The 288,358-nt window shown below is 39.4% G+C and overlaps 1 protein-coding gene across 1 annotated transcript; it reads left to right on the forward strand.

Moving 5' to 3' along the window:
* Positions 1-20,700: 20,700 nt before the first annotated feature.
* Positions 20,701-220,411, forward strand: Brinp1 (BMP/retinoic acid inducible neural specific 1). The gene is made up of 8 exons (XM_045142268.1): positions 20,701-21,102; positions 69,051-69,318; positions 134,842-135,032; positions 142,394-142,563; positions 147,777-147,882; positions 171,291-171,527; positions 177,232-177,454; positions 218,707-220,411. The coding sequence occupies exons 2-8, from the start codon at positions 69,101-69,103 to the stop codon at positions 219,842-219,844; spliced, it is 2,283 nt and encodes a 760-aa protein (XP_044998203.1). The 5' UTR covers positions 20,701-21,102; positions 69,051-69,100; the 3' UTR covers positions 219,845-220,411.
* Positions 220,412-288,358: the final 67,947 nt, after the last annotated feature.

Genomic DNA, 288,358 nt, shown 5'->3' on the forward strand with positions numbered 1-288,358 from the left:
TTTTACATAGTATATTGCATCTATTATTTACTGATTGACTATTTATATTTTATTTAATTATTGCTGAGGATATGTTTATATTTATTTTATGCCACTTATTTTCTACCTGCACTGCCAACAATCTTTGCTTCCTTTTTGGTGACTTTTCTGGCAGCTTTGCATTCATTAGGCTTCTCTTTTCTTTAATTTTTTAAATTAATTTATTTTTATTGACAACTTCCATAATTGGAAACAATATCCCATAGTAATTCCGTCCCTCCCCCAACTTTCCCCTTTGAAACTCCACTCTCCATCATATCCCCTCCCCCTCTCAATCAGTCTCTCTTTTACTTTGATGTCATCAACTTTTCTTCCTATTATGATGGTTTTGTGTAGGTAGTGTCAGGCACTATGAGGTCATGGATGCCCATTTTTTGTCTGGAGGAGCACATTGTAAGGAGTCCTGCCCTTCTTTTGGATCTTACATTCTGTTCCGCAATGGACCCCGAGTCTTTGAAGGTATGATAGAGATATTGCAGAGCTAAGCACTCTTCTGTCACTTTTCTCAGCGCCATGGTGTCTTTTGAGTCATGCCAAGGTCACTGCCATCTGAAAAGAGAAGCTTCTCTAACTAAAAGTGAGAGTAGCATTAATATATGGGTATGGACATTAAGGGAAGTGCTTACTGGACAGTCTGGTGAGCATAGTATATACATTTAGTGAGACAGCAGCAGACGTTATGCTCCTAGGGCTCATGACTACCCGTTTCAGGTTTTCAGTATCAGGGATGTATTCCCTCCCATGGAGCAGGCCTCCAGTCAAATTAGAGGGTTGTTTGTCTCCCCCATAACAGATGTCACAGTTGTAGCAGTTGGCTCATTTGGCCTGACTGGCCAATTCTAAGGCTTGCAATGTTCATTGTTTTTTAGTATCTTCAGTGGTGATTTCTCTATCTTCCATTGAACTGCATGTAACATAGCTTTTCCCAGCTTTCTTTCAGCTGGTCTAAATGGAGGAGGTTTTCAACTCAGTTCCAGCAGGATTTCTCAGTGACCTTCTATAGCCCAAGTATGTGGAGTCTTCAGCAATAAGTTCTTAACATCTATTTCTGGTGGAAAACCAAGGGCTTTGGCAATAGCATGTAATGCTTTGTGGGCATCCGGGACGTCCTGAGCCAACAACTCACTGGAAGGTATCCCATCCCTGTCACTGAAAATTTTCTAGTAACACTCTATGGCTCTTGAGTGTACGTACAAAAAAAAAAAAAGTAGGTTTCCACATGATTTATTTATATCCTCTTAGATTTTGATTAGCCCTCCCTCCATCTTTCCTTTACTCAATCTCTTACCCTGACCACACTTAATTAGGCTTTTCTAAAATTCCATTTTATATATTTCTCAGTTAATCCTCTTTCCATTAAAGTGATTGATTAATTGAAGGCTTACAATATGCATCTTTATCTTACTGCATTCTACCTACAAGTCATGGATCATATCACATATTGCTGGTGTCTACACAATAATTTTCATGCATTTCTACATCTGATTATACTATAAACCCCACACAGAAGCATCTAGGTGCTTTTGTAAGCATAAAATAATGTTTTAATAAGACTTCTAGGTGAGGGTACCAAAAATTAGGAAAAATATGCTGTGTACTTAGTTTCTAAGTAGTATTCATTCCTTCTTATGGCTCTTTTATTGTGCTCTTTGCATTCAAATAACTTCATGAAGCATTACTTATCGAATAGGTAAATAGATTTTCTCAGATCTCCTTGACTTGAAGAAGGCTTTTTGTTAACTCCTTAATATATGTTATTTAAATAAAGACTTTTTGGATTCAAAGGGGTTTGCTTTCAGCACAGTAAATATGTGGATCTATGGTCTTCTAACTTTTTCTGACCCGCTGTTTGTTGTAATCCTTACTTATTTTCTCTGGAAATATCTTTTGTCTGACTACTTTGAATCATTTGATTTATTATCAGTTTTCAGGAATTGGATTATGATACTCAGTGGGATTTCATAAGTTTCTTCTACTTTGGATTTATGAAAATATATGTGGGTGTATGTGTATAGAATTGCCTACAAATTTGTGAAAAAAAGAATGAATATGCTTTTGCATTTTTGTCTCATTACCCTGTTTCATGTATCCCAATTATACACCATAAGTAGGCTTACCGGTACTGCAGAATCCAATGAAACTTACTTAACAGTTTCTTCCTTCTTATTAATTTGTCTTTCCTCTATCCTTATGACAGTAGCTAATACCGTTTAAGTTTTAAAATATTTTCATGCATATAAATTTCATTTTAATCTTTTTAAATTTTTATTTTTTCTGCTACTAGCTTTATATTTTTATACTGTGCACATAGAGTACATTTATAATAATTGCTTTAACATCCTTTCATTCAATACATCAATCTTGCACTTAATACATCTCATTTTATTAATTTATTTTTACTTTTATTACCATAGCTTCCATATGCTTTCATGACTATTTATTTATTTATGAGAGAGAGAGAGAGAGAGAGAGAGAGAGAGAGAGAGGAAGAGGGAGAATGGGTATGCCAGGGCCTCTAGCAACTGCAAATGATCTCTAGACATGTGCACTACCTGGTGCATCTGCCTTATGTGGGTTGGGGAATCAAGCCTGCGTTCTTTGGCTTTGTAGTCAAGTACCCTAACTACTAAGCCATTTCTCTAGCTCATAACTGCTAGTTATTGATTAAGTTCTACCCAATGATTATTTTTATTTTTAATGTTTGAAGAAGGGTCCATTTTGTCCAGGTTGGCTTCCAACTCACTGATATCGATGAAGCTACTCCTAAAGTCGTGATCTTCCTGCCTTTACCTCACAGTGCTGGGATTACAAACATGCCCCAGATGTTTTGAATTTTTATCATTGGATATTGAGTATCCTGTATCACGTATGTTAGTTTTATATTGTAACTATCTTTGCTTATGCAAACATTTACATACTTGAAAATCAAAACAAAACTATTATGACTGACCTCATTTCCTTAGAAGTACGTGCTCAACCATGTTTATTGCTGCTCAGTTTATAATAGCTGGGAAATGGAACCAGCCTAGATGTCCCTCAACTGATGAGTGGATAATGAAGATATGGCACATTTACACAATGGAGTTCTACTCAGAGGTAAAGAAAAATGAAGTTATGAAATTTGCAGAAAAATGGATGGATCTGGAAAGGATTATACTAAGTGAGGTAACCCAGGCCCAGAGATCCAAGTGCCACATGTTATCCCTCATATGTGGATCCTAGCTACAGATAATTGGGTTTCTGAGTGAGAAGGAAAAAAACTCACTAGCAGAGGCCAGTAAGTTAAAAAGGAGATATAAAGGGAAGAGAAAGGAAGGGAGGAGGGTACTTAATAGGTTGGTATTGTATATATGTAAGTACAATGATTGAGATGGGGAGGGGATATGATGAAGAATGGAATTTCAAAAGGGAATGTTGGGGGGAGGGTATTACCATGGAATATTTTTTATAATCATAGAAAATTTTAATAAAAATAGAGAAAAAAGAATAAACAAAAAATTTAAAAAGACTATTATGACTGAATGAGAAAATATTCATGTGGAGATTATCCCACTCTGTACCCAACACCATTCTCAGAATTAAATCTACTGCCTTACAGATTAGCAATTTTGTATCAGTAGCTGAAAATAGGCATTGATCCTTTTCCTGTATGGGCACTAGATAAAAAAACAGCCTGCTGCTCACCACAGGTCTTTCTTTGGTCCTAGATAATATTGTCTCAACATAGGCAGGCCATATTCAGCTAAATACATGAAATAAATTCTTTAAAGACTTCTAGATATTGCTATAAGTGTGTCTCCTTTCTTTCTGGCACTTTGCTATGAGAATTCTTAATAGTTTTGCCTTCCTGGACCACATTCTCCATCTCTTCCAGTTGGTGGGAGTTGTAGTACCCAACCCTGTTTTCCTCCTTGTCTAGCATCTTATAAATTGCTTCTAGTAGAAGTCATGGACAGTTATAGTGCTGACCTCACAATTCTACATGGTTTGTTGCTAAAAATCTTCTCTGAAATTTGTCTCTTATTTTTGCCCAAAATTGTAGTCATGGCAGCTAATTTCATAGCTGTAAATCCTTCTTGAATGGATGTACAATTCTTGCTTGCTGCCATGTATATTTTATTTTTTCCATGGATTGTAAGTTTTTTCCTGTAATGTTAAATATTCAACTTTAACTGCTTTACAGCAGCACACGATTTTATCTAATACATACTTTGGAGTTACACATATAGGTAATTTCATTTACTCCAAAGAGTATTACTGCTATTTGTACATTTTAAAAGTAAAAAAAAAAAAAGAAAGAAAGAAACCTAAATTATTACTGCCTTTAGTTAGGGAACAAGGCTAACAAAAATGAATCATGGCATCTTTTCCAGATGCATTATTTCCCTGGGACTAGATTATTTAATAAGCTTAGCCAAGAGAACTAGAACAAGAACTGACACTCAGTGGCCATTGATGTTAGAATCTGTGTACTAGGTCTCTTTGTTCAGAGTCCTGAACAGATTGTATGCTTGTACTTTTTATATTGTGCAAACAAGGAAGAAATATGTGAAAACCATGTGATTAATTAGTATTTGACTTTATGTTTTCAGATTACTTATGCATGTAAATTTCACTGTCTTCATCATCTTCAACTGCTATAACTTAGAACTTTCTTGAAATAGTAGTCTTGCTTGTTGGTATGTATGCAAAGATTTCCCAAGTAATAAAAACAGCCCAAACATATTTTCTGCATAGGCAATGTATTTATTCACAAGTGGATTATTTTAACTATTTATGTTCTTACTATGTATGTATGCTCTTACTAATTACACATAGGAGAGAAATGAACTCTGAAGAATGAGAAAATATGTACAAGTAGAATTGCAAAAAAAAAAAAAAAAAAAAAACAAAACACTCATAATGGATAATCTTTAAATTTCTTTTTTACCTTACTACTTTCTTTACTTCTTCTTCCAATATCTGCATTTTCAAAGCAGGGCCTCTCTCTTGTCCAGGCTGACCTGCCAGTCACACTGTAGCCAAGTTTGGTCTCCAGCTATCCTTTCTACTTCAGCTTCCTAACTGCTGGAGTTTTAGAAGTGAGACACCACAGCTCATTCCACATTTTATAATATGTATGTTTACCTGAATATAAACTCACATATAATGATGGACACACAAAGTGATGACATATAACAACATGATAAGGTTTAAGGTTATTATTCATATTTTATAAATAAAAAAACTGAAGCTTAGAAAGAGCCCCCTACAATTCTTATAATATAATGGATGACTCTTCTAATTATGAAAACAATTGGCTTTCCTTTGCACCACTGTGTTCCAGTCTTTCAAAATTGTACCCATGTTTAATATATACGGACAACATTTTCAAGTAGCCTGTCACCACACACACAGAAACATTCATGGTATAATCAAGACCTAATTTCCTGAACAAACTTCATAAGGTATGGCATTAAATTAGCGCTATCTAAAGATGATAAAAAAGTATATTAGAATGATGTTTAATCCATATTTTATATAGTTTATCATCCATTCTTTCTCTCATTTTGGGTATGGGAGGAAGTGAAGGTAGTAGGAATGAATGTCTCGCATTTCCAAACAATAAGGAGTCCTTTTATTTATTTATCTCTTTTGAGAAAGGTAGACCTAAAAGAATGATGTGAAAATTGGGAAGGAAAGTGAGAGGTGGACCACTTGGAAAATACAGGAATCTTTAGGGGGAAATTCCAATTCCCACTGCTATCTGAGTAATCATACTGGACAGACAGTGAAAGACTGTACTAGATTCAGTCACTGACCTGGTGATGAAATTCTCCATTTTCCATTATCAACTAGGCCAGAACTCTACTCCCCCTGGAGCCATACTTAACCAAGTTGCTATCTCCATCCCCCCTGCCTGGCTCATAAACACAGATATACACATGGAGATGCACAGGCCTGGCACTTGCTTCCCAAAGGGCAAACTATTTTTGTGCTCCATCAAGCAGAGTGCAGGACCAGAAATGGTTGTAGTAAATAAAATAACAATATTAAATCCTGTTTGCAGCCCTGAGAGTGATGGATAAAGGGAGATAAGAAGAGATGAAGAATCAAAACAGCAGATCCTGGCTATAGTAAAGTGAATACATTTTAAAGAAGTGCACTTTGGTGTAGGAGGAAGAACATATATTTGACAGAGGAAAGACCTATGTCTATGCTCCTCAGTGTAGTATTTCTGGTGGCTGGGTTTGTTTTGTGGCACACCACCTCAATTTACTGACCTCGCTTAGAAGAGAGTTCAAATGGGAATGTGACTATTGAGGCCACTGCAGCATTGTTGTTAGTACTAAGGTGAGAGCAAGCATGAACATGCTGAGTTAGCATATATCACTTGCCTCATACTTCAGGGTCATGACTAATTCAATCATCGCTCTCTATTGCCTCCTAAAGTGGTTATTTTCCAAAATACTGTATGATAAAGTTGATGAAAATAATTATAACTGAATTTTATTAAACTCCATCTATCAAAATTATCATTTTAATATGTAACCAATATAAAATTATGATAGACATTTCCCACTACTTTCCTTCTTCATTACTTACTGTTTTCAATATGTGGCATAAATTTCATATATATAGCACATCTTTGTTCAGACATGCCATATTTTAGTTGCACAATGGCCAGTACTGGCTAGCTGTTGCCTCTTCTACAGATAGCCCAAGAGGAGATAGTTGTCTTTCTTTCTCTGGACTGGAGTTTTTCCTGTTATCCTTAGTGGCAGTGACCACTAAGAGACCCAAGGAACATTATAATGTGTAACAGTTTCAGAGTGTTAATCAGTTTAGTCATCTTTCCTGGTATTTGAGATTCAATCAGTAGACTGAGAATGAAATTGAATAGAATGTAGGACTTGACCTTCAAAGATCATTTTATCCCTGGTTCAGTGCATCATGGATACCTTTAAAATCATACCCTATTGTTCAGTTAAGCAAACATACAATCTTGGAGAAGAGTGGACCAGAACAGGCAAGAACCCCTATGCCCTTCACTTGTCATCCCTCAATGTTCACAAGTTAGAATGTAGTTGCAGTCCAAGGTATTGTGATTTTGCAGTGTAATTGCAGATGTCCCCAAGAGTAAAAGACCCCTGCTCAGTCTACCATAGCCTGAACTTGGCAGGCTCACTAGGGCATGGAGGAATATGCAGTTTAAATTGGATGAGAGTGGTGGTGATGATTGTTAAAAATAACAGCACCAACAACAAAGATTGAAACAAAAATAAAATACAAACTCTTCTCTCCACTTCTGAAATATCGTTCTATCCCAAGTCTCCTAGCTAAAACAAAGATCTCGTAGAACCACACAGGCTTGAATGGATCTGATAAACCTGAGACTTTTATAGCTATTATTCCATGGAAAGGTGCCCTTGAATTTCTAAAAGCAGGGGAACTCTGGGAAGGGTCTGGATTCCTCTGTTTCTTCAGAAGCCTTTGGGAGGGGTGCAGATCTATGATCATTTAGTAGGCAGACAGTGGAGGACCACTGATCTTATTTAACGTAGATGACATTTTCTCAGGAGACAGATGTTTGTGCAATGAATTCTGGGCACAGTTAAATAGGATCATCACTTAGAGGGGTATTTGTTTGCAGGGAAGAAATGCAGTTCACATTTCACCAGGGACCAAAAGAGCAGCAGAATACCAACACAGCTCTCCAGGAATACATTCAACAGGGTTTGTGCTTATGATGAACAACATAAGTATTCCAGCTTGAAAAGAATGGATGCTGCAAGCACTTGAAAATGGGCTGGAGAAAACATCTCCCTGCCTCTTCCCTATACACAGGCTGCATTTTGTAAGAACAGGCTGGGGAGCAAAGAACTGGGTCTGATTCCATCTCATCGATCAAGGGGCTTTGCAGAAAGTCCTGTCTGTAGAATTTCAATGGGAACTGTAGAGTTGCTTGTTCTAGGAACCCCTTGAATGTCTTCAAAGAGGCTTTGAAAATAGGCAGGACATATGTTGGCCCCTTTAGGAAGTTTCTTAGGGACTTGACAAACCAGCCAGAGCTAGTGAGTTATGCCTTTTCCCAGCTCTGGGTACATTTCAGCTTATAGGTTACTTTTTAAAAAACAGAGTGACTAGACATTTTTAAAAAATACCTCCTCCATCTCGTGTCACTGACCTTGCTCATTCAGAAAAAAATGCTGATGCCATCATAAAGGAATATGGCTCATAGTGGGACTAGCTTTCATAGTTCAGGCTAATGGAGCAAGAAGGAAATTCTGGTTGCTGTTTGTATGGTAAAACTTTCTTGTGCCTTTCATGCAGAAAGAATGAGATAAAAGACCATTAGATTAGGTGTTAGTGGACCTGGATGAATTGATTAATTTATTTACTCGCTCAACAGACATATGCTAAATACATGCTGTGTGCCAGAGGATGCTCTAGGTTCTGGGTTTTAATCTTAAATCACTTTGATGACCAAGCAGTAACATTTTAAATTTTTACTCAGTCCTCTAAGTTAAATATTTTGGGCCAATTTTATTTGTGAACAAAGTGAGACTTATTCACATGGAGAAATCTGAACCAGTTGAACTAATGGCAGAAGTGGGATTTCAACTGTAGTTCATTTCACTGCAAATATATACATATATATGTTTAGTCACTATGGTAATATCATTACATCTATGTATGCAGAGCTTCTACCCTATAATATTTTATTTTATTTTTATTTGAGAAAGAGAGGGAGGGAGAAGAGAGAAATAGAGGGAGGGAGAGAATGGTCACACTAGGGCCTCCAGCCATTGCAAATGAACTTCAGACACATACACCACCTTTTGCATCTTGCTTATGTGGGACCTAGGGAAATGAACCTGGGGCTTTGCAGGCAAGTGTCTTAATCACTAAGCCATCACTCTAGCCCTATCCTATAATATTTTAGTGTAATGTCATTAATTTCATGTATTAACCTAAAATATCCCAAGGGAAGATTAGGAGCTTTAAGTCTATTCTTACCAGCAAATATTTTGGAAAAGTTGCAATGGCCTGCTAGGATAGAAAGCAGATCACTCAGTCTTAGCCTGTGTGGATCTGAGCAAGGTTTTAGCCAGGATTCTGTTGCCATGGAACTGAGACTGGGCAGCTGATAGCTGAGTTTGTGCTGCACCTGGCCCTGGACCTGTGGCTTTTGGATGGATGTGACACGGCAGGTAGCTATGCTACAGTCAGGTCCTGAGTACATGCCAGACCTCAAGGACTCACCAGCTGTCCAAGAAGTAATGTGTTTTTAGAATTCTTCTGAGCTGGAAATAGTGGCACCTGGCTTTAATCTTAGCACTTGGGAGACATAGGTAGGAGGATCACTGTTGAGATCGAGGCCATCCTAAGGCTACAGAGTAAATTTCAAGTCAATCTAGGCTAGTGTGAGATCCTACCTCAAAAAACAAACAAACATACAAAATAACCAACAAACTGAGCCACAAAGTGTTAAATAAAAGTCTTAGGGTCTGTATCAGAATTACCCAGAAATAGAAACATAGATAGAAAGAAAAACTAGTAGGTGAATAGATATCTAGATGATAGACAGATGATAGATGATAGATAGATAGATAGATAGATAGATAGATAGATAGATAGATAGATAGATAGATATTTGAGTTATATAATTATGCTGGCAAGTCCTAAGATTCTCAAGACCATGTAGCTGGATCTTCAAGCACAGAGAGCTATTAGCATAGTGCCAATGAGTCCAGAGGCTGAGAATAAAGCTGGCAATTGTTTTTAAGTCCAAATGTCAGAAATGGCTAACTTTGCAAGCAGAAGACAAGCAGGCAGGAAGAATTCCTTCTAATTGTGAGGAAGTGAAGGCAAGGAAAGTCAGCCTTTTTCTCTACATAGATCTACAAATGGTTGTGAAGTCAACCTACACCAGAGAGGACAATATGCTTTATCAACTTAATGATATAAAAGTTAACCTCACTCCAAAATGTTACTGTTGCTGTGATGAGTGTTTCACTAAGTGTGTGGGAGCATCACTCACGTATCCATGCACAGTCAAATCCTGTTCTATGAATGGAAGAGCCTCAAGGTAAACATGGGCCTTGGGAATCAATTCTGGATCTTTTTTCTTTCATGCACTAATTTCACAGATCTGTCAACATATTGATTAGAAATATCCATCAATGTGCATTATATAAGCAACTATATTAAAATTACTAATAGAAGTTAAAGAATTGGAAAATAACATGCATGGGTTATTGCTAAGTGTTTTATTGGCATTTGCAATATAGATACCTGAATTAGGCTCAATAGTTTACTTGAACAAGGAAAAAGAAGGAATTAAAAATACCATTTTAAAGTTTCGCTTCCTAATCACATTCACATTTTTCTGTTCTTCTAATGCTTGTAAGTTTGGTCATGTAAAGTTAAAAAAAATAGAATCAATGTTTTTTACTCTCTATGGTTCTATCTAATAACATTATTAAAATATTCATGATCAGCTATGACCATTGAATTCTAAAAGTTGTAAAGTTTAGCAGTAACTAAGAATCTTTCTGAAAAAAATTCTGGGATTCTGAAACAACCCTAAGAAAGCTATAAGGAAAAATATTATCTCTATACTGAAGATAAAGACACTATTTCAAAGAGATTGCTAAAAACCATTCATCTCAGCAGAAAGTTGACTGTTTCAAGGTTTGCCTACTACTTTTTTAAGTGAAAGTTTAAAGAGCATATTTAAAGTTCAAAATTGTTGGTGTTTACTTAGATAAAATCCACTAAAAATTTAATTAGATTCAAAGGAGCTGGTGATGCAAATGTTTGTTGCTTTTATATCTATTATCAGCATATTTCTGTACAGAGCATCTCACATTTTCTCAGGAGAGCCACCTTTCTCCATGAATCCATGTGATTGTCATGAGGTTGGCATGGCTCTCTAGGTTTGGGGCACCTGAGGACATAATGGGGATTCAGTGGTCAGAATGCAGCTCTATCACAGACAGTTGCACATGGTCTTAGGATCTTAGTTTGGACCAATAAGACTGTATTAGTCAGGGTTCTCTAGTGCAACAGAACCAATAGAATGAACTGTGTTAATGGGGGATAGATTGAATTAGCTTATGGCAGTCCAACAATAACTATCTATAGGCTTGAGTGTCAAGACACCTGGTAGCTGCTCAGTCCTCCAGGCTGGAGGCCTCAGCAGACCAGTCTAGCACTGAAGACCTGAAGTCCTACTGGAGAGATGCTGGTCTTCAGTCCACATTGGTTTTTAAGTCCATGAGGGAACTTGGTTCCAATACCAATGAAAGATAGCTGAACAGGAGAGATGCATATGCAAGTGAAGCACTCACCAGCAAGCAGAACCAGTGGCCAGGTAGGTGGAAGGAATTGCTTTCCTCTTAGAGCTTCTTAGATAAAGTCCCCCTCTGGAAGGGCCCCCCACTCTGGGGGAAGGACTCACCTTGGAAGAAGGCCTTCCTCCTTCAGTTAATCCTTCATGGAAGCAACCTCAGAGACCCAACCAAGAAGAATGTCTGTGGATTCATAATCTGATAAAGCTGACAATGGAACTTTACCAGTGCAGGCACTAATTAATTGGCATTTGGGCTCTGTGTAGAGAAAGTGTGCTTGAGAACCAAGCCAACCCAGACAGAAAGGAAGCTGAGAGAGGCACAATGGATCCGGGTGACATGGAGTTGATCATTGAAGCATGGACAAACATTTCGTTTTTATTTTATTTTTTTAAAATTTATTATTTATTTGAGAGCGACAGACACAAAGAGAAAGACAGATAGAGGGAGAGAGAGAGAATGGGCACGCCAGGGCTTCCAGCCTCTGCAAACGAACTCCAGACGCGTGCGCCCCCTTGTGCATCTGGCTAACGTGGGACCTGGGGAACCGAGCCTCGAACCGGGGTCCTTAGGCTTCACAGGCAAGCGCTTAACCACTAAGCCATCTCTCCAGCCCAAACATTTTGTTTTTAGATAGATACATGAAGGATACCTAAATTCTTCTTCCCTCTCATTCCTCTTCTTCTCTTTCCATTCTGTTCCCCCTCCTTCTCCAGTTTCTCTTCCTTCTCTCCTTCTTCTTTCCCATCTCCTCTGGTCTCATCTCTTCTTTCATCCTTATCTTTTCTCTTTTGCTTGGATTGTTTTCACAAGAGTTTCCTGACATTTAAAAGCCAGTGACTGGCTGGACATAGTGGCACACACTTTTAATATCAGCACTTGGGAAGCAGAGGTAGGAAGTTCATCTTGAGTTTGAGGTCATCCTGAGACTACAGAGTGAATGCCAGGTCAGTCTGGGTTGGGTGAGAGCCTACTTCAAACAAACAAAAAAATAATAATAATAATTAAATAAATAAGCAAACAAATGAATAAAAATAAATAAATAAAATCCAATGAGTGCCAATGGATACAAGAAGTTTGATTAATCATTCCTTCTCAGAGATTGATGTTTTTAATCCCCCTTGCAGTGTGCAAGATGGTTAGTCTAGAGGAGTGGATAGTTTGGTTATGTTACTATCTGATTATTTAATAGTGTTATTATCAGCAAGATCTCATATGGACAAGTATTCTAACATAGAAGAATGACTAAACTCATTAACCATGTCTTTATTACCCTATCATTGTTAATCAGAATTTAATTTGTTGGTAGGGACAAATTAATGAAAAATGGTTTGATAACTATGGCTACATAGGTCTATGGGGAGTAGAGACTACACAATCACTGGGGTTTGTTAAAAAGACAGCAATAAAATAAGTTAGATATTTCATCTGAAGGAAACATGCAGATAAGTGATGGAGGGGAGACAATTGGCAATCATCTCTGGCCTCTGTGTGTGGAAAGAGGGCCTACACATCTGTACACATCCATGCATACACTACACATACCACACCATACATATTACACACACACATGGAACCACAATACTGCCATCTTATTTCATTCACAGATTCCAGGCACATGGAATTGGAGAGGATTATAAAGTATGTGTGTCATTAGAAGCTATTGTATAATTCTGCCTACAACATGATTTGAAGACACATATACTAGAAGTACAGATACATTTGATTTACCCACACACAAGATTTTTAGGGTAGGCTGAATTAATAGTTCTTCATTTTGGACTGGATCAGAGTTCATGCCTCTGCTAATTTACTACTGGTAGTTATATTTTTAATCTAAGTCAAATATTTCAAAGATTTTCTAGACCTTGATTACCTGATTTATAATGCTCAATTAGGTCATGCTCAGTATAAAGTGTTTAAAAACATCTAAAGCAAATGCAAAGCAAAGTCATTTTCTTAGAAGGTCAAGTCTCTGTCTATGACTTTGGATACCTCAAGATCTGCTTCATAGTTATGTCTTCCTTCTTCCTCCTTGTTAAGTCCCTTCATTGTCATGACAAGGATAATTGCCAGAAGTTCATGCCTATGTCCTACCAACTAAGCACATCCATTATAAGTATTTCATAGTAAAGGACAATTTAATAAAGTTTTTGAAAAGATTTTGGGCTGACGCTGAATCAGATCAATTTGTATCAATATCCATTTCTAAAGCAATCATAGATGACCTGCCCAGCTACTCTGATAACACTCCATATTCAAGGTTAGATTCAATACCTCTAACACTAAATGTAGTGAAGAACTTCTAAGGCCAGGGGGCGGGGGGGGGGGGGGGAGGGGGGTAGGAAGAGGGGAGGGAGTCTTCCCAAGGGAAAATAAAGGTGCTGTTAGCAAAGGAGGAAGTTATGAGGCAGGCAAAAGCTAAAAATAACCTATGTAGGGCTCCCCCTGGTGGAACATAGCAGAGATCCAGAGCTTGCTTGTATTAAAATGAGGGAGGACTTTGAAGGAGTAGTCTACTATGTTAAATCACCAGACATGTAAATAAAGAGAGAACCAGTACACCAGCGCCAATGAATTTGAATATCTGGTTCAATCACTGGTCCCTCATTGCAAAATGTTATCCTTATGTGAGCTGTTTCCTGTTCTATATGGTAGGTTACCTGCAATGCTCATCTCATCTTTAAGTTACTGTAAAAATGTAAGATTGCAATAAATAGGCACAAAAAAGTGATTGACTGTGTGATATTTCAAAAAACCTTATACACTTTGAATTATTCAAGTAGGATTTCAAAACAGTTTGTAATAGGGATGTCCTCTGAGCATCAGTCAAGGACTGATATTTTAGGACTTATCTTTTTGATGTTGTGATAGTTTGGATGGATGGCCCAATGGGATCAGGAGTTTATTAAAACATTAGAACTCTAGTCTCCTGGCTGGAGGAGAAGTCACTGTGGGAAGATCCTAGGATTCAATCCTAAGGTGAGTAAGGGGCTGAAACTGAAATTCTAGCCTAGACATATGCAGAGTGCATGAGCTCTGCCTGAGTTTCCTAGGGTGTGCTTGCTTATGGTGCTGCTGGTGGTATTTCTCTCAGGCATAGATCTGTGAAAGGGGGCCAGATTCTCCTACCATTATGGAAATTCCCCTGGATCTGTAAGCTTCAATAAATTCAATTCCATATGTTTGGTCTGAAGGTTCATCCCAGCAATGTGAAGTTTACTATGAAAGACATCCTTTCAGAGCTATGTTTCTAGGGTGAAGGTCTTTAGGTTGTGGTAATTGGAACTTTAGCAACATGGAAGCCAAAAGGATAAGGGAAAGAGAAAGCTAGACATTCCTGGTAAAACCAATTTACACACACTCATGCTCAAACCCATCCATCCTCATGGCTGAAAAACATGATGGGACAACAGTACAGGCGTAATTCCTAGGCACTGATTCATCATGTGTCAAGAAGCATGGCTCCCTTTTAGTCTGCTTGCTGAAAGTCAATAGCCAGTACCTGGGATACTGAGAATAAAATTGGCATGTGGAAAATAACCATCACTAAAGTAAAAAGTGAAGAACCTCACACAATCAGAAGATATCTTATATATTTAGGGATTAAAGGGATTAGAACTAACTTCTTTTTGTTGAATGAATATGTACTAGGTTCCTCCCATGGGAAAGCATAAGTAATAATTTGACCACAAGTTTACTTTCTGCATTAGGTTGCACCAAGTTTGAGTTCTGGTTCTTGTTTATAATACTGGGCAATTTAATTAACTCATTTGCCTTGGTTTCCCTCTTTTAAACATGAGGTGATAGATATAGTAATGGCTACATGTGGAGGTGTGTACAGGGAACAACTACTAAAACATAAGTACTAATTAATATGTGTTCATTGTGTCTTTGTCCAGCCAGCTCTGATCATGAGTCCATCTTTTATGATATTGAGTTTGAGTTCAGGAGACCTATATGAGAAAAATACTGTTACTGATAATTATTAAATTGCAATGATGATACACACTATGAAGAAGACACTTAGAATTGTGAGAGCTGATAACCTTGGTTTGGGGAACAGGGATGTGACATTTACAGTGATATTTTACAGGCAAAGACTCAGCCAGAGTGGAAAGTTAGCAAAAATGCATAGAAACTGGAACTAGATACACTGTAGCAAGTAGAAGAGAACCGTGTGATTGGACTGGAGAGGCTGGGGCCAGATCATAGAGTGAACAACATTGGAACAACAGAAGTGATGGCCTACAAAGAAGCAGCTGAGAGGAAGTCACATGACATTATACAGTTATGAAAGATTGCTAGGGAGAAAAAGATGGCTGTAGATGAATGAGCATGCTAAAGTCATGAGTGGAAACAGGGACATGGAGCTAACAATAAGTTAGTTTTGCTGACAGAGGGGAAACACAGAAATATCTAGGTTTATTGGTATGGAGGTTTGAATGTCAAATGTATCTGATAGACCCATGTGTTTGAATACTTAATCCCCAGTGGTGCTTTTGGGAAAGGTTGTGAAATGTTTAGAAGGTGAAGCTTTGCTAAAGGAAGTGTGTCACCATGGCCAGGCATTGAGGGGTTACAGTCCCTCATGATGTGATGATGTGATGCTGGCTTCTTGCCCTAGCCATGGTTTCCCTCTGGATGGAGGACATTGTCTTTCTGGACATAACAGTTCTTACTTTAGTATGTAGTTAAAAGTCCCACTAGGTTTTGGATATATGCAATTAGAGATGAAAGTTTTATTTTAAGCACACTGACCTATCAGAGTTTGGATGGCATAAGAATGGGGAGGGAGAGAGAGGAAGACAGAAAAGGAAGATATTACTTAGCTCCAAAATGCTTCATTGGAGCCAGGTGTGATGGTACATGCCTTTAATCTCAGCACTCGGGAGGCAGAGGTAGGATGATTTCTGTGAGTTTGAGGCCATCCTGATACTACATAGTGAATTCTAGGTCAGCCTAGGTTAGAAAGAGACCCTACCTTAAAAAATCAAGGAGATGCTTACTCATCTCATCAGCCTTGATGAGAGGTGTGAATGTTTGGATACATTTGACCTGTAGTGATTCTGCAATAAACATCAGTTCCCTTAACTACTCTTAAGATTTAATTAAAAAAAAAATGCTTGATAGATGCAATATGCCATGCCTGATATGGCAGCAAACTTATATAGCTTTTCCAGGATTTCCTAAATGTTCTGAAAATACCAGCTCTATTCTCTGATGCACTGTGATTACTTAGGATAAGTATGGCTCTGCAGTGGCTTCACAGTACTAAAATACAGAAGCCAGGTGAGTCACTCATCTGTAAGCCTTTCACATGACCTCATATTTAGCAGGCACTTAAAAGTGCAGGGTTCTTTCTGCAGCTGTTCAGCCTGTTCTGAACCCAAAGCACCTCAGATTAAGGGATTTTGACTCCTTTGAGATTTGACAGTAGTAGTAAACTTAAGCTTTTGAGGCAGCAGCAGGTGCCTTGGAGTCCTACACAAACAGGACAAAATCTTGCTTTTATTTAAGGAGGGGGAAGCAGAGCCTGCCTTTTATCACTGAAAATTTATCTATGTATATTATTCATTTCCAGAATAAAAAGCTGTTTACTTGCTTTTTATAATTTCCATGCCAGCTTCCCTTATCAAATTTCTCCAGCTCAAATTTCTGTGAAGCAACCTTTAACATCTAAGGTCAGGTAAGAGGCCAAAAGGTTCACCTATTCAAACTGGGAAGAGAAAGATATTTGTGAATGATATTGGTAAAGAGAAATCCTGAAAAATCTTATGTAAAAGTTTGTGGTAGTTTTGTAAATATACCTTTATATTTTTCTATAACACATAGGCTTCATCACACAAGGGGCATTAAAAATGTGCCAGCATTTTAAATTATTGCTCAGTGTTAACTCATCCATTACAATATGAATGGTATGGTAAAATATTCCATTTTCTGAGTAAATGCCTTTGATAAAGGCTTTATTGAAGACTCACCTCCTGATCCACAGATAGATAGGAAGTTCCCTCCTAAGCCTACCCTAATATGTTGGCAAGTCCTATCCATGCAAGCCCTTGGTAAATTCAGTGGAAACAGCAAGCAGCTGCTCACCAACACCCACCCCAAAGAAAGAACAAGACATTTCTCACATATCTCAAGCTGCTTTAAATGTTCTTTCTTTGGCAAAGACGAAAAAAAAAAGAAATATATTTTTGGCCTCTAAACCTTTTCCTACCCATGTGTATTTCTGGGGAAATGTTATCCATATGGTTTGAATTGCCTTCTCCATAAGTCATTATGAATGCTTTGCACTAGGAACTTTTCTGATGACCAAGGAGCCTTCGGAGACATTTCTAAATGGCCCTCTTAGACATTTTTTTTTTCATGGAAACACAGAGGCTAAACACATCCAAATGCAAATGAACGAAGATATGAAAAGGTTGGAATTTTATTCAAAACTCAGAAGCCATAAGGTTCCCAGTGAACCTTAAATCTATCAGATGCAAAACCTTCCTATCCTGCAAAGGCAATGGCTAGCAAATCTTCTATTGGCCTGCAATAAACAATGATTTACATTTAGGGTTGAGTACAGTGATTCCACTAAATTCCTAGGTTTTACAATCTCCACAGGTTTTCTCCATTATTTTCTGAGGACACAATAGAGATTTTTGTCTGGAACATGAATGTAGACTTCCTTGATCCATCACATACTGAATAAGCTGCATTTTGGTATGCTATTCAAGTTTTCTAAGACCCAGTGCTAGGATATCATGGAAAAGTGGAGTTGCATTATTTGCTTAATCTCACACATAGTGCACTTTGAAGACAAAGATTTATTCTAGGCTTTCCCTGAGTTTACTCTGCATCTGAGAATGACCTTGCCTTTTTGATCCTCCTGCCTCTATCTTCCAAGTACTGGGATTACTGATTGTACCACCATGCTTGGTTTTTGATGTTATCATAACCCGAGGGAGGAAACTCTAGGCTTTGTGCATGGCAGGCAAGCATATTGCCATATGATCTACATATATTTCCCCTCACACAGCATTTAGAGACATATGAACAATAATACATAAAACATTATTAGTGAGGCTTGATGTCTGGTAAAAGTTCAACAATTTATTTTATTTTCTTGTTCTCTTTCTGCCTAATGGTATTTGGAACTAGGAAGAGTTCTATGCTTCCTGAGCAAAATGTAGATTGTTTTGAGTTAGAAGAAGAATAATTGAACATTTTTCCATGTTATGAAGTACCATCCTTCTTAGACATCTTGAACAGAGCTCACCTTGGGAAACTAACTGTAAAGAAAAAGGTAGGAAGAAGAATTTATTTTTGTCTTGGTTCTTATCTGGATAGGGTGTCTCAGACTGATTTTAGCTCTGAGATGGAGGTGGTTGGGAAACAGAGTGAAACAGGATGGAGAAATAAAGGATGAAATGTGTAACATACAGGGAGAAAGAGAGGAAAAGATGATGAAAGGGAGGAAGGGAGAGGACATCATAGCAACTGTGGCTGAATACCCACAGATGTATTTCTTCAAAGTTGGAACCAGTCAGGATTGCTTCAGGAACACCTAACAAGGATCTGAGCCCAGGCCAGAAATTACTGAAAGGGGGAAAAATGTTCCCCAAGTAAAGTGGGAGGTTTCCATCTGTCAGAAAGAGAACCACTAGGTCAATGGCCAGAGAGCTGTCCGTGGTGCTGACACCCCCTCTCTTCGATTTCAGAGGAAAGCAGAGATAGAAATGGCTTCTGCTGCTCCCTCTCCTCTCTCTCTCCCTCTCTCCCTGCGTCCCCCCATCCCTCCCCCTACCCTTTCTCTGTCTCTCCCTCTCTCTCTCTCCAGACTGATTCCGTATAACTATGTCTCTTCTATCTCTATTTCCCTTTCCTTCTTTGTCAAGTGTATATACAATTTCTTCAAGCTCCTAGTCCACCACACAAACATTTCTCTTTCATTTTGTTTCAAGATTCCCTTCCCACGTTTCTACATTGGTTCCTAGATCCTTTCAGGCCTTCCTAGTGGTCACATCTTTTTCCTATCATCTCTATGTTATATATATATATATATATATATATATATATATATGTATATGTATATATGTGTATATATATATATATATATATATATATATATATATATATATATATATATATGTAAGGAATCATAATAACAGATAAGATGCCTTGTGTATTTGTGTATTGACTGCATAGGAAGGACCGTCCTAAGTGCTTTTACCTACACCAAATAAGTCAAAATACCACGCCAAACCTATTAGAAAATCAATTATTTTAGAGGTGAGAATGTGAAGACCAAGGGCTCATTTGGGCTGAGATCGCGTAGAGACAGGGTCCTGCGCACGCCAGAGCCTGCACTTTTTACTGGATCTGGGTTTCTTTACCTTTCCTAACATTTCTTTATAGCTTCCTGCCCTTCCTCGGGTGTCTTCTTGATGCTGCGTACACTTATGGAATCTTCAGGTGACCAGGGATCCGTACTTTGATGTTGTTTAAGCCTTAAGGGAAGCAAAATAGCAAAGGCACAGAACACATAGAGTATGGGGATTAGATCATGCAAGGTCTTCTTTTTCCCTTCAGGGAGAGGCCCAGCGTCAGCAACTCTTCGCCAGCCCCTCGGGCTGTGTGCGAGTATACCGCGGTCTATATTCTAGTGTTGGTTCTGTAGCCTGGCCTCTTCCCTGCCTCTGGTGGTCTCCAGAGAAGTTTGCATTCCCTTCCCTCCAGCCTCCCACCCACTCCTCCATCCTGCCCACACAGAGCTGCTTCATTCTGGGAGGTTCCCAGGGCTCTCGCCTGCACAACCCAAACACTCCAATTCTCACAGACACACTAGCGGATACACCGGCATCCCCTGACAAATCCAACACCCGACTCACTCTCTCTCTCTCTATATATGTATGTATAGTCACCCAACACCCGTACACTCAGAATCACCCAGACACTCGCGACGATGGCAGTTACAGACCCTGTCAAGACCACCGGGATTTGCGGTGTGCGCGGACACAGTCCCCTTTGGATGCACACAGACACACGCGTGCGCGCGCCACTCTGTCCCCAGAACCATGCGACTCCCCAAGTGGCTCAGCCTCTGCCCACCCAGGCTGCCCCTCCCTCCAGGCTGTCTCGCTCCTCTCCTCCTTCTCCCATCTCTTCTTCCTCTGCCTAAAGATGTACAAAACACTCCTCGGGATAAACCCGGGCGCTCGGCTCCTCCCTGCCAGCCCCCGGCAGCAGCTCCCCCATTCATTTTCGCCCGTCGCCGGCCAAGTCCCTCCCCCTGCCTTAGCCCGGCCTCCGCTGCTCCCCGCCCGGAGACCGCGGGACTTGGACTTCCCTCTCCATTCGCCAGCCGCCTCGCTCCCGGTCCCCGCCGCTGCGAACTGATCTGGAGCGGGGGGGGGGGGGGAGGAGGTGGAGGAGGAGGAGGAGGAAGAGGAGGAGGAGAGCGCAGGCGAACCCAAGAACCGCGGGGAGAGAGCCCGAGGCACGGGGAGTAGCGACCGCCTTCCGGAGCTGGGATTCATGCCTGTCCTCGGGACTAGCGAAGGGGACTTTACGGCTGAGTATGAGCCAGGCTGCTAGGAGCCAGGTACCCCCACGCCTGCAGTCCTCGCGCCGTCCCCGGTATGCGAGCTGGACGCAGGGCTCTCCCAAGTTCCCACCGAACCGAATAAAAAGCGTCAGCCCGCAGCTCTTCGCCAAAGACGGACATTGACTCCAGGTAAGCGAGGCGACGCCGGGCGCAGCGCCCCTGCAGCCCCGCTGCCCTTGGAGCCGGCTGGACCGCAGCCCGGAGAGCCCAGCCGGGGAGCCCCTGCTCGGGCTTCCCCTCCCCCTCCAAGCACCCTCGGCCCGGCTTCGGAGGACCCGAGTCTCTGGAACTTGGGCTCCTAGGGTTAAATGCGGGTTTAGTAAGTGGCGTGTGTGCCCTCGCACGCTCTTGACGAGTGCACGGTGCTGGGAACTTGAGGTGGTGGTAGAGTGTCTATGTGTGTGCGTTCTCGCTGGCTTTGATGTGTGTGTGTGTGTGTGTGTGTGTGTGTGTGTGTAGGGGAAGAGGTGAAGAGAGGTCCTATAACCTACTTTCATCTCACGATGTATGTATGTGTGTGTGTGCGCGCATATGTGCGTACGTGTGTGTTTGTATGTGTGTCTTTTTAACTAGATCTCTTCAACATGCTCAGAATGAAATGAGATCCTTACTAGAGGATCACGTAGCCATTGGAAAACCTGCTGTGGACTTCCTCTTCGGTCTCTGGGCTTGGGTTTGGGGGGAAGATGTTGGGAATAGGGATTGTATCTTATCGAGTCCAATGTTGGTACCTTTGAAGAAACATTTCTCCAAATGAAGAATTCGTGCAGCACACTTGGTCCCCGCCGTTTAAAATGAAAGAGATATGTCCAAACCCCAGAGCAAAGGAGACCCTCCTGCCCCTTTAAATTTCACACTGGGCAAATTCCAGGATTCTGATGGGAATTTGGAGACACTGGGCACGGGGTGAGTGAGAGAGGGAGGAGGAAGTCAGCGATCTCCTTCTCTCCTCTGGATCTTGGCAGTTCTGGGTAGAGAAACAGCAGCCTCACAGCACCTCCTGCTTCTGGGCTTTGGGTGAGGGTCTGAGCAAGTTAGCATGGACACGCTCGGGGCAGGATAAAGCATCCTGGGACTGCTCCTCCCTCACAGCTGCACAGGATACCAGAGAAAATGCCATTTAGGAGAAGCTTTGTAGATGTGGACACAGCCTTCCTTTCCCATCATAGGCAGACTTGGGAAGCCCCCAGAGAATCACTTCCAAAACTGTCCTCCTCCATGGCTCCACGAAGTTAGGAGGATACTGGGAAAAAACCGTGAGGTGGTGATGGTGGTGTGTCCTAAGAGAGGCGTACAGTTTTCAAAGGTCTGCGAGTAGGGAACCCATACCAGAATGTGTTGAGAGGTGATTTAAACTACTGTCTGGTTTGCATTTCACATTTCATGCTTAGCTCTAAATTATTACCCAGGGCAAGGGTGCTTGGAAGGATCTCAATTAAGGACACAGTTTGTATTAAGACTCTCCTTTCTAATTCCTCCACCTTTTAGGAGTTTCCATAGCGTAGTGCCTTGGCCACCCTAAGCAGGTACTGTTGGGCTCTGGCTCTGGGGCCAGCCATTGATTTGATTCCCAGCTGCCTTTTAAAGGCTTGCATGCCCTGCTCAGCAAAAAATGCTGAGTTTTACTGCTGTTAGCATGGCTTCCAGACTCGGCAGCTGTTACTTTCTCAAGGTAAGCAGCAGCTGTTTGGCTTGTAAGCAGCGAAGCTAGAAGACACTGCTGGGATGGTGGGTTGCAGTGTCTTGAAAGGACTGCTGAAAAGGCCTCTTGGGAAAGAAAAATTTAAGAATATATGTGCTTTAAAATTATATATATGTATGTCTTCTGAGGAGAGATGAAAGCAAATGACTGTTTGCAGGAACCTGCCCTGGCGGGTGGGTGACTGTTCTGCCTGCAGGCACATGCAGACATACCATTCTCTCTGGCTATAGACTGCTCTTTCAGGTTGAAACCTTCACAGGACCATAGGCAGAAAGTCGGCTTCAAAAATCTAAGGTTAGATCACAGCTTCCTAGTTAATTTGGGGGCGGTGGGTTGAAGGCAGAGGAGGAGCTCCAATGTTGGGAACTGATTTCATTTCCCCTCTTTTGCAATATAGCAGATTGAAGCTGGAAGGAATATTAAAGAGCAAACAAAACAATCAGCACTCTCTGGCCCAGAGAGGGGATGAAAATTTCCAAACATTTTGTAGCAAATATGTGGCATGCCCAGGACTAGAACTCAAGTTGCCTGTCAGCCATACCCATAATCCATCACCCTACTCAGGGAACTCAGGGACTATGTACTATCTACTCCTGTCTCCCCGTTATGCACCCCCCCACCCCAAGACAATTGCTTGTCTTTCCTCATCAAACGTCACATTTAAGACCTCCATAGGGAAACAACCTTTAAGAAAAAGGGCCTCAGTCACTCTTGCGGTTATACCCATGCGCTTGTGTGGGCGTGCATGCACACACACACACACACACAGAAGGAATTGGGAAAGGGAGAGATAGAATATAGATTCTTTTTCAGGTAATTATACATGCACAGGGACTTAAGACTTACGTGATAGACCTCAGCAGAGCATTTGAACTGTCTTGGACTCCTTAAGTGGAAAACTTTGCTTTCTACAGAGCAAAGTGCATATTTTACAACCTGCAAATACTTCAGGCAAATTAGTTTCTTTTTATGTTAATTAAAATCTCATCTCTATACATGAATGTTTACAGGGACATGAGCATATGTAAACATGTGTAAGCATACATGCACAAATGCATGTGTACACATATGTGCACAAATGGGACCACATTCCTTAAAAAGAGTAATTGTAACCTCTGTATCAAATTCTGTTTCCTCATATGAAATCATGGTTTTTAATAGAATTGGGGTTCATTACTCCAGGGAAAGGGAAATATAAAGCTCTTTGAAACACAGACTCTTTAAAAAGTGGAATCAGACTTGTTCAAAAGAGTGCTCCCATTCTCTTTAAGTGCTCTTTCTGGGGTACAGGCAAGTACTGAGACATCTGAAGGTTTTAGGCCCATCAGCAATCAAATATGCCTTTTTCCAAATGCAGGCTTTTTTGGGCCTGGATAGGATTTTAGCTCCCAGAAGGGGGAGCTGTGACTCCATTTCAATTGAGGAGAAATAACTGAGCTTCCAAATCTGCTGTAGGACCCCCATGGAGTTCAGAAGGTCCAGCTCAGGCTGCAAAGAATGTATTTGGAACCTCACAGGTGGGGATGGCAAAAATGCTTCCCGTTCAATTCAAGTAGAACATCTCTTTCTCGTGCTTTCCAGAGAGTTTGTGTTACTGGCTCAAAAGTCCTCTGTTTCTGTGAACAGGTCTCTGCTCAAAAGGCCATTCAGTTGTGTGACAGTATATTTTCTGATTTGCCTCTGCTTTTCCCCTCCCTATTCCTTAAATGACAGACATTATCAGTACATGTCATCTAACCAGGCTCCTAAGGTTAGACCTATCCCTTTCCTGTCCCTACTTCCCCTTTACAAAATTCCACCACTTAATAAATTACTGAGTGAACTATTACTTAGCATATAAGTAATAATGTGCAGGTCAGGTGAAGAGATGAATCATCCAGTATAATTTTTCAAACAGTTATACCCATTGTTTTGCATTTTAGTTCTTAATTATGAAGGACAATAGATACCTTTATCATGCTTTCTCTATTTCCCACCCACTTTTATTTTGTAAGATCCTACTCGTATTTTAAGATCCAGCTCTAATAACCCTTCCAAGACACCTTCTCAAGACCTTGTTCTGGAAATAACCTGTATCGATATAATATCTTTCGAATCAATTTACCTTCTGTGCCTACTTGCCCTGTTGTGTAGCTCCATGGGGATAGGTCTCTTATTTCATTATGTTCTTCAGGAACATTTTTTGAAATCCCTGGCAACTGACACATAGTCATCTCTCTATCATTGTTTGCATTTGTCTGTCATGTACAGTTTCAACAGCACCTGTCATTTCTTCTGCTTCTTTTGTCTCTTACACTTTCTCTCAGATATTTGTTTCATTTTCACTCAAAGCAATGGAATTATGTCTTCAATATAATTCCACTGGTACAGTGTAGGGATCCCAAGCATGATGCAAACAGTTAGACTGATATTCTACTTGGAAGTGGACATTGAACCGGCAGTTCCTCAGGATCTTTAGTTTTATTCTATTTTAATCTCCCTTGCTGCTTAGTGAGACAGATTCTCCTTCTGAGCAGAAGAGGAAAGTGAAGCCCATGCCATTTAGCTTGTCCAAGGTCACATAGGCAGGAGAGCAAGAACTTGAACCTAAGTTCTCCCTGTTTGAGCCTCTTTGCTCTTCCACTGCACAATGAGATCTACTTGTTCCATGGATGCCAAACATAGCTGAGGCATATTATATTTTTTATTTTTTGCTATTTTATTTTATTTTTTAAATTTTTTAAAATTTTTATTAACATTTTCCATGATTATAAAAATATATCCCATGGTAATTCCCCCCTCCCCCCCCCCACACTTTCCCCTTTGAAATTCCATTCTCCATCATATTACCTCCCCATCTTAATCATTGTACTTACATATATACAATATCAACCTATTAAGTATCCTCTTCCCTTCCTTTCTCTCCCCTTTATATCTCCTTTTTAACTTACTGGCCTCTGCTACTAAGTATTTTCCTTCTCACGCAGAAGCCCAATCATCTGTAGCTAGCTAGGATCCACATATGAGAGAGAACATGTGGCACTTGGCTTTCTGGGCCTGGGTTATGAGGCATATTATTAATGCTGAAATTGATGGTACAAAGGTGTCGTGGAATTATTGAATTAATAAAACCACACTATTTTCTTAGAGAAATTTCCCTGAAGAAACCTCTCAAGATTTTTTTAATGACTAACCCTTTTTCTGTGGTCAGAAATCAGAAATGATTTAGGTACTGTACATGACACATACAGTTTGTTTTAGTACTATTAGTGATTTCAGTACCACACAAGCCAGAATGTTTTATTTGAAGACATTTGTAAGATATTTTCTTATTTTTAGCCTAAATCTGCCTTCTAGCTATGTCTCTGGAATCACACAAAAAATTCTCTCCTAGTTATCAAGCCTTTACATATTATGCAAGTATAATCTCATCACTGTAATTATTCTCTTCTTGAGTACAAGGGCCCACCTCCACAACTCTGATTCCTTTGGCATTCATTTTGAGGATCTATATCATAGAGGATAAATGTCTATGAACATTCGGCAGGTCATCCCACTTGGATGGCTTAGAAGCAACAAAGGCTGAGGTGAGGGGACCTGAAATTAGATGAAGATTTTTTTAAAAAGCATTTATTCATTCAGTTTGTCAGTAAATATTTATTGAATATCCATCATTTGGCAGGCATTCCTCTAGGATAATACTATTAAATAGAACTTTTTGAGACAGTTCACTGTGCTAATATGATAGCTACTAACTACGTGTGAGGACTGAAAGTTAAATATACTTAGCACTCCTGGTGATCCGAGTTTTTGATTTAGTATATGTGTGTTGATTACTTACTTCAGTAAGTAATATCTATACATGAATTAGTGAATGGTCCAAACCTAGACATGAGGAATGTAGCATAAACTTTTTTCACTACAGCTTGTGCTTACTGGGCAGAGGTTGGGGGAGCACAGATGCCCAAAAAATAAGTAATCAAATAGACAGAAAGCAATTTGATTTATATTAAATTTAACACAAATAATTAGGGAACCTATGCTAGAAAGAAATTTGAATATACAGTGTAACTTTAGATAGTATTAAAAAAAGCCATTACTAAGGAAGGAACATTGAGGTGGAGATTTAAATAGAAAGAAATACGCCCTGTGCTCATGTGGGATGAAGGATATTAGAGATAGAAAGAAAAAGAAAGGTAGAGTCATGACACACAGAAGGTTAAAATGTTTAAGGATAAAATAAAATTCAGTGTAGCTGAAGTTTTTGAATGAGCATAAAGATGTGAGATGAGGAAGAAAGACAGATAGAGGCCAGACTTCAAGTGCCTTGTTGAATGGAGTTAAAGGTCTTGATATGTCTCCTTTGACATCTCCCTAGCTTTAGTTTGGAGGCCCTTATCATGTACTCTTGAGATTTTAACATGTCAATTTTTTTCTCATCTGGAGTTTACTACAATATTCTAGAAATCTATAAATCTAAAAGGAGAAGCAAACAACAACAGGTAATTGAAGTGAAATCTAGTGGAAATTGGTAAGAAAAAAATGGCACCAGTTTCAATCTTCAATTATTTGTCCTGTATCCTTTCATGAAAGACCTTGAACAAAGTGATTTGGGATACACTGCTGAACCCTGATAAGTGCTGGAAATCTAATAGATGATATCTTAAAATCCACAAGTATCATTCATAATGAAATTATAATTATCACTTTAGAGTTTCATAGAGTTTTGAGGAAAAGGAGGACTGCAGGGAGAAACATGAATGGAGACAGCAATAAGGATAATGGCAGGTACTGCAAGGTCTTGGTGACCATTTTACATGCTTTTTATTTACAAATTTCATATTGTAAGAGCACCTGGCCGTAAGGCTTCTGACTCAGGCCCTACCAGTGGGTAACAAGACTTGTGACGTGCCTACCTACCTTTTTCACTCCTTTGCTTTGCCTTTTGTATATTTATAAGGGCCACACTGTGGCTTGTCTCATGGAAGAGGTACTGGTAGGCTCTGTAGAAATGCTGTGTGACAGAATTTTTGTGAAAGCAGAGTGAAACCCATACTTGGTATGCATGCTTCATCAGCAGATGTAGCCATCCTCTCAAAGATGCACAATTCTTGAAAGAAGTTGTACCTCACTGTACACTTTGTGAGTCAAGACAGGGTGACTGAATGGGATAGATGGTGATCCTGCCTCACTGGTATGACTCTTAATATCAAAGCCATTAAGTGTTAACATAAAACCCACTATCCTCCTGGAACACAGCGACCCAAAAAGACTGTCTACAAATCCATAGACAGTCCTTGATACTGAGGGGCAAAGAAGACAATTAAGAAAATAATGAGGCCAAGGAAAAGTGAAATTAATTTTTTTTCCATGAGAGTGAAGGGGATATTTGTTTCCCTGGGGAACCATCTTTTGGAGATTGCAGGTGGCCTTGAGGAGAACAGACTGAATAAGGCTGGGTGTGTGGATGTGAAGAGTGGGAAGTTAGCAGACTTGCCTGCTACCTACACATAGGAATGGGTCTGATGAAGGCATGTAATCTATCATTCCGTTCCTATGGAATGCAGGGCTGATTGCAACTATGTTGGCACCAACTGGGGAATAGCTAAGCAACTGTATTCCCTTAAGGGTGGAAGGTGGATTCATAAGGCAGTAATAAAAGCAAGTTGCAGTCATTTTATCTGGTAAACTGTAAAGGTTGGGACAGCAGGACTTCAAGTAAATGACCCACCTTAAAGCTAGAATCATTTGTATGGGTTAACCTAATACAGGCCCCAAAGAGTTTCTGACATTCATAGCCTCTGCCAATGAACCAGTGAGAACCTCTATGAAAAAGAATAAATTCTGGGGATAATATGGAATAGCCAGCATGAAGAATATTAACTGATTTAGAGGGAAGAAGGGCACATGTCCAGGAGATGACTACATTCTAGAGTACCCACCCTTCTAAGAGGTGAGGGTACAAGTCTCCATTCAACGAATTAGAAATCTTTAAAACTAGAGGAAATACTAATGAGTTTTGGTTTATGTCTCAACATAAGCCAAGAGGAACATTTTGAGAACTGTGATGGGACAGCATTAAACAAGTACCTTGCTGTACCATACTGGGTGAACTAAATTTCTCACGGCATTTGATGAGATCTGAGTTTACAGGCACATTATATGGAAAGGACTTACAAGGAGCCTTGCTGGTACTATATAAATATCTGCACAGGCACAACTGCCATTATAAAAAGGAAAATCAGCACTTTGGTATGGTGAGGAGTATAGGAAAATGATTGAAAAATAGATTGCCTGGCATGGGTTGGTAATAACGGTTTTGCTACTGGCACACATTTGGAGACCTGACTCTTTCAGATGAAGTGGTCCTCGTCAAATGCCATTTTCAGAGACAGGCAAGGCTGGGAAAGGCTGAGAGGGGTCATAAAGAATTTTATTCTGAGTGCATATCAACGGGACAGCAGCATTCAAAGTCCAGTGAAGCCTTACAAATGATTTCTGAAAATATTAGCAGGTCAGTCACAGTTTTGCTTGTCTTTTCCTTTCTTTCTTGACTGTAGGAAACATACATTTCTACAGGGCATGGGATCTGTACCTGCAATCTGCAGCATTAGTTGAAATGCCACTATTTTAAAACCATTCCTGAAATTGGGCCAATGTATATGAAGCATGTCACATATTCTTATGCTATGATAATACTTGGTACTTGATAGATTACTTGTTGGGTATTCTCTCTCTCTCTCCATATATATATATATATATATATATATATATATATATATATGCGTGTGTGTGTGTGTGTGTGTGTGTGTGTGTGTGTGTGTGTGTAATCCCTCTATCTACAGATAAGAAAACTAGGGCACAGAGCAGTCATGCTACCTGTCTAAAGCCACATAACTGGAGTCAGTGGTGTGCTATGAAGGATTTGGATTCATTTCTGACTGGAAAGCATAGTGACTGAAAACTGAGTATTACTCTGATTACCTGTACTTCTCCTTAAGAACTGTCTGACCTTGGCCAGATAACCTGTCCCCATGTTGCTTTCTTTATCTGTCAAATGAGAATAACAGTAGCTACTCCGTGTGTGGAAGTGAAATGGGAATTTAATGAGCTTATACAGTGAGTGTTTCAGATCACTGGCATATCATTGCAGCTATGTAGCATTAATTGTCATTGCTCTTATTATGGCTGCACCCTGTTGTATCAGATTGAGTGTAGTCTATCCTCGAACTGGAATTATCATACATGAAAGAGATCACTTTTAGGTTTGAGGCATGACCTTGCAAAGGACCTTTCACAATCATTGTGACCAACCATCCCCATCTTCCCACCGCACAGCATAGCACCGTGACAGCAGTCATTGTAGGAGAGACTGAGCAAGTAGAGAAAGACACAGAATGTGCAGAATTACTAAGCCAGGCTTTTAAGATCTCTGCATTTCCATGGTTCAGAAAGCAGATGTCGACAGAAGGTTATCTACCATCAAAGTTGAAAGTCATTTTCCACATAGTCAGGTTTAATTTTGTCTCATTTTTGCTGTTTCTTACTTTACATGTAGAACCTTTGCCCCTTAAGATCAAACAGTACCTGAGTTGGCCCAAGACCCCAATACCCTTCATTGCCTCTTTTGGTACCTCTTCACTTGATTTTCTAACCTATTAGGCCACTGTATCCACCAGATTCACATCAGAGACTGAGTGATTAGCAGCTGGTTGGATGATATAAGGACTCTGCATTTTTTAAATAGTTTTATTTATGCGAGAAAGAGCTGCGGGGGGGTGGGTGAGAGAATGGGCACTCCGGAGCCTTTTATTTCTGTAAGCATATTCAAAGTGCATGTGTCACTTAGGGCATCTGGTTTCATGTGGGTGCTGGGGAATCAAAGTCAGGCTGGCAGGCTTTGCAAACAAGTGCCTTTAACTGCTGAGCCACCATCTCCCCTGCCTGTTCTGTGGACTCTGTATTTTCATCCTCATGATTCACTTTTGTATCATCATTGACAATTTTTTTTATCAAATGCTTGCATGTATTGACATATTTTATCCCAATTAATCTTTATCATACTACTCAATTTGCAATTATTTTTTATTTTTTAAATTTTTGTTTTTTATTATTTTTACTTATTTATTTGAGAGTGACAGACAGAGATAGAGGCAGATAGAGAGAGAGAGAGAATGGGCATGCCAGGGCCTCCAGCCACTGCAGACAAACTCCAGATGCATGCGCCCCCTTGTGCATCTGGGTAATGTGGGTCCTGGGGAATTGAGTGCTTAACCGCTAAGCCATCTCTCCAGCCCTCAATTTGCAATTATTTTAACCAATTTCCCCATGGGGACATTGTATCTCAGAGGTTAAAAGATCCACTGTTTTTTAATAAAGGCGGCAGCATCAGATCTTAAGTCCATGTTTGTCATGAACATGATATGTAATGCTCTTTTACTAAATTGCTGTCCATCCTTCTACTAGCTTAAGGGAGTGTTTAGTCCTCTCAGCAGCGTGGTGGCTTCTGAAGGTAAAGTTTGATGATTAAACTGGATAGCTGTTGTCCTGGGAGTGGGTCAGTCTTTCAATTCTTCAGCTGTTGTATCACACAGGCTTTGCCCTTAGTTCTGACCTTCCTTATTCTTGAATGAGGAAAGGCATCTCTTTTATATATTTCAGGATATGATATAAAGGGTACCGCTGGAAGGAGGCGTCTTCAACTTCCTTAGCAATCTGCATTTTAGTTCTCTCCTTTTTCTGTTAGTATCATGAATATCTTCCACTCTTCCTGTGCATTTTGGCTGACAACTTCATAGCCTCTTAAAATAGTAATTTGGCTTCACAATGCATCTGCAGAAAGCCTTAGCTTAGCCTGTTTATTTGTACCTTTAAGTTGTAGAAGTTCAAATTCTGCTGAGACCAGGGCCAACAGTTATAGAAAAAGTTGCTTCCTAACTGTAAGCCAGAGCCAAATGGCAAGATCCTAATTTTAATGGGAATAGTAACTCAAAACCTACCTCTGAGAGCAGCATCACTTTTAAAAGCAGCTCAGGAAATAGGGTGCAAATTGCAAGCATTTGGACAGGCAGATGTTGTAAGAAAATGTATATATTTTGAGTGTCTTTCTGCCTGTTTATATCTCTTCACTGAGGCACACACACACACTCATATGTATAAAGAAGGAAGGTATTGAATATAGTTGAGAATAGGGAAGATACTGTTCTTTTTATGAAGCTTCGTGAGTCCTATATTTTCATTTTAAAGTCTAAGAAAGAATACCAATTTTGCTTATTATGCACTTATTCTGCACCAGACATTGTTCTAGGAGCTTTGAAAATGAGAGTGAGCAAAAGTGACCATGACTCTAACCCTGTCTTGGAATTAAGGGAGAAGATATTGTATAAATAAGTAAAAATGTATATGTGTGTGTGTGGGGGGTGATAAGAGTCATGGAGAAAATAAAAGAAGGTTAGAGAAGAAGGCAAGTCGGATAGATGGTATGGTGGGAAATATGGTTTGCGAAGATGGGAAAAGGAAACCTTCACAGAGATGTCGACTTGGGAGCAGAGTTTGGTGAGAGAGCAGGAAGAGAGCCAGGGACAAAAACAGGGAAAGAACACTCTAGGGAGAGAAAGCTAAAAACAGTTAACTAGGTGGTGTACACGTGCTCAGGCAGTGTAAGGAGACCAGAGACCAGTGTGACCACTAAAGTGAGCCATGGACCATGAGGGGAGATATTATCAGGACAGCAGGAATTCTTTCTCTCTCCTGTTCCATATCTCTTCTGTCTCCCCTTTGTCTTTCTCTAGTGGAAGTTATTTGTCTCTCCCTATCTTAAAAACAAAAAATTAGTCCATGAGCAAGCATAAGGACCTACTTCAAAAATTAAAAACAAATAATCAAAAATTGTAACTGTCTGGATAGAAATTGGCCTCAATATTCAAGACCTCGAAGTGCCTAGCAATACTTACACATGACCCTTATGATAGGAGAAAAAGATGATGACATCAAATTAAAAGAGAGACTAATGGAGAGAGGGAGGGGATATGACAGAGAGCAGAGTTATGAAAGGGAGAGTGGAGTAAGGGAGGGAAATACCATGTTTTGTTGTCTGTAAATATAGAAGTTGTCAATGAAAATATAGATATATATAAAAGAAATAGAAAAAAGAAAAGAAAAAAATGTGTAAATGCTTCTAATTTTTATTTTATTTTATTTTTTTCAAGGTAGGGTCTCACTCTAGCTCAGGCTGGCCTGTAATTCACTATGTAGTCTCAGGCTGGTCTCAAGCTCATACTGATCTTCTTGCCCCTGCCTGCTGAGTGCCTGGCCTAAATGCTTCTATTTTTAAGACACAGCCCAATTTAAGAAGTCTTTGTGGGGGAGAATGAAAAGTAGAATAAAAGCAAGTCCATGTGATGGACAACCCTAGGGATCTCAATGATGATATTTGAGGATCACCTTTATATGTTCGAAGGCACAGTGATGATAGAAAGTATTGTCTTTGTATCATTAAATGGGCTAATAGCAGGATCTTCCCTTACAGCACTAAACAAAATGTCTCGTATATATTCAGTACTCCGTAAATGGCACTTAAGGCATTTTCCCAATCTTAGTGTGCTGTTAAAGAAATATGAAAATACTAAACCTCAGAGACAGCATGGTTGCTTAATAGGATGCACACATTTCAGAGCAGCTATCTTTGGTAATGGATTATGAATGAATTTATTTTTTCCTTGATACTTACATGTATTTCCTAATATTCTATAATGAATGCACATTACATGGGCAATCAACACGTTAATTAGTAGGATGAGTGGGGTCAGTGAGCAACTCATGGTGAGAAGAACTTATAAAGAGAAGCATAAGTATGGTTTTCTTCACTTTTTGCATACACATGTATGTTGTGTGTGCATATAAATATGGATGATTTTATGAGTACAAATATGTGTGTGTGTGAAATACTGAGGTGGAAATTGGCTGCCTTCCTCAGTCACTCTCCATCTTATTTTTGAGATAGAATCCCTTACTGAACCTGCAGACTTCTCACTTGGCTATAGCAGATAGGTAATAAGCCCCATGGTTCTCTTGTGTCTGTTTCCCCAGCACAGGGATTATAGGCATACACTGTAACATTTGGACTTTATGTGAGTAGAGGGCATCCAGACTCTTGTCCTCTTGCTTGCACAACATGCACTTTCCCCAGTGAGACACCTTCTCAGCCCATTTATTATACTTTTGTGGGATTTGAATAAGATATTCCAAACCATTAAAGCATCTCTTTAAATCAACTTTAATTATTTTATTTTCTGCCATGGGTTTCTGAAGTTTCACTTCAAGGTTGAGCCACTCTGTTGAGCCCTTTGCAAACCAAACATGACTTAGGCACATGCTGAGGTTTTGGGGGGAAGAGAAGGCCGTTGTCCCTCTCCCACCACAAAACATGACATATATCTGCTACTAGCAGATGAAATGCACTTAAGAAAATGTGTGCCATATGTAAGACAGACTTAGAGAAATGGTATGCTTACAGATGAAGTCTTGAGACTGAAAACATGTTCATCTCAAGTTATTAAAGCAGGATCTGGGCAAGGAGGGTAAAGCTGAACATGGGCCTGGAAAACTGTGGTCTCAAGTTCTGTTTATCTTCATCACAGAATCTTAGAATGTCAGAGCTAAGCTAGAAAGAGTCTTATAGTCTAGTGTAGCCATTCCTGTCTTTGACAGATAAAGTAGCCAAGACTTTATCAATGGAAACTATATTAGCATGGGTCATATTCTTTCTTAGTAAAGTCTCCAAATCTAGAATTCTAGACTCCTGACATTTCCCAAGTTGTTATCCTGTCTCAGTATTTCCATATCATTTTCCATGGTACACTAGTTTCATGAGGACAGTGTGGTGCAATAAATTTTAGAGAGGCTTCATGATTTATTCCCTTCTTGGTTATCATTATACATATATAAGCATAATTATGACTGATGAGTCCTGTAATAAAGCCAGATTTGTTGGTTGGTTTGTTTGTTTTTCGAGGTGGGGTTTCATTCTAGCTCAGGCTGACCTGGAATTCATGATGTAGTCTCAGGGTGGCCTTAAACTCAACAGCAATCCTCCAACCTCCCCTCCCAAGTGCTGGGATTAAAGGTGTGCACCAGAACACCTATATATATATATGAGAGAAAGAGAATGAAAGAGAGAATTGGCACTCCAGGGCCTCCAGCCACTGCAATTGAACTCCAGACATGTGCACCACTTGTGCGATGTGTGACCTTGTGTGCATGTGTCACCTTTTGTGTCTGGCTTATACAGGATCTGGGGAGTTGAACATGTGTCCTTAAGCTTCTCAGGCAAGCTAAGCCATCTCTCCAGCCCCAAAGAGAGAGTTTTTAAATTAGCTTTAATGTTAATGACTTTCTCAAAATTATTTGACCTAGCAATTTCAACTTTCTATTTCCTTTCTTCCTTTATTCTGCCTTTATTAGCCAGACTTCCTGCTGTGCTTTTTTCTCCCTTCTTTCCCATCCTTTTATCTCCACGTTTATAATTTCATTTTATTGTTGCTATGTTCCTAACCTTTTATTTTTCTAAAACATTTTTGAGAAACTCCAATATTTCAGACTATGGAAAATATTCAAAGAGTAGGGATAGTTTTATGATATGAAGCAACTGATAGTCTGATGGGAAGACATATGTGTGGCCTGAGAAAATGCAGAGTAGCTGATGTTGGAGCTGGTGCTGATGTTGGAGCAGGCATACATAGCATAAAGAGGAGCATAGAGGAGCACTGTTTCTGCAGCCTAGGGCGTTTCAGAGCCAGTTGAATAAATGAAGAAAGACATTCCAGATGGAGAGTGGAAGAGGAGTTTTTTCATGTGTCTAGAGAGCATCCTATGAGAGGAGAATAGAAAGATAACATAAAGGAAGTTGGAGGTCGTATAAGGCTTCAGGACTTAACATATATGTATATCTCAGTAGACAGTTGTTAATGACCATTAAGACATTCGTTGAGTCAATTAGATTTGGGACTGAAAAAGATAAGGTGCATAGATGGGGAAGAGAAAAGGAAGCATCTTGGTGGCTCTTGTGGTGTCGTGTTCACAGTACAGAGGCCACATAGAAGTTACCTTTCCAGACTAGGACAGTGACTGAGAAATGTGCAAATTGAAGAAGCATGAGACTGGTGGGACAAAGGGAAGGGAGGGGTTAAAGAAAGTTTCTTCCAAGGTTGAGCTAGACCTAGGCCTGCTCTCTCTGAACAGTTCTTCCAGAAACAGCAGGGTCTCAATTATCTCACTGTGGGCTGTGAAATTCTAAAAAAAATTCTCAAAACAAAATTAACTTTAATTTGCTTTAATTGAAAAATAAACACATGCCATGTACAGCACTCTCCAGATGAGAACAAAAGGCTCAAAAAAATGAAATGAACAGTTGGGTGTGGAAGACCAGTAATGGATAAATTAAGATGGGAATTGGTATTGATTGAGAAAATACATTTAGAGTTAAATTGGGAAGCAGAAATCAAAGGCCTCTGTCCTGTCCAAGCAGTGGTTTTCTTAATGTTTATGTTGTTGGTGTTATTATTATTATTATTATTATTATTATTAAGAACATTGTAAAGCAGCTGTGAATTTTGGAAAGCTATGCAGTGGGAGTTAGCTATTTGATCATTTTTCTGTCCATTTAATTAAGGTACCTTTGATAAAGCAATACTTCTTAGCCTCAGGGTCTTCATCTTTACATAAAAAAAAAAACATATATCACAGGATTTCTAGGAGGGTTGAGTAATTAATGTCCATGGGAGTTCTAAACTACCTAAGTGATGATGGAGCTGCATATAGAGAGGAAAAAACAGAAGAAGGTTAGAAGGAAATGGCACAGAGAGGAGAAGAGAGCTACAATGAGTTCAGTTGGCTCCCTCAATCTCAATATTTATTAGGAAGTAGATTTTACACTTGGCTTTTGTGCTCAATGCTGAGGATTAAAGAAGAAGGAGAAGAACCAGCTGACTCTGTCTCCATGGTTCCTATGTTCTAGAAATAAATATTTTCAGTCTTTTGGCCACAAAATGGGGTTAAATATCAATATGAGGCAGAAGGAGGTGTCTCTTTACCCAGTCCTCTGAGTACAGCTACAGTGACCCTGATTTTGGCTCCTCCTACCTCAGAGAGATACATGGTGGCAACCTCATTTTCACCTGGAGATGTGAGGTTGAGTTGTGAATTGAACTTGACATAGTAACTCTAAGTGTCAGATTTTTATAATATTGGCATCTTAGAATCATAGTGGTAGAATTTTAGTAGCTATCAAACCTTTTAAATCAGAATAATAAAAATTCAAGAGTCAGAGTCTCATAGACTCATAGAAAAGAATATTTGTGGAATATAAAAGTCTAATCTTTATACCATCAATTTTAAGTTACAGAATTTTGACAGATTTTTTTTGTTCTCTGGTATACCTTCTTTCTCAATGCAGGTAAAATACTAACATAGAAAATTGAAAATGTAAACATTCGTACATGAATATACTTACAAAAAAATGTCAACGAACACCTGTTATGCAGTTACACTGATGGCAAAACTAGTGGTACTCAAAAGGTGGAGATAAGGGGAGCTTGTGGATATGATAACATGTCTTGGCAAGGTGGTTGACTTTATTGGCACCTAAGACACATGCATGTCTGTAGGATTCTAGGAAAGGGTTTGCAAAACTGGACATCTTATGCATTATGTTTTCTTTTCCCTGAATGCTCCCCCTCATGTGCACATGTAAACTACTATTGATACATGTCTGTGTGTTTCCTTTGAAGCTTTGGCTTGTACCATTTAGACATTTTAAGACTTTGGCATCCATTTAATATGAGCCATTCATTTTCCAGATCACATATTCTCTCACAAGTCTTCATATGCAGTGGTACATTTCCTATGTATGCATGGCATGGTGTGATGTGTGCTGTTTATGTACATGAGCTGATATGTATGTCTCATCTGCACATTTGCAGAGGCCAGTGGAGAATGCTAGGTGTTCTCCTTGTTTTGCTCTTATTGTTTCCTTGAGGCAGTCTCTCACTGAACTGAGAGTTGTTACTTTCAGTCAAACTGGCTAACCAGCAAGTCCCGGTGTTTCTCTGCTCTTCACAGGGCTGGTGATACATGTATATGTAGCCATGCCCAGCTGTTTGCCTAGGTACTAAAGAATCAAACCTCAGGGTGATTGAGACATACCCTGACCTTCATGCATGCACCACAAACACTGTTACCTATTGAACCATCTCTGCAGCTTGCCAGTGGTGTATTATGACAGATGCAGGAAGAACCTGGCTTGTAGAAGGGTGTAAAATGAGTAAATCTCTATTTTATGATACCTGAGCTGTGTGTGTGTGTGTGTGTGTGTGTGTGTGTGTGCGCGCGCGCGCACGTGTGCATGTGCACACATACATGTGCACAAAAATACACTCATGAGTATGGTTTACAATGTAAGTTTAGCTGTTTTATATGTAAGTATTCAATTTATGTTTGAATGCACTTATTTATATGTGAATAAGCTTGTGTAGAGCTAAATGTTTTATCAGTATGTATGACATGTAAATTAATGTGGTTTTACAACTATGGAGCAGTTATTGCACTTTTTATTTGGATGATGTGGCAGTTAAATCCTTTAGAATTGAAGTGACCAGAGGTGATGTGTAAAATAGAGCTCACATATTTGAGTGTAGCTGCATATATATGTGTGTATCTGTGTCTGGATTCAAGTGTGAAGAATGTTCATGCATATGTGGGACATTCTGTCCTTCTAAGTGTGCAAGTGTGCACTTGTTAATGTCTATGCATTTATATGTATGCCAATATGTTTGTATTAAATCTCTCTCCCTCTTTATCTATCTATCTATCTGTCTATCCATCCATCCATCCATCCATCCATTCATACATACATACATATACACTAAACATTAACTCTGCAAAGCAAATATATGTTACTAGCTTTGAGGATCAGATAACAGTGAACTGTGTAAGGTATGCAAGAAAATCGTCTAAGAGACACGGAATGTAACAGTTTAACATATATTTGTCCCCATTACTGATATAACTCTGCTTTTCAGGGATTCTATCCCAAGTTGTTAACTCCCAAGAACTAGTTTTGAGAGTATATGTATCCAAGACCAGTCTTACTGACTGGATCAAATCTTCCTGGATAGTGCTCTGACATGAATGCTTTGTGGAAGTTCCCCTAGTAGTTTGGAAGTATGCACCTGTGACCAACAGCTATTACTCTGGCAGGTTTCGTTGACAGCAGAGGTGCCCACATGTGGATGAATGTCTCCACTTCTGTGTCATGCGATATTCTAGCACTCAGTGTCCCCTGAGAATTTTTTACTAAGTCCTTGGTCAGGGCTCCAAATCATTTTTATAGCACTCTGGTATGACTTTGGGTATCATATCAGGTGATCTCAAGACAGCTGCTTGTGCTTACATGTCTGGATGCAATTGTAGACTTCAAGGATGGAAGCAAATGCCAGAGGGTGTTCACAGTACAGAAGCTTGAAAGAGTAAGAGAGAAAGAATTGAATTCTTAAAGTTTCCCAGGTTCACGAATTCAGGTTTTTCCTGCCCAGGAGGTTTCCCATCTATCCACTTCTTTTCACAGTTTTCTATGCAGGGGGTTTTTCTTGGCTAAGACCTGAGCCCACATAAATTTTGTGCAGTCTGACATCCAGCCAAGCCACATAAGCATTTTGTATTCATTGCACTGATGTTTGGAGGGGCTGAAATAGAACTTTGATATTCTCCTTCACTTTTAATTAAAAAAAAAAAAGATTTAGGCCAACCCAAGGTTCCTGGTTCTATTTAACTGAGACTGGTTTTAATGGTTTCTGTGTTTTTATTATTGCAAATGTGATGCATCCATCTATCGTATTTGTAGTACTCCTCAGTTTCTGCTCCATCTGTTAAAGAGAAAACATTTGTAGAAATATCACAGCTTCTCTCCGAGGGCTGGAACCTCTATTTTAGCATCAAGTGCTATGCAGGAGTTGAGCCTAGGCATTGGTGAAATCAGAACATGGGTACAATCTATTTCCAATATGATTTTTATTATCAATTCCCCATGCTAATTGTGTCTCATGTCTCTAGCCAGGGCCACTACCTTCCCAGTCTGTGCCTGGGATCCTCTTGGAAAACCATATGTTGGTTCCTCTGTTTTCACTTCCAGTTTGAATGCAACTACAACACAATTGAACCATTAGTTCTGTTCTCATCTTTGCCTGTGCATTTTTTTTGAGGAGTTCCTACAGTAAGACATTCCAATAAGCTCATTAATTCTTAAGGGAAGGACTATATATTGGCATGGGGTGGGGTGCATTGTGAGACCTAGATTTAAGTCTTCTTATTGTTGTGCATTAGTTTGGAAACTTGCTCCGACTTTCTAAGTCTGAATTTTCCAAGAATGTCCCTGGAGGTTGTGAGGATCAAATGGTTTAATTTAAGTACAAATGCTATTTGAATTGTGAGGGGTTACACTTATATGATATATACCAGCCAAGGCATTCATTCACCAGTTCATATTGCTTTTTGTTTACGTATTAATTGATTGGTTATTCGTTAGAATAATACATTGCATTACATCTTGTTTTGTTATATAATACCAAGACAAATAAAGCAAATTAATGGCCTTCAAAATCCCACATGTGTGACAGAATAATGTTGATGTAATCCTTAGTAGCTGCAGTTTTCCTGTCTTGCAGGTCCTAGCGATTCTTAAGGAGGAAACGGATGGCTTTGGGTCAAATGTTAAAGGAGAAGGGGTTCCTAAATTCAGAATAATGATAACAGCTGACATGTCTCCATAGCTACAGAACTATACTCCATCTTACCAGAGGATTCAGTAATCATTCTCCTTGGTATTTACCCATAGTCACTGAAAATCTGTGTCTACATATGAAACTTGCACACAGAGATTTTAGCAGCCTTATTCATAACTGCAAAAACTTAGAGGCAAACAAGGTGCCTTAAGGATGTGACTAGATAAATAAATAGTAGTACATCTAGTTGATAGGGTATTATTCATAACTAAAAAGAAATGAGCTATTATAAGATGAATACACATAAGGAAATTTTAATGCATGTCACTAAATGAAATAAATCAGTTTGAAAAGGCTATATTCCATATGATTCCAACTATGTAATACTCTAGAAAAGATGAAACTGTGGACACAGAATTGCAATAAGTATCAGGGACTTAGGGGGAGGGAGGATGATTATATGGTACAGAGAGGGTTATATATATGGTGAAACTATGCTGTGTGATAGACCAGCATTAGATCCATGTCAGTATATATTTGTCCCACCCATTACCTGTGCATCACCCAGAATATTGTACCCTGATTTGACCTGTTGACTTTGGGCGATATTGATTGGTCTGTGGAGTCTCAGCAGTTGAAGAAATGTTAACTATGATGCAAAATGTTCACTGGTAGGGAAGGCTATGCAGGTCTACAAGATTTATGGGATACCTCTGTACTTTCATTTCTTGCTGTCCCTCTGAACTATCCTTTAAACAACAAAGAATATAACTTATTTTTTGTGATGGGGATAAGGTAAGAGAGGAAAGAATGCTTTGAGAGAAAAACAAGTGAAAAATGATATAGTGTTCAAACTGATCTGATTGGGGGCTCCCCAAAATATCTGAGGGAATCTAGCAAGCAAAGACAGAGGTATTGGGGAAAGGGTGGAGAGTGAAGTATGAGGAATAATGGGGTGAAGTGAAAACAGATCCTAGTTCTCATTAGAGGTGGAAGGGAGTCATTGATCCAGGAACAAACTCAACAATAAAGATAGCTACATGCCATCACACTCTTTCTTAGTGTCAGACACTGTTCACGGTCTCCACTCACTGTTTCATTGCACACACCCACACACAAGGACATTTTGAACAAGGTCAAGTTCTTACAGAAACTGGCATTAAAAGAAGTTGCTATTTTGCCTCTTAGATAGTCTCACAGCTTGAGATAGAGTCAGTTTTCTGCTTATTGTCTTCTCAGATTATCATTTTAAGAACATTTGTGTAGTTCTGGAAAAAGGTAGGAAGGGTTGGGGAGATATTGACTAAGTAACAGTTTATGCTTGCCCTTGAGGGAAGGAAAAATTCTCTTACTAGTACAAATAAAGGAGTCACTCTGGAGATAGTTTCTGACAGAATTCTGAGCCCTTCCAAGGATGTATTTTAGGGTAAGAGAGGGCACTTCCAAGAACGCCTATCTGGGTAACTTCCTGCTCTGCCTGGGAAGGAGATGGGTATCTCTAAGGGAGCTGAACCCTCTGACCCTTGCTAATTAACATCCTTCACATCGAATCTGGGAGGGTATGTAGAGATATCTAACATCTCTGGATAATGTCATGGAAGCTGCCTTCCTTCGCAGTTCTCTAAAGGTAGAACCCCAAAATGAAAAGGTCATAAAACAACTTATAACCTTTATTTTTTTCTTCCATAATTAGAAGCATTCTAAATTCCTCAAAGTGAAGCAAAAGTCAAAGAATCATAAACTCTGAGATCTAAAAGGTCGTTGAGGTGTTTTTTTTTTTTTTTTTTTTTTTTTTTTTACTTTTTCTTTCTTTTTTTTTTTTTTTCATTGCTGTAGTCTGCCTTTTAGGTTTTTCTTTCATCTGTGTACCTTTCTCTGATGACATCTTCTTGGGGCCAATCCTTGTACGTTGGTGATTCTCAAATGCTGCTTTAAGTGTTGGTGTTGAAATCTGAAGATTTCTTGTATTCTGAGATTGTCATCATCCTTAATATATCTTGGTAGTGAAAAATGTGCTTTCTGTTACAAAGTCCTAGTAATGTTGTTTAGTTAAATGTCCTTTCATAGGAAAATGAAATGTTGATAATTTCATGTTGCTCAGAATATTAGTTTTGCCAATCATACTGGCTCAAGGAACCCAGAAGGTTGAGTTGGTGCCATAGGTCATTCAGAAGATGGCTCACATTCCACAATTGATTAGATTTAGGATTCTAAGTATTAGGATGTCTTTGTGTATTACATTATCTTCTACCATACCTTGTGAATGTTTTTTCCATAGTTGATCATCATTGAAGATATAGTAAGTCAGTGAATCTCTAGTCAATCAAAACTGCAGTACTTTTTTTTTTTATGTTCATACCTATTTGGTGTGGAAAAGCATGCATATAAATTTCAACTTTCACTCTGGTAGGAAGTTTATAGTGAAGGCTTCAGAGGTAGTTTAACTCTTTTGCCTAGTGTTTGGGTTCTGCAGTCAGCATGTCTGGATGTGAGCCAGGTATCTTTCTAACTTTGTATGTACTTCAAGCAGATATGGGGTTAGATATTGCCTCATAGTCCTAGTCTGCTAGGACTATAACTAAAGCCTTATTTGAGTTTTCCTGGGTTGACTCATGGAGTGGTTATTGAGCAGGGCCCAGCATAAAGTAGGTGCTTGACCCGGCCAGCAGGGAGTTGAACAAGGACCCGAGGGGAAATTAACCTGGATGAGAGACAAGAGACACAAAGACCGTGGCTCCTGACAGGTGCTCAGTAAATCTTAACTCTCCTCATTAAGGCTGCACATCAGAAATGGTGGAATAAGGAGTTCTGGTTGACTTGAATCAGAAGAACTGGGTTCAACTTTCTCTTTGGCCCCTTACTACTGTTGTGAACTTGAAGGAACCACTTATCCTTCATGTGTTAAACAAAATTTGGAATTAACAGAAAGACTTTTGAGAAAGTGAATGTATGTAGGATGGAGACATTGTAAAAGCTTCCATGAAAATGAATCTTAAAAAAAAAAAAGAAATGAATAGTATAGACAATGAACTGTATGACCAAAAGTGTGAAATCAGCTGTAGAAAAGATCAGGCACTAACTATATTCCCCTTCAGGAATGTTCTTTAAAGAACTATGAGTACGATCATTGCTTGTTTTCTTTTTGGATGAGAGGCATGACGCTATTGTAGCTGACAGGGATTCATTTAAAAGGGAGCCATGCTCACCACTATGCCATCAACTCCCATGATAGGACATTCTTTTGAATGAAGACTCCAGAAATAGAACTCACCTTCTCCCCCAGGAAGTCACTACTCTGATGAAGACCTTCTTATCACAAAAAGAGTTTATGAAAAGATGAAGCTGAAGTTGACATAGAATTAAATGAATTTAAAGTGTTAGAATAAAGTTGTTCAGAATCTGGAATTGTTATCAAAGATGTTTAAGGTAGGATCAATCTGGGAAGGGATTTGGCATGACGTGAATGGAATCAGATGTGCATGTGTGTGCATATGAATATTCAAAGAGACAGGGGTTGTGGGTGCTTCTGGCTCTCAGAATTTGCTTATTGGAAAGGATTAAGCTGCCATCTGGCTACTACCTGCATTCAGGAAGCAGCATGAATCCTTGCTGGTTTTCTGAAGATTTCAACAATGTCTTTATCTTCATGCACAGAAGAACTGAGTGCTGAATGCTGATGTTATGCAAGGGAGCTAGGTGATCATGTTTGGGGTCAGGAAGTCTGAGGCACTACTTTAACATGTGCTGCTGAAATAAATACAAACAATAAAACACAGTATTTACATTTAAGGAGCTTAGAATCTGGTGAAAGATTAATGTTAACTGAGTATGAGAATATTTGCTTATGTATTTGTATACATAGTCCAAATAGTAATATATTTGTTGACCACTTATCATGGATAAGACACTGCAACATTACACTGAAACATCTTATATGCACTATCTCAGTGCTTTTTTCTACCCTCTGTAATAGGAAGAATACATTTATTATCCACACTTTAAATTAGGAAGTAGATTCAGGGACTATTACTTGAGGAAACTAAAAGAAACTAAACTGAGAGTTCTCTGACTCCAACCCCATCCTCTCAGCTTCTTTCCCTTTGTCTCATCTCCCAATCGCACTGTAGGGGTTCTGGAGGCAAAAGCCACTAATGGTTGTGATCAGGAGTGGAGTTAAAGCAGGAAAAAAAATACTTAAGCTAAGTACTACAGAGCTGGTATATTCAAGAAGAGGACACCTGAGGAAAAACATTTCAGTCTGTGAGAACATGTGCAGACGGTGGAGGTCCTAACAGTCACACACTTTCGGTAAGAATAATTAGCTCTGAGTAGGTGAGTTGGGAACAGCCAGGGAGTTGGGGACATTTCAGTGCCTCTGAATAGCATAGCCTCAGGAAGATAACAGCATCTCAGATTTCAGTATCTGTCAAGGATCACTTCACAGGGACTGAGTGAGGGAGGAATGATTCACTGACCTGATTAGGAAACACCCTACAGAAATGGAGATAAAGAAGGAGGAATCAGGTATTCAGTGTAGAAAGGTGAGCTTCCAGATTTATGAACTCCTTTGGGGGTGAGGTGGCTTTCACACTGGGTGCTGCTGTCATTCAGGGGGAGCCAACAACTTGGATAAGTACATTAGTAAAGATAAATGTAAATGCAGTAAGTGTGGTCATGTGAGTGGGTGAGTGGGGAGAAGAGCTGCCGGTGCTGGGCCGGGAATGGATCCATGAAGTTCAGGGTTTATGACTTGAAGAATATGACCCATATAGCCAGCTTTCTCTTACTGATGTGTTTTTAATCGGATGTTCTTCTGAAATTCACCCTTCGCTGACTCCATATCTCATTCCCTGGAGGCACTGCGGAGCAATCTGTTTGCATCCGCGCTTATACAGCTACGGTTCTTCTCCCGTCACACCTCGCAGGTCGCATCTTGGACACAGCACAACAGCCAAAGTACCGGTGTGCTGAATGACCTGGAGGAAGCTCGGCTTTGCACTGTGTCTTAAGAACAAATGGAGGCACTCAGCAAACACTTCCTGTGTTCTGTGCACTCTGTCCACTGCTTTACCAATGTTAGTCCATGTGACAGGAAAGAGCCCAGTGTATTTTACTGGTGTCTATAAAATGGGTGATGGCAGATATGTAAACTGAGGAAAAGAAATAAAACAGCTTGCCCAGGACAAATAGTTAATGACACACATAGGATATTTTCTTTGTGTGTACACAGGGTGGAACTCAGGGTCTTGTACATATATTCGAGGGAATTACTCTACTAATGGCTACACCTGCAACCTACAAATATGGGATTTGAAATCAGGATTATATCAGTTCCCAAGCCTTGTGCTTAATTTGTGTGGTATATTGCTAGCTTGGTGTTGTGCCTGGATTTTCCCCATAAGTGTAGGTAGGGGTCAGCTGGGGCAGAGTTTTTATAGTAGTTTTATCTTAGGAACAGGAAGGAAAGTAATATCTAGCCATCACAAACACCATTGAGTTAATTTTGTTCACAAATCACTGGTTGTCTGCAGTGGTAGTCTTCCTAGTCTCATGGCTATAAAGGTCTCCTGGGGGCTGAATGTATGAACTTTTGGATCAAGCTCCAGGCTATGTAACAAATGCATGTGTATTCAATTTTGTGGAGTCATAAATGAGATATGGACAATTGATGTAATAGTCCCAAGATAATTGCACTGCTGGACAGATTTGGGGTTCACACTAAGACCAATGTGGCTACAGAGCCCTTCTTCCTAAATGAGACTCAGTGAAGGCCGTTTCTCTTCTGTGTGTCCATAAAGCAAAAGCAGTGAATGAGATCAATGTCTCTGACTTGCCAGTCTTTCAGATTTCCTCAGTTAAATTATTACTGCTTACTTCAACTCATGTGTACTATTAATATGTTTTAATCCAGGCCAACTGTTATGCAAATGCACATATTTCCATAGGAAAGTTCATGTCATTGCTACAATAAAAAAAGATACTCAGCATATGAATAAATGCAGCAAAACAGGACCACAATGATATTATAGTTTCAATTTTAGCTTATTCATTCAGCTATATTCTTGCTGACCCAAGCCAGCTTTCTGTGTGCTAAAAACTAATATTTAGTTGGGCACACCAATGCAAGTCTATAATGCTTATATTCAGGAGGTTTTAGACAGGAGAACTGCCATTGATTTAAGGAAGAAGTTCAAGGATATGAAAGTAGCCTAAGCCACCTAAGGAAGTCATCAACCAACTAGCCAGGGTTATGGGTTGCAGAGAGAGAGAGAGAGAGACAGACACAGAGACAATTAAAAAATTAAAAACATATTTATAAGTGAAGAAGTAAGGCTAAAAGTATAATAGCAACAAAATTAGCCTCCCTCTGTGCTTTAATCAGAATTAGGATGGCTCATTATGTGAATTAAAAGTACTTTATAAAAAATCTGATCTCTGTTTGAAAGTCATATCTCCACAGTGTGTGGGGGCAGCTTTCATTGAATGAAATGTTGGGCAGGAAGCTTTGCTTTATTTTTCTTGTATTATTTAACTTTTGGGGTTTAGAATCTCCACAAATTTAGAGGTCCACTGGAGGGAAAGACGATTTTTGTTTGATGAAACAGTGAAAAGTGTGAATTCAGAATTTGATGCCAAAGTAGAAAGCAAAAAGAGGTTTGTTTTGCCCTCATCTTAGAGCATCTAAGTGAGATGCAGGCATTGGGTCTCAGAAAATACACAAAGCTGGAAATTTGTTGCCAGAGCCAACATCTCCTATTCCAGCTTTTTCACTCTAGTCACTTTGCCTTTGATGCCCTTTGACTGCCTGTGGACCTACACGCGGTTCTTACCTATCTAGTGTGCCACGGAGCATTTTAAAAACTGTGGCACTGAGGATTTGCCCTTTAATCATTCCATGTGAGGAATGAGCATGCGTCATGAGTTTACTGTCTCTCTGCAACTCCTTGGGTGGTTGCTAGTATTTTTTCCACTTCCGTCAACAGATCACGGAAACGAGATTGGGTAGGTGTCTCATTTCACACATCAGAAGAGGCTTTGGACAGTACTGATAACTCCATGGAGTGCCACAGCTTCCAAAGAGCCCATCTGCATGTCCCATGCTTTCTTTTTGTCACTGAGATGTGCTCTCATTAGGAAAGAGGTGGTTCTTGGATTGGGGGCAATTTTTGAAATCTTCCCTGCATCCTAGGGCTAGGGCACACTGTCACATCTCTCAGCTCAGCCCTTCATTGTTCAGTGGTTGGAGTCTTCTGCTAATGAGACCCTACTCATGGATTTTAGCCCCTTGGGGGCCAATTAACTTCACTTTACTTCAGCTGCCAGGAACCTCAGAACTAAATCCAGATCAATTAGTTCATCCCAGGTGCCTGGTAACATCTATTCTTTCTCTCGTTTTAACTATTCTTTGTTCCATTTTTATTTTTAATTGTCCTAATTTATGTCTTATTTAACTTTATAATATCACTTTAACTGTCTCTTGGGGGTAGGTGGGAGATGAATTCTAAGTCAATAAGTAAAATCACTTTAGGTGTCATCTCTGGAGAAGAAGAACTGCTCCAGAGTCCTCTGGACAGAAGCTGAGCTTGCTCTGAGTGGGTGGCTTGGGGATTTGAATGTATCTTACAACACAAGGACACTGGAGGGGAGAACAGTGAGATGGGAGACACGTGGGAGACCCTGAACAGATATATCATGCCTATATGGGTTAGTGAGGTAAGCTTCAAAGAACACATATGGGACTGGGGAGATGGCTCACTGGGAAAAGTGCTTACTGTGCAAGACTTAGGACCCTAGTTTGGATCCCCAGGACCCATTTGAAAGCTTGGCACAGTGGCAATTATCTGTAATCCTGGCTCTGGAGAGGTAGAGATAGGAGGGTTCCTGGAGCTTGCAAACGAGCCAATTTTGCTGAATCTGTGAGCGATAGGTTCACAAATAATTCTATCTCAATGATTGAAGTGGTTGAGGAAGTCAGCTGATATCAACCTTTGGCCTCTGTACACATACATATGTATCACACACATGAAGTCATAAGGAGGGACCCTTGGGCTGTGGGGCTGTAGGAGGTAGGTACTGCAGAGTTAAGTAACATTGGCTGTGGCAGCTTTGGATTTGAAATTTTTTCTCTTTAGCTAAATGAGTGAGTTGTGTGGCTGTGGGTGAGTCACATAACCTCTCAGAGCTTGTTTCTAATTCTCTAAAATGGGAGAAATAATTCTGGAAAAGTGCGCACTTGCTGGACAATATGTTGTGGCATTTCCTAGTTTGCTTATTGATCTGTTTATGCACAACTACCCAGAATATTAATTAGGCACATGCTTGGGATCTTGATACTGTTCTAGGAACTGAACATACAAGATTTACCCAAACAGGTAAATTTTCTGCCTTCTACATAGTGAGATTTTATAGTGGCTGTATAAAGAATAAGTAATCAAATGCAACACAACCTATGGCGATACCCTGAACATGCCTAATATCCTCTGATCTCAGAAGCCAAGCAGGTCCTTGGTAGTACTTGGATGGGAGAAATTCTGCCCAATGAATTCAACACAACAAGAAATAAGTAGCTTGAGTTACACAAGGAACAAAAAAGAAAATGTCTAGCTTATTAATCAGAAAACTATAGTTTGGAATTCAACTCTGGTTCACTACTTCTTATGTGCGTGTGTGTGTGTGCATGTGCACACATGTATAATATGTGTGTTGGGTAGTGGGGTCATATCCATTTGTATGTGCCGATGCACTTGCAGGTGCATCAAGGCCAGAGGGGAAATTTTACGGATGTTCTCCTTCTAACACTCATCTCAGCATTTCCTCAACACAGACCTTGAATGTGAAGCTGTCATTTTCAGGAGACTCAGCAATTCTCCAGTCTCATTCACAGGATTTGGGTTACCAAGTATGTGGTCACACTCTGATGTTTATGTGGGTGCTGGGGAATTGAACTCAAGCTTTCTCTGGCCTCCTTTCTTGCAGCAAGTGCTCTATCCTCCTGAGCCATTTCTCAACCCCCCTCCTTCTTGTATTTGCAAATAAGGCTTAATCAGAAGATGTGTTTAATTGGGAAAAAATGTTCATTCATTTACTTATTGTCCATTGCTACTTTCTTATAATAATTGTCCCATAAAGCCTAATGTGGTGGCTGTGCCTTCATAGAAAATATCTTCCACTTTGATCTAGAGGCTGTCATTAGGAGCTGCTGTTTGTGTGAAAGTAGATGTCCTGGTTGAGTTTGTCTTCCCTCTTCTTATGCCTCACTGTTTCTTTCCTTCTTTGTTTTTTTCTTTCATTCCTCTTCCCTCCCTCTCTCTCTTTTTTCTTTTGTTTTTAAGCTGAAAAAGTATTTCTAGTCCAATCTTCATTTCTTTTTCTTAAATTTTATTTATTTATTTGAGAGCGTGAGAGAGAAAGAGGGAGAGAGAGAGAGAGAGGTACACCAGGGCCTCCAGCCACAAACTTGAGAACACATGGGCCACCTTGTGCATTGGGCTTACGTGGGTCCTAGGGAATCAAACCAAGGTCCTTTGGCTTTGTAGGCAAATGCCTTAACTGCTAAACCATCTCTCCAGCCCTCCAATCCTTATTTCTGAAGTTAACATTGAACCCCAGAAACTTAAGTTGTCTGTTAAGATAAAATGGCCAGGGAGTGGCCATGAAAAGAAAGCCTTGTCCAGATTGGTTTTCTTCTGTATACTGAGTACATTGTTGGGAAATAAGAGGAGACAAGCAAAATACACATACCAGAGAAGCATTTATTACAGTGGCTGGCATGGGGTGAGTCAGTGATGCCTGGGTAGGCTTAGAAAGGCCCAGTCTAGTTGCAAAGACAAAAAAGAAATACCTTCATCCAAAAGTTCAGAGCCAGTTAAATCCTCAGAGGTGAATGTGTTTCCCGGTAATACCAGGATCGGCTTGGAGAGCCTTCCCTGGGCCCTAATGCCCTATCTTGCATTATGGTTCCCTCTGAACCTCCTTAAAAATTGACTTAAGCCAATATCCTCATTTGAAAATTGATTGTTAAAAAGGAAGAGGCTGGACTGGAGAGATGGCTGAGTGGTTAAGCTCTTGCCTGTGAAGCCTAAGGACCCCAGTTCGAGGCTCCATTCCCCAGGATCCACATTAGCCAGATGCACAAGGGGGCACACTCTGGAGTTCATTTGCAGCAGCTGGAAGCCCTGGTGCACCATTCTCTCTCTCTCTCTATCTGCCTCTTTCTCTGTCTGTTGTTCTCAAATAAATAATAAACAAAAGAATTTTTTTTTTTTTTTAAAAAGGAAGAGGCTATTGTCCAAGTCTGCAAAGAAAGACAGGGGCGAGCGTGTATTAGAGCTTAGGTATCCTCTGGGTTACTGGTCAAATAGTGCCTTTACTGCTGGACTCTGTTAAATAACCTTGAGATAGAAGTATACATTTTAAATGGTAAAAAAAAAAAAAAAAATCCTCTAAGCTATAAGGCATGAGGAAAAACTTATGCAATCAGGGAAAGCTTCCTGAGGCATAGGTTATGCAGGACTTGAAAAATAAGATCAAGATGAGGAAACAGACAGAGAAAACTCAGTATATCTGTAGATATCAGTAAATCTCACAATAAAGTCATAGCAACTGTGATCTTAGGATCAGTTTTGGATAGAAGCTAGGACTATTGGAGTAGGTTAGGTCTAGTTAAGAGACAGGCTTGTGTTTTTCATTAAGACATATGGATTTGATCTTGTAAATCTGAGGTTACATGAGATACACCTACCAGAATATGGTTAAATTGAGTTTGACTGTCAAAGGGCAAGGCTGAGGAGTGTTGCTTAAACACTGAAAGATGTTTCTATGCTAACCTGCATTTTCTCCTAGCTCCTGCTACTGCAAGTGAGTTGGTGGTCTAGAGATAATATCCCTACATGGGAACAGTTTGCTATCACTGTAGACTGAAGCATATGCCTCTCCTTAGGGCCAGCGTTTCCTCTGAAAACCACTCCTAAGCACTTTATTCTTCCATGGTTGCTGCCTACATTCTGTAGCCATTTGAATTTGTATTCTGTGCAGGATTGATGCATGCAAAACTTGTTATCATTAGCATGATGAAATCAAGGTTATTTACTCATCAAACATTTATTGAGCCCTGTTTTCTGTAAGGCTTAACAAAGAAAGGATTGAATTCAGGAGGTGGGATATTCAGGGGAGAGGGCATAAATCAGTGTAGACATAGAGCCATGGAGATAGGGGAGAGGTTGGTTTCATCTCCCTCCATCCCTTTAGCCACGCTTTTAAAAAGAAAGCCATGTCTTCCAGGTCCACAGATGCCTGTCCTTTTAGACTCTCACTGATTTCTTTTATATTTGAATGAAATACTGATATCTTATTATATTCATGCATGAAGGGTCCTTCTTTCTACTTTCTCTTTCTCATTTTGTCAAGTGACTGCATACCATCTGGTTCCCGTTCTCCACAACTCACTCCTTGCATACTGATAGAGGGTTCTGAAACTCAAAGGGTGGGTGTGTGCAGACACAGACCTGCAGAGAGCAGGCCAGGAAGAGCCAGGCTGGCTCCGAAGGCTGCCTTTTCAAATCAATACAACGGCTTCGTTTCTGTCTCTGCATTTGACTGCAGCATTCTTGTGCTTTCTGCTCCCGGGCACGTGCTCCCTCTCCTGCATGCTGCTCCCACCCTGGCACCCTATCCTCCTCACACTTCTCCAGTGCATTCCCAAAAGGCCCTCGTGTCTCTCCATCTCTCACGCATATTACATTATGATTGCTTTCAGAATAATGAGAAGAGGAATTTGGCATGTTGACTTCACTGGAAATGGGCTTTATGCTTAAAAAAGAAAAAAAAAAGCCCACAAAAATCATATAAAAAATGGCTGTAGGAACAGGACAGAGTACTTGAACTTGCCAAAATATTATTAAAGAGGGGGGCACGAAGACATAATTTATATTCTTGATTTTCTACCATTACCTTGCAGTGGGGCCTTCTGTAAGCCTTGGTTTCCCTTTTCAGAAGAATAAGAAACAGCTGTATTTGATTCTCTTCAAGGACCACTCAGCAGAAAATATTGCAGAACACTGGGAAGGAATTTCAGACTGACATTTCTGATAGGTCTTTCTTTCAATCTGTGCTTGATATGTAGAGGGGAAGAACTCTTAAACAATGTAAATGCAAACCGTCAGACTTTTGTCCACCTGTGTAAGCTTTTGCAAGAATTAGCTCCCTAGAGGGCAGGCTGTGCTCAGGTGAAACCTAAAGGAACTTTATGACTGCATGAGAACATGGCAGTCTCTAAGGAAGGGCTTTTCTCTTATCTTGGATTATTATGAAGGACATGGACTTCTTGCCATAGAGTATCAAGGTTCTGAACTTTCTGAATACAGATGGCTAGATTGAATGACCTTGTACCATTTCTTACATTGGAGGGTATTCATAATCTTTTTGGTTTAATTAATTAATCAATCTTATTTACTTGAGCAAGAGAGAAAGAAGCAGATCGAGGGGGAAAGGGTGTGCCAGGGCCTCCAGCTGCTGCAGATGGACTCCATAAGCATGTGTCTCCTTGTACATCTGGCTTATGTGGGTCCTAGAGAATGCAACCTGGGTACTTTGGCTTTGTAAGCAAGTGCCTTAACTGCTAAGCCATCACTTCAACTCTGATAATCTTGTAGAAAGCAAATTTTAGGTTTAAGGAATCAGTTAACCTCCTTCCCTAGCATATTAATTAGCACAGGAATGGTGTCCCATGAGTACCCTGTTGAATGATCGATGAAACTGGCAAGAAGCAGCTAGTCATGGTATGCCACAGAATGCCTCAGACATAAGGGCCTTATGGATATTTACAAGTTCCAGTTGCTTTCTGTCCAGATAAACTGAGTTCTGTAGGTAGGATGAGCCCTGATCAGGCTTACTTGATGAATTGGAGTGAGTTGCCTCCTGACTCCCACGTGGCCACTTCACAATGCAAATTGGCTCAGATGGCTTCTGGTTAAGCATTTCCAGAGCCCTCTTTGTAGGGTGAGACTTTTGGTGGAGGCTCAGCTGGTCCCGTCTGTCCTCCTGGGCTGGCACATTTTGTTAGTGTCTGTCAAGAGAACATTATAATCTTTCTCCCTGCTCTCCAGCAGTACACGGCCACCCCATCACTCACTATAACAGACCCTGCTGAGTACCCACAGTATATCTGGAAGCCATTTTCTGTTTGGAAGTCAGTGGCAGTCAGCCAACATTTCAGTAATATTTGCTTTCCTAAGGCTTAGACAAATCAAATCCATTCACTTACTTAAACTCGATCTCTCTTGTCTGGCACCATGTCCCCTCATGCAAGAAGAGCCAAAATCCAGAGTTCTGTCTCTCTTGTTCTCTCTCTCCCTCTATTCTTTCCTCCCCTCCTGTCTCTCTCCCTCTTGTTCATTTGACATATACATGATAGGTTGTACAATTTTTTTCTTCATTTTAACTAGTATACAATCATAGCCTGAGATAAAGTTAAACTTGCACAAAAACCCCTGTAAAATAATAGCAATAAAATACCTATTATTGGAGGGGTCTTCTGTTGACTCATGTCAGAATGTAGTTTCTTTATGTCTTAAACAACATATTAGACAAGGTACATGGAGTAACAGTAGTGAAAACACAGAACACACTCCAGGGTAGGACAGCATCAAGTAAACATGTTGGTCAGGAGGCCTGAGTTCTTTTGTGTGTGTGTGTTGGGGGGGCAGTGGTTCTCTTTTTATGAGTATTATGTGGAGGGAGTTGCTGATCTCTAGGGATAGGAATGGAGTGGATCCCTCCCTTGACTGGCAGGTGGAGTGTCTTATAGCTTTGAATAATCTGCTTGTGAAGTGGGCCATATATTCCATAATTTTGAGCATATGTATTCCTTGCCATGTATATACATGAGAAATAAGGGTTTTCCTTTGATTAGTCACTTCAAGGACTGACTGGTCCTCATGGTGCTGTACCAAATACTGGCCCAAGCTTGCCTTGCTCATGTCTCCATTTACCTTACTTCCAATTATTCACAGGTATTCAGTGCTGCTCTATCAGGACAGGATGGTCAAGGTCCATGGGAGGTGCTGGGCTCTCTCTGTGCTTGCCCTGGCTAGTGGGGAGTTGAACAAGAACTCGAGGAGAAGCTAACCTGGGTGAAAAAAGGCAAACAGACACAAGAAGGAGACCATGCTAGGTGTTTGTCATGGCCTTGAGAGTTTATTCTTACATGTAGGTTTATATAGGGTTTTAGGGGAAGGGCAAGGAGTTGTAGGGGGGAGGGGACATAGTTAGGGCAAAGATCACAGAGTTACTGGTTAAATCGCAATGTCTTTGTTTCTTCATCAGCTACTGGCAGGATGGGGGAAGTGTTTAGCCAGGTGTATGATCCCATTGTTTCTGGTAGTTGAAAATTAGGTGCGGAAGTAGAAAGTTAACTTGCTGTGTGGCAGTCTTTGTTTCTGGTAGTTGAATATTAGGTGAGGAAGTAGAAACTTAACTTGCTATATGGCAGTCTCTGTTAACATGGTCAAGATTTGGTTCATAGCTCCCAACATGTGCTCACCAGGCCCACAACTAAGTCGACATGTTTGGTTATAGAGGTGCAGAAGCCAAGTTCTAGAGGTATGAGGCTATTGATACAGTTCTTTTTTTCTTTCTTTCTTTTAGTTAGGGATTGGGCTCTCAGAAATATGGGTGCCACTTTACCAGCCCTCGAGTACAAGAACCTGTGTTTGTTCAGTTTAATCCAAGGTGGCTGCAAGCAACCATTCCTCAGTAGCAGCTCCCTGCTTCTTTTTAAGCTTAGCACACTTATAGACTGGCCCTTCCTGAGTCAGTCTCTTGAACTTACCAATCAATCAGTCCCTCCCTTATACCCCTGAGTCTGATAATGAGGATCATTCTAATTGGATGCTTGATGCATATAAATTTGACATAGGTATGACCTCTCCTGGTCCCTCTTGGCCCTTGGCCCTCTTGACTCTTAGCACCCTTTTAAAAACTATTTTAATTTACTTTTTTAATAATATTTTTTATTTATATGAGAGAGAGAGAGAGGGAGAGAGAGAGAATGGCTTTAATTCCAAATGCATGAGCTACTTTGTGCATCTGGCTTATGTTGGTACTGGAGAATTGAATGAGGCCCTTTGGCTTTGCAGGCAAATGTCAACTACTACACCATCTCTCCAGCCCCTATTTACTTTATTTTAATTATTTATTTTGAGAGACAGAGAGAGAATGGACATGCCAGGGCCTCCAGCCACTGCAAACGAACTCCAGATGCATGAGATACCTTGTAAATCTGGCTTTATGTGGGTACTGGGGAGTCATACTTGGGTCCTTTGGCTTTGCAGGCAACTGCCTTAACCACAAAGCCATCTTTGCAGTCTCTCTTGGCCTCTTTTGTAAGCTCTCCACGCCTCTGACCCTTTGGCTTGACTTGCTCTGTGAGGGGGATCTTCTTGGTCTCCTCTTCCCTTTCCCAACCAGGCTGGGAAGGGGGATATTTTCTTTTGGCTTGGGCTTTCCTGCTGGCTTTGCATCTGTATCCTAATTCCCTCTAAAGTAAATCTCATAATTCCATAATTTACCCTTCTTTGAGTCCACATTTTCAATTCTTTGATAGTTTGGACAAGAACCTGATGTTGTCATTCATGGGCCTGGGGTCTCCTGCATCTTTATGGACATCCATACCCTTCCAGGAGTCTACTCTTTTATCACCATTCGTTGCCTCAAGTCTGATCTCTTTTGTGGTAGTGGGAACAGATCTAGAATGGAAGCCTCGTACTCAGCCTTTCCCTACTTTATCCTCCACAAAATGGGGCTGGAGTATAATTTAGGGTAGGGCACAGAGCAAGTCTGAGTAATCCTAGGCACCCTGCCTTATCTCTCTGGAACTCCATTTCTTGCAGCTCAGTTTCTCCATTTTGCTGGCAAGGCAGCCTTGCTATGGGAATGGGATGAGGTAATCTGTCCACTTGTTCCTAAATCAATAGGTCTGTGCTGTTCGTGTGGCTTGTCTTTATTATTCTTTCTCTAGCAGGAACTTTCAATATTTCAAAGTTGTGTTTATTCTATAATGAATGCTTGGGACATCCTGGCAAGAAAGCAAGTATGATATTTTGGGGCAAAGGATCTCTTTGAGGAGCCCTTCCATTCATCTGACTACCTACTGTGTGGCAGGCCTAGTTTGGAAGCAGCAGTGTCCTCAGATTGCATTTAGACTTGTCTTGTGGAGGTGTGGGATAGAAATAAACCAGGCCTCTCCTTTAGAGTTTAGCAAAAATGGATTCTCTGGGTCAAAGGCCCCTTAATCTGCAAAACACAAGCTGTTTGCTGACTTGAGGCCTCAGAAGACTTCCTAGGATTGAAGGGGCTTTGGTATGGAAAATGGATTGTGTTTTGAAGATTAAGGGTCCTTTCATCCAAGAGATGCATTTTTTTTTTCTTTCCTCAAGCCCCTAGTGAAACACCTTGTTCCTTTCTGGCTTAAAACCTGCAAGTTTCCTTTATTATGCACAGATGGATTAGGCTGTGTTGAATATTTACAGCCTAGCAGCTAGAGAACTTCAGTGAATACCCAGTGCCCCACTCCTTTAGGATCAGCCCTCTCTCCTCCTCCAAATATGGGCTAGTCAGCCCAACCTCATTATTATTAAAGTAATTTGGGAACTTCTCCTCCATATTTTTTGATGAAATCTGGAGGGGGAAAAAAAAAAGCAGAAAATGCTGATGAATCACTTGCTGCAGGAGCTTAAAGGCATCTGTGGACCAAGATGCCCAGCTCATAGCTGAGAGTTTATGTGAGCTAAGAAACTAGGTTCTGGGAAGATTTCGCACAATGTCTAATTTTGACTAGTGTTTATGATATTACTGATGGTTTTTGTCTAATTTTTCTTTTCTTTTTTTCTTTTTTTTTTTTTTTTTTGTCTTGCTTACCTTTGTGGATTTTTTTTTTTTACTTGTGTGTTTTATACTGTCCTGCTACTCATCTTTGACAGGGTTGAAACTTCCTTGTTCTTTGCTTTAGCATCCTAAATGCTGGGATTATAGGCATGTGCCACAATAACTGGTTTCTGTAATGACACTTCATTCTGTTGATTCCAGTATCTTTAACTAAAGAGTGGAATACTGTTACCGCCCGTGTATCTGCTGGCTTCCTCCTGCCACAGCTTCTTGTACAGCAGCCTCTCCTACCAACCCAGTGGCTTTAAACACCTGGTCTTTCTATAGCTTCTATATCAGTTGGTCAGCAGTGGCCAGCTGATTTCACCAGTCTCCCTGACCTGGACTGGCTGCTTTGGCCCACAATACTATGGGGGAGGGGGACTCTACTCCATGTTCCATGTGAGTCCTGTTTGCTGGACAGTCTGTGTGACTGGACCTTGATCCTGTGCATGAAACATGAGACACATACCTTCTTGGGGCAGCAGAATAACAAAAGCTTACATGGAACTCCACAAAGCCTTTTGAGGGAGAAATTCAAAGCCAGAATTCCCTCACTTCTACCTCATCCTACTAATCAGAGGTAGTCATGAGGGGGAGAGCAAGTTTAAGGAAAGGGATATATACTCTGCTTCTTTGTTGAGTCTGTGAAACTATAGGATGAAGTGTCCAATGGTGAAGAAGCATCGTTAAAACAATCTACCATGAGCCATCCCATTGTGGAAACCAGTTGAAATGAAGCATAAACATTTCTTGTCACAGCTCCTGTCTACTGCTGTGTCCACACGTTATTGCCATTTGCTGATTGTACTGTAAGGACCCACATAAGGTAGCAAGATGGTGAAAGGCAGGGTTCCTGAATCCAGTAACAGATGCTCCGAGGTGTAATGAAGCTTTCTCACAACAGTGAAGGTGGGGATGGTTGGCCCTTAGAAGGCAAACAGTGCAATGCTTTTTTAAAGTTGTGTTTCATGTATTTGGTAAGCTGAATGTTTCGAATCAAGTACCACAGGGCAGAATTCAGAGCCATGGACTACCTGAAACATTCTGTTCTTTTATTGAGCTGGTGTATGCTATGTAACTCTGAAGGGCTGCTTCCCATCTTTAGCATCTTTGCTCTTCAGAATGCCTCTTTGGGAAGAATATATTTTTATAAACTCGTGCCTCCAGCCCAAGCAATATTTAGTTACTCGATTGTATTTGGTATTTGAATATTACGAGTCCCACAATTTTACTCACATTGGCCCCATGTCATGGAATGCTTCTTCAGAAGTCCAGCTTTTTCAGGCTTTGAGATAATTCAGTGTTTAAGGTCACTTGCTTGCAAAGCCTGTTAGCCTAGTTTCAATTCCCAGGCACCCATTTAAAACCAGATGCTTTAATTAATACATGCATCTATAGTGCACATGCGGTGCTCTATGTCCTGGCGTGCCCATACTCATATCCTCTCTTTCTCCCTCTTTCCTTGAAAATAAATACATCAATAATTTTTAAATTTTTTTTTCTACTTTTTTCCTCTTATGTCCCTTTCTGAGCCACTCAGAACCCAAATCAAAACTGAGCATTCTTTTTGAACTCACTCCAAGTTCCTTTCCCCCTTCCTTTGTTCCATTGCTGTGTTCCCATTTTTTCTGCAAGTTTACATTTACACTTTTATCTTCTCATAGATCCCTAAAGTTATGGCACTTTCATCTTTCTTTGATTACCCAGTAGCTGGTCCAAAGTTTACCATTCCACCCTGTATTCCTTTTATTGTTGTAATGGATGCATGACAGAGCAATTAAAGAAGAGTTTTTTCTTTTGAATATAATCCATCATGGTGGGGAAGTCTTGGCAGCAGGAGCTCGAGGCAGCTGGTCACATTGTATCCTCACTCAGGAAGCAGAGAAGTATGAAGACCGGTACTCAGCTAGCTTTCTTCTCATTATGAAATACAGGATGCCAGCCCATGGAATGGTGCTGTTACACTTAGTATGTGGCTTCCCACCTCAATTAACCCAATCTAGAAAATTCCTCAGAGATTTGTTTTTATGGCAATGCTAAATCTTATGTTGACAACTGAGATTAATGGTCATTACATCAATCCCAAATCCCATATGTGGCACTTAGCTTCTTGATGCTATGCCAAAACACCTGACCAAAAGCAGTTTATGGAAAGAAAGAGTTTATTTCAGGATTACAGTACTGAGTGGAAGCTTCATCATGGTAGAGAAACCTGGCCCTCTTCAACACACATCTGTGGCAGAGAGAACAGCAAGAAAAAGCTAGCCCTGAATGCACTGTAGGACTGGACTCTTCAACCCCCAAATCTGACCCCCAGCAACACATTTTCTGTAGCAAGCTTCCACCTCTCAAATGCACCACCAGTTGGGAACCAACCAGGAAGCTCTGTTACAAACACAAAGGTAAGGGGATATCTACATTCACATTCAAAGGATGATACCATATGGATCATTCTACCAGTACTATTTTCTTTCTATTTTGTATTTACTAGTTTCTCCATTACTTTTCTTCTTTAATTATGGCTATATCTGGTAAACTTATAAAGTCCTTGAAAGCCTTACTTTAAAGAAAAATTCATTGCCTATTAGATTCCATCTCTGGTGGAAAAAGTGGAGAAGCATTGGCTAAAACACTTTTGGTCTTTCCTCAAATACTCTCCAGACTCTTCATATTCCTTCATGTCCCATTCATGCCTGTTCCTCCCCCCCCTCCCCTCCTTTGGTTTCTTCAGGTAGGGTTTCATTCTAATACAGGCTGACCTGGAATTCATTATGTAGTCTCAGGGTGGACTTGAACCCACAGTGATACTCCTACCTCTGCCTCCCAAGTGCTGGGATTAAAGGTATGTGCCACTATGCCTGGCTCTCATGCCTGTTTCTTTTAATGAATCTTTACATCTTACTGAGCTGTTTGGAAGCCATTTGCTGTCCCCTCTGTGAATTGCTACAGTCATTTTGAGTCTCCTTTTTTTAAATTTTTTGTTCATATTTTATTTATTTATTTGAGAGTGACAGACACAGAGAGAAAGACAGATAGAGGGAGAGAGAGAGAATGGGCACACCAGGGCTTCCAGCCACTGCAAACTAACTCCAGACGCATGAGCCCCCTTGTGCATCTGGCTAACGTGGGACCTGGGGAACCAAGTCTCGAACTGGGGTTCATAGGCTTCACAGGTGAGCGCTTAACCACTAAGCCATCTCTCCATCCCTGGAGTCTCCTTTATACCATCAGGTAGCTTCTAAAACTGGATAAAACTGGATAATATTATCTTTTTATCTTTGCTCTTCCTGCTTATCTGCAGTCTTTGCAGACTACTCTGTGAGGCTCTTCTCCTCATGCTGCTTAAATATGAGCACTGCTTATTGTTTGTTCCTATTACCCCTGACTTAGAGATATTTACCATGTGGTCTCATTCAGATCAAGAGCTCTTAACTACTATTATACTACCACATGGATTGACTATTCCTACCACCATTGCCTACTGGAAATCCTGAATTGAATGTCCTATAGACACTGACACCTCAAACTCAAGTGCCAGAGAGAATTTGTCATCATTGATATCAGATCCATTACTTTTACTGTTTCTTATTGTGAATGGCCCCATCACTAATTCTCATCACCAAACCAGACCTGGGAGTCATCACAGGCAGTTCTCTTTCTTTACTATTTTCTCCAGACACAAAATCTTGTTAATTTTTCTCATCTTTCCCCTTTATCCTTCAACTATGAGACAGCATATCAAAACCACATATAACTTAGTTTATTTTATTAGCTCTGTCGTTACTCCTCATGCCCCTCTAAATCTTTCCATTAGCCCTTACTGTTGGACTAACCTATTAAAAATACAACTGTGTTGAGGGCTGGAGAGATGGCTTAGCGGTTAAGCGCTTGCCTGTGAAGCCTAAGGACCCTGGTTCGAGGCTCGCTACCCCAGGTCCCACGTTAGCCAGATGCACAAGGGGGCGCACGCATCTGGAGTTCGTTTGCAGAGGCTGGAAGCCCTGGCGCGCCCATTCTCTCTCTCTCCCTCTATCTGTTTTTCTCTCTGTCTGTCGCTCTCCAATAAAAAATAAAAAAAAAATTAAATATAAAAAAAAATACAACTGTGTTGGAATCCTTCTGTTTGAAAACCCCAAAAGGGATACACTCTATCATTCCATGGGGCTATTCCTAGCTCTTGATTTGTACAGTCAATTCAATAAATATTGATTTAGCATCTTTCACAGACTGAGTCCAGATACTACATATTCATAGAAAGGGAAAGAAAAGAACTTTGCCTTTGATAACGTACCAGCAGTTGGTAAAACTATGATTATAAAATAAGGGACCCACATCAGCTCTTGTTTTATCCTTTTCTATCCTGCACTAAAAGTTTCAGCTATACTAACCCCTATCTCCTTTTTATTCTTTTCCCCATTCCCTCCTCCTGGCCTGGTATGCATGACCCACTTGTTATTACCTACAGTAGACTTTTTGTCTTCTAAGGTCTCCAGGAAGACCTGCTGGGGACCCTGGCATGGAACTCCAGAACATCATCTGATTTTTCCATAAGTGGTCATATCCATAATATACTGTTTGAAAGTCTTCAATTTTTTTCTAGTTTATGTCCTAGGCTTTAAGATCCAATTGAAATAGCATGGACTGAATAGATATTTGTTGAATTTTACCAAACTGGAACAGAATAAAACTCTAAAATGTTTATTCACTCCCCTTTTGAAAGATCTCCTGCTGGGACTACTGTGGGAAGAAAGCTCAAAAGGCAGGAATTTAGATTTTCACATTTCTAAATATGACTCCAATGAAATATTTATGAAGGAAAAGATGCTATACATAACTCATGCTTATATTGTTAATTTAAAATGTAATGCTAAGATCACAAAAAGTAGCATTCCATATTTTGTCAGTTTTTATTCAGGCTTCCATGGCCTTTTCCAGATTTAATATTTCCAGAATGTTACCTCACAGTGACTTACCAGCCTTTCTCTTCAGTACATTTGTGAAAGTCCATGATTGTCAAAATAAGAAAAATCCAGCTAACAAAGAAGTATGTTCATAGCTAATGCATTAAAGGCCTGCTGCATAGAACAAAGAATTAGGATAGGGTCAAATTAAGTTCTACTAATTTAGATAATGCAACATTTTCAGATCATGTGACATTGTGAACATAACTACATGCTTAAGGATCCTCATTTTTAGCATCTGCAACATGGAGATAATGTGATTTATCTGACAGACAGGATGGTCTATGAATTTCATGATATGTATGGGTCATGAAGTTATGAGAAAGTTTTAGGCATGGTATCTAGCAAGTAGTATGTGCTCAATAGCCTTTCACACACCCTCACAGATGTATTCAAAATATAATATGAGCCCTGTATCATCTATGATAAGTTTGGAAAATGGGGATGTACAAAGTAAGGACAAGGGAGAGAATCAGCACAAACACTAAGCCATAGGAGTTTTTACAGTATTTCATTCAACCCTCCTGAGAGAGAAGTGGATGGGATGAGGGAAACTTGGGATATGAAATACTTTCTGATTTCTTGATTTGTTTGGAACAGATGGTTTGGTTAAGAATGGGGAGGTAAATGGTAGGAAAATTCTTCCATTACTGTGATTTCTGACCATCTGGCATCAGTGTTCTCCAGCTAGGCAGACATTAGTGCTAGCCTTTTTTTTTTTTTTCCCCTTCCCTTCTTCCTCCCCCTACCCCTTTTCTTTCCTTGCTTTTGAGACAGCATTTTACTGTGTAGCCCACGGTGGTCTCAAATTCAAGATCATTCTGCCTCCACATCTCAAATACTGAGACTATGTACCACCATGCTATCTGGCTCTAACTCTTACTCTAACTCCAGCTCTTCTTAGTGACATTTTAGAGATATCAAAGCTTCTCTTATGAATGATTCTTTCAATGTGGGAAAATATAACTCTTCACAGCTGCCTCCCTGCCCTTGTAGATGCTTGGCCAGTAGTAGGACAATTTCAGTTTCCTTTTGCAGGGACCCATCCCCACTCTATTTTTTTTTTCTTGGTGGGGGGGGGGAATCTTGGACAACCTCACCTTGCTTTCTTTTGCATGTGGCCCATGTCTAATCTGAGGGCTATGACATATTCCTTTTACCAGTGTGTTAAACACTTATTTCTTTGCTCTGCTACCAAGTTTCAGTCTGCCTCACTTTCAATTTCTCTCTTTTTAGCAAGTGTTTTTTTAGGTTTCACTGGTGTAGTTTGGGCAGCACTCTACCATGTTTCCCGAGGCACTAAGTACATTGAATTTACTGATTGAATGCTTTTGGAGGTGGAAAATACTACCCTTCTTACTCCTTGAGGAGTTTAGAGGGTGGGTGGAAGCGTTTTTCACTGTTAGGTTCCACTCAAACCCCTCTCCTAGTCTCTTTGATGTGGGCAAAAGTTTATAAATTTCCCAATATGCATTTTGACTACCTTTTTGGCAAGTTCTATATGGTGATCACATGACTTTCTTTAGATATGGCTGGTACCTATAGTTTGTGGGGCTTAGCTGAAAGCAGAACTGAAATAGCAGCATTTAGAAATCCTAGTTAACCCATATCTGCACTCTTAGAGGTGCTCATTCCTCTGTTACTGAGGAAACGGAAACAGACAAGTTAATTATATGCCCAAGCTCTCAGTTTTGCAGGTCTGTATTTCCATGTGGGGTTCCAGCTGGACATCCAGGTTTGAAGTGAAAGCCTTGGTGATTCTACCCTCTTGACCCATGGGGTACAAGCAGGGACTGGGTCCTGACTTCAGTTGTAGTTATGAGCCCTAGTCATCCAGGCAGCTGGGGAAGGTATACCCTTCTGTCCTTTGATCCAGAATGTGGGAGTGAATCCAGTAATCCATGCAGAAGGCTCCAGAGGATAAACTGGGTAAGAGGGCTTCTGGAAGGCTATTTTCTCCATCTCATTCACTGAGTGTGTGCCTCAGATGTAAATAATTTATAATGGCAACAGTTAGAGAACATGCTCTGCTTGGCCTAAACCCAATTCTCCTAATGTTACTGCAGGCTTATAGTTAGCCCAGTTCAGCCAAGGGCCTTATGAGCGCTTCGCGCTACAGTCTATGTCTGCATTCTGTGTAGATAAGACCATCACACAGGAATGGACCTGTTACTCTTCGATGGTCTCAGGGGCTCAAGGGCAGCACTGAGATAGAACCAGCCTCATATTGCCAGGTTCTAAACCCCAGTTGCAGGAAATTCCCTTTATGAATCTTCCAGAACAATTGTCAAATGCGTGGTGGAAGAAGTTCAAGGCTATCTCTGTTACGAGCTGTGGCCCTGGAACACAGTGTGTTTATATGTCTACTGTGTGTTTCTTGATTTTGGAAATAGGAGACAAGTGGACGGTGACTCAGCCAGCTTACAAGGGAGAGTGAACAGGGCTCCCTAACATTCACAGAACTGTGAGATATGCATTTGACCTTTCTGAACACAGTCATCAGACACAAGGATATGTAATAATCTCTCAATGACCAAGGGTATTTAATAGTCATCATTATTTATTGTGTTAAAATTTCTAGCAGAAATAAATATTTTGATAGTAAAAAAGAAATGAGCCAAATTCATTCTAACATCCTTTATATAGCCCAATGCATACAAAATATTAGTCCAAAATGTAATCACTATCAATAATTAATCATGTATTTCATCCCACAAGTCTCTGATATCTTGGGAATGTCAACTTTCTACTATAACATGTCTCTACTAGAACTATCCACATTTGAAACACTACATAGCCACATGTAACCTATTGCTTTAGAATTTGACAAGCCAGGTTCTCATTTTTACTTAGTAATCTTTGTTAATCAAGGTTCAGAAAGGTTAAATAATTAGTGATGTTTCAATTACTCAAACTTTCTGAACCTGTTTCCCTTATGGTTCTTATATAAAATGTTGATCATCATTTCACTCTTTTATGGTTATTGTCACATGATTATGTCACCATTGCAGTTCCTGGCACAACACTGGTACTCATTTAATACTTGAGTCTGTCCTCAAAATGACTTCCACTCTGTGCTCCTTGTGGATAAGGAAATGCTGTCTTCCCTGTGTTGGTAGAACATGAACTCAACCCAACTTTCTTCCTTCTCCCAATGATTCCTGACCTCCTTCTACACTGCTCATTTCTTCAATTCCCTCAGGTCTTGGCCCCAAAGTCCCTTTGCCAGAGATGCTTTCCTGAATACCCTGTGTACAGAGTACACACACTCTTCTTCCCCTCTGACCCACCTTTTTCTTAGTGTCCTCCCCACCACCTTCTAGTTACTGCCCTTGTCCTCCAATGAAAAACTGAATCCTCCCAAAGGTCTTTTGTAAATTGTTTGTCTGGCTTCTATTCTTCTGCTAGACTTCCTTCCTTTCTCTTAGTGTTTATGGGCCACAGCTTATATTAGAAACACTTCTAAGTGTTGTGAGCTTGGGAATTATTTTATGCACATCTGTTAAGTAGGATGTATGTGACTATTTAGGGAATAAACCTGTATCAATATCTAATATAGACTTCATTCTGACAACAGATAACTTGAAAGCCCGGCACATAGTAGATGGTTTATTATTGTTAGCTGTACTTCACTTATACTATCCCAAGCCTCCAGTAAAGTTAGTGTTGCTCTTAACTAAAGAATGGAATTCACAGTTCTACTTAACATGTCACATGATAACATGTAGTTAATAACCTACTAATCTTTGTTCTAACTCACCAACTTATACAATTCTATTAAAAAGTAGTTTGCAGAAACTTTAATTTTGCTTTTAGCGCTTCACGGATTATTGTGATTTTCTAAGTCAACAGAGATATGTTCTAACATCTTCCATGATGAATTCATCTCTATTTGCTGCAATATAGATGTATCACAACTCCCAAAAAGGAATGAGTTAAAATATAGCCATATATATATGCGCATGTTCTTGTCAAGACATACAGAAGAAGGAATAATGTTCCTAATAGGCAACTAGATGACTGGAGTCACAATTTGACATTGGGTCATTCTTTATCAGAAAGAAGTGGATTAGAGTAGGATTTTTGGTCCCTTTAATATTATTTATTGTAAGGGGCTGTCCAATGCAGGGTAGGATGTTTGATAGAAATCCTGGTCCCTTAGTTCTGATAATTAAAGATGTCTTTGTAAGGCAAAATGACCTCCACTTTGGAAGCACCAATTTATAACTTTCAAATTTTAGCTAATGCTAGAATTGTAGGCTGAAGGCTTACTCTGTTTTATGTACATACACATCCACATGCACATAAACACATACCACACTGCTGTTAGATGTGCTGTGATGATCTCCAGCCTGTTTCTTCACAGCAGCAGCTAAGTTTTCTCTCACAGCTTCCCACCTGCTCCCAATCAAATAGAAGCTCTGTAGAAAGACTGTATGGGTAACAAACATGCTGCCATTCAGGTATGTTGCCTCTGACTGCGGGAATCTCTGAACATTGCCTCCACCCCTGTTTGCCACTCTGGTGGGCTCTGGCAGATACACTTGGCAGCTATAACCATCACAATTCTACACTCTTTACACATGTCTTTGTTTTAGGCTCAGAACAGAAGTTAAGGCCACAGCTTTTTTCCAGCTCACTTTTTGTACCCATGCTTCCCTCCTTTGCTTTGACCACTGGGACTTACAGCAATAGGCAGATCTTTGTAGCAACTTATAATAAAATGGTGTACTTGGGCAATTGAGGGAAATAGTCAATTGTGCAAAAATCTATATCTCTCTCACCCTGATTTTTTTTTCTTTCATATATGCATTGGCATCCATCTTCAGCTGGCAAAATAGCCAAATAAGTTGTATTTAATCATGTGTGGAGATGGTTTTGCAATTGACAGAATGTTTATGTCCTCATCATATTTTTAGATGGCATATAGAAAAATCTAGTATCTAGAGAGGGGTCATGTTTGTTCATAGTCACATGGCTAGCCAAGATGCGAAACTGTTTGCTTATGCTTCCTGCAAGTTAAAGACTCACAGCTCAATAAACAAGGCAGACATAAAAACAAAGAAATGCAAGACAATCAGTGCTGACATACAATTATCAAAAGTAAGCTGAGTGGAAGGAGGAACAATTTTTTTTTTTTTATAAATGAATTGTAAAGAAGAAATGACCTCTAAGGACATGACCTCAGCTAGCTCCTGAAGGAAAAATAGGGTTTGGCCCAGCCATGGGAAGAAAGTAAACAAAAATAGTCCCTAGTAGAGAATTAAGTCAACACCACCAGGATCAGCATTAATTGTGATCATCATTATCCCCCTTATCCATTTGTGACGTTTACTGAGCATATACTATATCCCAGGAGACTGCAGGATGGACTTTACACTGCTTGTATTATTCCGTTGTCATACTTGTTCCAAGAGTATATGCTTTTATTAATATTACATAGCTGAGGAAAATAAAACTCAAGAGCTTAAATAGCTCTCACGAAACAGTACTGTTTATAGAGTGACATTTTTCTTTCATTATAGAGAAAGGCAAACTCTCAGAGTGAGAAGGTGGAGGTCCATCAGTATCTGGTAGGCTGGTACAAAGGCTGGACATAGCCTTGTGACTTCTCTTTTATGCTTCCCAGGGGGAAAAAAAAAAAAATCACTTCACCACCTAAGGTCTCCCTTCAACTTTAGCATTTGTCCAGGGCAGCATCAGTGTACTGTGACTCCCAAAAAAAGAGGTGGGCAAGATCTATTCAAATTCTTAGCCTTTAGGGTTCCCTCTGAAGACAAAGGGCCCTTGAGTGCAGATGAATTTGTAATAGATGAATTGGGGGGGGGATATATGTGTTTGGGGTTTAGGAAACAGTCCACAGATCTCTGTAGAAGTGTACTCCAAGCAACTGTGAGGATTCTGTGTCTCTAAAGTAGCCAGCCAAGATAGCCAGGATGCTAATCTAGCCTAAGACTTTGTGCATTCATCTGGCAAAGCAAAAGCAAAAAGTGAACTCAGTGTCTGTGTGAAAGGAGCAGAAAAATAGACTCATTGAGGGCTGGAGAGATGGCTTAGTGGTTAAGCGCTTGCCTGTGAAGCCTAAGGACCCCGGTTCGAGGCTCGGTTCTCCAGGTCTCACGTTAGCCAGATGCACAAGGGGGCGCACGCGTCTGGAGTTCGTTTGCAGAGGCTGGAAGCCCTGGCACGCCCATTCTTTCTCTCTCCCTCTATCTGTCTTTCTCTCTGTGTCTGTCGCTCTCAAATAAATAAATGAAAAATGAACAAAAAACAAAAAATATTTAAAAAAAAATAGACTCATTGAGTCCCAGGTTGTGAGAGTCAGTTGCTAGTAAGGCAGGAGGTGGGGTAGATGGTTGTATCCTGTCACCATGCTCCTTGCTGGCTGTATGTGAATTTGTTTCTGCATTAATTCATTCCATTCACTTATCACGTATCTCCCCCGCAGAGCCATATTGTACCAAGTGCTGAGATGCAGGTACTTAGACATGTCCTTAGTTTACTAATGAGAAAATGACATCTCTCTGAGAACAAGCAGTCGGGATGCATTTACCCAGCATGCACACACTCAAGCAAGGCAATTATGTGGGCCCAGGTCACACTAACTTTGTGACCTTAAAACATTCTGATGATCTACTGATGAAGATATGTTAACTTTTTCTTTTCCATTGTCTTTTCCCTCTCTCTCTCTCCTTCTTCTTCCTTGTTCCTTTCTTTTCTTCATTCTTTCCTCTATAGGACTCCACAGAATGGAGCAAGAATGAGAGGAAAAAGGCCGGCAGAAAAGCATGAACTGGAGGTTTGTTGAGCTCCTCTACTTCCTGTTTGTATGGGGCCGTATCTCAGTGCAGCCCTCCCACCAGGAGCCAGCTGGGACAGACCAACATGTCTCCAAGGAATTTGATTGGCTTATTTCAGACAGGGGCCCTTTCCACCACTCCAGGAGCTACCTATCCTTTGTGGAAAGACACCGTCAAGGATTTACAACCAGATATAAAATATACAGGTATGATTTAGGCTAAAAGAGCCCCTGCCTTTTACTACTGTTGTGCTTTGTGGGGAAAGGCTTGTCTGAGATCTGGCTGTTTGGAGAATGACTGGGTCAAGAGACTTGACACAGGCTGTTTTATTGTGCTTTTTTTTCTAATCTTTGCATAAAATATTAGCAATGATAACATCAAATTACCAGTATTTATTGATTACTTATATTCTGGTACTTGGTAGTTAGACATTATCTCATTTAAACTACTGATTATGTAATATTGACTAAGGTTGTTTGATCACATTGACATCTAACTGAGTCTCAATTAGGTTAAATAATATTATTTTTAAAGTCAGAGTCAATAAATGCTAGAGCTACGATTCAACCCTAGTCTTGGTAATTCTTTTGTTCAGCACATGAATCTAGTATCTTTCCCAAACATAGTCATGACTTCAGAAAAGAATAGATATGTTCAATGGACAACCTTTTTTTTAAAACAGGTCCAAACTGGTTCTTGGCTGACAGTAATCCTACATGATTATAAAGGACTAAGTTGTGTACAGGAGAGATCCTCTGAAGGTATGATAAGTGACTTTAGTTAATAAGCCCACAATCAACAAATTAACAGGAGTAAAACTAATTATGTACATACACAGGGACTCCTAAAAAGTTTGAGATTTGAGAAAGGAGCAGATAACTTCAGTTTCTGTAACATTTTGACTTACAGAAAAGAACCCAGGATCTCTGAGGGGTGGTGTCAACATAAGGTGTAGGAAGTCCTGGAGAAGAAATGCATTGGGGGAAGGGCCTTACTGTTTTCTTACACAGATAAAGTAGTGTTGGTAACAGACTCTTTCTCAGAACATCCCTTTAGAACATTAGGGATAGTTTGTGATAAAATCTGTCTGGGCCAGTATCTCCTGTTCCATCACTTAATCTTCCCTTGTGATGAAATTTCTGGGGAAGAGAATCCATGGTAATTAAGCTACTGTTTGAGGGATCTGTCTGTAGACACATAAGGTAACTTCAGAGAAAATCCTGCCTTGTGCTTTAGGGAAGAAAGGGGAGCCCGGAGAGGAATGTGGGAGCAGGTGGCACTACCTTTGGCTCCATTGGTTCAAAATACTGAGAAATAATAAATGACATGCTTTCATGTTTTCTGAGCTTCAACCGCCCAGAGTATTTTTTCTGTGAGCTTTTCTTATTTTCTACACTCTATTTAATCCTGATAACTTTAATATAGCCACAGTGCTGTAAATTTATCCCTCTGTAATAGGAAGCATTCTTATTATTTATTTTTGTGGGTGGCATAATTATGTGTGTCAGTGTGTGAATACAGGTGCTCATGTGTCATAGTATGCATATGGAGGTCAAAGGACAGCTTCCTGGTCAGTCCACTATCTTTCCACTTCACCGGAGGATGGGTTTCTCACTCTGGGTTCAGTGCTGTTCTTTGCTGTACTTGCCAAGAGCTTCCAGGACATTCAGACTTCCTCCCATCTCCTGTGAGCTACAGGGAGCTCTTGTTCCCTCCATGGCTTCCAGCTTTTCATGTGGCCTCAGGAGATTGAATTCTAGTACTCCAGCTTGAATGGTAAGCACTATCCACTGAGCAATCTCCCCTGCCCTAAAAGTCATTTTTATTTAGAATGTTTTTGAGTATACATACACACACACACAACATAGTCATGTTTGGGTCTTTGAGTTTACCTTTGCTATGTCATTGTTATATACACGCAATAAATAGTGTGGATTTGCATAAAGCAGAAATATCTGTGTAGGTTTTTTTTTGGTAAATGTTAAGAAACGAAAGACAGATTCTTAACATTTCTGAGCCAATTATATAGTAAGTGACCAAAAAAAAAAAAAAAATGATGCAAGGAGGAACCTTGGCCTTAGGTCTTCTAAGTCATTGATGTGGAAAGTAGCAACCCACTTTGTGGAAATATGTGTCCTGAAGAGAAGGATTGTGTGGTGTCCACCAGCTGCAAATGCTTCTTGTCATTCCATTCAGAACATTTGAATTCTGGTGGGCCCACAAATACCTAATTCTCTGTCTATGCAAAAGTTAATGGATAGCCAAGCGTGGTGGTGCACACCTTTAATCCCAGCACTCGGGAGGCAGAGGTAGGAGGATCACTGTGAGTCCAAGGTCACCCTGGGACTACATAGTGAATTCCAGGTCAGCCTGGGCTAGAGTGAGACCCTACCTTGAAAAACCAAAAATAGTTCATGAATAAACTTTCTATGGGTCCTGACGAGTGGTGAATTACTTGGTGAATTACTGAGAAACATGGTACTGAGTCTTATGAAGTGTGAGAATGTAATGAAAAATGATTACAGGGAGAATAAGTGAAGGAAGTATCTATAAAAGTGAAAAATATGCAGGCATATCTTCACTTCTCCTCTCGAAAGACAATAATCTCAAAGTCAAACATTATGATTAAATCAAAGGACTTCCTCTGGGGAGAATAGTTACCTGCTAAATTTTAAGTTAGGATCCTTAAAAATGTTTCTAGCAGAACAGAGCTATATTGTTGGAGATAATACATCTACCAGGATTGGACATAAACATACAGCAGGTATGGATATAAACATAAATGAGGTATGGGTGAGGAATACCCATACCTGCATATATAAACTAGGTATGGGTATACACAAAAAACAGGTATGGGTAACACATAAGCCAGGTGGGTACCCACGTAAACCAGGTATGGGTATACACATGAACAGGTATGGGTACACACGTAAACTAGGTATGGGTGCACACATAAACAACTTATGAGTAAACATGTAAACCAGGTATGGGTGCACACGTAACTCAGGTATGTGTACACATGTAAACCATGTATGGGTATACATGTGAATCAGGTATGGGTACACATGTAAATGACGTATGGGTATACACATAAACCAGGTATGGTATACACATAAACCGGGTATGGGTATAAATGTAAGCCATGTATGGTGCACACGTCAGCAAGGTATAGGTATACAAGTAAATCATGTATGGGTATACATATAAACCAGTTATGGTACACACGTAAACCAGGTATGGGTACACATGTAAACCAGATATGGTTATATACATAAACCAGGTATGGGTATACACAAAAACTAGGTATGGGTATACACATAAACCCAGTATGGATATACATGTAAACCAAGTATGGGCACACACATAAGCCAGGTATGGGTACACATGTAAGCTACGTATGGGTATATATGCAAACCAGATATGGGTATACACATGTTGCAGTCTGGTTCGCATTGCTGGTAGAAATCACCTAACCAAGAGTAGCTTCTGGGAAAAAGAGGTTTATTTTGGCTTCCAGGCTTGAGGGGAAGCTTCACGATGGCAGGGGGAAACGATGGCATGAGCAGAGGGTGGACATCACCCCCTGGCCAACATAAGATGGGACACAGCAACAGGAGGGTGTGCCAAACACTGGCATGGGGAAAAACTGGCTATAAAGCCCATAAGCCCTCCCCCAACAATATACTCCCTCCAGGAGGCATTAATTCCCAAATATCCATCAGCTGGGAACCTAGCATTCAGAACACCTAAGTTTATGGGGGACACCTGAATCAAACCACCACATTCCGCCCCTGGCCCCCATAAACTGATATCCATACATGATGTAAAATACAATGCATTCAGTCTGACTTTAAAAGTCCCCATAGTTTTTTTCATCAATCCCAATGATGTTCATACATCCCCATAGTTCAAGATCTTTTAACTGAGCCGTAATACCAAAAAATAACCTCAAAAAGCCCATAATGGCACAGAATATTCACACTGCAAAAGATGGCAATGGGCATAGCAAAGAAACATTCAACCAATACAAGATTTAAAACAACAAGGGCAAACATCAAACTCTGTAGCTTCAAGTCCAGCAACTCTAGCCAGTGACAAATCTTCAAGTCTGATAATTCTAACCAGCAACAAGTCTCTGGCATTCTAATTCCGCCCCTCCAGCTAGGGTACTCACAGTCCTGGAAAACTTCACCGGGGCCGGCAGCTCCTCGGCAGCCATCTCATGGTCCCGGCATCTCCACTGGGTCTCCACTGCAAGCCACGGTTCATCCTCATGGCCCCATGGGGTCTCTATGCAGGCAACCAGCAAACCTGCTTCACACTGCCCATGGCCATTTCCAAAACACAAGACCGTGTTGCAAACTCAATGACCCTCTTTCCAGCATTTCTTATACGCCATGATACCAGGTAGGGTGCCAGTTTGTTAATCCAGGGGGGAATAAAGCAGACTTTGAAGAACAGGACACTCCTTGATCATTCAGGCCCCTTCTAAAGAGTCGACATTCTTCTTGTTGCCCCAGCGCAGGTCAGCTAGCCCAGTTTCAAAGGTTGTAATTTCTCAGTTGCAGCTGAATGGGCAATAGTTCACCCAAAGATTTTCCTTTCTGTGCCATATCCCTCTGCATACACCAGTTCATTTCTATGCAAAGCAACCCTGCACAACTTCTTAGGACATGGGCACAAGAGCAAGCTTCTCACACAAACTGCTAGCCCAGTCCAGGCAAAAGCTCTTTCTCACCCTCATAAGCCAAACCTCGTAGTCCATAGTTCTTACTGCCTTCAGGTCTTTCAGCTCTGACCAGGATAGACCATCAAGCTGTACTTACAGCACTGCAAGGCATCTCTTAGGCCAAGGTTTCAACTCCTTCCACATTCCTCTTGAAAATCAGCTTCAAAAGACTGAAGCCACATAGTCAGGTGTCTAGCAGCAATCCCACTCCTCGGTACCACTTTACTGTTGCAGTCTGGTTCGCATTGCTGGTAGAAATCACCTAACCAAGAGTAGCTTCTGGGAAAAAGAGGTTTATTTTGGCTTACAGGCTTGAGGGGAAGCTTCACGATGGCAGGGGGAAACGATGGCATGAGTAGAGGGTGGACATCACCCCCTGGCCAACATAAGATGGAACACAGCAACAGGAGGGTGTGCCAAACACTGGCATGGGGAAACTGGCTATAAAGCCCATAAGCCTGCCCCCAACAATACACTCCCTCCAGGAGGCATTAATTCCCAAATATCCATCAGCTGGGAACCTAGCATTCAGAACACCTAAGTTTATGGGGGACACCTGAATCAAACCACCACAACACATAAACCAGATATGGGTACACACGTAAGCCATGTATGGGAATACACATAAGCCAGGTATAGGTATACACATAAACCAGGTATAGGTGTGTAATGATTGCTTGAAGAACAGACGACTATGAAATCCTTTTCCTGGAGAGGATGTAGCTGTGAGACTTGGGTCATGATAAAAATCATTGAGATCCAGATACCTTATTTTGCTTATTATTTGTCAAATTTTAATGATCTCTAGGTTTAACATATGGTTTTCTCTTCCATTTGAGCCTTGTAAGGGCACTTCAAGGTTGGGATCCATTTAATTCATATTTTCATTTTAAATCTCACTTGATGAACAAAAGTCATGTAGCCAAGAAAAGTCACAACTTGGGCTCAAAACCAAGTGATCAAAAGTCCAGAAGCACATTAATTAACCTCTAGAACTGAAAGCATCTAGATACTCATTCCAGTCTCCATGCCCTAGTCTTGTGACATTAGGGAAACCTGCCTTCTTTCCTGAATCCCACTTTCCTCATTTATCAAATCAGGGTTGGATGAAGATCAGTGAATTTTAACCTGTGCTCTGTGAAATGCTAACAACTGATTATAGTAGCCATGGAAACCATTGTATTGTTGGGCGAACACCCCAAGGGCCTACCAGGCAGAATCCCTTCTCCTCTATTTCCCATGCAAAAGGAAGATTTACATCTGTTTCTGTGTTTAGTTTTTGCATGGGCTTTATGTTAGATTTGTAAGCAATGTTCCAATCACCCAATGAGCTGGTCTCTACATTTCGTTCAGCTCTACAGTTAAGTGTAAGATTTAACTAAGGTCACATGATTAATTAAGTAATGGTGTTTAACAAAGAAGCTAGGCCCTTGGCCATCTAGTCACTCCATCTTTTCTTTATTTAATCCTGAAATAGTTATTAGCCAGCAGTTTGAGGCTCTACATTGTATTTAGGGCAGATGATACAATGAGGAGTAAAATAAATATCATCCTCCCTCTCATAGGAGAGGTTGAGAGCAATTAACTATGCATGCACACACATAGATTTTTATACAGATTAGGTGCTACAGAAGAAAAATTCCAGGAGAGATATATGTGGGAAATGACAAATTATTTTTTTAATGTCTTTATTTATGGAAGAGAGACTGAGAGAGTAAGAGAGACAGTGGGCACACCAGCGCTTTTGTCACTGCAAGCACTCACATCCCAGGCCACATTGTGTGCCTGGCTTTACGTGGTACTGAGGGATCAAACCCATATTGCCAGGCTGTACTAGCAAGTACCTTTCACTGTAGAGCCATTTCTCTAGCCCCAAAGTGATAAATTCTATAAATATTTGACTTGGCTTTTGTCTTAGTCTGCACATGAAAATGCATGCAAATGGCTAGTCAGAGACAACATGCATTAGTCCAGTTGTAGGCCAACTAGCTTGGGCTTACTGGGCAGTCATCAGGTGATTCCTTTTCTGTGGGGTGTGCCATTTTGTTGAAACACTGCCTATGATGTTTGTCTTACTGTGTGCTAACATGCATGCAGATTAGAAACTTGACATCGCATCCCAAAAGAAGGGCTTTCCTCCCACAATGCCTTGTTGCCTGATGGTGCAAGGATGACAGCTCTTCTGAGATGTTATAGACCTTATGTCTCAGCCATTTCCCTCTGCCACAGAGTCCAGAGGGATCTATCTGCAGGCTTCTGAGAGAAACCAAAGGAAAATCCCCCTCCTTCAGGCAGGCTAAGGCCATTTTATTTCTCTTGCATGCGCACACAGAGGCTCGCTTTAACGTGTGCAGTCTTGGTGAGGATTCACTGCCAGTGGAAATGATGAGCCACTGTCAGATCCCGAGCACAGCCCCTCCATGTTCTTGCACAAGCCCAGCAGTCACATGGCCACATGACGTACTTTGAGTGAATATGGTACATATTGTCACTTGAGGGAGCTTATGAAGGGCTTGGGCTAAGGAAAGCCAGGAGAGCTCATAGAATATTCTGCTACTGCCTGGGTTTAGCGGCAGAGCCTTTGACCTTGGAATCAGGGAACGTGGACACGTCTCACCTCACCTGGCTCCTTTCTGAATACTTCGGCCAAGGAATGGAACCATTTGAGGGTGTTTCATCATCTGTCCAACAGAAAGTTAGCTGAGACAGTCTTCAGGATCTTTCCCTTCTCCGAAACTCCAAGACTCCTTGAAACATTGTCATTTTTAAATGACAGCATGTCTACTTAGAGGGGACTCTGGGCTTGGAGTCTGGATACTCAGATTTTATTTGATTTCAAGTCTCATTTTAGCTTTCTCATTTTGGGCAATTCACCCAGAGAGTATATACTCACCTATAAATTCAGTTCTTTTTATTGGCGATTACAAAAATAAATAATACTATGTTTCTACACACATCTCAAAATTCTTCGTCTCAAAGTCTGGAGTTGGTACAAGGAATAAAAGCAGAGGAAAAGGGAATAATCAAACAATTATCATTACATAGATGGGAATGACCCTAGCAGATATTCAGGTGACAATGCATATTCTGCCTATCAAGTTGAATGAAATGCATTTTATATAAAAATGCTTTGCACAATTTAAATTATGTCTGGAAATTTTGATAAAATATTTCTAATGATTTTGCTTCATATTAAGAGAACACACTCATTATTCATTGACTAATGCTAACTATTCTGTGAGGGAATTAGTGTTATCTTTCCATATTATGAATGATAATACAGAAGTATGAAGAGGCTTAGCATATTGTCCACATCACCCAGCTTTGGATCCCTAGAATTGGAATCTAACAACAAGCATCTGGCCCTCTTCCCCATGAGCCCTTAATATACTATGTTGTCTGTCCATTGGTTTATTATTCAATATTCAAAACCAGTTAATACTAAGGGATTTCCTTTGACAATGGGAAAGCTGGAAACTTACTTAGTGTCAGTTTTGTCATCTGTAAGATAAAGGTTATTTTAAATGTCTGATATGGTTGTGATGAGGAATAACTTAAGTATTAAGTATAAGGAACCAAGAATTTTATAGGCGCTTCATAAATTTTTGTTTCCTTCTCCATTCCAGAAGGTGAGTGCATTACTGTAAATTATTTACTTTTTTATGATAAATTATAAGTGAGTTTTGTTGGAAGGTCATTCTTGTGCTCCTAATCCTTTTATGGGCTTTAAATTATCTTTTTATAGTCTTTGAGCTCAACAGTAGTTGAATTTAGCGATTATTTGCAATATGATACTTTGGTTGATTTTTCTTTTTCTTCTCAGTTTGCTGTTGAGACAGGTTGACATATAGCCCAGTCTGGCCTCTAACTCACTGAGTAGCTGAGGTTGAACTCATGAACCTCCTTCTTCCACCCCTCACATACCTGGATTACAAATATGCACCACCATGCCCAGCTACAACTGTGTCTTTAAAATAAAATAAAATGAAAAGGAGGGGCTGGGTCAATGGTTCAGCCAGTAATGTGCTTGAATGCAATCATGAGGACCTGTGTTTAGGTCCTCAGCATTCAGGGGAGGGATCCTGGGCCCTACAAGAGCTGATTGGCTAAACTACCTGGATCTGCAAGCTCTGGTCTTAAGTAAGGACCTGCCTCTCAATAAACAAGGTGAAGCTCTCTTAAGAATGCATCTGAAGTCAACCCTTGGCCTCCATACACATGTGCAAACATGTCTACACACATGTGAACACAAATACATATACACCTTCACATGACACACATATGCAAAAACATGTCTGTGATAGGAGAATTATGGTCCTGTGTGTAGGCTTTGATTCAGCAGTCTCTGGAATTTCAGATTGCAGACTAGACGGTGATAAATATGGGGCCTGTGCCACAAGAGATGGTTTCATATTGAGTGGATTTCCCTGCAGGTTGTAAAACAAGTGGTTTGTGGCTTTTGCTGTATCTCCCTTTGAGTTCTAAATATGTACCTGAAGCTTGGATGTAAATCAAATCCTGGCAAACCAAGTCTAATTTCCTAGCTGTCTTGCATATTTATTTCAGGCTTGTGTGAATCTCAGTTCTAATGTGGCGTGCAGATGTTCCTTCGTGTGTTTCATTAAAATATCTGTGGCAGGTTTGGTGGTAAAGCTCTCTGAATAAATGAATGGGGATAGGGTTGATTGGATAGTTCTACTAAGATGAACGAGAAGTGAGCCTTACCTAGCACTCACAAATATATAATATACTATAGCAGAAACTAATCACTGAGGAGCCGGTGATGCATAATATAGACATGGCCCCTGTCCTCAGGAAGCCAGAAGAAATGAGTGTGACAGAGATGTCTACTTTTGCTCTGCTCAGGAGACTTGTAGGTGAACTTAAAATAAGTCTTCAGCCTCTGATTCCAGATAGCATCTTGGTAGCTTTTGGTTCAAAGTCAGTATTTTCATTATTATGGACGACATTTTTCCAAGTGATGTTAAAAGGTATTTTCTGGAATAAAAGGTACCTATAATCTTTTTTAAAATAATCATGAATTATTATTATATAATAGTAACATATAAATATAATGTAATAATGCTAACATTGCTATCTTTAAATAATATTTTGTGTACTTATTTGCAAGCAAAGAGAGAAAATGAATGAATGAATGACTATGGGCATTCCAGGGCCTCTACCCATTGCAAATGAACTCCAGATGCATGCACTAATTTGTGTATCTGGCTTTACATGGGTATTAGGAAATCCAATCCTGGTTGTTAGGCTTTGTAGGCAAGCACCTTAACCTCCGAGCAATCTTTCCAGCCTTAACATTGCTTTCTTACATGTCTACCATTGTATAAAACACAGTGTCAAAATAATTGCAGCTGGTCTTTATAATAATCCTATGCAGGAGGCATTACTCATATCTGTAGATATATAACCTATGTATGGTAAAATGATTAATTCATGGTAGAATAAGTATCCTCATAGGCAAGTTTGATTCCAGAGCTTTCCTGCTACATTATGCTATGCAGCCTCACACATGGTGTAAATATATACATGGAACATCTAGACTATCACACAGACAACCTTACTTATTTAATTGTATTACTACTGAAAGTCTGTTTACCAATGTTTTTTCAAACTTTCTGAGCATGTCACTTCTGGTGAGCAAGGACTGAGAGGGACTGGCTCTGCTTTGTTCTGAAAGTATCATTTTTGCCCTTCTGGCTTCAGGTATATGGTATCTGGCTGAGGAAGTCCATCACCCTGTGCTGTTTTTAGGTCTGTATCCACCTTCCAGTTTAGAATTGAAAGGAATGGGTCAGCATGTGCAATTTTTTTGTCCCAACCCTTATCTTAAAAAAGTTCCTTTTGACATTTACTATTTTAAAATCAGTATGTAGTAGCTGAGAATCTAGTATTTTTGAAGAAGCAAAGAGGGATTAAGAAAAGAATATTAGAATAAATGGCCTCAGATTTTGGTCTTCATGAATTTGATTTGGGTGGATGAAATATGTGATGAATAGATTTTGGTTGGAGAGCAAATGGGGCAAGGGTTTTCCATGGAATATTGAGATGTGGTACCAACCAGATGATCGTATGTGCACAGTGCAGGCAAACCATTTTGCTTTCTTCTTAAATTTTATTTTATTTTATTTATTTGCAAGGAGAGAGAGAGAGAGAGAGAGAGAGAGAGAGAGAGAGCATGAAAATTAGAATGGGCTGCCAAGGCCTCTAGCCACTTCAAATGAACTCCAGGTGCATGTACCACTTTGTTCATCTGGTTTTACGTGGGTACTGAGGAATTGGAAGTACCTTAACTTCAGATCCATCTTTCCAGACCCATTTTTTGGTTTCTGAAGCCAAAAAGCATGTAAGCGAAGATCTTTCTCTGTTCCAGGAATAAAACAAAACAATAGTCGTCTTTCTTCTGGGAACTCTGAGACTCTTAATACAGTATATTTTTAGAAAACAGGATATTTAGGCTCCATTCGGCCTGAAATTATATTTCCTATGTCACAAAACATAAAACAGCATAAACTAAGTGTCCTACAGGGTACTCTTCATTTTAGAGGATGTCCAGTTGACTCAAAAGAAAAAGAAAAAGAAAATGGGCGAATGTCATTTGTTCATATTTATCAATATCAGACTCACTAAAGAGGTCAGCAGTCTTCTTCCTCCTATCTCTCACTTGTTCCAAGTTTCTTGTAAGTTTTCTTGCATGGAGAAGAGTGGAGAAAGATCATCAGCAACCTTCTCCTGGACTCCTTGGTGTCATTCCAAAGATAATATTCACTGTTGATTATTTAAAATTGACCTTTCCATCCCAAGTATGATGGCTTTATTCCTATCAACTTGGTACCATTACAGTGTCTTATGTCTTTGTTCTCATGTCATTACAAGACTGACTTCCATGAGTTCCTAGCTAGTTTACATTAATCTATGCAAGTAATTGCCCAAAGGCTTAACAGCAGTATCTACACATGGACCTGCTTTCCCACCCACTCACACAGCAGACTGATTCCAAAGATGGCTACTGATGAGCTACAGTGAAGTAGGCAACATGAAGACAGGCCCTTGGGCATCAGATTCAGCTCCCAATGATGGCCAAGGAAGACAAAAAGTGCTAATCATCCTCTGGAGCATGCTCATTGGCAGCCTCACATATTCATTTGAATGGGCCCATGGGATGGAAAAGGAAATCCTTGATTCCTGTCCTCAAGGAGTCCCTGGTGTCTTGGAAAAACAAAAGACAAAAAAAAAACACTGACTGAAAGGCAGATTAGCACAGCACCATGTAGAAAGTTCCCTGACTGTGCAACACCATGGGAACTATGCTGGTGTATGAAAGAGGATCTCTTACAACATCAGGATGGTAAATTTGGGAAAGGGTTGGAAGAATGACCAGTTTGCAAAGGCAGACTTGAGCAAGTGTTGCTGAACAGTCTTCTGAGAGGGTTGGCTTCTAGTGAGAAGGCAGTGAGCAAAGCATACTGTGTAATGAAATACCACTGTGCCAGGAGAGGAGGCAGGAGAAAGGATGGGGCCAAGGGCTCTCATATACCTTGAATGGGTCTGATGGTTGGATCCCAGACTGGAAAGCATCTTAGAGCCAAGAACTGAGTGAATTTGAGATGGCAAACTGATGTCAACTAACCTTTAGCCTGTAGTTAATTAACAGGTTATTACAAGATAGCTATTTATAGTAGTATTTTGCTATTTTTACCTTAACCCATGCAAAAAAAAAAAAATGCATTTTATATCACCTTTCAATAAACCCAGCCAGAGACATAGATAAAAATATGTGATTGAAATTAAAACTCACAGAAACACCCTTATTTGTTAGATGTGATATGTTGTCACTTCCTATTCTCTTCCACTCAAATGTAATTTATTCTTCCCTGTATCATTTATTCTTTACTGTATCATTTTTAAAATGTTGGTGCCTACCAACAAAATTGGTTTTGGCCTCTGTTAATTGTGGGAAGGTTTGGAAATTTATTAAACATTGAATTTATTCTGTATTGTAGTCACATTTAGGCTTGGAGGAAAAATTAAGCTGTGAGTTTGCAATGGGCTCAAGATAAAGGGATTAGAATTTGTATCTTTCCTGCTATAGGAACTAGGGAAGGTTAGGAGATAGCTTAAAACATGAAGCTGACATGAACAAATACAGACTTGGAAACATTGCTATGGCTGCAGCTTGAGGAACAGGTGGAAAGGAGAAAGAGGGAAGGGTTGTAAAGATCAGGCAGTAATTCAGTACTTGAGAGAACCGACATGGAGACAAGGCTCGTACTTCAAAATTCCACTTGACAGGGACCCAGCAGAAGTCCTCCTTCTCAGGCAGTCCTCTTCAGTGTATGTCTGCATTCACCTGCCTTACTTCCTTGTTCCTCACTCTTGTCAGGATGCATTCTTTCATGCAGAGTACGGCAGCCACTAGAAACTTTTGTATCTCTAATGAAAAATTTTGAATGCCCAGTCTTCTACCTCTAGGCAATTTCTTTATCTCTCAAGGCCCTCCTCCTGGGCACAAGAATTACATCGTCTCATTAGCAATGCATTCTCAGACTATCTGGAGGAAACATTTGGAATTTTACCCTTTATCTGTGTTTGACTCATCCTTGCTCACCTTGATAGAAATTTCCAGCTGCAAGTCCATAATCTAAGCTTATATGAACACCATGGCAGCTTGTTAAATGTTTACTGTCAGGTCAAATTTGATTTGAATCTTAGCTTTCCACTTCCCTCCCATGATGCCTTAAGCATATGGCTTAAACTCTTTGAACATCAACTTATTCATCTACACAATGATTATAAATCCCTAGGTGGTTGTGAAGAATCAGAAGAAATTGTACAATATTAGCACAGGACAAGTACTTGAGGGACAAGTAGCCAGGGACGCAACCTCTGGAAACTCAGCAGCAAGGACTCTGTTGGAGGAGTCTCCAACAGTAAGAAGAAGATTGGCCTTAGCTCTGCAAGGTAGATTGCCTCTGAAGGTAGCATGCCCACCATTATGAGACCATGAAGATGTTTCTTAGGAGGAAGACAGAGCAGTAGAATCAGAGAAAGAAAATCTGAAGTCCTAAGGCCCATGCAGCAGGAATGTTGAGGCCAGAATTCTGCCAAGAATTCTTTAACCTATGATCATACATCACTTCATGTATTCAATATACATCCCATGATTTGTGAGCTTCTAATTTATTAATCAGCCTAGTGATGGGAGCAGTCTGTGACATCTCATCTTCCAATTCGTGCTGCATGGTGCTTGCCAGGTTGTCTTTAATGTGCAGTGCTCCTGGGACATTGGTCCCCAGGGATGGCTTCCCATGTGAGTGACTTCACCGTAATCTGCAGTGTTTCAGGTGTGAGGCAGTGTATGGTGGTGGTGGTGTGTGTGGGGGATAACTTTACTTATCATAATTACAGGTTTATTTTTCAAAAGACAGCAAGTTGCAGTCTCTTTCCCTGTGCACTTGTGATAGTCTCTCTATGATTATAGTGTGACAACCATTTGATTTCACATTGATAAGGAGTGATGCTCTGTATGAGGAAAAAAAATGAATTGAATACAAATGATATGAAAATCTTCATGCTGAAGGACCAATTGGGATTGTCTTGCTTTAGGAAAAGAAAGACAGAATTGTACATTATTAGTTCAACCAATAATTGTTAAATTCATTCTATGTGTGGGTACCATAATAGTCTTTAATGACACCAAGACATTGCTGATGCTTCATGAACACTGACAAACGAGTAGGATGAGAAGACACAGCTAAATTGGCATGTAGTGTGAGGTGCATTGGGAAAGAAGTATGACATGGAGCCATGCAGTAAGGATGGTATGTGTATGTGCTCCTGGAGAGAGATATTTCTGCAAGGAATTCAGAGAAAGGATGTTAGCATGTCAGCCATAGAAGGTGGTAAGTAACAGTGTTTGTTCAGGAAGCCCTGTGCAATTTATATAAAAGACTTTGAACCCTATCTTAAGGCAGTAACTTCCACAGTTCCTTACTTCAGGATCTTTTTAACCTTTCTATGATTTTGGATTTTGTGTGTGGTTGCTATAGGCCAAAGACATACTAATAATTCTGCTTACAATGTGGTTAGATTCAAACAATTTGATGAAACACTTATGTCCTAACATGCTTTGTGACCATTTGAAGAAAATAATACATGCAAATCTAAAGGAAAAGTATTATTTTATCCTCACATGATTATAGTTGCCTACTGCTTCTGAGATATTGCCCTCAGAGACTACCATCCTCATTCTGTTTCTCATTTATTTTCGTGCAGTACTTTGCAATTGAACCAAAAATTCACAGTGATATTCTGTCATTGAATGTGAAGCAGTGTGTGCCACAATGTTGAGACTATGAATGACCTGAAGGTAATATTTTCTGTAATGCTCAATAAAGGTCAAATATTGCTCATCTCCTTAGGGCAGGTGGAGTATCCTGCTGTTCTCCAATGAGTGTGCTCTGACACTCTGTGTCACCTCTGAGCACAATTTCTGAATTGTGTAATGAGGAAGCAGGAGGAAATTGAGAGGGTATTGCTTTAATGTGGGACATGCTATAGTTATCTGAGATCAGTCTTGCTAAAATGAATAGGGTAGATTGAATGGGAAAATCAGATGATGAGACAAACTGCATCACTGGAAAAATAGTAGACCCAGAAGGGAGTGGGGAATCACTTTGGATTAAAGGAGCATCAATGGAGATCTATGGTATATTTTTTCCAGAATGTTGTTATTATTATTATTATTATTATTTAATTTTATTTATTTATTTGGGAGAGAGAAAGAGGAAAGAGAGAGAGGGAGAGGGAGAGAGAATGGACACACTAGGTCCTCCAGCCACTGCAAATGAACTCCAGATGCATGCGCCCCCTTGTGCACCTGGCTTACGTGGGTCCTGGAGAGTTGAACCAGGATCCTTTGGCTTCACAGGCAAACACCTTAACCATTAATCCATCTCTCCAGCTCCACAGAATGTTATTATTTTGAAATGATGTGGATTCACTAGAATTTTCAAAGATAGTAGTGAGTTTCTATATACAATGCACTCATTTTCCTGAATGCTTTCATATGATGTGGCTAAAACATAATATCAAACCAGGAGATTCCATACATTATACATGTATAGTTCTATAATATTTATAAATTTGCAGATTTGTGTAACCGCAGCCATAATGATGGTACTGAATAAATAGTTCTAATACCACAAAGATATCTTATACCAACCATTTATAGTCAGATCTATTTTTCTACTATCATCCTTAAACCCTACCAACAATTGTTCTCCATGTTGAGATTTCGTTATCAAAGCTATGATGTGTAGGAATAAAACCATACCTGAAATACTTTAAGGGGGTAGAAGATCAGAATATTTAGTAAACACTCAGTATTTGGTGTATACTTGGGCATGAATACATAAGGATAATGCCAAGACATACTTGCAACAATGAATCACTCACTTGTGATTAAGTAGAACAAAGTGCAGGGGAACATTTTTGGCTTCATTAACTGAGTAGGTGGTTGCATTTTCTAACAACATAATCTTGAGTACATAAGGGGACATTTTGAGGTCCTGTGTATTTGAAGATGATGAGTCAGATTTGGAAATGAAAAACTGAGCTAATATTACACGGATGATCCAAATAGAAACATGGTAACTAGTGGCAGAAATGTTTCAGACTCTTAAAATGGAGGGGTAATAAGAAATCACGTTCAGATCATTAGTCATCCAGCTACCAATGGTCAGCCCTTGGAGCTATGCCTAGTCATGAAGATGCCTGATTTAGTATGCACTAGGGGTATAGGAGAGGAATCATGAGTATGTCCTATGAAAAATGCATGTCTGAAGAAGGAAGGCTTAGGCTATCAAGGACCGTATTTCTGACATAGTCACTGGGTAAAACTTAAAAGAGATATAGGCACTTAAAATCTTCATCTTGATAAGATTTTAAATAGCATGTGAGATATGGAAGTTAGTTGAGAGTGGATTGAGAAATAAGAGAAGGAGGAGGAATTTTATTTTGTTTTTTGAAGTGACACAGCTAGGAAGGTGCAGAGATGGGAAAGGGGGTTAAAAGAACATTCATAAAAAATGAGAAAAATTAACTTAGATGGGAAGACTATGTTCAAAGATACAACATTGAGGCTATAATTAAAACTCATGTCTTTCATATCAGCAAATTATTGAAACACTAAATTTTAAGTCTTCTCACCACAAAAAGAAGTATGTTAGGTGATGCATTTGTTAATTAGGTTGATTTAGCCATTTCAAATGTATACACGTGTCAAAACATCTGGTTGTACATGTACACAATTACTTTTCAGTTAACATAAATTAAATTCAAAAGATTGCAAGCCAGAAAATAAGTAGTTGAATAGACCACAGGACCTAAGTTGAATCTAAAATGAAGTAAATAGACTGGATAGTAGATAACAGGAAAGGAGAAAGGCTCAGACTGAGAGGTCTTAGTGGGAGAGCAGGTGTAGGAATAATTACGCTCGAGATGGGAGTGTTTTGAAATAATATGTCAGAGTTAGAAAGGAGTTTTAGAGATGACAAGTTCTAGAGTAATCAAGTACCAAGCAGGAAGAAGGTGATGCTGAAGGTCACTGAGTTGAAGTAGCTCAGTGGGCTTGGATGCTGGGGCCATCTGGGGCTAGGTATATGACATGAAAATCAGATGAGGTGAAGACATAGTCTGAAAGTGAGGTGATGCATTGCGCATGAGAAAATACTCACAGTAGATTGTGTATTTGTACATTTTCTGTTGCTACAATGAAATACTTCTAGCTTGCTGCTTTATGTCGAAAAAGGGTTCATTCATCTCATTTTTGGAGGACCAAGAATTTGGTCCTTGAATCTGCTTGGCTCTATGAGAACCTTCTGATTCCATCATAGTGGATGGTATCCTACTGTGGACACTTGGTGGGTCAAAATTGTTTTCACATGAGGGTCACTTGAAGAGAGAGAGAGAGAGCAATGATAACAAAACCTAAGTGACAGATGCACCTTGTTCTCTTGAGTACTAATCCACTGTGGAGACAAGTACTTATACTTTTTAAGGGTGAAGCCTCATGACCCAATTATCTTCTACTAGTCCTTAAGGCTAAACCGATTCACATATCCACCCTTGGTTCTCCTTCCCAGCAAATACTCCAGCAGCGGCACTTATTGCTACAGCAAAGATCTGACAAGGAGAATGAGGTGAGCACACCTCAGTCTGTGAAAGACTTGTATTTTAGTCTTGCACCATTGTGCCTTAGATCTTGCAGGAGTGATTTATCCTCTCTTCACCTTCACTTACAACCCTTCCCTCCCCCACAGACCTGTAGCGCCGTGTTCAAAAGACAAACTGAAAGCAAATAGCTCTGCAAGCCTCACGTGGATGTGATGGCTCTTTTGTTCTTGTTTACTGGCCTTGGATTCTTTCCATCATGTTGATGGAAGATATTGCTTTGGCACCTAGTAATTGCATTGGAATGGCCCAGTTTCAGGATATCATTTTGGGGTAACAAAATGAGCAGTAGTTGTGACATTGGAGAAGGTCCGTTAGATGCCCTATCTTTTAGATGACCAGAATAAAGGTGTGGGAACAGTTGACTCAGACAAATTGACTTATGAAAGGATAGAATGTGCTTCAGCATAAGGAGTTCAGTATTCTTTAGATTGACACAAAGACACTGGGTCACCCCAGCCTAGGATACTTGTCAGCAGATTATATTGCACTTTCTGTGGGCAGAGCAGACTCCTCACTCAGTCTAACAGGTTTGCAAAACCAGCATTATTATTAATAATGGTATAAAGAAGGTTAAGGAAGGAAACTGCTAGAGGCAAAGTGTTCATAAAGAAAGAATATTATGGAAATGGGAACTTTCATTTCATTCTAGTGTGTGTGTGTGTATGTGTGTGTGTGTATGCACACATGCATGCTTGTGTGTGTGTGTATGTTGTATGTAAGTATATGCAGATACACATGCTCCATGCACACAGGTATGTAGGACTCAAGTGTCCTCCTCTATAATTCGTGTGCATTACATCCCTGAGACAGTTTCCTCCACTTCTCTCTAAACCTAGAGCTCACCACTTGTCTTTTGGTTAGACTAGCTAACCAGGGAGCCCCAGTGATCTTCCTGTCTCCAGGTATCTGCGTATTAGGGTTACAGGCATGCACAACCATGTCCAGCTTTTTTACATGGGTGCTGGGAATAAAATTCAGGTCCCCCTGCTTCCTCATGGAGGGTTGTAACTAGGAGAGCCATTTCCCTAGCCCAGAAATGGATATTTTTTACCTGTCATGTAACACTTCTAATCCTGATGTTACAAATTGAACAGAAATAAACAAGTAGTGGCTAATCTACAATACAAAATACAGTTGAAATTTCAACCAAGGAGGAAGACAGAAACCAAATCACAAACTAATGGGCACTAATACACTTATGTTATAGAACACCAATATGATATTATTATTATTATTGAAAGCTTGCATCACTCGCAATCATCCTTTGTAATAACAACTACCTCTAACCTCACTGAGAAAATGGAGGCTTGAAGAACAAATATAAGTTCCCCTACAATTAGGTCCTCTGCTTCCAGAGTCCTGGCAGAGTGTGTGGGGATGGAGGGAGAGCAGCACGGGCGGAAGCGGCCTGAGTGCTGGTCGGTCACCTGGACACACATCACCTGCGGCTTTAGTGATTGCAAATTGAGCTTTGGTTTCCTCCTCCACAACCTTGGACATCTGGGCAAATGCTTTCCATTTCTTTTCTGCTTACTTGACAAATAGTTATGATATGTATTTAAGGCAACTTGATGTTTTCATATATGCACAAAGTGTGAGATGAGCATAATCAAGACCTCACCTAATGACCATTTTCTTTCTCCTTCCCCCTTCTCTTTATCTATCTTTCTCTTGCTTTCCTCTCACTGCTACCTAAGATCTCTACTGTGAGTAAATTTCAGCTATATACCACAGTATGGTTCCTCGTGCTCTACGTTCACTCTCCAGAAATTATTCTTACACTGCTGAAATGTGTACTTTAATGAACACTGCCCCATGTCTACCCTGCTGTGCCACCGCTGGGGGTCACTGTGCTGATCTCTGCTTCAGTAAGTTTTATTCATCATGATCCACATATACATGAGATTAAGAAGGGCCTTTTTTTTTTTTTTTTTTTTTGTTCCCCTGAGGTAGGGTCTCACTCTAGCCCAGGCTGACCTGGAATTCACTATGGAGTCGCAGGGTAGCCTCTAACTTACGGCGATCCTCCTACCTCTGCTTCCCAAGTGCTGGGATTAAAGGCTTGCACCACCTCGCCCTGCTGTGTTTTTCTTTTTGTTTAGTCAGTTTTATCCATAGTGTTCCCAAATGCCAGAATTTCCTCTTTAAGGGTCAATGATATTCCACTATATCCATATTAGTTTTTCTTCATTCATCCTTCAATGGAAATATTCAGATTTTGTATATGTCTTGGCTAATTCTGAAGTGAGAGAGAGAGAGAGAGAGAGAGAGAGAGAGAGAGAGAGAGAGAGAGAGAGATAGAGATAGAGATAGAGATAGAGAAATATTCCATTTTCTTTGAATATATACCCAGAGATAGGATTGGGGCACTATGTAGTAATTCTAGTTTCTAGTTTCAATGCTTTAGAGAACCTCCATACTCTTTCCCAAGATGGATCATAATTCTCATTCCTGTCAACAGTGCATGTGAATTACTACCTCCATATTTTCACCAGCACTTCTTATCCATTACCGTTTTTGTAATAGGCATTCCAGTAGGTATGAGGTGATACTTCCCTGTGGTGGTCAGTGAGGCCATGCAAACTTTTATATACCTGCAGGCCTCTTGTTTATCTTCTTGGGAAAGAATACATTTATTCTGGTAAAGAGCCCAATATTCAATACACTTTTGCATTTTTGTTTTGTTATTGAAGTAGTGTCTCATGTATCCCAGGCTGGCCACAAATTTGCTATGTAGTTGAAAAGGCCTTCAATTTTTGATCTTCTTGCTTCTACCTCCTTGGTGCTGAGATTATAGGAGTGCCATGACATCCAGCTAAAGATACCTTTCTTTTCTTTTCTCTTTTTTCTCTTCTTTTCTTTCTTGTTGGTACTGGGAATTGAATTCAGGGCCATGTACATGCTAGGTAGGTATGCAGAACTGACCTATATCCTCAGTTGATTCATTTTAGATACTAGTTCCTTGTGACTTATGGTTGGAGAATATTTTTTCCCTTCCCACAGGTTATCTTTTCAGCCTATTGCTTATTATATTTTCTGTGAGAAATATTTTCTGTGTGAATTATTTTGCTTTGGTTGTCTACATTTTAATGTTTCATCCAAAAAATTGTGGCTCACACCATTTTCTTGATTAGAGTTTTTGGTATTATCTTAAAGTCTTTTTACGTTAGGAAATTTTCTCAGTGCTGTGACAGAAATACCTGACAGAGACACTAAGGGAGAAAAGAGTTATTTTGGCTCACAATCAGAGAGCTGCTGTCTAAGGAAGCAGGGCAGGGGAGAGGAGAGGAGAGGAGAGGAGAGGAGAGGAGAGGAGAGGAGAGGAGAGGAGAGGAGAGGAGAGGAGAGGAGGGGAGGGGAGGGGAGGGGAGAGGAGAGGAGAGGAGAGGAGAGGAGAGGAGAGGAGATCAGGCAGAAGAGCACCCCCACCACTGAGAGGAGGTCCTGGAATAACCCCCCCCCACACAAAGCCCAGGAAGCAAGGATGATAGCCAGAACCAGAGGTGGACATGACCTTTAAAGACTTACTTCTTGTGACCTTTTCTGCTAACTAGACCCAGCCTTCATAACATTGTCACAAGTTGTAGCTTGAGGGAGCACTCAAGGTGTGTCTGTGGAGGACATTTCTTTTTCTTTTTTAATTTTTTGTTTATTTTTATTTATTTATTTGATAGCATTAGAGAGAGAAAGAGGCAGATAAAGAGGCAGAGAGAATAGGCGCACCAGGGCCCCCAGCCCCTGCGAATGAACTCCAGACGTGTGTGCTCCTTGTGCATCTGGTTAACATGGGTCCTGGGGAATCAAGCCTCGAACTGGGGTCCTTAGGCTTCACAGGCAAGCACTTAACCACTAAATCATCTCTCCAGCCCTGTGGAGGACATTTCAACTTCAATCCATAACAGTCTTTATGCGTTTTCTGTTTTGATTTTTTTTTTGTTGTTGCTGTTGTTGTTGGTGGTGGTGGTGTTTGTTTGTTTTGGTGTATGTATGTGCTTACTATGAAGTAAGCATCCAGTTTAATTTTTTTGCAAGAGGATATCAGGTTTCCCCACAACACATATTTGAAGAGATGACATTTTCCCCATTGCATGTCCTTATAGCCATTCTCAAACAAATGTTAAGTATGCATGCCATGATTTATTTAATGATTTCTAAAATCTGTGGAACTACTATACATGTCTCCTTTTTTATGCCAATATTGTTTTGATTAGTCTAGTTTTGTAATGTGTTTTAAAAGCAGTTAATGTGTGACTACAAACTTTATATTGTGGCCTAAAATTACTTTGACCATTTGGGAGTCTTGTGGCTCCAAATGAAACTTAGGACTACTTTTCCTATTTCTATAAAGAATACTATTGTTGTTTTGATAGGATATGGAGTACATTTAATTTGCATATCATTGTGGGTAATATGGAAAGATGTATTTTTATGTCTTTCAATAATGACCTAATTGTTTTTATTAATCAGTGCTTTCTTTAATTAATTTTTTTCCTATTTTATAATTCTCAGAGTCAACTTTTTAATTTCTATGGTTAAAGTTATTCCTAATTATTTTATTCTTTTTCTGGCTATTGTTTATATAGTTGTTTTATTGAATTTTGTTTTTAGAATAATTCAATATTGAAATATAGAAATGGCAATGGTTTTATGTGGTGATTTTCTATCTTGCAACTTGATCAAATTTATTTATGAGCTATAAGAGGGTTTTTGTTGAGTCTGTATGGTTTTTTAAATATCTGATCATATAATCTGTAAACATATATTTTCTAGCCTTAGATGCTTGTTAAGGTTTTTTTTTTTTTTTTCCTAATTGCTGTCTAGTAGTTCCAGTAGTATGCTGAACAGAACTGGAGAGAATGGAGAGAAATGCTTCCAGTTACCACTTTTAAAAGATTTTACTTATTGAATTGGAGAGCGAGAGAACATACCAGAGGCTCTTAGCCATGTAAATGAGCTCCAGATGAATGCACTCTTTGTGCATCTGGCATTACATGTATACTAGAGAATTGAGCCCAGGTCATCAGGCTTTAAAATCAAGTGTATTTAACTGCTGAACCATTTCTCCAGCCCCCTTAGTTTTTAATAATCCACAATAGTCATTTCTCCTCCATATCCTTTCTCCCCTTCACATACTTCTTCCTACTAACCAATATTGGCAACTATATGTAATTTTTAAAGTTCAGAAAACACTTTATTTCAATAGAGTAGGCAATATTAATATATTTCATAGATGAGGTAAGTGAAGTCATGTTCATGAAGTGATTTGAGTTGAACATTGACTACCCACATGGTATTGAGGACCCATTTGTGCTGTTCACAGCACATTTTTCTTTGATATGCCCTTTATTATCAATGTTATTTGGTTTAGGTAGATCATTCTTGCTTCTTACAATACTTTTAAGGCAGAATTTTGAAGAAGAGTTGTGTAAACATGTAAGAGAATGAAGCAAATTTAATGTTCAGAAAAATAATTAGGTTTTTCCCTTTAGTTAATTCTATCTATCTATCTATCTATCTATCTATCTATCTATCTATCTATCTATCTTTCTATCCATCCATCCATCCATCCATCCGTCCATCCATCCATCCATCTATCTGTGTATTCATTTATTTAAGATAGGGAGAAGGACAAAATGGGTGTGCCAGGATCCGTAGCCACTGAAAGTGAATTCCAGACATGTACTGCCTTGTGCATCTGGCTTATATGGATACTGGAGAACCAAGCATAGGTCCTTAGGCTTCTCAGGCTATCTCTCCAGCCTGTGAGTGTAATATAACCCAGAGAAGATGTAGATCTTTGTATTGATGCAGGAATTTTGGATCTAGAGATGGATTAAATTCCATAAAGATACACAGATAGGGTAGTAGATCCAAACTTTTGGGTTCTTATCCATATTAATCAAGAATTTAAAAGACTTTGTGAATGGTGAATTATGAAATATGAGCCTTATTTTACAATCCAGAGAGAAAGCTAGTGAAAGACTGAAGTAAGAAAGGAATTTTCCACCTTTCCTGATTGAAAAAGTATAGGTGAGATGAAGAGAATCTCCTTCATAGAGAAATCTTCATGGAAAGAGTCTCTGGAGAACATACATGAGAAAGAGGGAGAGAGAGAGGGAGGGAAAGGAAATCATGACAGTCCAAGCCAAGAGAGCCCCTTTATCTTCACACTCATGTAGGGTGTCTGGAAAAGTTAAGAGATAGAATAGTAAAGGGCTCGGAGCTTAAGGAAATGTAAAGGGCTCAGAGCTTAAGGAAATGATCATACATGTGATAATGCAGGAAGGCATCCAGAACAAAATGCATGCAAGAAATAAGCAGGAAAACATCCACACAGAAGGAAATGCCTCCCCCTTCCCAGTCAAGCTGGGAGAGGCTTATACATTTGTGTTCAGACAGAACCCCAGAATGGAAGGGTACAGGACAAAGAAGGAGAGGTTACACATGTGGCTAGACTCTTTTATAAGGATCAAAAATATACTTAGGGGGCTGGAGAGATGGCTTTGTGGTTATGGTGCATGCCTGCAAATACAAAGAACCCAGGCTCAGTTCCCAAGGTCCCATGTATGCCAGATACACACATGTGTCTGGAGTTCGTTTGCAACAGCTGGACCCTAGCATGACCACTTTTTTTTTTTTCTCTCTCCCTCTCTCTCTCTGCCTCTTTATTGCTCAATAAATAAATAAAAATAAAACATTTTTAAAAATCCAATTAGGATGAGCCCTTTCATCAGTCTCAGGTATGTAAATCTGATTGGTTTGTGGACTCCATAGGCTGAATCAGGAGGGTTCTTCTTTCAATATTATGCTTCCTCTGATTATTATTTTCTTTTTCTATTTTTATTTATTTATTTGAGAGATAGATATATATAGAGAGACAGAGAGAGAGAGAGAGATAATGGGCACACAAGGGCTCTAGCCACTGCAAATGAACTTCAGAAGCATGTGCCAACTTATGCATCTAGCTTACATGCGTCCTGGGGAATTGAACCTGGGTCGTTTGTCTTTGCAGGCAAGCACCTTAACCCCTAAGCCATCTCTCCAGCCCTCCTCTGCTTATTCTTGTTTTGTTTCTTTTTTTTCTTTTTTGAGGTAGGGTCTCACTCTAGCCCAGGCTGACCTGGAACTCACTATGTAGTCTCAACGTGGCCTCGGGCTCACGGTGATCCTCCTACCTCTTACTTCCCAGTACTGAGATTAAAGACATGTGCTACCACACCCTGCTCTCTGATTATTCTTATATTCTGCTGGGGAGTAAATTTACTTCCAACTGACTGATTGTTTATATCATATACTGGGGACTTTTCATGAAAAGTTGCATCATTTGTGTGTGTGATTCTCTCTCTCTCTCTGTGTATCAGTGTGATATAAGTGTGTACTTATTCATGTATGGCTGTACTTGTATATGGTAGTGTGCAATTCAGTGTGCATGCATGCCCATGGAGATCAGAGCTTGATGCCAGTGGATAACTGACATCTGTTGATCTCCATCTTATGATTGAGACAGTGTCACTCACTGAAACAGGGGCTCACAGATTTCTCTAGACTAGCTGCCGAGAAACCCCCAGGGGTCTTCATGCTTGCACCTCCCCCAGACTGGAATTATAGGTGTATTGTATATCATTGCATCTTGCTGCTTAAATGGATACTGGGGATTCAAATTTAGGACCACAAGCTTGCTTAGTAAGTACTTTACCAATTGAACTATCTTCCCAGCAAGGTCCAAGGCCTAATTTTTAGGAAACTTTGATCTAGAATATAAGCATCATGGTGTTTGCAAACAAACACTGGATTTGTTTCTGCTCTGATCACTAACACCTGCTTAAAGCCTAAAAGGGTGTTACTGGATAGGGACAATCTAGTGAGTCTTTGTGAAATGAGAAATGAAATGAATAAATATATAATAATCTTCATAGGGAAACCTCTTGTTAGCAACTTGAATTCCAAATTCTGTTTCTTGTGTGTTTGACCTCAGTTGAGCTTCTGATCTTTTATGTAGTCATAATCACAACAAACAAATAAATATAAAAAAATAGAAAGGAGTATTAGTATTTAGTATATCCCAATCTTACAGCTCTTTAAGATAAAAATTTTGGTCTGTCTGCTTCTAATATAGATGTGAGACATCTCACACTGGATAAAATACATCAATTTCTGAGTTGCCAAGCTGGAAACTGTACTTTTCTGCATGGACAAAGTTGACAGAAGGGTAAATTTATGTTGTACACTAAGAGCAGTGTCTTGGCTTCCAGTATTATCTTCATTTCAAACATAAACATACCCTTAAGTCTTGCAGGCATCCACACCCTATTTTGTGTCAAGCATTCCTCTGCTAGTTACCATGGATATAAATAGAAAGATAACCTCCTAGCTACAGGAACTAATGGGGAAGTGTTAGAGACAGAGAGATAAACAGTTATAAAACAACACTTTAAAATTATACTAAAAGCATGGGACAGATTATGCCAGTAGCTTTTGTTTCACTTCTGAATATATCTTACACTTACATTTCCATTACTCTTTAGCAGTTTTCTTGGGCAGTGCTAATATGTTCACATTAGGTCTAAAAAACATTGACTATTGTGATAGCTTGGTTCTAATCCTAACTTTCTATCTGATTTATGAAGTGGACCTAGTGAAGTCCAGTGCTCTATCCAGTCCTTTGTCCATTCATCTCTAAAATGAGATGGTTGGACTAAATGTTTTCTGAGAGCCTTTCCTGTTCTTACATGTTATAGTTTGGTGAGTCTTCTCCCTTCTCAAACATTTCAGAAAATTATTCCTCTTTGACTGTTATCCCCATAATATAGGAATCAAGTAATTTCTTCCTATGATTTCTCTCTAAAAATTAGAAGACTGACATTTTATCATTAGATATAGCTGGCTCACACCACTTCAGAGAGGAGTTGTTTTGTCTCTTGCCGATGGCGGATGGTAGGGGGAAGGTTCTGGCTACACTTCTATTTCAGCCTACTCTATAATTCTCTCCTGATTCTGGATCCTTTTTTGCTGAGTACCACCCACCTACTTCTGGGAGACAGGGCCAGGTGAAAGACATGCTCAGCTGTGTCAGCTGCTTCCTTATCCACCTGCAGTGGTAGGCTGTGTTTTCAGGAGCACTGGGAAACTTGTTTTTCAAATGTAGCCTGACAAAGTACCCATTGGTGTTGGGTCAATATCTGTTACATGTAGGAAGTGTATGAGCTTGTAGGGCCTGGAGATCAGAGCAGAGTGGCTTTTTGTTTTGTTTTTGTTGTGGGGTGGGGAGAGGGGCTATCTCCTTTGCTGTTGGGTAGAGACCTTCTTCTAAGATGTTTTTAACATTTAGACCAGTCAGAAGATGGGAAACCTTGATGCAACTGGGGAGGGAGCTTATTCTCCTGCTTACAAGGGGAATCTAATTTATATATTGAGACAGAATGTAGGCACATATCAGGAATTGGCTTTGGTGGACTTGTTGCTGTTTATAACCCAAGATTGGTTTTGGTTTTCTGAGTAGCATATTCAGCATCTTCACTTGCCCATCCTACAAAAGAATCTTGATGGGGAAGGCTACTGGAGCTGCATCCGAGCATGGGGCTGCATCCTATCTGAAAGGGCCCCTTTGAACACAGAGAAAATACCCTTTTCTGATTTACATTTGACATTTTTTATCTGGAATGAAGCCCTGATAGTCTCATTGAAAATCCAGGGGACATTTCAATTGTGGATAGGTGTTGTTTTGTCTAAATTGTCTATAAAGTTCTCTACATTTCAGGATTCCTACCACATTGTACTCTTCTCCACCCTTCCTGTGAAAGCACTTTCACTCCTGTGTCTTTCATCACTGGTATTTTAGCACTCCTAGAATTTCTATCTTCAGTGTTCATCTCTCCTCCAAACTCTGATTTCGTGCACTGCACTGCCAAGTGTACATTTCCATTTCCATCAGATGTTCTCATGAAATCTTAGAATCCTCATGTTTTCCCCCACTCATCTGCTTTCTAGGTTCTCTGTCTCCAGTAATGGCACCATCATTGGCTTGAGGTCCAGGCTTAAAGCAGTCAGCATTTTTCTCATCACACTTAACAGTAACAATATACCGTTCTAGTATCTGCTAGTATTTATTGAATATCAACCATGTTTCTGACACTTTGTCCATTTCAGATCTGTTAGGCTGTGCTGAACCTGTGCTGTTAAGTATGTAATGACTGTATGTTTTGTAGGCTTGGGGACTATCCTCGGGCCAGAATGCCAGAGGAAAGAAACTCTTACCTTGGCCAGTCTCAGTTTTCAAGTGTCACATCTCAAATAGTTTCTGTCTGCCTCCCGGTATTTATTTGTTTGTTTATTTATTTATTTTCACATGTTATGTATGTTTTGAAGCAAAGTTTCTTAATTTAGCCTAAATTATCTTAGAATTCAAGATCTTCCTGAATCAGCCTTTTAATTGATTGGATTATAGATGTGTGCCACCACACCCAGCTGCTTTTGTTCTTTTAAAATAAATCTAGGTCTTATAGTAGCTATCTGTCAGGAGCATTGCTTGACACCTTCGATGTGTTTCCTTTACCAGAAATCCCCAGATTACTTGTAAGGGGTAATCTTGGGTTGTCAGTAAGAAAAGGGAACTAGAGAGACAGCTGAAGGCACTGTCAAAATCACCCAAGCAGGAGATCATGACAGAAGCATTAGAAGCTAGTAGAGCAGGTAGGGATTATCAAATTTACTGGTCTAAGATCACAAGGTAATATGACCAATTAAAACGGAGAAGACAATAAGCTTCTGAATTATGGGTTTTTCAGGAAAGTATAGGGCCTTCTAGATTCTAGAGCTGATAAAAACTGAGCACATGTAATGCTTGCTACACTCAGCTGATGAGGGTAGAGATAATTAAGTAATTTTAAGGAGATTTCTGAAACAGACTTATTCAATTACCTTGGACAATCATTATTCATTTCCTACATTCCAAACAAGTCATCAAATGATACCAGTCCTACCTTCCTCTAGCTACCTTCTTTCCTTTGCCTCAGTTTGCGCAATTATCTTCCTCCAGTCTCCAATTTGTAACAATAGCCTAATTAGGTCTTCTTTCCCAGGCTAGCTAGAGTTAACTGATCTCCTTATGTAAAGATCAGCCTACAATTTTTCTCTTTTCTTTAAAGTTTAAGGCCTTTCTGAGTCTGAGGATGTAGCTTTGCGGTAGAGCACCTAACTCTACCTTGCACAGATCAATAGTAATAATAAACAACAAGACTATTATGCCAATGGTTTCCTCAGTGTACAAGTATGAATAATGCAATTTTCAAGTTTACTATTGCATTTCTTTTCTGAGACAAAGCCACACATAGTTATTCACTATGTCCTGGCCTGTGTTGAGGCTGAGCAAGAAACGTTTTCCTGTCCTTCCCTAAGATCTCATCACTAACTGTTGGGAATCCTATTTTTTTCTAAAGAAAACCCTCCTAGATTATTTTACCTTTTATACATTGTGTATAGCAGACACTCAGTGATTATTCATTTGTTAAGTAACTTATGAAAGGAATTTTTCTTTCTAATTTGTATTTTTGCTTTTTCTCCCTCATTTTTCATCATCACAATGAATGTTCTATCCAAGGAGGTCAAGGCTAATGTTTTAGCTACTAGATTATTCCTGAGTATTCATTATTATGTTTTACACACATCACATCATGGATTTATGTCTATGGTACAGAGATAGATTCTAAAAGGGCAACAATATTGAATTGTGATTATTACTTTTTACATATCTGGACCGTAATGGCCACATATGGATGGCTTCACTTCTAGTGAATTTTTACTTACTGATATTTCGTGTCATCCAATGATCATCTCTATCTATTTATCTATCTCTATTATCATCATCTATATCTATCAATCATCTGTCTGTCATCTAGCTACTGAGATAGTCTATCATCTATCTATCTGGTATCTGTATTTCTGTTTATCAGTCTATCATGTATTATCACCTCTCCATTATCTATTTTTGTGTGTATGTAAGTATCTCTATCTATGTATCTTCTATCTACCTATGTATAATTTATGTATTTCCAGGAAAAAATAATCAGTCTATTGAGTATCCTGCAAGGGGCCTGCTGGCTGGGCTGTAACTAGACTACTGCTTGAAGCCTAGAGTGCATTACTCATAGGAAGCTACAATGACTTTGAAGTATCTAGTCCTCCTTAAATAAATCTCTTGGGTGGGGTGAGAAGAAAGAAGGGTGATAGCAAGGAGTCTTTGCATGCAAATTCTAAAGCCTCTGTCACTTTCATATAATAAAACACCTAAACCTTTCCTTCAATCTTTTTTTTTTTTTTTTTTTGCTAGACTCACAGTAAATTTTAAATATAACTAAGAGGCTTTGCTTGAAATTAAACAAAAAGGTTTTTATTTATTTATTTATTTTTTAGAGAAAAACCCAGATGTATGGCTTTTATTTAAAAACTAAAATGCCTTGATGGAAATTTTCTGGCATTTATACAAATCAACAACAAGCTAGGGGAGGGTCACAGCTGCTGCCACCTCTTGTGTAGATGCTGCTCAGGCTTGAGCTGGAAGAAGTCCTCCTCAGCACTGGATCTTTGCTGCTGTGGAAACCTGTGAACTTTTAATTACCCTAGTCCTTTGTTCTACTGGCTTCTCTGTTCATCAGAAGGCAAATCAAGTTTAGCAAGCTTTATGTTCTGATGTCTTACCTGTACCATATACCAATACCATAAACGTGGAATTATACCATTCTTACCAGTGAGATATTAGTCATTCAGAAAAATTAATGAACATTTCCCAGGTATACATAAAATGATGAGGAGTGCTAAAATCAAGCTTAGACCCATCAATTCTCAGAGGAGTATGTGAAATAAAAGTAAAAATGTAAACCATCTCAAAGCCAGATAATGAGGAAATTTCACCATGCATAGATATATTTTGGATGTTATTCAAGAACGTCCTTGGAACCAAGTCTCCTGTGATGGTGCATGCCAGAGGAGAACATGCAAAACACCCTGTGCATAATTGAAGCCAACGTGCACTACAACCGCTGAATAGCATTTAGGATCGTCCAGAACAGGGCCCTCAGATAATCAGATTTATCTCTACTTTTGGTTGTGAAATGGTGAATGGATAATGCATGTTTCTGAAATTCAAGCATTTTAAGAATTTTAGGTCTTGAGAAGGGTTTAAAGTCTGTCTATCACTACTCCCTAACAGCACTCAGAATACTTATGTGAGCTGATCAAAATCATGGAAGAGTTAATGATGAGTACAGGTTAGAACTTTTAGTCCAGGGCTGGGAAGATGGTTCAGTGGTTAAAGGCACTTGCTTGCATAGCTTGCTTGCCTGGGTCTGGTTCCCTAGATACACAAAGTGCTGCGTGAATCTGGAGTTTGTTGCAGAGGCAAGAGGCCCTGCTGTGTCCACCCCGCCCCCCGCCCCCCCGCAACTACAAATAAATAAAAATAGTTTAGAGAAATAACTCCTAGTCTGGCATGACTTCCCCTCCTCTACCCCCCTTGTGGATGGCCTCATGTAGCAGGTTTGTCTATCTCTGCACTTTAAAAAGCTCAGATGCTCTTGACAATTGAAATCTGAATCTTATATTGTCAATTACCTTAATTACCAGATATGCCAAAACATTATATGTGCAAAGTTTACACCCCTCTTTCTTCACACACACACACACACACACACACACACACACACACACACTCATTTTAGCATTGTGGAGATTTTTTTAAAAAAATATTTTATTTTTATTTATTTATATATTTGACAGAGAGAGAGAGAGAGAGAGAGAGAGAGAGAGAGAGAGAGAGAAGAATAATGGGCAAACCAGGGCTTCCAGCCTTTGTAAACAAACTCCAGATGCATGTGCCCCTTTGTGCATCTGGCTAATGTGGGTCCTGGAGAATCGAACCTGTGTCCTTTGGCTTTGCAGGCAAACACTTTAACTGCTAAGCCATGCCTCCAGCCCCCGTTGTGGAGAATTTTTAAGTGATAATGGTGCTCACACTCAATTGAAATTCAGAAGACACATTATACATTGTAGAGGTATTGACAGTAGTGATGTTGACATGGAGATAGATCAGTGATGGTGGTTGTGATGGAGATAACATTAAAAATATCTACACCTAGTGACAATGGCAATGTATACAAGGATGATGATGTCAGTGATGGCTTTGCTGGTGACTATACCTGGTGGTGATGGTTATCATGACTGTGTAGCCATGTATTGGGCTGGGCATCCAAACATTTTTTTGGTTCTTTTTACTCCCTTTGATTCTCTTTTCTACTATTAGATGGCTCCCAGTTCTCCTAGGAATGAGTTAAATAGCTAGTCAAGAGAAAAAGAAAAAAAGATGGTAGGAGGAAGTGAGGGAGATTAAGAGTAAAGGAAGAAGGGACACAGAGAGAATGTGAAAATAGAATGAAAAGATAGGAAGGATGGTTTTTGAGCCAAAAAACCTGAACTTGAACTTATCTCTGCACTATGAATCCCTACATGTAAAAGTTTAGCAAGGAGGTGCTTGGGAAATTGCTCAGTGCTTAACGGTGCTTGCTTGCAAAGCCTAATGCTTCTGGTTTGATTCTTCAGTACCCGCATAAAGCCAGTTGCACAAAGTGGCACATGTGTCCTGAGTTCCTTTGCAGTGGCAAGAGGTCCTAGTGCACCCATATTCTCCCTTTCTCATTCTGCTTGCAAATAAATAAATAAATAAATAATATTTTAAAAATCGTTAACAACTAGAAGAGTAGTTAGATGAAGACTGAAAAGATGGCATCTGGAGTAAGAAATGCCTTAAGTGAAATTGTTACTCTATCACTCAATGGGTCTTGGGGGAGTTAGTTAATGGCTCCCAGTCTCAGTGCTTGCTACCTTATTTATAAATGGACATTCATGTCTGATATTCTGCTGGGTGAGCACTACTGTATGTTAATCCTTGAGGTTAAATTATATAGTGTATGTGGTCCCCTAATTTCCTCAATTTCCCTTTCCCATCCCTGGACCATTCTGACATTGAATGCCCTTTCTGCACTCACCCCTCAAGAACCCCAATTTTCATTCTCACCAGTTTCTTCCCATGTCTGGATTTCAATGATTCTCTAGAACTTACTTCTTCCTAAAATTTTTTTAATGTCTGGAAGAACTTGATTAGTATGCAGAGGAGTGGCCATCCACACCACACTGCAGCGGGAGCCCAGAGGCAACCAGATAGCCTTGGGAATCTCGTGATGCATTTCCTAGTGGTAGGAAAAATGAACCCCAGAGCAGCAAAGCTTTGCCTGTTTGGAGCACTGTCATAAATTAAGGCGAAGATGCTCTTTTTCCTCACCAGGCAGAGGACGGGCACATTTCAGTAGGCAATTAATCTTGGCTGATCTATATTAAATATTTATCTGCTGAAATGAGACCAGTACTCTAGTAGTATTTTTCATTATAGGACTTTATCATTTGCAAAGAGATTTCCATGTGTTGGCTCCCTTGTATATATTAAACCCAAATTTCCTGTGGAATGACACATCTTTCTTGAAGGCAACCTTTTCTCTCCATAACAAGCTACTGATATGCTGGGATTTACAGGGTGATAAACATATTTATTGGAAAGCAGGGAGTAGAGCGATCCAGTATTTGCTTCCTTAATAAAAACTCTGGGGACAGGTTAAGGAATGTGGAAAATAGTTCCAGTCTTCAGCAGCATGGAGTTAGAGGACAAGTGAATGGGATGGACCCTTGAGGAAGCCCAGAGGATGAGGAAAACAGATGTTGCCATAGTAGCTATTGAAAATAATAAATAAAAAATAAATGTTTTTGCATTTATTCCAACTATCCAATTCAAGGTACACATCCACACAGGAAGAAAAAGTAAGAGCATCCCCATCTTAGAAATGAGGCTCTGGAAACGTAGCATCTTTATTTGTGTAGAAAAAGCAGAGCTGGGTTTGGAACTCTGACCTGATGATCCCCCAGTTTAGGACTGTTATCTGTATGCCACTGCCTCCTGCAGGGGCCAGAGAAGAATGAAGCTTCATAACTTTCTGACTCCGTTGATTTAGTTATGTAAGAGCCTGGATAGTATGCACCCTATTAATTCTAAGAGTCAGTGTGGTTGATGTTATGTCTCTACAATATGAACTCCAGTGAAAAGAAAGTAAAAGTGTGCATTGGAAGGAATCAAGAACAGGGAGGGAAAAGGGGAAGATGAGAAGATTGTTTGGAGTCAAAAAACAAGAACCAAGGACAATCAATATCTGTCAACCAGACAAGAATATGTATCTGACTTCCTAGTAGGAGATGAACCACCCCATGCACAGTAGCTAGGGCCCAGGTGAAGCCACAGAGGGATTGTGAGATGAGCAAGAGTGCTGACAACCTGCACCAGGGTGGTGGTGACAGACACTGAGGATACTCAAAATGCACCAAAGCAGAAATTCTGAAGCTGCTGAGAGGTTAAGACTAAAGTAACTTGAAGCACACCTACCGAGGTTCAGGGAACTTTGTGGGAGAGGTGGTAGAGAAAATATGAGTCAGAGGGTGGTAGGGAATATCCAGAGACATTGCTCCCCACAACAATGAATGACTGCTGCTCTCACAGCTCATAACCCACACCACTCCATGGTGAATACCAGCAATGCCACTAAGGAGGGCCCTCAGCAGAATGAGGGCAGGGAGGAGGTTAAGGATGGTACCAACACATGGTGTATTCTTACAAAGTTTCTACTTAATTTAAAATGGCATTCGAGTCAGCTCACGAGCTGATGAAAGACATAGCTTTGACTCAGTTAGTCTCAGGTGGACCCTGAGCTTGTGACTTTCTCCAGGTGGTTCTACAGCTCACCAGAGGCTGCTGGTCCAAGGTGTGCAATTTCTGAGCAAGATTATACAGAGCAGGCGGGATGACAGCATCAAATGCCACTGGGATGTATAGCTGGGAATCCAAGAGTAAGACAAGATTTCTTAATATTGTGAAATTTCACCTTTCCCCACCCACAAATTTTTATTCCTTTGTAGAAAGGTTTGTCCTATGAAAGTGGCAGGTAGATATATTCTTTGGTCTCAGTAGTTCTTAGACTTTAGCCTGCCTTATAAACACCTAGTGAGCTTGCTAAAGCAGATTATGGACACCAACCCATAGTGTTTCTGAGTCTCAGAATTTGGGGTCTGGCCAGAGGTTTTTCATATCTATCAAGCAATCAAGTGATGCTTATGTTACTGCTGTGCTGTCTCAGGGGCTTTGGTGGCCATAGCTTTAACTCTTCCACTATAAAGAAATACAAAGCTAGAGCAATGTCCTGGTGGATAATGCACTTGCTGCTCAAACTAAAGTACTCAATTTGATCACCAGACTCCACATAAAAACCCAGAAGCCAAAGAAGACTTCTATAATCCAAGAACACAAGTCTGAAGGCTAGATGGGAGGCAGAGGCAGGAAGCTCTGGCAAGTGCAGCAAAGAACAGCCCTGGAACACAATTCTCAAGCTAGAAAACCTTACCTTAAATGAGGTGGATAGTCAAGGACCAACCAGGGGAAGTACTCTGAACTCTAAATACCTGTCCACACTCTCACACCCATGTACACATACAAATAAAGAATAAAAAATTAAAAGAAGAATATGCAAAAGGAAGCCAAGGAAAGGAAAATACTTCTTTGACATATACAGAAAGAGTAAGGGACAGAATTAGGCTTCAAACCTTGTACATTGCAATCTTTATTCTACTTGAAGCCCTATGAGTTCCTAGTCAATGTTCTTTCTCCTTTCTGAATAGCTCTGCAACCTTGGTGAAGTTCTGTCATCAGATAGTACTCTGAAATCATCTAAGAGATTAAGAAATAGTGGTCAGTAAGGATGATTATTTTGGCAGCTGCGATTAATAAAGCATATTAGAGAGTAAAGAGCTTACCCTCTTCCCAGGGGCAGGGAGATGTTGTGTCTGTGGTACATGCAGAACCTTGCAGCCATGAGTGGTAATCTATCAACGCTATTCTCTCCAGTCACCAGTTACAACTCTCCCCTTGGTTTCCTTCAACATAAAAACATTGTTTCTTAGTAAAATTAAATTTAGGATTTTTGAAATATAGAACAGCATTCTGGTTCCTCAGTTCCCCCTTCAATATCCCTTTCTCTTTTTTCCCAAAGATTATAGCACTGCTATTGCTTCCAGCATTGTGCAGACTGAACATTGTAAAGGAGGCAGGTTTGTGTACTTTTTCATTGATTTTCTCATTTGATTTTAGTCTTCCTTTCTTTTATCCTTTTCTCTGTATCTTTTCCTTTCCCCTCTTTCATTCTTCTTGTCATGGCATGACTCAATATCCAAGCTTAAAGATACTTGCATTTCTACTCTAGTTCCATCACTTTTTCATGTGTATGTGTGGTGTATATGTATATGTGGCATGTATATGTGTTTTTGTGGACATATATATTTGTAGGTGTTTGTGTGATTTTGTGTGTGTGTGTGTGTGTGTGTGTGTGTGTGTTTATAGATCAGAGGATAACATTGAGTGCCTTTTTCAATTGCTCTCCATTTTTCTTAAAACAAGATCTCCCCCTTGATCACAAAACTCACAGATTCAACTAGTTTAACTACTCAGCTTGTCTAAGTGAGGGATCCTTTGTCTCCTCTGCTGGCATGATAGGATGGCTCATGGGCTACCATGACTGTCTGGCTTTACATGGGTGCCTACTATCAGAACTCAGGTCATTGTGTTTGCACAGGAAGTGCCTTACCATCAGACCGGTTCCCCAGCTCCCCATTCCCTGCTCAAGTCCATATTGCTGGACATGAAACCTAAGTCTAGAAAGTGTCATTTCACATTGTTGGATCATATAGAGCAGACAGAGACAGAATATCTGCCTTACTCAATTGCAGGGACAGAATTTCTAAGCCCAGTATTTTGGCTCCTTCTCATTGTGGGTCATAATCATTCTCCATTTAAGTGCTATTCTCAAGTTCGTCATGTTCTCCATCTTTGTCATTTCTGGTACCCGTGATAGTTTTGAGGCAAGGGACTGGAGTAAATATGAGGCAATTAGGATAAAAAGCTCTGTTAAAAATCACTCAAATTCTTATAGTGTATGGAGCCCATAATTTTAAGACCTTGCTAAGGGAAGTGTAAGTCTGTGCTATTTCAAGGGGTCTACGTGATATGATTCTATAATTCCACTTTAGGAATCATCTCAAAAAAAAACAAACAAAAAAACACAGTATCTGCAGACATGCACTTAACCACAGTATTTATTATGACAGTTTTGTTCCAGCCAAGAAGAACAGAACATGAAAACAACCTGGTGTCTATCAATAGGGAATTGCTCAAAAATTGTAGTGCATCCTTATAATGCCACAAGGCCTCTAAAAAAAGAATGAAAGTACCATACATATGTACTGACTTGGGGAAAATACATACCAAAGTCCAAAATAAAGCATGTTTCACACAATTTCCAATACACCTAGCATGACCTGTTTTTTTGTTTAAAAATATGTATATGCATATATGCATGATTACTTGACTTACATAAGCCTAAATGAATATATAAACTAGTAGAAAGACTAGTAGTTTTCAATACTGTGTAAAAGGGAACGTCTCTGAATCTTATTCCCTGCCAATTCTGATTTGTGCTCACCTGCCTGTATTCTTTCCATATTCCCTTTTTCCTCTAAAGTACTGCCACTTGTCTTTTTGCTATCTTGGCCCTCCCTCCCTTCTTTCCCATCCATATCATCTAAGTGATTTTCAAATGCTTATATCAATGCAGAAATACCCACAGAGGAAGAGAACATTTCCTGGTGGCTCTTCCATAAAGGCAGGCTGATTGATTACAGATTACAACCAGGTTCAACTTTCTGTCCTTGATGACAAATGAAGAGCTCTGCAAAAGATAATAAAATATTCCATATGTGGAGAAGCTGCTCTACCAAGCCAGTCATGAGAGGCAGGGAGCAGTGAGAATTGTGTTGCAATTCGTGACCCATCGGGTAGCCTGTCTCCTTTCTGCACTCACATGACAAGTGTTCATGATGTGGGCTGAGTTCCCTGATTTAGCTCCCAAGGTCCCTCCACCATCCACCCTGAAATCACACTTACTCTCATCACCTGCATTTCCTACACTCTTCTATGGATGGTGTTGAGATGAGTATGTTCACTCAGACATGCCCAAATTCCTGTGATTTCATTCAAATATGTCTCTGTGGGTCAAAATCCTAACTATTCTTCATGGCTTGGGTGAATGTCCTCTCCTTTGAGGGCATTTCTTTCCTGCATGACTACTATTTTAGAATTTAACACAGTTCATGTGAGGTTATGTTATGCTGGGCTAAGATGGGTGCTAGTTCTTCATGCCAGATAGTTCTTGAGGTCAGGGGTCATGTATTTTTCTTTGACTACTGAGATCCTCTTATGTAGAAGCTCTCCAGTGAATGAAATAAAGAAATAAAAAGGAAACAAAAATGATTTCATGATAAATTAAGGGATAAGATTCCTGGTTCAGTGAGGCCTACTAAATAATTACTATTAAATCTCAATTGAGCTTGATTCAACAGCAATTAAATATAATAGACATTCTACTTATCCTTTCCCTGTCTGCAACTACTACATATGCCTTATTTCTTTATATTGGCCATCCATGCATGGTTCTAACATTGCATTCTCCATTTCTTATGGAACAAATTAGCAAACACAAAAGTGTCTGTTGAGATTATCAACTATTTTTTGGTATGTGCATGTATGCGTGTTTACATGTGTGTGTGAACACATGCCTGTGCATGCTGAATCCAGAGACTGATGCTGGGTGTCTTTCACCGTTGCTCTTCACCTTATTTTCAAAGGCAGGGACTTTCATGAGAACCCTGGGCTCATCAGTTCAACTAGCATAGCTAACAAGCTTGCACTGGGCATCCCCTCTTTCTCCTTCCCAAGTGCGGGAATTATACGTGGGCCTCCACACTCATCTGGCATTCACCTGGGTGCTGGGGATCTGAACTCCAATTCTCCAGTGCAGGTCAAACACTTTTATCCACTGAGCCATCTCCCCAGTTCTGGTCACTTGCTTTATGTTGGACATTTTATTTACTTCTTTCTGTTACCTTTTCAATATTACAAGAGGAATTCTTACTGTCTTCTTGGTCCATATATCATTTTCTTTCACTTGAAATATTTCCTTAGGATGGATTCCCAGGAGAAGGATTATTAGGTCAATGCATATGAGCATTCTTATAAGCCTCATTAAGTTTGACCCCACTAATTGGAATTTGTGCTGATTTGGGAAGGTAGTGAGCTTTCTTTTGCTCTCTCCTCAAAGAGAAAATTGCTAAATAACAAATTGGCATGAACATAATTTCCAGGGTGCCATTGACAGTATTTCATACAAACATTTTAAGCATTTTTGGTAAGCATCTCTTACTTGTGTGCAAAATTGATATGCTAATTATAATTTATCCTCATCAGTTCATTAGCTCAGGTCTTCAATGATCAACACTTGTTTAACTAATTTCCACCTTTTACTACACAATTGATATGAATGGGGCTTTGGCTACCTCTGAAAGGTTTCCAACAGTTTTCATGTAAGACACATGTATTAAGCACCTATTACTTGCTGTGTATTATTTTAAGTCCAGAAGATAACATAGGTGGATAAAATATGGCCTCTTTTCTGAAGGAGCTCAGTTGTAGTGGGTAAGGGTTATGTATGCAAGCAGAGGTACCATGGAGGATGAGGGGAGCAGATGCACAGAAGGAGAAGCTAGAAGCCCCTAAATCGGGACCTCACAGAGCTGAGTTGAAAAGGTCTTGGAATTAACCAGCCAAAGAGTGAAGATGGAGGCACTTTTTTTTTTTTTTTTACTATAACATTCGATAGATGCTATTTATTTTCAAATGTTAAATGATGCAGCCTGTTCATTAATTCAAAGCAAACTTTTCCTAAATAGCCCGAGATCATGTGGTGTTATTTCTTTCCTCTGTGAAGGACCCTAGGACAAAGCTGAGGAGGTTTATGTTCTCAGCTTGGCTCTTAGCCCTGGGAAATCAGTTTTCTTATCTAAAAATGGGAGTGAGATACTATTTTGTATTCCTTGTTTGGATTATGAATATAAAAAATCAGTACACTGAAATGTTTTAAATTTATCTTAAAAAGATGCAAGGTAAATGCATTTGACTTGTTTACTCAGTAATTCAGGGCCTTCCTTCACTTCTCAGGCATTTGTCATCCATCTCTTTGTTTGAAGCTCCCTACTGGGGCAGTGTCACAACTATAATCTATGGAACATGAAAGTGGCTCCTAATAAGCTCTCTATGAGGCCAGAAAAAAATGCCAAACAGAATCAGCAAACAATCTATCAGGGAGGTAGCACTGCCTCTGACTGCGTAGGGAATGGCTCAATGCTCTACAAGATGAAGGCTTTAAATACAACCAGCACAGGTGTGCAGGACAGCTGCAAGAGAACATAGAGATGGAAAAGAATCAAGAGGAGGGCTGGATTCAGGGAATATGCAGGGAACCTGAGAGATTACTTAGCAAAAACCCTGAGTTGTAAATACAGAACATTCCCAGAGGAGGGGAGAAACAAGAACAAGATTGATGTACCTCACCAAGCATGAAGTCTTCCATAGCAGGCCTTTCTCTTGTACCTATGTTGTGCTGGCTTATGTTTAATAAATCTTTGCAATACTTAACAATTATCAACCACATTTTTCCTTCGCCTCCAAGAAAAGATCTGATTATTAGTGTCTGTGAGTTTCCTTGGTGTAAGCATTTCTACCGTCAAGGTACCAATTAGATATCCTTAAATGCAGAGTTATGAAGAGAGGGACTCATTAAGTTTTCAAACCAGTGCTTGAAAATGTGTTCTCTGCTTCTTGTATGGCAGCTTTACTTCATCTATCCTCTTACACAAGAGGTATGTATTGGAAGAAAGAAGGAAGAGTAATGGAGGTAATGAAATGGATTTAAGGGAGGTATAAAGATAGAAGACTACTCAATGTCCTTCATCTGCAAATGGATAGACAGAATGATGTCATATACTCTAGATTACTGAGGGATTAATTAACTACAAATGAACACAGCAATCACAGTGAAAATAACAAGGATTATTTTGAGCAAATGAAGTCAGATTGAAATGGCTGCAAACTCTTTGATTCCATTTATGTAATTTATATAAACTTCTGGAAGAGGAAAGTGATGGATACCAGAGAAAGAATGGAGATTTCTAGGGCTGAGGCGTGGGAGAAGATGAGAATACAAAGGTAGACTTGAGGGAATGATATAACTTTACATAGCTCATGATTATTTTTTTCAAAATTCAGAGCTGTAAAATAACTTCAGTCTTGCCTAATATAAGCATTAATAACAATTAGGATAATGGTAAAGGGAGAGAAAAGTAAAAGGAATTATGAAGACAAAAAGAACTTTATATTTGTAGTATCTTTGGATTATTATCAGTACTATTTAAAGTAGGCAAATCTTTTACCCAGCCATACTGTCTCTCAGAATCTATTCTGGGGAAGACATACAGCTATGTCCTTGGTAGTATAGGTAAGGGTCTAATTCTAGATGGCCTTCAAAATTATATTGAAACTAGATTAATGCATAAGTAAGTATGGTTTATTGAGAGTTTTGAACTCAATAGTGTTTATAAAATTAAATAACTATTGACATATATTTTATGATAGGGAATTCTGTTAATTATATAGTATGCATACACAATATTTTATGTTTTATAATGTTGAATTTATACACAAGCAAACATGAAAAGTCAGGAAGGTTTTACTGAGATTATCTATAATTAAAACTTAAAAAAATAGTATGCACATATTGCTTGTATAATTAAACATAAATTATTGTCATTAGGAAATATTATGATAGAGAGTTCTGGACTCGATTTTAGATGTATTTAGGAAAGAACCTAATTAAGATCACTGTTAGAGATATTTCATGAAAATCAATCTTGTGGTAAAGATATTTTTTTCTGTCTGCCATCAGGGAGAAACATGAAAAAGAAAGAAGGCTGAAGGGAGGAAAAAGGAAAAGATAACAGAAAAAGAAATTAAGGGGACATGAAATAAAGGAATCAGAGACACTGGGAGGTTGGGATAAGAAGGAAAAAAATCATAAATGACTCATATGGGTCATTGATGAGATAGGGAGGATGAGGGGAGAAAAATGTGGCTTTTACCTGCTCTTAGAAAATGCTTTTCATGGGTTACCAAAACTCCATGGCTCACTTTCCCAGTACAGAAGCTTGATTTACAAATACTTTACTGACAGTACCATATGGGATATATGCTTTCAGTAGAGCTTATTCCTCAAGAAAATTAGTGCAAATAACCTCCTAGCTCATGGCCTGAGACAAAAGGTAGTAATAACAGCACTGTGACTTGGTCTTGTAGGAATTTAGGGAGCTGGATGGACTTGCATCAAATCATACTTTATACTCATTTGACCTAGCCAGTTGCATATTAATTTCAGGTCCATCTTATTAAACTGTATGAGAATCTTCTCAGCTCCCTCATTGGCACCTTAGGCTGAATAGATGTAGTCAGTCAAAACAGAATGTCTACCTGTTCCTAATAGTCTTAGCACATACTTGGCAAGTATATGAATAAGACTTTTATCACTGTTATGGAATATGCAGCCTATGTTACAGTGGAAAGTTTTATTTAGCTCATAGATACAGTGTCCAAAATAAGTAAGCCTGGCACAGGCTTGGCTTTTGGTAAGGATGCTAGGTAGCAGCACACCTTGGTGAGAGTAAGTGTAGAAACAAGTGGTCCCATATGGAACAGGAGTAGAGGCAAAGCCAGCCTTACTTCTTCCATAACAATCCTATAACAGGAACTACGAAAGGGAGGCACATGGGAGATGCATCATATCCCCAATGACTCAAGAACCTCTTATTAGTCCATATACTAACTACCAATAGTGCTATTCAGGGTACCAAGCCTTTATGAAAGTGGATCATAGTAATGGGCAGTAGTTTAATACTGTATATTGTACTGGTTAATGTCAGAGTAAGCAGAGATGAACAGAATGAGGTTGGGTCCTTAAGAGCACAGCTTATAGTCTGGTTGATGCTAGGTATGTATGCACAGCTCAAGGAAGAGGTCTGGAGAGAATCTGACATTAAACTTCAGTCTTTAATTGGTTAAAAGGGGTCCTAATCCTTGACCATAGATTTTTTTTTTCACAGCTAAAATATCTGTTAGAAGGAATCTATCATCTTTTAGGAAATGCACCATGGCCTTTAACCATCTACTATCAGGAATCAAATAATATCATAATTCAGGTAACCAAAGCTTAGAGTCAAAAGAAACTGGGTTCAAATGACAGGGCTGGTAAAATTTCTTCTCCTTTACAAAACATTGCTTAATAGAAAGTTAGAGACTCTTCCAGGATTGTCCACAAAGAATGGGTACCCCCCCCCCATCTGTCTTTGGTCTCTCTCAAATCAGGGCAAGCTTGACTTTAGTCAAGTGAAATAGAGCCAGGGTCACTTCTTGGTTACCCTGCTTCCACCACTTAACTCTGATCACTCTTCATTTTGGTTTTCATTCCACAGTTTGTCTTTCTTTCATGTGCTGTGCTTTCCAGGCTTGGGTGATATGAGGCTAGCAGAAGAATGCTGGTGTCCCCTTCCACTCTCATTCTTTTGACAAACTGTATTTCTCTTAGCTCAAAAACACCTACCATTTATACAGCACAGTTGGTTGGTGGGAGGGGAGAGTGAGAGCAGAGGTTTCCTTGGCAGGGAAACTGAGGAATGAGTCAGGAGAAACAAAATTGGTGTGACTCAGTGGGGCCCATTGCTCACTGCTTTCTGTTTACTAATCTGTTATGATCTGTACCTCAGCATAGGTATATGGTACAATTTCATTTTAGTTTTCATCTCATAATTAGCTTCAACTCACTGTCAAATTCTGAGAAAACAAAAGTCAGGATGACATAGCCAAGGGAAGCTTGCCACCATGAAGGGAAAGTAACTTTGGAGAAACAGAATGAAATAACTGCAAAGGGCCCCCTTGGATGAGTAATAGAAATATTTTTGGACCTTGACTATAATAATTCCTTCCTCCTTTTGTTCAGACAGTTGGTTGAGATAATAGCCAAAGCATATGGACAACTATTGCTCCACAGTAAACTGTAGTTGAGTATCAATGAGACCAGCCTAAAGGACTGCTGTAGTCTGAAGAGGTGTGGTGCTCAGGAGCCATAAAACTTTTGCTGCTGTAAGATCTCAGCACCTCCTTGTAACAGGTATCAGGAATTTGTATACACTTTTATTCCAGACCCACAATAATTACCTCTCTAAACACAGGGATTCTATGCAGTGACTCAGTTCAAATTGTTTTACATTTGTATATATGAGAAGATACCACAAAGACATAGACTACACTGAGTTATTTGAAGGGAGAGAGATGGAACAAATCAAGGGCATCAACATCCATGCATAGTTGTGGCTGTGAATATGGCTGCTTGAGTCTTTGGTCACCAGGGAAGCTGGTCTTTTATGTTGCCATAGCAGGGCATGGAGTAGAGAGATAAAACTTCACATATACTGGGAGCCAGCTACCTTTTCCATGGCCTCAGCCAGTCAAGTTGTGACTGGGGGTCTGGCTTTCCTTCTCCTGGGAGGCAGCATGTCAGGACTTCTAGGTGGTGCCCCTGAAGCCTTCAAACAGCATCCTAGAAGACAACCAACTTGTCTGATCTCAGGAAAACAACTTTGTTCTTTCTCACAGGCATTTCAGTAAAGTGCTAAGCCTCTTCAGCAAGATAACAACTTGATATATTATAGCACATGTGTACACAATTCCTTTCTAAAGAAATGTTTCCCAGACTAGATTTTGAAAAATATTTTCAAAGTTTTTCAAAATTTTAGCAATTTAAATATTGAGAAAAAGAAACTGAAATGGAAAAATAACAAGCAAGCATATATAATTTTTATCTAGGTATGCCAGTCACTAATATATTTTTCCTCTTCTCCATCCTCTTTTCTCTTAAAAATTTGAAAGTAAGGGCTGGAGAGATGGCTTAGCAGTTAAATGCTTGCCTGTGAAGCCTAAGGACCCCTGTTCAAGGCTCAACTCACCAGGACCCATGTTAGCCAAATGCACAAGGGAGCACACACGTCCAGAGTTCGTTTGCAGTGGCTGGAGGCCCTGGCACGCCCATTTTCTCTCTCTCTGTGCCTGTTTCTGTCTCTGACTGTCACTCTCAAATAAATAAAAATAAACAAAAGAATTTAAAAAATTGAAGATAAGTTAAATACATAGTAGTATTCCCCCTAAAGCATTTTCATTCTTCTAGGAAGGAGGGCATGTATCAACAATAAATAGATTTTTTGATACAGTATCATGTGAATAATAAATACATTTCATGATAAATCAATAACTATATCATTAAAATCCCTAAGAAAATAAATGATTTTTATAACATAATCTAATCATCAATATGTATTTATTCATATATTTGCAATAATTATGTCATTGACATTTCTTTTCCTGGATATGAAAGCCACAGATTGCACACAAGAAAAACCTAGTCTCTTCTTTCACGCATCTATCTTTCTAACATTTTCTCACAACATTTCTACATAACCATCACCCTATATCCACCTCAATGGATTCTGAATGTTTCTTATTCCTTTTTATACCTCCCCAGGGCAATTCCCTTTGCCTTAAATACTTCTCTTCCTTCTGTGCCCCTGGCAAACTGCTTTATCTTAAATCCTACTTCCTCTAGAATGCTTTTAATAAAACCCCTAGATTAGGTCAGATTCTACAGCAATGTACTCCTATTACCCATTTACTTCTACCACAAAAAGGCCTTATTGTACTGTACTAAAACATTCTTTTTTCCTGGTAAACTGAATATTCTAAGGCAGAAACAATGTCCATTTCTTTCTACTGTATGAACTCCAGTGCCTAGGATAGCACTATAATAGTGGGTGAAGTTGTATAATGTAAATTAGATGAAAATATCTTTACTCAGGTAGTTTTTATAAATGAATAGAATCTTCATATTTTCTGCTGAAACTTCTTCCTAAATCCAGATCTATCCTGCCTGTTGGGCATTTCCACCTGGAAAAGTGGTCAATTTCTTATATATATCATCTGTTCTTCCAACTGTCCCTCCCAGTATTAACCAGAACTACCTTACACAGAGCTTTCTTTATCTCGACTAGTAGAAGGTCATACTGCATGTTGCTCAAGTCAGACCTTTTACTTTCCCTTGACTCCTTTTGTTCTCCCATGCTCACATCAAATCCATTTGGACATAGTAATCTGATTACCTAGAACATATGAATCCATACCAGGGTGAGTCTCACTGTGTTGTATTCCTTCTCCCACCACACTCTGTTTCAGTCTACAGCCATATGTCCCCTGAAATTACTGTTGCTTTTGTCTAATCTCATTGGTTCTGTGAACTAAAGTTCCCAGAAAACAGCTCTATCTGCTGCATCTACTTCCAACACAGCTGAATGGACTGATAAAGCTCCTGTGATCGGAGAGATGGAATGTTGCAAGTCAGAGCCAAATTACCTGGGGCTTACCTAGCCCCTTAATAGCCATTTATTGCCCACCTATGTGTCTGAACTAACATCCTGGTGACTATCAGTTGATCAAGTACAGTCTCTTTTGCAATGCAAGAACAAACCCCCAGCTTCCCCCAGCCCAAGGGCTAAGAATGTCATCACACAGCATCTGAGGTCTGTGGTGGAGCTTTCCCTGCTTTGCTGTGACCTGCCTATGTGAGGGTCAGCCAATGTATTTGAAACGTGCCTTGATTTATGACTTTCTTTGGTTCTGTAACTGTAAAACCTTCATGAAATTGTTAACTCATTGGAACATGCTCACTCATATTTGGCTCTAGAATAAACTCTTATCCCTTTTGAGGTGAGAGCTGTGTGTTTGTACATAAATAGTTTTCATCTTGATCCTGCACATTCCTTTCTCAACACAGAATGATCTTGATAAAACATAAGTCAGATGGTGCCATTCATTTAACACAATGCCTTGGCATCACTCTTCATTTATTTCATGGTTCACAGTTATCAGTGATGTCTTACTGGGTAGATGCTTGCTCTTTTCTAATATTTACTCTTACTGTTGCCTACTCCCAAACCACCATTCTCTAGTCTAATCAGCAGCTTGTATGGTAGTCAGATTTTTATTAACTGGTCAATACTTAGAGAACAACTTAATGGAGTGACTCATGTTAGCTCATAGTTTCAGAGGGTTTAGTAAATAGTCACTTAGCCCCATGTGCTTGGGAACACCGTATTAGCAGAAGGATATGGGAGATAGTTTACCTCTTGAAGGACGAAAAGTAGAGAAAATGAGAGAAATAAGACAGGTCTATGTGTAGCCCCTAAGGACAGCCCCCAGTGGACTAATTCCTCTATCTTGGCATCACCCCTATCTTTCCACCACCTCCTAATAATGCCAGCATACTATGAATCAACTAAGTAATCAACCCATTGATTTAATCTTTTCTGGAATTGCCCAGAGGTGTGTCTCACTACTCAGCAGTGCTCAATTCAACCTAATTGACACCTGAGATTACTATCATATCATTATAGTGCAAATGTCACTTCTGCTTAGTGCCAGGTGTCAGCAACAGTCATGCCGCTCTTCTGCCAGGTGGCTTCTCAGTCTTCACCTCAGTGAGGCCAACCCCAACCTTCCAATTCACAAATGCCCCTCCTCCTCCTTCTTCTTCCAGAACATGCAATTTTCCTTCTCTTGCTTTGTTTTAGCTTTATTTCATCCAGGAATATTTATCAATTTTTAAATTATTCACTTAAAGTATTTATTGTTTGTTTTAGAGAAGAAAATTTTACAAAGATCTGCAAGTGTCTTTTTCATTAATCGATCTCAAGTGCTTAGAGTAATAACTAGTGCTTAATAACTTTTTACTGAATAAATGTATGCATGGATACATTAATAAAAGATTGGACAAATTAATGAATGAATGGTATGGGAAAGTAAAGAAATAAGGTTGTTAAGATCTACATACACATGAGATAGTCTCATTTTTGCAAAGAAACATGCATTGACTAAGATAAGGTCATTGTCTTCCTTGCTTATTGTTTAATAGGAAACTGGGCCTGAGACATGGAGACTATGTAGATAAAGACAATATAGTATCAACATATTGATTAAATTAAATGATTTTGAAGAGGTAAAGAATGGTACCAACATGTGTTGTTTACATACTAAGAATGTCCATATCTAATAAAAATAAACTTTAAAAAATCCTCTGAGTTATCAGAGCTCCATGCTCAGGCTTTGGAAGTTATTCCCCTGAGTCCATATTGACATGAATAAATTTTCTAATTCTCTCCTCTAAAAACAATTAAATAATTTCAAACACTGATGCAGTTACCATAAGTAAAAAAAAAATGCATAATGGGATTGGAGCTAATTAGGATCTTATGACCAAATATGGCTTCTGGTCCACTTATCTTTTTTTTAATGGAAGAATGGGGTTTATTTCAGGCTTACAGATCCAGGGGAAGTTCAATAGTAGTGGAAGAAGCTGCTCCCCTTTACCAAGTCCACACAGAGAGAAGAACCAGCACAGGCACCACAAGCAAGCACATTCTGGAAAACCCTGGCGGAACCCACTTTCCCTACATTAAGAATACGCCCACAGTGACACCTCCTCCAACCAGGGGGCTGGAAATCCAAGTTACAAGCTTTGATAAACTTCTGAGTGTACTGGGGTACACGAATTCAAACTACACACACCCCATGCTTGTGTATGTAGTCCGCTTATCTTAAGCTTCAAACAGTATGAGTAATCTGGGGCAAGTTGCAAATACATCAGTCTTTGGTACATCCCTGCTTGTTTTAGGACAGAAAAAGGAACTGAGCTTGAGAGCAGCTATGTGAAGAGTAGGAGAGGGTGGAGGATTAAACATAGACTAGTCCTACGATAGAGGTTTGATTTCATGCTCATTGAAGCACTCCATGTACTGAAATTCTGTCTCTCTGATTTTTGCTCACTGTGGGACAGCCTTCTGGGTTTGCAGAAATCTTCCCTTTTCAATCTGGAGATTTGAAAATGCCTAGGATTTCAATTCTTGGCCCTCTCTATCTAGGCCTATGATTTGGTTCTTATCTGCTCCCACTGGTCTCAAGGCCTAACAGAATCTATCCAGAGGATTCACCCTTTCACCCAGATTAGACACATCCCTTGAATGTCAAGCCCCTGGTCAACATGATAATAAACCTCATGGATATGTATGTTAAGACCTGGAAATCCCACTTTGTTCTTTCAAGGTGCTCTTTGCCAGGGCTTCCATTTTTAGCCAGTGACATCACTATTGGCCCATTTATTGGAACCCCAAGTCAGGATCATCTGTGACTCTGTGTTTCATACTCAACATCAGCCAAATTTTTACATTCTACTTAAAAAAGACACCTCCATGTACAGCCATATCCTCTTCTGCCAGATATGTCTGGCTTTCATCTGGACCACAGCCCCACGCTGTCTGTTTAGTATGCCTCCCGGTTGTCTTCTGATTCTGATATTTTCTACACAACAGTGTTCTTTCTGAAGCCTGATTCTGGTCCTGTCTGTCTTCTGAGATCTCTCCAGTGTTTTTTTGTTTATTTATTTATTTTTTTTTAAATCTCAGTAAAAAAAATTCCAAAGACTGAGATATGTACCACCTGGCAGTACTTCCTGCAGCTTCAGCTACCTCTACTTTCTTTTCCAAACTGCCTTTCTATCATGTTTCACTGTCATTTTACTTATGGCATTGGGCATTTTTGTACTTGACTTTCTGGTTGCTTAGAACAGAATAGCAGCAATAGGGTTTCCTCAGTCTCATATGAGAAGCTTGCAATGCCTCATCCTAAAATGAATCCTCGCTGTCTCTGACATTTGCTGTTCCCTTGGCTTACGTTATCTTTTCCATGAGATTTACATGTCTGATATTTCATTGCATAAAGCATCAGTGTGTTCATTGTCTCCCCTGCAGGAGACTAAGCTCACCAAGGATAGCTAGCAGTTTGCCTGCCCACATTGACTGCTACATTTCCTGCATTAAAAATAATACCTTGAATACAGAAGGGGCTCAAAAATATATTGATTGAATGATTGAGTATATGGAAAGTTTTATAGTGAGGTGTACATGAGAGACACATGATTATTCTTCCCTCAACTATTTGAGGATTCATTGTGCTCAGACATGAGCTTGGCACTAATAATACCTTGAACATGGGCTGGAGGGATTGCTTAGTGGTTTAGCATTTGTCTGCAAAGCCAAAGGACCCAGGTTCCATTCCCCAGGACCCATGCAAGCCAAATGCACAAGGTGGCACATGCATCTTGAGTTTATTTGCAGTGGCTGGATGACCTGGCACACTTGTTATCTCTATATCTGCTCCTCTTGCTCTGTTCTTCTTCCACTCGCAAATAAATAAATTTAAAAAATTAATAAAAGCATACCTTGAACAAGCTACTTCTTTTCCATTCTCATGCAAAAAATATCCTGTAGCAGGGGCAGAAAAGTAAGTGGGCATTCGTCACATAGGGTGACACAATCTTTGCAGATATAGGATGCTACTTACTAGTGAGTTTGAGCAGCATATTATATGGCAAACTTTTCTTTTTTTCTTTTCTTTTCTTTTTTTTGCTTTAGTAGCAAAACCTAGAGATTAGAGCGGATTTGTACATTTGATTGCACTTAGGAACAAAACTGCATGAAACAAAGTACCTGTAATTGCAGAGGAAAGGGAAAGCTTAAGAATCTAAACAAACTGGAAAAGCAAGTATCTTCTTCAGTGTTCTGATGTCTGGCCTCCATTTTGCTTTGCATAATAGGTAGTCTGTGAAAGTTCCTACAGATGCAAGCCTGTGGACACGGGAGGGAGGTACTAGATATGAAGGGTCTGCAGAAAAGTTTAATGGTATTGTAATAAGAACAGGGAACTAGATGAGAACAAGATACTAGATAAAGAACTGTGTATTTGAAGTTCACCCCTGCACACGAATAATCTTTAATGCAAGTCAAGATAATTTCCTATTTATTTCTTAGACAGTGGGATTCATGACACCTTCCAAGTAAAGTTGGAGAAGGTGCCATAAGCATCCCATCCTTGGAGAAGCTGATCTTGGCAGCCATAGTTAGGAAGAATTGTAAGCTTGTCAAGGTAGAAGCAGGACGACCAGGTGGGTGGCATTTGTGCTTCCGTGTACCTTGGCTAAGAACCATGCTTTACTTAATCTCATAAGGCAGCTTTCCTGCAGATTTTTGGACTTATTAGACATGCTCTTGATTGAAAATGGGAAAAATGGAAGCACCAAGGTGTTAAGGATTTATTCCAAGTTTCCTCCCTTCTGAAGATTTAATTGCCACCTCTGCCTACACATGGAACAGGGTGCAGTAATAAATAGAAATGGGAAGTCAATGAAGACAAGCAATTTGGAAGCAGAGTCCTAAGGTAACCTGCCAGGCTCCAGGGGTGCAGGGTTGGCAGTGAAACACTCTGAATGGGAGGAGTGCCTGGGAATGTGAGTTTCTTTGTGATAGGAAGGAGGAGAGAAAATCAGTTTGTAAGCTCATTGGCTCTGTTCAATTATTTAAGGATTGCTTATTGGGTGTTTTATAAATTCCTGGAAATATGCTAAGAGCTAAGAAAAAAAAAATGCCGTTCCTGCTTCTTTAAGTTACAGTGTATTGGAGAGGGCTGGACATAAAGTCATTCCAGGTAAATGTGTCCAAGTGTCTGGGAACAGCAGAGCTGGCTGAAGAAACTGAGGGAGGTATCTGGTAGGAATGACTTCCAAGCCCAGAAGCAGATTGCAGTGTGAGAATGGGGAGTGATGTTTGTACACTGTACAGGGGACCCACAAGGTTCTTCCCTGATCTACTCTATACTAGAGTCACTGGGGAACTTGTTAGAAAGGCAGAAGCTGAGACTGTGGATTGTTAACCTTTTTTTAATATATATTTTTTAATTTTTTTAAATTTATTTATTTGAGAGTGACAGACACAGAGAGAAAGACAGATAGAGGGAGAGAGAGAGAATGGGCGCGCCAGGGCTTCTAGCCTCTGCAAACAAACTCCAGACGCGTGCGCCCCCTTGTGCATCTGGCTAACGTGGGACCTGGGGAACCGAGCCTCGAACCAGGATCCTTAGGCTTCGAGGCAAGCGCTTAACTGCTAAGCCATCTCTCCAGCCCTGGATTGTTAAGTTTTGAGTGAGGAATTGTTTCTGTATTTTAACATATACTCTGTCCGTGCTTTGATGTGGGTGGCCTAGGGATCATGCTTCATGAAAGCACTGACGGCATCTCAGTGTGAGAGACCTGATGATGCTTCTTCACCCAAAGACCCAAGTGTATGGGAAAGGCAGGGTTCTGAGATTACCCTTTTCTGCCATTCACTACAGAGGTGCCATATCTCATTTACCTATTTTTGCAAAATATGTGATGACATATCATAGTTTTTGTTTACTCCAGCAAAACTGAAGTTGTCTATTTGTACATACTCCCACATCTTAAGTAGAGCAGAATTATGATAGATGTCCCTTATCCATTTGTCTGGAAAAAATAAATTGATGAATCACACATTTTATGTCTAAACAAAAGTTTGAAGTTGATTAATCCAGAATAACTAGTCTATCAATGGGGAGACTGAAATCCACCAAGAAATAATTTCTTTTCTAAGGTAGTCCACATTAGTATATATGAGTATTTGAATGGGTGGCTGATTTAACATTGTCTTCGCCACAGTCTAAGGCTGGTTCCTCTAGTTTCAACAGTGGAAACACTTTGCAGAAATCATAATAATTAACTTAGAAATATGATGTACTTTACGAATATACCACATGGATACGCACACTTGAGGTTCATAATAGGCAATTAGCTTGCAAGATAGAATCTTGATTTGGAAGTAGTGCTCAATCAGATCCAGTGTGCACATAGAGCAGTACGGAGTTGGTCAGAGTCTTTTGGGAGTCATCATAAATAGATCCCAGAGGCTTGTGAATATTAACATGAAGTACATACCCTATATCACCTGAACCACGAGGTTCATGTGGATTTATGCTTCTGCATATGGGCCTGAAAAATCAAGTATGAATAATCTTGGGAAATAAGGATGGCAAAGAGAAAGTCAGGAGCTGAGACTGAAAGTGGCATAGAGAGAAAAATCAAGTGGGAGCTAGCCATTCATATACCTTTATGTTTAAAAAGAATAATGTTTGGTAGTTAAATTTGAAGACCTAATGAGGGGGGAACATCTTTGTATGTTTTTTTTTTAATTTTATTTATTTGTTTGTTTGTTTGTTTGTTTGTTTGTTTGTTTGAGGGTGACAGGCACAGTGAGAAAGAGGCAGAGAGAGAGAAAGAGAATGGGCACATCAGAGCCTCCAGCCACTGCAAACGCACTTAGATGCATGCACCACCTTGTCCATGTGGCTTACATGGGTACTGAGGAATCGAGCTTTGAACTGGGTTCCTTAGGCTTCACAAGCAAGTGCTTAACTGCTAAGCCGTCTCTCCAGCCCTATGTTTTATGACAAAGAATGAGGTTAAAATTTACACTCTAGAAGTTATTCTATGATAGAATTAGACATCAGCATTTCTCAGTGTGTTCTAGCATATCATCCCACTGATTGAGACCTGACAAAGGTAAGAAGGTAATCCCTTCTGTAACTGCTGTCCATCATCCTGATGTCTGTGTGAAATGAATACACATACCAGTGGTCATAACAATTACTATTTTCCCACTAAAATGTTTGCAATTCTCCTGACCATTCACAAGACAGTTCCTAAAGTCTCATACACATTTTCTAGCCTGAGACACATAGCATCTCCTAGTCAGTAAGACAGCAACAGTAATCCTTCCCAATCACCTTTTATCCTGAGTCCCTCTTTTAAGTATCTCTTGCAATCAGTCATGCAAATTCTGCTTCAGTGTCTTCCAAGACAGGACCTCCCTGCTTTCCAGTGCAGCCTATTCTACTGTGCTCAGTTCTGACAATCAGAAAGAGCTTGATTGTTTGGGCAGGGTTTTATCTGCTTTTATTTATTTCTGGTCATTCTAATTCTAGTCCTTGTAGTCATGTTTTCATAAAATGCAAGTCATCATATCCTATCGCCTAAGAAAACTGGTGGGATCTTCTATCTTCCTGTGGTGTTTCTACAATCAAATGCTACTAAGGATGCTTTACATGTCCTATCCAGTGGTGTTTGTATCCTCGTTTTTTATACTATCTAACTTACTTTATTTAATCATCAAATTGTAAATTCCACAATTACACTTGAAATGTATCCCCCCCTCCCCGTGTTGTACATATTCCCTAGGTATTTTCATTGCGTTCTTCAGATGTCTACTTAAATTTAGGTATAAATTTGCTCCAATGGGGAGCTGGAGAGATGCCTTAGCAGTTAAGGTGTGTGCCTGCAAAGACTAAAAATCGAGGTTCGAGTCCCCATTACCCACATAAATCAAGATGCAAAAGGTTGCATACGTGTATGGAGTTCATTTGCAGTGGCTGGAGACAGTGGCTTGCCTATCCCCCCCCACACACACACACGGTCTGTCTGTTTCTGTTAATAGATAAAAAATAAATATATTTTTTAAATTGCTCCAATGTAATTTTAGCACTTTGTGGAAGATCATTCATGAGTTTGAGACCAATCTGGGTTATATATTGAAGATCTGTCTCAGAAAATCCACACCAAACCAAAAAAAAAAAAAAAAAGAACAAAAGATATAAATTGCTTCAAAAAGTTATGTATAGGAAAATTTCCCTTTTTTTTTCCATTTTGCTTTAATACAAAGTTTCAAACATTTTTAGAGACAATGGACTCATTTTGCCTAAAATTGAAGTAAAACAAATGAATATCCTCTAATAAGCTACTTTATCTCTTTCATAGCAGCTCAATCTATAATTATTACTTTGAAATACATAATTGGACTGTGAAGATCATTGGGCTAAATGAGCGTCAGCAGACTATTCCTATAAATTACCAAATAGTATTCTTACAGACTGGAGGGACGTTTATTTTCTGATGTAGGTAGGCAACTTTGTTGTTTTATCAAAAATAGCCATTAATAACACAGCATTTAAACAAATGAGTAAAACTATTTTGTAACAAAAAATTATTTATATAACAGCCATGAAAATTGTGAGCAGTGACTTGTAGTTCACCAACTCATTTTTAATGATTTTGGGGGCATTTAGGTTAAGTAAAGAATTGCCTGAGGCCTCCTAGCTCCCAATACAAGGGCAGATAATACCAAATATGTATAGACTAAACCAAGAAAACTGTATGTCTCAGCTAGTGTAAAGCGCAGAGGCATAGAAAACAAAATAAATAAAATAAAACTAAAGAAGAGTCCAAGTGAGGATAGAGATTAGAGGGCAGTTCTGAACTAGCAGAGTACTCCCCAATCTGAAAACATTTTACCACCAAAGAAATTGATAATTAAATGAGGTATTAGTTTCCAGGCAAAACAAAGTTATTTATCTATTTTCCCCTAAAAATATTTATCATAGCAAAGGAAAATTAGCAGAGATTTGTATATATATATGTGTGTGTGTGACTAGAACTTTAAAACTAGCTCCACGATAGTGTATCTCTTGGAAAATTACCTCCCCTCTCAGAGACTTTGTATTTCCATCTGAAGATTGATAGCAATGGTAAAGACATTCTCTATGGTTCCTCAGAGCACTCAAATTTTGTGATGTGAAATAGAAAATTCATATAATTGCATTGTTTAATGGTATTTATGATAATTGGAAAATAATTGCTGCTCCAAACTTTTATTAATCTATATTTAGTTATGAGTCATACTTTCACAATAAATGCTTTGGAAATAAGCAAAGAGATAAATCAACTAAACTGAATTTAAAATATTTTATTTATATGCAATTTGTGTAATCCCTGGAACCCATAGGCTTATTAAGATCATTTAAAATATCCATTAAAAGTTATGTGCTATATGACAAATTCAGCTTTTCGATTGCCTTGCCAAAGGATAAATAGCTGACATTTATTGAGTAGCTACTACTGCCAGATTAAGTGGATTCATTATGTGTAATCCTTCCAGCAAGCCTGTAAGGTAAGTCTTGAGATTTCTACTGTGCTGATGAAGGAGCTCAGAGATGTTGCGTGATGGACACATAGTCACTCAGCAGGTGCCCAGCTTTTTGCTTAAATGGTGTTGTCTTGTCCAGGTATGTCCAGTTGTGATGTATGTGCTCATCCCAGGTGCTGTAGTATCTGGGAAAAAGGACTTCATTATGGCCTCTCTTCCAATGCTCAGGATCCCTGTATTTCTTCTGTGGGGGTATTGGACACTCTTTGGCAAGGCATTTAGGAGATTGATGTCTCTGCACCATTCGTATGGCTGTAGCAGATGGGCATGAGGAAGAGGAAATAGGAAGATACTGGCAAGAGACTAAGCAGTTACAGAATCAGAATTTCCAGCCCTGCTCTGCTACCAATTTACCAGTGAGAATTTCACTGCTCTGGGACCTGGTTTTCTAGGCTTGAGATGGGCATGATGATTCTTGCCTTCTTTGAGGATTTTGGGAGGATAGTGTATATGGTGACAGAGATTCACAGAGGGCAAAGTATTGTACAAACTCCTACACCTCTCAATAATGGAATGAAAAGTGGACTAGGGTGAGACAAGCTGAATCTGAGATGAAGCACCTGGGCTGTGTTCCTCTTGTCACCAATAGTGCCATGACCTTGAGAAAGCCTGTTTCTATTTGTAAGCTATGATTTTCTGATTTCCTTGGTTATGACGTGTAAGTAATAGCCTTGAGTGATTTCTCTAAATGGGCCTGCACCCTGATATTTTGAATTCTGTACAGCAAACAGTGAGCAGGAATCTCAGGTTTATGGGGATTCTCAGGAAACATCTGCAGCTCAGTCAGACAAAGCAGGCGTCTTCTTGATGCCTTCACAACATTCATTCACAAGGCCTCCATATGGGCCTTGTGCTCCCTAACAGTGCTCTGAGGAGATACCTACTTACTCCTCTGTAAATGGTCCACTTATCTGTCTGTTGTTTCAATCTACTTGCCATCACCATGTTTCTATTTATCTACCTCAAATTTCTCATCAATGAGGAGTGCTGGAGCTCCATCCCACTGTGCTTTCTCTGGATTGAATTGTCTATTTCTCATAAATTAGTAGCCTTCTGACCTGCTACAGGGATGTTATAAGAAGTATCATTATGCTGGGCATAGTGGTGCACACCTTTGATCTCAGCACTTGGGAGGCAGAGGCCATGAGTTCAAGGCCACCCTGAGACTACATCGTGAATTCCAGGTCAGCCTGGGCTAGAGCAAGACCCTACCTAAAAAAAAAAAAAAAAAAAAAAAAAGTATCATTACTTTTGAAAACTGACATATGCAAATTGTAAGCAAGGTTTATTTTATTCTTTAAAGTTAAGTCAATGTCTTTATTCCTAATTAAAATAATGGTATTCATAATCACATCTTCAGAGACCATTCTTTATCTTCTGTTTTTTTTTTTCTTTTTATTGCATCTTATTTCTCCTTTTCCCCTTCTGAGCCAGAATGCTGAGATCTTCTTGGAAGCTGTGGCTCCTAGGCTGTCCCACCCCTTATGTACTGGAGCATGAATACAGGCAAGGATTTGGCACTGACACCCTTGCTCGTTAAAATGCATCATTTCTACTTCACATGTGCCCTTGGGTTCACCTTTCCCTGAGCTGACTGGGGATCTGTGGGGAGAGACTGGAAACAGCAGACAAGTGAAATGCCCTCACTCCTCCTCTCAGCTCAATGATTTCATCGCCTTACCCTCCTCCTCTGTGATTCCCCTTGCTCATCTCTGGGGATAATTTGCTGCTAACAATAACTGAAGTAGTCCCAGAGTTCTCCTCCATCATCCGGAGACTCGGAGGCTTCTTTTTATTCCACTTCCAAATGATTAGTTAATGCAACCAAAAGCATAAGCCATCCAGGAATAAACAAATGCAAACATCTCTCTACTGTAATCAATCATGCTTTCAACAAACATTTATTGGACACATATATTGTGTCTATAAAATATTCTAAAAATTTTTTTAGATGAAGTCAGACCCACAGAGAAGTATATACCTAAATTATAATGTGTTTGACTCTGATGCGATTGCTTTATTTAGGGTGCTGTCATATGGGCCTCAGGCTTCTATTGTCAGTTAGACTCTGGGAGGAGAGATGGTTGAGGACATCATCAGGCTAGCGATCAGTACACCTGTTTCAGGGGAAACCATAAAAGATTAAAAGAATTTACATCTCTAGAATGGCTTTGAAAAGCTACTGTAATATATTTTCTTTCTCTCTTTCTCTGTGTATGTGGGGAATGCATGTGTGTACATGCTATTCATGTGAGTGCATGTTTGTGTGTGTTTGCCTGTGTGTGTGTGTGTGTGTGTGTGTGTGCATTCCAAAGCCAAAGTTTGCATCTGTTGTTTATCTCAATGGCTCCCTCTACCCCTTAATTTTCAGACAGGCACTGTCATTGAACCCAGAGCTCACCAATTGTACTAGATTAAGTATCCAGCTTGTGTTAGAGACTCTAATGTTTCTGCCTCCCCATCATGGTATTACAGGTGCCCATTACAATACTCAGCTTCTACATGTGTTCCAGGAATCTGAACTCCCGAGGCTGTGGTGCTTTGCAGGCAGCACTTTACAGACTGAGCCATCACTCCCGCCCTCTGATATCTTCTGACTGGTTCTCTTGGCTATTTTTTATCCTATATATATCGGCAAGCTCAGATACATCATTTATTCATAACTCTTCCAGTGTTTAGGACATCATAGAACTATTTTGGCATAGAGTTTTAACCCAAACTTCATTCTCTTTATCCTTTTTTGTTTTCTTATTTTCTCTGCTTTTTAAAGGCAATAAGATCTATGCGTTTTTGAAAAACCCATTCAGACATATCTGCTGTGTGATCAGATTCAGTAAATAAGGTATGAAACTTGCTGTATGGAGAAAAGTAAAACAGCTAGCACCCATCTTGCGGTCACAGAAACCTCAGTTATGCAGGAAATAGTGGAAGAAACTTACATGACCACAGACAGGACTCCAGAAGGGCCAGAAATTCTTTCTTAGGTACTCCATTTTGCAGACAAGGTAATGAATACATAGTTTAAGTAATAGGAGGATTGTAATCTTGTTTCCTGCAAAAAATAAATGAAAGTTCCAATAGATGTATTTTTTATGCTTTATTGCAGTTTACCAAGAAGTCTTCAATTTAACTCTCAGGTGGCTGTTTATGGAGAAAGATGATTATAATCCTTACTGGATATATAAGGAAGTAGTCCTAGAGGAACTTTATAAGCTGTTGGTCTAATTCTTGTATGCAGTCTTACTGCTTTTAATATACCTTCCCCCCCAAAAATATCCTATCTTTCCCGAAAGTTGTGCAATTGGCAACTTTACAAGGAATATGAGCATATTCTTTTCCTTCTCCTCTCACCATACACCCCAAATTACTCAATTTTCCATTGCAGCTTTCCATATAATCACAACAGTAATGATAATGTCGATAATAACTTTGATGTTTTAGTGAGTTGCTGTTCTTTATGTTTTAGTATAGACAAACACACCTATGGCAGACACCATCATGTTTTACAGAGTATAAGAAGAAGGTGACAGAGTCAGGTTGGAGCCTAGGATTTCTACTTCCACTTCCTAGGCTAGAGGAGACAGAGCTGTAAGTAGATAAATTCAGTCAGTTTTATTACATGGGTGGAGATATGGCTCTTCAGGGGAGGGCACAGAGCTGCCTGTCTCATCACCTTCCTTTTCTCCTCTTCAGTACAATACATACTTAATGCATCCTACAGAGAGAGAGAGAGAGAGAGAGAGAGAGAGAGAGAGAGAGAGAGAGAGGGAGGGAGACAGAGACAGAGACAGAATGTGTATATAGAAGCAGAGGGTGGATAAAGAAAATGAAGAAAGATTCCTATAAAGATGATGCTTAGCTGTGAAAAACAACCCTCGGCCTTACAATTTTCCACTAAGCCTAATCTCAAATACTACCAGTGGCTCCAGTCTTCCTCTGTCCCTCGTCCCTGTTATCACTTGACCTCCTGCCTTCAGCCCTCCCCAGTGGGGAGGGCCTTGCTGTAGATACCCCATGCATGATCCTCTTAATCTCAGCCTCATTTGTTTACCCACCCTGCTGGGAGCTTAATTGCGCATGAGCATATTCTGCAGATCCTAGGCCATGGTGAATTCTGCCTTCTTGAAGGGATTTGCTTTTACTGTTGGCTCAGAGGAAAAGATTTATTTTATGTTGTACTCAGTACTCCGAAAATGTACATGAAACCATTTGTGGACCGGCAGTGCAGAGATAACATGGCAAACTGGTGTGCCTTCTTTTCTTTATTTTATTTTACCTTGTTTGTTTTCAGGTGACATGGTGTATTGGAAGGGATTTGCACGTGGCATCATGAGCCCTAAGCTTAGATTGAGCCCTCTTAGTATTTTTATTTCTGCTGTTTGGTGTACAACTTAATCTACTTGTCATTCGGTTTTTGGATCTGTGAATTCGGTGACTTAGATTTGATGCCTTCAATGAATGGAGACATAAGGTTTTAGAAGAAAGGTTGATACTATATAGGCCCAATCAAGTCTGGCACTGGCTTGTTGTAAATAGAATTTCATTAGAGCACAGCCATGCTTACTTGCTATGTATTGTCTACGGTGCTTCACAACACCAAGGTGAAATTAAGTGCTTGGCTAAAATGCTTAACACACACCATCTGGTCATACCCAGAAAGTATTTGCTTACTTCTTTTTCTTTAAACATGATAAAAATATGCAGGTTAAAATTTTTTGTTTCCTTTTTCATGTTACTTAGAATTGATTAATAAAGTATATCCAACGGCTAACAAAGGCTTTTGATACCTGTCCATATTTGAATTCTATAATTTGATGTTATTCTCTTTCTTATCATCAGCCTTTCATCTCACCCTTCTATATACCTAAGCTTCCCTTGTTGGCATTTGCTACATTTGACAAGCATATTCCTACCTTAGGATCTTTTCACTTATTGTTTTTTCTTCTTAAAGCAGGTTGACCCATGGTTGCTCCCTTACTTCCTTCAAGCACCTCTTCAAATGTCAATTCAGACCCTTACGTACAATTTGTCCCTGCCCTCCCCAACCCAACCAATACATCCCATTCTCTCCCCTTGTTTGTTTGTCTGACTACCATTTATCTTTGCATTTTATGTCTTCTTTACTTAAAGTTCTATCCATTTTAATCAGAATGTACGCTGTCTGAAAGCAAGATTTTATTTAAATAAATTTTGTTGTGTGTACTGCTGTATTCTTGGGGCTAAAAAAAAGATAGTAGACATTAAAATTGCAGATATACAAGTCACCTTTCAGCTATTTTATAATAAACCTGCATGCTTTGGAGTCCTTTTACTAGTGCTTTTGGTAAAGTGTTTAAAATTATGCAGTCCTGTTTTGTTTACCAACATCCCTGTGATGGACGCAAAGCAAAATAAATTCATTTCCAGAACAGTTTTAGCTTGGACTGTTGGGTGATAAAAATAAAGTTTTCAGGTTGAAACCTAAGGTTAAATAATAGTTTGGCTCATAGTCCTGCAGCTTTTGTTTCTTTCTACCTCTCTCTCACTTTGCCCAAGTTATTTAAAAAAAATATTTATTTATTTATTTATTCATTTATTTATTTATTATAGTCAGAGAGAGGGGATGAGAGAGAGTGAGAATAGGCACACCAGGGTTTCTAGCCACTGCAAACAACCTCCAGATGCATAGGCCACTATGTGCATCTGGCTTATGTGGGACCTGGGGAATCAAACCTGGGTCCTGAAGCTTCACAGGCATGTGCCTTAACCACTAAGCCATCTCTACAGCCCCCTTCCTCAAGTTCTAACAGTAACTTTGTTCATGGACCTTGGAATGCCTGCAGAGTCATAAGACTCCTAGGTTCAAGGCACCTGAACTGCTAAACCAGAGAAACCATGTGATGATATTGTTTCTTCCTGCCTTGACTTCTTACCATTTCTGTGTACACACACCTTCTTCTTTTCTGGCTACCATTTTCCCTCTCATTCCCCCCTGTTTTTGTACCAGTAGCTCATTCTTGAAACTGCTTCCCCATCTTTGACTAAAATCCTGTTTCTTTCAGTCTTTCATTTGGACAGAACTCTTAGACACCGCATTCACACCCACTCCTTCCTAATAGACTGGGTCAGGGACCATCTTTTGTCATCCCTTCATCATCAAAACTGTCATTACAACAGCAGAATAGTTTTGAAACTTCCCCGAGCTGCCCTCGGTGTTCTCTTGGGGCCAGGACCACTGTCCATGGTGCTGACCAGGCCGTGCTAGGCATGGCACCAAGAGGCATTAATCTGAACGCTTCACATGGGCCTGCAGCCCTGCACATTTTGTGTCTTCGCTCCTTTCATGCCCCATGAAGGAGGAATTTGAGGCCTAACATTGGCTTCCTTCCTGCTTTTTTTAAAAGAGGACATACACATGGATCTGTAACCTTGGATCTGTACCTGGTGAGCATTACAAAGTCTGAGAATTGAAGGTTAAGGAAGAGCTTAACTCATGGCTCTGAACTTCGTGAGAATGGCAGTATTCCTATGCTCTATTTTTATTCACTATTTCAGTAATTACATTTTTAAAAGTAATCTTGGGGTAGACAGGTGGTTTAGCGGTTAAGCACTTGCCTGTGAAACCCAAGGACCCTGGTTTGAGGTTCGATTCCCCAGGACCCATGTAAGCCAAATGCACAAGGTAGCACATACATCTGGAGTTCATTTGCAGTGACTGGAGGCCCTGACTCACCCATTCTCTCTCTCTATCTGCCTTTTTTTTTTCTCTCTGTCTGTCTGCCACTCTCAAATAAATAAATAAAAATAAACAAAAAACTAAAAAAAAAATCAAAGTTTAAAAATTTTTTAAAAGGAATCTAAAAGTCAGCATATATAAGATTCTAGTTCTTTCTACCCAGTTCTACCACTAACTATAGCAAGTTACTTAACACCTCTGCATAAATAAATATTAAGTTTGAAAAATATGGGTAAGTTCACATGATAAAAGTACTACAGAATAATGAGTTGCAAATAAAATGGCATATGCAGTATATGCCTGCATGCTGGCAAATATGTATATTTATACATATATGAAAACTTCATCATTATTTGTGTATATAATTTTGTAAATCACTAGTGAAGATTCTTTATCCAATAGTTGTCATAATAACCATTGCCTCATATTGACCTTTTTCCCATTCTTTCCCTTCTCTCTGATCTTTCCATGACATGTGGTTCTACTTCATACTTTCTCTGGTTCTACCCTTTCTTCGACATGGTTAACTTTTTAAAGCACACTTCCAGTAATCAAAATCATATGCAGCTATCAAAATCAGAGTTCAGACGCAATGTCTTCTCTGAATCTTTCCCCAGAGGCCTGATTCACCCATGCTTTTTTCTCTGTACTATGCACTTCTTCATTACAATCTCCTGAGAATGCTTTGTTTTCTCTGATGGACTTTAAACTTCAGGAAAGGGACTGTGATATGACTATCTTTACTGTGTAAGTGCATGTTTGGGGTGTCTGTAGAGAAATTATCTTATGTACTGCTCTACAATATGAAAAGTATAAATGTCCCATCAGAATTTGAATTATGTTGAGAATTATGGACCGAGATACCTTATGCAGATGCAGGCCATACATGCTGAGGCTTAGAGATGTATTCTGATTTTTTCTAGACCTACTTTCTTGTGAGTCAAGGGTCAGACTCCACCACTGAATTACTGAAGCATATTTTGACCTGATTCCCATTCTGTTCTGCTTTTTCTTGCCCCATGGCCCTCTCTTCATCTGTCTCTCCCATTCTGTATCAGGAGAGAGAGACCTTTTCATTAAACTCTGGTCCCATCGTTTATCTACATTGACCTTACACCCCCCTTGGCTATTCTGTTTATCTCAAGGGACTCAAAGTACATAACTCAGGCAGGTCAGCGATCTGCTTGCTCCAGGGAGTTCCAACTTTGGTAGGAATTTTGTTGCTTAAGCAAAGTAAACCTATATTTAATCCCACTAAATCTCTACTTACCCTCCTTTTGCATTCTTCATGTTCACCAGTGATGCACTTTTAATTATTTATATGTACATACTTGGGAATTTTTAAGGAAAAAGTTATAAAACAATATTGCACATTAGTTAGTGGCTTGAAATTTCCACTGGTATTTTCATACTCTCTTTCATGTAATCTTTACAAAAGCAGAAAATATATGCCACTAATTCATTCTCTGTTCTTTGCACATATGTGTCTGTGTATGATTGTGTGCATGCATGTGGTTGCATGTTTGTGCAGGTGCATGTGTTTGTGGAGACCAGAGGTTGATGCCTGTGGTGTATTCCCCAATCATTTTCAAGGTTACTTTTTGAGACAGGGTCTCTCACTGAAAGTGGAGCTCACAGATTCAGATAAAGCATCCATCCATAGTGGCCTGGGGCTCCTTCTGTCTCTGCAAACACAGTGCTGAGATTACAATTGCACATTACTGCTCCTAGAATCTGAATAGGTGTGGTGGATCTGGAACTCAAGTGCTCATGCTTGCATAAAAAGCACTTAATTCAATCTCACAGATGAAGAAATGTAGGTCCATCAAAGGAGTGTGCTTTTCTCAATATCATACCACATGTAATGTAGGAGGTAGAGCAAGATGTGGATTTCCAGGGTTAGTGCTCCTCTGTCTTTGTTTTCTCTATCATTAGTAATGGAAAAATCCCTCTCCCCCCCCCCACACATGCATCGTTTTCAGAACACAACTTTCCTTTCAAATGTAAATGTTCAATGAATTCACATTAAAATTGAGGAATAAAGTGACTTCTGGGCTATTTGATTTTTGAAATGTCTTTAATATCAGGTAACTTTGTGCCTAGATCCTATCATTGTTCTAATCTCTGTCTACCCACATCCCATTATCTACCTTCTTTCTTCCCTCTTTTTCTTCCATAGTCATCCATCAAGCATTGTTATAAATCCTTCCCTGTAATAGGCACCAAACTGTTAATAAGAATATGCCAGGGATTGGCTGAGAAGTTTCTGTCTCTGTAGTGTCATTAGTAGTCTACTGGTAGAGATGGACAGCACACAGACGGCAATAGGCAGTTAGTGCCTGTCAGACAAAACACCAGTGGCTGGTAACCCTCAGTCAGAAGGCTGATATGATGATGATTACGTAAGAAGAAACTAGATGTGCTGTCCATATGGACTTAAGATATAAAAGCCATTACCATCATCATCATCATCATCATTTGATCATGATGACTCTTTCACTGTTGCAAAAATGACCACTGGCTTTTATCTTTCAGGTGCTTATCAAGAAACTTCAAAGCATGGCTGTGTCTATCTGATTAAGTAATACAATGATAACAGTAGAATTTATGAATTTTTTTTTGGCTAAATAGGATTGAAAACTGTAGATCATAGTGTCATTTGACAAGTAGATAAAGCAACAGTAGAGCTGGGCACATGCACAGCTGTAATCCCAGCATCAGGTGGTGGAAGCAGGAGGAAGGTGAGCTCTAGACCAGTCTGGGCTACAAGCTTACATGCTATCTGAAAATCGATGGTTAAAAAAAAAAAAATGTAGGTTCTTTCACCTAAGGAGAGATGCCTATATGGATGGTTGTGTGAGTTTTGACTTGAAGGTAGAAATAGTACTAAAGATCGTGTTGCTCATCTTTTCTACCCAGGGAGTTTGCCCGTTGGAAGGTGAGGAACACAGCCATTGAGAGGAGAGACCTGGTCCGTCATCCAGTACCCCTCATGCCAGAGTTTCAAAGGAGCATCCGTCTGCTTGGCAGGAGACCCACCACTCAGCAATTCATTGACACCATCATCAAAAAATACGGCACCCACCTCCTCATCTCTGCTACATTGGGAGGTAGGTCACCTAGGCCATGACCCATTCATGATTTTGTGCCTGCAATGGAAATATGGGTTGCTCTGAGAGCAAATATTTCTTCATCTAGACTCCTGCCATTATGTACCAATCTAAAGCATGCTTCCCAAGAACCCAGTTGTCTTGGATGTTGTGGTTGTATCTGAACAGATGATTCAGGTCTGTAGAGATGTTTATTTTCATAGTGCAGAAGCTCTTGTGGGGGGGGGGGCAGCCGAGGACTGTGGATAGAAAGTACTTGCCACACAAGGATGAGAACAGATCCGAGTGTATACCTCTAGCACATATGTAAAACCTGGGCCTTGTAGTATGTACCTATAATTCCCATGCTGGGGAGGAGGAGATAGGAAGATCCCTATGGCTTGCTAGATAGACAGTCTAGACAAATTTGAGCTCTCAGTTCAATGAAGACCCTATTTCAAATAATAGTAATAACAATAATAATATAGAGAGCAATTGAAGGATACACCTGAATGTGACCTCTGACTTCCACATACATGTGCATACACACCCACTATACACTATACACACACATATTTGTATATATACATGGAAATATGGCTTAGCCTTGGAATTAACTTTTTCTTAATAATGCATAATCTTATCATTGTCACAGTTTCTTTGGAATCAGCTCTAATTTCAGGAAAATCTAAATGTCAGATGTTTAGGGAATTGTTTTTGTTTATGCAGTTCTTTTTTAAAGGCTGATACTTGAAATTATTGTTTTATAAATAGGCTATAATTTACATTTGATATGGGCTTGGAATAGATTGAGAGGAAAAGTAGGCCGATTGCTTTGCCTTGCTCAGACTTACCCATCCTTCCTACAAGGACCTACCAGGATCTGTCTTTGTGGGATGTGAGGAAAAGAAGCAAAATAGAACCCATGTAAATGTAATGGAAACAAAGGGATTTGATAGAGAGAAGAGCTTTTAGAAGTTTATGAGTCCTGCTTGAATATCTCCTTGAATGTACCCCTAGGTGTCAGGTTTTTTTGTTTTGTTTTTATGAGGTATAAGTCCAGTCTGCTTGATAAAATCACTTGGTGGTATAATACCTGCTCACAGATCTTCTGAGATGTGTTTAGTCAAGGGCAGTCCCAGGAAAATGAGACTGATAAAATTGTCAAAGTGCAGGTAGTCTAAGGCATGATTTCAGCAGGTACTCCCTCTTTTGGACGGGGATTGAATATGACACACTGGCACAGTCATTACCAATGTTATGGAATCACTGATAATTTAGCTCAACAGGATTTGCATGGCAAAGAGAAGTGGCAGAGAATTCATTCATTCTTACATTAATTTAAGACCCTGTTTAGTATTTGATATATAGCATTGTATAATGTCCATAGTCCTTAAATCTTCAAGTTAAGCAATATTTCCATTTTTTATAAACAATAAAATGTAAGCCAGAAGAAATATACCTAGCAAGTGGCAAAACTAACTTGAAAAACTTAAGGTTTACTGATCATAAAACTTGCATGTACTTGGCATGTTGGTGCATGCCTTTAATCCCAGCACTCGATAAACAGAGGTAGGAGGACAGCTGTGAGTTCTAGGCCAGTTTGCGACTATACATAGTGAACTCCACCAGGTGAGCCTGGGCTACAGTGACATCCTACCTCAGAAAACAAACAAGCAAACAAAACCCTGCATTTTACTTTTATAACCTATACCAAATATCTTTAACTAACTTGCTCACTCATCTACCACTACCCATGCGCTCCCAACAGCCAACTGTTCAGCATGTGTTTGTTAACTGTTAACCAGTTGTTAAGTTATGTAAATCGTTAAATGTAGTATCAGAAGTATAAAGTGAAAGTGAGTTAATGTCTACACTGAGTGTGGCTTCCACTTGTACCCCTTTCTTTGAGTGCCTCCTGCCTTCTACCTCACATGGTAAACATAGCCAATGCAATCAATTCAGTTCTTCCACTAAAAGTGGTTCTCTGGTCTCAGTCCCTGGAAATCCCAAGTAACAAAGCCTTCTTTCTTCATGAAATATATTTTTAATTTCTCCAAGGCAAGGTGGTAAATTATTCACAGAGCCTTGTTCCTCTCCTGTTTTTACAACACAACATTTTAAAATATGCAAAGCTTTGGATTGAAATCCAGTGTTGGACAGCAGGTTCTGACTGTTCCCTGAGCCCTCACTGCAGAAGCGTGAAGGAAGGGGAAGATTTGCAGCTCTGCCCCCTGATCTTCCTCTGTTGAGTGTCACTCCCGCAACTCAGTCTGTTGTCTGGGTCTCCATGTCTTCCTTTCTAATAGGTAGCAGTAGTAGTAATAAAAATAATAGTGCTTTTTAAATGCATATTGTAAGGGTTAAATAAAATGATGAATTAAAAATGCTTTTTCACGCAGGTACATGGCTTAGCACTGCCTGACACCTAACTAATTACTGTTATTTCTTCTGTTATCATGGTCCTTACTGTCATTGTTGTTTTTATTCAGTGCAGTTTAAGAACTGGGAGGTTCAGGACTGAAGCCTATCCTGCCACTCACTAAGTGAGCAGGAGGCCTTCGGGTATTGGTTTTCCATCTCTACACAGGGAAGTGTAGACTGATATTTACTGTTGTTTTTTTTCTATAAAACCTTGTATTCACAGATAAGAAATGCTTTGATGAACCTTCTGAGGTGTCAAGTAAGTTCCGAAGGGCATAATTAAACCAGGAAAGAGGAGTCTTAAATTGTCAGGGCAAATAAATGCATTTTCTTAGCTGTTTAGTGAAAAGGAACAAGAAAGACAGGGAGAGAGATGAGGAAGTAGACGGTGGGGGGGGGGGATCTAACAATTCAAAAATTTCCAGTTCCTCAAATTTTCATGAAATCCTTTAAATCCTTAATAAAAATACTTGCTATGAATCTGGGCATTGTGGTCCATGGCTATAATCTCAGGATTTGAGAGCATCATGTATAAGTATCACTGTGAGTTCAAGGCTAGTCTGGGCTATAGAGTGGAACCTGTTGACTCAAAAGACATAGCTCTCACTACAAAGAGAAGTATAAGATAATTTATTTTGGAGCCAAATATGCATGACCATGGCCCTGGGACACAGATTTAGGTCACCCCAACTGTATGTTCCAATGTGTTAGCAGCTTCATGAACTTTTTATAGTTATAGAACAAACAAAAGTCATAAATCAAAGCACATTTCAAATACTTTGGTTGACCATCAAGTAGGTGGGTTATCTCAAAACTGGGAAATCTCTACTATAGGCTTCCGATGCTGGTGACATTCTTAGCCCTTGGGTTGGTAGAAGTTGGGAGTTTGTTCTTGCATTTCAAAGGAGATTACACCTGATCAACTGATAATCAACACTATGTTAATTGAGAAACACAGGTGGACAATAAATGGCTATTAAGGGGCTAAAGGTAACCCAATGTAATTTGGCTCTGACTTGTAACATTCTGTCTCTGTGTGACCACAGGAGCTTTATCAGTACCTTCAGCCTTGCTGTAAGAAGGTACAGCAGATAGAGACCCTCCCTCAAAAAAAAAATTAAAATTAAAATAATAAAACAGGCAACTTCATATTGATGATCCCATGTAGAGTGGCTTATGATAAATTCTGCGTCTGGAACACTACATAAGAAAACAGAGCTATTAATTTTCTTCAGCTGCTCTGAAGATCTATTGTGGGCCAATGGAAACACCTTTAAGACAGGATGTCTATAAGATATGTGTGATTAAGCTTGCATGCATACTTGGAGTATATACATACCTGCTTACCAGCTCTTTACAAATGTTTTTCAAATCTTGGTTATGATTTACTATTTCCAGGCATATATGCATGTATAGTGCACTTGTATGTATGTGTATGGTATATGCACATTGGCTTATATATGGGCTGTTGCAAGTGTGTAAAAGTGTGTACTGCATTCCTAAGAGCTCACATCACTTGTGCATTTGTGTATCTTGAGGGTATATTCAGTATCGACAATACTTCATTTTGTGAGATCTCATTTGGCTATGAGTAAAATTGTTGGGGTTCAGAAGGAAAGGACAAATGCTATCACAGAGATGTAAAGTTTCACACACCACCATCTCTCCTTACCCAGTGACTCAAAGGTAAATAGAACAGCCTATGCCTCTCTGCATCCTTCTTGTGTCTGAGCCCCCCCCCCCCCAAGAAAAGGTGCTGCAGTGAGGCAAATTCCTCAGTGGAGCAGAAGACTGAGGAAAGGCCTGTGTGGGGTGAAGAGACAATTTGCAGAAATGCCCAAGTGGGAAGAAAGCACTAAACAAAGCATTCCCTTAATAAACAAGAAATTAAGTCTTAATAATGCAGCAAGAAGTCTATTAACCCCTCTTGATCTAAGATTCGCTTCTGCCAGCTCTCAGTCCAGAGGGAACAGGCTTGTTTCACCTTCTATTCTACAGGCCCCTGAGAGAGCCTAAACTGGTACTAGGAATATTTATTTCCTCTGCCTTATATATAGCTCTTATCTCTAGTATTGTACTTAGAATTGATTTCTCCACTCATGTATTGATGTGTCTTCTCATCTAATTATCTACCCATACATCTATATTATATTCATGCCTTGACCCATAAAATGATAACTGGACATCTGCTCTACATGAGATCCTAAGAGATACATCAGGAAAATTAGATAGATGAGTCAGTCTGTGTTCTTCCTTCCCACTACCCACTGTCTATGAAGCTCAAAATGTAATGGGCTATTATGAAGGCAGTCTAGTTCCAGAATCTGTGTATGTAAACACCACTGTCTTATTCACCCTTTCTTCCTCCCTCCTGTCTTCCTTCCTTCCATCTACTCTTCCTCTTTTCTTTTGTGTGTTCTTTGTTGTTTTGGTTGGGGCAAGATTAGTGACTGGGTTTGAACTTGGGACTCTGAATACTAAGTACACACTGTACCATTGAGCTGCACACTAGCCCCATATGAGTAAATTCCTCAAGGGCTACAATGAACCATCCACACTGCTCAAGCTACATTTTTAAAAGGGAAAGTCAATTTGATAATACATTTTAGTTGATATACCCCAAATATTATCATTTTTAACATGTAATCAATGGATAAACTACTAATGAAAGGTGTTCATTTTTCATACTAAATCTTGATGTGTAGTTATATTTACAGCATTGCCCAGAATCTTGTTCATCCGTTTCCCTGGTGCTTTCCAAAGTGCTCAACAGTGGTGAAATGACACACATACACACTGAGCTGACTAGCTAGAAAGTGAAAGGAGGAGAGCCTGCCCCCTCTAGAGGTGATGACGTAGCCCAAGAAGTGATGCCCAAACAGCTTCTAAGGAACATATTTGCATATGCCAGAAATACAGGATGGGCTGGCAAGATGAAATGACATTAAAACTGGGCCAAAAAGCTAGGTAGGATTTCAAAAGTCAAATATTTAGGAACGGGAAAGGACAAATAGCTTTTGAAAGGAAATTGCTTTTTTTTCTCTCCTCAACTCACAGTCATCAGTATTCTGAAAACATTCCAATTGTCCTAGATACCAGCCTTTATGTCTCAGAATGTACTGAGTTTTTGTTCTCTATATTTCATTTTATTGTATTTATTACATGTAAGGATAAACATATAATTATTGTAACCTGGTATTTATAAATAATGATAGCTAACAATCACATAAGGCTTACTATGTGCCAAGTGGGCTTCAGTACCACATGATTTTAATTAAATCTCTATGACTACTCTATAAGAATATTGTCTCCACAATTTTACACTTGAAGCAACTAAAGCTTAGAGGTATTAACAAGTCAGAAATTTCCCTCCATGGTCTGTTGTCTGCAAATAACACTGATAACCAACTGGCTCCTTCACTTCTCTTTTCTTTCCATTTCTTTTTCTTTCTTTTTGGCTGCCTTCTTTCCCCGCCTTCTCCTTTCTCCATTCCTCCCTATCTTCCTCCACTCCTTTATTTCCTTTTGGTTTTGACCTTTTTTTTTTTTTGTAGGCAGAACTCTTCTTTCCTCCTTTTTCCCTTCTTCCTTCTCCTTTCTCCATCTTTCTTTTCATTTGTTCTCATTTTCTTTCTTCTTCTTATTTTGTGGGTAGTGGGTGGCTGCTGACTGAACTTAAAAGTCTGTTCATGATGACTGCACTCGGCACCACTGAGCTGGTCCTCTAGCCCACACTAATGTATTGACCAGTGCAACAGTGGAGCAAGCATATTTATAAACATTGTACACATATTAGTTGATTCATTCTACCTACTGATTCTAAGGGATTCAGTGATATTTTTCTCTAGTATTGATGATAAATAAACTGAGGAAAAATAACTCAAGGTTTGTACAAAATGTAGGAAGGACTAAAGCACTTCTTGGGGACCATATACATCTACAGATTCTTTTCTGATGTTCTACAGAAACATACATATCACTATAGCTTAACAATGCTATTAGTAATCATGTATACATTTTATGTACAAAAATCTATAAATTTGTATATTAATGTTTGTCTCTATGTGTTTATATCCACTCATTCCTTTGCATGTTAACACAAATTATCTATCTATCATCTATCTACCTAACAGATGTGTCTAGCTATCGGTTCTCTTCCTTTTCCTTTTCCAGTTTTCTGATGTGACTTCTTTACTACTGTGCTCTCAGAAACACACTATGTGACATGTAATATATATATGGCATAAGTAAGACAACTACCTATTCTCGTTGAGTAGGCATTATATGCCAAGTATTATTTTTTGATTAAAATACAAAACATAATAGTGTAGACAGCATCTACCTTCAGGTGGCTGACAGTTTACTTTATGCTTTCTACATAGGGACATCATTTTCCTTAGCTGTATATTTCTATCTGCCTCTGAACTTTTATGCCTTGTTTACTTACCTATCTTTCTAAATACCCATCCATAATTCATTTGATTATTTATCTAGAAAAGGATGAGTGGGCCATACATAAAAGAAGGATTAGGGAAGGAATGAGAAAAGTAATGGGGAAAGCAGAGAAGATAAAAGGAAACACTGAGTGATGATGAGCAAGCAGAAGAGAAGTATATGATGGCATCTGTGTCAAGTGTGTCATTTTATAAGAGTTGAGCTTTCCTTGAAGTGAAGAATTGGACTATGTTGTGAGACAATGCTACTGAGAAGTAGGAAGTGGTTTAGGTGCAGTTAACTCAGTGGCTGAAAATTTTCCAATGATCATTATCCTAAGGGAATTTTCAACCACCTCTGGACTATTATTTTGCCTGTGTGATTTTTGGAGGCAGAAAGAAATTTTGACAACATTGACTAGAAAATCAAATCGTTTGTCAGCCACTAAACTTGGTCACTTTTCTTCACACACACCACACTGAAGCTTAAATGGGCTTCCTTATCTTTTTTTCTTTCCCATGCAGGAGAGGAGGCATTGACCATGTATATGGACAAAAGTCGCCTTGACCGGAAGTCAGGAAATGCCACTCAAAGTGTTGAAGCTCTGCACCAGCTTGCATCATCCTACTTTGTAGACCGGGATGGTACCATGAGGAGGCTCCATGAGATCCAGATATCAACTGGAGCAATCAAGGTAAGGTCTGTGGGTGGATACCCGTGGCAGGTTCTCAAGTCAGCAGCTCTTCCTGACAGATGTTCTGTGAGTAGGTGATAAATAAAACTCCCTGCTTCATACTCATGTAGCTCATTTTCCTGGCCAGCCACTCTGATGGAGATTATCATGTGACCTATCCTGAGCATCAGGTTTAGGGTGGCCATATTTACTGACTGACCTGACAAGTGCACACTGGCTGTGGTCATTCTATAATTATCAACAGCTCTCTTCTTCTTGTTAAAGAGTTCTATATAAATGATTATATTCAGCCCTCTTTCTAGCTGAAGAAACTGAGGCCATAAGAAGCAAATTATTTCCTCAAGACTATATATATATATGTGTATGTATGAATCAAACTAGTGATGCCCATATAAGCAAATTTTGAATACTTTTGTCTTTTATTCTTTATTCTTTCTTCCTTACCCTCTGTTGTAAAGATGGTAAAACTGTGGTCCACATTTGGAAACCTTTTGCTCAGTGGTTCATTGATAGAGACTAGACAAGGGATCAACAAGCATTATCTATAAACTGACAATAATATATATTTAAGCTGTGCAGCAGTATGGGCTTTGTTGCTTCCACTCAAGTCTGTTGTTATTGCAACAAAGAAGCCACAGACCTTGCATTCACAAATGAATACAAGTGTGTTTATTCATAGAAACAGATACATAGGTGCAATGCTATTTGCTGAGCAATACTTATCCATACTAGCACTACTCAATAAAACCTTCAGAGGAGGTAGAACTATGCTATAACTTTGCTGACCAAGAAGTAGCATTAGTCACATGCAGTACTTTACTATGGCTACTGAAGAAGTAAAATTGTAAGTTTATCTGTTTCAAAATTAAAACATTCAGTGCTAAACTCTCAAGATTTCATTTTCAGTACAATAAGTTTTGAGACAGGTCTTATAATGAAAATCTGTGACGATTTTTCTTAATTAATTAATTTACTTATTCGACAGAGAAAGAGGGAGAGAGAGAGAATGGGTGTGCCATGGCCTCTAGCTGCTGCAAATGAAATCCAGACACTTGTGCCCCCTTATGCATCTGGCTAATGTGGGTCCCAGGGAATCGAACCTGGGTCCTTTGGCCTTGCAGGCAAACACCTTAACCGCTAAGCCATCCCTCCAGCCTGGGAAGATGTTGACATAAAATGTATATTCTTTGTAAAATATCAATGCAGAATTTTTCCATTTAAAATTTTCTTAAACTAAATTATGTTTGCATTTTGCCTCTTGGTCTTCTGAAATTCTGAATAAAATATAGCCTTGGCCTTTTATGAAGTCTTATGAAGACTTCTCTAGAAAAAAAAAGGGCAGGAAAGGGAAGGTCAAGGCAGACTTATGGCAGATGAGTCAGAAATTGACCACAGGAAGAGAGACTTGTGGGAGGGAGAGCATTACTGAGGAAGGAGGTAATAAGGAGAGAAATAAATCAGACCGGCAAACAAAAGGCCAGTTTAGCTGAGAAGGATAGCCTCTGTTGGGGGGATTATGTTGTTAGGTAGTCAAGAGATGAATCTTTATGAAACCATCAGAGGCTGTGAGTGTAGAGACCTGGTTTTCATTATCACCAGTGACTCTCTATCCACTGGATGATGGTGGAATTGAGATATTGGAGCTCTGTCAGGAGATAATCCTCTATGTGCATCCTGGAACTGCAGTCTGCCTATTTGGGAGGAATTTCTCAGACAAATTACACAGAGGCCTCTCAAGGAACTATTCTCACATTTACTCTGGTTCCACACTCAATTTGGCCCTTGGATGTTTCTTTCCACTATATACAACTATCTGAAGATACAGCAGACTAGAACTTTCCTCACCCCTAGATTTTTCAAAGGCCAGCCTCTCACCCAGGCAATATATCTTTAGTAAAATATACTGAATGTGTTAACTCAGGCAGAACTAAACTATAGTTCGGTACAAACAAAAGGAAAAATTATTTTTCAACAAAAATGTCTCGATTATCTTTTATTATTTATCATATTTTCCTATTGACTTTATATATGTATATATTCAGTTTTTATTAAGCCAGCTTATTTTTTTTAATTTTTTTGGTTCATTTTTATTTATTTATTTGAGAGCTGACAGAGAGAGAGAGAGAGAGAGAGGCAGATAGAGAGACAGAGAGATAATGGGCTCGCCAGGGCTTCCAGCCATTGCAAACAAACTCCAGACGCGTGCGCCCCCTTGTGCATCTGGCTAACATGGTCCTGGGAAATCGAGCCTCAAACCGGGGTCCTTAGGCTTCACAGGCAAGCGCTTAACTGCTAAGCCATATCCAGTCCGTTTTTCAGTTTTTTCAAGGTGGTGTCTCACTCTAACCCAGGATGACCTGAATCTCACTCTGTAATCTCAGGGTGGCCTTAACCTCACAGCAAACCTTCTACTCCTGAATGTTGGGAGTAAAGGCATATTCCACCATGCTTGGCTGACTTGCTACATTTTATTATACAATGTACAAAGCACTGCGAAAATATGATCTTTTTACATGTTTAGATGAATAAGAACATTATTAGCATTATATACATGGGGAATGTGAGGCTTAGAAAGGGAAAGTTACTGATCTAAGATTTCACAGCTGGAAAAGAACAGGAAGGTATGTGTTGCTATTGATCAGGTGACACTCTTTACAGTGGAGACTGTGTCTTTGCATCTGGATGCAAACACCACCACAGCTTCTAATACTGGCAAGCAAAGGGATGCAAGGGCTTTTTGTATTTATACTAAACTCTTCTTGTTCCAAGGTTTTTGTTTGTTTGTTTGTTTGTTTCTTAATGGAAGATGGGATATTTATTGAAGCTTACAGATCCAGGGGAAATTCTGTAATGGCAGAAGCTGGCCATACTTTCACAGATATAAACAGAGAGAAGACAAAAATCACAAGCAAAAAGCCATACAACACACCTTAGGAACTCTAGGAGGAATTTAGGCATTTGGCTTATCTTTATATGGGAATCTCAAATCCACCACCACACCTTAGGGCCATACCCAAAGATCTACCTCCGCCAGCCAAGTGGCTGCAGATGTAAACTACAAACTAATAAAACACTGGATACATTGAGGACCATGTATCCAAGCTACCACATTCCACTCCTGGCCCCAAATAGATTCAAAACCATCGCAGATTGTAACTTGTATTTAGTCAAATTTCAAAGGTCCCCATAGTTTTCACCAACTTAAGTTAGTTCCAAAGTCCCAAGTCTACTCTGAGATTTAAGATAGTCTCTTAGCTATGAGTTCTCTAAATTCAAATAAGTTATGTCCTTTCAACATATAAAGGCACACAGTAAATATTTTTTAATTGGTATAAGGCATAGAAAGGAGAGACTGGGACATACAAACTCAACAACAATCAAGCAAACACCAAACTTCTGCAGTTCAAGTCCAGTACTACCAGATACTGACAGTCTCCAGATTTCCCAATTCTGCCCCTCCAACTGGGCAGATTAGACAGGGAACACTTCCATCCAAGACCAATAGTGCAGTCTGTGGTAGCCCTTGCACAGTCCAGGTATATTCAAAACAACATCAGGTCTCCATGCAAACCACGGTCCATCTTCCAATGGCTTTGCCAGCCTATCAGAGCATCAAGCCCTGCCTCATCTTAGCAGTGGCTCCTGGAAACGTATGCATTTTACCACCCATGTATTTGTCATGCTTCCAAATATAATACCAGATGAGAAGGGCATATCCATACTCTTAATTCATGCAAGAAATGAAATCATAACCTTGAAAAGAAGGTTCTTTCACCAGTAGACTCTTTCCAAAAGAGTTTACATGTCAATCAAAAAGTCTTTCCTGAGGCATCTTCACCATTGTTTTAATGTAAAGCAGTTGTGCCATCTTCCTTAAGACTGCTAATGTTTTTCACAATAGCAGCTTCAGCAACATAAAACCTGTCTCAGTACCTGTAATTTTGACTTGTTTGAGGTTTTCCAACTTAAAATCTTAAATCTCTCATTCCAATATCTTTAGCCAAGCACATCAGTCCATTACAAATTTAACGTTGGTCAAACTCTCTGGGCCTCAGCAGCAGAACATAGCCAGCCCTTATACCAACAGCCCAGTTCCAACAAAGTCTTCTGCAGTCTTTCCTTCCCCTTAGAATGTTTATAAGCCAAGTTCCCCAAGTTCAACTCTCTCTGCACTAAGCATTTTCAAATTCTTATTAGAATAGTCCATAAAACTTGGCTTACCACTCCAGAATGCATCTTCAGTCGTAAGCACCAAGTCTATGTCCATTCCTCCAAAACAAAAGTTCCAAAAGACCAAAACCCACATGGCCAGGTTCATCTCAGCACTCTACCCCCCTCTCAGTACTCATTTCTGTTGTAGACAGCTTCAGGTTCACTGAGATGAACTTCCAAGCCAGGCACAGTTATGGAGGAAGGGATATTTAATGAAGCTTATAGATCTAGTGGAAGTTCTATAATGGCAGAAGCTGGCTCTGCTTTCACAGGTATAAATACAGAGAGAGAAACCCAAGGTTATTTTTTAAATAGTTATTCTTTTTTTTTTTTGTTTTTACTTTTCCCTACCATCTCAAAACTTTGACAACAGTGTCTTTAGAAGTACACAGCCTGCAGGTCCTGAAAACTTTCTCCTGTAATGCTACTGACTAGCATAGTAGTGGACTAATGGGGGTAATGATATGTTTCCTATCTGGTAATGATGTATATGTGCTCAAAATTTATAGGAGCATTTTGTAATAAGATGGCTGTTTTTTAGTATTCCTTATACTGGTCATGTATACACATTATACTTGTTCCACCGTCTCCCTGGAAATCGCTGATTAGCTTGAGCTTACTGACACCTACAGAAGTTAAGTGGTTTCATTATCTATCACAGGAAATAAATTACCCAGACTAAATATAACATACATTTTTCCACCTTAGAAGCCCCTGCTTTGAAAATACACCACATTGCTTCCACTTGCCTATTTACAACACTGTGAAGAGAGGACTAGGGGTAGATGTGATGCGTGGTGTCTTCCGTCTGTGTACTTGAACATGCTACTTTCTTTTCTGCTGAACCATAGCCAAGCCTTGTCCTAGGCACAGGGAAGGCATTCAAGAAGTAACATGGGACTCAGGACCAAAGACTTCTTTCTGGTGGGGAATCTATCTCCAGGATCCACCCTAGGCAAAGACTCTTGTTTCACACTTTTCTAACTTGATTTCCATTCCAGGTCACCGAGACTCGCACTGGGCCTCTGGGCTGTAACAGCTATGACAATCTGGACTCTGTGAGTTCCGTCCTTCTGCAAAGCACGGAGAGCAAACTTCATCTTCAAGGTAGGAAGTTGGTGCAAGAAGCTGGGCCAGAGACAGGAAAATGGAGACATGGGTGAGGAGAGGATCAAAACAGAAAGCATGTAGCGGAATGTAGAGATGGCAGAAAATAAACAAACAATGAAAACTGGAAATATGAAAATCAGTTGTAATATGATATACTTTTTTGAATTCTATCATTCAACTCAAGGTTGTGAATTAGCTTTCCATTAAAATTTGGAACGTGAGCTTTATCTGATTATTTTGATGAAAATGCTTAGCATATGAAAGGTTTGTGTCATATAATTAGAACTTTAACATTATTGTTTTTTAAAGGGTGATTTGAATCTCAAGGAATACATGGGACACTTTATAGCATTTTTTTATTTTCTAGAACTTCTTTCCATATTAGTTAATCATATGAAATTTTAAACTCACACACACACTTTTTTTGCAAAATTTACAAGTGGTAATAGTCAATGGTTGCTGCTGTGTAGAAAGATACATTCAGACATGAACATTAAAACTGTAACCCCTATGGAGAGTAATTTGCCCATATTTGTAAGAATTTGTACTTTTGTGGTATTTGTTAGATAACAAATTTATGTTAGGTGATCATTATATATCTACTTATTTTTAAATAGTATATGCTTTGAAATAGCAATTGTACCCTCTTTAATCCATGTTATATATCAGAGAGGACACTGTAGATTAAAAAAAAAATTGAGCCCATCAACAATTTGACTTAGAAGATAGAGGAGGACAAAAATAATGAGACGTTAAAACAGTAGCACTATGTGAAAACAGGAGGGGACTCAGTGAAACAGAGGCTATGAAGGGGTACAAGGAGAACAGTAGGAGGCAGATATGACAAAAATACAATTTTTTCATGTATTAAAATATCCAATAAATTATTGACAAGGATTTCAGTATAGATTACAATCAGCAAAATTTATATATTTTTGAAAAAGACAATTTAAACAATTTTCCACATGTGAACACAAAGTGAAAAATGTTGCATCTATATAGCATAATATTAGTCGGGAACTGAAATGTTAATTATGAAGAATTCCCCAGTATAGGTGAAAAAGATGTGGCATTAATTAACAAATGGGATCTTTCTGATTCCATGTATGGCATGATATTGACAATATGAAAGAAGAAAAATACTCTTGCAAGGAAATGCCAAGATGTTAAAAGAGGTTACTTATGTATGATGGGGTTATAGGCAATTTACTTTAGGCATCTCATTCCTTTTCTAACTTTCCTGCAATGAGTATGTATTAACTTTATAGTCAAAACTAAATGGCATGTTTTAACATTGCGAAGACTAAAAATGTGACTTTCCAGAGAGGCATATGAGCAAGGTGATGCTGACTGTCAGTTTGAAGGTACCGGAGTGAGACTACCAAGCACAGCCTAATATGACTTCTGTTGTCTGGTTCCTTGGCAGCTCTTTGTCTCCTGCTCCTGTTACAGATGATGGCTTGAAAATATTGCAGGGAGAGCTTGGTTGTGACATCTGGGAGCCTTCAATGAATAGATCTTGGGGAAACTCAGACCATGATTCTGTTTAAACTCGAACTAGTCAACACACACACACACACACACACACACACACACAAACACCATGATCAAACCTCAAATGTATACAGAAAAAACTACCACTATTAGAAGAGAAAACAATAGACTGAATGACTTGGTAATGCCTGTTTTGAAAGTGTGCTGAGAGAGCTGGGTGTGGTGGTACACACCTTTAGTCCCAATACTTGGGAGGTAGAGGTAGGAGGATTGCCATGAGTTTGAGGCTACCCTGCGACTACATAGTAAATTCAAATTCCAGGTTAGCCTGAGATAGAGTGAAACTCTACTTTGAAACCCCCCCAAAAAATAGTGTGCTGGGATTTATAACATATTAGTTTTTGTGATACCTGTAGCAACTTTGTGACATGAGATTCAGGGTCTCAATCCAGGAAAGTAGGTACCAGTGTGTTCAAACACCAGGCTGTAAATGCACAGGGTACACTGAACTATGAATTGCAACTGGAAATAAACATAAGATTAACAAGATGTTATTTCCAAGGAAATTTTTGAAACTCTAGTGACAGTAGAATCTAATTTATCCCAAAGGCAATGAGGCTTAAGGGCCAAAGCTTTCTTCTTTCTGTCTGCATATTTTCTTATTCTTTTTAAAAATATTTTTATTTATTTACCTGTAGAGAGAGAAAAATAATGGGCATGCCAGGGCCTCTTACCACTTCAAAGAACTAAGTATGCATGGATCACTTTGAGCATGTGGCTTTATGTGAGTACTATGGAATCAAACGCAGTTCATCATGCTTTGCAAACAAGTAACTTTAATCACTGAGAAATCTCTCCATCACCTTCTGGTTCTTATATAGAATTTCATATTCGGTCTTAGATCTCTTTCCTTAAAAAGTGCTTTTGGATAAGAATTGTCTCTTCAAATCCCAGGTCTGCCATTGGTACCAATGTATATCCTTTACAAATGAATAAGTTAACTTTTTTGCTCCTTTGGACTAGTCATAGAATAACTGGAGATTCTGAAGGATTGGGTCTTTGTTCAAGCACCTCACATGAAAAAGGAGGTTGAGGGGCTGGAGAGATAGCTTAGTGGTTAATTGCTTGCCTGTGAAGCCTAAGGACCCTGGTTGGAGGCTCGATACCCCAGGACCCACATTAGCCAGATGCACAAGAGTGTGCACACGTCTGGAGTTTGTTTGCAGTGGCTGGAAGCCATTGCACATCCATTCTCTCTCTCTGTGTTGCTCTGAAATAAAAGTACCAAAAAAGAATTAAAAAAAAAAAAGAGGTTGAGTCATAGAAAAGATTTCAGGGGAGGTACTTGTCCAGTGGTAAATAGTGAAGGAAAGTTTACCTGAAGTAGAAAGCATTTGTCTACAGAAATCTGAAGAAATGACTTACAGAAAACAAAGTTAACTTCATTAGTATGGACAGAGTGGGCCAAGCTCAATCTAACCAGAGTGGATATAGTTCTAGGTTTTCCTTCAGCATTAAAAAAAAATAATAAAATAAAATTCTTTTCTGGTTTGTGTTTGTCTTTGTTTCTTTGTTTTTCTTCCTCTTCCTTTTTCAGCCTAGGGCTTCATACATGCTAGAGTAGTGCTGTACCACTGAACAGTAAATCCAGACCTTCATGAAACTTCATAATGTATATTCATGCCCAAAACTAGATTGGCCTATTTTTAATGAAGTGACATCCTATTATGTGAAAGTTAACAGTAGACGGAAGGATTTGGTGGGATTGCTGTACAGATTAAGCATTATTCAGTTGAGTTAAATGACAAGCAAGTAGTCCTAAATCCTTCTCAATTCTGATTGGAAGATTTGATAAAAATGGTGAATCATCACATCTTTACTGAGACTATGTGCTAAATCCAATAGTAAATTAGACATCTGAGTACTAATCAGTTCAACTGAATACAACTGGATCTATTTATATTATTAGAGTCTATAGCTAAACATATATTCTATGGTAAATTAGATGTGCTATATCCTATAATCTCTGAGTCCTATGTCCTATAATCTATACCCATATGTATTATGATATATATGTATGCATATATACAAATCTCCACATGTGTTATAAAATCCATCTTAGTAAAAAGATAAACAAAATTAAAAATGGTAAGACAAACATGATTGTTGCCACAAGGAGATGTTCACTCTGTTAGACAGAATAGACTGTAGGCAATAATAGATGTGGATTTTTAAGAAAATATTTTTATTTCTTTAAGACAGGGAGAGCCAGAGAGAAAGACGCAGACAGAATCAGAGAAAATGGGGTCACCAAGGCTTCCTGCCACTGAAAATGTACTTCAGGCATGTGAATCTGGCTATATGTGGGCCCTGGTGTGCCAAACCAGGGCTTTCAATGTTTGCATGCAAGTACTTTTAACACCTGAGCTGTCTCTCCAGCTCCAAATGTTATGGATTTTAAGGGAGATTATTGTAGGGTTGTATGGTCCAGAGTAAGTGAAGACCTAACCTACTAGGAATCAAGGAAAATTTTCCTGTAAGAAATATACACAGGATGAAACCTGAAGAATGACTAGGCATAGATGAGAGGAAGACAGAAGAGTCTTTATAAAGGGGCATTCGAGGGAATTAAAAAGTCATATGACATTTCAACAGAGGGCTCAGTGGTGAGAAATACAAAATAATCTTTCCAATCCTAGAGAGTCTTCACAGCACACTAATGAGCTAAACATTAATTGGAGAATAGGGGACACCATAGAAAGATTTTATAAAGATAAGTAGCATAAAGAGAATAATATTTTTGAAGATTACTCTTTCTCTGTGTGGTTCAATTTCTATCAAGAGTTAGATAAGAGGTTTGTGATAAGAAATTACTGAGCCTTCATTAGGTGATGCTATAGTTTTAGATCACAAAAAAAAGTTGGGATGAGAAGAAATAGACCAATTCTACATATATTTAGGAGACATTATCATCAGGGTTCAATAAAGACCATGAAGAATCCAGATAATTGAATCAATGAGCTACTGGGCTTGAGACAGTGCAAAGAGACAGGGAAATGTTTATGGTTCACAGGAATGCACAGTGTTACTGGATGAGGGAAGTGATAAAAATTCATTATGGGAGTTCATGAAAAGTTATTCATTCAGTCTTCTCATGTAGAGGAGTGATAGAAAAAGATACCTGAGGAAGACAAAGAAACTTCTTAAATGTGATGGGAGAATATCTCATGGCATTGCAGTTGGCTGGTAGTTATCCAGTAATTCAGAAACACCAAGTATAAAGAAAAAGTCTGGGCTAGAGGGATGGCTTAGTGGTTAAGGCATTTGCCTGCAAAGCCAAAGGACCAAGGTTCGATTCCCCAGGACCCATATTAGCCAAATGCACAAGGTGGCACGTTTATCTGGCCTTTTGTAATGGCTGGAGGCCCTGGCATACCCATTCTCTCTCTGTGTCAAATAAATAAATAAAAATAAAATATTTAAAAAGAAAAAGTCTACATGAATATTAAATTCTTTTCATAGAAATAGTATTAGTGGAATGAAAATGCAAGCCACAAATAAAATATTTACAACACATGTGCTTTACAAAAGATAATCTTATATAAAATATGTTAAGAGAATCTGTGCAATCAGTAAGGAAAGAGTAGCTTGTCTGAGAAGGACATAAAATGGGTAAAACACATAAATGAGTACTTGACAAGCCAGAAGGTCTAAATGGGAACAAACATTTGAAAAAAGAATGTTCCAACTTTTTTAGTCTTCAGAAAAATGTAAATCAAAATCACAAATACCGTAACATAGTAATCAGTGTATCGAGTAGAACAAACTGACGATATCCAGGATTGATGATTGACATAGAGGAACAAAAGTTGTAATCACTTTGCAAATGTCTTGATGCTCTATACAAAAGTGCATATTTCCTTGTCCTGTGGTTTAAAAATTCCAACTCCTAGAGTTTATGCCAAAAGAAAGCATCCAAGTTGATAAAAAGATAGGAATGTTCACAACTTCTTTGTTCAAAATAGCTTAAACTGGAAATCGCTACACAGTCCACCAATAAGAAAATGAATAAATACATTTATATCATTAGTTACCATAAATCCAACAATATGTAAGAGTCTTAAAAATCTAGCATTGACAGGGTAGGAAGCCAGACCAAACCACAGTCAAAGCTATATAACTATCGCTATACTGCCAAAATTATAAAAATAAATGAACTATACTGTGAAGTCCAAGAGAGTGCTAACTCTTAGGAAGACTATGACTAAAGGGCAATGATAGAAATTACTGGGGTATCAGAATATTTTCCTTGTTAATTTGGGTAGTGCTACATGGGTAAGTTTGCTTTGAAAATATATAGAGCTAAACATGCATTATTTATATGTATAGTTTTCTATGTATACATTATTTATCTATGCAACATTTATTTAACAATTCACCACATCTTGACACTTCTGCAAAGAGAAACTATAAATAAGGTGGAAGCAAGGAACAGGTGAAATGTAGTTCAGCCTACCCAGGGGCAGATTTACAGACTGAGAGTAAAGTACACAGAACTAAAACTAATACTATATACTTAGTGCTTCTCCATGTGACAGTGATCACACTAATTATTTTTATTATAGTCATGCTTTCTAATTTATTGACAGATTCATTTTTTAAATTTTTTGTTTTTTATTTATTTATTTGAGAGTGAAAGACAGAGAGAGAAAGAGGCAGATAGATAGATAGAGAATGGGCATGCCAGGGCCTCTAGCCACTGCAAAGGAACTCCAAGCGCATGCACCCCTTGTACATCTGGCTAATGTGGGTCCTGGGGAATTGAGCCTCCAACTGGGGTCCTTAGGCTTCACAGGCAAGCACTTAACTGCCAAGCCATCTCTCCAGCCCACAGATTTAATTTTTAAGTCACATAGTGCTAAGAAGTAACAGTGGAGCGTTCAACACTAAGTGAAACACCTTTTCTTTATTTCTATTTCTATTTATTTTTATTATCTATTTTTATTTTTTGTTTTTTTAAAGTAGGGTCTCACTGTAGTTCAGGCTGATCTTGAATTCACTATGTAGTCTCAGGGTGGCCTTGAACTCACAGTGATCCTCCTATCTCTGCCTCCCAAGTGCTTGGATTAAAGACGTGTGCCACTATGCCTGGTTTATTTATTTATTTCTGAGCAGAGAGAAACAGATGCTGAGACAGAGAGAGAATGATATACCAGGGCTTCCAGCTACTGCAAATGCTGCACTTGCAAATGCTACCTTATGTACCTGGTTTATGTGGGCACTAGGGAATCTAACCTGGGTTGTTAAGCTTTTTAGGTAAGCACCTTAACCACTAAGCCATCTCTCCAGGCCTAATTTTGAATTTATACTTACAATATTGTTGTATTTAAGTCTCACATGAGTCTCATGAAGAAATAATAAATAACATCCTTATTTTGCAGGTGAGCATATTGAGGTTCAGGGGGGTTAGTCTCTGAGGGATTGAACTGGAACTTTAACTTTGACCTTTTGACCCCAAAGCTCCTTGTTCTCAAATACTGTTGTTTTGTATTGCTCTGACTTCTCATTCCTTTGAACAAGGTTGGGAGGGGAGATTCTTTAGAGATTGGTTTTAGTAGATTGATGATTCAATGAATGACACCCTGGTGACTGTTACATCATGATGTATTTCACAAATTTTTCATTAAAATAGGGCAAACATAGAGTGGATTTAAATAAATATATATATGGAAAAGGATTGAAGCCATACATGAGAAATGAGAATGAAAGTGCTGTGGACACAATCAGAGACAATTTGAAGTCATAGCAGAAACAACAAAACTAGCAGTGATAACAATAATGGCATAATAACTTCTTATTTTTATACTTCTCTCTTCAAGAAGCCCATTGTGTGTTTACTGACATTGTCATGTAATTGAATCTAGTATGCATCTGGTGAAATATATAGGAAGCAAAACTGCCTCAGTAGCTAACTGATGTGTGGGATGGGATACAGAAAGAATAGTTGGATGAAATCTATGGGTGATCTAGAGATTTATCCATTCCAACATTTTCTCATTCTTTTAGCAGTTTTAATTGAGCATCCACTACATGTCAAAATTTTATTTTAAGACCTGAATAGACAACAAAGAACAAACTCTGTCAGTCACTTGGGAGATTGGGTGTAGGGGGAGCAGACAATAAACACATAAATGGAAATACAATTTCTTTACATTCAGAGAGAGTGTGTGTAGGGACAGCTTATGCAGAAATATGTAGACCATGCAAATGACTTTATCTTAGATTTTCCTCTAAATAAAGTGGCACACCACTGCAGATTTAGGCAAAAGCATAATTTGACCTTTCTTTTTTTGTGTATGTGTGTGTGTGTATGTTCACATGTGTATATGCATTTGCATGCATGCTTACTTGTGCGTGATTGTGCTTGTAAGTGCATGTGAATATGGAAGCCAACGTGTAACAGTTTAACAGTTGCTCCCTGCTTTATTGAGGCAGTCTTTCACTTGAACCCAATGCATAACAAATTAGTCTATCTAGACAGCTTGCCCTGGGAATCCCCTTTTCTGCTCCGTGTCCCAACACTGGGAATACAATCTGTCTACCATGCTCATCCAGCTTTTACATAGGTGCTCAGTATCCAATCTTTGTTCCTCCTGCTTGTGTGACAAGCACCATCTCCCTAGTTCCATGAGTTATATTTCAAATGAATCACTGTGGTTAATGAGTAGAAAAGGCAGTTCAAGATAAAAGACGCATACAAAGACCCCAGTAGGGAAGTTGTGTCTATGCTGAGGTCTGAGTCTATGGTGCCTTAGACCATGACATTTTCAATGAAGGCAGTGAGAAGGATTGAATATATACATATATTCAATATATGCATATATGTATATATATAAATATATACATATATGTATATATATATAAAATATGTGTGTGTGCACACACACGTTTGTATGTGTTCAATCATATATATGTGTGTATGTATATATGTGTGTATATATGTATGTATGTGTGTATATGTATATATATATGTGTGTATGTGTATGTATGTATATGTATGTATATATGTATGTGTATATATATATGTATGCATGTATGTATGTGTGTGTATATATATATATTTTTTGATATTTTGGATTTTCAAGGTAGAGTCCCACTCTAGCCCAAGGTGACCTGGAGTTCACTATGTAGTCTGAGAGTGGCCTTGAACTCACAGTGATCCTCCTACCTCTGCCTCCCGAGTAATGGAATTAAAGGTGTGCACCACCATGCCTGCCCTGGTTATTATTTGTAAAGAGAATGTGATGGTTAATCTCTAAATGTTGGCTTAGTAGGATTTAGAATTACCATAGAAACACATCTTTTGGCACTTCTGTTAGTGATTTCCTAGATTAGGACCCACCCTAACCAAATGGTTCCATTCTATAAGCTGGGGTCCTGAGCTGTATGAAAAGGAGAAAGCTAGCTGAGCAGCAACCTTAATCATTTTCTCCTTCCCTGCAGATGATACAATACCGTGCTGGCTTCTTCTTTCCATGCTTTCTCCTCTGTGAGATACTCTACTATCTGGAAATAAGCTGAAATAAACTCTTCCCTTCCTGAAGTGGCTTCTGGTCCAGGATTTTTCCTCAACAAAAGAAAAAGTAGCTGATACAGAAAGATTTTTCCTTTTCTACTCTATTGGGTGCTACATGATCTAGGCAGGGGTTGTGCAATTGAATCCTTCTATCTCTTCAGAGAAGCCATCTTGCTTATTTTTCTTCTCTTACATTTCTGCATTATGGCCTTTGTCATTTTCCTCCTTATAGCAAGTATTCTAATGCAGAATAATGCTTTCAAGCAAAGGCCCCTTGACTGAACAAAGCTTCATCTCAAGCATCATTTCTCCCTCTGGCTCAGTGAGTGGTATCAGACAAGTCCCTACAGCTTCTGAGCTCCTCATGTACTTCCCTTGTTAGAATGTTTGTAAGAGCAGTGCCTGGCTTAGATGAAGCATTCAGACACCCTGACATATGACGTCTGCCACCTCTATCAATGTGTTGATTGTAAAATATTTTCTTCATTTGTCTTTACACCATGCATGGCATATGTGCTTGGATGATACAAAACACTTATTAACAACGTTGCAATTGAACAAGTGCAGTGTGCCTTATCTAGCCATCACTTGGTAAATGAATCCACAACTCTTTAGTAATTATTTTTGTACTCAAAATATTGAAAACACCATTATTCAAGTCACAGAGAGAAAAGCAGTATATGGTTAAACTAAACACATACAGATAAAAGTCATATTTGATTCCTTAAAAATAATTTTTATTGTTTGTAAGTCAATCAAGTTATTGTCTTTAGGTCTATACTCAGGGTATATAGATTCATCTTTTCAGATTTATCATTCTGTACTTTTGTGGTCTAGGGATAATCCTTTCCTGAATCCTTTCAGTGTTTCCCCCTGGAGTCCTGGACTTTAAGCACTAACTTTTTGACTTAGCACTTGAATCCCTCTATGATGATATCCTGAATTTCCATTCCAGGGTCAGCTGTGATGACTGCTGGAACAACGTAAGTGGGAGTTTCTTAGACTTGTTTCTTATACATGCCTACCTACAATGTAATTATTAGTGCCGACACTATTTCCATACATAGAGATATTCTTTCTTCTAACTCATCTTTACTTCTACCCATCAGCCTTTTCTCATGCTTATCCTCTCTATCTGAGTGCTTGGCATCCCCGTCTCAGGTTTCTGGCACTCCACCTATTCTATTTGAATTCATATCATATAGGTACCTATACACACACACAGGACAGAACTGAATATTCCTCTAGTTTCTTTATGGCTCTTTGATATACCAGTTTAAATGTATGTATCCCTCACATTTGTGTATGTTCATTTACATTTTCATTTTATATTTTATGCTAGAGAAGATTTGAGATCACATTTAAATAAAATATTTTTGCCTTGCCCACTTTTGTTCCATAAGATTCAATCCTTTACCATAGACATAGGAGCTCAGTGCATGCAGTGCAATTGAGATTTTGTGTGATTGGTGCTAGAATGGCAACAGAAAGAAGAAAATTAGGAGAAGGGACAAATTAAGGAAAACAAGTGTGGGAAGAATGAAAAGGATAAAAAAGAAGGGTCATTTGGCTTGGGTAGTGCACACTTTTAATCCCAGCACTTGGGAGACAGAGGCAGGAGGATTGCTGTGAATTTGGGGCCACCCTGTGTTTACATAGTAAATTCCTTGTCAGCCTGAGCTATATTGAGACCCCACCTCAAAATCCAAATAACAACAAAATAGAAGGGTCTATGTGAGAGGAGAAGGCAAGTCAAGAGGGAGCAAGATAAGGAAGAGAACTGTCAGTATTTCCTTCTCAATAGTTAAGCAGCACAAATGGAGTGAAGATGGAGATTTTTTTAAGACTGTAAGTAACAGAAAGAAAGTTGAAGAAGAAATGTTTAAAAATAATATTTTATTGTTTTGGGCATAGTTGCTTCATAGGCACTGTATTTTTAAGCTGTAGCCTGGTTATGCACCTCATCCTCTGAGCTAGCCGTCACGTATGCTACTATGGTGATGAAGAACTTGAATCTCTGGTTATTAAAACATCTTTCCCATGGTCCCCCAGTTTGATTCTTTGTCTACAGGGCTGTCAATTATTCTCACATTTGATCCTCACAGGGAGTACAGAGTGAGCAAAACACACTCTACCTTTCCTACAAAGGAACCACCCTCACATACCAGCCAGAATCAAGGAAGAAGAGAAAAGACACAAATTAGGGTTTTTTTTTTGTTTGTTTTTCATAAAATCCTTTTTCAAGTTCCATCACTCCATATTACTTTGCATCCCCAGGGTTATACACTAAGCATTCATTGCAAGAGTCTGTTCTGATCAACAACTTTGGCCTGGGTCCTCATTAAGAGGTAGCCCACAGCCAACACAGTGACTCCAGCAATGTCCTTGGAGGTACTAAGTATCCTTGTTTCTGCTTTCCTGGAACTCCATCTTTGAGGCATGCTCAGTAACACAGCAGTTCCTTCATGAAAAATGAAATTGCTGACTCCACCTAGCTGACTCTATCCTTTCTACACCAGGGTGTATCCTGTTTTCTGCTGAGAATTTGGGGTGGGGGGAGGAAAAGAGAGAGGGAGAAGAGGGTTGTTTTTAGGAAGTGGAGGGATTATATCAATCAGAAAGCAAACAGAATGGAAAGGATCAATGAGTAAGATTTGATGACTCTAAGTCCTTGGACCATTGCATTAAATAAACCTTTGAACTTCCCTATAGATTTTAATTTGCAAAATGGGAATGAGAACATATGCCCCGCACAGCCATTTTTTTCAGCATATACTTCTCTAGATATACCTACAAATCATAAGTACTAGCATAATAATAGTCACTGCTATTATTTATTGATGTATATCACGTGCCATTGGTATAGCTCAGTTCTTTATATCAATAAATCGTGTGAACTTCAGTGCAAACCCATTTTCTAGAGTTCAACACTGAACAGGAACTTGAGTTCAGGTATACTGAAGCTAGTGATGTTAAATTTTATCCTACACTGTTTCTTAATCTGTAGCACATAAATAATAATCATGACGTTTATTACAGTAGCTACTTTTATGCCTTTCCATGTGTCCACATCATAAACTCTTGTAGGCTGTGCTATTTTCTGTAGACAGTCTGTGATTTCTCTAAACCAAAGTGCTTATTAATAGATGTGTCTAATTTCTATAGTGACTTCCACATATTCCAAAGAATCTATAGCCAAAAAAGACCAAATACACCCATAATGGGATTACAAGGCCATATGTATATACACACATGCCACACATACATACATACATTTATACATACATACAAACATTTATACATACATACATACATACATACATACATATATACATACATACATACATACACATACACATACACACACACACACACACACACATACATGTCCTGCTCTGATTTAGAGTAACTAGGAAACTGGAGGGAAGTCAAGGCTCAGACTTGGACAGGGAGGGGTTGGAATTCTATGCACACTGATCGTGTGTGAGCCAATTCTAAAAGAAGAAATACCAGGGAATTATGCCAATATGTTGTGGTGCATATGAATGTCTCTCTATAATAAACTTGTGGCCAAAGATGCAGCATATAAATGCTGACCAATAGTCATTCTAGCAGTTTGGTTCACACAAAAGAGTGATGTCCCATTAGATGGCTTGTTGTTCTCACTGAATAGGCAAAAATCAGGTATCAGGATAACCAAATCCAAAATAACTCACCAAAGATGATTCATTTATTGACTACAAATAGCTATGACACCTGTTTATTTTTTAAATGATTGAGTCAATGTTTTTTGTTCCAACAACTGACCATAGAATGAAGCTGTCCTCTTGTACTGCCCACACAGAACATTTGATGTCCTTTATTAGATTGCAAACCTATTATGTCTTGTCTTATGGGTACAGTTATATAGAACTGCCACTAAATTGTTCCTGAAAGTAGAAAGTATTCTCTTTTTATTTGTTTTGTTGGTGTTCAGTTTTACATTAACAGTGCTTAGTACACAGTAAGTGCTCAGAAAGTAGTTACAGATTTTGAACTAGTTTAAACTGTATAGTCAGCTTGCCTTGATTCTTACATGTTTTAATTTGATGAAATAAACACAATATTATATGTAATATTTTAAATATATTAAGATATGTGACTCAGGGGCATTGAGTGCAGTCACCGTGTTGCACAACTTTCATCACTATTCCCAGGGAGTTTTCATCACCCAAACATAAATTCTACTCCCATCAATCAGTCATTCCCAACTATGCTATCTTTCCAGTTCTGGAAACTACCTTTGCTTCTGAATTTTCCTTTTATGGATATTTCTAATGAAATCACAGAGTATGTCATTTTCTGGGCCTAGTTTCTTTCCCTTCATGTTTTCATATATAATCTACGCTATATTACGTATCAGTACTCCATTGTTTACTATGTCTGAATTAGTGTTCCATGGTGAAGATACATGTTTTGTTAACTGTCCACCAGTCATAAGCATTTAGGTTATGACACCTTTTGATCACTGTAAGCAATATATTTATAAACATTAAAAATAAGGTTTTGTTTGACTACCTACCTCCAGTTCTTGGGATAGATATTCAGAAGTGAAATTGCTGGATCATGTACTAATGAAAATTTAAAAAATAGTTTTGGGGCTGGAGAGATTGCTTAGTGGTTAAGGTATTTGCTTGCAAAGCCAAAGGATCCTGGTTCAACTCTCCAGGATCCACATACGCCAGATGCACAAAGGGAAATATGCATCTGGAGTTCGTTTGCAGTGGCTGTAGGCTCTTGTGTGCCCATTCTCTCTCCCTCTCTCTCCCTCTCTCTCTCTCTCTCTCTCTCTCTCTCTCTCTCTCTCTTTCTTCCTCTTTCTCACCTCAAATAAATAAAGTATAGTTTAAAACAAATAACTAAAAAATAAAAATAGTTTGGTGCAAAAAAAATCAATGTGATTTTCAATAGATACTCTATATGATCTTCTTTGATCAGTGGATTGATAGACGCATGATGCATACCATATTTGGGTAGCTACTCCAGCACTCTTTGCCTGACTTGATTTTTCTCATTTCCTCTGTAACAAGAGTAGCTCAATCCTGATACCAAGTACTCCTTCAATCTAAGTCTGAAATGAAGGAGACATCTGGAGCATAGACAAGGCATTGCCCACATGATCTGTGATTCTAGGGTGTTCGTTTTGGCTAATGATAGAATATGCATACTGCTCAAGGGGCAATCCTTTCTTAAAGAACTGTTCCAAAATCCTAGCAAAAGTAGAGGGTTTTTCTATTTTATTTCTACTGCAACTTGTATAATGTATGTGTATAGTGCATTGTCGTTATGCAATTATGAATCATTTTGCCACCTAAGTTGAGACTGTGAGGTCAGACATCATGTCCTATGCACTTTCTATACCTTTAGTATCTAGTGCAGTACATGGTTCAGTAAAGAAATAAGTGAAACAACTTTCTTTATTGGCGCTAAATTGGATAAATTATTTTACACACCTCCAATGATATAGTACTGTGTTTATTAAGTTGTAAAGAATATAAGAAATGAAAGCTACAGTTATCTTTAAGTGTCATCATTTATATTAATGAGTTCAAATCAAAAAATGCACTGGAATTAGTGATCCTTTCCTGCCATGCTTCTCTGAATATTTTCTGGCCTATGAATTTATTTTAAATCAGATCTTTCTCAGTACTTTCCTCTGAAACTACTGAGAAGAAGTTCAGTTGGGCTCAGGCATCAATACTGGGAGTGAAGATGCGGTTCTGTCTATGAGGAATGGCTCTGTGGGCATGCTAAACATAGAACAGAGAAACACAGCCCTCTCTGAAACACATTCTGTCTAAATGCACCTTCATTCAAAAACATTTTCTTGCTACCCGCTACTGTGACAAATGACAAGGAAATGCTCAAGATGAATGCCTCCTGCATTCAAGGGTCTGTCAGTTTAGGAAGAACATGAGCATAGTACATATAATATAATGCATTAAGCATTTCTATTAGAACTTGAGATAAGTGTAAGGTGGCTTTGGTTGCTAGCAGAAGGGCTCTCTGATGTTTCCCATGACCTATAGAAAATAATAGAACATAGGACAAGGACAGGAACACAAGATCAGTTGAACACATACATATTCTGTATGACAATTAACACATATCCTGTAGCTTCATGTGTGTTATTTAGTTGAATTTTTGTTTAAGGTCACTGAGAGGCCAAATTGACACTTTTAACTGGAAATGCTCTATGAATTTGAGAAATATTCTGTCATGTGATCACCACTATGTCCAAGGTCTAAAATAGATCATTCAGTTTTCATGTCTACTTTACAAAAGAAGTGTGAAGAAAAGAAGTGAAGAAAGTGATGATCAGAGAACTTAAGCCTCTTACCTTTTCCAAGGGCACGCAGTTAATAAAACCTAGAGACAAAATCTGAAGAGAAAAGAGTTTGGACTGTTTAGAGAACAAGATGCAGTGGAAAAGACTGACAGGTTGTAGCAAGCAGAAATGGGAAAGTGGATAAGAGAGATTCAAAGCCTCTATTAATCCAAGGATCAGATACGTTGACTCTTAAAGATATCACGTTTTTTTCTTTTTTATCATGAATTTTGTGAAGAAGCTTTCATTAACTTGAATCAACCTCATCTTCAAGCTTCAAGATGAAATTGAATAAAAATGTATGTTGGGCACTTGATCCTTGGGAGTTTCATAATTTGGGCTATATTATCTTTTCCAAAGTTAAAGTTGTAATTTAGAAACCTATCTGCTCCCAAGTCCTTTTGTCAGTGCAAATTCTTTTATATTTTTAGATATTCATTATTAACTATTTCTCTTACTAAAGACAAGTGCAGGGACAGTATTTCTAGTCCCTTGCCCTTCAGAACCTAGAAGAATGCCTAAGACATATTAGATGATGAATTGAGTGAAAAAGAGTTTGCCCCGTTGTTCATAGTATGCTGACTCCCACATCTGCCAGTATAAGTTAAATCCTGCTAATCAAAAATGAATCCTGTGGTACTTATGAACAAGTCCTGAATTAAGCAGTTTGTAAAGCTAAATACTTCCTTCTTATGCCACAAAGGGACCATAGTCCATTATGATTCTTCACCTCTGTGGCCACTTGCTGGAACTCTGCTGATCATGAAAGGAGATACTGGTTATTTCATATGTTGGTTCTTATTATTTTATATCATAATCAACATATTACTTTTACTCTTTTGATTATCCAACACTGTTCATATAAACACATCTGTGGTGGTCTCCCATAAACTGATGTGTTTATGGAATGTTTGGTCCCCAGCTGGTAGCAATTTGGGATATGCAGCATTATAGGAGGAGGTGGATTTCTGTGGGAAGGCTTTGGGGTTTTATAGCAGCTCACCCTTGCCCAATCTTGGCTCTCTTTCTTGCTGCTGTTTCCTACCTGCTGCTGCAGAAGTGTCCAGCCTCTGCTTGTGCCATGCTTTCCCCTGCCATCATGAAACATCCCTACGAGACTGTAATCCAAAGTAAATCCTTTCCTCTCATGCTTTTAGTCTAGTGTTTTGGCCCAGCAACAAAAAAGTAGCTAAAACAAACTAATGAGTCCAGAGGTTGAGGGTATGCTTTTATAACAGTGGACATTATAGGGAGGGGCACAGATAAGTTTATGACAGTTCAATTTACAATACATCATTGGTATCTTAGCATTAGATATAATGTTTCCTATTATGGTGCCTTCAAACTCAGCTTGTATACTTCTGATGGTGCGAAGTTCTATATCTACCAAGATAACCCATTCTGTTTTCCCTCCAGATAGTAAATAGTCTTAGTTTTATTGTCTAAATTTCAGCTATTTGTATTTTCCACCCAAAGACTAACTATTCTGCCCCATCCTGGAGCACAGATGTTGATAGCTGCAAACATATTACTCTTACCAGGAGGGGACATGCCCTAATTCTTACACTGTATCCACCCTTTTCACTGTCCCTCCTCCCGCCCCAAGTAGCTGCCTTTTTTTTTATTTTCCAGAGTGTAAATGACCCAATACAAAGACAGGCCTGAACTTCTCAATGAGATCATAGCCTTTTCGCCCTTTCTGCACAGTTTCACCTGGTGAATTATTGTCTTATTTTCATTCCACTCCAATGAGCTTTCAGCAATAGATACTGTAATTCACAGCAATAGAAACACAAACAGATGGGTAATTGACCTGCATGCCTTCATTACACTGGAGTTCAGTATGGCTGTGTGAGCCATATGGTCCTTGATCTGCTGGTATGAAATCCCCAGGCTTTGATAGGCAGGGCATCAAGCTTACCTTTCACAAAGGTGCAATCCTCGTTCCGGTTCTTCCTGCTTTGTGTATTTTGACAAAATCTGACAGGCTGAACTTAGCAGATACAAGACAAGATGTGGGACTCCTGAAGACTCAGAAATGTCCACATGGTCAAATTTGAATGCAAGGTTAGAATAGAAAAATACAACCAACCAGAGCTTCTTGGAATTCTAAGAGATTATGAATTTAGTAGCTAATGAAACAAGTCAGAAAAGAGAGAATCATTTAAACATACTGGGTTGTATCATTAGGATACAGAATGAAATAAAACAATCCTGAGAAAAAGCACTCCATCTTAGTACATGGTCTTTGTCTTTAAAAAGACTTAGATATATCTAGGATTCATGGTCTGGTTTATGTTCACTCAAGGGCTGCCCTCTGCTGTGGCATGAAGAACTGCCCTTCTTTATCTATTCAAACTGTGCTGATACATTAAAATCCAATCCACACCCCATGCTCATCAAGAAGTCTTCCATAATTGCTACCTTCAGTTTTATTTTCTTGCATCCTCATAATGAATTACTGGCTTAGTTAACATTTGTAATATCTCTGTTAAGCATCTACTATATTCCAGGCACAATGCTACTTTAATATTTTAATCAACAACCAAGTTCTTTCTCCTTGTTCTTGATTTTTGTGCTTTGGCTTTGAATCTATTTCTAGAGAGGGTGAGAAGTACATATTAATTGCATTAGATTTTTAAAAATTTTCTTCAAACTATTCCATATGCACTGATAATGGAAACCAAGAAGCAGCTCAGGCACATGAACTTAAATGAGCAAGATCATATCAGGGATGACAGTAGACTGCTATCTCTATGTCTTCATACACTTCAGCTTCTGACTCCTGAGTTTTCTTTCTGGACAGTCAAAAAAGCATGGCCAATTGAACCAAGTGTCTGATTAGACAATATCATGAACAGTCTTCAGGGTTCTAGTGTTACAGAATTTCCCCTTAGTGGTTGGAACTCAGCAACTCAACATCACTATACTTTCCTGAATCTCAAAATCCCTGGCTATGTGGACAGGAATCCTTAACATTGCTGCTTTGAGAAATGTTTCACCTCTAATGACCTCAGACATCTATTCTTGCTGACATTCTCCCCCAGTTTTGATCTTTTCTGAGGATTAAGAACCTTTTCTCTTCTAGGGATTTGGAAGCAATTTTTTTTTTTAAGTGGCTGTCAATCAAAAAGGAAGGTGATGAGCAGCTTGATTCTCAACTGGAAAGTGTTTGTGCTGCCTGAGGCCTTTGCACATGCTATTTCCATTTTCGAGACTGTTCTTCCTATGGGTATCTTACCTCTAATGCCTATTTACCTTTGAAGAGCACTTTTCTAAGGAGGGCTCTATTTCTGGCAGTGGGTCATGAGCTAACCTATTATAAGAATAAATAAGGGAAACCTCACATTTCTCATAGATTTAATCCTGCCAGTGTGCTTGGACTAACAAATACTATGCCCTGGGCAGTTACCTATTTGTCACAAGTTACGGAATCACAAACTTAGGATCAGGATACCAACAGGTCTTAAGAGGTCACCTTTTTCCTTGTAGACATTGTCCTGTTGTAGTGTACTTACATTGATTTTCATGTGCGTGCGTGCGTGCATGTGTGTGTGTGTGTGTGTGTGTGTATGTGTGTATGTAGAAAGAGGACTCTTTCATTTCCTTTTTCTCCTCTCCCTCCTCCTTCTCTTCCTCCTTCTTCCAATGGCTCTGGTCTTAACATGCTCATACCATCCTCCTGACCTTATCTAATATTAATCCTTTTCCAGACTCCACACCTCCTAATACTATCATGGTGGAGGTTAGAAACTCGACATGCAAATTTGGGGGAGACAAAAGCTTTCAGCTCATTTTACCCATATTGTGGCTGATGTGCTGTTTATGCCTTTTTCTCTTCAGTAAATGTGGAGTAACTTTGTGAAAACATAAAACACACAAGAGCTGTGTTTACAGCATCTTTTTTTCACACTGGAGCTATGGTGGGATACTGAGCTCAGAGTTTATTTTCCAGTGTTAAGTGTATCTGAACTCAATATGAATTCTTACATTTGAATCCTGATTTTGTATTTTATTTGTGGCTATTGGGACATGTCATATGACTATTCAATTCTAAAACCCCAAACTCTAATGGAGAGCCTTTCTTCCCAGTGTCATTGGGGAGAAAACTAATTAGTGCTAAGAAGCTGTACTGTATTTGACCTGTTTTATACTTGCGGAATCTGGTAGGGGACAGAGAGGCTTCTTCACTTCTAAATGTGTTTTTAAATTGAAGAGGTAGAAAAAAATAAATTATGAAAATAAATTAAGCCAATAATTTTATTGACAAAAATAGGAAAGGCATTTAAATTTTGTTAGTGTGGGAAGATCTTCCTTTCAAAATAAGAGGATTTCAGTGATCTGGGTAAGAATATTATAGATACTAGACCAGGCAAGAATGAAGACTCCAAGGAGATTGAGGCTAACACATTGGAAAGGAGTGAAAATATTGGCAAAATGCTTAGTGTGTTGTGAATAAAGAAGAGACTTGGGAGTTAAGGTAGGGTGGCAACACTGAGATATGCCATCATGTGACACATAAAAGGAGATATAATATATTAGCACACCCAGGCTTTACAAAGTACAAATAACTTAAAAAATGTGCCTATGGATCATGAGGCAGAGAATGAGTAGGGTGGGGATTAATCAGAAGTCTGCATGGGTACTCCCACCTGTACATTGCCCACTTTCTCTGTGGAACATTGTTCTTTAAAATACAAAAATACTGGAAAAAAATAATGAGGCTAGAGAGAAAATGTTCCATATATTCAGTGTGGGTGAGTCAGTGTTCAAATGCAACTCTCAACCATTGCCTTGCTGAGTTGTTTAAGGCAAAATTTATATGCTTGGCAATCGTAGTGGCCTTTTTCTCTCTCATTTTCTTAGTTTTCCTTTTCCCGTGTGTGTGTGTGTGTGTGTGTGTGTGTGTGTGTGTGTGTGTCTGGGAACTGTGGGGATAGAATATTCTACCCCAGCCGGCAGCTGTATATCTTTCAAACAGTGGTTTCACAGGCCAAATCCCCCTCCAAATTATTTATGACTCCCATTGAAGCCAGGAGGATTTGGGTGCCAATCTAGGGGGTCAGCAATGGGTTTCTTTGTTGGACACAGGTCATGGGATGGCTCTGGCTGTGACTGCTATGTGAACCTCCGCTGCTGTAGAAATGGTTATGTAACTTTAAACAGTAATGACATTTTGCAGAAAAGTGCTTTTTAATTGCTATGTCTTCATTATTCTCATTTGAAATTGCCCAGGAGATTCTGTCTCAATAACAGCTTGGCATGTTCTGAGTTTTCATTTTTAAAGAGCAGCCCATTTTGTGTTCAGCTGCTCCCAGAAAACCCCCCACTCCAAATTTTTATCTGTTTTTAGTTGCATTATATGGGGTCGGTGATATTGGCTTTTTATCCTTGCCAAATGGAAAAATTACTTGATGCAATTTTCTAAAAATGTTCTCCCCCAAATCCTGGGACCAAGAATAGAATATTTTATCCCTTACAAAAGGGAGAAAGAAAGTGATGAGTAAGCTAGAAAACTAGGCCTGTGAATATATGTGTGTAGAGTTCCTTTAAGTAATAGAAACTTGACCCTCATCTATAGACCCAGTTGCCTATCGGGGATCAGAATCAGATAAAAATAAATTTTGTTTTAAAAGACACAATGGTGATACAGATAAAATGACTTAGTGCATACTCTGATGGAAATGGATAGCTGGGTTACAAAGGACTGGGCAACTTGATGTATGTCTCCTGACCTTTTGGTATCTGTATCATACCCTTGCATATAAGTCATTTTATGAGTTGTGAGTACTCATTGTTAGGCACTTATTCAGTCTTAGAGCAAACCAGTATCCAGCTGCAGGGCTCAGTTGGAATGTCTTCCAGGGATATAACATGCACATGTACTGAGCAGCCCTTGGATTCACCAGGCATAAGATTCTTAATCCTCCTCCTCCTTTGTAAAAGGTGTCCAAAAAAGTAAATATGACCTTCTGAAAATACATGAACCCCGTTTTCCATTTTTATCTTGCAGATTTTATCTCATTTTATGTAAAGACTGACAGTACCTTCATCACTCTCATCATTGCCATCCTCAGCAATAGTTTCTTCACGCCACACATAGGAACTGATACCATCTATTGTTTGCTTGTTATGTACCAGGAATTGTCCTACACAATCTGGAGGGCTCTTTCACTAAGCCTTTATGTATATCTCTGATACAGGTAATGAAAGTATCTTCCCTTGAGCAGAAGAGAAAAATAGAGCTTTTGAAAGAGGCTGAATAATTTTCTCAAAATTACTTAGAGGAACCCAATGTCATCAATGACCAGCTCTTCATATGACCTGTGGCTTCTCACCAGAGGCAAATGTGTAGACATGTCTTCTTTTTCACATGGTCCCCCAGAAAAACTGTATAGTTTCCAAATAAAAACCAGATGAAGCAATGGAAATTTATTATATATAACCATAATAATGAATTATGCATATAAATTGCACATATACTTTGAAGTGAAAAGACAAAAATCTAGAAATACAACTGAGAAATAGAAAAGTAAAAGAAATGCTAAGTTTATTCAGCAAATCTGTTATGACCACAGGGATACTCTTGAAGCATGAATCAGAAAAAAAAAAAAAGATAATCCTAGGAAGAATATAATTCACTTTCACACAGTGGGATGTAAAACTATTGCCCCTGTATGTGTTGGAAGACAACACTGTTAGGATCCTCCAAAGAAGTGAAGGGAAATGTCCCAGGCAAAATGGAATTCACTGAGTCCAGCATCAACTTCTGCTGGAGCTCCATAGGCTACAGAGTCCATTTGGCTGACATTCCCAGATACAACAGTGCTGCTTGTCCCAAAGAAATCCTCCATAGTGGACTCTCAGGAAAAGACTGTGATTATTCAAATGTAGAGAAAGATTAGATGATGTAACACGGGTTCTTCTCCATAGCCATGGGCCAGCTGCTTTTCTTCAGTGTTCCTTAAAGAGGGAGTAAAAACAAATTTCTGATCTTCTTCTTCTCTGATATTTTAGTTTTTATGATATATGCCCTTATATCACTTTAATTGTGTCCTTTTCTTTTTGGTTATTCAAGGTAGGGTCTTGCTGTAGCTCAGGCTGATCTGGAATTCACTATGAAGTCTCAAGCTGGCCTCAAACTCACAGTGATCCTCCTACCTCTGCATGATCCACAAGATAAAATACACATTACTCAGTCTGTATATAGTCCTTTGTGTCTAACTTCTGCCCCTCTTTTGCATCAATTTTCTACTGAGCCCTACATATATCCATACAAGTTCATTTCATCTATATCAATCTCCTACCATATTGCTTCCATCTTTGTGTTTTCTGTTTTTCATAAAACACAATCCATGATTTTAACAATGGTGGTCTCATACTTGCTTTTCATCAAGTCCAAATTATTTCTCCTGCACAAAGGTTCCCTTGCTACCCAAGCCTTGCTATTCAATCTTCTGCTGCCCAAATTCTTCCCACGGCTATCCCTGCTGTAGACCTATAAAGCTGTTATGACGATACATGTGTGTGTCTATTGCTGCTGATTATAGTGTAAATTCACCTAGGGCAAAGACTTATTCTTTGTAAATAGAATTCATAAATATTTTAAGAAAGGAAAAGAAAATAAATGAAGGAAATAAGAAAAGATAAACAATATTATTGGACATTCAATAAAGATTTTCTCCCCACATACAAAAGATACACATCAGACCTGTTTTAGTCTCAGTATTAATATAAGAGATTAGAGTATGCCTTTCAGAGATGTCCAAGTCATGGCCTGAAATGATACATCTGGGGCACTCACTGAATATGCCCTGTCTTTACCTACACGGGCTCTGAAATACTCTACTTCTGATACTCAGAGAAAAATCTAACCACTTCAGATTCCTATGTATCACCTTTGGAAGCTGTTAATGAAACACCTTTTTTTTAACCTTTCTGTTTTCCCTTCTTGCAATTCTCAAACAGGTCTTCAGATAATCTTCCCACAGTACCTGCAAGAGAAGTTTGTCCAGTCAGCCTTGAGCTACATCATGTGCAATGGTGAGGGGGAATATGTATGCCAGAACAGCCAGTGCCGCTGCCAGTGTGCTGAAGAGTTCCCACAGTGCAACTGCCCCATCACCGACATTCAGATCATGGAGTTCACCCTGGCCAACATGGCCAAGGCCTGGGCTGAAGCTTATAAGGACCTAGAGAATTCAGGTAGGGAGCCTAACATGGTGCTACAATGTGAATGTCCCTGAACCGAGTCTAACAAACGAGTGTCTTCTAACTGTAGATAAGACTTCTAGAAAGGAAAATTCAGAGGTCCTATTTGGTCATGTTTGAGGTCCAGGGTCATGAGGAAGGCACAGCACACCTAAGACTCACGAATGAAATAGTGCATAGTATACTACAGCCTGGTTTCATCTGCTATTTTGTCTCCATTGTACTCAGAAGGCAGTGGAGATAGCCTGGGTCCTGAGTTTGGATTTAGAGCACCCATGTAAAGTCTGGGCATTGTTGCATATGTCTGTAGTCCCAGCTAGTGAAGCAGAGGTAGTAATGGTAGGATACTTAAGCTAAGATTAGGTAGTTTTTGTCTGTACTTCAGTGAGAAAGCCTATCTAAACATACATGGTGGGAAAGCAACTGAGGAAGATACCTAGCATCAACTTGTGGCCTCTACATCGACATGCAAATGTGCACATGTACCCACTTATACATGTGCATGCATAACACACCCGTGTAAGCACACACACACACATACACAGATTTCACACATCCATATGCATACAAAAATATATTTCTTAAAAAGCCTATGGACAGTGAGAGGGAGTTATATTTATTTCTGGGTCCCTGTATATAGAAATGAATAAATATGAATACACACACACACACACAGACACACACACACACACACACACACACACACACATACACTGCTATAAGAGAATATTCAAAGATATTCAAAGAACAGACTGTCAAAGCTGTAAGTCACTTTTCTGCTAATTTAGCTATTTCCTGCTTTTCATGCTTCAGAAAAATGAGTTAGAGGGGAGGAAAGTCAGTTATACAAGGTCATAAAGTGGGAAGGTCTAAAGTTAGATCTCTGCCTTCACTGAGGTTTAGATTTTGTCAGTCAGGCATTAATTATATTAGCATGTTAGTGATGCAAATGACTTTGACATTTCAAGTGTCCATGTGTAGAGGAGGAGGAGCAGCTGTTTGCTAATGCTATAGAATGGGGGGTCACTGTGCCCAGTAGTCAGGGAAGGTCACGCTGAATAAGAGGAAATGTCTAAATGTCTGTGATGGAGAGGGGCAGATCAATGGGAGTCACAAGTTTCTTAGAAGAGAGATAAGACCTAAAAGAGTAACATATTTAGAAAGGAAACTGGTAGGACTTGATGTTGAGTTGTCGCTGAGAGTTGAAGAGAAAAGGGGTCGAGATGATGTCTAAGAACCTTGCTTAGCTGTGAATAGTGGATGTTTAAACTTGACAGTTTATGACGTCCTTCATCAAGCTAGAACACTCGAAAGCATTTGGAAAAATGTAATATATTCAATTTTAGACAGAATAAGCTTAAACATCTTCATGACTTCCAAAAAGAGATGGCAAGAAAGGTCATTAGCATATGCTATGTACTTTAGTATCTCTTAAATAAATAGCACTAATAATGGAGTATTACTGTCTGAAAACAACTTTATTTTTAAATGTGTTACTACAGCTGCAATAAAGCAAGCATGATATTCCTGTATCATAGAGCAGGAGGACACTGTGATGCAGTGTCTTCCCTGAGGTTACGTGTTTGTAAACGACAGCATTAGTAATGGGATTCCTGATTCCAATCCAGTGCTCACAGCAGCTTTTGCAACTTACGAATTCTACTTTAACCCCCAGGCCTGAGTTCTTTCATCTGATAAATGAGAGGACATGCTTATGTTTTAAATATTTGAATTTATTTACATCTTTAGCCACAAAACCCTTTGATCAAACAGAGCCTTACCTCAGAGCCACTGTGTACCACAGATAAAAGCTGAGCTTCATGGAGCACCACTTGAAAATGTCTGGTTGCCATGAACTCTAAACCCCATTCAGATTTGCCAGCACGGATGCCACAGGGATTCTGCACTTTCAGTGTTACACAGCTGGAACATGGTGGCCGGGGGTTGCTATATGGACCTGGACCCACTAGTCTACCTAAAATCCTGGGATTCCACAAAAGTTCTTTATGTAGAAAGGTATTATGATGATTATTTGGACTAAAAAAAAAGCATTTGATAAAATGCTTTTGCAAAGAAACTTTGCTAATTGCAAAAAAAAAAAAAAAAAAAAAAAAAAAAAAAAAACAGGAGAATCTAGACTATATGCACCATTAATAGGGAAAACCCAGTTTCTAGAGAAGCCATGTGAATGTGTCTGTAAGGAAGCAGAAAGCTGAGATGCTATGGAGTAATTTGGAAAAATATGGAAGTAATTTATGTTGCACTTTTTCTCCATAGGGTATGCACTCTCTGTAGATAGCCTATGCTTATCCATCTAAATTAGTTTTACCTATGAAGACAGATTGCCCCACTGAATGTTGTATTTATCAATGGAATGTGTATCAATTACATTCGCATTGCTGGGATAAAATATATGGCCAAAAAATGCTTAAGGAAGGAAAGAGTTTATGTTTAGTTTTCACTTTCAAGGGGAATCTTATCATTGCAGAAGCAGGACGGAAGAGGAACATTGTCACATCGTCTGGCAGGAAGTAGAAAGGGACAGAACAGCAACTGAGGCAGAGCTGTAACTCCTCGGGACCTGCCCTTAGTGACATACTTCCTCCCGTGAGGCTCCAACTCCTGTAGTTTCCACAGCCTTTCTTATAATGGTTACTAAACACATGAGTGTATGGGGAGCATCTTACATTCGGGCACTCACAGTGTGTGTCCATGTTTTTCCATCTATTGTTTCCAGCACTTAACCTTAGTGACTCAACCCCAAATAACTTGGATCCAATAAAAAAAAAAAAAAAATCATGAATTCTTTGACAAATTATTGGTGCCAAACAAGGACTTAGGTTCTGGGTATGTATGAGGGTCTTCCTTAGGGAGATGCTCTTCTCTTTTGTTGTAGTCAGTTCCATATTGCTGGTATGAACATCCAAACCAGAAAGTTTATGGGAGGAAGGGGTTTATTTCAAGTTTAAAGATCCATGAGAAATTCCATATTGGCCCAAGAAGCTGGCTCACATTCATAAATCCAAGCACTGAGAAAAGCCACCATCAGCTAGCAAACACCAGAAGCAGCACATCAGCAGGGGCCCCAGGCAGAGCTGAAACCTTTCTGCATATCTCTTTGCTGGAAATCAGATCTGTCCCCAAACACACCAATGGACTGGACCTCAGTTTCTGCCTCCAGTGACACCTCCTCCAGCCAAGTGGCTGCAGACTCAAGTTATAAGCTTTAATAAAATTCCTGAGCCTATGGGGGACATACATTCAAAATAACACAATCAATAACGTTAAATTATTGAACATTTATATTTTAGGTTTATTTGAAGGATTCTTTCCCACTGGGGTCAACAGAACATTCTACTAGATGAGCTGTATAGCCTCCAAGGGAGCAGAGTCAGGCTGGCTAGAGAGCATGGGTTATTAGGATCTGCTCTTGGCTCACTGGAAAAACAATCTGTCAAAACAAGGCTTTCTATTATCTTTTGGTGTTAGTCAGCTTCCTGTCAGAATATGCCTGAGATAATCAACTTAAAAGAGGAAAGGTGCTTTTGGGATCATGATTCTTTCAGAGTTTTGTGTCTTCCTTGCTTGGCCCTGTTGCTTTGGACCTACAGTGTGTCAAGACGGTAACATGTGGCAGTGACCTGTTTACATGGTGGTAGCAAGATAGGGGAAAAAATAATTAGTTGTAGAGAGAGTAGGCCCGGGTCCTAACATATTCTAGAACATGCTTCCAGTGACCTAACTTCTTTGTGTTAGAGCAAGGCTACTAAAGTTTCTATTGTATCTCAGTAGCACCCAGGTTTCTAAATCATGGGATTTGGGAATATTTCAGACCCAACCGATAGCAGTTGTTTATTTCTTACCACCAGCCATTGAGTACTTTTATGGCTCGGGAACTACTTGAGCTGATGCAGTCCTTTGTCATACTGTGTCACACATTTGGTTTAAAATTCATTATATTCGCCTGAAAATTGGTGAGACTGAGGTCTTAGGGAAATAACGGCCCCACAACTGTTCAGTGGTTGAGATATGATTTGAGCTCTACTATATCTGAACTCTCTATTACAAACTGCCTTAGGTTTTCTATGAGTTAAAAGTCTATTTTCTGAACTTTTTTATTTATTTTATTCTCTCTGTATGCTGAGCCTCAGGACTACCCACTGTGTGTTCAGAGGAAGTATTACCCACAAATACAGAACATAAAATCTGGACCTAGGCTAGAGTCATAATCCTACCATCTACTGACTATTGACCTTGGGCAAGTTAGCTAACTTCTCTGTGCCCTAATAGAAGCATTAAAGTTACCTACATTATAGGTTTGTTCTAAAAATCATCCCAAAGTATTAGCTGCTTAGCAATGTGCCTGATGCTTGAAGAGAGCTGTTCACATACTTTTTAAATAAAATAAATACATGATGTGCCTGAAATTTCCCTCTAAATTTCATAACAAATCCAATCATTGGCCTTTTCCCTGCAAAATGAGTCATACATTAATTGTTTAGTTTTCCCAGTTGGATAAGGATAGTGGAGGTTGGGGGGTGGCAAAAGGTTTTACAGAAGGAAATAGGTTCTCAGATTTTATGTCTGGTTCTTTTGATTCCTGGCCTGTGTTACCTTCAGAAAATAACTTTCTTCTCTGGGCTCAGACTCCTTACCCTCTATGTAGAACAGGAAAGCTGAACTAGATGATTTTTAAGGCTAGATAAAATTGTAGCCAACAATTATTTATGTTTAACTTAAACATTATAACTGAGCCAAAAACTTTTACCAAGAAGACCTAGCTCTTAACTTTCCTAACATTGAAATGATATTACATGTTTCACAGAGTGAACCCTAAACAACAGTTGGATCAATGAGTAGAAACAGGTCTACCCTCCTCAGTTCTCTTGTCAAACTTACAGATTACATTTTAAAAAAAGCTTCATTTGAGTGATAATAAAATGCCTTTCTTGCAGATGCTCTTTTCCTGTATTTCAAATGGAAAGAAATCATGGGGGGGTGGGGGGGAGTCATGTAGCAGCCAAGCATCTGACCAGAATTTATTACTTTTTTTTTTTTCATAGTTGTTTTCTTAAATATTCTGCTGACTACTGACTTTTTTGGGCAGATTTTCTTTTAAAAAAATAATTTTGCTGGGCATGGTGGTACATGCCTTTAATCCCAGCACTCAGGAGGCAAAGGTAGGAGGATTGCTGTGAGTTTGAGGCCACTCTGAGACTACATAGTGAATTCCAGGGCAGCCTGAGCTAGAGTGAGACCCTACCTCGAAAAAAGAAAAAAAAATAATAGTAATTTTACATTTAAAAGTAGTACATTGAATTACAGGTACTGTATGTAATAAAATACAAAGTTGAGTTTTTTTTAATATTTTTATTTATTTATTTGAGTGAAAGAAAGACAGAGAGGGAATGGGCACACCAGGGCCTGTAGTCACTGCAAACGAACTCCAGACTTATGTGCCACTTTGTGCTTATGTGGCTTATGTGGTTCCTGGGGAAGCCCCATGTTAATTTAAGCACGACAAAGGATGCAGGTCCCTTCACTAGGGGTGGTAGGAGCTCATGGGCTTTGTCACAGCATATGGGCTTCAGACAAATTGCAGAGGCTTCGCTGGTGGGCGGGTGGGGCCAAGCCTTAAGATGGAGGCTGCCATGCTTAAATGCTTAGCCCTTCTCTCTTGGCTTTTGTCTCTTACCAGATGAATTTAAGTCATTTATGAAGCGTCTCCCCAGCAACCATTTCCTGACTATTGGTAGCATCCACCAGCACTGGGGCAACGACTGGGACCTGCAAAACCGCTACAAGCTCCTCCAGAGCGCCACTGAGGCACAGAGACAAAAGATACAACGCACTGCCCGCAAGCTCTTCGGCCTCAGTGTGCGCTGCCGCCATAATCCAAACCACCAGCTGCCTAGAGAGAGGTATGGGCTGCCGCCCCTCCCCCCATGCAGGAGCTGTTTGCTGCCTTGATGTCAGTTAGCATGCCTCCACCGTGGAGAGACAAGCATGCCTCCACCGTGGAGAGACAAGCGCTGCAGTTGGAACATGTGGGGTTGGTCAGGCAAGGTCGTGCAAGACCCAGACCAGCAGGGCCTGGCGCTGCCTCTGCTGTCTCACCTAATGATTCTTGCCATGTTGACACACTTATCTATGGGAGCTACAGCCATAAATTCCACTGATCTCAAACTGAAATCATTTCAAAATGTGTGTCTGTACTGAACATGTTCCGTCTTTATTCTTGCCATTTTTCCTAAACCAATCAATGCAATAATGTACAATCCATTTACATTAATGACACATAATCTGGAAATTTAAGTGTAAAGGAAAATATGCATAGATTATATGCAAATTCTACCCCTGTTGGGACTTTTGCATCCATAGACTTTGGTATCTGCGGGCAGTCCTGAAACCAACCTCACAGGGATATAAAAGCAGACTGAGCCGTGACCCTTCTTCCTCTGGGCTCTTTCTGATCTATCGGGTTGAGGGAGAGAAATAACACTAGCCCCTTTGGCGATGTGGTAGTGTTCTGAATACTTACAATTATCTGTTTATTTTTAAATATTTAATTTAATATAATAATTTAAATATTATCTGTTTATTTTTTAAAAATCACGACACAAACATTTTAACATTCCATCTTAATAATAATGAAACACGTTACCTAATTAATTAGTCAGCTTCTTTAGTTGAAGCCTTTGTTCAGGGCTTGAAGTACAGTGAAGCAAGTGATGAAAACTTTAAGGAGGACCCTCCTGTCTGGATCCCTGAGTGTAAAATTTCCTACTGACAACCATTGCCTCCTTAATCACCCAGTTTCTTCCCTTGCTTCACCTGGTCTGAGTGTTTGCCCTGGATGTACCCAGTAGATGGTGGAAAAGTTCACAGTCTGGGCACAGGCCTTCACAGAATCAGGGTTTACTTTTTCTCAAGAGCACACAGTGAGGCAGCCAGGATTCAAATTTCAGTTGATCATAATCCATCCTTTCAGGAGCCTTCTGATCTACCACTGAGAATTGCATGTGGGTCTGGGGACTCATTACCTTGCTGCAGCCACAGTAGTTCTGTTGAGTAGTTGAGTTTTCATTCATTTCATATTAGAGCTGGGATCATGTCTTTGTCATACAGTAAAAGAATAAACCAAGTCAAACTCATTTAACCGGTTTTATATCAGCCACGTGTGTGTGTGTGTGTGTGTGTGTGTGTGTGTGTGCGCGCGCTTTCCTCTTGTGTACTCCAGAAACCTAAACTTCAGAGAGACCAAGTAACTGATCCAAAGCTATAGTGTAAATTAGTGGCTCTTGCTGGAAGTTAAATTTATCATCAGGGAGAATATATGGACATGTCTGAAGACATTTCCAACTGCCTTATGGGGGAGAGGGTGCTATTGTACAGGACTGTCGCTGAAACAAAGAATCATCGGGCTTCAAAGTCACTGGAGCTGAGGTTTAGCAAATGTGATACATAAGGAAAGGATAGGGTGTTGCCTAAACCTCCAAACCTAAAGTTTAGGCTCCTAACCACCCTGCTGTGTTAGCTTTCAAGACTTAAAGCCAGCTCATTTTCCAGGTCTTTTCCTCCAACCTGATCATCCCATCCCTGAAGCTCCTTCCTCCTTGAAGACTTTTCTGATTACATCAGCCAATATAGAAGGCTCTTTGCTCTAACTTCCCCTTTATTTAAAACCCCTTTCTTAGTATGTCTGCTTCTTTAACTCATTACAAAATGGTGCCTTTGTGTCCTTGTATGTGCTTACCCGTTTTCCCCACTCCCTCCAACTCTGAACTCACGGCTCTGCATCTAGTTTGTGACAAACATTTTGTGAATCAAGTAGAATTTCTTCTGCCAATTGATGACTTCTTACAATGCTATTGTACCTGGATCTAGGAATGGGGTCAGTTCCCAAAATGACTTCCTTGTCATATGCAGCAAATGCCCAAACTCCTCTCACAAGTGAGATTCTGAAGCAGATACATTTATATCTATTAGGCATCTGCCATATGACCAATCTCAAACACTGTCAGAGACACAGAAATGAACACAATTAACAGTGATGTGTTGGCAATCAGAATAAGAAAAAAAAAATGCTCCTCATCTATATTAGTTGATAAAGGGTATGATAACTCAGTGCCATAGACTGGGAGACTTAAATAACAAAAAATGTATCTTCTCACAAGTTTAGCAGCTAGAAGTTCTACATCAAGATGTGGGCATAGTTGGTTTCTTCAGTGGATGCCTTGTCTTCCTCCCATGTCCTTACATGGTCTTCCATCCACATGCATCTGTGTCCAAACCTGCACTATGAGAGCAGTCATACTGCATTACAGCTCACCCCTAGGAGCTCATTTTAACATCATGATAACCTTTTAAAGATTATCTCTTTTTTAAAATTTTTTTGTTTTGTTTTGTTTTCTGAGGTAGGGTTTCACTCTGGCCCAAGCTGACCTGGAATTCACTATGCAGTCTCAGGGTGGCCTCAAACTCATGGTGATCCTTCTACCTCTGCCTCCCAAGTGCTGGGATTAAAGGCATGCACCACCACATCCGGTGTTAAAGATTATCACTTAATACAGTCACATTCCAAGCTGCCAGTTCATATGTCAAGTTCATATGCACTTGTGTGGGAGGTTTGATGATACTTCAGCCTATAACACACAGGATGGGTTTTGGTCAGATCTTTAGGCAGGTGAAGAAGCTGTGTATTGATGATGGCAGCCTTTATCTATTACCAGACTGCAGATGTATAGCATACTTAGTAAAGGTGAGAAGAATCTCTAGTTCTCAGGGGATTCAAGCTCTGGGAAAGCCTCCATTATCTGGATAGGCTTTAGCAGGAAGGCAAAAGGCACTATAAAAAGAACACAGGACATCCAGAAAGCCAAACTTGAATCATGAACTTGATCATGACCTTAGTGAGATGTGACCTTAAGTAAGTCGCTTCACTATAATGTACCTAGGTATGAACACCTCTGAATAAAACTCTGTTCTTCCTATGGAAGTTATACGTAGCATATCACCACTGAATCATCCTGCCAAAGGGCTCTCAGTGTTTCCCCCATCCTTCTGAGTAGAGAAAGGTTTCCTTAATCCAAGCATTTTCCTTGCTTTCACCAGGAGAGTATGTCTAGAATCCACAACAGGCGAGTCCCTCAGTTATGTTTCTTTAAGGAGACCTGAAAGCTAGGAAAGGCAGAGAGGTGGCAACACTGAAACTAGGCTCTGGAGCCTGCCCAGGGGAGTTGAACCTCTTTGGCATGGCTGTGGGCTGTTTCTTGACATCTGAAGCTAAGGCTTTAGTGAGCATTCACACCATTAGGACTCCTTTCTGCCACTGGAGCAGTATCAGTGTCTACAGAGAGAGCCCTGAGCCACCTTGAGCTGAGTGTTTGTTATTTGAAAATGAATTGGTGGCTTGGCTTCAGTTTTTATGCTTGTTAAACTCCATGGGAGATGACTCTTAGCTGATGCTATTGCTGCAACAGGTGCTGCTGAGAGTTTTGTTATCACAGGGGCAGGGTGGCGGGGGGGGGGGGGCGATGATAGAAAGGGAGAAGGAAAGGGCATTATGAGCACACAGATGGGTCAAAATCCATTCTCCATCCTGACACTTACCAGCATTAGGTTTTCTATAAATACTCATACCCCTTTTGTAAAACTGGGTAATGATTTCTGCCTTCAGGTTAAGTATGAAGACTAAGATTTTAAAGTGTAAAAGCCTAGTAAAATAGCTGTCAGTCAAAAGTAGAGAGAAAGAGATGACTTTCTGACAACTTAGGAGAATTAACTTCCTCTCACTACAGCCTTATAAACTAGGTACTAATACTATTCTTATTTCACAGATAGGACACTGAGGCACAAGAAGGTTAGTAATGCATATAAAGGTCAATAAATATGTGTCACTATTGTTAAAGTGAGGTCTACCTGTAATTATCTGTAAGATGTAGAAATAGAGGGAGGTCAGCTGTAGCTATGTAGAGCTTGGCTTCTTGCTGGAAGCTTATTATTGGGCTGGAAGTCAAAGGGGTGTTTTGGTTATCTATTAACACAAACTACTGCACCATAATAATTGTTGGCTCAAAATTCCATATTATGAATTACCTCTCATGATTGTGTAGGTTGACTTGATACAGCTGGGGCTAGTGTCCTTGGAGTAGTTCTCCTGGACTGGAACACCAAAGTGGCTCACTCCCAGAGCTGGCAAGGTTGTCAGCTGGGAGCTCAGCTGGAGCTGTCAATCAGAGTACTTACAAGTGTCATCTCCCTGTGACTCTGGGCTTCTTGCAGCATGGGGGCTAGTTTCTGAAAGGGATACATCTGGAAATAATGGAAACAATAATATTTATTTACACTTATCCCTCGCAGTGAGAGAGTGTCACTTTTATTATAGACTATGGCCCTTCACATTGTAAGGTTATTTTGACAGTGAAACAGGTCACAAGACATTTCCTTAAAGGTCTATGCTCCCCTTGATATGCACAACAGTACTAAGGTGTGACGCCAGAGCCAGCTCACTTCCACAATATGCCCAAAGCCTCAAGCAAAACTTATCTTGGAGTTTCCAAAGTCTGGAATAGAGCAAGCCTGTCAGATTTGAAAGTATTGAAATCTTGAAGTAGACTACACTAGCTAGGGAAAAAGTGTTTATTAATAGTATGAATGACAGTAATAATAATGATAGCAGTCACAGAGAAGGAATACCTCACTGCTTAATGAGCAGGTAATATTGTAATGGGTAATATAACTGACTGTGTAGAGATTCTGGAATCATAGTACATAGTTCAAATCTCAACCCTACTCTTTTACAGTGTGACTCTGGGGCAAGTTACTCACTTCTTTGAGCCTCAGTTTTTTCATATAGAAAACAGAGGTAATAATGTCACCAACATCATAGGTTGTTTTGGAATTAAATACTTCCTACATATAAATGACTTAGAATGGTGACAGCCATGTGTGTGTTGACAGTGACTATAGTCACTTTTCTTTATGGGCTTTTTGTCCAAGCTCTGGCATTGTTCATAAAAATTTCTAAGTGGCTGATCATGGTGGCACATGCTGGTAAGGCAAATGATGAAGAGGATGAGACAGGAGTATCATGAATTCTAGGACAGGCTGGCTACTGACTTTATAGCTTTGATCTGGGAATATAAGTCAGTGGTAGAGTTCTTATCATGCCTGAGACCCTAGGTTCTGTTCTTAGCACTACAAAAAAGCAAATTCTTCTATCACATGGTGATTACCCAGTGACACTGGATGTTGATGGTGATGACATTTTCCATCCCTCACATCATCTCTAGGAAGTAGGTGTTGTTGGATCCATTTTATAAAGGAATTCAGGAGCCAGAAATACTATTTTTTGCAAGATCAAATGTGCTATGTCTCCACATATATTAACACATGTGCGCACAGATTCACACCACACATATACACAAACAAAAAAAGACAGGGAGATAGGAAACAGGTTTGGAGTTTGGCCACAGCCATCTCTAGACACTGAGAATCGGGGTCCTTGGTTTTCACCTGCAAGATGAGAATAATTACTTCCATTTCCCTCAGAGGGTCACTGGAGGTTAGAGCTTGTAAATGGTGCACTATAAAAAAGGGAGATATGCAAATAGGGTGAATGCAAAAGAAAACTCATTGGGAAGAGTTTAGATCTAATACTACCTTTAGTATTTAAAAGTTAACAGTTGTATTTGCCTTGTGCCAAGCAGTGTCCTATGACCATCACATAATAAAATCATCCTTACAGGCCTATGAGATAACAATAATCCATCTCATTTTATAGATGAGAGATGTTAAGGAACAGCCATATTAAATGACTTGCTGAAGTTCATATATCAGGAATGTGATGGGATTTATGGAGTACAGGGTTTACACCTCTGGCCTATGGATCCCAACTTCTAGATTCTTGTCCATGTTATCAAATCATTGAGGAAATGGACTCTGAGAGTTAAATTATTGTTAGGTTTATTTGGGGAAAATTGGTATGGGGAAAGGCTGAAAAAGGTATATACACATGGAGATTTGAAGGGATACACACATATACCAGGAAGTAGGGCATGGAGGTGTAGAGGAACATACACCCACGTGGGAAGTGGAGCAGGAGGGTGTAAGGCTTTCTCCTTCACAGTAGGACCAAAAAAAAAAGGATGCTAAGAGCTCAGTTAGTAAAATTCACATAGCTTAGAAGAGAATAACACAAGGAGAAGGAAGATATGTTCCTTTCCCCTCACCCCTCATCCCAGGGAAGCTGGGATGGGAGAAAGGCTTACCAAAACAGGGGCAGTCAGGAGTCAGGTTCTGGTATCAGGAGGAGAAATGAGCAGCCAAGACCCCCTTGTCCACATGGCAAGCCTTTTGATAGCATATTAAACTTGGGTCATTAGGCTTTTCAGGCAAGTATGTTAACTGCTGAGCCATCTCTCCAGCCCAAATTCAGTATTTTCTGAGATGATTTTATGCATATCTCTTTTCCTCCCCCCCTCCATTTCCCTGTCTTTGTCCCTCTTTCCTTCTTTCCTTCTTTTCTTTATCCCCCTATTATTGTCATTCACCGGGATGGGCTTTCCCATCAGGCTCAGGTAAGAGAGAGAGCTGATTAGGTTTTGTTGTTGTTGTTCCTGCTGTTGTTGTTTTGAGTCCAAAACTGGTCCACAGGTGCAAATACCTAGATATGTCTGATTGGGGGAGAAGTAAAGGGCTCTGTCACTGAGAGATGTGGTTGAATTCCATTTTGGCAAGACAAGTTGTGTGACCTCCTTCTGTTCTCTCTCTTTGGGCTGTTCCCTATCTGACCACATATCCAGAAAAACTACTTGGTCCTCTTTCTCACCAAGTAGCGAAGCCAAGCAGAAACTTGTTGTAGTCTGTGCTGTTCTCCTGAGTCCTGGAGCATGATGATCTGAGATAATTAGATGTCATATTAAGAATTAACATTGTGTTATGGTAGAAATCATCTCTTATCACAAAATGGTAATGAATGAAAAAGTAATGGGGAGATGAAGGAAAGAGGGACAAAGACAGGGAAGCAGGGAGAGAGGAACAGAAATCTGCATAAAATCATTTCAGAAAATAAATACTGAATTCGGGCTGGAGAGATAGCTCAGCAGTTAAGATACTTGTCTGCAAAGCTTAATGGCCCAAGTTCAGTTTCCCAGTGCCCACGTAAAAGCCAGATGCACAAAATGGCACATGTGTCTGGAGTTCCTTTGCAGTGACTAAAGGTCCTGATGTACAGAGTACCCCACTCTGCTTGCAAATAAATAATGTTCTTTTATAATTTTAATTTTATTTTATGTCATTTATTTGAGAGAGAAACATAGAGGAGAAACCGAGGCAGATAGAGAAAATGGACATACCAGGGCGTTCAGCTGCTGCAAACGAATTCCAGACACATGCACCACCTTGTGCATATGTCACCTTGTGCATCTGGCTTACATGGGTCCTGGGGAATTAAACCTGGGTCGTGTTTCATTGCAGACAAGCACCTAGACTGCTACACCATTTCTCCAGACCAATAAAAATATTTTTAAAAAAGAAAATAATTAATTCAGCTGGATTTTAAGCAAAATCATAAATGTTGACTGCCCACCTAGATTCCCAGCCCTGTGCCAGACAGTGGGAGGTATTTAAAGATCTAAGCCAAAAAAAAAAAAAAAAAAAAAAAAGTATATAAGCAATATCTTCAATGCATGATTGTCTATGCTAATGGTGAGTACAAAGGACATTAAAGAAACAAGGGATTGAGTTTTGAGCCCCTCCTTTCAGGCATGGGTGCAGGTTGAGTACTAAGCAATTAATTGTACTCCATTTTTTTAATGAGAACAGCTCTTTAGATATGTGTTTTAAGAAAATGCGGAATTAAAACTCAGCTAGGAAAATAAGGTGATTTTTCTTTTGGTAAAACAATTTGAAAACAATGGAGCTTAATTATCTGTGGGTCCTTCCCAACACTAGGAGAAGTAACACTCACAAAAGAAAGAGCAGTCATTCAATTCGAAGCTATTGGGAGGTCAGTGAGTGAATCTCTGAGCAGCACTGTGCTCAGATGATGCTAATTAGCCAGTTTTAATGAGTGCTCTATAGTTCAAACTAAGATCTTCTTTTTCCTGAAATTACAATGGCCTCTTAACTAAGTGTCCCAGAATCTACTCTGATCACTTTTCAATTTGTGCTCCATGAGGCTATCAGAATTCTTACTTGTGAAGCAAACTCAATTGGGCCCTAATCCTGCTGAAACCATTTGATGAATACACATTTTTCTTTTTTTGGAGGGGGAGGGAGAATCAGAAGTTTAAGGTGACAGGTCTACACGAAGTGGACCTTGCTAGACTTTGTCACCACATTTCACAGCATTTTTAGACTTTTTTCAGTTACAGCTCTATTAATTTACTTCACTGAATGCACTGTTGCCATCCATTCCATAAGCATCGCACAGGATCCCCCCCTCCAGCCCCTCCTACTGAAAAGAGCTTTGCTTTTACCTGTTCTGCCTGTTTTTTAGATGTCAGCTCAACTCACCTTCCTTAGAAATGTGCTCCTCCCATAAAAATACTCTCAGGCCTTGTATCATTTTTTCTTTTGTGTCCTGAATGTGTGTATGTGTATGATGTGTGTTATGTATGTGTTTGCATGTTTTTATATGTATAGGCACATGTGTGTAGAGGAGACCAGAAGTTGATTTCAGGATATTCCTCAATAGCTGTCCACCTTATTCTTTGCAAAACTTTTCTCCCTGAACCTAGAGCTCACCAATTTAGCTAGACAAGCTTGGCAGTGACCCGCAGGCAATCCCTGCCTCTGCCTCCCCAGCACTGGGATTTCAGATCCATGTAATTACAGCTTGGCAACACATGTTTTCTTATCATTCTGACTTCCTACTTGGACCTGAAACTCCAGTGCACCACTGTCCCATTATCTATTTACAAATGTCTGTCCTTTCTTCTGCACATGCATCACTCCCAGTGTTCTTCATCACTTTATCCTCAGAACTTGGCAACACAGAACATGGATTACAATGGGTATTCAGAAGTCTGGTCAGTGAACAGAGAAACACATTTTCTTCTGTTCATGAAGTAATCCAAAGGCACATTGACATCATTTTAGGTAACCTGCATCATTTCACCATACAAATGCACGGTGGATTTTCAACCATATGCTGAGCATGTTTACATTGTCCCTCATTCACAAAAGAAGAAACTAAAGCCATAGAAAGTTAAATTTACCTTGTCCAAATCACTGAAGTAATTCTGAAGAGACTACTGAAGTGTAGGCCTACAGACTAGCAGTTCATGTACTTTGGTGAAAATCAAATTTGAAAAGAGCTGGTGAGATGCATTCGTGGTTTAAGTGCTTGTTGTACAAGAATGAGGACCTATGTTTAAATTAATCCCCAGTTACCCATGTAAATTGCCAGGCATGGTGATGCATGACTATATAATCCCAGTGCTGGGAAAGTAGAGGCAGAGAATAGCTGGGACTCCCTGCCTAGTTCAGACAACTCAGTGAACTCTAGGTTCAGTGAGAGACATTTTCTCAAAGAATAAGGAATATAGCAATTAAGGAAGGGAAGATACTTGACACTAACCTCTGACTACCACATGCATGTACACATATGTAGACATCCACCTGCACACACACATGTGTCCACAGACAAACAAACATGCATACACACAGGCACACACAGAAAGTATAGATTGTCTTCAAATTATCTGGATCCAAATTCTGTGTAAGCAACTTTGGCTAAGTCTATTATTTTGGGAAATATTCCTTTGTGAAGAAAAGGGGCTAGGTGTATAAAAATAAAAATAGATGGGACCCAAACAAACACGTCTAGAGCTTATTAAGTTTAGAAAAAATGAGGGGTATTCTTAACAGGTGCAGGTGTTTGATGATAGTGTGACTTAAATCCTGCTGCCATCTGATTTTCAAAGATGAATATATGAGAAGGCACAGTGGATCTAAGAAAACTTGAGGACTGACAGTATGATCATTTACATTTTACAATGACACTTAGTCTTTGGTTTATTTTTATTTCTCAAATCCGCATAGACTTGACCTGGCAGTACAGGTCATGGCCAAGCACAGTGCAATTATGCATTGTTGAGATGAAAATCTCTTGGAGACACCAACCTCAGCTTTCAGTCCTGGGGCTATGCCTTCTGAACCCTTGTCAGCTTTGATTATATTTCCCACTCTATCCAGTGTTTAATTGGTGTCCATAGAAGGATTCTGACCACCAGGATAATCATTATCTCAATTCAGATCACCCTCTGTGCCTGCACTGGTTTTTATTTTTCTCTCTGAACCCTATACTTATTTGCCTTTGCACAGAATCTCCGTAGACTCCTGCAGTGGGACACAGGGCTAAGGCCTTTATATATGATGGAACTCAAGTTGTTGTTCAGTTTATTAGTCTGACAGTTCTGACTCTTGGCTCTTCCACTTATTAGATGAGTGACCTTCAAAAGTCTCTAAACCTGCATGGATCCCTTATTTCCACCTCTGCATGATCAGGATAAGAACAGTTTCCTGATAGAGTACATATCTTGGTCAATTTATGTGATAACTCTTCACAGCCTGCAAAGAAATGGACAAATATAACAGGACAGGAATATAATACAAACCAAAAAATGCAATTCTGTGGATGTTTCTTTTGCATAAGGTAAAGTGCTTGACTTGGAACATGTCATCCTTTACTATAGTGGTAACTGAAGCTAAGATTCTTAGTACTTCAGGCTCTACAGTTTGACAGGCAGGGTGTATGATTGCCATTTACTCTCAGCACAAACTTGGATGAATATTAAGTTACCCAAACTTCAGTTTCCTACTTGGTGTGGTAAACATAAAAATATGACTTAGCATAGGAAAGCTAGTATTAGGACATATATGGCACCATTTTACACATACACACACATACCTACATACATACTGGGGCTGGAGAGATTGCTGAGCAGCTTACTTCTTAAGCTTGCCAAAGCACCTACATAAAGCTAGAAGCAAAGTGTTTCTTATGTCTGAAGTTGCAGTGGATCCATGGTAATGAGAGCCACATCCAGAAGAATCCTGAACCTCATAGGCCAGCTGGACTAGTCTTCCAAGAAACAAAATAATAAGAGAGATCCTATCTCAAAAGAGATGGAAATGGAGGACCAACACTTTGAGGGTATTCTCTGACCCCCACACAGTCACCACGGCATACACTCACTCCCTACACACATACAAACACACACAAACACAAATAAATAAAAACTTAAAGTGGTTACAAGAGAAACATATATACACTCTACACATGAACTACATGCATGTGCTATAATGAGTACATGCTAACATATAACAGACCAATTTTAATATAAAAATACAAATACACTTTCCTTATACAACCTTAGAAAACAAAGCCAACCCCCTGTTTCTTAATATTGTATATGACATGTTGCTGGCTTTTCTGCATAAATTATACTCATAATCATATAATATTTCCCAGTTTAGTTTATTCAAAGTGAAGTAACAAACTAAATTCTTCAAAACTTTATGAATGTCTCTTCATTTGTAATGAACCTTTCCAGTCTTCCACTTATTTTGCCTTTATTGAAAATGATGGTCATTATTATTAAAACTAGTCTTTAGCCAGGCGTGGTGGTGCACGCCTTAAATCCCAGCACTCGGGAGGCAGAGGTAGGAGGATCGCCGTGAGTTCAAGGCCACCCTGAGACTACAGAGTTAATTCTAGGTCAGCCTGGACCAGAGTGAGACCCTACCTCGAAAAACCAACCCCCCCCCCAAAAAAACCTAGTCTTTATAGAGTTTACCCATAGAATTCAAAAGAGTTTACATAGGAAAATAGTAACTGACTTATTATTACTGGTTTATTTTTATGTGAATTCCATTATTAAATTGGTGGTAATAACAGATACAGTGACACTATCAGGTTTAGGAACAAACAAAACTATGTTAAGTGTGCTTGCTACTTGGTGGGAATAAATGTGTGGGGTTTGAAGGAGCACAGCCAGCCAATAGTTCTGAGTGCCCTGGACATCATCCACCATGTTTACCTGATGGAAGGAAGAGGGTCAGGTTCTGGGAGTTACTTACATGGAGGTCAACTCTTAGAGATTCTGCTGGAGACAGAGGGTCTTATTCGTAATTACTTGCTCCAATGCATAAAGTAACATGCTCAAGGTCATACAGTATCACAAATCAATGACAATATTTGCTGACACATATTGACCATTAGCTATGTGCTGGGTGCAGTGTTGAAGTGAATGAACTCATTGGGTCCTTACAGCAACCCTGTAAGTGAGGAGCTGTTGTGCTTCCCATGTTAGAGATTTTGAAGAACAGTGAAGGCAGATGGTTCAAGAGGAGAGAAGGAAATATATTTTGCTTATGGACATTGCAGAATCCTCTTCCCTCTTTGTCTGGAGTCCTTTAGTCTTTCTTTGGAATTCAGATTAAACCCTGGCTTCTGAGAAAGGCTTTGTCAGATATGCTGGGCCTGGCTGCACTCTTGTATTGTATGCCTTTAGTACATTGTGCATATTGTTTGACGCTAACAGTTGTCATATTTGAAATTGTATGATTAATCCCAGTGCCCACACCTCCAGCCTGCATTTGGACATAAATGCACTCAGGGAAGAGGCCTTGTGTGTTTTTTGTTGTTTTGTTTCATTACTTTTTGGCTCAACAGTATGTCATGCAGTGTGCCCATCATATAATGAAACACCATTTACTTATTTGATGTGAGGGAGCTTTAAAATTGGGAGCTAAGGGATGGAAGATAATGTTTTGAAATCACAGTAATGGCAATAATTTTCTATTTAGACAAGTAGCACATCCTTATGAAGAGTTGAGTAATTTATCTGGAAATCAGGGAGAGTATGAAATTTAATAGTTAATTGACTCCTGAGCTTTGGAGCCAAACAGCTCAGAGTTAAACCCTAGTGAGCTATGTGCCCTTTAGTCCTCCATATTCCTCTCCACAAAACAGTAATAATGGAAGTAACTCCACAGAGTCAACTGTGAGGATGATCCAAGGTACGTAGGAGATAGTCATGGTCAGGAGAAATGGTCAATAAATATCAGCATATATTTCAATTGTCTTTACTCTTTTTAAGTAAGATTGTTCCTGGGCTGGAGAGATTGCTTAGCAGTTAAGACTCTTGCCCGCAAAGTCAAAGGACCCAGGTTCGATTCCCCAGGATCCACATAAGCCAGATGCACAAGGGGGTGCACACATCTGGAGTTCGTTTGCAGTGGCTGAAGGCCCTGGTGCACCCATTCTCTCTCTCTTCTCTCCTGTCTCTCTCTCTGTCTTTCTGGGTATCTATATGCCTGCAAATAAATAAATAAAATATTTTTAAAAAGATTGTTCCTGTGTGTTAGAGGAAGCTATTGAGGGATTGACAATTTAGCTACAGAAACTTACTCTTATCATTTGGGTATTAGGAAGCCACTAGATAAAAAGAAGGCATACTGTAGTTCAGTAGTATTCTCTGATAGTCATTTCAAAGACAATCTAGAGAATCAATGGAGCTGTCTTCTAGGCATAAATGAACTGGACTCCTTTCCAATGTCCACATTACAGTTACCACTGATGGAAATGCAGAGGTATCACACCTGCAGGATGTTTCAAGACTGATGGCTGGATCCTGCAGGAGTTCCTGCTTCAATTATGTTTGGCGTTGGTGTAAGGTCCTAGTGTAATGGGGTTTCTGGGGTTTAGGAAGTCCTTAAACTGAGTTTGTGTCTGTTTTACCACAGAATTGGAATAAATCAAGACTGAGAAGGATAATTAATAAATTATTATATTTATTTAGAAGTCCTGAGTGGTGAGGGAAAATCCATGGACCAAAGAAGAGGGATGGAATACACCCACATTGCCCAAGAGCCCATGTGGTTGTTGAGCATGGGTCTGTAAGAAATGTAAAAAGGCATTTTAGAATGACTTTACAGAGGGATTGGAGAAGTAAAGTACAGCACAGAGAACTACTGCCACACGGAAAGCAGGTGGAGGTGAATAGAGCCTGGGTCCTCTCATCTCAGCCCAGCTGGCCTGAGACCGGGGAGCCTACCAGAACAGGGACCTGAAGTTCAGGACAGGTGAACAATCAACAACAGCCTCACCCACCTTGTAAGCATATATTTATAACCTTGCTGTGGTGGGCTTTACCTGCAGACACCAGAGAGTCTGAGAGTGTGCTGACTCGCCTGGGTTCAGGGGACTACGTCAGAAAAAGATAGCACATTTGAGTAGGAGGTGAGAGATCTGATTGAATGAGATTGAGGCAGATGCTGAATTTCAGTTCTGCTGTAGCAGATGGCAGGGCTGTGTGATGTAAGCAGCCACTTTTGTTCCAGGGGGCAGACAGAAATGAACTTAAGATTTCTCTTAGGAGCCCTTTACTAGCTATCTGCCTAATAATTATCTGACTAGTTCCCTCTCCCTGGGTGGTACTGATATGGCTGGTTTGAAGATCCACAAACAGATAAGGACATGAGAGGGGTTAGAGTTAGGGTGATGGGACACCTGAAGGTGAAAGGCACAGGAAAGTTTGCACGTGCTGGAAATCAAAGATGATCTGACTTTTTATCCCTTACCTAGTTCTCTAGTGTGTCAGTCAGGGTTCTCTAGAGGAACAGAATTTCAAAAATTAATTGTATTGAAAAGGGAATTTTGGCTGGAGGGATGGCTTAGCAGTTAAGGCATTTGCCTGCAAAGTCAAAGGACCCAGGTTTGATTCCCCATGACCCACATTAGCCAGATGCACAAGGGCACGCACGTGTCTGGAATTTGTTTGCAGTGGCTAGTATCCCCATTCTCTCTCCCTCTCTTCCTCCCTCCCTCCCTCCCTCTCTCTCTCTCCCCCCTTTCTGCAAATAAATAAATAAAATATTTATTTTTTGTTACTTTTATTTACTTGTTTTAGAGTGACAGACAGAAAAAGAGTCAAAGAGAGAGAGAGAGAGAGAGAGAATGGGCACGCCAGGGCCTCCAGCCACTGGAAACAAACTCCAGATGCATGAGCCCCCTTTTGCATCTGGCTAATGTGGGTCCTGGGAATCGAGCCTCAAACCAGAGTCCTTGGTCTTCACAGGCAAGCACTTAACTGCTAAGCCATCTCTCCAGCCCAAATAAATAAAATATTTTTTAAAAAGGTGGGGGTGGGTCTTGGATTAGTTTACAGTAGCAGTTGCAGGCCCAAGAATCAGGGAACCTGGTAGTTTCTCAGTCCTCATGGCCAGAAACCTCAGCAGTCCAAATCCAGCACTGAAGGCCTATGGGCTTCCCGAGGAACCACTGGTTTTCAGTCCACATAGATCTTCAGTTGACAATAGTCTTCAGTCCCTGAAGAAGGCAGCAAGCAGCTCTGGCAGCCAAGTGGAAGGAAGGGGCTCTTTTCATCCAGAGCTTCTGTATATAAAGTCCCTCTCTGAGAGAGGCTGCCCACTCTGGGGGAGGGGCTCACTCTGGAGGAAATACGTCCTCCCTTAGTTAATCCTTCCTGGAAACAATGTCAGAGACCCACCTGAAAGGGATTTCTGTGGATTACTAAACAGATCAAATTGACAACACCTTAACCATCACAAGTCCATCCCTTGTCAACTTGACACCAAACCACATTTCTTTACATCATATTTAATTACCAAATGAAAATAGGAATGAGGCTTACAATTCCACTTAACATGGTATAACTATCCCATGTACAACTGGAAGAGCAAAATCTTCCCCCCAACACAAAGCAAGTTTCCTTGAGCAATGTTTAGTCTGTAATACAATAGGTCTAATATAAATTCAATAACAGGTAGCTAGTGATATAATCTTAATATTGGTATAGATGTGTACAAACACTCCATCAAGGTAGGACAGAAACATGGCAAATATAGTCCTTGTTTTTGTAACTAGTCATGTGGCCTTAGCTGGTATTTGTAACTACCTTTTTCTACTACCCGTTTTGTATTTCCTCCATCTTCAGCGAGCACCTCAGCAGGTCTTGGTTCTTTACCTGAGTGGGTGAGCCATACCTTCATTTCTCAAGGAGCTGAGCCATTTGTCATACTACCACAATTGGGTTGTTACAGTTATCTATTGACTTTGATAACAGTACATGGTAACACTAAGAAACACCCTAAAGGATCTCAGGCACTCCAGACATACTCTACCTTACCTCCATTGTGGAGGAGCAGTCCAATTTCCCCCTGGTAGTCTGGATCAGTCACCCCTGCTATCACTGTAACTCCTTTCTCAGCCAGTTCACTGAAAGGCATGAGGAGCCCAAAGTTGCCAGGGGTGAGTCTTAGCTTCCAGTGCAATGGAATGTTCTTGGTGCAACCCGGCAAAAGCATTCCTCCCTTTGATACCAAGACCTTTTGGCCAATGGGGCATAAGGTTGTAGGAATAGGGAGCAAAAATTTAGCTAATGGGTCACTTGCAGTGATGGTAATTGGGACCATTCCCATTTCCATCCCTTGACTCCTGGACCCATGAATCCGGGCTATAGGAGAAACAGCACCATATATAGGATGCTGATTCAGAGCATATACAGCCTGCTAGAGGACACTCCTCCAGCCCTCCAAGCTATTGCCACCTAGTGGGCATTGTAGTTGTTTATTTTATTTTATTATTATTTTATTACTCTTTTATTTTTTTAATTATTTTTGATTAATTACTTTTGTACTCAGTGAATACAGTCAAGTTGGTACCATTGTTAGCCTCCTCCATGTCCTACCCCCTGCCCCTGGCCCTTCCTTGTTGAGGTATATGGGTCATGCATTGTGAAGTTGGCCCACAGTCATAGGTAGGAGGAAATGTCTCTGCATATCATGACCCAACGTGTGGCTCTGACATTTTTTCCGCCCCCTCGTCCACAAAATTTCCCTGAGCCATGTTGGGTTCATTTTGTTTCAGCTTCAGTGATGAGGTGTTGGGAGCCTCTGTGTCTCTGGGTATCTGATTTGGTAGGAGTTTATTGTTCTCTGTGTTGATCTCCTTCACTCTTGTGCTGGTACCAGGTTCAACAAGAAAACAGCACCCTTGCTTGTTTCTCCAATTATTGTTAGTTTCAGATGGGGCCCTTCTGAGGTATGATGGGGTGGTTCTCTACTTAGGATCTATGTGTATCTGAAAAAGAGATGCAGATTCTCCAACGGGGAGTAAAATTAGCACCAGGTAAATAGGATAACCTTTTTTATTTTTTAGAGAATTCAATAGGTGTAGGCCCTCTTGTAGCCCACGATTGGTGGTAGCTTAATAGTGGAGAGTGGGCTTATGTTTGGATATGGTTCGGACTTGTTTCTGAGCTCCAGCTATGGGTCCCATTCCACTGAGCAGATCAGTTAGCCAAATCAAGAGCAGTTGGTTTCCCACCATGGGTGTGTGCCACTATTGCACTTGATTGAGCATCACAACAAGTTATTTGCTGTTGAGTAGGTTATACCATGAGTTGCTTGGATAGATATTGGTCATTTTCCCCCAGTCACCCATGTAGTACCCTCTGGCACTAGACACGCTGACTGTTTGGGGATAGACTCTCTTCCAGCTAACAGCCATGTTTCTTTTAAAGACCAGTCCACCATTTTATCAAGCCAGCTGCTTCAGGGTAGTTGGGCACCTGGAAAGACCAATGAATTCCAAGATCATGAGCCCACTTCCATGCTTCCTTGGCTGTGAAGTACATTCCTTGTTCAGAAACAATGCTGTGTGAAATATCATTACAGTGGATGAGTGTGGGTTTTTGGATTCTTGCTCTGGGGGCTGACTTCAATTCTCCCCAAGGCATCAAGCAACGAGGCATGGGTGAGTGCCTAAAGAGAGAAAAATACTCCCTGGAGAAAATTGAATAGCTCTCTTAGTTTATTGTCAGTGAAATGGGTTTATAAACATCTGAGGGTGGGAGGAAGGACCCTAAGAGGATTGGATGTACCAAGTTCATTTCTGATGCCTAATTAGCATATGGAGACATTCATTCCAGCAGGTATGCATGTCAGGGAGGGTCAGGTGATCTAGGGTCTCAGGAGGATGGGCTATGTGAATGCTGATAAGGAGTTTCCTAGGCAACTGGCCAAAGGTCACAGGGCTATGAGCCGAGCCTAAGTTTAGGGGTGCTGGGATTGGAGAGGGCGGGTCCTCCTGTAGCCTAGGGATCCATAGCCATGCCTGGAAGATCAGGACCCTCTCCTGAAGGCTCCAGACTGTGCCTGACAGTGCCAGACAGCTCCCCTTTTGTTTTTATAATGGGGTAGTGTCATTAAAAATGAGTTCTTTAAAATTTACCACAGTTTGAGATAGAGTTAGGTGGTGTACAAGGACCTGATTAATAGCAACCTGAGCAGTATTAGTTTTTGTTATCTGAGAGATTTGATGAGACAGGGCACTACAAGCAATAGGGTTACTAAAGTAAGGAAGGGGCTAAGGAGAAGCCAACTAACTAAAGGGTTAGAGAACCAGTGGTTGGGTCCCCAGGCTTGTAGCAGTCAAACAACTTAATAATATTTGATTCATTAACAAAGCAAACAATATTTTTGTCCCAAGACCATACATGTCACCCAGGTTCAGCAGTACTGAAGTCTAAGGCTAGACAGTTTTGAAGTAGCACACCTGTGACAAAGTTTAATTGTCTCTGGAGAGATTCGAGGCTGTTGGTCACTGGAGGCACCCAGAGACAGTGTCATGCTGAGTCTCACCAGCAGAGGGATGAAGATCTCTTTCAGTTGGCGCAGGAAGTTGGCACAGTGGAGTTCGAAGATTTTGATTTTTTTTTTTTTTTTTTTTGTAGAGAAACACCTGTGAAGCAATCAAGACTGAGGAACAATAAGTGGGAGAGGAAATATTTATGGATGGATTATTCCTCCTTTTGTACCAAAGGAGAGCTGGTGTCTTGACACAACTGGTCCTGATTTTGAAAATATTAAGCAGGCATTCAACTCTGGTTAGCTTAGAAATGGATAGGCAGAGAAACTTAACTTGACCTGTATTAAAGAGGGAGTGGCCTGTCCTTTGTAGAGCCAGGGACTCAGAGCACACATGGAAAAACAGGTTTTTGGAAATGGGCAAGAGACAAGAAAATAATTTTGGCCTTTTTACCTTTAGGGGTCCAGTCACCCTAATTCTATTCCCCTTGATTTTTCCCTCTCATGGGAAGACACTCTAACTTCTTTTAGGGGACTGGGATGAAGACATCAGATCGTTTACTATTTCCTGCTGAATATGACATGAAGTGGGGACTTGTTGTAGTTAGAGAGTCTCTGCCAGAGAGAGGAACTATTTTAATGGACCCTGGAGTGTAGGAAGATAGTCAGGAAAGAGAACAATGGGGAGAAAGAATAAAAGTAAGGAGTTAATGAGAAGTGAGCACACAGCAAACTCGTCCTTTTGGAGGTTGAAGGAATTTAGGTAGACAGGCTTAGATCATCTCAGGACCATCTGAGGATGAACTGGCTGAGATTTTTTTTTTTTTTTCCAGAACTGTTCATTAAATGGCACAGTAATATTTGACATGGCTTGTAAAACAGATAAGATATTAGCAGAGTTATCAGAAACATATACACAACATTTAACCTTGATAATAGATAGATATTAGGTGCCATTAAAGGCTGTACAAATATATTTTTGGCCTCAGAACTTATTAACATATTTTAGATTTGAAAATAACTCTTGACATCTATAGGTTTTTATTGTTATTATAGAATTAGAACTATGGAGGAAAGACATCTTAATGTCTGTTTGTTTCCCTTCTTGGAAAGCTCTTGTTGTATTACTTAATAGGCCATTTACATATTTAAGGTATTTTTTATCTTGGGTTATAAATTTCTCTCTGAATGTTTAAGACCATGCAGATAGCCAAAATTTAATTAAGGATTAATTTTGGAGGTCACTAGTGGACTTTAGGGACCCGGGAGTAGCCCTGTAACTTATTGTTTTCTGTCTGTTAGGATGAGTCAGGGCTGTGCTGGCCAAGTAGTTTTCCCTTCTTTGGGAAGTCAGGAGGACTGATTGTTCCTCAGTTGTGACTCTCCTACTTCAGACTGTACACCAATTTTGTTTGGGTCTCTGTATCTTTCCTGCTCAGGAAGACAGGTGACTTACCAGGAGGCCAGTGTAGAAGTGTCCCATCATCATCAGTGGCCTCATGACCTGGTAGCACAGACCAGAATATTGGAGATTTTTGCTCCAATTACTCCAATTGAATTTGGCTTCTACATAGGTAATTAACACACTTAGAAAGGAAGTTACACCAACGTGGATGTATGTTCATATAGAGCACATTTGATTACTGAAATAGATTTTGTTAAAGAATGGGCCAAGGGCTTCTATATTTATTTTGTCCAGTCTTTAAAATGTTTGTTGTACTATGGCAGCATAAGCCATATCTGAGGTATAGAAAGTAGGCACATCTCACACTTGAAATAACATTTATAAATATAGGCAGAACCTGTTATTAGTCTTGAAAACAATGCCAGTTAAATTTTAAACTGATTAATTTAACCTAGAAATTGTTAGGAAAGGACAAATAAAACAGTATAAAGTCTTAGCACTTGTGTTTGAAAACATCTTTGATTAGTTCAGATATCTGTGTGGGTACCAATTACCCAGAGAACATTGGAAATAGAACCACAGAGTTTGAATATTATTATTTTTAGAAAAGGACCATTGTTTAAGCATAAGGCTGTACCCTAAATTAGGGAATATGTCTTAAGAGTTAATTTTGTTATAAGCACTGGACTTACATACAAAAGAGAAAAATCTGTTCCTTTTTGAGCCAAACAGCTAGTTAAATTCTAATATAACCTTTTTAAAAAATATTTTTGTTTATTTATTTGAGAGTGACAGACAGAGAGAAAGAGGCAGATAGAGAGAGAGAGAGAGAGAATGAGCATGCCAGGTCCTCCAGCCGCTGCATACGAACTCCAGATGTGTGCGCCCCCTTGTGCATCTGGCTAATGTGGGTCCTGGGGAATTGAGCCTCAAACTGGGGTCCTTAGGCTTCACAGGCAAGCGTTTAACCACTAAGCCATCTCTCCAGCCCTAATAAAACCTTTGGTAAATCTTTTTGAAAGAAAAAACATTATTTGACAACCAATAATTTTGGTTTAAGCTCAATAGCTATTGATTTTATGTACCACAGAAATTTTTATTACTACAAAACAATTTTATGTTTAACCCATGACTTAAATTTGATAAAGCTTAAGCAGGCTATCCCAACATATTTTAGCCTGAAAATTAGTTTTTTGTTTTTTTTTTTTTTCCTTAAGAGTTTGTAAACAGTTGAAAAATCTCTAACTTTAGTCATGGTATTTAGGTTTAGCCTGAAAATTCTTTCCTACATATGCACATCTTTATCCATATACTTTAACATTATGATCTAAGTACCACTCAAAAAGCATTTTAATGAGCATTCTATGTCCCAACATTGAATAACTCTTTCCCAGTTCCTTCAATCAATTTATCTCACCTCATTATTATCCATCTTTCTTATAAGGCTATTATGAAAAACCATACCAAATTTATTAATCCTATTTCTTACTAACAAGTGAGTAGTCTAAAGACAATTTTATGTCATTAATACCAATCAGACACTTGGAAATGATTTTATTAGGAGTAACTAAGGCAAATTTTGTTGCTTTCTTGCAGCAGGCTGGCCTCAATCAGTTGTCTCCTCCTTTTAAGTAACAGGACATTACAATTTTTTTTTTAATACCTGACAAATTATAAGTTACCACTTCTGAGAGAATTTGATTGTTTTTAAAAATCCTCTATGTAAGTTGAAGTTGACCTAGAACATAAATTCAGTAATTATATTTATGATATCATGTAACAAAGTGTGACTTTTTATGTAAAATTTCAGTTCTTTATAGGCTGTAGTCATGACGTTTTTTTTTCTTTCTTGATGTTTTTTGGTTTGCTCTGGCACCTGGGCAAGGCTTGCATGTACCTTAGATCAGCCATGCCCTTCTCCCAGCATTCACCCAGGGTCAAGTCTAGTACACGTAGAGGTAATGGCTGAGACTGGCTGAGATGACTGCTGCATTCCAAGGACTGGCTACCTGAAGGGGAAAGAAGGGGGCTGCTGGGACCGTTAGGAAAATAGGTGGCCTCCAGGACTGCTGGAAGGCCACTGAAGAAGGAGAGGGCCCCCTTGGAAAGGAGGGGACCTCCCGGACCACTGTGAGGCCACTAGGGAAAGAGGGGTCCCACTTGGGGGCCACTGGGAGAGGAGGTGGAGACATGGCACCTGCACAGGCAGAGGTGCCATTGTCTGTCTGCTGCCTGACTCTGGCCCGAACAGCTTTGGAGAACTTGCAAAGCTGGCTTGTAGTTTTGCTGCTTAAAGGGGGTGAGGGGAAATTTCCTTCCTGAACTTTTAGTTTCCTAGCCAGATAAGCTATGCAGGTCCACATGTCTGGGCCACGTGGATACCCAGAAATCCAGTGATGACCTGGAGGACTTTTTCCCAAAAGGAGCCTGCCACCCTCCCTTAACTTGCAAAAGAGCTCTTATTCCATGAATCTGAGATTTCTTTTGGCCAAAGGCAATGTAACACATGACAGAGAAAGATTAGAAATGCCAAGACCAGAGGGCAATGCTCCCAAGGGCTGATTAGCACATGGAGGATTCCCCAAAGATCCCGGCTTGAGCCTGACCACAAACGTAAGAGGCCAGCGACCTGCCCTACAGGGTTTGAAGAGGTTGATGTGTTACTGGTTCTTTGTGTAGGAAAGAAATAGATAGAGAGTATTTGCCAACACCCAATGGGCTCTCAGGGTCAAGGCAGAGGACAGCTGGCCTTCAGTCAATACCAAAGAGTGGCCTTGGCCAAGAGACATCAATTGCCAGTTCCTTGTGTCTGATCCCACGCAATGGCACAAACTGAAAATAAAGGAGGAAAAAGAGGAATCTGCCAGCCCTCAAAAACATGGAGGCAAGGACACATGAGCTGATGTCTCCCAGTCCCTCTGGGAAAGAACTCACCTACCCTGTCCATCTCATAGGGTCCCTGTTCAGGCGCCAGCTGTGGGTTCCTGGATTTTTGCTCCAGGGGCCTACTGTGGTTTCCCCCAAAGGCATCCAGGGGTGGGTGAGTGCCTAAAGCTAGAACAACGCTCCAGGGAGAAAGTTGAACAGCTCTCTCAGTTTATTGTCAGTGAAATGGGTTTATAAGCATCTGAGGGTGGGAGGAAGGACCCTAGGAGGATTGGACATACCAAGTTCATTTCTGATGCCTAATTAGCATATGGGGACATTCATTCCAGCAGGTATGCAATGGCAGGGGAGGGTCAGGTGATCTAGGGTCTCAGGAAGATGGACTGTGTGAATGCTGATAAGGAATTTCCTAGGCAACTGGACAAAGGTCACAGAGCTATGGGCAGAGCCTATGTTCAGGTGGGCTGAGATTGGAGAGGGAGTGTCCTCCTGTTGCCTGGGGGTTCATAGCCATGCCTGGAAGCTCAGGCCCCTCTCCTGAAGGCTCCAGCATGTGCCTGGCAGTGCCTGATAGATAAGACATTTGGTAAGCCAGTGGATCATAGTTTTGACAGAAGCACTGCATCCAGGAAAGGCAAATGCATACCCAGAATAAGTCTCTATTCCAGAAAGGACAGAATGCTACCATTTCCATGATGAAAGTGGTCTAATGTAACCAACCTGCCACCATGGCCACTTTGTTCATGGGCCCATTGGGCAATGACAGGGATGGCTAAGGAATGAGGTTGACCACTATCCACAGAAGGGGTCAGGTTATCTACTTGTATTACTAAAGTCAGGCTCTGATGAGGTCACCTTCAGATGAGCATTAACATGGAACGCAAGTATCTTTATATCCTTTGCCCATTCAGAGAGTTATATCTACATATCTTCCCCAAATGTCCTTCTCACCAATTTTTCAACTTCCAAGTCCCAGACCATCCAGCCAAACCACTGGCCACAGCCCATGATTCAGTGTATAACTTCATTTTTCCTTCCAAGCAAAAAGCACAACCATGTGTACTGCCCAAAGTTGTGCCCATTGTGAAGATTTCCCTTCACTGCAGTTCTTCAGAGTTTTCCCAGAAAGGGGCTGTAATGCTGCAGCTTTCCACTTCTGGGAAGTGCCCAAATAATATGCTAAGCCATCTGTACACCATGGCTTCTTCTTCTCAGTCAGTTGATCATAGGGCACACCCCATGATGCCGTAGGTGTGTGCTTGAGGACAGAAGGCATTGTAGCAGGAGTAGAAAACATAGGCATTTGGGCAATTTCCTCATATAACTTACTTGTGTCTTCAGAGCCTGCTGGAGCCCAATTGTGTATATACTACTTCCACTTGATGATGGACTGCTGCTGTGTACATCTGACTTTATGGCTTTGTAGATCAGATAACACCCAGATCATAATGGGCAGCTCAGGTTCCATAGTAACTTGATGGCCCATTGTCAAATATTCAGTTAACACTGAGGCCCAATAGGAGGCCAACAACTTATCCTTCATCTTATAAGGAATCTACCTGCATACCCCACACCACTGAACTAGAAATTTCACTGAGGTGGAAGGCCCTTGAATTTTGGATGGATTTATTTCCCATCCCTGATGCACATATGTTATACCAGCAACTCCAGAGTGGTTGCCACCTCCTTCTCATTTGATCCAGTCAGCATAATGTCATCAATGTAATGGACCAATGTGACACCTTGTGGAAGGGACAGGAGATCAGGATCCTTGCCATCTAAGCTATGATACAGGGCTTGAGAGTTAATATAACACCTTTAGTACTGTTGACCTTGCCAGCTGAAGGCCAATTGTTTCTGGTGGTCCTTATGGACAAGTATGGATAAGAAAGCATTCACAAAAATAGTAGCTGCATACCAGGTACCAGGAGATGTGTTAATCTGCTCAAGTAAAACCACATCTGGTATAGAAGCTGAGATTGGAGTTACCATCTGGTTAAATTTCTGATAAGCCACCATCATTCTCTAGGATTTTTCTGTCTTCTGAACAGGCCAAATAGGAGAGTAAAAGGGAGATATGGTGGAAACCACCATTCCTGCATCATTCAAGTCCTTTATAGTGACATTAATTTCTGCAGTCCCTCAAGGGATGTGATACTGGTTTTGATTCACTATTTTACCTGATGTTAGGAACTTCACTTCCATTTGGCCTTTCCAACCATAATAGCCCTCACTTCACAAGTCAGGGAACCAATGTGGGGATTCTGCCAACTCCTACATGTATCTATTCCAATCTTGCATTCTGGGACTGGGAAAATATCCACAGGGTGAGTTCAAGGACACACTGGACCCACTGTCAGTCTACTATTTGCCAAAACTCCATTGATCACCTGACCTCCATAAGCACCAAAGGTCCATACAAGTCATACCTTTATGTGCATTATTTTGCCTATGCTGTCTATTATGAAAATATGCTCACCTCGCTTGTGGTAATTCAGTGCTGCCACTTGGCCCTTGTGACCCTGAGATCCAGTTAGACCCACTCCATCTAAGTCACCTAATGCAGCAACTGAAGCTCCCACTGTGATGTCTTCTTTACATAAAAGACCAACGTTGGAAGACTTTAAAGATACTACTCCCCCTCAAATCTCTTTCTTATAGTTTTATAAGTGAAGGATATATCTTCTGGACATTCCCATTGTGGAGGCAAACATGAGTTTACAGGCCAAATCTATTCCAGCATTACAAGTTCTCTGAGCCACTTAAGCTCTTCATTAACATTAATCCAGGGCTATCAGGGAGCTCGAGCTCATTCAAAGTAGGATATCTTTGGATTCATACATTAGCCAACCAATCAATCTCTTGGTACGTCTTCCAATTGCACTAGCTGCAGTGTTAAATCTATAATCTCTGCTCAATGGGCCCATTTCAGTAAATTCAGCCTGATCTAATCTTATGTTCCTTCCTCTGTCATTGCACACCCTTAAGATCAATTCCCACACATATTCCCCATGTTTTTGTCTGTACACATTAGAAAACTGAAGTTCTTTAGGGGTGTTCCTCACCTTCTCTTGTGACACACTTTCTATGTCTTTTCTGGGGCCTGACTAACCTTTTGCCTTGTTATAGGCCTAGAGTGAAAAATGGGCACCGAGGATCATCAGTACAAAGGATTAATTCCCTCAGGCAAGAGTGATGAGGATAATACTTCAGGGTGTGGATGTGGGGATACAACTGCTGCTAAAGGAGGGGAGGTCATATTTTCATGCAAAACAGCTTCTTCAGAATGTGAGAGTTAAATGTCCCCTGATTCTTCAGGGTCATCCCACACATCACCACTCCAAGTCACAGGATCCCACTCTTTTTTTTTCCCAATTTTAACTTTGTAAGATTCAGGAGTGACCAAGACCACAGACAACACTCTGAGGCACAGATGGAAACTTTTATTCAGGAAAAGCAGAAGCTGCCAGGACTGACTCTCAAAATTAGATCACAGCCAACTTTGAGATTACAGGTAGTGGGCTATATAGAGTTCTTCAGTCAGTGGAAAGTGAGGAAGGGAAATAACTAAGGTGTGAGACCAGAACAGTGACCAGGTGGGAGATAAGGAGGCAGGAAACCTAGACCTGGGGCATTGTTAGGCAAAGAAGGGATAATGACTGGGCAGTTCCCTGAGGAATGTGGATGACTCACTTCCTTATATGTCTGTCACCCTCCTGCTGTCCTCAGTGACTGCATTTTGTCCTGACCTAACAAACTTCTGATAGCCAGTGAGGCGGGGATTTGAGTTTATGTTGCAAGTTAGCTAATCTTATAATGAGCTTGGGCTTGCTTTCTGCAGTTTGAGCCCTGTTATGGCTAGAGAGGAGACTACTCAAGGGCTCCCTTAGAAATCTTCAGATCATCTATGTGGGTCTTAATCTTGGAATTTTCCTTTCTGAGTTTCTGTTGCTCGCTCAAGAATTTTTCTAGAGATGCCAGAAGCAATCAACCAGCCTCATTATTTGTCTTACTGTTCCTCAAATATTCAAATATTTTAAGTACAGTCACTAAATCCTTGCTCTTCACAAGACCTGACTCAGGATTACCAAACATCTATGACACATCATTCTTTTAATAGTTCATACCATGGATTATTAGTGTCCTCCTTATTTCCAGTTAAAGAGCTCTCCTTATTACCAATAGGGCCTTTAATACCACTGAAGTTGGAGAGCCAACCCCAGATTCCACCAAGCCCACTAGAGAAATATATCCTTACAATTCTGTTTCTTTAGAACCACTCCTGCTACCAAAATCTGTATTAGTCAGGGTTCTCTAGAGGAACAGAACTATTACAATGAATTATATTAAAAAGTAAATTTATTGGATTAGTTTATGTTAGTCCAATAGCAGTTGCAGGCCCAAGAATCAAGAAACCTGGTAGATAGTCAGTCCACATGGCTAGATGCCTCAGCTGTCCCAATCCAGCACTGAAAGCCTGTAGGTGCCCCAACCAGCGGGGAGTTGAACAAGGACTCGAGGAGAAGCTAACCTGGGTGAAAGGCAAACAGACACAAGAAGGAGACCATGCTAGGTGTTTATCATGGCCTGGAGAGTTTATTCTTACATTTAGGTTTACATAGGGCTGTAGGGTGAAGGGGATCTGCCTAGGACTGACCCAGGTGCAGCCAGGAGGGCCCCTAGCCTTTTCTCTACATGGGCTCTTTTATGTCCTCCAGATCCCCCCACATAGCAGGAACTCCTTTTTTTTTTTTTTTTTTTCTTTTCTTTCCATGCTCATTTTCCCAGGCCTTCAACATGGGATCTCTAGCCACATGGATATCTTTCCTTGGCTCTGTACTTCCCTCAGTAAATATAATAATTTAATTATTAGCCTTCTCAATCTTGTTTTCTCTTCAATTTTTTTGACTAAAATTAAAAACAAAGCTAGGGCTTGGGGTCCAAAGACTTTCTTGGACCCTTCACATCCTGTTACAGAGACTCCACTCATTGTCCCACTAATAGTCTGTAATCTCAATGTAGGTGCTTGGTAGAGACTAAGCAAAAATGTATCTGTAGGTTGTAAAAGGAAGAGCAAAGGAAGTAGTGTCTGTGGTTAAGTTCATAAAACATAGAAGTTTTGTTTTAAAATAGAGAAGTTGTCAATTTTACATATTCCCTAACCCCATCTGACCGCAGAACCCTTCTCCTTGAACACGGCCTTGGAAAAGAGGGTACATCTCACAAGATAAGGAAGTGCTGACCCAGCCCACTGGTTGTGCTCTCATATGTGGTGATTTCCCTCCTGTAAGTAGAGATCCACCTTGTCAGGCAGTATTCTTGGAGAGGAGTTCCAGGCACTTCTGCTTAAGCAGATGCTAATGGCTTTGTGTCCCTGCAGGTAGCCTCTTTGCAGAGAGGAGGCAAGGCTGCTAGCCAGCAGCTGCCAAAGTAACTGTAGGAAGGTGCTCCATCTCTGGTATAATCAGGGAATAAATTTACCCCATTGGGTTTAGGGAGATTCCTTATCTTGAAAAGGAACTATTCTTGAGTCAAAGCTCTTTGGTATATTTTAAAGTATGCAAAGAGCTTTTACAGTGCTGATAATATCTGTTCCTTGCATTAACCTGTGGAAAAACAAGAGCAAAGATTAATTTCCCTAATCACAGATGATAAAACTAAGGCTCATAGAAATTCCTGAAATCATATTCCTCATTCTTTTCTGCTACCATCTTACATAGGTATAGTCCTCGGCACATGTCAAAGACTTTCATTAATGTTTACACAGACTCTTCATTCATTCTTTCATCAGATTCTCAATGAGTGCTTACCTATTGAAACAATGTTAGAGGAATTGTACAAAGAGTTTAAGGTTGGTGAATGAGACAAAGATTACTCCTGTAAAGAGAGAGTCTGAAACCTAGAAAAATAAAAATAGCCTAGGGTTATTCCTCCTTTACCTTAGGAATCTGAGGTTCCACATGGCTAAATGACTGAAAATTATGACATCATGTTAGTCCTGAAAGATCATCTAATCTGTTACCATCAGATAATTAAAGAGTAAAATAAACCAGGCGTGGTGGCACACACCTTTAATCCCAGCACTCAGGAGGCAGAGGTAGAAGGATCATCGTGAGTTCAAGGCCACCCTGAGACTACATAGTGAGTTCCAGGTCAGCCTGGGCTAGAGTGAGACCCTAGCTTGAAAAACAAACAAACAAACAAACAAACAAACAAACAAACAAACAAAACAATAAAGTAAAATAAAACAACCAGAATATAGAAATGTCCTGGCTATCTGGCTATGGTACCTGAATTAGTTTTGTATTGCTGTGGAACGAATTGCACACATCTGCAGGTCAGAGAAATTGATTTATTACAACAGTATTCATGGGTAGAAGTTGGTGTGATGGCAGCTAGCTCTTCTTATACCTCACATCCATTAATTAAGCTGTTGGCTCTTGCCTGTAGCCTGTGGGAAGGAATGCACTTCCAAGTTCCTTGCTGCCAGTTGCACGTTGAAAGTTTGTAGGACTTTTCTGTCAGTCTGCATTTATTCCTAGCTCCGTATTATCACCTTCCAGGCCTTGCCCACTGTTTATCCATCTTAAAAGGAATGAATATCAGGTCCTCCTCAGCTTCAGATGTCTTTGACTTTGAAGAAACTATCTTTTAAGAAAAATATGTGATTAAACATGTTCTTCCCAAGTAATCAGACAATCCTAAGTTCACTTATATAAAATAATACAATCACTGTAGCGGTATCTTTTCATAATCACAGTTCTTGGAAATTAGATTCTGGATGTTTGGGAAGGAAGGGGACACTTTTTAGAATCTTTATTAATAAGAGCATAGCTTGGTCATGATAGATTGTGGAAGGATATTTTGAGTTTTCTTTGGGGCTCATGATAAATAATTTTGAGAATATTTATTGCAGTATAGCAGACTGTGCCATATTTGGGGACTTAAAACAACAATCAATAACTATACTCATAGTCTAAGGGATAGGACTTCATTCTGGGTTTGACAGACATTCTGTTTCACAGACAGTGGGCTAGTGTTGCTCATTTGTATTTCGCTAGAGCTGGACTGGACTGTAAGTTCCAAAAAGATATTATTTGTATTAATGGTACCTCAGCAGTGGTGGTCAGAGACTGAGGTCCACTAGCTAGCTCTTCCTTTCTAGGATCTCTATGGCCCTTCAGCATCATGGGGAGGTTGTCTAGGAGTCTCTGAGCTTCAAGAAGTTTTCCAAAAGATAAAGAGACAGAGCTTTGTGGTTCCTTTAGTTCTGGTGCATGAATTGGTGGATCACTACTCCCATATTAGATTTGGTTAAAACAGGCAGACTTTGTTCAGAATTGAGAAAAATGGATCTTATTCTTTTGGAAAATATAAGAAAACCTTATAAAGTGTTTTATTTTAAAAAATATTTTATTTGTGTATGAATTTATTTATGAGAATTGAGAGAAGGGACACTCTGGGCCTTTTGCCAATGGAAACACACTCCAGATGCATGTACCACTTTGTGGCTCTGGCTTTATGTGGGTACTGAGGAATCAAACCCAAGCCCGCAAGCTTTGAAAGCATGCACTTTTAACTGCTGAACCACCTCTCCAGCACTAGAGTTGTGTTTTAATTTGTTTGTTTTTCTAGTATAACTCATTTTAGTAAAGAGGGCTGATATTCTTCACAGGTTTTTTGAGGAGTCATTTTATAGTACAACATTATCCTTTGGAACTTTGTCAACAAAGTTTGTTTGCTGGTGGGTTTATTTTAATGCTTAAATCCATTGCTTCTTACTTCTCCCAAGGCTCTTGTTTTTGTTGTTTGTTGTCCTGATTCTTGTTTTTCTTTGTTGGTTTTCTTGGAAGATAGTTAAAGAAGATGATTTCTCATAAGCTGCTATCTTGTATTAATTTGATGGGAATATGTATCGTGTGAGAAAGATTCACTCTACTTTTGGGCAATCTTTCCTTCAGGGAAAGGTTTTGGTTCTGACCTTCCAGATAAAATTTATGTGACTTCAAGCAAGTCTCTAGACTCAGTTTCCCATTTGTTTCATTGACCAGAACGTGCTTAATTATAATTTAGTTCTAGAATTGTAAAGTTCTGCCTTTATAGATCCATCAGCAGTTCCCCCGGAGTAAATTGCTACTTCTCCTTCATAGATCCTGACTACTGGGGTGTGTGTGTGTGTGTGTGTGTGTGTGTGTGTGTGTGTGTGTGTGTGTGTGTTGAAGGTGGTAGTTTCGGTGACAAGGACTTATTCTGAGTGTATATTAAACTGTCTTATTAAATAAGAGGTTCAAGACTACAAATAAAGCCAGCATAGCCTGGGGCAGCTGTCTGTCAGTCATAGGAGCCTGTGGAACCATGTGGCAATAAAGCTTTTAGAAAGAAATAGGTTCTGGCATTTCTTTTCTATTTATGGAGCAGAGTCAATGGCAGTGAGTCCCAACACAGTGGTAACCCAAGAGGATATGACTGGGGGTCGAGGGAGAGATGCATGCCTGCTCCAAGGATAACCCTGAGTGTTGTGCAGGGTATAGTGAAGCCAGCTCTGGCAGGGACAGTGCCATTTCCATCTATGTAGTAAGTAGGCCAGTTGACTCACTTCTCTGACATAAGGCAAGAAAATAAGCATCTCCAGTTGCTGTATATTGTTTTTATCTCCCCCTTTACTTCCCTGAGGCTCGGAAGTAGCTTTCTATTTGAAATAGAATCTAGAGTCTCAGGGGACTGAACCAGAAATAGAAGTAAATTCTTAGACTCTTTGCCAATAGCTCTTTTTTAAAATCCTCCTTCAGAGATCCTGTCCGATACTTCTCCTATTCCCCATTCCCACATAGATGAATTAAAATCCTAGTGCTGTGAAAAGTCACTAGTGACCAATAAGATATCACATGTTTTATTCTAAGCCTCAGTTTTCATATTAAAATGATATTCATAATACCCTCTTCACCCAACATAGGACACAAACAAAAATATAAACCTTAGAAAGTCTGAAAATGACATAAAAATATGTGCAGCTACCTTAATTCTATTATTCTCGATGTTTTATTGGACTTATTTTGCAAGTGTCATATTAGAATACTGCATACTTACAGAAAGGACAAACGTTGGAAATGTTTAGCAAAATGGAATTTTCACAAACTGAATTCATACATGTAAACAGCACCAGGGTCAAAAATTTCCTACTTATCCCTAACACACACACACACACACACACACACACACACACACACACGCACGCACATGCACACATACACACACCTATCCTCTTGTGGGCATTGGCAGCCTCTTATATTACACAAAGGGCACTTCTTTTTCCAGCGCTATACTTATCATACATCGAGTCTGCCGTTTAAAGTTAGCTTGGACTCTGGGTCTGGTCTCTGTGCCTCTGCGTCTCCTCTGAGGGTCCCCTTCACCGCCGGGCGCATGCTTCATTCGTCCTGCTGCAGAGCCCACCGTGGGCGGACACCTTGCCCATGCCTCTTGCAGATACTTGTAGTTGTGTGCTTGTGTATTTTTGCCATCTACAGACTAGTGGTGGGATTTCTGGATCACGGTGTATTTGTATGTTTAGTTTTTCAGACACTTCCGTAGATACTCCTGCTTTCCCATATTTGCTAAAGCAAATTTCATTTATATCACCAGCGAAGGAAAGTTTGTTACTAGAGCCGTTTTTGCTAAAGCATAGCACTTCCTTTTGTTCTATCTTAAATTTTAATTTTGTCTTAGCATTCTACTCTAGCAGGATGTCATTGAAGATTCTGTGCATGTGTGTGGGGTGTGTACATGTGTTCATATGTATGAGGATTTACTTGCATGTATGTGAATATGTAGAGGTCAGAGGTCAAAGTTGGGTGCCTTCCTCAATTGCTGTTCACCTTATTTTTGAGACAGGATCTTGCACTAAACCTAGAGCTCAGTAACTTGACTAGACTAGCAAACCTTATAGGTCTCCTATCTCTATTTCTCTAGTGCTGAGACTATAGGCATGCTTTACCATGTCTAGCTTTTATGTGAGTGCTGGGGTTCTGAATTCTGGTCCTCATGCTTGTGTGGTAAACACTTTACCCACTAGACAGGTATCTGTCAAATATCACTGAAAAATTTTAACTTGCATTGTATTGATGATTAAAAAAGCTAGAGTTTCATGTACTTCATGGCCTTTTAAATACCATATATATATATATATATATATAATTTTTATTATTTTATTATGGTTCTTTTGTTTGTTTTTGTTTTTTGGTTTTTCAAGGTAAGGATTCACACTAGCCCAGTCTGACCTGGAATTCACTACGGAGTCGCAGGGTGGCCTCAAACTCATGGCAATCCTCCTACCTTTGCCTCCAGAGTGCTATATTTTTATTTTTTTTATTTTAATGCTTAAATATACTTTATCTCAAATGAACTGCTGTTTCCATCATTTGTCTATGTTCTACTTTTTCCAGTGTCTTTTTCTTGCTGATATGTAATACTTTATGTATTGTGATGACTCATTCAACTTGCCATAACAAAATTATATATTCTGAGCAAGTTATAAACAATAGAAATTTATTTCTCTTTGTTCTAGAGGTTGGAAAAATCCATGATTGTGGCAACCAAAAATTTAGTGTGTGCTGAGGGCTTTCTAGTTCTTGATAGAAGGGGTAGTAGGTCTCTCTCGGGCCTCATATGAAAGGATACCTCATCCCACTCACTACAGCTCCACCCTAAGGTCCAAACTAGCTCCCACAGGCTTCAGCTAACACCATCACCATGTATTGTGAGTGCAACCTTTCACTGCCCAGAAGTATTACAAATATATTAAATATATTCCCTGAATTGAGTTCTCTTTGGTATTTTAATAACATTTTCATGGATATATTTTATACTAACATATTCTATTACCTGGTATTTTCCACTCATGGTATTAAAATATATATTTCCCTACTCTAATACCACAAACATATTTCATGATTTTATTTTTCCCTAAGAGTTATTTGTTATTATTGCTGTTTACATTTCTGCCATCATCTGTTTGGATTTGGTAGTATAGAAGAGGTTATCAAAATTCCTCTGATAAATTTTAGTAATTAACTGACCCACTAGCTTTTGGTGAATTTGTCTGCCTTGTATTTTATTAATACATAACTAATTGCTGATCTCAAAGATGAGTTCAAGAGGGACACAGTATTTTTCATATGAGACAGTATACCTACCGTAAGATTCATTCACATCAACTTATCTGAGCCTCAGGATAACCTGACAAGGATTATGGTACTGTTCCATTCTGTATTTGATAAAACAGAAGCTTAGAAAGGACAAGTGATTAGTTCAAGGTTAAATAATGAGTAGCAGAGCGAAAATTCAATACTCTTTTTTTTTTTTTTTGCTCCAAAGTTCACATTTAGTTCTTTCTTGCACCAGAATTGTGGTGACAGCAAACATTTGAAATGTGGACAAAGTACAGCGCAGGATATAAGGCTATCATCAGCTGGGCTATTTTAGTAAAGAAGGGTAATATTTTCACCAGAGACAACTTCGTTTGTCTTTGCTCTCGGTATTGATAAGGATTAAGAGTAAGTCATAACTTACTTGCATTAGAGACTCTCAAGAGTTTTGCATGTTCAATTCTAGCTCTTAAGAGAAAGTACAAGTGGGGTTTGGCAGATGGAAGAATTCTGAGCAAAGGGCACAGGTGGTTTATTCAAGGTCAAATAGCAAGGTCAAATATCCAAAGTAAGGCTGGAGAGATGGCTTAGCGGTTAAGTGCTTGCCTGTGAAGCCTAAGGACCCTGGTTTGAGGCTCAATTCTCCAGGACCCACGTTAGCCAGATGCACAAGGGGGCACACGCGTCTGGAGTTCTTTTGCAGTGGCTGGAGGCTCTGGTGCGCCCATTCTCCTTCTCTCTGCCTCTTTCTCTCTCTGTCAGTCTCCAATAAATTTTAAAAAAAAGAAAAAAATATCCAAAGTAGCATAGTGGTAGAGTAGGATATAGCAAGTACCTTACTCCTGTCTCTATGATCACCCAAACCATTTGTCTACATGACTGTTACGAGGTTGACTAGGCCCTGGTCAGCCTTTTTTCCCTTCTGGAGCATTTTAGTTTGCAGAGGTTTTTGTTTGTTTTTTTTTTTTTTGTTTTATTTTTGTTTTTTAATTGCGCAGGCTGTTTACCACCCAGGACCAATCACCCACTCTTTCAGCCTTCATGTGGAGCTGCTCCTCGCAGGTCCGTTTCCCCAGAGAGGTTTCTGGCTCCTTCCATCATTGTCTTTAAGCAAGTCCATGCCCCAGAGCAGAGCTCTGAATGTGAATATGCAGCTGATGTCGCCCGTCACCTCCGTCCAGACACAGAACAGTGTAATTGCAAAAATTGTTTCATAATCCTTCCCAATTAAGCTCCTGACAACCTAATTTTAAAGACCCCGTTGGAGTTTCACTTTGCTGCTCTCATCATTCCTCCTTCCACTCTTCACTCCTGGCCCCACAAACAGACCTACTGCCTTAACTACAGTTCCAAACTAGCAAGCATGAGCAGCAGGGTATGAGGCCATAAAACCATCTTTTGGCTTTTTGACCCCCTTATTGTTATCAGCCACTCATTGAGGCTGTGACATCATGTTGAAGAGCTGAGAAGGGGAAGCTGGCTATTAAGACAATGAAAGGAACTCAAAAATGCAAATTAGTAAAAGATAAATATTTCTCCCTGAAAAATGATGAGCAGAATGGGCCTGGGGGTTAGGTATCATTCATTTTGGCACAGCATTAAGTCAGTAACCCAAGCATCTAATACCCAGGATGTATTTGTGTTGGATCATCTCCCTTCCTGTAACACACACACACACACACTACCACCACTGCCACCAAGAACAACAACAGATCAGACTCCTATAAACAACTACCTGTCTCCCAGGTTCAGTCTGTCTTCTATACAGTGTGCACTTTGTGGAGTCATGCAGAATTTCTCAGACACTCATGGCAATGGTAAAGGAGCGGCAATGAAAAAAAAAAAATAGAGCAATTCTAAATTTCTTTATCTTTTTTCTGTTTTCATTTCCTCTGTAGTTTTCAAAGCATACTCCTGTCAGGCAATCAGGAATTTTGGAATATAGCATTCTTTATTAGCCCATATAAGCCCCCTCCTATGCTCTGGGTTTGTAAGATTTTCCCTAAAATGCCACAGGCCAGGTACCACATTCCCAGTTTAGGTAAAACCTCCAATTAAAATCAGCAGGGAGGTTGCTTGAATTAGGTATCTCAGTCAGGACTCCCCAGTCAGATGGTTCTGAAAGGGAGATGTGAGTCTGTGGAAGCACTGATGGGAAGCCCTGGGTGGCAGAGACTCAGTCCTCCAAATGACAAGTAACTCCATGTTGTGTCATGGGGAGATCTGTCAACTTGCCAGAAAATTCTGGATGAGGTTAAGATAGAGCCACAGGAGAGCTGCTAAGGTGCCTCCATAGCCCTGAGCCTAGTTGATCACTCCACTCTGGTTAGCGGGTGAGGGATGCTTAACAGTCATCCAGGAAGTACTAGGATTAGATCTTGAAATCCTCTTCTCTGCTTGAATGTGCCCATACTGCATGAAAATGAGTGAGTTAAATGCCCTTTGTGTCTTTGACACCCTCATAAAATTGCATGGAAATCAGAAAAAAAAAAAAAAGTCCAATCTTAGGGAAACAAAGTGAGAATGAAAAGATAATTGCTGTGATGAAGAAAACACTAAAAAATATAGGTTGTCCATCTCACCAACCAAGACTGGGCACATTGAACTATAAACATGAGTGCTATGAGCTGGACATTGGCCAGGAATTTTGATTCTGTGGTACAAGATCTTCACTGGCAACCACTGTGAATATTCTCCAATCAAGAACCCGTTTTCTAGTTCAGGAAGGAAAATGGAGTTTCCTGCCCTGCTTTCCTCTCTTCCCTTCCTTCCTTCCCTCCTTTCTTCTTTTCTTCTTTGCTTCCTTCTCTTCTCTTCTCTAACCTGGCCCTCCCCATCAGAATGTACTGAAATCTTTTCCAACAGAAAGAAGCTGGTTTGGCTACTAGTAGAAGATGCTGTGGATCTCTAGGGATGGCGAGAAGCATTTTAAAATGTGGTCCTAGTTGCCTGGCACTGACTGCCTAGCAGTGGAGCTGTGTGAACTTTATGAGACACTCTCCTCTGATGCTGGCCTATTAAGCCATTTCCCTGTTCCCAGGAATGAGGTGTCTGTCACTGGCTGGCCTGGGAAATGGTATTTATAGATCACAGTCCCTTCTACACTTGATTCCCACACCTTTTCCTGTGCTCTTGACGTTGATCCACGGCTACATGAAAATGGAGAAGAGGGACCCTGGCAGGTTCAGAGAAAGAAGAAATGAGATATTAGGCCCTTCACATACTCATACTTTCTGTTTGCATTATTTCAATTTTGTTCTTGTGGCTTGCTTCTTCTTATTGCTTACCTTATTGTCATAATGTAATATTATGACTCATAGTGGGAAGTACACCCATGCCAGAGGTAGAGAGGTTGGTATTTTAATAAAAAAGCATTGTGTTCTCAGACAAGTTATCTCATTTTATTTTCTTCAGTCACTCCATGATGGTTTACATACAAGTCTCAGCATCTCAGATGTCTGAAGGTGTTCAGTAGGGATAAGTATAGTCCCTTCACTGGCTTAAGGCACCATCTCCAATTGAATCTTGCAGAGTTATGACTATCAGTGATTACTACTCAGACCACTGGCTGGAGATGTAGATGGTATAGGAAATTGCTCTAATTGAGGCTTATTTCTCACTGTTCTCACTGGAAGTTGCCTGCACTAGGAAAGAAAAGGAAAGAAGGAAAAAAGAAAGGGAAGGAAGGCCAAAAAAAAAAAAAAAGAGGGCGTGAGTTGTTTTGTTTTTGTTCCAGCTTTTCATCTTCTCAAAATGAAAAAATAGACAGAAAAAGGAATGCTTAGTGACCTTGGGACTTAAGGGTCACTAATCACATTGCTCTATTTCTAGTCTTCCTTCTTTTGCAGAAAAAATGGGTTTGCTGCGCCAGCAGTCCATGTCCCAGCCCATGGCCCTCTCAGCGTGCACTTCTCCTGTATCTTTACATGAGGAGAAACGAGCCTCTGCTGAGCATCTTCATTTCTCCTGCCCACTCTACATCCCATCCCCATCTGCCCCTCTAGCGGCCTCCAAGTAGCCCTCTGCTTATGTTCTCCAGCTTTTGCCATATCAGCTGAGGCACAGCGTGTTTTTCTCTTTTCTGTCCCCCTCCTCCACTCTCTACCTTTCCCTTCTGTTTCCTTTTTTCCTGGGCCTTGCACTCCCTACACCCCCTCCTTCACACCTCCTCCCTTCTGCGACCTCATGCTGTATCATTAATGCCTCCTTTGATACAGCCCACAACCTCACGATTATTCGGAGCTCAGGAGACGCAGGTGCCATGCAGCCTGCTAATGCGTCTCAGAGGGCCTCTGTCCCCCAATCCCTCCTGCCTGACAAGGCTGGAATCCTAATTCCCCATGAGCCCCCTTGCTTGTTGCAGCACCACTAGGAACTTTCATCTTTTTATTCCCCCCAGTGAGGATTCTGAGAGTTCAGCCACAATGAAGCATTGATCAGAAGAGTGGGGGCTGTGGTCCTGACAAAGGGTCCCAATGATGAGACATGAGAAAGGGGGCGCTCTACCGGGTTATAGAATGCCTTGCAGATGGGAACAGAGAAGCTCTAAATGGGGTACTGTCCTGTCACTTGGAGAGGGAGTGACAGGGGCAAGTGTGGGCCATTTGAAAGAGGCATTTTTTTTTCTTTAAATGATGCTCTAGTCAGATGGAATGGTACAATCCGAGCTGCGTGGAGGGCCCCTGCAGCTCACAGAAATATCAGATGACTCATACCCCAATATTCAGTCAATGTTCTGGTTTGTGAGGTGGGAGCCACACAGCTCATTATTATTTCTGTTCAGTTTCCTAAAGGCTGGGCCTGCTGCTGTTCTCCAGGCTATAATAGGATTGGTCTCATGAAGCAGAGACCAGGGAGGCCTGGGGCTGTGTGGGTGGATGGTATCGAAAACTAATACTATGGTCCTGAGGGGAGAGGGAGAGGTTTTTTTGCTTTCTTGTTTTTTAATGAAAAATAAGAAGGAAAAATATTAATATTCTTTGTTCATTCATTCTGCAAACATGCATTCGTTCAGTAAACATTGATAGAGCTAGGCTCTTTGCTAGATGCTGGGGGAAGGAGCCCCTCCCACCGAGCCTGAGGGCCTGGAGAGGAAACCGGCTAGGAGAGGAGCAGTTCTAATACATTGCCTTAGATGTAGTGAGGGATGTTTTCTTGCTGGGGGGAGGGGGAGGATGGTGATATGGATTTAACAGGTAGACAGTTTTGGGAAACTAATTATTCCACCATTTTCTCTCAGCTGATAAGCAACTCACTTAAAGCTCAGAGAACTAGGCAGCCATTTCAACAGTATCCATTTTCAAATGAATATTACAAAATGGTTTCCTTCTGACTCCAGAGAGATAGTAACATTCCTGAGAGACTGTCTCAGTACCTTCAAAGGAAGAGCTTATTCTCTGGGATACAAGTACATTTTATTGTTACCTTTTCATAATTGTTCTCTGCCAGCCTTTCTTGATACTTTAAATACATTAACTCACAAATCCTCACACCAGCCACCAGAGATGGGCTTTATTATCCTCATTTTAGAAATGGATACTGAGGATTCAAGAGGTGGAGTGGTATGTCCCTGCTTCAAGAATAGTTTTTTTTTCTGAACCGAGTTCTGCCTGGGCCAATGCATCTATGCTCTTCAAACTTAGGCTGTACTGCCACCCTGCTGGCTCTGGATGTTTATGGCTTGGTGATTGTGACTCATCAGTAGAAATGATACAACAGATGGGTTGTTAACACGTCCCACCACAGGGAGTACAATGTAAATGGGCTTCTGTTCCCAGCTTCATAAACTGGAGATCATGATCCAGTGACACCATCATCATCACCATCAGCATCACCACAACACATGTAGCCTTCAGGCAGTTTTTTCCTAAGTCTTGTCAAAAGAAAAACCTGTGAGGAGTAATCTCATTGATAGTAAGCTTTGAGTTCATCATTTGACCAGTTTCTGTGGACATATCTGTAAAGCAGGCCTATCTGTCTTTTGCAAGGATAGCATGAGCTGAGTTTTATCAAGCTTTTCATCCCTACTATGTTAGGAGCTAGACTTCATGTAAAAAACAAATCATGTAATCCTTCTAATAGTCCTTTGTGATAGGAGTGATTAGGAAGGTTAAGGAAACAGCCCAGTATCTTCGTTGCTGTGAGAGCAAGGATTTCATTCAATCTCTGACTTACCTTGAATCTCAAGGTATTGTCGTGTGTTCTTGTTAAGCTCAAGTGAGAAACTTTGAGTGAAAATGCCCTGTGCAGGGCAAAATGTGCTAGACATATATGAATGTCTATTTGTAGCATGGAAGACGGCCAAGAGGTGATATGCACAGAAATGAGGAAAGATGAGAGGCCTCCAGGCTGACTGCCTTACATATTTTTACCTATTCTTCTGTTGCTTCTTATCCGCTCATGGATCTGTCTTCATTGAAATGTTTTAGTGGCTGTAACCTGAGTATAGACTCTGGTATCATTTATACTGCTGCAAAGTAGTGGAGAGGCGACCTAAGGATACATTCTGAGAATGCCACAAAAGCTCTAACAAAAATGGGGGTATTAATACCTTTCTTACGTGAGCCAGTGTGAGAACCATGTAAGATCATCAATATGGAAATATTATATGATTTCTAGAATATGATAAGATACACTTATTTTTGTTTTGAAGTTATTGTGCATTATATCTCCTCATCTGAAGAATGTGTGGAATATTGAATCACCTGGTATAGATTAAAAGAAATAACTACCTCAAGATATTTTCAATGGGTGATTTTTCATATTTTTGCACCCATAAAGGGTATTTGTGTTTAGACACTTTATGTGTCTATTGTATAACATAATTAAAATATATGGCTAGATACTCCCAAGTTGTACCCCAACGCCTTCCCTTTACTGATGACCACATTAGAAACATACAGTACAATGCTATGTGGATGGTTTGTGGACTTACTGGGGACTAAAATATAGTTGTTTAAAATTATATTCTTTGTTCTTTCTGTTATTACTGATTTGCTCAGCCTTTTCATTTTTTTTTTTTTTAGACCACTTCAATCAGCATGATCAATTGTATGGAATCACTCCCAGGCCCCACCCTGATGGCTAACCTTTCTATTCTTCCTTTTTCCCCCAGGACAATTCAGCAGTGGCTGGCAAGAGTCCAGTCACTTCTCTACTGCAATGAGAATGGGTTCTGGGGAACCTTCCTAGAGAGCCAGAGGAGCTGTGTGTGCCACGGGAGCACCACACTGTGCCAGCGCCCCATCCCCTGTATCATAGGTGGCAACAACAGCTGTGCCATGTGTAGTCTGGCCAACATCTCACTCTGTGGCTCCTGCAACAAGGGCTACAAGCTGTACCGTGGCCGCTGTGAACCACAGAATGTGGACTCTGAGAGGAGTGAGCAGTTCATCAGCTTCGAGACAGACCTGGACTTCCAGGACTTGGAACTGAAGTACCTATTGCAGAAGATGGACTCACGCCTCTATGTCCACACTACCTTCATCAGCAATGAGATCCGCCTTGACACCTTCTTTGACCCTCGGTGGCGTAAGCGCATGTCCCTCACTCTCAAGAGCAACAAGAACCGTATGGACTTCATACACATGGTGATAGGCATGTCCATGCGCATCTGCCAGATGCGTAACAGCACCCTGGACCCCATGTTCTTCGTCTATGTTAATCCCTTCAGTGGTAGTCATTCAGAGGGCTGGAATATGCCCTTTGGGGAATTTGGCTACCCACGCTGGGAGAAGATTCGTCTCCAAAACAGCCAATGCTACAATTGGACTCTCTTGCTGGGCAATCGCTGGAAGACTTTTTTTGAGACGGTCCATATCTACCTACGCAGTCGGACTCGGCTACCTACCTTACGCAATGAGACTGGCCAGGGCCCAGTGGACCTGTCTGATCCCTCCAAGAGGCAGTTCTACATCAAGATTTCAGATGTGCAGGTGTTCGGATACAGCCTAAGGTTCAATGCTGACCTCCTTCGCAGTGCAGTGCAGCAGGTCAATCAGTCCTACACCCAAGGTGGTCAGTTCTATTCTTCTTCATCTGTGATGCTCCTTTTGTTGGATATTCGGGACCGAATTAATCGCCTGGCCCCTCCTGTGGCCCCCGGGAAGCCCCAGCTGGACTTGTTCTCTTGTATGCTAAAGCATCGCCTGAAGTTAACCAACAGCGAGATCATTAGGGTGAACCATGCCTTGGACCTCTACAACACCGAGATCCTCAAACAGTCGGACCAGATGACAGCTAAACTCTGCTAACCCTTTGCCATGGACTTCCCCTTTTGTGTACAAACACAACAGAACAAAACAAAGCAAACAAAACAAAACACACACACACACACAATTTGTAAAATGTAATTAATATTCAGAGGAAAGGAGGGAAATCTTCATTTGTTGGCAACTAAAGTGTTCTAGCAACTGTATAAAAACATGGGGCATGTTTGTTATTTCTATACTCTGTCAAGAAGAAGGGTTTCAGCCCTTTGTGGAGCTTTGAGGTGGTGGCTTCTTAGGACTCGGGTGGTGTGGATGGGGAGAAGGGGAGAGCTTATGCAATGAATTGTAAAGATCTCTGCTGTGCAGGTGCTAAGATTAAACACTAAAGAGAGAGATATATGTAATGTACCACTGACACTGCCATTTTTCCTTGTGGGAGGAAATGGACATAGATAAAGAAGATATTTCTTCGGTTAAGATTTCTTCCCTCTTTATGCAGAATTCCTTGTGGTTCTTTTGACTCTTTCTCAAACAGGGGTAGGGACATGGTGACATTGCTATCCTACCCATATGGCTTATTTATTTTTCAATAAACTAAAAGTAATGGAACCTGGGCAGTGTGGTGGGGGGAATGGGGAGAATGCACATTCACAAAATCAAAGAACAGTAAGTGACCTTAGATGTTAGCTTTTCAAGGTCCCTAGTGTAGGAAATAACAGAAGTGGCATGCCCATGATTACACCTCCAGTAATTGTTTGAATAAGAATTTTAATACTGCTTTCTGATTCCCATAACAACACACATTCGTCCTCATGCTGGCCACTATGCTGGTTTCCAGGTCAACAAAGCTGCCAAACAGTGAAGGGTTCTTCTGTTCAAAATTGTACTTGATGGTTGTTTTGTGTGTATGAAGAAATCCTTCCTATCTCCTTTTTCCAAAATGAAGTAGGGTGGTGTCAGATTTCCCAGAACTGTTTTGCATATTAGAAGTGAAGTTTTAGTTTGAATAAAATCAGTGACCAAATAATACAAAGAAGAATAACGATAATGAAAGTTTTAGTATTGCACTGGTCCTCAAGTATCTAAAATAATTATCATTTGGTTAACTCATAATGCATGTGAAAACTATATATGTGTTTATACACACACACACACACACACACACACACACACACACACATCCATTTCCCACACATACACACAATGAAAACACTACCACTTCTTTAGCATCTTTGAAAAATGAGAATTTTAGTGAAGGACTTGGATTTGAGGTAGAATGGTAGAGTCAAGAAAGAAAGCTCATCTTAAAGAACTTCTGTAGAGGATTTGGGAGGACATTAATTTTTAGCTTGTAGTAGTTCGGCACTTTTCTCTCTGGTGTTTGCAGTCATATGGATCCTCATGTCTTCATTAGCAATGAGTTGCAAAATCACAAAGGTGTCGATTTGCAGGGGAATTTAGAACTTCTCTGGTCTAAGCTGCTTGCAGTGCAAATCTCCTTTTCGTGTTGACTGATTGTGTTATCTGCACAGAAAATAGGTTAGTTCTATTTTCCATTTTCTCTGAAATTTTCTTTCACTGAAGGGAAGCAACAGTTCTCATTCCATCTTGTATTGTGAAACAGATCCAGTGATACAAATACCCTTCCATACTTTGCATATTTGCACTCACTGGCTCCCATTCTGCAATGTGTATTTCTCCCTCATGATTCTAATAATAATGCTTGGTACATGTTGAAGGTCACCAGCATCTGTGATAGGAGCATAACATATGAACCATCCCTGACAAACTTTTATTTTAAAGTAAAAAAGGAGGGTTTAGTAACAAAAAAAGGTGAAGAATTATCTACTTGTTTAAGTGAGAGCAGAAGGAAGATATAATTTTTTCTAGAATAATAAATTCCAACTTTATTATTCTCATTTTCATTATGATTAGCATACATTTTATGTCAGCTATGACACAGTTACATAGGTTTTCAGACATCAGTCTTTGAAAGGGTCATTTAGTTTTGAAACCCTTCCTGCTTGGAAGGGGGCTTTTTCTGGAGTATGTACACCAAGGAAATGATGTGGCAGAAGCTGAGTAAGTAGTCAAGTATTTCTTAAGCATCTACTGAAAGAGGGAAGAAGGTCAGAAATATAAACGTGTAGAGAAAGTGGTCCGTGTATATTTTTGTGCTGTTAACAAATGTTGCAATCAGGTTCGCATTGCTGGTAGAAATCACCCAATCAAGAGCAGTTTGTGTGGAAAAAAGCTTACAGGCTCAAGGGGATGCACCACGATGGAAGGGAAAACTATGGCATGAGCAGAGGGTAGACATCACCCCCTGGCCAACATAAGATGGACAATAGCAACGGGAAACATTGGCAAAGGGAAACTGGCTGTAACACCCATAAGCTCGCCCCCCAAACTACATTGCCTCCAGATGGCATTAATTCCAAATCTCCATTGGCTTGGAACCTAGCATTCAGAACACCTAAGTTATGGGGGACAACTGCATCAAACCACCACAGCAAATTAATTAAAAGGACAGACATAAAGCAAATATTATTTAAAATCATTACAGAACATGATGAGTTTTGTCTTACATTTAAACACAGACAAAAAGTCTCATGTGATTGAAAAGTCTTTATAGAAGGAATGAATTGATCTTGAGTATAGAAAATTGATCAGAAACTGGACAAATTAAAAGGACCGTGATGATGAAAGGAATGGGAATGCAAAACACAAAAGTGTTTAGGAGTCAACCATAATAATAATTGTTAAAGGTTCATTGATAATGGGAGACCTGTCTGGGGGAGAAAGAATTTTCACAAGCAATACAGGCAATCACCCACATTCATGATGACCTACATAATGAATTTCAGACTGGTTCATGCTTAGTTCCCCTCCTTTTCTCCTTCATCTCCACCTTCCAAACATTCCTAACACTCCTGTCATGTCAATGTTCTCTTTATTGCCTAGCATTTTACAGACTATGCAATCTTCACCTACACTGTGCTGATTCATCCTCATCATGATACAGTTAGAACCTTCAGTTCAAGTTCCTCACTAAATTTCATGAAAAGCATGTGTGGGGAAAACCCTCCTCCCTTCACCTTAAAAATATTGATTCAATCTTTTCACCTTATAGATTCAATACAGTAATGATTGGGAAAACTATAGAAATAGTTGACTTTTCAAAGATAAAACTTTAGACATGGAAATATTATTTTGAGGTTGAGATTTAAAATATTCTGTTTTGAAGGAATATAAGTTCTGTGAATATCTGAATGTCTCTTGCTTGAATCTGGCTGGCATTTTGAACTAGCAAGATGCCCTCTAACTGTGAGGAAGAGAATCCTAAAACCTTCAAGTGGGATTTTAATTCAATTAGTGTCCTACCAATTTGATGCAGCAACTAAGGACCTGCAGTCTCTGATTAATATGCTGATGCTAAGACACGAGAGTGCACAGAATGCCCATTTGGATAACGTCTGGTGGCAAAGCATGTCATTGCCATGGAAACTAGAGAAAGCCATTAATTAGCTATCAAATAAAATCATTGGAAGATTCCAGACCATAACATATCTGTCCCCTTTAAAGAAGAGGGTCATACTAAGAGTAAGGCTTCCTTCAAGGATTAAAAACCTATGCAGACTACATTTTGCACAGTATGATAAATGTTGGTGTATAAATCTAATGAACACAATATGAATGAGGCTTTGCGGTTAATTCAAGTCCAAGAATGTAATTTTGAATAGAGAGTACGTTCTTGGGTTGAGTAAACTGAAAAAAAAAATTAATGGCAAAAAATTTTCTTCACTGTTCTGTGAAAAGACAATGATAAAATAATACGGATCCACTAGATGGTGATAAATGGCCAAGGGAAGAGATCATACCATCAAAGAGTGAGGAGAGATTAATTTCAAATGTCACAGCTGCAGATAATGTCATTTTCAATTTAATAAAGGAAAAATTAAAAATCAAGAAAGAAAATGAGAAAAATAAAATAGGCCAATATACAAATACACAATAATGCAAATAATCACAATAACTATAATTGGATAAAACCAATCAGTTAAAAAACGGAGCTCATCAGGTTACAAGTCACAGATTAAGAAATAGACATAAAAACCAGGTATGGTGGCACAAACCTTTAATCCCAGCATTTATGAGGCAGAAATAGTAGGATATCTGTGAGTTTGAGGCCCTCCCAAGACTACCAGGTCAGTCTAAGCTAAAGCAAGATTCTACCTCAAAATATCAAAAAAAGAAAGAAAGAAAGGGACATAAAGTAAGGTTGAAAACAAGTGGATCAATAAAAATATGCTAGACATTCTTTCCGCCCCCTCTTCCGCAAAATTTCCCTGAGCCATGTTGGGTTCATTTTTGGTCTGCTTCAGTGATGAGCTGTTGGGGGCCTCTGAGGCTCTGGCTCTCTGATTTGGTAGGAGTTGATTTTTCTCTGTGTTGGTCTCCTTCCCCTTTGTGCTGGTATCCAGTTTATCAGGAAAACAGCACCCTTGCTTGTTTCACCAATTTTCCTTAGTTTTGAGGTATGATGGGGCAGCTGTCTCCTTAGGATCTGCATCTATCTGAAAAAGAGAAGCAGATTCTCCAACTGAGAGTAAGTTAGCACCCGGAAAATTGAGATAGCACTTTTTTGATAGAGAGTTTAATAGGTGTAAGCCCTCTTGTACCCCATGATTGATGGTAGCTTGATATTGGAGAGCAGGCTTATGTTTGGATATGGTTCTGACTTGTTTCCCAGCTCCAGCTATGGGTCCCTTACCCCTGAGGGGATCAGTTAGCCAAATCAAGAGCAGTTGGTTCCCCACCATGGCTGTGTGCCTCTATTGCACTTGTGTGGGCATCACACCAGATTCTTTGTTGTTTAGTAGGTTAGACCATGAGTTGCTTGGAAAGATATTGGTCATTTCCCCCAGTCGCCCATGTAGCACCTTCTGCCACTAGACACGCTGACTGTCTGGGGACTGACTGTCTCCTGGCTTCCAGCCATGCCATTCCATTTTACGTGTCAGCTGTGTATGGAGTTTTCAGCAATAGGGTCTTACCATTGACCTTTGGTGGGTCACCAAGTACTCTGACAGAAGTCTGTCATTCTTTTAGGAAACCTTATAGTTTTCTCTGATCAAAAGCTCACAAGTTGGGTCATGATATGCAGAAACATTTATCGTACCAATAACTGTGGGCTAACTCCACAAGGCATGACCCATTTACATCAACAAGGAGGAGCTATTGGGAGGGAGTAGGTCATGGATGAGCCTAAACAATGGTACCAAACTGCTTGTATTTGCTGAAAAGAAAACTAATAAATTAAACTTTAAAAATATGCTAGACATATCAATAAAAGAAAACTTCATTGTTGATGTCAGTTAAAATAGACATTAGGAAAATATATTATCAGGGTTTAAAATGCCCAATTTATTACTCAAATAACTCTAGGTTAAAAACTTCAAATTTCAAAGAAAAGAAATTACACATGAAGTTACTTTGCTAGTTTTCAGTGCCAACCATGATCCTAATGCCCTTTTCATTATCTCAAAGTGAAAAGTCACTTAGCCAATCATATAACCAAGACATGAATTGGCCCCCTTGACAGCATTTCAACTAATGGGCTACAGAAATCACACACAATACATTTCCATCTTTTCTCTCTTTCTCATCTTATATGCAAGTATCTTTCCAACGGAGATCAGCCAAATCATTGGATGGTTATAATAATCTCAAAGCTCAGTGGAGGTTCTTTTCTTCCTGAGACCTGCATACACAGTGGCAAACCTGAGATTTCTAGAAGGAAGAATTCACTATCTCTGTGATGCTTCTTCTTCCAAACTACCCACAGAATCTGTACTTCCTGGCACAAAGTTTCATTTACTTTCCAGTACTTCTTCTGTCAATATGCTAGGTCAATGCTATGATATACTATCCCGGCTTGGAGCCATCTTCCCTTCTCAACAAACTCACAAATCAAGAAGGACAAAAAGTATGGAATTCAATAGATTTGAATCAAACATCAGGAAATAACCTAATGATTGTGATATGAACTTATCACGAAGTAAATTACAGAGGAATTGCAGATTATTACATGTGCCTTTTCCCAGTAAAAATGTACACTTACAGATACTCTTAAATACTCATTTGGAGGTCTCTAACAATGTCTCTTGAACATACTGAATGCTTAAAAAATTAGGCAAGTATCTCTGATCAACTTTCCACCATGAGTTTATTGCTATCTCATAGTTAGACCTGTTTACATACCAAATCCATGCAGTTCATATAGCATTATCTTATCCTCTTTACAGAAATAGGGACCTTTTGAAGGAATGGTATTGTGTCTACTTTAACAAAACTCAACATATGGCATATTCAAATTTCTCAATATATATCTGTTTTGTAATTATGAAATAAAAGAAAGGAGCTGTTACATTTAAAAGCAGAGAGTCTGACAAAAGTATGAGAAAAATCATTGATCTATATAATGTCAGCAACAGATAGAGTGTAGGTCAGCAAACCTGATACAATAATGTACATGAGGTCCATAGAAGAGTTTATTCAATTGGCAAAGAAAAACCCTCCATTAAGCATCTTGGAAGAAGCAAGTGCATTCTAACATCCACAAGTTGGGGTGCTCCATGAGTTGAATATATGATCTCCACATCCAATGTGCTTGCTTGGAGGAACTCCTCCATAGCTATCTTATCATAAGTGAACAGTGGGTCTCTGTTATAGCTAAGGCATTATAGTCTTGGTAAAACTTTACCTTGAGCCATTCACCACAAGAAGAAAACAGATTTTAATTTATTTTTATTTATTTGTTGTGTTCCCACATGTGTGTAATGTGGTGGTGTGTGTGTGTGTGTGTGTGTGTGTGTGTGTGTTATATGCACATACATGCTCCCATGCAACAAACCATGTATTTATCTGGAACAGAAAGTCAAATATCCTATTCCATCACTTTTCTGCCCCTCTTACTGATCCTAGAGCTTGTCGTTTGTTCTGTGGGGGCTAGTGATTCTCTGCTCTCTGCTCCTCACAGGACTCAGGTTATAGATACACATGGCCCTGCCCAGCTGTTTATAAGCATCCAGGAGATGCAATTTGAGTGGTCTCCCAGGGCTCTTCAGGACTTCGTACTTGCACAGGAAGTATTCTTTAACATTTGATCCGTCTTTCCAACCACTTAACAGCTTTGATAACAATTTCAGATAGGAGCTTTAGATCTGATTAGGAGAAAGAAAGGATTCCCAAGCTGCAAATCTAAGTTTTAGGCCTGCTATCATGAAAGTGACTCTGCTCCTCACCTTGCCCAGGGATGGAAGATGGGTCTGACTTTGCCATAGATCTAACAAGTGAGGAAATTGTAATGCGTTTTATAAATTAGGGAACGATTATCAACAGTGAGGATTTGCTAATGATATGGTGTTATTTTAAATACATAATTATCAATTAATAATGTCACTTGATATTTTGTTAGCACACACACACTGAAAGGATTCTGGGCTTAAAGCTTTCACCTAGGCACTGGGTTATCCTGAATTACTAATTAGCTACAGAACCAAAAATGGAATTCATGTTTTCTGATTCCTGGTAAATAATTCAACTACTAAGCTTATCAATGGTCCTACAAAGAGAGAATAACAGACAACATGAACAGTGGTTAGGAATGCTGACTTGGAGACAGAAAACAAGCATAGAGCATTTATTAGCTATACAACGTTGATGTGATATTTAGTCTCTCTGATTCAATTTCTTCTACTATAAAAAGGAAATAGTACAAACTGTACTGTGATAGTATGATGAGTGTTTTTAAATGTTTGTGAAATGTAGCTTCTACAAGTGATACCTCTTGAAAAGGAAAGTACATAATCTATAACTGTTACCACTTTGACCTTGGAGAGTCATGGCCAGCCAGGTCCAAAGACATAGAACTCAGCATACATTGAGAAAAGAGGAAAAGAAGGCATATAATGTTCGCTAACCCTCTTTGATGTCTCATATATTCAACATATGCCTCATTTAATTTGGAATAATCTCTAAGAAAGATTCATTATCTGCCTCATACAAATGAGGAAACCAGGGCACCAAAATTGTTCAGCACAGTTTTGCAGTGGCTTATTTCACGCATGCATTGAGTGGAAAGTATTAGGTGGGGGAGGGTGGCTTGCAGCACTGACTCTGAAGCTGAAGGCATTCGATCCTTGGTGATATCCTCTGCCTACAGCATGACCCTGACAAGTCACTTAACCCCTGTGTGCCGCAATCAGTTTCTTCATGTGTCGTTTTGGGGAGGATAATAACCTCCCTTCTTGGGTTGCCCATATTTGCATTGGGAGTTAGTGCAGGGAAGGCCTCCGAGAGCTCTCTGGTACTGAGCAAACATTTCGTAAGCGATTTCCTTCATGATTCTTTCCATCTAGGCATGGCTCATTCACAAGACTGAAGACACACTGCCATGTCATGCCTCTTGGCTTCCATGTCTGTGCATGAGGTTTCTCTGGAACCCTCTCTAGTGCAGCACTGAGTGGAAGACTTAGAGCACAAAACCTGCCTGCAGAAGTTCATAAGCAACTGATGGCAACAATCTGTTCCAAGCCCTAAATAAGGGAAGGGTGCAATGAGAGAGAGAGAGAGAGATAAGAGAAATATTAAACATGGAATCAGGAAACAAGAGACTGAATTTATAAGAGATCTGAGAAACTGTTCCCCATGTCTTCACTCCTGACAAGCTTGGTACAGCCTCACCCCATTTCCAGGCCAGCAGGGATGTTGCTTAGCAACCCAGCCAGGGACAGCAGAGCAAGCTCTTCACCAGTGCATTAAGGATTGCTACTGCAGTCCTACAAAGGGCTGAACTTTCATTTAAAACTCCACCTCTAGCACAAGGGGCACTTGCAAATTGGAAACACCTGAAAGGAGAGTCCTCTGAGGGATAAGGGGAGAGAATGCAGGCAAGAGGGAAAATATTCCCTCTAAATTACTAGAAAAATAAGTAGAGAATGATTTTTCCTCCCCTGAAAATTGTAAAAAGTTGATGTTTCTATGAGACTTGTCGAGCCAAGGACTTGGGGAGTCTGCTTTATTGAATTTTGATGTGGGAATTGAGGCTGGCAGGACAGACCCACCTCCAGGTTCATGCAGGCCTTCTTGTCTACAGCTGCAGGCAGTTGATTACCACCTACACATTCAATCTCAAAGAAATATCTGGAAAACCTACATTGTCCTTAGATGAGATCAAAGGTGTTAAGAAAGGTATTTATTCATTGGTTGAACAGATATTTTTCAAAGCTAGCATTTTAGAAAGAAAGTCGGGAAGTGATCCTTATGTGTGGAACATCATGTTAAGGAGAGGAAAATATAAGATGCCATTGGAGGAGACAATATTGATCCTTAACCTCAAGAAAACGGGGTCATGGAAATGACCAAAGGATAAGAGTCTTACATAGAAGAAGGAAACATTCATTGTTCTGTGTAGAGGTCTACAGGCGGTTTGGTGGTCCAGTTCAGCTTGAGATAAGAGAGGGGATGGGAAAGAGAACAAAATAAGAATGAGGAAATATTAGTAGAAGTTAAGAGTGTCTGTACCTATATGACAAAGCAGCTTGTAACTCACATTAGGATTTCAGATTGTATCCTAGAGCAACTGGCAGTCTTTTCTTTTCCTTTCCTTTCTTTTCTTTTCTTTTTTCCTTGGTTTTTCAAGGCAAGGTCTCACTCTAGCTTACGCTGACCTGGAATTCACTATATAGTCTCAGAGTGGCCTCAAACTCACAGCGATCCTCCTACTTCTGCCTCCTGAGTGCTGGGATAAAAGATGTGCACCACCACAACGGGCATTCATCACAGAATTTAAGTATTCCCACATATGATCAATTACATCCGGCATCCAGTCAGTCCTGTTATCCTGCTTTACATAGTTTCTTGCTGCTATGAGCAAACACCTGACAAAAAATAAGCAACTTAGTGGAAGAAGATCTTAGTTTGAAAGCATATGGTCTGTCATGGTGGGGAGAGTATTAAAGGAGAATGAACTACCTCCTCATGAACTGATATACTCAGCCTAATAATGACATGCATGTCCATCTTTCCTAAAATAATAGTAGGTAAGAAAACCCACTTTTGAATCAATATTCATTGAGGTTAAATCCTGTTCTATATCGAAATTTAAATGTGTGACCTTTGGAAAGTTACTTCACAACTCCTGAGTCTGGTTTCACCATCCTTATGTGAAAATATAAACCCCTTATAAAGTAAAATGAGGATTGGAAGAGACTATACCAAGGAAATACTTACAGCAATATCTTACACATAGTAGGAACAAAACAATTACCATTTCCTCCCCACTGTTCCTTTAAGTGTATTAGTTGCACAAATTTCTTGCTTCCATCCTTACAATGATTTCCTAAAATTAGAGGATCAAAGGAGATTATGTACATATAGCACCAGGTATACTGTAAAAAAAATATAAGCATAGCTATTATCATTAATTATCATCAATGAAGCAGTATATGGTGATAGAAGGATTAACTGTGTATCTTACTTTTCTGAATATAGGCTCATCATAAATAAACAAAAGGTAACCAGACATCCTGATGTTTCCTCTCTGTGTACTCATATAGACCCTCTTCAAAATGAAACTTTTATTCTTTAAGGGCTTCTCTCAACCTTTGAGAAGGATCCAGAGTTTCTGAAATATTTTGTTTGTTTGTTTTAGAGTCGGTTGTACAAAAGTCTCTAAGAAGTTAGTAGAATGGCAGTATTATACCACTCCATGTGAACTACTCTCATCCTCACATAGAGGGATCACATGTGTATTGTGATGGCTTGTTTCAAAATATGTGCCTTTAAAGTCTTAAAACTTAGTACTTTGTAATACCACTGTATTTGGAGACAGGGCATTTAAGCAAGTGATTAGGATAGGATAGGCCCTAATGAAATTAAGTGGTGACCTAATAAATCCAGTCAATTTGGACATGCACAAAAGTGTTAGAAATGTATGTCTTACAGAGGAATGATCTCATAACAACATAGTAAGAAGATGGCCATTTGCAAGCCAGAGAATGGGCTCAGAAGAAACACAGCCTGCCTCATCTTGATCTTATACATCCATCCCAAAACATGTCAGAATATATTTCTGACTTTTAACCCATTCAACCTGTGTCATTTTCTTATGTAACCCTTAGAAAATGATAATAATCACTTACCAAAACAAACAAACAGACAGACAACAACAAAAAACAAGTTTATAATCTTTGTGAAGACAGATACAGGGAAGAGTATAGGCTGATTCTTTGGGAGAGGGCCAGATCTCTTGGATTTCCCAATACCACATGAAAGGACAGCTGAATCTTGCTCCCAAAGGGGGAACTAAGTCAATGCAGCTGCTGGAATGCATACATAGTTTGGAGAATGTGTGAGTTTGAAGGTGGTGCCTAGCACACCTCATGAAAACCCTGAAGTGATACCATGCCTCTCTGTAGAAGGAGTAACCATGGGGATACACAGTATTTCTCTATACCATCTGCAATGTAGGTCAGAGAAACCAGACAGTTATCTGCCTTGTTTTCCTGTGACTAGATATATTTAACAACAATGCACTAGACAAGAGATGGTTTGAGGGAATTTTATTTATGAATAAAATAGACATCTTACTAATCATAAAGGTTATAATTCAGACACATAATTTTAAAATAATGAAATATAATATGTCTAGGACCTGTATATTATAGCAAACTAATATTCATCATGGATAAGTATGTAGCATAATCATAAAATCACAGTACTAAGATAAGAGCTATTTTATTTCCATCTCCCTCTTGGAACCTAGTAGAACAGCCTCAAGCAACAGAAATATGCTCAGTAAGCATTGTTCAGTAAACACATGGAACATCTACATGTTATTTCTTTCATTCAGAAATGCACAGAGGCCCCATATTGCAAAGACATTTAGCCAAGGTCACCCAATGAGTCAATAATAGATAAGATCAGATAACACACATTTAATTCCCATTCCCAATGCTCAGTGCAAAGCCTCCATAGAAATGGAACCTCTCTTCTCCAGATGCATCTTGTTCAGTTTTTTTTTTTTTTTAATATTCTTCCAATGGATGGGTACAATGATCTAGTGTGACAAATCCTCTTTGCCTCTGCCCTTCTGCAGAGGGAATTTGCCATCTTCTATGATCATCAGTCTGGCAACATCAATCTAGAAGTTCGTTAATGACACTGACCTGAATCTGTCATGCTGGAAAGAGCACTTCATGGCAGCTGGGATTTGCTGCCATATAGCAGCCTTATTATACATGGAACTTCCTAATGAGTTGATTAAAAAATAAACTTTTTGAATCCTTGAATATGCACTTTTAGACATCTAATAGGAAGTAATTGTACAGAAACATAAAAGGTGATGTAAAGCACCAGGAGTTCTGTAGATGTTCATGCTTGGTTTATTTATTTCTCAGAGTTACTACAACATAAATTGGCTGCATTAGTTTCCTCTTCTGTTGGGACAAAATACCTGACCAGAGAAGCAACTTATAGAAGAAAATGGTTATTATTATTTTTTTTTTTGAGGTTACCATGACAGGGAAGGCATAGAAAAAGAAGCTTGAGGCAACTGGTCACATTCAGTCCACAGTGAGGAAGCAGAGAGCTATGAGTGCTGCTGCTCAGCCAGCTCTCTCCTTGTTACACTTTCCAGGGCCTCAGCCCATGGGACAGCACTGCCCAGGGTATGGTCTGTCTTCCCGCCTTTATTAACCTAATATAGATAAACCCTCCCTCATAATCATGCCCATAGGATTCTTTCCCAGATGATTTTAGGTCTTATTAAGTTGACAGTAAATAGACACTACCCTATCTCTCTTGACCGTACCTTTATATAAAACTTCAGTTGATGAAGGACAAAGTCATAGGAGAACAGGACAAACAGTTGGTCTTCCTACAATAGATTCTCTTCTACTTGTCTCCCATGAAGGATGCTCATTTTATAATGTGTGTGCCTGACACCAAGTCACAGGGTCTATCTCTAATTATTTAAAGCACTGTGAAAGAAAGATGGGCATCACCTTTCTTGCTTTACAGAAGAAGAAGCATCATCTCACAAGGTGCCTATGCCTGAGGGTTTTAGAAGGGCAGGATCCATGAAATTCGGTCTAGAGCCTAGGCTCATGCATTGGAAACCATTCATTCATTTCCTAAGGCAACACACCTACTTAAGCACCTGCTAGGTGCTCAGCTTTGAACTTAGTTGGCTTGCATCCTCAAAGCGAGGACAAAAATACAGATAATTTTTCTCAGCCTTGAAACTTTCACAATGTAATTTAATCTAGTATACATGCTTATTTGAAATACAGACCTCATTCTTATCAGTACTTCTCCATTTTATTAAGAAACTTCACCTTACAAATGAGTTTAATATTTTATAATTGATCATTGTGCAGACCAGATTAACTTGAAGACCTGGGTTGCTAAAGTCATTTCCAAAAAATTCCTGCCTTTAGGACTGGCCTTGGGTCAGCTCCTAGAAAATAATCTCTGAACACTTGGAATAGTCTGCCTCACAAGACTATTTCATGTGCCTGGAGCCTTTGTCCATGCTGCACCAATCTGACCAAATCGTTGATGCTGTCAAGTATTACTTATGATGAATATTTGCTTTTGCTCTGAGGATGCAGTCAGGTGGCTGAGGCCAATCACATGGCTACTGTATGTCACGTAACTGACTCCCAGCAAAGACCCCATGCACCATGACTCAAGTGAGCATCACTGGGTGGGAATACTTCCCAGGAGTTGTCACAGCCTTTGAGAGCATTAAGAGTGTTATGCAATCTTGCAAGGAGAAGATGCTTAGGAGAACATAGCCAGTTTCCATTGGACTTTTGCCTGTATACCATATCCCTTTGCACATTTTAATTTGCACTTTTGCTGTAACTATCTTTATCAGTGAATATAGCACATTTTGAGCTCTGGGAGCCCTTGTAGTGATTCATCCAACTTCAGGGTGTTGATGGACTCCCCTGACAGAAAAATTTGTTTCTTCACTCTCTCCTCACTTCAGAGAGGCCATGTCCTGGCACATCCATTGTGTGAACAAGGAATTCTGGACTCCTGAAGTGAAGTGACTGCTTTTGTGATGTTTCAAGGACCTTGTGTCACTTATATTCAAAACAAGAGGTAACCTAAACATTGATTGCCATACTGTCTGAGGAAAGGTTCAAGAATTGGTAGAGCTATGCCTCAAAATGGACTCTCCATTAAACCACCCTGAAACATGGATATAACCACCAAATTATAGGCAGCCCTAGAAGGTCCCAGGTCTCTTGCTGAAGACTAGGCTTCCACCCCAAACAACTGCATCTCAAGAAGGCCAGTGCATCACTTCATGCAGCTGTCAGGGAGGAAAAGTGACTTGTATCCTCAAATACAACCACGAGAATACTGTCTTCACTTTCATGTGAGGACAAAGTGAGGAGGTGGAGAAATTCGTGAGACCGACATCTAATTAGTGGGTTTCCTTCTTTACTGCATCAATGAGCCGGGAGAAAGAAAATTGATCATATTTTGGAAAAAATCTAAAAAAGCAATTCTATTAGCACTAGAATTTCAAGTGTTCCTGGACCCAGGCATGCTCTCTAACACCACTCTACATTGACCCCATGGCAAACACTGCATTTGATTGTTGCCTTTCAGATCTCAGAGTCTCAGTCATAGAAAATACTGCATATGCTAAAAATGCAGAAAATAGGGTCAAAATAACCTTCTTATTTTAAACTTAATTAATAGTGCATGTTTCATGAAATATATACCCTTCCCTGAAGACACATGGGCTATTTCTCAAAACCAATGTCTGATACTAAAGATAAGTGTAAACATTTAATGATTAAAATTTATCTCATGGCATATCATATGAGAGTGTAGCAAAATACTCAGTCTGCATTTGCAGCCACTTCCTATTCCTATCTCAGCCCTGTCCTCTTTGATCAGCCTCTCAAATAGAAAGCTATTCTCATACATAGGAGTATCTCAGTTCCATCCACCTACCCATTGGTTCATTTAACAAACACTCACAGTATATCCAATGTAGAGCAATATCCTAAAGATGGAACAGATAAGTCCGGGCTTCAAACTGTTTATCTTCAGTCACAGGAAGTAGGCAAACCTAAACAACAAGAAAGTGCACATCCCATGAGAGGTAGGCACCAGTTATAGCATAGGTGGACTGGTTCATTTGGGGATCAACAATCTCTTATTTGTATTCCAAAGCATCTACTCTTGCTTTTTCACTCATATCTGCTCTGTTCTTTCCCTAATCTTTTCTTACCCTATTCCTCAGTTAATTCCTCCATCTACTTCTGATATGGTAAATGTCCACCACACTCAGGTTCCTTACCACCAAGATAGTTTGGGTCCAACACTGCTATGCCACCTTTTTTAGTTCACTCTGCACTAAATCTAAGACCATTGAGTTTGGTGCTGAATCTGTGGTGCAACCTTCCTTAGTACAATCATCCCTAGTGTTCTGATGCAAAGCTATTGCTGATAGAGCTCCAATCATACCTCCAGAGGCAAAGAAACCATGAGGTACTTTCTAATGCCAACTTATGTACCAGAATTGCTTATCTGAGCTGAGACACAATCTTCCCACCTGGTTTCAGGGCAAAATTTAAAGTCCTAATGTTATCTCACTGATTTCTTAAGGTATTCTCTGAACTGTCACTCTGCTGATCCACATGTTAATTGTTATTGTTCTTCATCCTGAGGTGGTTTTATCAAGAAGAACAAATGCTTTAAGAAGCTAAATTAAACACAGACTGATCTCATTAACTCTGACTCCACTAATTTAGGTTTGAATACAACATAATTTTGAGTTATCTAGAAGTAAAAATAAAATTCTAAATGAATTAATGGTGGAAATAAGACATCAGGGAAAGGAGAATCTTCTAACTGCTTTGAAGAACATGTTCCTAAGCATGTTTAGACATTCTTGAAGGGGCCTGACTTATTTTTTTAATGTTTGTTCAGTAAAGCCAAAGTCTTGCTTTTCAAAGAATAATTTTCCTTGTGAGAAACATTTTGTTTGTTATTCTTTACAATTGGAGGAAATGAAGGTTTACATTAAAAAATATATTCAACAAGCCCATCCACATCCATATTACTAAATATATTAGAGACATATTTTATCTACATCTAAATATATGTGTATATGCACTAAAATACAATGGAAACATCTTGAAGTGGCATATTTATAGCTGGAAGGATTAAAGGTGAGTTTTGCATTTCAGTTCATATTTGTAAGTATTTTCTGTAATGAACTCTTATTTATATCACCAACATAAAATGTTTTTAAAAGGAATCACTAGCAGTTTTAAATATTTAGCAGATCTTTATCCCTAAAATGCTATGAATGTTATATACTAAGTAAAGCTGAGTCATATTTAACAGTTATGAATAAAAAGATGGTGTGTATTTCCTTACCATCCTCACCACCCCTAATCCATCCCCACAGAACACACAAACTAATGACGGTATGATTCAGTACCATAGAAACTTCCCTCACTGATAGCAAACTAAAAGATATAAAAAACCATTAATAAGGGGTGAAAGGAGATCATATGAGCCTAAGGGCCCAGTAGAAGGAGATTAACCTCAAAACCATGGACACTGGCTAGTAAATCCCAATGCCAGATCTGGGTTACTCTCTGTAGTAAACTGTTGGTCGAGGAGTCCCATGAGGTCCCCCAAACAACAAAACCACTGCTAAAGCACACCAGAGATAAATTCTAAGACCCTATTGTTGAAGATACCATAAGTCATGGATACAGCACATTGAGAGAGATCACTTGGAACCTAGAAGCAAGCCGACTCTCTGCTTGATTCATGATGCTGGAAAGTAGTAATTGTGAGTTGCTGGGGGAAAACGGCCACCAACAGCATGAACAAGCACGGGATCTTGAAAGCTAAGAAATCAAGCTGGGCAAGAAGTACATACCTGTGCAATAGTGCCACACAGCCTGTACAGGTTATCAGTGACTTTCTGATTGTCTATGAAGCCCAATCAGTAGGACATAACTCATATCTGTTACTAAAAACCAAGTCAGAATTCTATGGGTAAGAAGGCCACACACTCCAGAGAGAAGTTTCTATCCTTCTGTGGCCAATAAAATTTTCTCTAACCATAGAAAAGTCTCTTAAATAACTAGGGTTATTCTATTTAATCCATGCTGCTCTCACTCATGATTGCAGTATATACTATTTTTTTATATAAGGCAATAAAACTTGGAATAACCAAGATCCATCAATATAATAAGGAGAGATAGTCAACTGTCTGGCATTAGACAACCTCTCTGTCACATCTGTCAGGGCTCATGAGACTTTACAGAGAAGTGTTGATATAAACACGAATGCTGTTCTCACTGCTACCTTGACAACCAGCTTTAGGGAGATGGCAGTAGATATTAAGAGCAATAAATATGGCTCAAAGCATAATTTTAGAGATTGCAGACAGCTTGATGCTAAAATAGACTTATAATGTACCTTCCAAGTCTCTGGGAACATTACAGAAGTGGGGGAACAAAGATTGCAAGAGCCTTAGTGTCAGAAGGCGCATCCTGAGGTATTGCCTCCCCCAAAAGTGACTAACTGATGCATCTATGCAAGGGAGAGAGAATATAAGTGTATAACCTGATGGGAATGTGACAAACACCCGATATGTTCAGTAAAATAAAATACATAATCAATAAATGCACTAAATTTTCCAATAAAAAACAAAAGACTTGGTTCTAGTAGGAGAAGCTGACTTACCATCAGTCCAAAGTTCATCTTTAGATCTTCCTTATTGGAGCCAGTCTGGTCCTAGATTCCGTTTAGAATATGAGTAAGCCAAGACCACTTCTGATCTTGGGTCAATAATACTGATTAGCTTCCCACTATGATAGAATTGTGTTACATGTGCAGGACTGATTGAATCTAACCTTGCATGAGTTTTCTAGGATCTCCAAGGTGTCATGGTCAAACTGAGGCAGTATACATACAGCATAGTAGATGGTATTATTATTCAACACCTTTAAAGCTGTGATTATGCTAAATAAATCCAATGAAACTTTGCTGATTCCTGGGAGTCACCATTACTATTATTACACTGTAATAATTATAAGCATCTCAAATATTTTTGTACAGGTAAATTTTCATTTTAAACTTAAAGTTTTAAGAAAGAATTTACTTTATACACCACAAATAATTCATGGATTGATTCTCAGAGATATGAATTAATATCCCAGGTTTCCATACCTATTGCACTGAAGGTAGTATTCAAGTGTATATTCAGCCACCATGAGGCTCATTCCTCAACCTCAGAACATTGCCTGCTACAAGCCTAAAATCTGGCTGCATTCTGTTTTTAGTGTCTGCCCAGGCTGTGTGCTGGAACCCACAAAGAGCTCTGAATTTCTGCTGGTCATTCTTGAACTTCAGTGATTGATTCTCCAGATAAGCATGGGGTTGATTTGACCCAGATAACTTCTCTGGAGACTGGACCATATACTGTGTCTATAAAAAAGCACATTGTAAAGAAAGAGCACAGGACCAAGGGTCAGACACATTGGCTTTCATGCTCTGTCTCTGCTCCTAATTAAATGTGTGAATTTTAACTTTGTGTCTCACCTCTCTGCACCTTTACTATTTTTGCGGAATAATCAGCATGTACAGCTAATGAAGAGTAAAAATTGGATAAAACGTTTTATAATGACTCAGAAAGGTTTCCTTTTACTCATATAATCTATAATTAATAGCATCTTCATCTACATAATCAATTGTCCTCACAGGTGTAAGCATGCAACTCGGAATTCTATGAACCAGACATGGAAAACAGGGTTTAATTTACTATAGGTTTTGTTAGGTTTTTCTGGAAGTGAAGAATATGTTTTTAATCAATGAGTGTCCATACTTGAATCTAGTGTAATTGAGTAGGTATTAGTTTCTCTTCTATCTGCCTTAACAACTTGGAACAAAACCTGAGCTTAGATACTTAATACTAACAGAATAAATATCAAATGCATTAATGAATAGCTAGTTACAAAGCTGGTTCTTTTAATGAATAGCTAGTTAGTAAGGTGGTTCTTACTGTAATAATCATAAATCTCAGCGTCACAATAGAATACAGTCTTATGTCACTCTCACATCATGGTTCCTTGTAAATTAGTGACTCTTCAACTACAAGTCTTACCACAAAGATCCAGGTAGCTTCACTCTGGCAATGGGTTTGTCTTAAAGATCTAGCCTCTTCAGGTTGCTGGAGAAAAGAGAGAGTCTGGCTGAGGTCTTGGTAGTTGGATCTGGATTTGCTCTCAATCACCCTGGACCAACATAAGTCACATGGTTCCAGCCTCCTGCAGATTTTATTGTGTGTCCAGGAAGAGGACTTGGAAACTGTGAATCCTGAAGCTTCTCTTATGGAAAAATAACATAGATGTTGCTTCTGCATAGCCAGAAGTGGTCGAGACAGTTCTCCCTGGCTGCTATCTTTGGTGTTCGGATTGCTGAGACTTTCATGGGCTGGGATCACTTGCTAAAGGGATCAAAGACATTGTTTCCATGGTTGATGGTTTGTTTCATTCCAGTCCATTTCATTTTTATGTTATAAGCAGAGTATAATTTTGTTGTTCACAAATTATACCAAGTATTTTATAATTAGAATCATAGAGTAGATTGCCTTTATATACTGAAATTTTCACTTAATACTATGCATTAATACCCATCTATGTTTCTGATGTCTTAATTACTTATTTTCTATAATTACTCTCTTGAACTGGCATACCAGTTTACAACTTATTGAAGAACTACTTGGTTAGTTTCAGCTTGGGTCATCTATAATACAGCTGCTATAAATGTTCTACTTATACTATTTATAAATATTCTATGAATATGAGACCCTTCAGGTCAATTGAATAGATACCTAGATATATAATTGTTGGGTCAAATGTTAGTGCTATATTTGGTTATGTAAGAAACTTCCAGACTGCCTTTCAACATGGCTTTATCATTGTACATTCTCAGCAACAATGGAGTTTCTGTAGTTCTGTACTCTTATCATCATATGTTAATGCCATTTCCAAAGCCAATTATTCTGACAGTTAAAACCACACTAAGCATTATTTTTAAAGCTACATATGTTCTGAGATCACTGTATCAATAATTAGAGTGTGGGCTAGTAGATCCTTCTGGCATATGTACTTTTCACTCTGGGCAACAGTTTAAGGGATGGCTAGTTGAATGATTATGTGAGACAGATAATTTTCATAGGTTTATTGGCATGAATAACTCAATAGGATTAACTATTGCCATATTTAAATTCTTTTATCAACTTGACTGCGAGGGTATTTAAAGAAAGGTCTGAGGAGGGGAAGATGACCTTCCTACAGTGTGGGTGGCTATTCTGGTGGATTCTATATAAGAACCTCTAGTAAAACACATTGCCTGGTTGACCTTAGCTGCTGTGTTCATCTACCCTGTGACTGCCATTCTTTTTGGTTATAGAAATTCAGCCTCATCAGTCTGCCAATGTTAATTAAACATCTTTTTAGGCCTTCAGTGCTAGATTGGGATGCTGAGGGTACCTGGTCCTCCTACTCTCCATTGTATAGATATTGTTGGATTGCCCAGCCTATTTCCTTTAAACTAATCTCCTGGGTATTTTTTAAATTTTAAATTTTTTTTATTTATTTATTTATTTATTTATTTATTTATTTATTTATTTATTTATTTGAGAGAGACAGATACAGAGAGAAAGACAGATAGAGGGAGAGAGAGAGAGAGAATGGGCGCGCCAGGGCTTCCAGCCTCTGCAAATGAACTCCAGACGCGTGCGCCCCCTTGTGCATCTGGCTAATGTGGGACCTGGGGAACCGAGCCTCAAACCGGGGTCCTTAGGCTTCACAGGCAAGCACTTAACCGCTAAGCCATCTCTCCAGCCCATCTCCTGGGTATTTTTAATACATATGCATTCTGTCAGTTCTGTTTTTCTAGAGAACCCTGATTAATACAATATACAGAATCTTAACTCTTTAGGAGGCTCAATGGTCAGTGGTAAAAAGTCTGACTGGACCCATCTCTTGGGCAGTGAAGAAATAGCTTTTTCATGATCTTTCCAAAATCCCCTTACTATATTACTCTCTGGAAATAGAGTTGCTGCTAGGCCACCTCTATAATCTATTGCACATGACAGAAGTTTCTGAAAAGACACAGATGTAAATTATCATCTGGTAAATCCGGGCTCTGTAGGACTTCCAGGAAAGAACAAGTAACTTTATTTTTCTTTTCATTTTTTCCAGAAACAGAGAAACTGATCACCAATTAAGGTAATGGCTATCTCTACAGAGGAGGGCATAGCAGAGTAAGCAAGAAATAATTTGAACCAACACCTGAAAAATGAGTTATCTACCTTCCAAATTCCTTTTTCTCTTCATACAACCAAATTACTGAACTTTAATAAATTCATCTGTTTAATGATGATGTATAACATAGAATCCAGTTTGCTACCTATTATAATGTATTGCATACAACATAAGTGTGAAAACATGGGGAAACAAGTACGTGTATACACATTCAACCCATGAACAGAACAGGATACATTACTAAACATAGCCAGAAGAAAAAATATATATATATATAGGATTTATAGTTAGAAGAATGAGATAATTAATTTTTTTTTATTTTTTGGTTTTTCGAGGTAGGGTCTCACTTTAGTCCTGGCTGACCTGGAACTCATTATGTAGTCTCAGGGAGGTCTCAAACTCATGGCAACCCACCTACCTCTGCCTCCCAAGTGCTGGGATTAATGGCGTGCACCACCATGCCTGGCTGAGATAATTAAAATTTTAAAAAGGATTCCATATATAAGCACTCCTCTTCCTTTGGATCTTATATTCTTTCCACCACCTCTTCCACAAGGGTCCTTGAGTCATGCTTCGTGTGACAGAGATGTCTTAATTAGTGCTGGACCATCTGTTATCACTTCTTTTCAGCACTTTAGTAAGTTTTGAATCCCCACCATCTGAAAAGAGAAGATTCTCTAATCAAAAGTGACAATAGCATTAATATATGGGTATATGATGCTATCTATACAAGACCTGCATAATGGAAGAGGAAAATGATGCCATCAAATAGAAGAGAGACTAGTTAGAAAGAAGGGTGGAGAGGGGATTTTGGAGGGAAAAAGGAAGGATGGTGAAAGGGGATCATGATCTTGGTATATTATCTGTATTTATGGTAGTTGTCAAGAAAAAAATATAAAAAGAATTCAGAAAAAAAGTCATAGCCATATATCCTCATACCACAGAAGAGAAAATAAATGTAAAGTTAAGATATGTTTGGATACCAAAACAAGACAACATGAAAAATGAAAGTATAACTTGATCAGAAAGGAAATTATAGTTATAAAACATCAAATAAAATAAGCATATTTTATGAATAATGTTCCCGAAAAAGGAACAAATTAAATTATACAGAAAACAGTATCTTAAAAAAATGGTGAATTAACAAAATGCTTAGAAACATTGTTTTGACAAACATCCACACTAAAATATATTTAACATGAGAAATAACTGAAAGGTATTATGTTTCAAAATAAAGGATGAATTCTAGGGTTGGAGGGTGGCTTAGTGGTTAAGGCATTTGCCTGCAAAGCCAAAGGACTCAGGTTAGATTCCCCGGGACTCACATTAGCCAGATGCACAAGGGGGCGCATATATCTGGAGTTCGTTTGCAGTGGCTGGCAACACTGTGCTCCCATTCTCTCTCTCTCTCTCTCCCTCTCTCTCTCTCTCTCTCTCTCTCTCTCTCTCTCTCTCTCAATCCCTCTTTCTCTGTCAAACAAATAAAAATAAAATATTTTAAAAAATAATGAATGCTAAAACATTCAAACACACACATACACACACACAGTACTTTACAGGGCACAAAGAATAGATGAGTTTGCTCATTTTCCTTTCCTTCTTCTTTTTTCAAGACAGCATCTTACCCTAGCTCAAAGATTCAATATGTAGTCTCAGGGTGTCCTGGAACTCTCAGCAATCCTCCTACCTCTGCCACCCAAATTCTGGGATTAAAGGCATGTGCCACTACACCCAGATCTCTTTCTTTCTTTTTGAAAAGATATTTTATAGTAATTTTATTGGAAATTAAAAAATTCAAATACATGGCAAATTGGTTCTATTTCTCTCTGGTTATCTTCTTATATGACATCTTCCCAATCCCATTCCAAGATGTTAATATGTAGTCCCAGCAGACCTTGATCTCATGCTACTCCTGCCTTGAATTCCAAACTGCTGGGATTATAAGAATATGGTAGCATATCTGACCAAGCAATGCTTGTCTGATCCAAGGGGAATGAAATGTGAAGCAAAATTTTATATCATACAAGACAGTGTTTGAAAATGAAGGCAACCAAAAGCCATTTTTACACATGGTAGAGCTCAAGGTAATGTCCCTCATAAGCCTTACTTAAAAGGGAGGGTCATAAATTCTAGTCAGCCAAGAAATGAAGGAAAACATAACAATAGCAACATGGTTTATACACACCAGATTCACCTTTAATTTAAAACTTAGAATAAATGATAGTTGAAACTTTTATACTCTCAAAGTTGTTAAGTGTATAAACCTTGAAAATATATATGAAAATGAAACCAACAAAAATTGAGAGAATGTGAGAAAGAGAAACATACATATGCATGTGCATACATTTGAAAGTTTTCTTATTTTCTATTATGGTGGAGGGTAATCTCTCTATATATTTCTTATGTTTAGTAAATCAATAAAGATATATGTAGATATATTATTAATTAATATGAATGTAAAATGTTAATTCATTAAAGAATATTTGAAGATATCAGAAGGAAATTAGAAATACAAAGAGCATGCCCCAAATCAAAATATAGAAAGTCCAATCATTGAAAAACCACAAAAAAGGGAAATAACTCAAAATAAATGATAAAACTAAAAACACAGGCATATCATTTAATTATGATCTGATGAACTCGCATATTCTTAAAAACCCATAAGATTAATCCAAGCACAGAATGAAGTTAGAAGGTAAAATAAGTACTTCCTAAAAATTTTAAAACACTGACTAAAGATGTAGTTCTCAAACAAAAACAACTCAGGAGTATTCTTTAATCATAGGATAAAATTGAAATAAGAGAAAAATTATTAAATAAGACAATTTTACCTTTTAATGATACAGTAATGAAGATGTTGTTGCCATTCTTTTATTGTTCCTAATACCACAGCTTTTGTGTTAAGATAGCAGTGTAGTAAAGTACCAAAATTAGTACACAAAAACTATTGGTAGGATTTTCTAAGTAGATGCTCAAATTAAAAAGATACATCAAACAGAAATTTAAGAAAAAAAAAAAACTTGTCAAGAAGATGTGACCTAAATAAAGTAATAAAGCAGATATTGTCAATTCTATAACAGAGAACAGAAAATACAGGTTGTTCACAAGTCCCCAAGGAACATTCACATGTCCATGTTGGTGTTCTGTTAACACTTCAAAATTAATTATAACTAATAGAAATTAAGATATTTTGGTTTTGGTCACAAGGAGGGTCTAATGGGAGGGGGTAGATCACAGATGAGCCTAAATAATGGTACCAAACTGCCTGTATTTACTGAAAAGAAAACTAATAAATTAAATTTAAAAAAAAATGGCATAAAGACTATAAATTCAGAAACATTATCCATCTCATCCTTTAAATAAGTGCTACCTGACTCACATTTTAAAGGATCCCTAGAGAAAAACACCACAAAAATAATGTTTGAGTATCTAGAATATAACAATAATGAAAATGCTATCTCCAAAACCTTACATAATGGAAGTATAGTTATTTTTACAGAATATTTCATAGCTATAAACATATTACTATATCTTAAACATGAAAATAGTTCAATTAATAATTCACCTAAGATGATTAGACAATGAAGAATACAATAAATTTATAGAAAGAAGATGGTAGAAATTAATAAGAAAAATTCAAATTAATGATTCTGAAAATAGAAATAGCAGAATTAATAAACACAATGACAGGTTGTTGAGTTATAAAAACAGCTTAATTAATTAGCAAATTAAAAATGTGTGATTTTGTTGGAGGTGGGATAGATGATAGAAAAAAGACAATATAGACATTTAAGTTAGAAAACTAGGAGAAAATAGAAAAAAAAATTGATAATAGTCTGCTTGAATATGGTTGTAAACACTTTAACGCTTTAGCAAATAGAATCTATCTTTCCCTAATTGACTAGATTAGCACATTACACCTAAGTAGATCTTTATTCTAGGAAAGAAACGTTGGTCTATGTTTAAACATTATATTACTATCTTAGACAAGCAAAGAACACAACTTCAAAGTTATCCCAATAAATGATTAAACAAATCAACTTCAGCTTTTATATATGTGTGTATATATATATATATATATATATATATATATATATATATATACACACACACATATATATATATATATATATATATATATTTAAATGTATTTATTTTTCTTTGATACTAGGTCTCACTTTCTTTCCCACTTGTCATATAAGTCATGCTTCAGCCTCTTGAGTTCTGGTATTATAGGCATATCCAGCACACTTTTTTTTTTCACAATGTTTAACAAAATATGAAATGGTTCCTTTTTTTTTGAGACAAGAGTTTGCTCTAGCCTATGACCTTGAACACACTTGTAGCCCTAGGCTCTCCTTGGACTCATGGCAACCCTCCTTCCTGATCCTTTTGTGTACTGGGACTGAAGGTGTGTGTCACCATGCCTGGTTTTGTGAAATTTGTGATATTCTTTAATGAAATGCCAATCAGAACCATGGATAGTTTGAAATAAATGTATTCCTATTATTTTCATATACAAGGCAAAGTAAATATTGTGTTGACCATAATTTGACAATGTTCTGGAAGTAATAATTAATGTAATTGGAGAATAGGAAATATACATGAAAAGGAGAGATGGAAATTCATTATTAACACATGAAAAGACTATATGTCATTAAACTTAGGTAAAATACTTAAATTACAGGTGAGATAACATAAGGTAATTTATTAGAATTGCTAATAAACTAATACATAATAATACTATTTTGGTAGAAATTAAATGATAGAGCATATAACTTTATATGCTCACTTATAAAGGTAATAGTAAAGATTAATTTCTTAATAATACACTTATAAAGGTAATAGTAAAGACTAATTTCTTAATAATACACTTTACAAAAATTTCAGGGCATATATGATGAAATACAACTGTAAAAATATTTTGATAAACTTATAAGACTACATTAATGAAAGATTGCCCTAGTCATTTTATGGGACAGAACAAATGGTAACATATATATGCATTATTCTTACTGTTCAATATAATATTAGCAAATACATTAATATAATATTCACTTTGGAACTTTAAAATATGACTGTCAAACTTCATCTTAAATAGAAAATTACGAATAAATTCTCAGAAAAACTTTGAGGAGAAATGGGGAATTATACCAGTAGATAGTAAAGCACATCACAGAGAAATAGTAAGAAACTTTGTGTAGCTGTGAGAACAGAGTAACAAGTTAGGAAAGCCCAAATAGGTCTAAAAGCACATTGGAAAAAAATGGACTATTATAGAAAGTAGGACTTATGTAAATAGATTTTATTGGACAACTTCCTAGCCATTTGGGATTGGCAGGGGAAGGAAAGCTAAGCTAGTATCTTAATTTTCATACCTAAATAAATACTAGACGGTTCTAAATTTTAAACATGAAAGCAGTGAAAATAAAGAAAAAAAATCAAATAAAGTCACTAGAATATGATAATGTAATGTATATTTCAAAATATTAGAAGCAAGCATTTTGAATGTTTACACAATAAAGAAATGATGAATGTTTGGGTAGTTATGTTAATGATGATCAATATCATATGCTGTCAGCATTCATTGAAACATGATGTGGTGCTCAGTCATATGTATAACTTCTATGTTTTTTTTTTCCTTAAAGTAAATTAAAAAAAATATTAAGGAGGAAAAGTCATTTTATAATTTCTGAAATCAGAATCTCCATTAATACAGATTATTAAATAAATTGTCTTAACTTGAATCTTGTAGTTTGTATGGTCCCACAGAGTCAGGCATTTTTTATTTAACTTCCTATACTTGAGACCCTAGCAGGCAGATCCCTGCTATGGGGAGGGGATGCCTGTTACTAGGGGCAGATCTTATTGCCCAGCTCTAAGGTGTGTTTTGGGATTGTGGTAGTTTGAATAAATGTCCCACCCATAGATCAGGAATTTATTAAAAATTCTTGGATTTCCAGCCACCTGGCTGGAGAAGGTGTCACTGGGCGGATCTTAGGGTCCAGTCCTAAAGTGTGGTGGTGGATTTAAAATTCCAATCTAAAGATAAGCAAAGTGGCTGGAGTTCCTGAACTGTGCTTGTATTAGGGATTGGCTTGTGGCTCTCTCTCTCTCTGCGTGGGCCTGTGAAGGCAGGCCAGCTTATTTGGCCACTAAGGAACTTCTCCTGGATCTGTAAGCGTCAATAACTATCCCTTCTTCCACAACTACCTGGTTTGGAAGTTCAGCTCAATGAACCTGAACTGTCTACTACAGGGATGAATGTGAATTCCAGCAGAAAGGTGTGGAGTGAGTAGTATCACCCCTGGGGCATCTCCTATTTTGTGGTGCTGGCTGTGGGTGGTTTCTCTTTGCTTGAATCTATGAAAGGGATCCAGCTTCTTCTGCCATTGATGGAACTTCTCCTGGATCTGAAATAAACCCCTTCCTCTCATAAACTGTGTCTGAAGCTGACCACAACACAAGTGCATGTGGACACTTCTGCCCCATATTTACAAATCATATCCAAAATGCAAAAGGAAGGTGCAACTTTAATAAGGAACCCACAGGACAAATACCTGATGTACTGAAGGATCTTACCCATCCACATGAAAAAGAAACAAGTGCACATGCAAAACCAAGTCAAAACATGATTGCCCAGTGAGAAATTAAAGAAGCAAATATGCTGCTCACGGAAAATACATCCATGCAACACACACACACACACACACACACACACACACGCACGCACGCACACACACACACACACACAGCCAGAGAAACACATGAAAAGAATATTGCCCTTTCTTGTAATTAAACAACAACAACAACAAAAATGCCAAACAACAGCTAGGTATCACTCTCTGTTACTGTTTTATTAAGGATGATGAAGGATTTTAAGCATTTTCATGTACTGCTGATTGGTGCGTGCACTGAGAGTTAGTTTTGGTATTTCAGTTATGGTGGAGTATGCATAGATTCTACTTCCCAAGCAACTTAAAGTATAACACTATTCATATTTCTGTGAAGTTGTTCTGTAAGTATACAGAGAAAGACCACTGAAATGAATTAAGGTCCCTCCATGGAATTGGGTAGTCCCTGTCTATCCCCTCCCCCACAAAAAGAATAACCACAGCAGAATGTTTAATCCATATTTTACAAAGTACATAACAAACACAATGTATCTAGCAGTATATGGTATGAACCTCATCTGGTTTTAAAAATTGATACAGGATACACATCTATTCTAATTTCTGCTTACAACATTTCTTGAAAAATTTACAAAAGTAATTTTCAATAGTGTTCTTTGGAAAGTGGACAATAAGGCTGCTTTTCAAAGGAAACTATTTTTCATTATTTTACCACTTAAACTATTTACATGTTTACCAAATGCTTTTATTTTCTTTACAAAAAAGTCTTAAGAGACAAAAAATGCCATTTTCTTGAGAGTAAATGAGGGCTAGATGATAACACTATTCAGAAAGAATGCTTTATACCCTATGTAAATCAATTTCCAAATACTCAAAATATATTTTATCATGAATAAAAGGAACTCCTAGATAAACCATGAGGTTTGAGGTTAAAAGATTAGCTTGTGGAGGCATTGCAGGCTTATTGAGAGATCTCACCCACCACTAAACATACACAACCTGTATTTATCTGCACAACCAGGTGCTATGCTATAATATTTTGCCTATTTCCTTTAAGCCTCAATTTTATGTTGAGATGGGGATAATAATAATTGTAATAGTGATAATTACATTGACACCTATTTCATAAAAACATAATAAAATTAAGTAAGAAAATTGCCATAAATCATAGAAATAAAAAGAACATGATGCTGACATAAAAACAGGCATATAGATCAACAGAATATAGTTGAAGATCTAGGTATGACTTTGAGTAATTATAGCTACCTGATCTTTGACAGAGGAACCAAAAATGCTCACTAGAACAAAAGTAGTATCTTTAGCAAATGGTGCTGGAAAAAACTGGGTACACTTATAGAAGGCTGAATATGGACCACCATCTTCTCACTTTGCCCAAAAATCAACTCCAAATGGATCAGTGATCTCAAATGTAAGACCTGAAACTCTAAGTCAACTAGAAAAAAAGTAGGGAGGGGCTGGAGAGATGGCTTAGCGGTTAAACGCTCGCCTATGAAGCCTATGGACCCGGTACAAGGCTCGGTTCCCCAGGTCCCACGTTAGCCAGATGCACAAGGGGGCACATGCGTCTGGAGTTCGCTTGCAGAGGCTGGAAGCCCTGGTGCGCCCATTCTCTCTCTCTCCCTCTATCTGTCTTTCTTTCTGTGTCTGTTGCTCTCAAATAAATAAATAAAAAATGAACAAAAAATATTAAAAGAAAAAAAGAAAAATGTAGGGAGGACACTCCATGATAGAGACAGAGAAAGACTTTATGAATAAGATTCCAGGAGCCCAGGGAATTAGACAAGCCTTCAGTAATTGAGACCTCATGAAAATAAGAAAGCTATTATACAGATAAGTAAACCATCAACAGAGTCAGCAGACAACCTACTGAATGGGAGAAAATCTTCATCATCTATACCTCTGATGATGATTTAATATCTAGACTCTACAAAGGAGTCAGAAAACTTAAACAATAAGAAAATCTAGCACCCTACTCAAAAAATGGGGCAGGATGATCTGTTCATTCTCAGTGAATTTACCCAATCACAGAAAAAAAAAAAAAAAATCACCACATTGTCTCACTCATCTACAGCACCTAACCTGAATCTACCCAAGATGCTTTACATACCCATCAAGAATCTCATAGACTAGACATTAGGATGGGTGGAGAGGGAAGGGACGGCAACAGAGAGGTGGGAAACACAAATATAGACCCAAACGCAATGGGACCATAAAATTCTACTTCCTAAAAGGCAGACCAAATGGCTGAACCTTCACCGGGCCCTTACAGAGAACACCTGAACCACAAGACACTGGAGAGGGTATGATGAAGACTAACCTTAATCTTCTACAGCTTCCCTCCCTCTCCCTCTTTCTCTCTCACTCTTTCTCTTTCTTTCTAACTCTTTTATATTAGTTATCTTTTCCTCCTTTTCTTAGTGGGCACTGACCTGTAACTCCTAGTACCAGCATTTGGTTATCATCCACAATGAGCTTTTGATCAAAGAAACCTACAAGGTTTCCTCAAAGAAAGACAGATTTCTGTCCCTGTACTTGATGACCCACCAAACGTTAGTGGTAAGACCCTACTGCCCAAGACACCTAATGCAGTTGACATGTAAAATGGAATGGCATGGCTGGAAGCTGAAAGAGAGTCAGTCCATAGACAGTCAGCGTGTCTAGTGCCAGAAGGTGCTACATGGGCGACTGGGGTAAATAACCAATATCTGTCCAAGCAACTCATGTTCTAACCTACTTAGCAGCAAATAACCTGGTGTGATGCCCACACAAGTGCAGTAGTGGCACACAGCCATGGTGAGAAACCAACTGCTCTTGATTCAGCTAACTGATGTCCTCAGTGGTAAGGGACCCATAGCTGGAGCTGGGAAACAAGTCAGAACCATATCCAAACATAAGCCCTCTCTCCATTATCAAGCTACCATCAATCTTGGGCTACAAGAGGGCCTACACCTATTAAACTCTCTATAAAAAAAAAGTCTCAATTGTCTTAATTGTCCTCGTGCTAACTTACTCTCCATTGGAGAAGTGGGGGCAGGCAGAATGTCAGAGCCACATGTTGGGTCATAATATGCAGAGACATTTATCCTACCCATAACTGTGGGCTAACTCCACAATGCATGACCTATATACCTCAACAAGCAGTGGCCAAAGGGAGGGGTTAAGTCACGGATGAGCCTAACAATGGTACCAAACTGATTGTATTTGCTGAATACAAAACTAATTAATAAAAAAAATAAAAATAAAAATAAAAAATGGGGCAGGAAATTGAACAGAGAGGAAGAAATACAAATGACCATTAAAAATTTAGAGATATGCTCAACATCTCTACTCATTAGGGAACTGCAAATTAAAATGACTATGAAATCCCATCTCACACTCCAATAAGAATGGCAGCTTAGCGGTTAAGATGCTTATCCTTAGGACAAGCCTAAGGACCCAGTTTCAGTTACCCAGGACCCATGTAAACTATGTACAAGGTGGCACATGCATTTGGAGTTTGTTTGCAGAGGCAGGAGATCCTGGCACATCTATTCTCTCTTTTTTTTCTCTCTCTCTCTCAAATAAATAAATAAATATAAAATATATTTTCTGAAAAGAATGGCAACAATCAAATGACAAAACATGCTGGTGAGGGTGTGGGTAAAGAGAACCCCTCACTCACTGCTAATGAGAGTGCAAACTTATACAGCCACCATGGAAAACAGTATGGAGACTCCTCAAAATGCTTAAAATAGAACTATCATTAAATCCAGCTATACCTCTTTTGGGCATGTGCCCTAATGACTCTCTTATATACCAGGGAGACACTTGCTCTACCAATTTTATTGTTGTTCTATTCACAAGAGCCAGGAACTGGAATCAGCCTAGATTCCCATCAACAAATATATGGTTAATGAAAATGTGGTCTATACACACAATGGGATTATACTCAATGGTAAGGAAAAATGAAACAATCAATTACAGGAAAATGGAGGGAGTTGGAAAAAATCATGTTAAGAGTGGCCACACAGGCTCAGAAAAATAAATGCCACATGGCCTCATATGTGATTCCTAACCTGGACCATCATCAGTTAATTATAAGCCATAATAAGTATTAACAATAGGGACATGGTACTAGAATGAAACTAGGAAAAATGGGAAATTGGAAGGGAGGGGAGGAAGGGATAATTGACCACCAGTCAATAGTCAGCTGAAAGAAAGAAGGAAAGAAAGAAAGAAAGAAAGAAAGAAAGAAAGAAAGAAAGAAAGAAAGAAAGGAAGGAAGGAAGGAAGGAAGGAAGGAAGGAAGGAAGGAAGGAAGGAAGGAAGGAAAAAAGAAAGAAAGAAAGAAGGAAGGAAGGAAAAAAGAAAGAAGAAAGAAAGAAAGAAAGAAAGAAAGAAAGAAAGAAAGAAAGGAAGGAAGAAAAGACCTCAGTAGTAGAGGAAGGGGTGATGGAGGAATACACAGTACTACTAACAACATGAATAAAGTACATAGAAATCATCTTCATGGATCCCATTCTAAAAGTCCTTACCCTCAATAAGAGGGAGAGGAGAACCTGCACAGAAGAATCCCACAAAGGATGGAGAAAGCATAACCCTAAAGCCCTGGGCTCTTGGTGGTAATTCCCAGGGCCAGAATTGGGTTTCCCCCACAGAAAGCTGTTGGTGAAGGAGCCATGAGGTCCCTCAAGTAAGACAGGTCATTGCCAAAAACACTTTGTCACCTGCAAGAGCTAAAAGGAAGACACTACCACTTGTGGGCACAGGACATCCAGTGACCATGCTGGAATTGAAAGGTAACCCAATTCCTTCCCGGCTAGCCCTCCTAGTTCTGGAATGTGGTAAGGAAAGCAGCTGAAAAATAATGGTTGCCAACAAATGGAATAAGCAGGAGATCCTGCTAGATATTAAATCATCCAGCCAAGCAAGAGGTATACACTTATGCAATAGTGTCACACAGCTGATGTAGGTAACCAACTGTTCATGGATAAGACATACTCAGTTGGGGAGAACTCATATCTGGCTCTGGAAACCAAGCCAGATTCCCTAGGACAGGAAACCAATAGTCTCCAAAGAGAACCTCTACTGCTCCTTAACTAAGAAGACTGGACATATACATCAATAAGTCTCTCTAATAACTAAACTTATTCCCTTTAATTCAAGTTGCTCTCATGTTTGGTTGGAGAATCTGTTCCATCTTACAGATGGTTCAGAATACTGAGGCAAACTAGGATACATCAAAACATCAAGAATAGAGAGCTGACTGCCTACCAGGAGATGGGTCACTTCCACCTCATCTGCCTGTGCCCAGAAATCATTACTGAGGAAGTGGTGACATGAATACTGTTCTCATGGCTAGCCTGAAAACCAGTTTCAGGGAGATGGCAATAGACATTGTGATCACTCAAACCTCATCAAAACACAGATCCTGAGGCTAAAGAGAAAGCAACACTAAATCAGATCCTTATATTGCCTGCCAAGGCTTAAGAACAGTTTTCAAGAGTGGGAAGAAGATTGTAAAAGTCTCAGGGTATGTGGGAGTCCCCTCCCCTCAAACTGACTGAGGACTCTTGGTCCACACACGAATACCAATAACCCCAAGGAAGAAGATCCTCAACAAAATCGAGGCAGGGGTGAGGAGGTCTTAGAGTACAACCTTTCTATTTAAAAAGAAAATGGGGCAGGGGATGGACTGGAGAGATGGCTTAGTGATTAAGGCATTTGCCTGCAAAGCCAAAGGATCCCATTTCGACTCTCCAGGACCCATGTAAGCCAGATGCACAAGGTGGCATAAGCATCTGGAAGTCGTTTGCAGTGGCTGCAGGCCCTGATGTGATCATTCACTCCCCCTCTCTTTCTCCCTCTTTCTTGATCTTAAATAAATAAATAAATAAATATTTTTTTAAAAAATCAGTAAAGAAAATAAAATTTATAAAGAAAATGGCCATAAAGTTTTATCACAGTTTCTGACATAGCAAGTATTTACTTAGGAAGGCAGGAGACTAAGACATGTCTGAGAGAAAAAGAAAGCGAGCTCTGTAAAAGTGTAGATCTAACTAGGTATCTTCTAACACAGTGTGAGATTCTAAGTGTTTTTCAGCCAGCTTTGGGTGTGACTAAACTTCCAGTACTGAGTAGGCATGAGTTTGAGTCCATCCTTATCTACATAGTGAACTGTGGTCTTGAAGACAAAAAACAATGACTGCTTATTCCCTGTTTTTTTTTTTTTTATTTTTTTATTTATTTGAGAGCAACAGACACAGAGAGAAAGACAGATAGAGGGAGAGAGAGAGAATGGGCGCGCCAGGGCTTCCAGCCTCTGCAAACGAACTCCAGATGCGTGCACCCCCTTGTGCATCTGGCTAACGTGGGACCTGGGGAACCGAGCCTTGAACGAGGGTTCTTAGGCTTCATAGGCAAGTGCTTAACCACTAAGCCATCTCTCCAGCCCCTTATTCCCTGTTTTTACCTGTTGTAATACTTTCCTGGTAGCCTTCCCATCATTAGTGGGGACAACACTCCATCTTGCAACACACTCACGAGCATTTGATGCTTTTGTCTCCCTTAGCCTAGCCAAATGCAGGATTCTAGAGCTTGCTGCAGTGTGGGAGAGCATGGGCCTGGGGAACACCTGGATCTGGATCAGAACAACCTGTGTTCTGATCTTAGTCCCAACATCTGCTGATGCATAGCTACAGGAAATTCACATGGCCTTATTTGCTAAGAAAAATTACCTTTGATGAGTTAAACTTTTCTTTGTTTAGATATCAAAATACTTGCCTGGTTTACAAGCCAGAACATAGCAATAATTAACAAAAGTACAGTGTTCCCTGCATACTAATAATTGCCTCAATGTTTTCTCCCTTAGAACAGCAGCAGCCTCTCTCACATCTGGACTATTCTTTTAATATGCACTCTAAGCCCCTTAGTTCCCTTAGTCATTCTTACCTGGATTATTACAATAGCCTTCTACTGTCCTCCAAATCTCCATGCGGTCCTCCCTCCACTGCATTCATTCAGATTTATCTTTCTAAGCATTTTTCTGGCAATGCTGCTCTGCTGTGTAAAATTCCTCAGTGATTACACATGACACCAGGCTAAGCTCTTATGGGCATGGCAGCATCTCATTCCACTTCTGGTGTGCTCCAGACTTATCTAGACTGTGATATTACTTGAACTGTGACCTATTTCCAGAATGTCATCCTGTGGGATGTCAGTTCCACTTTATGTTTAAATTGCTAGCACTTTCCTGAAGCAGTTTCTAATGCTAATGGATTTCATCTTATACCTGAAAACCACTATTTAGATCCTTTTCACATGCATGTATTAAATTGTCCCTTTTTAGTTTTTTAAGTGATTATGTGTGTGTGTGTGTGTGTGCATTTGTATGCATCTACATGTATATGGGTGGGCATGTGGAGGACAGAGTTTATGTGCAGTGTATTCCTCAATTGCTTCCCCCCTTATATTTTTAAATGAGTCTGGTCCTTGAACCTAGAACTTATTGATTCTGCTCAACAAGATAGCCACCAAGGCCCAGGAATGTGTCTTTGCCTATCCAGTACTGGGATTATAGATGTATACCACCACACCTAGATTTTACATGGATGCCAGGGATTCTAATTCAGATCATTTTACCTGCACAGTAAGCACTTCACCTACTGAACAAATTTGCCACATAGCTCTACTCTCTCATTTAAAAGAATATCCTTTTATACTGTAGATTGGCACGTCTAGTGAGCAAGTTCTATCCCACTCATCTTTATACCTTCATCACCTGGAATTAGCATTGAACCACAATGGCTGATAGAGAGAGAATGGGCTCGCCAGGGCCTCTAGCCACTGAAAACAAACTCCACCTCTTTTTTTCTTTCTCTCTGTCAAAAAAGTAAATAAAAATAAACAAAAAATATTTAAGTGCTCATTTAAATAAAGCCATTAACTAAGAATCCTGGAAGTATAACTTCACATCTATCTGACTACCAACATGGTGAGATTGAAATGCATTTCAATAATGACTTTTGTGCTGTGCTGTTAAATGGAGAACATCACAACAGTAGAGCCTGCCACTTTGGGCAGGTGATTAATATCTAATGCACCTCTCCCTGTTATTACATAGTTTCCTCCTCTTTCATAAAAGACTATGTAGTTCCTTTTTATGACATACCAATGATATGCCAATTACTATGTGCTGCCTTTTACATATAAGTTTTGTTTATCATAATGGCCCCTTTAAGACAAAAATCCCAGAGGGTAAATCTTTTTCAAGGCCATATTCACTAAATGAAGAAATAACAATTAAAACTGAGCTGACTCCAAACTCCCATGCCATAGATTAGGCAGTGCAGTTTCCTTGAAAGAGATAATATAACATACCCTATTCTAGAAATAAGGTAAGATATGATCACTTGTATGCCAGGTTGACTCATGATATTCATGTCCAAACAAATCAAGAGATGGCATGTATAAGAATCAGACCCAAGGCTTCACATGTCATCTGCTACAGTTTGAACTCTCTGGTAGGCACTGGGGAAACAACCTCTTAAGGAAGTGACCAACCTTTTCACACGTGAAGTGATTAATTATGTACAAATGTGTTATGCCATACTTATAACTATCCTGTGATGCATGTGGCCTGCAGGTTGCAGGTTGGATGCAGCTCATGAGCAGGATAGACACTGGCAGGTCAATACTTTTGGAGAGCTCTTCAATGGTCCCTACCATAGAAAATGGTGGCTGGCTGAGTCAGAGTTGATAGAGACAAAGGTGCTGAGTCAAGAGATGCTTGGGAGGTTGTCTATATAATAAGTCTGGTGATTACTTCTTGAGAAAGTTTTACCACAATATCAAGTTCATTTTAGCTTTTCATGTAACTGTTAAAACCAAAGTGAAATTTGTGGCTACTATTGCCCAATGGCCCAAAGTTTATTCTGTCACCATTAGCTCCGAAAAGAGGCCTTTCAACCAGAAAAATGCTCATTGTACTTTACAGCATTATTATATCAGTTTCAGAGATGGCGAGACACAGCCTTGATGTGGCTGTGCAGGAGTAAGACTCCCCTTTGTAAAAGGATCAATAGCTATATCACCAGCAATGGCTACAAAGTACCTTTTAAAACTAATAATTGTGGAAGGGCTGAATCCTTTATAATAAAAATCTTTAAAACCTTTATAAAATTCCTCTGTAAAGCCACTTTCCTGGGGAGACCTATAATTATTGAAAGGCAAGAGGAGAACATCAGGCCATTTCACATAAACATGGATGGTACGTGCCACAGCCAGGAGGCTGAAGGTACGCAAATAAAACCCAAATGATAAAATGAACCAGGATCAATTTTCTTCCCAATGTATTTTATTGTATACAAACTATAAAGCATAAACAGCCCCTGATTTCCCACTAGACTCTGTTGTTTCTCTGATTTGATTTTATTTTTCTTCAACAAAACTATGTGTCTAACACTGGATGGCAAATCCTGTATGCACGCCACATTCAAGCTGCATGTGTTTTGTGGCAGTTAACCCTACTTGTGTTTGGCTACTGCTGCTTTGCTTAGAATTTTAAATTCAGTCATTAGTTGGAATTTAAAATCTTCTTTTTTCTTTGATCTCTTAGAAACAGTAGTGGTGGGGTAATTAGGTTCTTTCAATCTCTGCTCAAAATATTGGGTTATTCATTTCTATTCAAAGTACTAGAGAAAAAGAATCTGGTTAAACTCAGCTTCACCCCAAACACCCTTTCAAACAAAATAAGCAATATGCCTACTTTTGGCAAACTTGTCTAAGATTCTTCTTCCAATATAGTCCCATAGACAACAATTTTTTTATTTTGTTTTTAATTTTGATTTTGATTTTGATATATTTATTTGAGAGCAACAGAGAGAGAAAGAAGGAGAGAGAAAAAGAGAGAGAGAGAGAGGGAGAAAGAATGGGCACGCCAGGGCCTTCAGCCACAGCAATCAAACTCCAGACGCGTGCGCCCTCTTGTGTATCTGGCTAACGTGGGTCCTGGGGAATTGAGCCTCAAACCAGGGTCCTTGGGCTTCATAGGCAAGTGCTTAACTGCTAAGCCATCTCTCCAGCCCCGACAACAATCTTTAATTTACTCCATCTATAGAAAAAGAAAGAAACAGGATGCCAAGATACAAAGACTCTAGTTGCTCTAGTCTAGCCACCTACACTTTAGTTTACTTATCTCCAAAATGAAGGCACTGGACTAGAACTTAAAGTACAAACATTTTATTTTATTTTTGTTTTGTTTGTGCCAGGAATATTCAATTAATAGTGACTATTTTAAGCTTTGATTGGAGTCTGAGACTCCAGACTCGGGAAGAAATACCATCATCTTTGAATAATGTTTACCAAGAATGCAGGGTATGGCAGGAAGACTATGAAATGCCATTATTTTTCTTTTCATTTTCTTTATTAACAACTTCAATGATTATAAAAAGTATCTTATGGTAATGATGCCCTCCCTTCCCCCACTTTCCCTTTTGAAACTCCATTCTCTATCATATACCCTCCCACCTTGACCCTCTCAATCAGTCTCTCTTTTATTTTGATGTCATGATCTTTTCCTCCTATTATGATGGTCCTGTGTAGGTAGTGTCAGGCACTGTGAGGTCATGGATATCCAGGCCATTTGGTGTGTGTGGGGGGCATGTTGTAAGGAGTCCCACCCTTCCTTTGGCTCTTACATTCTCACCTCTTCTGCAGTAGACCCTGAGCCTTGAAAGGTGTGATAGAGATATTGCAGTGCTGAGCACTCCTGTCACTTCTTTCCAGCACCATGATGCCTTCTGAGTCATCCCCAGGTCACTGCCATTTGAAAAGAGAAGATTCTCTACCAAAAGTGAGAGTAGCATTAATATAAGGATATGAACATTAAGAAAAGTACATATGGGGCAATTTGATAAGCATAGTATAGACATTTAGCCAGTCAGCAGCAGACATTAAACACTTAGGGCTCATGACTACCCCTGTTTTAAGTTTTCAGTATCAGGGATATATTCCCTCCCATGGAGCAGACCTCCAGTCCAATTACAAGGCAGTAGGTTTCCACCATGACAGATGTGCCACTATTGCACCCGTTGGCTCATTTGGCCTGGCTGGGTAAATATAAGGCTTGCAGTGTCTACTGTTGAGTATCTTCACTGATGATTTCTCTCTCTCCTATTGAACTACATGCAGAATGGCTTCTTCCAGCTTTGTGTCAGCTGGTCTACATGCAGGAGGTTATCAGCTCAGTTTTAGCAGTATTTCTCAGTGTCCTTGCAGCCCACGTATGTGGAGTCTTCAGCAAAAGGGTCTTCCCATCTATTCCTGGTAGGAAACCAAGGGCCTCAGCAATGGCCTATAATGCTTTGGGGTATCAGGGACCTCGCTAGCCAACAACTCACTGGAAGGTATCCCATCCCTGGCACTGAAAATTTTCTAGCAACTATTTATGGCTCCTGAGTGTTCCATTGTCCAAAAAAAATAGTTTTCCAAATGATTTATTTGTATTCTTTTAGATTTTGATTAGCCCTTCTCCTTTCCTTTAATCAATCTCTTTCCCTGACCTCACTTGGGCCTTTTCACCAACATTAATTTATTTTTCTACTTACATATATACAATACCTATTAAGTAAACCTCTCCCTTCCCTTCTCTTCCCTTTATATTTCTTTTCTAGCTTACTAGCCTTTGCTACTGAGTTTTCTTCCTACTCACACACAAGTCCAGTCATCTGTAGCTAGGATGCACATGTGAGAAAGAACATGTGATGTTTGGCTTTTTGGGCCTGGGTTACCTCACTTATTATAATCCTTTCCAGATCCATCCATTTTCCTGCAAATTTCATAACTTCATTTTCTTTACTGCTGAGTAGAACTTCATTGTATAAATATGACATATCTTCAACATCCACTTATCAGTTGAGGGACAATTAGGCTGGTTCCATTTCCCAGCTATTGTGAGTTGAGTGGCAATAAACATGGTTGAGCAAGTATCTCTAAGGTAATGAGATGAGTCCTTAGGATATATACCTAAGAGTGCTATAGCTAGGTCCTATAGTAGATCTATTTTTAGCTGTCAAAGGAACCTCCACATCGATGAAATGCCATTTTTTTGACATGATGGAGATATAGCACTTTTAGTCTTGTGTGATACCTGCTACCTAGTTGAAAAGGATAAAGAGCACATCTTTGGCTACATATGTGGATTAGAGAATTATGAGAATGTGGCACTTGACAGATGACCCGGTGCTTGCTCACAAAGCCTGCTGGCCTGGCTTCAACCCCCCAGTAATCACATAAAGCCAGATGCCCAAAGTGCCACATGCATTGGGAGTTTGTTTGAAGTGGTAAGAAGCTCGGGTACACCCATTCTCTCTCTCTCTCTCTCTCTCTCTCTCTCTCTCTCTCTCTTTCTCTCTCTCTCCTTGAAAATAAAAACAATTAAAAAAGAATTGTGACAGGAAAATAGCAGGAGAGAATACTGGGGGAGTAAGGAACATGCAGGAACAAGGGTAAGGGAAGGTATGTATGGGAGATATACGCAAATCTAATGACAGCATGAGTTAGTACCATAGAAGCCTTCCTTCAGTTTAGCTAAGTAAAGTCATAGCTCTTAAAAAGGAGGGGGAATTTCCCAGGCAGAAATGCCCTGTATGGAGAGGGAGAAAACTATTGATTCTGGCTGCTAAATCCCACCACCAGAATGAACTTAGCCCCCACAGTGAGCTGTTGGTCAGGCAGAACCATGATTTCCCCAAAACAATGCAGACTATTCCCAACCTACTTGGTTACCTACCAGAGCTAAATGGTAAAAGCCTATTGCAGAAGAAACTATAGGCTGTGAGCACAAGATAACAAGTAATCATGCTGGAACTGAGAAGGAAGTCAGCTCCCTGACAGCCCTCATAATGCTGGAAGGGGCTATGTGAGCTGCTGGGACATAATGAACACCAATAGCATGAAGAAACAGGTGATTCTGCCAGCTACAAAATTAACCAGCTGGATGAAGTAAATACATCTGCAATAGTGTCACATAGGATGTGGGGGTAATTAACATCTCTAACTAAATAGGGTGCTGGCTCAGTAGGAGGGAATTCATGCCGGGCACTGAGAAACATTTTGGAATCCTTTTGATTCTCTAGAGAGAATCTCACATTCTTCTTTGGCTTAGAAGAGAGAATATATACCCCTCAAAAAGTCTGAAAGCACCATGTTTACCTTTGAGCCATGCTTCTCTCATGCTTTTATTTTTGTTGTTACAGTTAGCAATAAATACCAGGAAGAACCATGCTCCATCAAAATGATGAGGATAGACGACTGCCTTTCAAGAGGAAGGTTATCTCTATCAAGCCTACCTGGGCTCAGGAGACACTAGTGATGAACACAAGTGCTGTTTTCTCCACTATCTTGATAAACTCCATTGGAGAGATTCTGGTAGACACTAAAAGAAGACTCAAAACTCAACAAAGCAGAAATTCAGATGATGCAGACAGCTCAACACTGAAGGGGACTTACAACATGCCTACCAATGCTAGGGGAACATTATGGAAGAAAAAGGTGTTAGATTCAAGTTCTGATGCATGAATTTTGTAGGGACACATGCACTTAAACTATAACATGGTCTTTGTACTTTTTCCCAAGAAGTTGAGCAAGTTAGTATCTTCTAGATTCCATTTGCCTGTGGCTCGCTCTTTCTCCCTCACTTAAGGAGGTAGGAAGAAGACCACACAAGTGGTGAGGTTTAGAATAGCACAATATATTAAAATATAATGAGACATAATAAAGAACTATTCAGAATTTTAATTTTTCAGGCAACCATATTATAAAGGTAAAAATGAAACAGAAAAAAAAAAAACTAATGTTAACCATGTGTTAAACTCAGTACATTCAAAATACTATTATTTCAAAATGTAATATATATAAAAATATTAATAAATCCTTTAACTAATTTTCCCATTCTAAGTCTGAACTCTGGAGTGCAATTTAGCACTTAAAGCATATTTTATTTTGGACTAGTCTCATTTCAAATTTTTATATGGCTGTTAATACATGAGGGACTAAGATTCAGGCAGGTTTTAAGCCTCTATAAAGCCTGGATCCAGGGGCCTGGATCTATTCTTGAAGCTATCCATATTGTCCAGGACATAATCATTTGAACAGTATTACTAAATGAAATATCATGGATAGAACTCTTTCATGTTAATCCATTCATGGAAGAGTAGATTTGTAACATTTTACACATAGAATTTTCTGCTATTGGAAATTGGAGAGATGGTTTAGGGGCTAAAGTTCTTGCCTGCAAAGCCTAAGGACCCATTTTCAACTCTTCAGATCCCACATAAACAAGATACACAAAAGGTGAGACAAGCAAAAGGTCTCATGTGCCCACTAGGTAACATACACATCTGGAGTTCAATTGCAGTGGTTGCAACTGTGGCACATCAATTCTTTCTCTCTAGAGTAAAAAAGTAATAATAAATATGATAAAATAAAGAAATTCCTGGGCTGGAGAGATGGCTTAGTGGTTAAGCGCTTGCCTGTGAAGCCTAAGGACCTCGGTTCGAGGCTCGGTTCCCCAGGTCCCACGTTAGCCAGATGCACAAGGGGGCGCACGCATCTGGAGTTCGTTTGCAGAGGCTGGAAGCCCTGGCACGCCCATTCTCTCTCTCTCCCTCTATCTGTCTTTCTCTCTGTGTCTGTCGCTCTCAAATAAATAAATTAATTAATTAAAAAAAATAAAAAAAGAAATTCCTGTTGTGATGTAGAAGTAACTTTTTTTCAAGCTACATGTAATCTCATATGAGAAACCTTTTTAAAAAATTATTTCATAATTTTATTTTTATTAGATATAGATATATTATGTATGTAAATAAAACATGGTATCATCCTTTCCCTCCTCGTGCCGCTTTTCTTTTTTTAATATGTATTTTTTGTTTATTTTTATTTATTTAATTGAGAGAGACAGACAGAGAGAAGGAGGCAGAGAGAGAGAGAGAATGGGCACACCAGTGCTTCCAGCCACTGCAAACAAACTCCAGATATGTGCATCCCCTTGTGCATCTGGCTAACGTGGGTCCTGGGGAATCGAGCCTCAAACCAGGGTCCTTAGGTTTCACAGGCAAGAGCTTAACTGCTAAGCCATCTCTCCAGCTCCTTGTCCCTTTTCTTAAGAGAGCTTCCTTGTTGGGAATGCAGGTAAACCCATGGGAATTGTGGGTCCTGCATTATGGGGGAAGAGACAATGTGCAAAATGTCCCAACTTGTGGCTCTAACAATCTTTCCAACCCCTCTTCCGCAAAATTCCCTGAGCCATTCTGGGAGCATTTTAAGACTACTTCAGTGATAGGCACTTAGGAGCCTCTAGATCTCTGGTTTGGTGGGTTGAGTGTCCTCAGTATCTATCTCCATCACCTTTGAGCTGATATCAGATTCACTAAGAAAGCAGAACTCTTGCTCATTTCCCCAGGTCCTCAGTGGTTTTAGCTGGGACTGGGGTGGAGTGCATTGGGCAAATTATCTCCTCAGATCCAGCTCCGATCTAAAAAAGAGAAGCAGATTCTCTAACATAGAATAAAGTCAGCATGGTTAAATGGGATAACTATTATTAATTTAGAGATAATTTAAAGGGTTCAGACCCTCTTATAGGCTAAGGTTAGTGGGAGCTTGACAATGGAAAGCAGAATCATTGTCTGGATATGATTCTGACTTCTTTCCCAGTTCCAGAAATTGTTTCCTTTCCACTGAGTGGCTCTGTTATTAGTTGGTTGCCCACCATAGCTGTGGGCCACTAAGGCACTTGTATGATCATCATGTTAGGTTGTTTGCTTCTGAGTCAATTTGAATTGCTTAAAAAAATGTAGGCCACTTTCACCCAGTAGCTCATGTAGTGCCTTCCAGCACTAGAGAGGCTAATTGTCTAGGAACTGGCTCTCCTCTGGATTCCAACCAGGTCTCTCCATGGGCTGTGCCAATAGCATTTGGTGTCTACAGCAGTAGGGTCTTACATTAACCTCTGGTGGGTAGTCAAGTGCTCTGACAGAAGTCTGTCTTGTTTGTTTTGGGAGATCTAGTAGGTCTGACCAACAGCTCATTGTGGGTATAGATTATATCCTGGTACAGGGAATTACAGGCCATCCCATAGGGAAAATAAAAAAGAAAACCAGAAGAAGGAGAAAAAGGAGAAATTTGAGACTAGGTTTCATCTCACTCTTCCCAGGGCCTTTCCATTCTGGTGCTCTCCCTAATGTTCTCTTGAGGGTTCCATCGTTTAGTCTGGCTTCCAGGATATAGAATTTTAGAGTCCCAGTTCAATTTAGGTTCAGATTTGTGCCCCTCCCCCCCACTTTTACCCTTCCCTCATGCCCTACCTATTGTCCAAGCCTCAAGATGCTATTCAGTTATGTCAGCACCTTGGGCTGATCCAGGTTAGGAATGGCAGATGAGTGAGATCATGCGATGGTTATCTTTCTGTGGTTGTGTGAGTTCAATTAGAATAATCTGTTCCAATTTTGACCACTTTTCTACAAATTTCAATGTGTCATTATTTCTTACAACTGAATAGAATTCTATCATTTAGATATATCAAATTTTGCTTATCCATTCATCCAATGATGGGTACCTGGGTTGATTCCAGTTTTGAGCTATTATGTATTAGGCATCTATAAACATGGTTTAAGCAATCTCTGAACTGAGGCGTGGACATTTTAGGGTAAATTTCCAGTTAGGGAATAACAGGGTTTGTTGGTAAGTCAATATTCATCCTTTTCAGGACTCTCCATATTGATTTCCATAGTGGTTGTACAAGCTTACATTCCCACCAACAGTGAATGAGGCATCCTATTCTCCACAGCCTCGGCAACATTTGTTCTTATTTGATTTCTTAATGTTTGCAATCCTTACTGGGGTAAGGTCGAATCTCATAAGTTGTTTTAATTTGCTTTTCCCTAATAGTTAGGATGTTGACAATTTTCTTAAGTGTGTCTTAGCTATTCGTAATTCTTCCTCTGAGAACTCCCTATTTAGTTCTCTGCCCCACTTTTGGAGTGGGTTGTTTGATTTTTTATTGTTTAGTTTTTTGCATTTCTTGAAGATTCTAGATATTAGGTATAGATGGCAAAGATTTCCCCCCATTCAGTGGGTAATCTCTTGGCTCTGTTTATGGCATGTTTGTCTGTGCAAAACGTTTTTAGCTTCATGAGATCCCATTGCTGGAGTGCTTGTTTAATTTTCTTGGCTACTGGGGTTTTGTTCAGGAAGTATTTTCCCAGTCCTGTGTCATGGAGAGTGCCTCCTATTTTTTTTTTTTTTTTATCCAGTACTTGAAGAGTTTCAGGTCTTTTATAAAAATTAATCCATTTGGACTTGTTATTTTGTATGGCAAAATAAGTGGGTCTAATTTCATTTTTCTACATATGGTCATCTAATTTGTCCAGCACCATTTGTTGAAGATGCTACCTTTTCTCCAGTCTGCATTATTGACACCCTTGTCAAATATCAAGCAGCTGTAGTTGCTTGCACTAAGGTCTGGGTCTTCAATTCTGTTCTATGTTTCTGTTTTTATTCTAGTACCATGCTGTTTTTGTTACCATAGCTTTGTTATTTAGCTTTAGATTGGGTATAGTGATACCACCAAAGGTTTTTTTTTTCTTTTACTGAGTATGTGTATGGATATCTGAGGCCTTCTAATATTCCATATGAATTTTGAGGTGATTTTTTTCAATCTCTGTGAAGAAAGATGCTGGCATATTTATTGGTATTGCTTTAAATCTGTATATTGCTTTTTCTAGAATTGTCATTTTCACAATATTAATTCTACCTATCCAGGAGCATGGGAGGTCTTTCCATTGTCTCAAGTCCTTCTCTATTTCTTTCTTGAGTGTTTTAATGATTACATTATATAGGTTTTTCACATCCTTGCTTAGTGTTATTCCAATGTATTTAGGTTTTTGATGCTTTTGAAACTGGGACAGCCTCACTTATTTCTTTCTATGTATATTTGTCGTTTGTATATAGAAAAGCTACTGCTTTTTGTGCATTGTTTTTGCATCCTTCCACTTTGCTGAAGGAATTTATCAACTTTAGAAGTTTTGAGATGGAGACTTTTGGGTCACTTATATATAGGACCATATCATTTGCAAATAGAGCTAATTTGACTTCTTCTTTTCCAATTTGCATCTCTTTTGTTTTTCTCCTGTCTTAATGCTTGGGCTAGTTCTCCTAGAACTATGGTGAAGAGAAGAGGTTAGAGTGGGAACCCTGTCTTGTTCCTGATCTCAGTGGGAACTCCTTAAGTTTTTCCCCACTGAGTATTATTTGGGCTTTAGGAGCTTTATAAATAGCCTTTATTGTGTTGAGATATAAACCCTCCATGCCTATTCTTTCCACTGTTTTGGTCATAAGTGGTGTTGTATTTTGTAAAAGGCCTTCTCTGACTCAATTGAGATGATCATGTGGTTCTTGTATTCAGTTTACTTATGAGGTGTACTACATTGACCAATTTCCACATGTTAAACCAGCCCTTCATCCCTGGGATGAAGCCTACTTGATTAAGGTGGGTAATGCTTTTGATGTGTTGTTGAATTCAGTTTGCAAGGATTTTGTTCAAGATCTTTACATACAAGCTAATTATGGACATAGACCTATAATTTTCTTTCCTTGCTGCATGTCTGTCTGGTTTTAGTATTAGGGTGATGCTAGCTTCATAAAAGGATTTGGGAAGGATTACATGTTCTCTGATTATGTGGAACAGTTTGAGAAAAATTGGTTTCAGTTTTTCATTGTGTCCCGTAAATTTTAGTATAGGTTGTGTTTTCACTATGTAGGAATTTTACAATTTCTTTTTTGATTTCTTCCATGACCCATTCATTGTATAAAAGTGTATTCTTCAGTCTCCAGGATCTGGTAGAGTTCTTGATGTGTCCCTTGTTAATTTCTTGCTGTAAAGCACTGTGATCTGACATGGAAAGTTACTCCAATTTTCCTTACTATATGAAGGCATGCTTTATGGCCTAATTTATGGTCAGTTTTTGAGAAGTTTTCAAGGGCTGCTGAGAAAAATGTGTATTCTGTAGAGTCAGAATGGAAAGTTCTGTAGATATCTGTTAGTTCTAATTGATCTAGGATATTGTTGATCTCTATTATTTCCCTGTTGATTTTCTGCCTGGATACTCTGTAATGACAAATAATAATCTGGAGTATTGAAGTCTCTTATTATGATGGTGCTGGTTTTTATTCTGTTGTATTGTCAAGTAGATTTTTTTTTATAAACTATGGCGCACCTATAACACATATATATTTATGATTTGATGTACTCATGTTGAATCATTCCCTTGATGTGTAAGCAGTGGCCTTCTTTGTCTCTTTTGATTACCTTTTGTTTGAAGTCTTTTATCAGATATTCATATAGCTACACCTGCTTATATTTTATTTCCATTTGCTTAGGATATCATTTTTCAACCTTTCACCCAGAGGAGATATCTATCTTTAGTGGTGATGTTGGTTTCTTGAAAACAGCAGATAGAAGGGTACAGTTTTTTTGATTCATCCTGATAACCTGTGTCTTTTGATGGGATGAGTTAAGACCATTAATACTTAAGGTTATTACTGTGAGGTTTGAATTAAAAGGAAATTTTATTCTCTCATGGAAGAAAGCCTATAATTTTTCTTAAATGTCCATCTCTGATATTTGACTCTGATATTAATGCTTCTCTTTTTATCTCTTAAGTACATTATTTGTGTTATAAAAATATCAAAGATGGGCTGGAGAGATGGCTTAGTGGTTAAGCACTTGCCTGTGAAGCCTAAGTACCCCAGTTCGAGCTCGATTCCCCAGGACCCATGTTAGCCAGATGCACAAGGGGTAGCACGCATCTGGAGTTCGTTTGCAGTGGCTGGAGGCCCTGGCATACCCATTCCATATCTCCCTCTTTCTCTCTCTGTCTGTCGCTCTCAAATAAATAAATAAAAATAATTTTAAAAACATCAAAGGTAACTACTGAAACAGTAAGTCATAACAATCTCAGACTCTTGCCAGCAACACACTAAACTAACTTGTGACTTGTTTAAGTCTTTTTTTTTATGGTTCTGAGGGTTTCTTTGGAAAATGTAGCACTTTGGGAAATTTTGGATTGTTTTAAACAATTATTTTAATGCAATTACAATTTAATTATATTCTACCCCAACTACCCTCTCTTCCCATTAAAGTCCTTCTTATTCCCCATTTAGCCCCATCTTAATTTTGTACCTTTTATTTATTTATTTATGTATTTAATTAATTTATTTAAGAGAGAGTAAGAATGAGATAAAGAGAGAGAGAGACAGAGAGGAAGAGGGAGAGAGAAAGAGAGAGAGAGAGAGAGAGAGAGAGAGAGAGAGAAAGAGAAGACACAGAAAGAGAATTGGCATGCTAGGGCCTCAGCCATTGCAATCAAACTCCAGATGCTTGAGCCACCTAGTGGGCATGTGAGACCTTGTGTTTTCCTCACCTTTGTGTGTCTGGATTACACGGGATCTGGAGAGCTGAACATTGGACCTTAAGCTTTGCAGGCAAGTGCCTTAACCACTGAGCCATCTCTCCAGCCCCCTTCCATGCCTTTTAAAATTAGCATTTGAGCTAAAATAGGGTTGCTTGCATGATCATGGGTTATTTACTGTGGCATGGGTAACTTACCAGTGACCACTCCTCTTATAAACCCTACCTCATTTTCCCAGCCACCCCTAGTTGCATATGCTACTCTGGGAGGTGTGGAATCTCAGGTATCCTTTTCATTCAATGGTGAAGTTTTGAGATATTCTACCATGTGCTAGAAGCCACAGCTGCTATGAGCTCATGAGTATAATTATCAAGTTGTAGCACCCCTCCTCCCCATGCCCCTTGTGATGGGTAAGTTCTGTTGTGAACTTTATCAAATTAGGAATCCATAGGCATTCTGAGGTTACTTTCAGGAAGGACTGACTGAATTTAAGAAGAAAATCCTTACTCCAGAGTGGGCAGCGCACCTAGTGGTTAGTGCCTTGTACCTGGATGCCCCCTGCTGTTAACTCCTACCTACGTGCATCTACCCTATTTTGGCTACCCTTTCTCAGCATTGGAATCAGGTTTCATCAGCTTTCCAACACTGACAGAATAGCAGCAGCTCTCCAAGAATCCTCCAGTCCTTCAGTACAGGAATGGGACTACTGAGGTATTCAGCCATGTGGACTGTGCAGCTACTGGGTTCCTTGACTCTCAGGCGTGATAAATCCAAAAAAAAAAAAAAAAAAAAATCCTCGTTGCTTGGTAGAGTTTTGTGGAATACACAGGTCCATAGCTGAGTGGAGCCTTTGACAGCATTTTTTCTCCTAGCATCTTGCATTGTACCTTCTGGTATAAAGAAAGCTAGCTGGCAAGGATAAAGCTTACAACTCAGCTCCAGCTTAGTTTCTGTGTCCTACAAATGAAACATGTGGTATCTTTTATAATAGGTATGTGCCATCTAGTTTTGGTGGGAATCAAAGACAATAGCAATAGACTATATTGCTTTACCAACAACTCATTAAGATGATATCACATTTCTGGCTCAGGAGCATGTGTGTATGTGTGCATGTATGTATGTATTCATGTGTAGAGAGACAAAAAGAGACACAGAGAGATTCTAAATTATTACAATGAGAAAGATCTGAGAAAAGTTTCATGGATGGCTATGTGGAAAGAAGGTGTACATCAAATATAAGTTTGACTTTCATCTTTAACACCACACAGTGAATTAGGTGGCATTTTATGGAGTTCCTAGATTAGAGCTATGACTTTGATGAGGATTGAAGAGCTGGTACATCTTGTAATGGTATTTCCATTCTGATCACTATGTTACTCAGATGTGTTCTCACATCTCTGTAGGGGAATGTGTGACTTAAACTCCATGCATAGGCCTTCAGTCATGCTTCCAGGTAGCAATACTGGCTACTTCATCTACAAAACCTTTTCTGACATGTCCTCATGGATCATCCTACCCCTTCCATCTTGCAAGAGGATTTGGAAAATGCTTCAGTAATACTCTCCATTACAGTGACAGCTGTTTATAACTACTTAATTTTTAGTGAAACAAATCACTCAATTTCTTTGCATCTCAATTACCTTTACTTAAAATAGATATTTAAATAGTACACATCTCATAGTATTGATATAAAGAAAAATGCACATAAGAGAATAAATGTAGAATCCATGAAACCAAGCCTGACACAGGAAATAATTCAAATTGGTTAGCAGACAGCTATTATCCTCACCATTTTTTTTAACCAGTTGACTGAGTATAAAGAAATTTGCATGAGAGACTGCTACAAGCCCAGGGCCTAGCCTTATACCTTGACCCTGTATTTCATGAATGTCTGATGAGCCAAACCTTGGTAAGCTGCTCTTTCTTTTATCTTCTCATCACTCATCCTTCTCCTTCTTGGACTTCACATGAATTTCTATGTGTTGTGTTTTACAATACTGCTGTCTGGTCACTATGTTTGTTCTTTGCTTTCATTCTCCTCACTTTTGTTCTAAAGGGTAGAAAATGAAGTAAAAAAAAAAAAGTTCAGGTTATTTTCCATTTGTATGCAGCTTACACTCTAATGAATGAGAAAATCATACACAAGACAGATATACATATGTAGAAAAATTCATACCATGTAAGGAAATATCAATTAATTGGGGAAGTAAGGATTTTTTGTTTTGTTTATTTTCATTTATCTATTTGAGAGCTACAGACAGAGAGAGAAAAAGGGAGAGAGAGAGAGAATAGAATAGGTACATCAGGGCCTCCAGCCACTGCCAAGGAACTCCCATTGTGCATCTGGTTTATGTGGATACTGGGAAATCGAGCCTTGAACTGGGATCCTTAGGCTTCACAGGCAAGTGCTTAACCACTAAGCCATTTCTCCAGCCCCGTGGATTTTTTTTTTTTTTTTTTTTTTTTTTTTAGTAGACTGAAAGTCTTCTCTAATGAGACCTGATTATTGGAAGAAATAAATTAAAGAGATAGGCTAGACTGTTTTCAGAAAAGGTAGGAAAAACAGGCCTAGATTTTGGAATAGGTTTAGAATCAACAAAGATTAGCAGGAAGCGATCATAGCAGAGTGTTAGAGGGAAGGATGTAAATCCATTAATGGTCCTAATATTGACTAAAGTTTGGATTTTCCCCCCAAAGACTTTGGGGATACAGGTAATGACATGATTCAAAAGAATAAAAGGTCCAGAGGGGATAATCAACCATGAGTAGAAAATTTCAGGTGATAATTAGGATAATAATCAGGGATCACTATGGACTTGATTGGGTATGTTTGCTTTCAAGATACATTTAAAAAATATTGAGCTCTTCACATACTTACTAAAGAGGAAATAATACAAAAATAGCTTATGTAGTCATTTGTAGTTTGGTAACATGGTATGATTCTCTCCCTCTTTTCCTTTCTAATCCCTCTGAAAAATTTTGCAAGTTTTTAAATTTATCCTCTTTTCCATAGGGATTGGCAAATAGATTTTGTAGCTGATGAGACAGTAAAGTCATTTTGGCTTTGAAGGAGAACATTGCTGTCATGATTGTGCAATGTAGTCTAAAATAGTGATGCAAAGGCATTCATAAAGTATCACAATGTTTGACTTCTCATATAACTCTATAAACACAGTAGTAGATGGATTTGACCCACTGGATATGGTTTGTTGATTCTTGTCCTATAGTTTTATGACACAATTTTCATACATCTTTGTCATGGTTATCAATAAGTCAGTAAATGTGGCAAATCTACCTTTTCCTCTTCTTTCCCTTCCTTATTCTAATCACCATATTATTATTATTATCGTAACACAATACAAACTATAATACCAAACTCTACTCTCATATAGACAGCTAATTGATATTCAATATTTGCCTGTTGTATCAAAAATGTGAACTTCAATAGTTTCTTTTCCCCTTTTTCTAAATTAGAAGCCAAGTAAGCATGATGTGGTTAATAAATCTACTAAGTTTACTTTAGCCTACAATAATCTCCCTTTCATGTTCTTATCTATTTATTAATTAAGGTGCTTGTGTTCAAGGTATTATGAATGTACCTCATAAGTTTACAGGTCAGTAAATTTTACATATGCACGTGGTCCTGAGCTTACGCAGAATATCCACAGATACTTAATAGCCATAAATGCCACTATATTTTTTGTACTTAGAAGAAAACATGATTCTATTCTTTATAAGAAAGCTTCATCCTGCATACCTTTGAAAATAATCTTGTCTATCTCTTATAAAGTTAGTACTATTTTGATTTAAAAAATCAATGGGGCTGGAGTGATAGCTTAGAAGTCAAGGGGATTGGCCTGCAAAGCCTAACCCATGTTCAAATCTTGATGTTCCATGTAAGCCAGCCACAAGGTGAAACAAGTAGGCAAGGTCGCACATTCACACTAAGTGACACACACATCTGGAGTCTGATTGCAGTGGCTGGAGGCCCTAGCATGCCAATCCTTCCCCCCTCCCCTCACCACTTCAACTTCTCTCTCTCTCTCCACCACTTTTACTCTCTTGCATAAAAAACAAAGGCCAGTCTCTTGGGCTTGCCTCAAAAAAAAGTAGGTCAATTGTCATTCTAAATTCCCCACATTCTCTATTTTTCCTCAGCAAATTTTCTTTTTATCCCCTGTGTTTCTTCCAATCTGAAATTAAAACCCAGAAGATTGAACTAATTAGAGACGAGATATTGGTGGAATTACATCTCAGGAACACATATTCCACTGGTCATTCTCTTTTTTATTTGTTCTTAGACAATTTCATGTGTGTGTATGTGTATATGTGTGTGTGCCTGTACGTGTGTGTGTGTGTGTGTGTGTGTGTGTGTGTGTAAGATTGATCATATAAACCCTGTTACTCTCTCTTCCTCCCTTCCTACTCCTATTGAATGCTTTCTTCTACCTTCATATACTAGTAGAAGCATAATTAAAAACAATACTCCCTTCCCCCAGCAACTATTAATGACCATTTCCTCAGGGATGGGTGGTGGCTCATAAGACCTCCCTGCCCAAATCTTTTGATATTTTATATAGGTAACAAGAGCTGTTGTGAATTCATGAGAGCATTGACCATGTCACATCCAGGAGAGAGAATTCCATACCTTTCCTCCCCATCCTCTAGCTTTTTATGTAATGTTAAGAATGGATGTGTGGCTTGTAAATTATGTCCCTTTCTAGGTTAGGATCTCCTTTAGGACTGAGTCCATGTGTCACACACTCCCAGAAAAGGAACACTGTCTTTTTGTCTAGAAGAAAGAAGGCACAGTACAAATAACTATGAAAGGAATAAAAGAAAGATCACAAGTAAAAAAGAAAGTTTTGAAGAAGCAAAGGAATAATAGGCTACGGAAATAAAGGAAAGAGGGAAGGAGTTGAAGAAGAGAGGAAAAGGAAGTGGTATTGACAATCCTTGAACTAGGTAGAGATTTTTAAGATTAACTTTCTCTTTTAATTCATTTTGTGTATCTAGTTCTTAATGCTGAGAAATAATAAATATAAACATAATTATAATCCAAAACCCAGATTATCATAGGATCATCACTACTTACCAAAGTTTCATTTAACATTATATACAATTCACAAAATGTTTAAAACTAGATGCATTTTCTTTTTATTTGGATGAATAAAGGACAAGAAAAAATAAGGCATATTCTTGTGGTAAACTGTCAAAGCTAAGATTTCTTTCTTGTATGTTTCCATAATCCTAGAAATGTTCATTGATTGAATGAGTAAAGTTGTGGCTCAAATGTTTGGAATATAGAACTACTGAACAAATTTTAGCTAATATCATCATTAAATTTTTATTCTTTTTCAAGTTCTTTACTAAAGTCATTCTTTTGGGAAGGAAGGCCTCTCACTCTATCAGACTATATCAGAGTTACAGTTACCTATACACATAAATTACTAAGTACTTTATATATTTTTGTTTTGTCTTTGAGAGTCAATCACATACATCTTTATTCATGCACAACTTCTTTTTTTTTAATTTCTGTTTTATTTATTTATTTGAGAGCAACAGACAGAGAGAGAATGAGGCTGGTAGAGAGAGAGAGAGAGAGAGAGAGGAAGGGCATACCAGGGCCTCCAGCCACTGCAATGGAATTCCAGATGAGTGCACCCCCTTGTGCATCTGGCTAACGTGGGTCCTGGGGAATTGAGCCTCGAACTGGGGTCCTTAAGCTCCATAGGCAAGTGCTTAACTGCTAAGCCATCTCTCCAGCCCAATGCACAACTTCTTAAAATGCTATCATATCTGTCAGTTTTAACTCTAGATCCAGGTAAACAGTAACCAGATGATTGAGATGAACTAACTATAAGACTGACTAATGTTTCAGTTCCTGATGGTGCAGGGGGATGGTGACACAGGAAGCCAACTAAACTCTACATGTTTTCACTTCCAAATATAAAATTACCATTTGGTCTCTGTCCCAGTGATGCTTAAGTCTATGGTTAATATCATATAGGATAATGCAAACCATGAATAGGTAATGTATAGGTAATGAGGTTTTTATTACCCCAGTGACATTACATCTGTCTCTGTGTCCAAGTTATATATTAATATTACCACCTTCTTGTTTAGGTGAACACTCAGTAGTCATCAAATGATATTATTAAATCAATATTATACACAAAGAAACAAGCTGATCAGATATAAGAGCCCCAGGAAATTGACTTTTAGGGTGTGTATACTGTATTGTCTTAGAACAGTAGGCTGACAGAATATGGTTCTAACTCTCTAAGTCAGGGAGAAATTTACCAGAAAGCTTGCAAGCAAATGCAATTTCTACAATTCACTTTAGTGCAGCAATTCTCAAGAGATAACACTATTAATGTTCCGCTTCGAATCTAAAAACATATGTTTCTCTTAAAAAAGAAAAGACACATGCCTAATTTTTTTCTTTACAAAAACAAAAGCTTTTAAAATGATAAGAAAATGCATTTTTTTGATAAAACTACCATCTGCATCTAATTCAGTTAAGTATTGGTCTTGCATCTTTTAATATTATTGTGATGGTGATGGTGGTAGTGGTGGTTGGGTAAAAATGTATAAATACAAAAAAGGTCTTTGTAAAGGTCGCACAATTTCTAGTTAAATTATGCTGAAACTTCATCTCACCTTCATGTTTACCCTAAAAGTGAATTATTAGTTTGTAATAGAAGCATTTAAAGTGAACCTTGAGAAAATATTTCTAATTTTATGCACCTATGTTTTGCCTTTCCACTACCCCACTTTTATGATGTTGATGGAGAAGAGATTTTCATACATTTCAAAGGAAAATATCTCTATTTTATTTGGCATTCAGTTGGCGCTCTAATATTTTAATAATTTATATTAGTTATTTCTCATCTTGGCTCTGGGAGAGAGGTTGGATAAACTTAGTGTTCAGAGTGGATGAGTTCCCATATGTATAATTCTGGTCATAAACACCATGCTGTGTGAAACAAGCACAGGGCGGGTTTTCCAAATATGCAATTAAGATAAGGAGCGATGGCATCTCCTGTACAAATACTACAGCTGCTGCAAAAACTAATCTCATAGAGAGGTTCCTTTGAGTTTAGGACAAAGGGAGCAGGAGACAAAGTTTGTGGATAATACCCTTGCATAGGCCCTGCTGATATTACCAGCTGAAGTGTGAAGATAAAGTGCCTGCGAGAAATGGGGCTGGCTGAGATTTGGGGCATACACGTGTATGTTATGTGGTGAAAATGGTCAATGTGCTAGTGCTTTCTTACTCACAAGTGCTATATTATAATATTTATTTCAGTGAATATGTCAAATCATAGTATAGAATATTCTCTTTGCCTCTGTTTCCCTCTATCTCTGAAATACTATGATCATGGTCAACTTGACTGGTTTTAGAATAACCTACAAGGTGGTGAGGCATATCTCTGGACATGGCTGTGAGATCATTTCCAGAAATGACTGACAGTTGGGACAGTAACCAAGGGATGTGATCAGAACCACCCAGTAGTCTGGGTCCTAATAGGACAAATGGGGAGAAGAGGAAGCCAATGTACTCTGTCAAGGTCCATTCTTCATAAACTAGTCTATCTATCACAGTTCCCATCACTCTGGGATTGCAGAAACTTCCTGTGTCTAAAATCTACCAGGTTCTCTGCTTCTCCAGTCTCCAGACAGCCATTGTTGGACTATCCAACATTCTAGCATGTAAACCCATCCAACAAACTCTAATTTATAACATATGTACATTATATATATATATGTATATATATATATGTATGTATATATATGAAATATATAAATTATAACATAATTAAATATAATTTAGACACAAGACATTGATAACTAATAATGACATACAACAATTATAACAATATTTTATAGGAAAAGTTATGTCTGTAATACCATCACTCACAAAGCTGAGGCTAAAAGATTGTGACTTCAAGAACAACCTGAGCTACATAGTGAGATCCTGCTTCTGTTTAATTGTAGGTCCCTGTATGTACTGTTTTTGTGATGCTGTGAAGTAATACAAAGCTTATGTGATAGGTTGAAGTGAATGTTGTAGGCAGGGTGGCATTGTATTACACTATGAAAGTGCCACTTGGATAGAAGTATTGAGAAAGAAGAATATGTTGATGCTCATGTGGCTGTGAAAATAGCTGTTAAGTGAATAATCAGTGGATAGGGTATACAGGGCAGATACAGTGGACAAAGCAATGGTTCATATCCTGAGTACGTACAGAAGGAGGGTCTGAAATTTTAGTATTCTACTTAGAATGGCATTTAGTTTAAAACTGTGAAAGTGTTGATCTATGGAAGTTTCCACTTAACATTTTTGGAACACAGTTAACAGTTATTGACTGGAGGATATTGTGTTAGTGATTATGCAAAGTAAGATGAGAAGTCAAGGCCCGTTGCTTTTTATTAGAGTTCTTCATTGGTTTAACAGTTCCATTTTTGGTATCAGAGAAATAAAACTTAAAACGGTTAAAAATTAGTTGTATTATATAAGATGAATTGGAGAAAAAAGAAAGGTAAAAAACAAAAATAGAAAAGAAAAGAAAAGGCAGTTAGATGCCCAGAAAACTATAATTCAATCTGAAAAAAAATGCATCAGGACACAAGGGCAAACACATCTGGAGTTCGTTTGCAATGGCAGGAGGCCCTGGCTCACCCATTCTCTCTCTCTCTCTCTGCCTCTTTCTCCCCCCCCCTTACTCTCAAATAAACAAATAAAAAGGAACAAAAAATATTTTTTAACAAATGCATCAGGAATGGAAGGTGGGGCTGGAGACATGGCTTAGTGGTTAAGCGCTTGCCTGTGAAGCCTAAGGACCCCGGTTCAAGGCTCGGTTCCCCAGGTCCCACGTTAGCCAGATGCACAAGGGGGCGCACGCGTCTGGAGTTCGTTTGCAGTGGCTGGAAGTCCTGGTGGGCCCATTCTCTCTCTCTCCCTCTATCTGTCTTTCTCCCTGTGTCTGTTGCTCTCAAATAAATGAATAAAAAATGAACAAAAAAATTATATATAAAGAATGGAAGGTGGGAGATGGCCACAGCGATGGAGCAGAGCAATGCATGGTCAACCCAAACAGGCACTATGTGTTACAAGTTATCATTTGCTCACTGGATTTTCCCTCTGATGGTGACTGTTGTCACTGTGTGCAGCTGTGGATAAATAAAATGACTAAAGGAACAAGATATATCACACACGTCAGAAGACAGATCAAGCCTTCATTCTTCAGAGCTCTCTTTTCTTTCAGAGCTCCCCCAAGTCTCCTGCTTCTTAAACCAGTCTCCTTTTCTTCACAAGGATGGAAGCTTAGAGCTCCAGGAGTAGGTTTATAAAATACAAATGGCCTAGCTATTGGCACAAACTAGACAAAAACAGTGACAACCGGAGAGATGGCTCAGTGGGCAAAGCACTTGCTGTGCAACCATGAGGACCTGCATTGGGATCCCCAAAACCCTCTAAAGAAGAACATGGTGATGCCTATTTGTAATCCCAGGATGAGGGAGGCAGAGACAGAAGGATTCTTAGGACTTGATGGACAGCCAGACTAGTCAAATTTGTGAGATCTTTCATCACAAAATAAAGGGGGGGAATAATTGAATAAGGCACCTGACATCAACTTCTCCCCTTCACACATACATGGGCACCTGCACACACACATGCAATCACACATGAACAGGGATATGCACAGGGATGCACACCATACACACACATGCTAAGAAGAGACAATAAGTTTAAAAATGCCAAGATGTTGGGTCCAAATTGTGCCTTTTGTCGTACCCATAATTTTCCATACAGTGGCTGCCTAGATACATCAGTTCATTACTAGGTAAAAATCAAACATCTCCTATTCTCAATTTCATCTTTTTAAAATGAATATATAAAAGAATAAATTGGGATGGAGAGATAGCATAACAGTTAAAGTGTTTTACAGCAAAGCCAAAGGATTCCAGTTCAATTGTCCAGGACCCACTTAAGACAGATGCACAAAGGGGCACATGCATCTGGAGTTCATTTGCAGTGTCTGGAAGTTCTCTCTCTCTCTCTCTCTCTCTCTCTCTCTCTCTCTCTCTCTCTCTCCTCTCTCTCAAATAAATAACTAAATAATAAAAATGAAGAAAATAAAACAATAAATTTTTGGTGTCATTGAGCATCAAATAAGATTAACAAAAGCAGCTAAAACAGAACGGAGGCAAAAAAAAATTGTAGTGTGTATAGAGGACATTGGTTGCTACTTCTGTACCTCTCTCTTTCTCTCTGTCTCTGTCTCTGTCTCTTTCTCCCTCTTGTGTACATGAGTACATAAGCACATGTGATCATGCAAACAAACACATAGAGAGACTACTCCAAAACCAATGGCCCTTCTTACATAGCTTGTTTCCAATGGGGATAGTGTACAGGCACTATTCTATTGAGCAGCACAGCTAGTTGAAGGAAAAACGAGGAAGACATTCTAGGGAAATGTGACAACTGCAGTCTCTCCACTCATATAGCAAATAACAGAAAGGCCGGTTAGATTGTGCATCAGTATAATCACACCATGATAAAAACTTCTTAGTCAAAAAGAAAGTTTAAGTAAAACTTTAAAATTCAAAGATTTACACTTCAAATGAAAAGAAAACCCACTGAACAGAGGGATTGTTAATTACAGAAGACATTACATTTGATTATCCACTGTGTTAGTTTGAGTGTATGTTCCTATAAACTCTGGTGTTTTATTAAAGCTTGTAAATTGGGGCTCCAGCTGTCTGGCTGGAGTAGATATCAGCAAGCAAGGATCCTAGGATCCAGCCCTAAGGTTTGAGCGACGATTGAATTCCAGCCCAAAGGTGTGGATAGCAGAGTGAGCTTGGGTTTTTTTCTTGCTGCCAGTTTTGTGCTTGCTGTGTTTTTGGGGTTTGCTGGCTGCTGGTGTTCTCTCTCTCTGCTTGGATTTATAAATGGGAGCCAGCCTCTTCCACCATTCATGGAATTTCCATGGATCTGTAAGCTTGAAATAAATCCCTGCTTCCCTTAAGCTGTGTTTGTTTTGGATGTTCATCCCACCAATGTTTAACTGAGAACAGCATCAAGTATTCAATTTTACTGGTGTAGGCAACCCAGGAACAAGTTTATCCTCAAAAAGGAATATGGGGAAGCATGAAGATATATTTTTTATTTGTAATAACTGCGGAAGAGTGATCATGACATAAAATGAGCCAGGAAGATAAATTCTTTATTTCAAAGAATAGCATCTCCAGAATAGAAGTCATTTGACCAGCACATGACAATGATGCTATGGTTAAAAAATTCTGGCCCATGTTAGTCAGGGTAATCTTACACGAATCATGGTAGTTTTACAAAATGAGCCACTGGAAATCAGCCACAAGGCAATGAGCATGTGCTTCTTATCTACCAAGGTCCAGGCTGGCTTCCTAACTGGTTAAAGGAAACAGCATCAGGGAACCTTGATGCTGGCTCAGTGTGAATAAGGAAAGATGGCAGTTTGCCTCTGGTTGCTATAAAGCTTAACATTATTGTCCTGTCAGGGATCATATTTCCATACCTTAGTCCTCAGCATGGTGGTCAAGAAGTTGGTAATATGACTTAGGTCAGTTGGAGACATGCTTTTGGAAAGGATTGTAGGATCCATTCTCTCTGTCTTACTCTTTGGCCATGCCGTCTCTCCCTCTCACGTGCACTCTGACATCTGGTATGACATCTGGCATGAGGTCATCACTAGCACTCAGCACCATGCCCTTAAATTTCCAGGACTGTGAACTAAATCAATTCCCTTATAAAGTTAGGTAGCTTCTGGACTTTTATTAAAGTGATGAAAGCAGATGAATACTGCCACCATCTCATCAAATTTAGGGAATGAGAATGAGTATGAAAACTACATTTAAACAAAGCAGAAAAGAGAGGGGAAACATTCAGCCTCTTGAATACACCAAATATACCCAATATGAATATGGTTCTGTATCTGAAAATGTTGTGACCAGGTTAGTAAATAATATTACCATATCAGTCAGTTTACATTAGAACTTTCTGTTTTTCTTTAATTTTTATGGATAATTTAGAAAATAAAATATACATATAGAAAATATAGACAATATGCCATAATTATAATCTCCTCCCACCACCCCACTTTCTCCCTCAAGAATCTCACTTCCACTGAATCCTTTCTTCATTGAAATTAGTCTTTCTTCTATGATAATATCACCATTTTTCCCCTTTCTATTATGCAGGTCTTATATGGGTAGGGTCAGCCACTGTGAGGACATGAATATTAATGCCAAGTTGTGTCTAAAGAACAGTACTTTAAGCAGTCCTTCCCTTCCACCACATCTCCCACAATGGCCTTGAATGTATGTTTTGATATATATGGCTCACTTAGTGCTTAACACTCCATTATCACTTTTTCTCAGTACTCTGGTGAGTTTTGAGTTACCCCAGTGGTCACCACCATCTGAAAAGAGTAACTTCTCTAACAAAAAGGGAGAGTAGCATTAATATATGAGCCTAAACATGAATGTTTAGTGTGCACATTGATGGGCATAATATATGCATTTAGCCAGACCACAGTGATTGTTTTCCCCTAGGTTGTGTGACCTCCCAGTCACAGGCTTTGACTCTGTCTTCAGTACCAGGAATGAATTTCCATCCAAGGTATAGGCCTTCAAAAGCAGAAGAGCATTTTGGTTTTCCCCATAATAGAAATTGCCATATTTGCATCAGTTGATACATTTGGCCTGGCTAGCCAGCCATAAACTTGAAGGGTTCACTTCTGGTTAAGACAGATGATGGATTTTTTTCTCCCAAAAGGCTGTGTGCTGCAGAGCTCTTTCCAGAATCCTGAAAGCTAGTCAACAGCCAGGAGGCTTCCAGCTCAGCTCCAGCTTGAATTTCATTAATCTGCGGCATAAGCATGTGGAGTCTTCAGCAACAGGGTCTTACCATCTAGTCCTGTGGGCAATGAAGAACATTGGCAATAGCCTCTAATGTTTTAGGGGCATCGAGGTTTCCTTGCCTGTAGTGGTTTGAATTGGATGTCCCTCACAAACACATGTGTTTTGAATGCTAGGACCCCAGCTGGTGGCTATTTGGGAATTGTAACCTCCTGAAGGTGCTGTATTTTTGTGGTCAAGATTATAGGTGTTTTAGCCACCTTCACCTTGCCAGTGTTTGACACATACTTCTGTGGTGTTGTCCACCTGATGTTGGCCAAAAGGTGGTATCCAGCAACTGCTAATGTTATCGTTTCCCCCTGTCATCATGGAATTTCCCATTGAGTCTGTAATCATAGTAAACCTTTCCTCCCTCAAGCTGCTTTTGGTCAGGCGTTTTGTGCCAGCCACATGAAGGTAACTGCTAAACTGCTACAATGGGCAACAACTCGCTGGAAGATGTCTCACCCCTGGCACTGAAATTTTCCAAATGAAAATCTATGGCTTCTATGCACGGCATTATCTTCTTCTACAGGACACTTCTGTACATAATCTCTCTTGTTTTACATATATATCATTAGCTATATTAGCTATTAGCTATCAGAGTAGTAGGATTACATGTGGCCTACTCATACTATGTTAAATTTCGATTAATCTTCCTTCTACCCACTCCTTTCTTTCCTCTCTGTCCACTAATTCCACTTAGACCTTTCTATCATTAATAATCTGGCATTCTACTTACACATCTACTAACCCTCTACTTAGACCCTTACCTCTCTTCCCTCTCCCATAGTCCTTTTATAGCTTCCTGACCTCTATAGAATTTTACTTCAACTCACATACAAACGTTTACATTTGAAACTAGGACCAACTTTTGATAGAGAACATGCACTATTTGACTTTCTGGGCTTGGGTTATCACAGTATAATCTTTTTCTAGTTCCATCCATTCCGCTGAAAATTTCAAGATATCATTTTCCTTTACCACATAATAAACTCCATTGTGTAGATATACCACATTTTCATTATCCATTTGTCAGTTAAAGAATATCTAGGTTTGTTCCATTTCTTACCAATTGTGCATAGAGCAGCAATAAACATGGATGATTGAGTATCTCTATAGTAATGAGTCCTTAGGGTATATATATCAAAGAGTTGTATAGCTAGATTATGTAGTAAACCTATTTTTAATTTGTCTCAGGAACTTCCACACTGAATTTTACATTGGCTGTACCAGTTTACATTTCCACCAACAATGGAGGAAGATTTTCTCTGTTCATACACCCTTGCAGGCATGCACAATCATTTCTTTTCATAATGATAGCAATTCTGAAACCAGTGATATTAGAATCGCAAAGTAGTTTTATTTTGCATTTCCATGATGGCTAAGGATATAGAACATGTTTTTAAATGTTTATTGTTTAATTGCATTTGTTGCTTGAGAACTCTATTCAATTCTATTATGTATGTATGTATGTATTTTTTCCAGGTAGGGTCTCACTCTAACTCAAGCTGACCAGGAATTCACTGTGTAGTCTCAGGGTGGCCTTGAACTCACAGCAATCATCCTATCTCTGCCTCCCAAGTGCTGGGACTAAAGTCATGCACCACCACGCCTGGTTTAATTATTATTATTATTATTATTTTTTTTTGAGATAGAATTTTACTTTAGCTCAGGCTGACCTGGAATTCACCATGTAGTCTCAGGGTGGCCTCAAATTCACACTGATCCTCTCAGCTCAGCCTCCCCAGGGCTGGGATTAAAGGCGTGTACTACCATGCACTGTCCTCTAGCCTATTTTTAATTTTTTCCCCATTTTTTCATTATTCAGGGTTTTTTTTTTCTTTTTGAGTTCTTTGTATATCCTGGATATTAATCCTCTGTCAGATGTATAGCTGGCAATTTTTTCTCCCATTCTGTAGGCTACCTCTTTTCTCTATTAATGCTGTCCTTTGCTGTATAAGTGCTTTTTAGTTCATGAGTTCCCAAATGGCTGATTAGCTGTCTCACTTCCTGAGAAACTGGAGTTTTATTGAGAAAGCCCTTGCCTATGCCTGAATGCTGACATGTTTTACTTATATTTTACTGTAGTAGTTTCAGAGATAGACACTGAGGACACTCACCACCTTCCAAACCAGAGATCCAGAGGCTACTGAGTGCCCATCACTGAAGTAGACTTAAAATGCTCCCAGCATGGCTCAGAGAAACAGGTCAGAATCATATCCAGATAATGATTCTGCTTTCCATTGTCAAGCTCCCATTAACCTTAGATTATAAAAGGGTCTACACCCTTTTAATTTTCTCTAAATCAATATTAGTTTTCTCATAAATGGTGCTGATCCAGTGCACTGAACCCCAGCCCCAGCTGAAACCACAGAGGAAATGGGGAAAGGAGCTAAAGAGCTGATATTAGATTTACTAAGATTTAGAGATATGGTTTTCTTTCCACTGAGTGGATCTGTTATCCAATCCAAGAGCAGTTGGTTTCCCAACATGACTTTGTGCCACTATTGCACTTGTGTGAGCATCATGTCACATTGTTTGCTTCTGAGTTGCTTAGACTTTCAGTTGCTTGGACAGATGTTGGCTACTTTCCCCCAATAGCTCATGTAGCACCCTCCAGCACTAGACAAACTAATTGGGGATTGGCTGTCCTCTGGATTCCAACCAGGTCTCTCCAAGGTCTGTGCCAACAATGTTTGGTGTCTTCAGCAGTAGGGTCTTACCATTAATCTCTGGTGGGTCATCAAGCGCTCTGACAGAAGTTTGTCTTGTTTGTTGTGGGTGCTGGAGCACACACTGTCAGAGCAAGGAACTGAAACCCAGAATTTGGGAGTAGCCTGGAAATGGGTCTGGCTTACTCACTCCTGGCTGAGGCACCCACCCACACACTGTCCATGCAAGGAACTCAGGCCCAGGAGATGGGAGGAGTCCATTAATGGGACTGGCCTATTCACTGCACACTGCAGTGTCTGCCCACACCTTGTTCAAGCAAGGAACTCAGACCTGAGAGTTAGGAGTAACACAGAAATGGCTCTGGTCTACTCACTCCAGACCATGGTGCCAGCCCACACACTGTCTGTACAAGGAACTCAAGCCCTCTTCTGCAAAGTTTCCTGAGTCATGGCAGGACTATTAGCAGCATATTTTAGTGTTGAGTTCTTTGTAGTCTCTGGATTTCTGCTTTCATATGTCTTGATTATTATAACTGTCTGTTACCGTCATCTGAGGCTGGTTGTCAAGCTAGCAGTAAGAGCATTCACAATGTCACTTCCCCCTGCAATTTCTTCTGGACCCTGGCAGAGTGGTACATGTAAAAGGTCTCATGGTCAGCAATCAGTTCTTTTTTTGCGATAGATGCATGTTCTCTTCTGTTTTCTCTATCACATATAAAATAAAACAGATTCTCCAAACAAATATGAGAGCAATTTGGGTTAAAGGGGATTTGCAAATTTGTTTAGGAGAATTTTTGTGTGTCAGCCCACTCTTCCTGATTCTGGGATGCTGACTTGGTTGCACATACCAGATATGATTACCTCCTACTGAGTAGGTCTTGTGTCCACATAACAGTTGGTTACATATAGAGGCGACATGAGTCCATTGAACAAGTGTATACATCTTGTACACTTGGTTGATTTTGTCATCTATAGAATCCCTTCTTATCCATGCTATTAGTGACTGATGTCCTCAGGAAGATCCAACAGGACTCTCCAACACTATAAGGACTAGCTGTGTGGGAGCTAGTTTCCTTTGTGGAACCAGCATGACATTCTGATATCCTGTGACCATAGCCTGTGGTATCTTCAGCAATAAAATCTTACTTTTAGCTCTGGCTAGTAATCAAGTGTTTTCACCATGGCCTACCTACATTCTTTTGGGGACCTCATGAGTCTCCCTATCCAACAGCTCACCAATTCTGGCCATTGGGTTTACCAGCCAGAGTCCATGGGTGTAAGGTTAAGCTCATTCCACCTTCTGTCTAGAATGCCCCATCGCCACATTATTGGTGGTTTTATTATGAAGCATGCTAGTTAGAGTGAGGGTTTCCATGGAACTGATACTTGATGCTGTCTTAATTTTTGTACAATTCCATGCCTACCTGTGGGTACCTGGATCTTCAGGGCTGAGGTTCCCCAAAGGAGTCCAGGCAACTGTGAAGAGCAGAGTCTTGAGCAGTTGTGAGAGCAACTAAAGAACCACTTTTGGGAGGCAGTCTCAGTGAACAGCTCAGTTCATTTGTGATCAGAGAAATAGAGTGTTGCAAGTCAGCAAAATTAGTTTGAGCTAACCATAGCCCCTTAATAGCCATTTATTTCACACCTCTGTGTCTGACGTAATACTGATGCAGGATTTTGGGGTTCAAGAGGGGTCCCTCAGAATTTATGAACTCCGAGCTTTGGGTTCTGCCCTACCTTTAATAAAGAATTAATAAAGATGGGCTCAATGGGTTTATTAGCAGTTGAGAGCGGGAACAGGGTCCTAAGGGGAGGGTAGATTCAAAGGTTGCTAGCCGGTGCCTAGGGATGTTCATTCTAGCACACAGGGAGAGTGTCAGGTGATCTACATATTGGAGGGAATTGGGTCCCAGGGGATGGGCTGTGTGAAGGCTTCTGGCTGATAAGGAGTTTCTTAGGCAGCTGGCCAAAGGTTATGGGTATGGGCAAAGCCTAAGTTCAGGTGTGCCAAGCTTGGAAAGAAAGTGGCCTTCTGTAGCCCGGGGGTCCTTAGCCATGCCCGGCACCTCAGGCCCATCTCCCAAAGGCTCCAGCCTGTGCCGGGAAGTGTCCATACTTACCCACCCCATGCTCTACCCTCCTATGCTCTCCCAGTCCTGACATTCCAACTCGCCTCCACCCAGTTGGGAATCCCTTATTCTCTTTTCATCCCATTTTATCTCTTTCCTGGCTTCATTCTAGTTTTATGCACATATGCCTGGTGTTAACTACCCTTGGCACTCATTTCCACTTAATCCCAGTTAGGATCTTCATATGAGAAAGCACATTTACCTTTTTTCTTTCTGTGTCTGTGTGACTTTGCTTAGAATGATTTTTTTCCAACCCCATCCATTTTTTTTTTTTTTTTGCAAATTTCATTATCTATTGTTCCTTACCATGGTGTAGTATTCCATTGTGTATATTTGCCACATCTCTGTTATCCATTCCTCAGGTGATGGACATCTGGGCTGATTCCAGTTCTTAACAATTTTGAATAGAGCTGCAATAAACATGGTTAAGCAAGTATCTCTGTATTAAGGAGTGGAAGCCTTAGGGTATATGCCCAACAGTGGCATAGCTGGTCTAAATGTCTCTATACTGACAGGCATAGTGATTGTACCAGTTTGCACTCCCACCAGCAGTGGGTAAGAGTTCCTAGTTCTCCCACAGACTCACCAGCATTTATTGTTACTTGACTTTTTGATGAATGCCATTCTGACTGAAGTGAGATGAAATCTCAGAGTTGTTTATATTTGCATTTCTCTGATGAATAAAGATATTGAACTTCTCCTTAAGTGTGTAATGACCATTTTCATTTCTACCTTTCAATTTTTTTTTGTTCAATTCTCTACCCCATTTCTTAATTGGGCAGTTTGATTTTTTATTGTTTAGTTTTTTGAGTTCTTTGTAGATTCTAGGTATTAGATCTTTGTCAGATGTATACCTAGTAAGGATTTTCTCCCATTATGTGGGATGTCTATTGCATCTGTTGATGGTTTTCTTCTCTGTATAGTAGACTTTTAGTTTCATAAGGTCTCAGTTGTTGATCCTGAGCTACTGGCCTCTTATTTAGGAAGTCTTTCCTCACACTTATATCATGGAGTAATATCCCTATTTTTTCTTCTAGAATTTTTAGAGTTTCAGGTTTTAGATTGAGGTCCTTAATCCATTTGGAGTCAATTTATGTGCACGGTGAGAAAAGTAGGTATAATTTAATTCTTCTACATGTGGTTATCCAACTTCTTCAGCACCATTTGTTAAAGATGATGTCTTTTTGCCAGTGAGTTTTTTTTTTTTTTCAACATTATCAAAGGTGAGGTAAGTGTAGTTGCTTAGATTTAGAGATGGGTCTTTTATTCTATTCCATTGATCTCTGTGCCTACTTTTGTGCTAGTATCATGCTTTTATTTTTGAAATGCATTTTTGAAATGCATCTTCAGACATATTTCTTATGCTGCAGATATTTTTGACTACCTGAGGCCATCAGTTCTTCCGTATGAATTTTGAGACTTTTTTTTCTATCTTTGTGAAGACCGTTGCTGGATTTTCTTTTTGTTGGAATTACTCTGGGTTTGTATAATTCTGTTGGTAAGATTGCCCTATTTACAATATCAATTCTTCCAGACCTTGAGTATGGGATGTCTTTCCATCATTTTGTATCCTCCTCAATTTCTTCTTTCAGTGCTATTCTTTTTTTTTTTTTTGCTTTTTTTCTTTTGAAATAGTTCTATTTTTATTTTTAATTTTTTTATTAGTTTTGTATTCAGCAAATACAGGCAGTTTGGTACCATTATTAGGGTCATCCATGTCCTACCCACTCCTCATTGGACCAGGGAAATTTTGTGGAAGAGGGGGGGGAAAGAATGTCAGAGCCAAATGTTGGGTCATGATGTGCAGAGACATTTATCATACCAATGACTGTGGGCTAAATCTACAACGCATGACCAATATACCTCAGTGCTTTTCTTTCTATAGGTCTTTCACTTCTTTGTTATATTAGTCCAGGTTCTCTAGAGGAACAGAAGTGATAGAAAATGAGCTGTATTAAAAGGGATTAGCTTATAGCAGTCCAACAATAGCAGTTTGCAGGCCCAAGAGTCAAGGAATGACATAGCTTCTCAGTCAAGGAGGCTGTATGCCTCAGTAGATCCAACTTAGCTCTGAAATCCTATTGGCTTCCTGGAAAACTTCTGATCTTCATTCAGACCTGATCTTCAGTCTACTCTGGTCTTCAGTCAGGAATGGAAGGCAGCAAGCAGCTCTAACAACCAGGTGGGAGGAAGAGATTATTTGCTCCCAGTGCTTCCTTAGATAAAGTTCCCCTCCTCAAACCTCCAAGAGGGGCCACCCACTGTGAGGAAAGGACTCCCCCTGGGGGAAGGACTTCTTCCTTTAGTTAATCCTT

The sequence above is a fragment of the Jaculus jaculus genome, chromosome 1 (assembly GCF_020740685.1).
Source record: "Jaculus jaculus isolate mJacJac1 chromosome 1, mJacJac1.mat.Y.cur, whole genome shotgun sequence".
NCBI lineage: Eukaryota > Metazoa > Chordata > Mammalia > Rodentia > Dipodidae > Jaculus > Jaculus jaculus.

Coding starts and splice junctions, on each gene's coding strand:
- Brinp1 (XM_045142268.1), top strand. CDS start 69,101: ATGAACTGGAGGTTTGTTGAGCTCCTCTACTTCCTGTTTGTATGGGGC. Junction 69,319..134,841: donor ACCAGATATAAAATATACAG/GTATGATTTAGG, acceptor TTTTCTACCCAG/GGAGTTTGCCCGTTGGAAGG. Junction 171,528..177,231: donor TAAGGACCTAGAGAATTCAG/GTAGGGAGCCTA, acceptor GTCTCTTACCAG/ATGAATTTAAGTCATTTATG.